This window comes from Martes martes, assembly GCF_963455335.1.
Source record: "Martes martes genome assembly, chromosome: 11".
Classification (NCBI taxonomy): domain Eukaryota; kingdom Metazoa; phylum Chordata; class Mammalia; order Carnivora; family Mustelidae; genus Martes; species Martes martes.
The window spans coordinates 106,267,876-106,549,665 of NC_137899.1; the positions used below are offsets into that span (position 1 = coordinate 106,267,876).

The following is a 281,790-nucleotide window of genomic DNA, read 5'->3' on the forward strand; positions in this document are numbered from 1 at the left end:
GGGCCCCCCGCCACCCTGAATAAAACTGGGGCGGGGCTGCCTGGCACCAACGGTTGCTGTGCGGCCACTAACATCTCTGCACAACCATCATCTCTTCCCCTTCAACAAAATAAATCCAGATAAAATGTTGATGAATTATGAAAAAAAAAAAAAGACATAAAAGTAGTTAGGTTTGGGGTAATTAAAATAACGTGGGATCACATGGTGAGGACGGTTGCACAACCCCAGGAATATACTACACATCAAGGAATCATGTGCTTTAAGAGTCAATTTTGTAATATGTGAATTATATTTCAAGTGGATAAGGAAAATATTGGGAAATATTTTAGAAGTCTGAGAGTAGGGAAGGTCTAAGTATGATGCCAAAAAATTATGGGAAATTGTAAATTTTGCCTACTTCAGAATTTTAAAATTTCCATACAGAAAAAAAAAACAACCCAATGTGGACAAGTTAAAAAAACAACCAGGAAAAATACAGACATCAGAAAGACAAACATTTAATCCATAATATAGAGTTTTTATAAAACAATAAAGATATTATGAAATACCAGCAGAAAAATAGGCTAAATATATTTAATGATAATTCACAAAAGTCGAAATACAAATAGCTGATAAAAATTTAAGTTCCCAATAGCTATTAAAAATGCAAAGAAAAACAAATATTTGCCTCTCAGGTTGGCACTAATGTAAAAGACTGGCAAAACCCAGTGTTAGTGAGTGAAACGCATCTTCACATGCTGTTGATGAGAGTACATACTGATAGGGTTATTTCTGGAAGTAGTTTGAAAACGTGCATTGTCTTTGAGCCAAGACTTTAGTACTTAGTAAATAGTGGTACTGGGTCGCCTGATGCAAGCCGCTGCTCCAAACCGAACCCCTCCAAGTAATTTGTAAGAAATATGTATTTAGTCTTCCTCCCTATTCCTGGCACAGAGCTGAAACCTGTGGAATTTCCTAAGTGATAAGAAGATCAAGGTGTCTTTTGATATTTGTAAGAAGCCCCTTTCAACCACATCTGAGCTTATGCTAATGGGCTGTCTTTTGGAAAGCCCCTAATGATGGCCAGTGGAACCAACTACTTCCGGTCCCCCCTCTGACCTCTGGGGAGTCGGGAAGGGCTGGAGGTCGAGCTAATCACTAATGGCCAATCCTTTAATCAATCATGTGTATATAGTGAACCTTCCATAAAAACAAAAACAGAAACACCTAACTGAAGGGATTCAGAGAGCTTCCGGGTCGGCGAGCGCATGGGGGTGCCGGGGGGCCGGGGCACCTGGAGAGAGCACAGGAGCTCTGAGGGCACCCCCATCCCTGGCTCTGTGCATCTCCTCCCTCTGGGGTTCCTGAGGAGCAGCCTCTGTAGTAAACAGGTCATCTCGTAAGAAACCGTGTCCCGGGGTCCCGGGAGCTGCTCCGGCACGTCGCGGAACCAGAGGGCGTGGTGGGAACCCCTGATCTAGAGCTAGTTGGTCAAAGCACATGGGACAGCCTGGACTTGGGACCGGCCTCTGAAGTGGGGGTGGGGAACGAGTCTTACGGGACTGAGCCCTTAACCTGGAGGGTCTGTACTAACGTCGCGTCCACAGTGTCAGAGTTAAATCAAACTGAGGGACACTGATGTGGTGTCCGCAGAGAACTGGGAGAATAGCTTGGTGCAGAAACCACCCCCCCCCCCCACATTTGGTGGCTAAAAGTGAAGTCTTGAGAACACAGAAAAAGAGAAGTTTTCACCGCTGATTTCCAAAGCAGCAAGAGAACAATGTGCTAAGATTTATGTAAGACACTATTTGTTAGTACTTCTGGCCATTCAGTCTGCTGTACCAGACACGGCGCGACAGAACAGCTGCGGCCACGCGGTACCACAGCACGTCCTGGGTTCCTGGAGGCCACTGCTGGCCGCGGTCTGTCTTTCAGTAAGAGCTTTTCAAGGGAGAAGACATTACAACATTCACACAGGATTTTTAATAACTGACAAAACTTTCTTCCTCAGATTCATATTTAAACCTCTACCTCCTCACACTCAGACACTGAAGATCTTCCTGCCCACATTGATCCTCAGAAATAATACCCATCGGGGGCTGCTACCCTACTTTCTCAAAACCTGTGCTTCTGAACTTGACTTCTCCAGCATGTTCAGGAAGAATGTAATACCAAAATCACATTCAAGAATTACTGGGTTTTGTCTGAATTTCCTATTTGATCACATTTGAACTTGAAAACACTTTTACCTAGTTGAACCACACAGAATAGGAAGTTAAATAACTTCTCTTCAAAACTAGGTCCCAGCTCTACTCCTCCAAGAAATATGGATCAACCACCTAGTTTTGAAATTTTAAAATCCATTTTTTGGGAGTTTCAGCAATTTCTATTGATTTTAATTACATTTTTTGCAGTGCAACAAGTAACATGCATAGATAGTACTTTGGCTTCAGTAGTATTTGCAATAATGAATTTTACCTAATATTCAAAAGCCAAAAAAAGTTTTTGTGTTCATTCATCTTTCAACTAGATCCTGGAAATCATGTTTTTCAAACTAAAGTTGACCATTCGCTAGTATTAGTGCAGTTTGTGTCTAGTATTCTAAAAAATAGAACAGAAAATGCCAGCACTCATCACATACAGTAAAAGTACGTACTACTTTGTTAAATATTTGTTTACATGTATAGAAGTGTGTGTGTGTGTGTGTGTGTGTGTGTGTTACAATGCAAAAAGTATTTCTTCCTGTGGTCAGAAAGCTGGAGAGCCACCGCTGCAAAGGCTTCCGTCTGTCACTGAATTCACCAGATGCCGATGCCATTTACTCTTCCGAGAGCTCTGGATTAAGCTGCCAGACCCAACCAAGTAGGTGTGGCTCAGTCCTTTTATGGAAAAGATTAGAAGAATCAAATACATCTAAGTAACTCAAACAATTACATGACATACGTGATTTCAATCGCTGATGCTACATTTTAGCTGCAAATGGTTGGAAGAAATTCATCTACCAATAATTCCACAACAAAAAGAGAGAGAAAACGTTCATTTCTTCCTCAGTCCAACATCTCACCAGAACCATTACTGCCCTTTATAAAATTGACATGGAAGTAACGTACATACATCCTTAAGTTTTAGCCATGATGGTATTTAAAACAAAAACAAAAACACATTTGAATGCTTATAAACCAAAACATGAAATCACTTTTTGTAAAATTTTAATTTCTAAGACATTTAAAGTCACACTAAAAGTATCTCATAGAAACAAACAAGGCCAACAGATAATTTGTAAACAAAACACTCTGTAAACAAAAGTAACATACCAGTGCATCTAAACATTATTTTTAAAGTAACATACCAGTTTTAAGTCAGTACTGCATATATGCTCCTATTTTTAAAAAATTATTTTAAGAACTCTGCCTTTATACATTAAACACTGTGCTAACAATACTATACATTAAATACTGTGCTAACAAAGAAAACCACATAGGGTTTTCAAAGGAAGTGAGCTTGTGCTGTGGGCAGCTTACGTGGTTATGGGTGCACAGACAGGTCTACTGTGCTCCAGCAAGGCAAGGCTGATGTCCAAGCCCCTGAGAACAGGGGCATCCAGTACACTCCTGGAACAGATGCACGAGTCAACCCGTGCAGAAGACTTCATTCTCATCCAGTAGTCAATCAACCTCACAGTGTGGCAAGAAGCAGCTAGCGTGTGTGTGCGCACGTGTGCGCGTGCATGTGTGTGCAATTTTCACAGTCTCTTCTTTTAGAGCAGGTCTGTTTTTATAAAGAATATATGTAAAGCTAAGTAAATACTGAATCTAAGAAATATCTTGGAAAAGTCGGTAACAATGACAAATGTTATCATCCATAAAACTTACAGTTTCAAAATGAGTACTGCAGAACCAATTAATATTTAGAATTGGTAAGTCGCCTCCAGAAACTGTTTAACGACAGTGTCTAATGCCCCTTAAAGTGGATCCTAAGGTGAGAAGGAGTCGACAGAACGTCTGACTTCACACAGACACCTAGATGCCCCGCACCCAATGAGAACACCGCGGCCATCCCCGGGGCTGCTCTAACCGCAGGCACAGGGCGCTCCGGCATCAGGCCACCTGCCTCCCCCTTCGCCAGCACAACTACAATCGAATGGAAGGCCTGAGGTGCACCTGTGCTTACCAGACTTCAAGTGCGTGGCCTTCGTGTGCTGCCACCCATTTCGGTCATGGCCTCGTGCAGCCTCCAGTGTGTCAAGGGAAGCAGCTGTGTTCAGACTAAGTCTCTCACTCAAGAGGAAGACTCCTGCGTACGTAACCAGGAATAAACTCTTTGTGGGACCCCAAGCGGCTGTAGTCATGCAGCAAACGGTATGGAACCACCTGCACTTGTCCCCACAGAAGGCATCTGAGACCCAAGGTTCCAAACCGTCCCTCCGTGTGAGCTGTATCCTTTCTCAAAAGCAACGAGGATGCACCCAGTAACAGCTGTAGGAATTTATAATACATTCCACTGTTTACTAATCCAAACCTGGCCTAAGTTTTCCAATGGAAAGAAACTTTCAAATGAACAAAGAATTGATACAGACATTGAAAAGTTTAATATTTTACTCAGAAATTTTCAGACATCTTACAAATACCCAAGAACTTCCTATGGATGTGCCCAGAAACCAGTGTAAGTTACAAGTGAGGTTCTTTTATGTAAAGAACTTTCTTTTTCTTCTCCCCTTGACTTAGTTTGCTCAAAATATGGATTGCAAGCAAGTTTCAGAAAAACCATAGCCTGCAATTAATGTTTAAATAGGTGTAACTACCAGTGAAATTAGGAAATGCCCAACTTCTATTAATTTTCTCAGTATGCAGATCCTATGTGGAGAGATTCACCAATTTACGGAGTGTTGTTTAGAATCACAAAACGTTCTTTTATTTTAAAACTAAAGCTCAGAAGGAAACGCAGAGGTGTAAATAAAGGAAAGGTGTACACAGTGGAACTTAGGAATACACAGATAAAATTTTCTTATTATTTTGGTTCTAAGTGGAAATTTTTTATGTCAAGTATATATAGCCTGATTTTCATAAATTTCTCAAAAAAAATTTAAACTCAACAATTTGAGAAAAATGTTCTTTTACTTTTGTCTGAACACAGACAATCTGTTGCCATACACATAGTGCATGTGAACATACGTATTTATAGAGACTGCATAACTACGAAGTGTGTGCAAAGGGGCTCATCTCTTATTTCTGCATGCACAATTTCCAGTACTCTATCCTAGGGAATGGATGGTAACACAGAGTACAATTTTACAGTTTTTATTCAGTGGACTTAAAGTCAAGAAGCCAACCCCAGAATTATTTACAACTTAGTGACTGAATGATTATCAGATCATGAAACACTGAAAAACTATTCTTACATCACGAATGCTGATATTGTGCACCTGGGTGTCAAACTGGTAACTTTAGTCAGTCTGAGGTTTAAACTGGCATATACAAAAGGAGCCCAGGCCTGAAGAATGTGTTGACAGAAGGGGTTTCTACCACAGAGCATTTGTAGTTTCATAATGGACACAGGAGAACAAGGAACTGAGGGACTTTAGAAAAAAAGCTTTAAAAAATTGAGTGTACATATAGCCTATAAGGCAAAATCTAAGTTACAAGTGTATTCGACACTGGCAACTATGTTACAAGAGGTAATACTGAATTCTACACACATAAGATGTCAGAGAACTATGATCACAGAATACTCGCTATGTAGCTGACTACACTCCATACAGTGGAAGGTTTCCCATGCTGTTCTACCGTGGATCAGGTTTTCGAAAGAATTTCGTATTTCTCCCTTGACTCAAAGTCCAATCGATATCATTCTGAAATATAAACCAGAACTACGCATTTGTCTTTTTCTTTAAGGAAGTGAACAACAGCTTTGCGCACTGCCGCTCCAATGCACCCACTGCAATGACGGCGTCCGTAAACCTGCTTTTTTGCGGGGCCTTCACTTCACATCCAAATACCAAGGATGCCTTTCATGATGCCTTCTCCATTTTGAATAAAATATATAATGGGACTGAACTGAATTCTTAGAAAGCCCCCAAGTTTGCCTTTTCTAACATTCCCATATGGGTGATTGTATCAACTGATGCAAGTAAATGTGTCCACAGAAGAATGTGCTGCCCTATGGAGCCGCGTCTGGCTGGAAACTGTGGGGTCCTTCACACAGCTAAACGAGAAGGCCTGCGGCAGCCAAGTTCTCAGGAGGTTATGAAAGAAACGGTGCTGCCAGGCCCTGGCCCTAAATGTGAAGCCCGGTCAGTGCGCATCATTTCGGACCGGCAGGGATGTCGGGAGTGTGGGGCTCCCAGGTCCTTGATCACAGAGTGCTGCTGCGTGTCTCACAGTGCTTTGTGATGCCCGTTTGCAGACGGCTTTGATGTTTCTGAATCCCTTGAAGTATCTGATAAGTGGAGCTTATGAAGCCCTGCAGAAAAATTAAGAAAATGATGAGAAATGATGTACTGTGGCGTAGGTGGGCAGAGGGCTAACGAGGCGGAGTGTCAAGTGTTACTGAGAAAGCTGTGATGTGCTGGCCAGACCCCCTTTAGGGTGAAAGATCTCTTTTCCCCATTGGAGGCTCCCTGGGGGCCTAAGCAGAGGAGAGTTGTCTCCCAGGAAGCCATGCCTTCTCCTCAACTCTGTGCAGCTCTGGGGCCCAAGGAAGCTTCTGGTTTCTTCTCTCTGCACAGTGAGTTCCTTCTCCACCTCCTGCCCTCCATACCAATCCCAAGAGCACCCTCTCATACACCTGCTCCTCCAAGCTTGTCCCAGCCCCGAAGTGTGCTTCCCAGGAGAACTAACGTGAGACAAGTATGATCCCATTTTGGTTTTAAAATACACACAAGCAAGTATACATAGAGGAAGACATACAGAAGGACCCACCAAAGTATGAAGCATGTAATTAAGAGGAGAAACAATGGAAAACACGGCAAAAAGAAAAGGAGAAGAAATGTCGAAAGAATAAATGGAACATAAATGTTTCATTATTCAAAGGTACTTCACAGAATAAAAAATTATCACTGTCTTTAAAAGTTACATCAGTTTCCCTCTGTATCACCCATCAGTCATTTACATAATATACCTGATATACACAACAATACTGTGCAACTCCACAGGGAAAACAGGCAGAAGGAAATGTAAGAGTTTGTGTGGCACCAAAGCTCTCGGCACTTATTAATCAAATGAAGCACCAATGATGTTCGACAATACACAACCAGCTCATCTATGGAAAAGATGGTGAGCAAACATTTTTATGAGGCTCAGCCTTTGTGACACATCAAAAACACACCTGGATAAGATTCGATTCCCCTAAGATTCCAGAAGTCTGTCTACCCGGCTGTTAAGCAATTTTATACTGCTCTTAAGTCAACACAGCGCTCTGAATTTTGAAGTTTCTACCACCTGCATATATTAATGAAAGAAAAGGTAAAATTGACCCCGTCTATGATGGATGAATGGGAAGGAAAAAAGACAGCAATCCAATCCAAGCAACAGTTCGGGCCCGGGAATGGCCAGACCACTGAGTGGCAACAGGAACCCACAGCTGCTGGGTGTGGGGAAGCGCCTTGAAACAGGGTCTGTTAGAAAAGGAAGTCAGTGGAGAGAGAAGCAGTGGGGTAATCAATGCCTGCAGTGAAAAGGAATCCCCTTGGAGGATAGATTATTTCCATTATTACTTCTAAAACTTGGGTGCAGCACAGGGTCCACATCTTTAAAAAAACAAAAAAACAAAAAAACTGTAATGCCTCTCTCTGCAGAAGCAATCGCCTCCCCCACGATCAGCTTTTTAGCTACTGTGTACCAGACACTCTGAAACAAGTACTATCCTTATCAATGGACACAGCAGCCGCAGAAAGGACTACAAAACAAAGGGATGGGGGAGATAGTTAAATTTTATAATCGAATTATGATTCCCAATGAGATCAGATTTAAGATCTCAGATCACACACTATTACATATACTTCATGAGGATCTTTTTCTATGTATAATGCATTTCTTCCCTTAAGCATTCCAAAGAGTAACAGAAAACACTTGGGCAAAAAAAGCAAATCTATCTATTCGTTTTACACAAGTCTTGATAATTCTACTGCCTGGTATGGTCAAAGAGCCGACACAACATACGTGACCTCACCTCAGGTTGACCGAAATTTCACTATATTAATAAAGACTTCCTTCAAAAGAAGATATCCAGAATACTTAACTCAAAACTAAACTCACTGCACCTCATCTACAACCATCCATGTTGGTGACCGGGAGGCGGGAAGTGATCCGACATACGGCTAACTCATCTCACTGATGCTACCGCGGCCTTAAAAATGAAGTCCTAACTTCAGCCACTTGGCTCAGAGAGCTGCTGATTCCCGCCTCACCCTGCAGCTTTTAACCTGGCCAGCGTTCTGAAAGCGAGGCCTGAAAATCCCATAAAGTACCCGCTGCTTCGGCTGAAATGAGACGTCACTCCCACCCGCAGGCGCTGCTGCACCAGCTGCTCACAGGGTGAATTTAGTAAAATGTGGACGAATAGATCATTTGAAATCTTTTTTCCTTCCCAAAGGTCATCCCTTCAATCATAGGGGTTGGAAGAACTTGGTGGGGTGCAAAGCTTTATTGTTGCTCAGAAGGTTGAAGTTATCTGGACCTTAATGAATCAATCACTACGTAGCCTTTTGCAATAGCTATAAAAGCCACAATGGAACACAAGGATAAGCGTTCAAGTGATGTCACGTTAGGTAAATGACCTAACGTCAGGATTTTCTATAATAAATCACTGCCTTTCCCTTCTTTTATTCTAAAATTACTCCAAATCCAAGAGGGTTTATATAGCAAGATAGTTTATACTGCCCTGGTATCCCTACGATATAAAATAAAACTAATAAAAATATAAAATAAAATAAAAACATATAAAATGTTTAGTGCTAATGTTGATGTGGACATGAAAAGCTCATTCATAAGTTACATTTATACCCTTTATATCTTAGCCAAACTGGAAGTTTTTTTAAGACTATCACAATGCATGTGATTTATGGAACACATGATAATGAAAGCCCCCCTCCTATTAATGACAAGAATATTATTATTTTTATCCTGAGCTATTTGGCTTACTGCAGAGAATTATGGATCAGCCTGATACCTGTAAAGTCCAAGTAATCAAAAGAAATCTGTAACTAAAAAATGGTAAGAGGTATCATTACCAACAAATAAGTCTCTAGCCCATTATTAGCTGCACCTCGCCTCGACCACCATCATAATAATAAAAAAGCTGATTTTACTGAGCTCATAGGATGTGCCAGGAATCTGCTCAGGCCCTTAAAAGAAATATTCCAGTTAATATTCACAACAGTCCTCGAGAGAAGATACTGTCACCACGAAGCTGAGGCCTAATGAGGTAATGTCACAGGAGAGCATAAACAGTTAGTAGTGGGTCAGAAATGGAATCTCTATGGTTTCACATAGTAGGAAAAATGAACAGATGAAGATTTAAAATTAATTCAAATGACAAAATTAAAAATTAGTAGAAAGAAAAATACCCATAAACCTCGGGATTACCTAGGGCCTTGAAAAGTTCTTCTCGCACAGCAGAGGTGAATTTTCTGACCAGACACAATGTTGTCACAATAGCAAAAAGCAAATTGTAGGATAATACAATATAGAAATTTCCCAGCCAATTAAACCTTCCAAAGTCTCCAAGTAGATCAAATCTAGTGATTCCTGTTAAAAATAAATAAAATAACCCTTAATAAAAACAGGTACAATATATTTAAATTCGTTACACAATCAAGTACAAGTCAGATAAAATTCCATGGACTTTCTCATTTGTTAGTTGGAACCCCAGGCAGAATTTGTAATCGTTATCTTGTGGAACAACCTCAGCCAATCCTAACCTACTCTCTCGATATGCCACAGTCTCTTGGAAGTGATAAGGTTGGAGTGAATGTCCCTTGTCACTCACTCCACTGACAAGAGATCTACTGTGCTGCTCATGGAGAGAACAGGCGCAGTGTGCTCAACTGAAAAAGGAAACAAGGGTCCTGATGGAGAAGACAACACCGGACAGACACTTCTAGCTCCCACCTCCCTGCTGCGTGGTCCCTCTCTTTGTGCAGCTCCCTGGTCACATGTCACCTCCTTAGAAAGGGCAACTGTTTCCTCCACATAAAACAGCTGGACCCTCCATGGTCATCTATCCTAATTACACATCTATGTAACACATGCTACTTGAAATACTTCTTTTCCTTTCTGGTTTATTTTTTGCCGACTTTCCCCACTAGTATGTAAGTTCTATGAGAAAAGGGATTTTGTTTTTTTCACCCCTATAACCCTAATGCCCGGAGCAATGCTTGTCCATATCTAATAGTTACTACATAAACGAATCAACAACTGGGGTGATCCCTTTCTGGGTCGGTGGGGTGGGGGCAGTGGGGATAAAAGCATTATTAACCTGAGCCGGACACCACAGGCTTGTAGAGTAAAATGGCAAATCTAGAAAAGGCAGTTTTCTCATATATACATTGAAGTTACTTAAATTCACCGATACACATTTTTTAAAGTCTCTTTATTCAAAGGAATAATTCAAATAGTCATTCTATTTAGGAATAATGTGCCCTAAGCCAAATATTTATTGGAAAGAATATGTGAATGTTAGGGCTCTTCTGACCCCTGGTAAATAAGTAAACGGCATTCAGGTAGTTAGTCAAGTGACAGATGACGAGACTGCCGACAAGTTTCAGGGAAGAAACTGAAGAGTTATTTGGGGCCGTATAAAATTTTAAACATAAAGGACTATATAAACAAAATCCTGTACACCTTTATTTTTTGAGTGATCTAAGGATTTTAAGAGTAACCCAACTTCATTTCACTCTATCAGCTGACTTTTGAACTTAGCTCTCATTCCCACCAAAGCAATCCCATCAACCCTATAGGGGCAGACTCCACAAAAGCAGTGCATACAGACAACAGAAAAACCTTCATAACCAAAAGCATCACAATAGTAAGAGGTTTCAAGAGGTAGTTCCTTCTTAATTTTTTTTTAAGGATTTTATTTGTCAGAGAAAGAGAGAGCACAAGGAGGGAGAGCAGCAGGCAGAAGGAGAAGCAGGCCCCCCGCTGAGCAAGAGCCCAACGTGGGACTCAATCCCAGGACCCTGGGATCATGACACGAGCTGAAGGCAGACGCTTAACCAAATCAGTCACCCACGTGTCCTAAGAAGTAATTCTTCTATGGCCACATTTACACAGGGCCAATGTATTTGAACTTGAGAGACAATAATTACCATGATATTTTAAAGAGAAGATTAATGAAAACATACAATAAAATATCTTTTTAAAGAAGGTGAAGGGACCCAGACCCCAGGAGAATATGCCACATAGACCACAAATCATAAGTCATGACAACAAGCATGGCTGCAGTTTCTCAAATAAAAGCCTTAATAAAACTTCACTTCGTCTGGGGGCCTTGGGTGGCTCAGTCGGAGAAGCGTCTGCCTTCGGCTCAGGTCATGATCTCAGGGTCCTGGGATCGAGCCCCATGAGTCCCACATCAGGCTCCCTGCTCAGTGGGGAGGCTGCCTCTCTCTGCTCCTGCCCCATGCTATCTCTCAAACAAATAAAATCTTCAAAAAAAATCAACAAAAAACTTTACTTTGTCGAAAGGAATACAGATCTAATTACGCATTGTATTTTTCAAAGTACCATTTAATTTAACCTAGGAAGTTATCTATAGACAGGATACAGTCCTTCCAAAACAAATTTCAGTGATTTCAGCCCAAGGATCCCAGATAAGTAGTTTATTTGATCTTTAGGATCAAAGACTCCTTTGACAATCTGGTGAGAGCCATAGATCTTTTCGCAAGAAAAACACAGAGATGCACACACACACACAGACACACACACAAAATCTTGCATATGATGAAGCTGATTTATAGAGAAAACTTCTGGATCACTAAATAAAAACCCTTGTCTAGATGCTCCAGAAAAGTCTTACCTGGTCTCAAGACATTTTAATCATACACCACCATTAGCAAAATTAGCACACATATAATTAACACACATATACACACATATTAGCAAAATTAGAACACATATATCCAATATATGTGTATTTAATTATTTTAAAACTATGTATGTGCTGGCTTTTACATTATACACAAAGGACAGACTTTTAAAAAAGTAAGAACAATAAAAGTAAATAGAAGTTCTCATGGTTTCTTCACATAGCCCAGTGACCTACTCTGTGAATGCTGGGGGACCAACCACGTTGGAGGGCACTGGACCACGCTAACTGGTAACTCAGCTGCCAGCCCGAACCCAGCCGACATACCACACTGGGACAGAAGTTCCACACACAGCGCAGTGAGGAGAAGGGTGCACTTAGCACAGGGACATTGGAAGGTATGTTATGAACAATGGGAAGTGCTTGCAGTAGGACTTCTTAGTGGATTCAACTTGGTATCCCGAAAGTCAAGGTCAAGACTTCATATGAAACCCAACACAGAGAGTAGTCTCCTCGTTATATGTTTGGTCCCTAGGACATCTCAGGTTGACCTCACAGACAGAAACCCAGGAGCCTATTGCCACAGTGCACCAAACCACTAAACAAAGTATTAGATTAGTTCTAAAGATGCTGTTGTTTCAAATTGAATTTAAATACCTAACGAACATTGTCTGATTAAAAGATCACTCTGGGGACGCCTGGGTGGCTCAGTTGGTTAAGCAACTGCCTTCGGCTCAGGTCATGATCCCAGGGTCCTGGGATCGAGTCCCACATCGAGCTCCTTGCTCAGCGGGGAGCCTGCTTCTCTCGCTGCCTCTGCCTGCCTCTCTGCCTGCTTGTGTATACTCTCTCTCTCTGACAAATAAATAAATAAAATCTTTAAAAAAAAAAAAAGATCACTCTGGACAACACATGCAGGTCTTCAATTATGAAAATCTTCTGTAAGACTGAACAGCAAGAAACTTGAAACAATCACTTCCCTAAACTTCCATCTGAGAGGTTTAGGTCAGAGCAATAAACTGTAAAATGTACTTTTTTGTTAAAAGCACCAACACTTAAGAAAAAGTAATAATACTTAAAATTTTAACAATACTTAAGGTACAAATATATAATACTTCAAAATCTCTATTTCTGAAGGCATATAAAAGGGTATTAAGGCAGCATATTTTAAAATACTATTAACTAAAAAAATTCAATTATCAAATGCTGTTATTTAACTCTCCTTGTGAAATACTGAATGCTCACCCCCATCCTGAAGTCATTTCTTTAAAAGGTAAGTAAAACATACACAAGGTGAAAAGCCTAGGTAGTTAAGCAGTGGCTAAGCATAGGCCATATTATCTGCATTATCTGTGAATAAAATGCACTATGATGCAGTAGAAAATGCTTTATGCATAATTCCTTGAATAAAGACCTTTTTCTATTCATACCTATACAAGAACCAAGGTACAAAACCTTATTTCAGGAAAGAGCTGGTTACTCCACCAACAATATGATTCATGAGAATTTACCTTCACTAGCCCCCCTGAGTTGATTCTCATTTCTAGCAAACATATTCCTGTTCCTTACTAGCAAGAAGAAATTGAGAGTTTATAGAGCTTGACACACTGATGCAATCACTAAAGTAACTTTATCAATAAACCATATGTGCTGGCATCTCACAAAAATGGCTGACACGATATCCACAGCTTTAATGGAAGATTACCAAAAAGAACACACACATCTTGTCATAAAAGATAAATTTGTAAGTTAAATGTTCTCTGACAAAACAAGAAGACTGGGGCACCTGGGTGGCTCAGTCAGTTAAGCATCTGAATCTTGATTTCAGCTCAGGTCATGATCTCAGGGTCATGGGATCAAGCCCTGCATTGGGCTCTGAGCTCAGTGGGGAGCCTGCTTGAGATGCTCCCTTGCCCTCTTCCTTGGCCCCTCTCCCAACTCATGCATGCATGCATGTGCATGCAGTCTCTAATAAAATAAATCTTAACAAAAAAATCAATATACCTCTACCAATACTATTAAAGAAAAAAGAAAGACACAAATTACCAGTATCAGCTATGAGTAGGTAATTAGCACTGCAGGGCACTGATATATCTATACTAAAGAGATAACAAAGGAACTTTATGCCAAAAAACTTGACAATGCAGATGAAATAAACAAACTCCTTAAAACACATAAACAAACTCACTCAAGAAGAAATAAATAGTCTGAGTAGTCCTCTATCTATAAAATAAATTGAATTTGTTGTTAAAACCCTTCCACAAAGTAAATTCCAGGCCCAGATGGCTTCACTGATGAACTGTATCAACTGAAGGGGAAAAACAAAAAAAACCCAATTCTATAAAAACTCACTGTCTTAGTCCATTAGGGCTGCTGTAACAGAATATTATAGACTAGGTGGCTTATAAACAACAGACTTTTTTTTTCCCCCCCACAGTTCTGCAGGCTAGAAGTCCAAGATCAAGGCTCTAGCAGACATGGGGTCTGGTGAGGGTCCACTCCCAGGTTCACAGACAGCTCTCTTTTCACTGTAACCTCACATGGCAGAAAAGGACAAGAGAGCTCTCTGGGGCCTCTTTCATAAGGGCACTAATCCCATCGATGAAGGTGGAGCTTCATGACCTATCATCTCCTACAGGCACCATCCTCCTAATACCATCACACTGGGGATTAAGTTTCAACATATGAATTGTTGGGGGGGGGGGTGCTGACACAAACATTTAGTGTATAGCATTCATCCAGCAAATTAAAGAGGAGGAAACACCTCTGGATACTTTCAATCAAGATAGCATTACTCACATAATCAAAGCCTGAAAAAAGTCACTAATAAGAAAAAGGAACTACAGGAGCGCCTGGGTGGCTCAGTGCGTTAGGCCTCTGCCTTTGGCTCAGGTCATGATCTCAGGGTCCTGGGATCAAGCCCCGCATCAGGCTCTCTGCTCAGCAGGGAGCCTGCTTCCCCCTCTCTCTCTGCCTGCCTCCTCTCTGCCTACTTGTGATTTCTCTCTCTGTCAAATAAAAAAATGAAATCTTAAAAAAGAAAAAAGAAAAAGGAACTATTGATCTGTGCACTCATAAATACAGATACAAAAGTCCTAAACAGGGGCGCCTGGGTGGCTCAGTGGGTTAAAGCCGCTGCCTTCAGCTCAGGTCATGGTCCCGGTGTCCTGGGATAGAGCCCTGCATTGGGCTTTCTGCTCGGCAGGGAGCCTGCTTCCTCTTCTCTCTCTGCCTGCCTCTCTGCCTACTTGTGATCTGTCTGTCAAATAAATAAATAAAAATCTTTTAAAAAAAAAAAAAAAAGCAAGATCATAGCCTTGACTTTAAAAAAAAAAATCCTAAACAAAATCTTAGTACATTAAACACAACAACAACAACAAAAAAGATACTATGTCATGACCAAGTGGGGGATATCCCAGGAATGCAAGATTGGTTTAATAACCAAGAATCACTCAGTGTAGGAAAGCAAGATGGTGGAGGAGTAGGAGACTGAAATATCATCAGGTCCCAGAAATGCAGCTAGATAGTTATCAAACCACTCTGAACACCTACAAACTCAACAGGAGATCGAAGAGAAGAGCAGCTATTCTAGGAACAGAAAATCAACCACTTTCCGGAAGGTAAGACATGCAGAGAAATGAATCCAAAGAGATGGGAAGATAGACCAAGGGAGGAGGGACCGGCTCCCAGCAAGTGAGAGAGCAGCAGAGCACAAAATCGGAACTTTCAGAAGTCTGCTCCGTGGAGGCACGTTACTCCAGAGGCTAAACGGGGGGTGGAGCCCTTGCAGGAACAGTGTGGTCTCAGGTCCCTTGGGGTGACAGGAAGACCAGGGGTGTCTGAGTGTGGCAGAGCCCCCAGGAATTGGAGTGGGGAAGCCGACTACAGAGACAGAGCCGAGGAGTGGGCTCTCAGCTCACGGTTACCTTAAACCGTAATCCAAGGCACAGTCGGGCCACTGTTCTTGGGGTCCCCACAAGTGGCAGATCCGGGGAGACTCACCTTCCTCCTCCAGGAGCAGTAGCATGGGAGCACGCTGCAGGAATCTGCTGGGTTTGGAGACTCCAAACAGGGCTGTGAGCCAGAGACAGGAATGCTTGGTCACAGGCCGGGTGAGCATGCAGTGCGGCAGGAGACCAGGGAGACGGGAGGGATTGATGGCTTCTCTCTGAGGGTGCACTGAGGAGTGGGACCCTGAGCTCTCGGCTCCTACGGGCCAGAGACTGGTAGGCCTATGTTTTCATTCTCATCCTCCAAAGCTCTACAGAAAGAATTCAGGGAACAAAAGCTCCCCAGCAGGAATCCAAGCAGACTGCTTAGCCTGGCGTCTGGCAAGGGCGGTGCAATTCCACCTCAGGCAAAGACATTTGAGAATCACCACCACAGGCCCCTCCCCTCGAAGATCAGCAAGAACATCCAGCCAAGACCAAGTCACTGATCAAAAAGAACTGCAGAACTCCAGAGCTAGGGGAAGCAACACATAGAATTCAGGGCTTTTTCCCCATGATCCTTTAGTCTTTCAAAGTTAAATTTTTTTAAATTTTATCTTTTTCTTAGTCTATTTTTTAAAATTTTTCCTCTTTCCTATTTTAACGTTTCTTAACTATTTTCTTATCAATACCTTATTTTAAGAATCTTTTAAAATTTTCATTGTTATAGTCATTTTATCCCTTCATTGTATTTAACCTTATTTTTTGTATACATATAGGTTTTTTTTGCTTAAAATTTTGAGACACGATTTCTTCTAATAGATCAAAATATACCCTAAATCTAGCACGTGGCTTTGTTCTAGTCTCCAGCCTGATCACATTCTTTCCTTTTTTTTCAACCAACTTATTTTATCAATTATTTTATCAATTCCCTTTCTAGAATCTTTTTAAATTTTCATCTTTACAGTCATATTCCACCCCATTCATTGTGTTTACCCTTATTTCTGCATATATATAAGTTTCTCTTTCTTTAAAATTTGGAAGGTAGTTTCTTCTAGAAGACCAGAATACACCCAAAATCAAGTGTGTGGCTCTGTTCTATTCACCAGTCTAATATATACATATCTATATTCAGACCATTCCATCCCAATGGAACAGAATACACATTCTTCTCTAGTGCACATGGAACATTCTCCATAATAGATCACGTCCTGGGTCACAAACCAGGTCTCAACTGGTTCCACGAGACTGAGATCATTCCCTGCATATTTTCAGACCACAATGCCCTGAAACTAGAATTCAATCACAAGAGGAAAGTTGGAAAGAACTCAAATACATGGAGGCCAAACAGCATCCTACTAAAGAATGAATGGGTCAAACAGAAAATTAAAGAAGAATTTAAAAAATTCATGGAATCAAATGAAAATGAAAACAAAACTGTTCAAAAATCTTTGGGATACAGCAACAGTGGTCCAGGGAAGAAAATATATAGCAATACAAGCCTCTCTCAAGAAACAAGAAAGGTCTCAAGTACACAACCTATACCTAAGGGAGCTGGAGACAGAACAGCAAAGAAAGCCTAAACCCAACAGGAGAAGAGATATAATAAAGATCAGAGCAGAAATCAATGAAATAGAAACCAAAATAACAGAAAAACAAATCAATGAAACTAGGAGCTGGTTCTATGAAAGAATTAATGATTGACAAACCCCTGGCCAGACTTATCAAAAAGAAAAGAGAAAGGTCACAAATACATAAAATCATGAATGAAAGAGGAGAGATCAAAACCATCACCAAAGAAATACAAACAATTATAAGAACATACTATGAGCAACTATACACCAGTAAATTTGACAATCTGGAAGAAATGGATGCATTCCTAGAGACACATAAACTACCAAAACTGAACCAGGAAGAAATAGAAAACCTGAACAGACCCATAACCACTAAGGAGATTGAAGCAGTCATCAAAAATGTCCCAGCAAGCAAGAGTCCAGGGCCAGCTTCCCAGGGGAATTCTACCAAACATTTAAAGAAGAATTAATACCTATTCTCCTGAAACTGTTTCAAAAAATAGAAACAGAAGGGAAACTTCCAAACTCATTTGATGAGGCCAGCATCACCTTGATTCTAAAACCAGACAAAGACCCCACCAAAATGGAGAAGTACGGACCAATATCCTTGATGAATAAGGGTTGCAAAAATTCTCACCAAAATATTAGCCAATAGGATCCAACAGTACATTAAAAGGATTATTCACCACGACCAAGTGGGATTTATTCCTGGGCCTCAAGGTTGGTTCAACATCCGCAAATCAATCAATATGATACAATACATTAATAAAAGAAAGAACTAGAACCATATGATACTCTCAATAGATGCTGAAAAAGCATTTGACAAAGTACAGCATCCTTTCTTGATCAAAACTCTTCAAAGTGTAGGCATAAAGGGTATGTACATCAATATCAACAAAGCCATCTATGAGAAACCCACAATGAATATCATTCTCAATGGGGAAAAACTGAGAGCTTTTCCACTAAGGTCAGGAACACGGCAGGGCTGTCCACCATCAGCACTGCTATTCAACATAGTACTAGAAGTCCTGGCCTCAACAATCAGAGAACAAAAAGAAATTAAAGGCATCCGAATCGGCAAAGAAGTCAAACTCTCACTGTTTGCAGATATTATGATACTTTATGTGGAAAACCGGTAAGACTCCACTCCAAAACTGCTAGAACTCATACAGAAATTCAGTAAAGTGTCAGGATATAAAATCAATGCACAGAAATCAGTTGCATTTTTATACATTAACAGCAAGACAGAAGAAAGAGAAATTAAGGAATCAATCCCATTTACAACTGCACCCAGAACTATAAGATACCTAGGAATAAACCTAACCAAAGAGGGAGAGAATCTTTACTCAGAAAACTGTAGAGTACCCACGAAAGAAATTGAAGAAGACACAAAGAAATGGAAAAATGTTCCATGCTCATGGATTGGAAGAACAAATATTGTGAAAATGTCTATGCTACCTAAAGCAATCTACATATTTAATGCATTCCCTATCAAAATACCATCAATTTGGGGAGGAGTCAAGATGGAGGAGGAGTAGCAGCTGAGACGACATCAGGTAGCAGGAGATCAGCTAGACGGCTTATCTAACCATTGTGAACACCTACAAATCCAATGGGAAATCGAAGAGAAGAAGAGCAACAATTCTAGAAACAGAAAATCGATCACTTTCTGAAAGGTAGGACCTGCGGAGAAGTGAATCCGAAATGACGGGAAGATAGACCGCGGTGGGGGGGGCCGGCTCCCGGCAAGCGGTGGAGCAACTGAGCACAAAATCAGGACTTTTAAAAGTCTGCTCCAGGGACGCCTGGGTGGCTCAGTTAGTTAAGCGGCTGCCTTCGGCACAGGTCATGATCCCAGCATCCTGGCATCAAGTCCCACATCGGGCTCCTTGCTCGGCGGGGAGCCTGCTTCTCCCTCTGCCTCTGCCTACCACTCTGTCTGCCTGTGCTCGCTCGCTCTCTCTCTCTAACAAATAAATAAATTAAAAAAAAATTATTTAAAAGTCGGCTCCACTGAGGGACATCGCTCCAGAGGCTAAACCGGGGGGGGGGGGGGCCCACGCGGGGCCAGCGTGGCCCCAGGTCCCACAGGGTCAAAGAAGGATCAGGGATGTCTGAGTGTCGCAGAGCCCGCAGGTATTAAAGCGGGGAAGCCGGCTACAGCGACAGAGCCGAGGAGTGAGCTCTCAGCTCGGGGTTACCTTGAACCGGTCGCAGGCCAGGTGAGCTCGGAACGTGGCCAGAGAGCAGGGAGCTGGAGTGACTGAGCACTTTTCTCCAAGCACGCAGCTGGAGGCCAGGGAGACAGAAGCGACCGAGCGCTTTTCTCCAAGCGCAAATGATTGAGCGCTTTTTCTCCAAGCACAACCAGAGGCCAGGGAGACGGGGGCAGTTGGGCGCTTTTCTCTGAGAGCGCACTGAGGAGCGGGACCCCGAGCTCTCGGCTCCTCCGGGCCGGAGACTGGGCAGCAGCCATTTTCATTGCCGTCCCCTGGAACTCTACGGAAAGCGTTCAGGGGACAAAAGCTCCGGAAAGCGAACCCGAGGGGATTACATAGCCCGGCCCCTGGCAAGGGCGGTGCAATTCCGCCTCCGGCAAAGACACTTGAGAATCACTACAACAGGCTCCTTCCCCAGAAGATCAACGAGAAACCCAGTCAAGACCAACTTCACTCACCAAGAACAGCGGAATTCCAGAGGAGGAGAAAGCAAATCTTATCTGGACAAAATGACAAGGCGGAAAAACTCACCACAAAAAAAGAACAAGAGGCCATACCGAAGGCTGGGGACCTAATCAATATGGACATTGGTAATATGACAGATCTAGAGTTCAGAACGACGATTCTCAAGGTTCTAGCCGGGCTCGAAATAGGCATAGAAGATATTAGAGAAACCCTCTCTGGAGAGATAAAAACCCTTTCTGGAGAAATAAAAGAACTAAAATCTAACCAAGTTGAAATCAAAAAAGCTATTAATGAGGTACAATCAAAAATGGAAGCTCTCACTGCTAGGATAAATGAGGCAGAAGAAAGAATTAGTGACATAGAAGACCAAATGACAGAGAATAAAGAAGCGAGCAAAAGAGAGACAAACAAATACCGGACCACGAGGAGAGAATTCGAGAGATAAGTGACACCATAAGACGACACAACATTAGATAATTGGGATTCCAGAAGAAGAAGAGAGAGGGGAGCAGAAGGTATATTGGAGAGAATTATTGTAGAACATTTCCCTAATATGGCAAAGGGAACAAACATCAAAATCCAGGAGATGCTAAGAACGCCTCGCAAAATCAATAAAAATAGGTCCACACCTCGTCACCTGATAGTAAAATTTACAAGTCTTAGCGACAAAGAAAATCTTGAAAGCAGCCCAGGAAAAGAAGTCTGTAACATACAAGGGTAAAAATATTAGATTGGCAGCGGACTTACCCACAGAGACCTGGCAGGCCAGAAAGAACTGGCATGATATATTCAGAGCACTAAACGAAAAAACATGCAGCCAAGAACACTATATCCGGCTAGGCTATCATTGAAAATAGAAGGAGAGATAAAAAGCTTCCAGGACAAACAAAAACTGAAAGAATTTGTAAACACCAAACCAGCTCTACAGGAAATATGTCCTCTAAGCAAAGAGAGAGCCTAAAAGTAGTAGATCAGAAAGAAACAGAGACAATATACAGTAAGAGTCACCTTACAGCAATACAATAGCACTAAATTCATATCTCTCAATAGTTACCCTGAATGTTAATGGGCTAAATGCCCTAATCAAAAGACACAGGGTATCAGAATAGATAAAAAAACAAAACCCACCAATATGCTGCCTACAAGAACTCATTTTAGACCCGAAGACACCTCCAGATTTAAAGTGAGGGGGCAGAAAACAATGTACCATGCTAATGGACATCAGAAGAAAGCTGGGGTGGCAATCCTTATATCAGATCAATTAGATTTTAAGCCAAAGACTATAATAAGAGATGAGGAAGGACACTATATCATACTCAAAGGGTCTGTCCAACAAGAAGACCTAACAATCTTAAATATCTATGCCCCTAACATGGGAGCAGCCAATTATATAAACCAATTAATAACAAAATCAAAGAAATACATCGACAATAATACAATAATAGTAGCGGACTTTAACACTCCCCTCACTGAAATAGATCATCTAAGCAAAAGGTCAACAAGGAAATAAAGGCCTTAAATGACACACTGGACCAGATGGACATCACAGATATATTCAGAACATTCCATCCCAAAATAACAGAATACACATTCTTCTCTAGTGCACATGGAACATTCTCCAGAATAGACCACATCCTGGGTCATAAATCAGGTCTCAACCGGTATCAAAAGATTGGGATCATTCCCTGCATATTTTCAGACCACAATGCTCTGAAGCTAGAACTCAATCACAAGAGGAAATTTGGAAAGAACCCAAATACATGGAGACTAAACAGCATCCTTCTAAAAAATGAATGGGTCAACCAGGAAATTAAAGAAGAATTGAAAAAATTTATGGAAACAAATGATAATGAAAACACAACAGTTCAAAATCTGTGGGACACGACAAAGGCAGTCCTGAGAGGAAAATATATAGCGGTACAAGCCTTTCTCAAGAAACAAGAAAGGTCTCAAATACACAACCTAACCCTACACCTAATGGAGCTGGAGAAAGAACAACAAAGAAAGCCTAAACCCAGCAGGAGAAGAGAAATCATAAAGATCAGAGCAGAAATCAATGAAATAGAAACCAAAAAAACAACAGAACAAATCAACGAAACTAGGAGCTGGTTCTTTGAAAGAATTAATAAGATTGACAAACCCCTGGCCAGACTTATCAAAAAGAAAAGAGAAAGGACCCAAATACATAAAATCATGAATGAAAGAGGAGAGATCACAACCAACACCAAAGAAATACAAACTAGTATAAGAACATACTATGAGCAACTCTACGCCGACAAATTCGACAATCTGGAAGAAATGGATACATTTCTAGAGACATATAAACTACCACAACTGAACCAGGAAGGAACAGAAAACCTGAACAGACCCATAACCAGTAAGGAGATTGAAACAGTTATCAAAAATCTCCAAACAAACAAAAATCCAGGGCCAGACGGCTTCCCACGGGAATTCTACCAAACATTTAAAGAAGAATTCATTTCTATTCTCCTGAAACTGTTCCAAAAAATAGAAATGGAAGGAAAACTTCCAAACTCATTTGATGAGGCCAGCATCACCTTGATCCCAAAACCAGACAAGGATCCCATCAAAAAAGAGAATTACAGACCAATATCCTCGATGAACACAGATGCGAAAATTCACACCAAAATACTGGCCAATAGGATCCAACAGCACATTAAAAGGATTATTCACCGTGACCAAGTGGGATTTATTCCAGGGCTGCAAGGTTGGTTCAACATCCACAAATCCATCAATGTGATACAATACATTAATAAAAGAAAGAACAAGAACCATATGCTCTCAATAGATGCTGAAAAAGCATTTGACAAAGTACAGCATCCCTTCCTGATCAAAACTCTTCAAAGTGTGGGGATAGACGGCACATACCTCAATATTACCAAAGCCATCTATGAAAAACTCACAGCAAATATCATTCTCAATGGAGAAAAACTGAAAGCTTTTCCGCTAAGGTCAGGAACACGGCAGGGATGTCCGTTATGACCACTGCTATTCAACATAGTACTAGAAGTCCTAGCCTCAGGAATCAGACAACAAAAATAAATTAAGGGCATCCAAATCGGCAAAGAAGAAGTCAAACTATCACTCTTTGCAGAGGATATGATACTATATGTGGAAAACCCAAAAGGCTCCACTCCAAAACTGCTTAGAACTTGTACAGGAATTCAGTGAAGTGTCAAGATATAAAGTCAATGCACAGAAATAAGTTGCATTTCTTTACACTAACAACAAAACAGAAGAAAGAGAAATTAAGGAGTCAATCCCATTTACAATTGCACCCAAAACCATAAGATACCTAGGAATAAACCTAACCAAAGAGGGAGAGAATCTGTACTCAGAAAACTATAAAGTACTCATGAAAGAAATTGAGGAAGACACAAAGAAATGGAAAAATGTTCCATGCTCACGGATTGGAAGAACAAATATTGTGAAAATGTCTATGCTACCTAAAGCAATCTACACATTTAATGCAATCCCTATCAAAATCCCATCCATTTTTTTCAAAGAAACAGAACAAATAATTCTAAAATTTATATGGAACCAGAAAAGACCTCGAACAGCCAAAGGAATATTGAAAAAGAAAGCCAAAGTCAGTGGCATCACAATTCCAGACTTCAAGCTCTATTACAAAGCTGTCATCATCAAGACAGTATGGTACTGGCACAAAAACAGACATATAGATCAATAGAACAGAATAGAGAGCCCAGAAATAGACCCTCAACTCTATGGTCAACTAATCTTCAACAAAGCAGGAAGGAATGTCCAATGGAAAAAAGACAGCCTCTTCAACAAATGGTGCTGGGAAAATTGGACAGCCACGTGCAGAAAAATGAAATTGGACTATTTCCTTACATCAAACACGAAAATAGACTCAAAATGGATGAAGGACCTCAATGTGAGAAAGGAATCCATCAAAATCCTTGAGGAGAATGCAGGCAGCAACCTCTTTGACCTCAACCGCAGCAACTTCTTCCTAGGAACATCGCCAAAGGAAGGGAAGCAAGGGCAAAAATGAACTATTGGGACTTCATCAAGATCAAAAGCTTTTGCACAGCAAAGGAAACAGTCAACAAAACCAAAAGACAACTGACAGAATGGGAGAAGATATTTGCAAATGACATATCAGATAAAGGGCTAGTATCCAAAATCTATAAAGAACTTAGCAAACTCAACACCCAAAGAACAAAGAATCCAATCAAGAAATGGGCAGAGGACATGAACAGACATTTCTGCAAAGAAGACATCCAGATGGCCAACAGACACATGAATAAGTGCTCCACATCACTCGGCATCAGGGAAATACAAGTCAAAACCATAATGAGGTACCACCTCACACCAGTCAGAATGGCTAAAATTAACAAGTCAGGAAATGACAGATGTTGGTGAGGATGCAAAGAAAGGGGAACCCTCCTACACTGCTGGTGGGAATGCAAGCTGGTGCAGCCACGCTGGAGAACAGTATGGAGATTCCTCAAAAAGTTGAAAATGGAGCTACCCTATGACCCAGCAATCACACTACTGGGTATTTACTCTGAAGATACAAATGTAGTGATTCAAAGGGGCACGTGCACCCGAATGTTTGTAGCAGCAACGTCCACAATAGTCAAACTATGGAAAGAACCTAGATGTCCAACAACACATGAATGGATAAAGAAGATGTGGTAAATATATACAATGGAATACTATGCAGCCATCCAAAGAAATGAAATCTTGCCATTTGCAATGGCGTGGATGGAACTAGAGGGTATTATGCTAAGCAAAATAAGTGAATCAGAGAAAGACAATTATCTTATGATCTCTCTGATACGAGGAATTTGAGAGGCACGGCAGGGGGGTTGTAGGGTTAGGGAAGGAAAAAACGAAACAAGATGGGATCAGCAGGGAGACGAACATGAAACTCTTAATCTCATGAAACAAACTGAGGGTTGCTGGGAGGTGTGGGGGAAGGGACAGAGTAGCTGGATTATGGACACTGGGGAGGGTATGTGCTATGGTGAGTGCTGTGAAATGTGTAAGTCTGATGATTCACAGACCTGTACCCCTGGGGCAAATAATACATTATATGTTAATTAAAAAAAAAAGAAAGGAAAGAAAGAAAAGGAAGGAAGGGAGGGAGGGAGAAAGAAAGAAAGAAAGAAAGGAAGAAAAGGAAAAAAAGAGAAAAAAAGGAAAGGAAAGGAGGAAAGAAACAAAGAAAGAGAGAGAAGGAAGGAAGGATCACTCAGTGTAATTCAGCACATTAAGTCTAAAAAAGAAAGCCACAGGATTATGTCAATAGATGCAGAAAAGGCATTTAAGAAAGTCCAACATCCGTTCCCAATAAAAACCCCAGCAAAGGAGAAAAGAAGGAAACCTCCTCAACCTGGTGAAAAGCAACTACCAAAATAAACAAGCAAAAAAACCACTCCTGTTATTATCAGTTTAAAGGACAGAATGCTTTCTTGGTATCATTGAGAAATAAATCAAGAGTGTCTGCTCTTACTACTTCTATTCAACATTGTACTCGAAGCTTCAGATAGCACAACAGACAAGAAAAATAAATTAAAGCATCCATATTGGAAAGGAAAAAGTAAAACTATTTTTATTCAGGGACATCATCTTCACCAACAAAAATTCAACAAAATCTACAAAACAGATACTATTACTAATAAGTGAGTTTAGCAAGGTTGCAGAATAAAAGACCAATATACACAAATCAACTGTATCTCTATGTACCAGCCATGAACTATTACAAGAAACTATACTTTTAAAGAAATACCATTACAATAGCATCAAATGTGCAAGACCTAAACAAAAAAATGCAAACTTTGCAGAGACAAATTAAAGAACTCAATAAGTATACAGTGCTCAGGGACTGAAAGACTCAATATTGTAAAGATCTTAATCCTCTCCAGTTTGTTCTACAGATTCAACACAATCCAAAACCCTCACAGACATTTGTGTAGAAAATGACAAGCTAATTTAAAAAGCCACAGGGAATGCAAAGGACTTAGAATAACTAAAACCACTCTGAAAAAGAACAGACTTCACTGCCTGATCTCAAGTCTTACGATCAATCTACAGCAAACCAGACAGTGCAGTATTGATGTAAAGACAAACAGAGACATCAATGGAACAAAATAGAGTCCAGAAATAAACCCACACCCACACATACATGGACAACTGATTTTCCATGAAGTTTTCAAGGCCATTCAGTGGGAAAATGAATAGGCTTTTCAAGCAGTGGCGCTAGAATAATTGGCTGCCCATATGCAAAAAAAAAAAAAATGTATCTCAATTCATACCTCATACTATATACAGAAGTTAACTCAAAACGGGAGTTAATTTCTGGATCTAAGTACAAAACCTAAAACCTAAAAGTATAAAACTTCTAGAAGAAAACACAGGAGATAATCTAAGTGATTTGGGGTTAGAGAAAGATTCAGTATACTGATATAACACCAAAAGTACAATCCAAAAGGAAAACTTGGTAAATTTGACTTCATCAAAATTAAGGATGTCTGTTCTTTGAAAGTTATTGTTAAAAGATTAAGAAGACAAGCCACCAAATGGGAAAAATATTTGCAAATCACATATCTTGATAATGGACTTTTATCCAGAATATATAAACAGCACCCAAAACCCAACAATGAGAAAATAATCCCAATTTTTAAAGTGAACCAAAGATCTGAATAGATACTTCAACAGAGATATAGACAGCAAATGAGCACGTTAGTCATCCGGAAAATTCAAGGTAAGTCCACAGAGACATACCACTACACACCTATTAGAATGCCGAAGCATTAACTGACGGACTGTACCAGTGTTGGTGAAGATGGAGAGGAACCAGGATTCCCATACACTTTGGAACAGTTTAGCAGTTTCTGAAAAATTAGAGCATACACCAGGCTTTCCATTTTCTAGTTACTGTCCAAGAGAAATGAAAGCATATGCTCAGAGACTTGGATGTGAATGTTCACAGCAACTTTACTTAGAAAAGCCAGAAGTCATAAACACCTCCAACGTCCTTCAGGGGGTGACAGGATAAACAAACTGTGGTCCATACATAAAATGAAACACTAGTCAACAATAAAAAATGAACTACTGATACATGCAACAACCTGGGTGAATCTTAAGATGAATATACTGAATGAAAAAAGCCAGACAAAAACTACATACTGTATGATTTCATTTACATAAAATTCCAGGAAACATGAACTAATCTATAGTTCTAAAAAGCAGGTCAGTGTTTGCCTGGGGATACAAGGTGGGCGTGTGATACGGTGGAGAGGTGTGAGGGAGGAACTACGTATGGCTAAAAGGAAACATTCTGAGGTGACAGGGATGTTCACTAAGTTGATTGTGGTGATGGTTTCACAGGTGTACAAGTAAGTCAAAACTTGTAAAAACAAAACAAAACTTGTCAACTGTACTTTAAATACATCCAGATTATGGTACGTCAATTATGCCTCAGTAAAGCTATTAAAATACATTTATTAGGCTTCAGACTATATACACTCCATAGCATGCATGCCTACATTAGTTTATGGCTGTGGCGATCAGATTTAATTAGAAATTCTGTATTTCTATATTTGCTCCTGTGTTATAAGTTAAATTTTTAGAGTATTTTTCAGTCCTTATCATATTCCTAACGCTACACAGGTACTATAGGAGTTACAAAGTGAGTATGTAAGATATTTATTTCCTTTATGGAATTGTCTTCACATCCTAAGAAATGAAGACTTTCAATAACATAGTTCATATATTCATATACATTTCCAGCACAACTAAATGTCTGTGTAGTTAAGTAAAATGGGAAACTCAGAAGCAGGAATTCCCACAGATGTACTGAAAGTTTTGTGCAGACAGACCGCCCACAGTTTTATGGAGGGAAGAGAAAAGTGAGCATTTAGAATACAACCTGCTCAGTGACACGGCAGGTGTGTGGAGAAAGAAGCAGGTGATGGGAGAGCACACGGGAGGGATGCCCGAAGGGCAGAAACTTGGGGACAACTTTCTCTGTGGAGTTAAATGGCTGAGCCAAGCCTTGAATGGCATGTTAGGTATGCCAGGAAACGGGGTGAACAAAATCACTCATGTCAGATGAAGTCACATGTTCAAAGGCATGCAAAGTAGAGCAGTACTGTGTTCCCATTCGGTACACCCGAAGAACACGGCTATTACTGATCATGGTTCACAGTGGGTGGGGCTTGGAGTGCCAAGAAGTGAAGGCGGACTTACGAGCACGGATTAGGTTTAAAGGACCTCCTGTGCCACCTTAACAAGACAGAACCTTATTCTAATGGCAAAAATCTTTGAGGGGCGCCTGGGTGGCTCAGTGGGTTAAAGCCTCTGCCTTCGGCTCAGGTCACGATCTCAGGGTCCTGGGATCGAGCCCCGCATCGGGCTCTCTGCTCAGCAGGGATCCTGCTTCCCTTCCTCTCTGCCTGCTTCTCTGTCTACTTGTGATCTCTCTGTCTGTCAAATAAATAAAAATCTTAAAAAAAAAAAAAAATCTTTGAAGCATAGAAAGCAGGGGAGTGGCAGGTCACATTCTCATTGTAAGAGAAGAGGATGGAACGCCAAACTAGCCATTGAATCATGAGAAGACTGCATGAGAGGAGAGAGGATGGGGGTGCTCCTGGTTAGGTTCTGTCTATACTGTAAGGCCCCTGCTGTCTGCTCCCCCTTCCTCTATCCAGTGCCTAACACTAGGGTAACAAACAGAGAACACTCAAAGCTGACTCATGATCATTAAAAATAGGTAGACCTCAGGATTAGTTACATTACCACATCAAGGGAACAGAGGAGAGAGCAAATATTTACTGTCTACTGTTATACTGTGTAAGGGTCTTTAAAAAATAATAGCTTATTAAGATGAAATTCACATCATAAAATTAATGATTTTAAAGTAAACAATCCAGTGCAGGGAGTACACTCACAATGTTGTGTAAATCTATCTAGTTCCAAAACACTTTCATCACCCCAAAGTGAAACCCCAGACCCATTAAGCAGTTTCTCCCCCATCACACCTCCCCCCAATCTTTGGCAACCACTAACCTACTTTCTCTCCCTGTCGAGTTCCCTACTCAGGTAATTTCATATAAATGGCATACTACAACGTGTGGATTTCTGTGCCTGACTTATTTCACTTAGGATCATGTTTTCAAAGTTCATCCATGTTGTGTCAGTACACTATTCTTTTCCTTTTTTTATTTAATTGTGGTAAAATACACACAACACAGAACTTATAAAGTACATTCACGCTATCGTACAACTAACCTCCAGAACTTTCATCTTGCAAAACTGAAACTGTACCCATTAAAAAACTACTCCCCATTTTCCTCTCCCCCACCAGACCCTGGCAACCACCATTCCCCCTTCAGTCTCTATGATTTAGACGACTGTAGTCACCTCGTGTAAGGAGAAGTCACACCGTATTTGATTTTTTGCAACTGGCCCATTTCACTTAGACTTCATTCCTTTTTATGGCTGAATAGTATTCCCCTGTATGTACTGGACCACAATTTGTTTATGCATTTATCTGGGTTGTTTTTACCTTTCGGTTATTATTATAAGGGTCTTTTTAAATAATAAAACTAAAATACTCGGTCAAACTAGCCTGAAACATGGAAATAAAGATAATCAGGATGGAAGCAAGACACCCAATTTCTTAGTTCACCTACTCCAAACCACAGGCCACACTCAATGCCAGGGCACCCGCTGACACCACAAATACGTACTGACTAGATGCTGGAAGGGATAAAAAGATGCATAAAATACGCTCTTGTCCTTTAAGGGGTGTAAAGCTTCTTGGGAAAGCCAATATACGCAGGTTAAGTACAACACAAGACTGAATGCATCAGAATCGAAGAGCTTCATGTGTGACCAGCCTGTGACCTGGCCTTGGAGGATGGGGAGGAACCAGGCAGGCCGACAGGTGAGGAGAGAGGTTGGAGCAACGTGAACCAGAGCTCAGAGAGGGCAAGTGTGTTTGCAAATGTCAAACCAATTTTAGTCACAACTATTTACATGCCACGAATTCAGTCTGTCCGAATATGAAGGTAACGTAACTAGTAGGCCAGGCGAACTAGACTAGGAAAATTTTAACAAACTAAAAGCCAGTGAATGGGAATGAAAATCACTGTCTTCAGAGGCACCTAAGTGCTGATTCTCAGACAGGTGAACGTGTAAGCATCCCCTAAATTAGACAGGAACTGTCTACTCTCTTCCTGGAGAAAACCTCCAGAGACGGAGGCCCCACCGTGTCCCTCAGTGACACCTCCTGGCTTGGAAAAGTAAATACTTCTTCAGGTCATTTGCTTTGGTTTCACTTCTTATTCTATTCCCCTCAAAGAAAAGAACACCTGTTTAGAATCTATTTCGTGAACATTCCCTAACAATAAAGTACTAAAAATAAAACCACATACTCAGCTCTCTGCTTGGATGTTTACAGGAGTCTGATTCTTTTCACTTTTTTGTAAGGGAAATGGGAGGAAGAAGCAAACGTGAGAAACGTCCACAGGAGGAAACAGTATCACCATTAGTTGTCAGCATGAAGAAGCAGATGCATCTAACATGACTCTCCAGTTTCTGCGTTGGCCTGTTAGATAGACGGTGGCCAAGGACTGAAAGGAAACACAGAGGAGAGAGAGAGAGGGAGGGAGGGAAGGAAGGTGAGAGGGACAGAGAGAGACACACACAAGTGTGGGTCCTACCGAAGAACTGACCAGTGTGGGATGGCACCCACGTGGAGCACAGTCGGCATTATCTGTTCTTTGCTCAGGGATGCATGCTGGGCTGGAGGTTTGGGTTTGGGGACAAGGGTATGGGTATACCTGAGGAGCAGTAAAAGAGATAGTTAAGAAATGGCCAAAGGAAAAGAAAGAAACGGGGGAATGGGGACCAGAAATAGAGAAAAGATAGGGGAAGTGGAATTTCAAACAGCGAATGCCATGGAGCAACTAAGACAATTACGAGGTCACTGGTGACCTGAAGAGAAAGAGATATTTAAGTGTTTGGGGTTTGAAATTCCTTTTCAGATGACTGAGTTCCAGTAGTCGAAATGATGTCAGCTCCTACTGGACAGCACACTGAGGTCAGGAGTCAACACGAGGAACAAGACCGATGACCAGAGTCAGCATCCCGGTGACCCCGGATGAGGGTCTCACGTTTCCCGCAGAGGCACCAGGTATGTCCACGTACCTCTGGAGGACGATCCGAAGACTTGGACACTCTGAAGAGGGGACTGGGAGTAACACTGGTGGTCACAAGGAACTGCAGCTTGATCTCTAATTTTTAGTATTCTTTATAAGGAGAATTTATTCAAGTCTAATACTTACATAATTGATTAAAGTTAATTTTAAAATAAAATCTCCTACAAAGAAGGAGATAATACATTCACCGGTCTCAGAAATGACTGTGTGTGCAAGTGTGCTATGAAGTATTCTCAGCCAGGCTACAGGCCTTTTTCCTTAGTACAAAGTAGACCCTTATTATAGCTTACTGTCTGGTTTTTAACTGTAACATTTTAAGGGTTACATCTTAAGCCTCCTTCTAGCTAAATTGTCCTAACTAGAATTATTTTCATATAAAAATATTTTATAACAAACTAAAATTTAAAATATTTGAAGGTATCTCAACGATGGCTAAATTACTTAGGTAATATTGGCCACCCAATATGACCTTTTCTCAGACAGGACTAAGTTCCCTGAAGTAAGAGTGGCATCGTAAGACTATAACAAGTAGATAACTGGGAATAAAGAGCATTTAGGGACTGAGCATTAGTTACTCTCTTAACTCTTTTAGACATCTAACACAGAGTAACTTTCTCTTTATTATTAAAAACTATAACTAGATATACACATAGATAGATAGATACACAAATTTATTGTTCAGATATAAGAACAACAGTATTCAACCAAAAGTCAATTAGGGCCACTCTCTCTGCAACATAACTGAATGTAAGTAAATCATATACAAATTTTTTGCTGAAAATTTTCAGGAAGGAGTTTAAAATTATTTTTACACCAAAGTCATAGTTAGGAATATTTTGCACTTGTCATTTCTAAGCATCATTCACTTTTGTTTTACACTGAAAACTGGAGAGAAGCAGCCCAGGGTAAAGATTAATAGTATATTTATGAAACCCTAAATCACGACCTCTCCAAGATGGAGCAGTTTTTATTTTTATTTTTATTTTTTTTTAAGAATTTATTTATTTATTTGACAGAGAGACAGATCACAAGTAGGCAGAGAGGCAGGCAGAGAGAGAGAGGGAAGCAGGTTCCCTGCTGAGCAGAGAGCCCAATGCAGGACTCGATCCCAGGACTCTGGGATCATGACCTGAGCCGGAGGCAGAGGCTTTAACCCACTGAGCCCCCCAGGTGCCCGTGGAGCAGTTTTTAAACAGGTTCCCCTCATTAAGGAATGAAGGAGTAATCCACTTTATCTCCTGCAAGATGAGGGACTAAATGGGACCCAGATGAGAAATACATGGAAATACTAAAAAATAAATTCAAGGTGATTCAAAGGAGTAAGTGTTCTTGTTTTAATATCCTAAGTACATTTTCTTGTAAAACTCTGCGTTTGGGCCTTGTACAGCTTACAAGTTACAGAAAGAGCTTCCATTTAACAGAATAACTATAAAAATAATTTTACAAAAGAAATTAGTAACACCATTGCAAAGTCTGTTGGTTACATTTGAGAAAAATCTTCCCTGTTATTAAAGGAGACTGCACACGGGAGGGATGCCTGAAGGGTGACGCAAAATAAAGTCCATCTCTCAGTAGTTTCTTGATTAAGCATAATTGGAGCGTATCAGCAATCCTACAAAATCTGTTCACACAGAATTCATTGCTGCTTTTAAAATATTTTATTGCAGTAAAGTGTGGGCATCTATAGGGAGTTCTTTAGGCTCGGTGCTGTTCTATTTTCACCTTGTTCACCAGTCACTTCCTCTAGTCAGCGTCAAAGCAAACAGTGAACTATAAAGTCTAAACAGGTAGCACAGCAATGTTCTGGAAATCATACGCACTGACATGGCATTATTTTTAAAGGGCTTTAAAGAGTTTGAATAAGAAATGCTAAGCTCAGATTCTTTGTGTTTCCTACAGACAATAAAACCATCATTTATACTAATTACATTTAGCTTAAAATACATGGTCAAAATCATCCTCACAACTTAATTCTTCGTTGTCAAGTGATATGCTTATGAAATCTACTCTGTGGCAATTTTTCAATTAGTACAAATTCTTCCATAATCAAATATAAGAAACTGATCAAAGGAATTCTTTAATGAATGTGTCCTATCACACCAGGCACTGAAGTCTAAAGCTAGAGTTTAATGACACCTCCGTTGCACCAACACACCAGCTAGCAAATTAAAATACACAAATTAAAAAACCAAAAACCAAAAAACTCATGTAACACTTTCATTTTTGGAGCAAAAATATCATCAAATTATTTTACACAGAATTTAATGTATTTTCCATTTACAATTAAAGTAAAAACTATCACTGATAAATTGCTGAAACAAGAGGAGAGCTGCTCATACACAGGTACCGCTGGGTTTTCCCTGCTATTTCAATTCTCATGTCACTGTAAGTGATGGGCGCTGCTGGTGGAATTCCCAGGGGCAGATGAGAGCACCCTAAGAGTCAGGCTTTCCTTTGGAGAGGCAATGAGAAAGAGTGAAAACTTTCATAGCTTGGAATGTGGTTGTGAAACACATCCTCTATTCTAGGCTTATGAGCTTTTCAGCTGGTAAATCAAAACCCTGTTATACACCAGGATAACATTCATGACAATTCTCCACATTTTATCTTCTTAAAAATCAAAGGCTCGGTCCTAAAGGGTTAATAGAGGAATTACAAAGTAACTCTCTAGTTTGCATTTCCCATAATACTAAAATAAAGCTGCTTCTTTTAGTCCAGAAATTTGCTTTTTTAATACTGTGAAAAGCCTCCATGAATCTGTTTAACGTATTTACTTCTTTTCATCTATTCAGTGCCACTGGGCATAACCTGTAATGCAGTGCGTGTTGATATTTTGCAAAGCGCCACATGACTCACTGTACCCTAATGCGCTCCATTAATCCTGTTTGGACAGCTGGGTCCAGGCGTTTGTTAGCTGCATTCTAATTGTCCCATCTTTCTTTTTCTTCTTTTTAGTTATCTCTATGGCAAACTACTCAGGAATTTAATTTGTTGATCTTCAAAAAGCAAATTTTGCCACTAATTTGTTTTCTTTGTATTAAAAGTCTACCTACCACGCAATTTTCTTCCATAAACTCAGTATATATCACTATTAACAATTCATCTTAAGTAACAGATCACAGTAAGTTTTTTAAATGACTAAATGGTAGGGTGGCTATAATATCATAGGAATTACTGTTGGACTGTGACAATACAAACGATATCACTTAGTTACAAATGAAGTTACTGTCGTGCATACTTTTGGCATTTTCAAGATTAGCACCCCATAAGCAGATGTCAAAACAATAACAAGTCCTATAAAGCAAACACAAAAGAGGTGAGACCACTGAGTAAATAAGCTTTGTATTCGTCTAAGGAACAGCGGTCCCTTTCCATTTAATACTTAGATTTCACTTCTTGCTAAAACATGAAATTCTCGGTAAGGGTTGCACAGATAACCATAAAGCCTCTACTTCCCTCTCGCAGCCCGCCTCCCTGCTGCCCAGGAGTCTTGAATCAACAAGGGAGGCAATAGAAGAGGTAAACAAAAGCAACTCAAAGCGACTAGTAATTTTTGTTATGAGCAAGTTGGCGAGGTTGAATGATGGGATTCTTCTAATCATTTGTGAACACTCTTAAGTGGAAACCTAAGTCCAGAAAACCAAACAGAACTGCCTAACGGAAACTTTTGTCTGAAATAATATTTAGCCAAGAAGCGAGATCACAGACTGCAACACGCTTTATAAAAGAGAAGACGGCCGAGTGAAGATTTGTTCAACTATTTTAATGACAATGTAGAAATGTATTACTTTCAAAAGATCCTTCCTATAAAAAATTAAGAAAACTATATAAATGACAGGCAAGAAAAAAATTAAACAACTAAAGGATGCCCTTGAAATCAGCTCATGCTCTCCAAGATCTCCCTGTTTTCAAGTCTATTTCATGGACACGAAGCAGCTTAAAGTAAGTTTTACACAGTTTCAGTTTTTTTAACCACATACTAAAAGTTTTTAAAAAACATTTCATATAAGAAAAATTAGTTTAATACTTTCTAGACGTTAAACAGTTTTTTTTTAAATATCACAGTTTTCTCACCGGAGAACTCAAAAAGCTTAACCACTCAGTGGAAAAAACTGCCCACTGTTTGAAGAAGGAACATGTTTAAGTATTTAAAAAAATAAATGGTCTTTATTTGAGAAAAGTACTTGTTTTGGTATGGTTCTTACATAACCTAAGTACAGAAGTAAACTTATAAAATAATGTGAAAGGAAATATTATATTTCAAAGGATGGTCTTTTTGAAAAAGTGCAGAAACTACAAGTTAAGGCAGAAGTTTAAGAAAGATACATTAACAAGATATGGACTTCAAATGGACATTTCTCCCGGAAACCTACCCAGTGTTCTTGACATCACAGGCAGTGCAGAGCTCAAGACCAAGATGGACACACAATTCCCAATGATCTATGTGGGGATCACAAAGAATATTGGGCAGTCAGACAGCAGAATGACAAATGCAGTCAGTCCACTCACATTCTGGGAACTCCCTGCACATCCTACTCACCTTGCACTGTTGTAGTGTACTCTGCTAACTTCCTAATGATATTACTCAATATAGAACTTAAAAAGAGAGTAAGAAATGTTTTCTACAAATATTTAAAGTTACATCTGTAAAAGTTCTAAAAGATAGGTTCAGTAGTTGGCACGAGTATCAAGCTATAGGACACTGAAATCACATCTCAGACAACGCATCTTACATTACTGGTTGCGGTTGCCAATTTTAAAAAGGTTTGCCTGTCAAGTAAAATAGAATAAATACATTTGATCCTTCTGACTATATTTTTAAAGCCAGACTACTGCTCAAGATATATAATATCTACTTCTAACACATTCAACTATTATAAATTTTAATACCAAAATGCTAGAAATCTAAAACCCCTAAATTCTAATAATTCATTTCCAATGTGTCCGACGCTTATTCTCTCCTATTAAATAAAAGGAGCTAAAATACTGATTAATGCTGACGATCACTGACACTAGACGCTAAGTATCTCAACAAGCCAGAGCATTCTATAGATATGTAAATAAAGTATATAAAATAACTTTTCCTTTTTAAGATAGGTTGAAAATATGTCATCTATAATAAAAAGAAAAGAAACCAGCAGCTCTTATTACTTATTCTTCATGGTCAGGCTGTGGGAATATTTTAAAAAGATGTAGTCACTATATAAGGTAACAGTCTTTGTCATTCCAAAGCCAATGACACATTGTAGGAAGTCAAATTAGCCTCAGACTACAAAATGTTTCTGAATAGAACTCTTCCGTCTTGCTTTAATTATTCAAATTTGAAATACTTTGTCTCTACTACTTGTAGCAACTAAGTTCTTCAGATTTCAAACAAGCTCCCTGAAGTACAGTTTGCACAATCAAAGTTACTCATTAGCAATACGTTTTCTTTAGAGGAGAAAGAGCCCTTTCAGTAGCCTTCTGTCGCTGGTTAACAAGCTCTGCAGTTCTATGCATTTCCAAGTGAATGGATGCCATCCAAATTAAACAGAGCAGCACATCCTTTTCCCACTCATTCAGCATTTTCAAAATCTTTCAGTTTGTGTTTATGCAATTTACAAACAAATACCTATCCCGGCAAATGAACCATTCAGGGCGATTACAAAAATAAAACAGTTCATTTGCCTTGGAATGCAAAAGGGAGGCACAGCCACCTAAGACTTTGCCTTACCTTTGTCATAGTTGTGTCATCCTTCTTGGGAATAAAATTTCCAAAAAATCGCAGGCTATAGAAACCGACAACAGAGGATACCATAAGATAGCTGTGAGAATCAAGGAAAAAACTCTCCAAAGAATGCAAGTTTCCTTAAGTTCTCAGTAGTCTCCAGAAGCTCTTGAGGTCCAAAGGAAAAACAAAACAAAAAGCCACTTGGCGTGCTTGAGGAAGACTGACTTGTTTTTCCCTTCTAGGCAAGTGTCTTAGTAAATGACCACTGTCCCAGAAACTAAACAGAAAATTTGTTAAACAATGTTTAGTTAAAGAAAGGATACAAAATCAAAATGATTTCAAGTGCAGCTCCCACAAAACCAAAAGCAGAAAGAGATGCATTTCCTATTCCAGGACCCTGGGGGGGAAAAAAACCACTTTTCAGAATTCAATGACACTATACATTTGCTTTCCCTAAAACTATTTTCTTAAATACAGGAATTAGGACTGTTTAATACCCTAAAATAACATCTAGATTGTCTAAGAATAAAACATGAACTAGACCGCATTCATGAACTAATGCAAGCATGTGTTAATAATTTCAACAAGTTCAAAACATCTCTGATTTATCTAAAATGTAATTTACTCATAAAAATGATATTATGCTTATTGTTAAGAGCACTGAATATTATTGGAAGAAATTTTTTTAAAACAGTACCGCAGGAATAGAAGATAGAGTTATTTAAATAAAACCTATGACAACATATAAAAATTATACAATTAAAATATATCAAAGTAGGCTAAGCATAGAAAGACTGAATGTGCAGATCCTATTTCTACAGTTGAAAATTTTGTTTCCCCAAATCTTCCTTGGGAATTCAGACATTTTTAAAAGACATAACTTAATTAACACAGATTTTTTTAATGTAACACTACACAGTTTTCCGAAACATTATACCTATTGTGGAAACCTATCTTTATCTAGAACTTAAAAGAACAAGCAGAAAAACTAGTATTTATTAATGAGACCAAACAGGCAAAAAAAAATTTCTTATTAAAGTAGGAAGAATATTTTCACAGCTTACCAATTAAAGGAAGTATTCAAATATGAACTACTGTTCTACTATCAGCTCTAATTGTAGCAAACAAAAATACCAGGAAAATTAACCAGGTTAATAAAAAATAAACCAATAAATAATAGCATACCTATCATATACACATTCTAATTTTGGCCTAAAGAAGTAAGAATACTCATGGACATTTCATATATATATATACAAATCAAAGACCTATCAACTTTTTGTTAATCTTTTGACAAAGAAATGAATAATGCTAATGGCTTACTGGCTGGGTGAAAAACATTTTGGATATATTCCCTGTCTCAAGAGAAGTCCTCCAGGCAGGATTAGGATGATCTGATTTATTTACAGAATCATGCATGGGCCCTACAAGGTATAACTCCCTCTCTATGATACACTAAGGGGATGGTACAAAAATGTACCATGGTGGCATGGGACTTATGCAGCGTGCAATGTATAACAGGGGGTCACAGAGTGAACAGAAGCCAACACAGTATATAACTTCCTGCTCTACCAATGAATTTGGGTCCAAAAAAAACAAAAGATTAAGACCAGGTTGCAGATGAAGTACCCTCCAGTGTTGTCTGCTTGTGGAATGAGGCACCTGGAAAGCTTGGTGGCAGGCTAGGCAGTGGGCAGTAACAGAAGGCACAAGGTCCAGCAAAAGTTAGAGGAGGGCAGGATCTAACTGGAGAATATGCCTGAAATTGAAAGAGGAGGGCATCTCCATCTTGGACTGAAGGGAAGGAATTTAGGTTGATGTTGGCTTGTTTCTACGAGAGGAAAGGGATACAACCTCTGGTTCAGAGAGAGAAGTGGCACTAAAAGTCTGGAAGAGTTTTGAAGTCCTTTCTATGGGGAAAAAGAAAGCTACTGACTTAGAAAAACATATGAAAACATTAGAATGTAAGTGCTACTTTAATCAAAAGTCTACAGAGAGTCCTAGAAGTATGCTAAATATGGATCTTTAGTGATAGCTACCTTCTATATGGATAATATATTTAAACAGGCTAAAAGATAGAATTTAATAGAATCATCAACTTTTAAACAAGAGAGAAAACAAAGTTAACTCATGAAAAGATATATATCTGACTCTCCTCTAGTAACTAAACATTTGACTCAGTTTCATAAAATATGTGACTCTCTTGAAACCTAAGTGCCTACCAGCCACATATCAGGATCTTCAGCAAACACTACGACTCCATCCAATAAACTCCTTCCACATCACTATTTCACAGAGTATAAATTTTCGTAAAGAATTCCAAATATGAACTACAGCAAAATAAAAATAAACTGTGATACAAAGTCTAAAAGGAAAATGATATCCGATAAAAGGGCTAGCCAACTGAAAGTAAGAAATTAGAAATAAGTCATAGGTCACAAACACTGTTTACGAAGGCTCTTTACATAAAGAAATTCATACAACCTGAAACATAGGTGCAGAAAGGCGATGTTTTACTTATTTGAAATACTCAGGGTATACATACAGAACACTTTGGCAAAAGGAAGACATTTAAAGCAGTTTACCCTTGTTCCCTTTGGCATGGCTGTTTCATCAACCAACAGGCAAAGAATATTACAAGCCACCAAGAGCACCGAGATGGACTACAACATAGAAAATGATCATCAGTTCTGAATTTCACAGATATTTTGTGAGTACAAATGTATTAAAATCTAAGTTACAGACCAAATATATGCTTCAGAACAGAGAAGACCAAAATTCTACACACAATCAAACTGGAAGTAATCAAACTATCTGCAAAAACTCCAGAATACACTCTAAAAGCTTCTGCAAATTATTACAATTTCAAAGCTTGTGACTAAAGCTAATAATATAGATCCAATTACTGACTGATTCCACCAACTGGAAACCCACAGCTCCACAGATTTAAAAAATGGTTAATAGTTATCAGAAGTAATTTAAAAATATAATTTTCACATCCCATCAGAGTCTGAAGCAAGATATCTGCAATACCTCATCTCTTAATTCTAAATGGCATAAAAGAATAAATGTCCTGTTTCCATGAGGAAATAGTTAATCTTGAGGACTTAAAAAAAATGCCATTAATTTCCACTTTTGCTTTACTGAGTTTTTCCAAATACAAGTATGGATGGATTTTAACCCTGTTGACAGAAAACCAGTTTACTTGAAACGATTTAGCTGAGGGAGTTACCATATTCAAATACCAAAGTAAATAAAAATAATTTGCTTTATTTAACTAGGCAAATAAATTCTTACTGTCTCAATTAGAAGGAGAACCATAACAGCAGGATACACCAAATTTCTTTCCCATGCTGAAGCTTTTTTTCGCCTCTCTATTAGGAAAAAAAACAAAATACAACAAAGATTTCCAAAAATTCTCTTCAGAACCACGTTTTCATTCCTTACTGTTATAATTAGTATGTATTATTTTTATATAATTTCTTTTTCACAAACATAAATTATTTTTAATTTTCCTCCATAGACTATAAAAATCAGAGTTTTAAAATCACTTTGCTACATTGAATAGTTCAATCCTATAATGCTTACATTTTAGCTCTGTAAAGACATTTCGGTTCCTAACAAAATGTACTGTTAATACACAGCTTGCTATGAGAATATAGAAATGTTTGTATTTGATGTAGATTTACATATTGATATAGATTTGAGCGAATAAAGTAACATGAGTTAAAAATCCCCTCTAATCCAAAGATAAAAACCTCCAGTTTTCTAAAGGTTCGAAGCAAACTTCTGGCTACAGTGATCTACGTGACATCGCACCAATCCTCATGCTATGAACAACTGGGAAAAACACACTTAACTAAGAAAAAAATCTGCATGAAGGAATCACAGAATGACCACAACAAAGCTGTGACGTCAATACTCTGTGAACCGGATTGATGTGAGCCCTCCCGTTTGCAGTCTTTCCCTCAACAGTTTTCCAACGTATGACGACATGGCCTCGTGAAGCTGAGAGATGAAGCAAACATCAGTGAGTAAGAGAAAATGATGCTAGAGCAATGCTTTCAGCAAACTCAACAGCATCAGGAAAACAAAAACTGGAGTGTGGGGCTACCAAGGAAGCCAAAATTTGAGAGGCTATAATCACAGAGAAAAGGAAAGGAAAAAGAAGGAAGCGTAACATTCAGCCTCCTGCCCTTCAGGGCACCAGTGGCCAGCAGGCTGAAGAGTGACAGGAAGGTACAGCAAAGAGAAGGAGCAAAGCTTCTGTCAGGCTCACGCTTCCTGAGATAAAAACTAACGTCCAGGTTCACGAATAAGGTATCACAGCCAACAACCGAACACCCAAGCTCTCACGTAGGAACGCTATCCACTAGGAGCAACGCCAAACTGCAAATCGACCGGCCCTCGTGCAGACCAAAACCCACTCTGGAGCAATCACCAGCCCAGACAGCTGAAAGGATCTGTCCCTACTCTAACTGCCTAGCAGAAGGAAAAGTAAACCGTCTCAAGAAGAAGACATTATCCAGAGTTTTTATTTTGTATAAGAAATGCCTGACAATCAAACGTTCCCTGGAGACAAGACAAAGAAAAAAGATTAATAGAAACAGACTTTCAGTTTATCCAGATATTGAACTTACCAGAAAGAAGCCTTAAAATAACTGATTAATATGTTCAATAAGATAAGTGACAAGATGGCAAATGTCATCATTTGAATCTAGGAAAATAACTGAATGAAAATTCTAGAACTGAAAAATACTGTAATTAAAATTAAGACTTCAAGAGATAATTTAGCAATACTTATGACACAGCTGAAAAGACCGTGAAATGGAAGACACATCAAATTACAGATCAAAGAATGTGGTAAAGGAGGGGAAACTCAGAAAATAATACAGGAGTGAAAAGGTCTAGCGCATATGCAGCTAGGGCTGAAGGACTTAAAGAAAAGGAGCAGCAGAAGCAGTATTTGATGAGACAATGGCCAACAAGTCCCCAAATAGATAAAAGACATTAGGCCACACGCTGACGAAGTAGCACAGATCTCAGAAGAATAAGCCCAAAGAAAACCAAACCTGAGCACATCAGGCTAGAACTACTAAACAAAGACAAAAAGAAAATCTTAAAGCTTTCAAAAGGGCACCAATACAACTTTTTGAACCAGAAACCAGAAGACACTAACAAGACATCTTTTCAATGTTGAAAACTACCAAATAAGAATTCTAAATTCTGTAAAAATGTCCTACCGATGAGAAGGCAAGTAAAAATGTTTTCAGGAAACAAAAACTGAGAGAATTCATTGCCAACAAACTAGCACTAATGAAATGCTAGCAGATGTTCTTCAGGCAGAAGCTAAATGAACACTGAAAACACAAATCAGGGACATACAAATTAAAACACCAGTGAAAACGACTTCACAACCACAAAATTGGTAAAAATGTAGAGTCCAACACTGTCAACTGTTGACAAAGATGTGGAGCAACATGTCTTACTCATGCTTAAAACAAATGCAAAACAATACCACTACCTGGGAAAATGATTTGGCATTATTTTAAAAAGTTGTACGTCCACATACTCAATGAGCCTATAATTCCACTTCCAGGTACATATCCTAAAAAAACATATGTACCAGAGATATGGAGAACAATGTTTATACCAATATTATTCATAACAAAAGATAAACACATCAAATATCCATCAACAGTAGAATGAATAAAGTAACTTTAGGCAATATGATGTTGTTTACAAAAATGAAAATGAGAGCAACCTATAGAATGGGAGAAGGTATTTGCAAATGATATATCCACTAAAGAGTTAATATCCAAAATATACAAGAATTTACACAACCTAGCACCAAATTAAAAAATGAAAAGAGGACTTGAATAGACATTTTTCCAAAGAAGACATCCAGATGTCCAACAAACTCATGAAAAGATGCTCAATAACATTCATCATCAAGAAAATGCAAATGAAACCACAATAAGATATCACCTTATACCTGTCAGAATAACTAAAATCAAATAACACAAGAAATAACAAGTGTTGGCATAGATATAGAGAAAAAGGAACCCTCAGGCACTGCCGGTGGGAATACAACCTGAGGAAGCCACCGTGGAAAACACTATGGAGGTTCCTCAAAAAATTAAAAATAGAATTACCAAACAATCTAGTACTTCCAATACTGGGGACCCAAAGAAAACAAACAAACAAGAAAAACAATTTTTATTGTTTTTTGCAGCCAAGACATGGACATGGAAACAACCCAAGTGTTCATCCATAGATGAATGGATAGAGACATGATACCTATACATTCACACACATACACACAGGAATATTACTCAGTCACAAAAAATAGAATGAAATCTTGCTATGTGCAACAACATGGATACAGCTAGAGTGTACTACCCTAAGGAAAGTATGTTAGTCAGAGAAAGACAAATACCATATAATTTCACTCGGATGTGGAATTTAAAAAACAAAATAAAGTAAAAAAGAAAGAAAGAAAAACAAACAAAAAAACAGACCCTTAAATACGAAGAACAAACTGGAGACTGGCAGAGGGTAAGTGGGTGGAGGATGGGTTAAATATCACAATGAGCACCGAGTAATATACAGAATTACTGAATCACTATATTGTATACCTGAAACTAATATAACAGCACATGGTAATGACACTTCAGTGAAAAAAGAAAAATGAAAATGAATAAATTTTCAACAACAAAACAATTTCTGAAGACAGAGTAATCATAGGGACCAATTTTCTATCCAGGCTGAAGCAATCAGGAAACAAAAAACACATGCGTATTAAACAGTTTCGACCCTGGATATGCGGTCACAGAAAGACAATTAGATCTCTGAGAGGTGGGAAGCAAACAAGGCAAGCCGCGGGTCTGCCCCTGCTTACTATCTCTCGACAGTTTGCTGGCCACAGGAGAGGGCACAGGAACCCAAGCAAAGCCCTACTTATTCGTTGAGTTGAAGACATAAAACTGGAGTGTGGAGAAACCTAGTTAGCTGGACTGTCCAGAGCAAAGTACCACCGACAAAAGTCCCCAGACTCCCCCGGATCTTCAGAGAGTTACCTTTGAGTCTTCAGTTGGGTGAAGATCAGCTCAGGTACATGAACAAACAACCCTCAGCTGAAGAAAGAACCACCCAAAAAGGTTAGATGGAGCGGCAATAACCAACCATTTTAAAGGGCCAAGAACAGGGCCTGTTCCCCCAAGACAGGAATGAGACCTCATCAACCATGAGCACAGTTGCCTTAGTGTGGAATGACTGACCCTAGAGGAAATGCTGCTTTAGCCGTGCCTGACAAGCCTTCAGAGCAAAACCCAAGAATATCAAACTATTATCCAAGTTAAGTTATCCAAGTAACTTAACTGCATCCCAGAATAAAGTTCCACACTTACGGGAATACAAAAATATCAGCAACCAGCAATAAGATTCTCAGTATCCACTATCCAATCAAAAATTGCCTCGCATAAACGCACAAAAATACACCCAATGATGAGAAGAAAAGTCAATCAATCAAAATCTATCAAGAACTAACACAGAAGTTAGAATTAGCAGATAAAAACATTTTAAGTGCTGCTATATAATGTATTCCATATTTTTTAAAAAGTGGAGGACACAGACTAAGTTCTAAGCAGAACTTCTATATATAAAAACTACAGTATCTGAGAATGCCTGGGTTCAGTCGATTGAGCATCTGATTCAATCCCAACTCAGGTCTTGATCTCAGGATCGTGTGCTCAGGCCCTGCACTGGGCTCCACACTGGGCATGGAGCTTATTTAAAAACAATTTTTAAAAAATGCAGTATTTGAGAAGAATACAACAGATACGATTAAATGCAAATTAGATACTCAAAAGAAAAGAGTAGTGAACATGAAGATATAGTAATAGGAACTATCCAAAATGAAACACACAGGAAAAAAAACTGAAAAATAAAGGAAAATCCATGAGTTTGGGGGCAACCTCGGGGGGGAAGCAGTGGACACGCAACTGGAGTCCCCGAAACGGGGGCAGAGAGAGGAAAAGAAAGAAACATCTGGAAAAACAGTGGCCAAAAATGTTCCAAATTAGATGAAAACTATAAATTCCCAGATCCAAGAGACTCAATGAACACAATGAATCAGAAGCATAAAGAAAACTACTCTAAAGCACATGTGAATCAAACTGTTCAAAGTCAATGACAAAGAGGACATCTTAAAAGCAGAAAGAGAAAAAAGATTCAAAAGATGAGAATGACAGAGGGTTACTTGTCAGAAATAACGCAAGTGAAGAGACAACAGACTGACATCTCTGAACACCAGTATCTGAAAAGTCATTTTATGCATGTATGAAACAAAAAAAAAAGGGGGGGGGAGTTTATCCTCTCCCCAAACTAAGAAACAGTCTGTATCAATAGCTTTGGACAGATTGGAAGCTTATAACATACACTAAAGATTTCATAATTTTTTTGAATATTTCAGACTACAGGAACGTCTTTGGAAAGAATCCAAGACCAGTATATGAATCAAGAACAAAAATGTACATTACCTAATTTTGTCTTAAGAGTCTTCACATTTTCAAGTTCTTGTTCCAACTCCATTATATTGTATTCCACTGATGAAGACAGTCCTGTCAAAAGCAAAAATATTTTAGAAGTATAACAATAGAACCTTAACAGCACAGAATGGGTAGCCCTTAAATTAAAATAAAAGATAACACACTACAAACCCTGATCACAGAGAATAAAAACAAATGCTGTTGTGACCCACCAGAAAATATATCCATTTCTTCATCACTTAAGACTTCAAGTTCTTACTGATTAAATACTACCTGTTTCCTAGAAATGCCTGACTTTGACAAATTTTTACTTGATCCATTGTTAATTTTTCAATAATGACAAAAGTATCATATGACTATAGAAAGTGGAAGAAATTCATGATCTCATTCTCTAACCCACCTCCCTAAAGTGACAACTGGTAACAGTCCGGTTGATGCTTCCGCACCTTTCTTCATGATCATGTAAATATTCATATATACATACATATCATACACATGGTTTCTATTATATATCTTATAGGAATGAATGAAAGCAGACATGTTATTTTACCACTTGCTTTCCTAATCAGTGATACATCCATATTTACAGATAGTGCCAACACCTTTAACAAATGAATAACATTCTATAGTATGGATGCATTTCAATTTTATTCAGAGTTATTCCACTTATGACTAGTCAAGTTTTCCTCTGATTTTCGTAAATACACAAAATGTTGAGCAAAAATTTCTGTATGCATATCCAGTATATTCTAATACTATTGTTTCTACAGGACAGATTCCCAAAATTTCAATTGCTGAGTCAAAGGATATAAGCATTTACAGGTAAGAGATATTTAAAGGTTACTTCTTTCCAAATATTGTAATCTACTGTAATGGTTTAAATACTGTAATGATTTTTAAAAATAAGGACACCGGGGTGGCTCAGTCAGTTAGCATTGGACTCGATTCCAGCTCAGGTCATGAGTTCAGGATCGTGAGATCGAGCCCCACAATAAGCTCTGCATTGGGCATGGAGCCTGATTAAGATTCTCTCTCCCCCTCTCCCTCTGCCCTTACTTCCATACTCGCACATGTGTGCACACACACACACATACACTCTCTCTCTCAAAAATATGAAAAAAAAAAAGAAATTATTATAATAATTTACATTTCCATTTATAACTTTTGAAAGTACCTATTTTCTTCCTGTATTTACCCTAGCACTGGATGTTGTAATTCTTGAGTTTTGGCCAGTATGATGGATAAAAAATGTTTTCTTATTGTTACTTTAACATGCATTTCCCTAAATGTGGTTGAGCATCTTTTCAGATGTTTATTTATCACATTTGTGGGACTTTCCTCCTGGGCTACACAGACTCCCCAGATAAGAATCTTCTGATCTCCTTGGGATATTAAGCTGTTCAAGTGAAGGGAGATGGGAGCCTGTGAGCACTCACTCCATCCTCTACTTCACACTGTGTCCAGGCCACAGCCTCTGTTTCACTCTCTGGAGAACAACCCTCCCTCTTCTCTTGGCAGGAAAGAGGCAGTGCCTGGTATCTTGGATGGAGGGGAAAACGTGGAGATCAAATCGCTTCATCAACAGGATCTTCAAGTAACCTCCTTACTTGAAACTCACTCCACTTCCATATCTGCTGGTGCCCCCTCTTGAGACTCTGGGGGATTCCAGGATATAAATCAAGCACAGATGGCTTAGGATTTAGCTTCCTTGGGTCTGGCTAAACTGGTTACTTAGAAGGTTTTCTCAGGTCTGCTAAAGTCCAAAATTTTACTGGGATTTTCTCAAGTTCTCATTCTCTGAACCCAGTGTTCTCCCATGTGAAATGAGATGTATTTATTAGAATGTTTTCCACTGAACCAAAAACCTCAATTCAAAGAAGCTTAAAAAAAAAAAAGAAAGAAAAGAAAAGAATTTCATGAAATTAGGAGTTTAGACACAGAGTAGGCCTCAAAGTAGGTTTTTTTCCCACAGCTCAACAGTGACATCCAGGGACTGAGTGCTGCCATCTATAAGTTGGCTTTTTATGAAGACTGGTGGCTCTTTCTCCTTTCATGTAATTTCATAATATCTGTTTATTTTGCTCTTTATTTCTTCTTTTCCCAGCTAGTAGAACTTCTATTTATTCATTTTCCCCATGTTAATTTGGCCCTTTGGTGGTTACTTTCTCACTGTTAACACACATAGACTTGTACTTTTTTTTCAATATAATATAGTTATAATCCCATAGTGATGCTTTACTGAATAAGTCCTGCACCAAGGTGAAGTTTTCATACTTTTATCTGTTCTTTCACTGCTTCCACCCACTCCTCCTAAATCCTGGATTTTGCTCAGATTTATTTAAAAATATTTAGTATACTGGGGTGCCTGGTGTCTCAGTCAGTTAAGTGTCCGACTCTTGATTTTGGCTCAGGTCATGATCTAGGATCATGAGCTCAAACCCTGAGACAGGCTCCATGCTGGGCATAGAGCCTGCTTAAGACTCTCCCTTTCAAAAAAAAAAAAAGACTCTCCATTTCCCTCTACCCCTCCCCTGGCCCCCTCTAATTAATTAATTAGTTAATTAATTAATTTTGGGGTATAAGATTATTATTAAATTTTTCTTTCAGTATAAAAGTTGCCATATCCTTAATGTCTAGAATAGTATCTAGCACAAATCAGATACTCAACATACAGATATGAAATGAAAGAATAAACGAATGTCTTTTTTGGTCCTGATATACATATGACATATTTATAAATATACGAGTTTTTCAATGGAATCCCCCCCCCAACCCTTAAAACTAACAATATTATTCAATATTCCTTAGCAGGTTACAAATGGGAAGTGTGATGTTGATTTCTCACTCCTTTATAAGTAATTTTTCTATAAGAAAGCTTGTAAGGTGTTTTATTATTACTATTCTTGGAATTTAACAATGTTACACAATAAATCTAGGTCTTTTAAATGTCCTGTTTAATAACCTTGTCTAGGACTCTGGTCTTTTAACGTGCACTAAAATCTTTCTTCTTCAGCTCATTGACATTTTCTTCTATTATCTACTTACTTAATGTTTTTCTACTTGTTCTTTTTCCTCCTTCTAGATGCTTACTATTTAGATTAAGTAGGTTAGCTCTACAGTCTTGTGTCTGTCATTTCACTGGTGTTTCCCTCTCTTTATACTTTTGGTTTGTGACATGCAACAGGTCTCCCACTAGATTCCACCAGATAGTTAATTCAATTTTCAGAAAGACTACCCTCACTCCCTATTGCTGCTGTAATGAAGTACATAAACGTAGTGGCTTAAACACTACAAATTTATTATCTCACAGTTCTAGAGATCAGAAGTCTGAAATCTGGGTGTCAGCAGGACTGTGTTCCTTCTGGAGACTCTAGGAGAGAATCTGTTCCCTTGTCTTTTCCAGCTTCTAGAGGCACCTGCACTCCTTGGCTCATGGTCCCTTCTTCAGGTCACTCTACATTTACTTCCACTGTCACATCTTCTCAAATCCTCACTTATAACAATGCTGTGAGGACACTGGGCCCAGCAGATCATCTGGGATAATCTTGAGCTCTTCACCTAATTACCTTACAAAGTCCCTTTGGCTATGTAGGGAATATGTTTACAGGATCAGGATGGTTAGGTCTTGGCTACTTCTGCAGGGTCACTATTCTGCCTATCATAAGGACTACTTCATCTTTTGTCTACTGAATTTTTAATTTTTTTCATATTCTAGGTGGCCTTTTTTTGTTGTTGTTCTAATTATATCTCCTTAAAAGTCCCTATTACTTTTGGGGACTAAGTACAAGTTCTTATTTGTCTCTACATTAACTTTCAATTTCAGTGGACTGAAATTGTGGACTCATTGTCGTAGATACTCATCTTAACCCTCTTCACTCGGTCTTAAGTGAGTGATCATTTTTCTTTATGCACTGCCACTGTTCCCTTCACACTGAACCAAGTCAGACAGTCCTTCAAACAATGACAAACCATTTTGAGGGCCCAGCAATTTCCGTTTTGGGGGCCTAGGGATAAAGTGGCCAGAAACAACAATGCAGGAAGAAGTGTCAGTGCTCTGGGGTTTCTCTTTGCGGCAGTTCTCCTTTCTCAAAGGGAGAAAGAAAACAGAGGATTCGGGCCCAAAGTATAAGACGGCACAGGCGCTAATGCACGAGGGGAATTCAGAGGCTCTTTTTCTAAGCCCTCTCAGAGAATCACAAAACTCTAGTCTTACGCTGCATTTCTAGGAAAGGTAAGTACTGTATGCTCTCTGAATCTCCTTCCTCACTTGTGTCCATCACTGATGAGAGAGAAATTCAATGTCTTCTCCTTTGGAGAGTCTGAGGTCCTGAATGCATTAAACTGCTCTATAGTATTTCCAGAGCTTCTGAGTTTAATCATTTTACTGGTCAATATATAATTGACGTTTATAGGAGAACAGGGTTAAAGACAGAGATATTCAGGAAGTGCAGCCCCAAACTATTAAACTTTGACTATGAATGCAGTTTATAGAGTTTCTGGTAACCAAAGCCAAAGGGAGACAATTAAATCATAGAATCAATGAATATCTCCATATAAGAACAAGACTTACAGTAAGATGGCATAGTATTATAAGGTTTGCAAGTGTCTTTGAATCAAAGCTTAGACTATAAAACAGTCTTAGAGACACTTTTTGCTTTTTAGCCCATTTCTTCATAAATTATATGGTGTGTATCTGTAGTTAATGCTCCTTTAACTTCTCTATCGGATTAATTACAACTACAATTCCAAATTACACTTCATTCCCTATATTTATAAAGAAGCATTATTCCGGGGGTGGGGGAGAAAAAGATGGTGGAGGAGTAGGGGATCCCATTTCAACTGAATCTAGCTGGATATCTACCAGACCACTCTGAACAACCATGAAATCAGCCCGAGATGTAGGAAGATATATCTGGATCTATACAAACAGAATATCTCTTACGGTTTGTTTCAAGGTATGAAAGTATGAAGCGGGAGCCATGATTCTGTGGGCAATATTGGAAAGGGGGAGGGAGCCTCTGGGATCCTGTGCCTCCTGCACTGGGGATTGGGCACAGACTCACAGACTGGTAGCAGAAGGGAAAGGACTGTAGGGCAGTCACCCAGACTGAAACCTGGAGCTGCAAGGGCACATGTGTGAACTGGGGGCAGGTGGCAGTTTTAGAAGCACAAAGGGCAGAGAGACATGCCTGGATGTGGAAGCAAGAGCTGGGAGTGTTGCTGTGGGGCGCACAACCCAGGTCACCGCAGTTTTTAGCAGCACAGACAAAAATGGAGACAGTGTGGCCTGGACAGCTCATTGGAGAACAGACTGGAATCTCTCTGTTCTGAGACAGAAGTTTAGATACAGTCACTTCAGCCATGACTCTTGGAAGAGATATGGGAAGCCACCAGGAAAAGTGGCCAGAGAACAAAAGCCCCCCAAAAACACTTTCCACTGAGCCCATCCCACCCTCACAGGGAGCAGGGCAACTCTGCCCAAACATGGGGGTTGTCTGAGTAACAGTGCAGCAGGCCTCGCCCCAAGAAGACAGGCTGGAAGAACAAAAGACCAACAACCCTAAGGTCCCTATAAAACACGTGCATCTTGCTTGAGTTGTGCTCAATAATTTAGACTCTGTACATTCCCTCAACCACCCTTCAACAAAATGACTAAAAGGAGGAACCTCCAACACAGGGAAAATTCAGAGACTGTGGCCTCTGCCACAGAACTAATGGATACGGATATAAGCAAGATGTCGGAAACAGACTTCAGGATAACAGTTACGCAGACAGGAGCTAGAATGGAGAAAACCATTAATTGACAGCACAGATTCTCTAAGGGCAGAAATAACAGCTGATCTGGCCGAACTTAAAAATGCTATCAATGAGATCTAATCTAGATACCCTAACAGCTAGGGTAAATGAGGCAGAAGAACGATTCAGTGATCTAGAAGACAAACTGATAGAAAAGAAGGAACAGGAAGAGACCTGAAACAAACAGCTTAAAATCCATAAAAACAGAATTAGAGAAATAAATGATGCCATGAAACGTTACAATGTCAGAATCATTGGGATCCTTGAGGGGCTGGAGAGAGAGGGCCAGAAGATATATTTGAGCAAAAGGTAGCTGAGAACTTCCCTAATCTGGGAAATGAAACAAGCATTCATGTCCTAGAGGCAGAGAGGACCCCTCCCAAGATCAAGGAGAACAGACCAACGCCCTGGCATGTAATAGTAAAACTCGCAAATCTTAGAAGCAAGGAAACCATCTTAAGGGCAGTTAGGGGGAAGAGATTACTTATGTACAGAGGGAGGAACATCAGAATATCATCAGACCTGTCCACAGAGACCTGGCAAGGGCTGACAAGACATATTCAGGGTACTAAATGAAAAGAACATGCACCCAAGAATACTTTATCTGGCAAGGCTATTATTTAGAATGGATAGAGAGATAAAGAGGTTCCAGGGCCAGCAGAAACTGAAAGAATATGTGACCACTAAGCCCGCCCTATACGAAATATTAAGGGGGGTTCTATAAAAGAAGAAAGACCTGAAGAGTGATATGTAACAGAAACTTACAGAGACAATCTATAGAAACAAGGACCTCACAGGAAACATGATGACAATAAAATCATATCTTTCAATAATCACTCTCAATGTGAACAGCCTAAATGCTCCCATAAAATGGAACGGGGTTGCGGACTGGATAAAAAGACAGGACCCATCCATATGCTGTCCACAAGAGACTCATTCTGAACCTAAAGATACATCCAGACTGAAAGCAAAGGGATGGAGAAACATCTTTCAGGCCAACAGACAAAAGAAAGCTGGGTAACAATTCTCTTATCAGACAAATTAGATTTTAAGCTAAAGAATGTAGTCAGAGATACAGAAGGAGACTGTATCATTCTTAAAGATCTAACAATTGTAAATATCTATGCCCCCAACGTGGGAGCAGCCAAACACATAAGCCACCTGTTAACCAAAATAAAGACACATATTGATAAGAATACATTAATTGTAGGAGACCTCAACACTCCACTCTCAGCAACAGACAGATCATCTAAGCAGAAAATCCACAAAGAAACAAGAGTTTTGAATGACACATTGGATCAGATAGACCTCATAGATATATACAGAACATTCCACCCTAAAGCAACCGAATACTCATTCTTCTTGAGTGCACATGGAACTTTCTCCAGAAAAGACCACATACTGGGTCAGAAATCAGGTCTCAACCACTATCGAAAGAATGATATTATTCCCTACATATTCTCAGACCAAAATGCTTTGCAACTGGAACTCAATCACAAGAAAAAGTCTGGAAGAAATTCAAACACTTGGAAGCTAAAAACCACCCTGCTCAAGAATGTTTGAGTCAACCAGGAAATCAAAGAACTTAAACAATTCATGGAAACCAATGAGAATGAAGACACACTGATCCAAAAGCTGGGATGGGATATGGCAAAGGCAGTCCTTAGAGGGAAATACACAGCCATCCAAGCCTCACTCAAAAAAATAGAAAAATCCCGAATACATAAACTGTCTTTACACCTTAAACAACTGGAGAATCAACAACAAATTAAGCCTAACCCACGCATGAGAAGGGAAATAATTAAGATTAGAGCAAAGACCAATGAAATAGAAACCAGAAATACAATAGAACACATCAACAAAGCTAGAAGCTGCTTCCTTGAAAGAATCAGTAAGATCAATAAACCACTGGCCAGACTTACCCAAGAGAGAAGAGAAAGGACCCAAATTAATAAAACCATGAATGAAAGGGGAGAGATCATGACTAACACCAAGGAAACAGAAACAATCATCAGAAATTATTATCAACAGCTATATGCCAGTAAGTTAAGCAACCTGGAAGAAATGGATGCATTCCTATAAACCTATAAACTACTAAGACTGAAACAGGAAGAAACCGACGACTTGAGCAGACCAATAAACCAGTAATGAGATTGAAGCAGTCATCAAAAACCTCCCAAGAAATAAGAATCCAGGACCTGATGGGCTTCCTCGGAAATTATACCAAATATTCAAAGAAGAAATAATACCTATTCTCCTGAAGCTGTTTCAAAAAATAGAAACAGAAGGAAAACTTCCAGACTCTTTCAATGAGGCCAGCATTACCTTGATCCCAAAGCCAGGCAAAGACCCCATCAAAAAGGAGAATTTTGGACCAATATCCCTGATGAATATGAATGCCAAAATTCTCAACAAGATTCTAGCTCAGAGGATTCAAAAGTACATTAAAAGGATTATCCACAACCAGGTGGGATTTATCCCTAGGATGCAAGAGTGGTTCAATATTCGCAAATGAATCAATGTGATAGAAAACATGAATAAAAGGAGAGAGAAGAACCACATGGGCCTCTCAATTGATGCAGAAAAAGCGTTTGACAAATCCAGCATCCGTTCCTGATTAAAATGCTTCAGAGTACAGGAATAGAGGAAATGTACCTCAATTTCATAAAATCCATCTATGAAAAACCCACAGCGATATCATTTTCAAAGGGGAAAAGCTGACAGCCTTTTCCTTAACAGGAACACGACAAGGATGCCCACTCTCACCACTACTGTTCAACAGAGTACTAGAAGTCCTAGGAACAGCAATCAGACAACAAAAAGAATTAAAAGGTATTCAAATTGTAAAAGAAGTCAAACTCTCTTTCTTCGCAGATGACATGATACTTTATGTGGAAAACCCAAAAGACACCACCCCCAAATTACTACAACTCACACAGCAATTCAGTAATGTGGCAGGATACAAAATCAATACACAGAAATCAGTTGCTTTCTTATACACTAACATGTAACTGTAGAAAGAGAAATTAGAGAATCAATTCCATTTACAATAGCACCAAAACCCGTAATATACCTTGGAATAAACCTAACTGAAGAGGAAAAGGATCTATACTCTAGAAACTACAGAACACTCATGTAAGAAATTAAAGAAGACATAAAAAGAAAAACATTCCATGCTCATGGATCGGAAGAATAAACATTGTTAAAATGTCTATGCTGCCCAGAGCAATCTATACCTTCAATACCATCCTGATCAAAATACCAATGGCATTTTTCAAAGTACTGGAACAAACAATCCTAAAATTTGTATGGAACCAGAAAAGACCCCGAATCATCAAGGAAATGTTGAAAAAGAAAAACAAAGGTAAGGGCATCACATTGCCTGATTTCAAGCTTTATTACAAAGCTGTGATCACCAAGACAGCATGGTACTGGCACAAAAACGGACACAGAAACCAATGGAACAGAACAGAGAGCCCAGATATGAACCCTCAACTCTATGGTCAAATAATCTTTGACAAAGCAGGAAAAAATATCTAATGGAAATAAGACAGTCTCTTCAATAAATGATGCTGGGAAAATTGGACAGCTATATACAGAAGAATGAAACTCAACCATTCTCTTACACCATACACAAAGATAAACTCAAAATGGATGAAAGGCCTCAATGTGAGACAGGAATCCATCAAAATTCTAGAGGAGCACTCAGGCAGTAACTTCTTCGACATCAGCCACAGCAACTTCTTTCAAGACACATCTCCAAAGGCAAGGGAAACAAAAGCGAAAATGAACTTTTGGGACTTCATCAAGATCAAAAGTTTTTGCACAGCAAAGGAAACAGTCAAAAACAGGCAACCCACAGAATGGGAAAAGATATTTGCAAATGACACTACAAAGGACTGATATCCAAGATCGTAAAGAACTTCTTAAACTCAACATCCAAACAACAAATAATCAAGTCAAAAAATGGGCAGAAGACATGAGCAGACACTTCTCAAAAGAAGACATACAAATGGCTAACAGACACATGAAAAAGTGTTCATCATCAGCCATCAGGGAAATTCAAACCGAAACCACATTGAGATACCATTTTACACCAGTTAGAATGGAAAACTGACAAGGCAAGAAACAACAAATGTTGGAGAGGATGTGGAGAAACCTCTTACACTGTTGGTGGGAATGCAAGTGGGTACAGCCACTTTGGAAAACAGTGTGGAGATTCCTCAAAAAATTAAAAACAGAGCTTCCCTATGACCCTGCAATTGCACTACTGGGTAGTTACCCTCAAAGATACAGATGTAGCGAAAAGAAGGGGAACATACACCCCAATGTTCATAGCAGCAATGTCCACAATAGCCAAACTGTGGAAAGAGCTGAGATGCCCTTCAACAGATGAATGGATAAAGAAGATGTGGTCCATATACACTATGGAGTATTACTCAGCCATCAGAAAGGATGAATACCCAACTTTTGCATCAACATGGACGGGACTGGAGGAGATTAGGCTGAGTGAAATAAGTCAAGCAGAGAAATTCAATTACATATGGTTTCATTTATTTGTGGAACATAAGGAATAGCATGGAGAACATTAGGAGAAGGAAGGGAAAAATGAAGGGGGGAAATTGGAGGGGGAGATGAACCATCAGAGACTATGGACTCCGGGAAACAAACTGAGGGTTTTAGAGGGGAGGGGGGTAGGGAGATGGGTTGGCCCAGTGATGGGCATTAAGGATGGCATATATTGCATGGAGCGCTTGGTCTTATATGCAAATAATGAATCATGCAACACTACATCAGAAACTAATGACGTACTGTATGGTGACTAACATAACATAATAAAAATAAATAAAATAAAGGAGTTAAAAAAAGAAGAAGCAGCAGCAGCAGCATTATTCCAGTAACCAGTTCAGTGTACAGAAAAATAATCTGGTGATTATTCAGAATTTTGAAAGGGAATAGATATCAGAAGATATCTGCCGCCAATTTTAACTTACACGAAAAGATACAAATGCCTACTCTGTGGGTTGGATATTTACAAAGCTCAATACGAATATCTAGGAAAAATAAAGTAGTATTTCTGAAATGCTGTGTTTTTATTTTTAGGTGACACAATGCTAGGCACACAATAATTAATAAATATTGACTGACTTGCACACAAAAATTAAGAACACATTCTCATTCTCTTCAAACAAAGCATTCTTTCATTAAATGATTAGATTCACCTGGAATAACACAATTTTCAAACACACTGCCATCCTTTACTATATATGTAACACTACCTTAGTGAGAAGAGCAAGCTTGTTTATAGGCAGAATCTTCCACTACAAATAACCAAAAGGAATGATGGCTATTGTAAGGAATCAAGACACACTGCAAACACACACTGAAATGTGAAGGCAATTTAAGTTGCACTAAAAAAAATCATCAAAATATCCTGAACAATTGTATTATCCTTACTTTATTTCAAAATGAATCTAACATGTTCCATGTCAGCATTGTCTAGTCAATAAGTCAAATTGGTAGACAAAACCTGTCTGGACTAGTCATGAAAAATAAAAAGGGATTCTCCAAGAAAACCACAAAGCAGCTCATTTAAGGTCAATTTAACGGTATTATTCTGTTTTTCTTCCAGCCTCGACATAAGATTTCACTACCTCAAAGGAAATTAGAAGAGTATCTATTTGCATTCCCCTAGGTGATTGGCAGTTCAACACCAATTAGTTCAAAATTACACTGTTACTAGCGCGCAATAAAAACAACACCTTTCATCTTCCTCGCACAGGTAAGAATACCTTCAGAGCCAATAACTTTGATCAAGTAAGTATTTTTGATCCTGCCCCACCCGTCTCTTTGGATTCAGGAAAACTAATAGCTGAAGGCAACTTTTCCCGGCTTTATTCTTAAGCTGAAAAACTAGTGTGGTATTGAAAATATTTTGCGTCCAAGATAACAAAATTTCCCAAAGCCTAGCATTTCTTCAATAACTAAGCCTTAATACATAAGACAGCTTTAACTGACATTCGTATGTTAAAGGGCAGATACTATTTAATTTAAAATATGTAATGCATTTTTTAAAATAAATATAAATTTCTACATTGGTATATAAACAATTCAAATAATGTGAAGCAATAAATCTCCCTAAATAATTTAGTGTCCTAAACTTAGTCTCTAATGAATACTATTTAGAAATAGACACCCCTAGTATAAGCTGATTAGTCTTTCATTTTTTTAATTTAGCATATAACCAAAAAAAGTTGATTAGAAAATCTGTTGCCTAAGTAACTCTTTAAAATTTTGTTTATACTTAATACATTATTAAACTGACCAATGTGATCTCTATGACCAGATTATAAGGTCCCTCAAGTACTTTTTAATTATTTCCTTTTTTTAAAGATTTTATTTATTTATTTGACAGACAGAGATCACAAGTAGGCAGAGAGGCAGGCAGAGAGAGAGGGGAAACAGTCTCCCTGCTGAGCAGAGAGCCCGATGCGGGGCTCAATCCCAGGACCCTGAGATCATGACCTGAGCCGGAGGCAGAGGCCTAACCCACTGAGCCACCCAGGCACCCCACTTTCTAATTATTTCTAATCACTTAGACAGATAATTTTGATGTTTAAAGCCCAAGACTCCTAAAACTTCATAGAGTGAATAGTTCCCATCCTCTAAGCAAACACCAATCACCGTTCTGCCAATGAGGCAGACCCCATAAAGTTTTTGAAAACTGAAGCCTGGACATTTAAATCTCTAAAACCTCTATCTCATCATCAACAAACTGTTATTATCTCTAAAAGAGATGACAATCCATATACTCAAATACTCTATTTCTATTTCATTTGCAATGCTAGTATTTGTTAAAATATTAGTTTCTATTTACTCATGACATATCCTCAAAAATATGGCTAAGTACCAAATCAAGCAATGTAAGACATTTGACATACAACACAATTTGAAAATTCAAATATACTCTCATTACAAATGACCACAGCAAGACAGAAAATATTAAACAATCAGCTTTAAGAACATTATAGAAAGCTATGTACTGGCACACTGGGTGGCTCAGTCGGTTAAGCCTCTGGCTTCTGCTCAGGTTGGGATCCTGGGGTCCGGGGATTGAGCCCTGCATCAGGCTCTACAGGGAGGTGGCTTGTCCCTCCTGCCCCTCACCCCATTTGTGCCCTCTTTTCTCTCTCTCTAATAGATAAAACCTTTTTTTAAAAAAGCTATATAGTCAAAGTTGTTGCTCAGGGTGTTTTGTTTTGTTTTTTACCTTAGATATAAGTTATTGGTAGATCTTCAACTAGATAAGATATTAAGATTATTTTTTAAATTTCATATTTATATATGGTACTATCAGGAATATTATCATCCAAATAGGTTGTGGTTGAACAAGCAACTCGTGTGTATTGAATTGTATCTTCTGCTAACAAATATAGATCATTAACATATAGCAATCTCCCTCTAAAGCTCAGAGGATATATGATACTTGACTCTTAAGTTGTTCTACAGTTCGTTACTCCAAACTACTCCCCATCTACCGATATTATATCTTATCTTACCTCTCTTCAGTCACCTCATTTCATCTTGCAACGAATCATTTGTTTGGGCCACAATTTATGGTCAAGAAAGTGTTTATATGGCTCCAGAAGCTGACTAAATTGTTAACAAGGCATCTCTCATTGCTTCAGACATTTGGACCCAAATGCTGGTAACCTTACTAAAAAGAAACCATTCAATTCGTTTTGCCAGTAGAGTTAATATTCTTCCTGTTAGCTCAGGAAGTCAAGATATAAATAGATACTTTGTTCTATCACAATACTGCCAAAAAGGGGGGTCACGGAGTGTCAACAATTTTTGCTTTGTATGTTGATGAGAGCCAATATCTGATCACCTTCAGCCAGTGCAAGCCCATCATTGCTCAAAGGGGCCCAGGGTGTGATCCATTTGACATATTCTCAACTTCAGTGACAGGACCAACAGTAAATCGTATTAGAATAACCATTGCTAGCTTACAGAAGAATTGCTAAAGAAAATCAAGATGAAGGTATGTAGAAAACATAAGATGTGGTAACAAGCTTCCTTACAACATTAAGGGTGTTACCTGAAAGGTTTCAGAAAAGTAATGACCAAATCAGCAAACTGTACTGACAAGCGATGACAAAAAATGCCTCTGACAGGTGCAACTACTCTAAAGTATAAATACACTGCAAACCTTGTCACCATCATGCACTTGCCTGGCAAATTCAACTTCGTGATAAACAGGCAAGATTCTACGACTGATGGTGACCAGTTGCTTCTGACAGGTAACTAGGTTCCATGAAAAGATTGGCTGAGTTATTTTTTTTCAATCTTCTATTTTTCAGAATACAAAGGTACTGCAACTTGACACTCCACAAAGAAAGACTTAATGCAAGCTTCAGTGAAAAAGACTTTTAAAAGAAGATCAAAATCAAGCAGAAAAGAAATAGCTACCAAAAGTGATACACTTTTTGTCATGAAGATGAAAATAGTACCTTAAAAAATTGAATTGAATCATTAAGTTCAAAGTCTACAATATTTTTAAATAAATTACATTAAAAGAAGTGTCAAGGTTTTGAACTTAAACAATAAAAAATAATTCCTATTCATTATGGTACTTCTAAAGTTACCCAGTACACCCATAGGCTATATACACACAAAAGCTAATTATTTCAATTAATGCTGCTGCATTACTTAAACATTTAAACATGCTAATGATATATGCATCCTCTTAATCCTAAGTAGGAATTACAAAAGATTTTCTACCACAATTAATGTAATGGGACTTTCTGTTGGGCTACTCTTCTGGGGTCTTGGAGAAGAAACGGATCTTGATTGCTTGCATTTCAGGGCTTCACACTAGGGGAAATCACCTTATCTCTGCTTCTCTACTAACACCCCAGGGCATAAGGTCCTCCAGCCCCACAATCTTGGCTTGTCTTCAGAGGTCTCTACTGTGGGCCTTCCTAAATACCGTCCCCATGTAATTCTTTTATCCTATCACCAAATTTCATTCCTTCTGCCTTCTTCACTTCCTTATGGTGAAATGACATCTCCATCGTGCCTGTCGTTCATCTCTTCGTTTACTCATGCAACAGTTTTCACCAACCCACTATGTGACTGGGGATATCATGGGATCAGGAGTACAGAAAGGAAGAAAAGGAACAAAAATCCCTGCTCCTGTGCAGCTCCTGTCCTACTATGGAGAAACTGGCAATATATAAAAAACAGTCCGTGAGAAAATGGAAAGTGTTACAGGAAAACAAGGCAGGAAAGAGGGAAAGAAGTGCCAGGGCAGAGGGAGAGCCTGGCGGTACGAATCATAGCCACAAGGCGCCAACATGGAAAAGCCCACCAAGAAGGGGCTCTTTAGGTAAAGACCTGAAAGACGGGAGGCAAGAGGGAAACCCAATGCCCTGGGACTGGAGGTGACGGGCCAGGGAAGAACAGCAAGGAGACTGCGGGGAAGGAAGTCAGAGAGCACGTGGGGGGCAGAAAGGGAACCACTGCAAAAACTGGTTTTTATTCAGATTGAAAAAGGAGGCCACTGGAGAACTTTGAGCAAATACGTGAGACGATCTTACATCTCAAGCACTTCTTCTGACTTATAAGGCCAAAGACACATGGAGGCTAATCAGGAAACTAGCGCGACAATCTAATCAACAGGAGACAGTCACTCAAACCAAGGTGGTGACATGCAAGCAGATGCTTTGACGCTGGAGACAACAACTTTGCTCAAGGAATCCATATGGGAATTATGAGAAAGAGCCTCTAAGGAATCGGCCTCAGCACCTAAAAGAATGGATTTGCCACGTATAGAGACAGGTTGGCTCTAACAGAAGCAGAAATGGGGAATGCAATCTTTAGCTGATTCGGGACAAGATACATTTGAGATGCTTATCAGACATCCAAGTAGAAATATCTACTAGAAGGATGGAGAGGTCAAAAGAGAGGTCAGCAGCATACAGATGGCATTCAAAGCCACGAGACCAGATAAGATAACCAAAGGAGTGCAAGTAAACAAACAAGAGAAGAGTTTAAGGACTGAGGTAAGAGGCGTTCCAGTGAGAAGCAGCTACGGGCACAGAGAAAACCCAGCAGTTTTTTGAGAAGCAGTAGCTCCTTACGTAAAAGAACAAGGCAAGTGTAGTGAACTGAAAACCAAGTGGAATGAGGAGTGTGGTTGAGGACTCCGAGGTCACTAGCCAACTCGACAATAGCACCATCAGTACAGCAGTGGAGGCGCGAGCGGCACCGAAACCCAGTGTGGAGCATGGCACTAAGGCTGACGAGGGTACAACCCCAAGAGTTCTGCTATCAAGACAAACAAAGCAATGAGATGACAAGCCAGAAGGGGTAGGAAGTCAAGACAGATGGATTTCATTTCCTTCTTTCCTCTTCTCCTTCCTTCCATTTGTTCATTCTATTGAGAAAAATTATAGCATATTCTATGCTGAAGGAAATGATCCAGTTGGAGAAAGGCTGGTTATGTCAGAGAGAGAGTAGAACGGCCATCGGCGCGTCCTTGAACCAGGGAGAAGGGACTGAATCCAGTGCATGGGGGCAGGGCTGACCTTCGCCAGAAGCATGGACAGTCCAGTCACAATCATAGAAAGGCAGCATGTGTCGGGGGAGCAGCAAGTAGATGAATCAATATGAAGGAAAAAGCCTGTCAACACTTCGGCACGCTTGCTTCTATTTTTTTTTTTTTTAAGATTTTATTTATTTATTTGACAGACAGAGATCACAGGTAGGCAGAGAGGCAGGCCGAGAGAGAGGAGGAAGCAGGCTCCCCGCCGAGCAGAGAGCCCGATGCGGGGCTCGACCCCAGGATCATGACCTGAGCCGAAGGCAGAGGCCTAACCCACTGAGCCACCCAGGTGCCCCGGCACGCTTGCTTCTATTTTCTCAAGAAACGAGGCAGCGAGGCCATCGGCTGAGACTGATGATGAAGAAGTCCTGAGGAAAAAGAAGATATAAAATAACTCCAGGGGAATGTAAAGTACATCTAACACACCATCATACATTTAAGGAAAGGCCAGGCAGGCAGCTGAACAGGTGAGAACACCAAGAGCCGGCTGTGACCACAGCTAGAGCTCAGCCAAGCAGAGAGGGAAGGGAACTGAGAGAGGGGGGCACCGAGTCAAACGACGGCCCAGGAACTGAAACCGTGTGAGGCACCAAGGGTCTGAAGGAAGCGAGGGAGAAAAGGCAGTAAAAAGTTATCAAGACGGACACATGGCATGCAGACCCATAGGGCATGGCACACCTCAGGCAGCGAGCTGGAGAGCAGGGTGACTGACGGTGAGACGGCACGAGAACTCGTCAGCGCCAGTGACAGGCCTGCGCTGTGGCCCCAGGCAGCAAGCGGCTGAGGTCTGTGGATGGCCAAGCAGCCTGGAAAGGTCATCCACGCAGACACTGCGATCACCAGTTGTGACAGGAAGAGTGGCAGAAAGAATGATCATGAACAAGAACTAAAACCTTAAGGATAGAAGAGGAACTGTCCGGACGGAGAGGGCTGAAGGGCAAAGGGAGAAGTAATCGGGTCACGATCTAATGACATGAGACTCAAAGTGTGTGAAAGCAGCAGAAGAGAATGAGAGGAGGCCGGCCTAAACTCCCGGAGGAGTGAAGTGGAGGATGTGGGTGAGAACAGAGCTACCATCTGGAGGGACTGAGAAGCCGTGTGTGCTGGGAGAGCCAAGTTTCTTCCAGCAAGAGGGAGAAAACTGAGGGTCTGGGTGGCTCTGCTGCCGTGAGCCAGCAGCTCTGAGGCCCACGTGGTTCCGCATGGTATAAGCAGAGTTTCAGGAGCTCACGACAGTGGGAAATCAGGTCAGAAATGCGACGCAGAGAGATCTGAGGTCAATCTGAGATGCCAGGGTCTTGGATATTCTGGGCTCCTTATGCTGACTACAGAAAGGGGAAGGGCAGAATGCAAGCACTACTCCTCCTCGCCTCAAGGTAGACAGCAAAGAAGGTTGTGTGCAGGGGATGAGAGGAGCAGAGCCTCACAAGGACAGTGCTGAGTCCTGAGATCTCGCTCCTGCCATGGTGATGTGGACACTAGGGAGGGCTGTCTGCACCGGACGGCTAGAGATCTGCGGCTCCCTCCGGTCCAGGAATACACACAACTCCCACCATCGATTTCTCTTGTTTTCAAGTATTTTTGTTCTGGATAAAATCTTATAGATCTTTGCCCTTGTTTTTCTCTTCTTCAGCCAACTCATCTGTGATCTTGAGACTTTAAATTCATCTGCTCAAGGTCTGGTGCTTAGAAGATGAGCAGCAAACTGAAAAGGGGAGAGAAAAAGCCAAGCAGACCGCCAACAGGATGGCTTCTTCAGAACAGTGATTTATAGTATAATAGTGTAGAGGTTAGCTTTATTTTATTAACAAATTTTCTGAAGTAATACTAGTATTAGTAAGAACAAAACTAGCACCAACAAGTGATAAACAGGACAATGGAAAAGTCACAGGCAAGTATCCCATCAAAAAGCAATACTGATACTTTAAAAACCATGCACGGAAATTCAACTCCAGTAATGTAATAAGTACCATAACAAGGTATACATCTTCAAGGAAAAAAAAGTGTTATGTTTTTTCAATGACTGTGAAGCTGAGCTCAGAGCAAACCATGCCAATGTCCCAAAGGCTCCTGTGATATGCATCACACATCCCCACACAGACCAAGAAAAGCACACTCAAGGGCCACTAGCAAACCACCACCAGGCATTCTGGGGTAAATCACTGCTGTAAAAAATTTTTAATCTTTTACTCTTATTATTCTGTATTTCTTTCCAATAGCCCAGAATATAAGATGTCAGGGTGGTGCAGTCAGTTAAGCATCTGCCTTTGGCTCAGGTCACGACCCCAGGGTCCTGGGATAGAGCCCATGTTGGGCTCCCTGCTCAGAGGGGAGTCTGCTTTTCCCTCTCCCTCTACCCCTCCCCTCCCCTGCTTGTACACACGTGGTCTACCTCAAATAAATAAATAAAATCTTTAAGAAAAAATAGAGCCCAGAATAAAAACTATTTTAAATTCACTTCTTAAGAAAAATTTAAAATGCAAAATAACTGTTAAAACAAAATACACTTGGCATAATACTAGATTAAATAAAACCCACAGGGATGATTCCCACTACTTACCTTCTATGATCTGTACTTTTTTAAGTAGGTTCCATGCCCAGTGTGGAGCCCAACACAGGGCTTGAACTCAGGACCCTGAGATCAAGACCTGAACTGAGATCAAGAGTGGGACGCTTTACTATAGAACCATTTGTGTTACAAGCCTGTTGTTTTCCACCTGAAACAGTCCACAGTGCTAACAAGCAGCAAATTATAACACTACAGCAACTATTCCAACATATCATTAAAGAGTGTCAGTAGAAAGAATTTAACAACCTACCAACAGAGCACTTAGAAATGGTGCATAGCTTACCAAAATGGTAGAAAACACAATTATACTTAGCATTAGTTATCATATAATGCTTAATCCTCTCCATATTATATTTCTGTGCTAGTCAGGGTATTTCATTTACTTGGGTTGGGCTTCAATTTGTAATATACCTAGCCTTCTGGCAACTACTTCTTTTTCCATTTCTTTAACTATAATGATCCATTTTTGCATTTGAGAAGTCAAAGGATCAAAAAAAAGATTCTAGGGGGACTTTTTCCTGAAGTAAAAAGTGGGAAAAGGCTGTATTTTTGGTTTAATTTTAACTCAAATTCTTTTACTGATGGGGCACTGTATTTTTTTTTTTTAATTAAATAGGTTCCACATCCAGCGTGGAGTCCAATGTGGGGCCCAAACCCACAACCCTGAGATCAAGACCTGAGCTGAGATCAAAAGTCAAACGCTTAACCAACTGAGCTGCCCAGGTGCCCCCAAGGGGCACTATCTTTTACCCTTCCTAGTTCTCAGCCTCCTGATCTGTAAAGACAGAAAGGCCTTCTACTTCAGGCTGAAACATAACTGCACACTGCAGGCAGCGGCAGGACAATTCAGGCATATTTATCACGGATTAGCACGATTACCTAAGTAAGACAAATTTGTTATAATATTTACTACTTTAATGAAATTTTATAAAACTGACAGTATTGAGAAAAGTTGTAATTCTGAAACAAAATAGGCTTAAATATTAAAATAGCTTTAATAACATTAGAAGAAAAAAAGACACATGTAGTTCCAGTCTAGAAGTTATTGGTACCAAAGGATACAATATTATTGCCAAGAATTATCTAAAATAGATAAAATCTGAAATTCTTTGATCTAAGAATAAAGGTCTAAATGTTAGCAACACTTTTGAGTTGATGATTTAAATTCACTATTTGTAACTAAAGAAAGTAGATCTATTTCTTTCTATTTCATAGTTAAACTAACCTTCCATTTTATACCTGCTCTTTAATTATGATCCTAAAATACAGTTAGCTCCTAATAATCTGATCTTGGGATTGGTTTTCAACATTAAAGAAAAAAACAACTAACACACAGGAGAAGAGAGTGCAGAGTAAAAAGCATTTAAGTAAAATAGAAAATTTACCCAAACTATATCATTTCTTTGTTAAACTATGTCATTACTCTTTTTTTCACTGGTTCTTCATTTGAAGCCAAAAGGATGAGTAAATAAAAATTAAACTTTGAGATCTTTGACATGCTTACATGGTTATCACAGCTGATAATGAACAAAATTCCCAAATAACAACAGAGCTCCTAAGCCCAACTGAGATAGTCAAATTTGGCACCTAGTAGCGAAGAGACAGACTACTTTTGATCTTAAAGATTTCAACAGGAAAGAAATGAAATAGAGATATTAAAGTCACTAAGAAAACATGCAAATTTGCAAAACCTCAGTAACTAAGTCGTCATGTTTAAAATACACAGCACTAGAGGTAGATACCTTCATGGTCAGTGTCTCAGAACCGAACAGGCCTTGCTAAATTCCGGCTAATCACAGCTATAGGGAAAGACAGTGCCACTGGTCTTCAGCAAAACTGTCCTCACCTGGGACGTTCACATGTTACTCTATGTCTTGACCTGGTGCCTCAGCACAATGTGTTAGAGGCTTGTATTTTTCCCCCTCAATTAGCTGTCTTTTTCTGAATTAAATACTTTTTTATTGAGCTCTAACTACAGAATACATACATACCATTTAGTCGTCTCTGGAGTGCTTCCTCCTCTAGGGTAATAATATAAATCTGTTCATCCAGGTCTTCAAGAATCTAAATTCAAAGATCAAACCATTGACGAATGCACGTTACAGAACTAGTGCTTGTGAGAGCATTAGGCTATTCAGTCTATGACTTAGACCGAATTTAGATTCAAAATCATTAGGAATTTAAAATAAAAATACTCCCACTATTCTATTTGTAAGTTAAGGAAAAATATTTTAGCATATAACTAAACACATCAAAAGCTGACTATTAGAAAATCTACATATATTTAAATTTAAAGGATTAAAGAACACTGAAGCTCTCTCAGTGACAAACAAATGCATGAATTCTCAACATCCAAAAGACAAAATACAATCTCACACCCAAACCAATATTTTAGAGCAAGAAGGAATAGAACACTCCGTCCAACACTGGTTTCTCATTTATATTTACCTATATAATATTTAACACAAGAGACTTATAAACTCAGTAACCACCATGCAATACTTTCCACTTACATCGTCTGTATATACTAAAAATTTTCTGCATATTATGACTACTGGTATTACCAAAATCATTCTGTAGATAGAACCCTAGAGAAATACTGTGTTTGTGTATACTCCGCTCACTACCCTGCCATACAACACTAGTAAAAAACAAGAACCACTAATCAATCACCCATTATATAGGCTATTATCTGCACTATCTTCACAACTGATAAAACCTAAAATATGTTTAATTCTAGCTTTGTTAACATAGCTATCCTTCTTGAAACGATTCTAAATATATTCCTAGCTCTGAGGAAAATCTGAAAGAAGCCCAAAGCTGACATATTTAATATCATTCAAACCCAAACTACTTATTCCCAGCAAAACAATAAACTATGAGAAGTTGATGGACAAAGCAAAAAGTGGAAACCCTATACATGTGTAGCCTTTCAGCTTCCCGATGAGGTATTTTCACAAAAAGGAGTCTCAAAGCATGCAACTCCTATCAGGTATCAAATCTGCTTAATTTCTATAAAATTTATTTAGAGCAATCCAGTAATTCCTAGTATTTCAATAAATATGGATAATCCCTTATTATCAATAGGCCTAGCACTCATAGCAAAATAAAATAGCAAAATAAGAATAAATAATAACACACAAATAAACAAGAACAAAAGCTGACAGACCTAGGAGAAAAGGACAGGCTGACTCACATCAGCAGGCCGCCAGTGAGGGCCGCCACCAGTGAGGGCCTACCCCAGGAGACGATGCTCCAGTCCAAAGTGGGAAGGCCTGGGCAGATGCACAGCACTGGTGCAGGCAGCAGACTGAGCTGAGTTAATCCAAGACAGGCTCCGAGCCTAAGGCAGGCAGGGGCCATACCTTTGTGGGTCATGATATCAAGTTTCTTTCCAATCAATGTTCTCACCATTTCTACTGTTTGGATCACAGTCCAGTTTTTACTTTTCTTAAGGTCGAGCCCATACAAAAAGATTTCCTCTTACAATGCACACCGTCCATTAGTGACTTACACTATGGGTTTGTCTTCATACGAGTGAGTGACAATGAGGGGCACACAGATATTTGTGTTAAATGCTTATGTGCCCCATCCCCTTGATTCTACAACAATCCAATGAAAATCAGACTGTTGTCTTCCCCATCTTATAATATGCCAAGAAACAGGGTTTGGCAAAGAAAAGTTATCTGCCTTTTGAAGCCCACACTCTTCACCACTCTGAGCTGATGGGGACCGAAATAGGAGTCAAAGACAGTCCTTGACCTCAAACAGCTTACATTCTAGTGTCTAGGAGACACAGAATGAACTCAAAAAAAATAATTACAGGGTTAAAATACCTGTCGTAACTCAAGCAAAAACAAAACACTTCAAAAGTTCAGAGGAAGAAAGATCCCCAACTTCTAGGTGGGAAGAAAAAAAGTTTTGCCAAGTGTTTTTGATGATAGTAGCCTCTTAGCTGATAGCTTAATTTACTAAAAATGGGAAAGGCATCTGGATCAGAAACTGTAAGCAGAGTACAAGGTGAAGAGACGTGAAGTACATTCAGCAACAACACGGTTCAAGTACTCCAGAGCTTATGACAGAATAGAACAGTGGTCCAGGGTCTGAAACCAGGATCTGGGTTCAAATCCCGCTCCACCAAGACTGATCTGAAATCTTGTTCAAGCAACTTAATCTCCCTGAACTACAGATAATTCAGCCATAAAATAAGACCACCACCTCACTTGCGGGCTTATTAGCAGGATTAAATGAGAAATGTGTGTAAAATATAGTACTTATCACAAACATAGAGCCTAGACTGACTTAATATCATTAGTAGTGGGTGTAAGCAAAAAGAAAAGAGACAAAGATAACTAAAGTTTTGAGAATAATGTTAGTAAGAGACAACTTTAGAAGAAAAATCAGCTTTGGGAAGGGCGCTAAGTAAGTAGTTTGGTTTTCTATGAGCTGAGCTCTCAGCTCCGTGGGTGCTCAGGGACAGCATTTATAATGTGGTACGGTTTGTTTGCAGAGCCTTCTGCTCCGCAGAGTTACACATATAGAAATGTCGTGAAAGTGGCAGAGGTGGTCAGGAGAATGGAGCAGAGCCATGTTAGACCAAAGACAGAACTTGGAACATATGCCTATCTTTAGGGGGCCAGAAAATAGAAACAGAGAAAAAGACCAAAAAAAAAAAAAAAAAAAAAGGCTCTACCAGAGAATCAGGAAGACATTAAGAATGCAGCGTCGCAAAGCCCTTCCAGAGGAAAGTGAACTGTAGGGTTTGATAGCATGTTTTATTTGAGCGTATATACATTTATGTAGCAATGTTAAATAATCCAATTTTATTTTTTAAAAAGATATGAAGAAATTATTTGCCCTTTATTTTTTAAATCTCTCAAAATTAAGCATGCATTACTGAAAGAATACCTCTACTGCAATATTTCCTCAAATTTTTCCTTGATTAATCACTCTGACAGGAAAGACAAACATATAACCAAAATAATTTGATAGGTGCTACCGATGAAATACAGAGGAGAATACGAGCGGTGCAGAGAAAGAAGCTTGATTATTTCAACTTAAAAGAAGAGATGAGGCAAGGTTCAAAGACAGGCAGTGAATGCAGCTGACATCAGAGCCAGGCCTTGAGGAGGCTGTCCGGTGGCTGAAGCAGGCAGGGTGCACTGATGGGAGAAAGCCCCAGACATGCCCGGAAGTGACAGCACACAGCCTGTTGTGAGCACAACCCATCAGCTGGAGAGTGTGGAATCAGACAAGGGAGTGGGAGCAGAGGCTGGAGGTCAGTGGACTAGAGAACAGGTTGTGAGTCATTCAGACCTGAGTTTGTGGGCAGTGAGGACCCATGAAAATAATGTAAATGGCAAGTTCCTTAAATGCAGCTAAGAATTATTTTCATGGGAGCAAATATCTGACAAAATAGCTAGAGGCCAAAGAAATTAGGAACAAATCACTATGATTATTGCCAACTGAAAACAACTTAAAAATGAATATATGGTAACTCTGAGATTAAACTGAAAAGTACAATCAAAATGAAATGCACCAACTTCTCAGAGACATAACTGGTCTGTTAATCAAGGAATATATGTGGTACATTCTGAAACATAACAGAGTTACTACTGATACAACAGATACCTAAAATATCTGTAAGTATTTGTAAATTTTGTCATAAAATTTGCTAGAGGAATTTCCACCTGAGTGTCTGTAGTTAGTATTTTAAAAGCAAAAACAAATTTGGTTTCCAAAGATGAAGAAGATTAAAATAAAAGCAACAATAACAAGGTCCCAAGCCCACAGAAATAGTCTAATGTTTCTGATTGCTAATTCACAACCTAAAAGATGCTCAGATGTAAACACATTGATTTCACAAACAAGACGACACACTTACGGTCGGCTTCACCAGCAACTGACCCATCACTGTGAACATGCGGGAAAGGCCAACGGGGGTACACACTGCGGGAAAGACCACAGAGAAGAGGCAGGTAAGTTGCTGGTGCAGAACAGAGAACAGACTCAGAGGTTATCGTTTTAAGAAAACTCTTGCCTCAAACTTAGATTCTCTCCGTGTTTTGTCAGGGGACACGTTCTCGATAAAAAAGCTACGGGGGGTGACAGGTAGAGGAGGAAAGACACCTGAGGATTGAAGAAGGCTTAGTATGTGCAAGACTCTAGCAGTTGAGTAAGTCTTTTCACTTAAAAGAAATCAAAGAAAACCAACTAAAGAGCAGATTAAATTTCAAGTGCTGATGGGAGTTGAGAACCAAACTATTATCTTCACTCCTTACACCTACATTTATCTGCTTACAGTATTCCTGAGACACGCTATGATGACTCGAATAAAACTGGACACATGTGAAACAAAGACCACAAACTCACCACACGGAATCATACGTTACTATTCAAAAGTAGAGTCTAATGCTTCAGTGAGTGTGTGCCTGTGTGTGCGTCTCTCTACAAGAGAGACTTTCCTTAAAGAACAACACATGTGTTTTATTTTATGGCTTCAGTTTATCAAAATTTATCTTAACATAAAAAAAGTGAAGGGTCAACTTTAAAAACATTTCTTCAGGAAACCTTACTATAATTTTCTAAAACAAAGAACTCCATTCTCCCGTCAACAATAAGCCAGAAAAATACTTACAGAGAAGTAACAAACATCCCATCAGAGATATACAGGAATATAAATAGGGTAGGTAGAACTCCCAGAGATCTGCAAAGAAAAGCACATATGTTTTAGTAAATCCAAAATATTGTACATTGAGATACAGGTTGACTATAAATTGTCTGATAAACATCATAATTGTCTATTTGAGTCTAAGCCATATAATTTCTAAATTATACAATAAAAAGATCTAAAATAGAAGAAAAGGAAATAACCCTTTTGCAAAACCTGTCTGGAGGAGAAAAAAAGTCTCCATGGAATTTTAAGAACAGAAACCAACTAAAAAACAAACAAAAATTCTTAAAAGCTGCTTGCTCATTCTGAATACAGCAAACACATGAACACTCATTTCTTTTCTTAAATGTGTCTGAAGACTTGTTAACTCTGTAAATTAACAACAAGGGCTAACGACACAAAGAATTATTTTTTTTTTTAAAGATTTTACTTATTTGACACAGAGGGAGAGATCACAACCAGGCAGAGAGGCAGGCAGAGAGAGAGAGAGAGAGAGGGAAGCAGGCTCCCTGCCAAGCAGAGAGCCCGATGCGGGCCTCGATCCCAGGACCCTGGAATCATGACCTGAGCCGAAGGCAGAGGCTTTAACCCACTGAGCCACCCAGGCGCCCCGACACAAAGAATTATTAAAACACTCAGGAAAGCGAGTGTGTAATTATACGCCCAGTTCAAGTCCCAGAGAGAAGCCGGCTTACCATACAAAGACTCCATGCTCGCCGCGTCCTTGTCAATGAGCGCCGAGGCTACCCACACTATCCCGAGGATAAGGAGTGCGAGAAGGACAAGCATGACCAGAGTTTCTAAAATGCGGGCTCGGATTCCCTGAAAAAGATAATGGAGATCTAACTGTATTTTATTTCATCTCATGATTAATTAGGTTTCTATCTATATGAAAGTACAAAGATTCTTTGGAAAGGGAGGAAATTTGTATTTATTAGCAAGATTAAAAAATTCCAGCTTTACAGCGTCAGGTTTAGACTGACTTTGCTTTACCAAATTATGCAGAATACCATCAAGCTTTAAAGAACAACAACAAAAAAAAGTTTGTGAAAACATTTTTTAGAACCATGTTTTAAAACGCAGGTTGATGAATTTGTGTCTGCAGTTCTAAGTGAGGGCGTCAAGAATGACTAAGGTTGGCGGCCAAGCAGCCATCGGAGCACTGGACCCCGTGAGCACACACAGCCCTCGGTCCCAGGGCGCCAGCCACGAGCACCACTCCCACGGCCCCCAGCACAGCTGTCAGCGCTCCCCTCACCTCCACCCCCACAGGGACCAGCGCCCCCTCCCCTCCACTCCCACAGCTGCCAGCGCCCCCTCCCCTTCACCCCCAAAGCTGCCAGCACCCCCTTTCCCCCCGCCGCAGCAGCCAGCGTCCCGTGATCCGCAGTCCAGGGACTCCCCAACCAAAGCCGGCAGCAGAAACCAAGGCCAGGCGCAGCACTCGGCTGTCAATTATGTACCACTTCTTTCTTCACATTAGATAAAACCATCATTACTTCATGTGCCTGGAATATAATAAACCATCTTTATGTGCAGTTTTGTTTCAGACATAAAACAAATTCTGATCTCAGGGCCAAACCAAGGCTTCTAAGCTTGAAACATTGAAACCTATTGGACAAGGCAAACAAATGAATAAAAAACAACTTTCTTATATTCCTGAAAAGTCACCAAATGACTGAATCCGTACCTAAATTCAAAGACTCATATTGATGTTTTATACCCTAACGCACTAATGTACATCTAATACAACAAACAAAATTAGAAATAAATCTATGTCTCTCAATAAACATCTCACATAATATTTCCTTCCACATTAAAAATAGTTCAAGTTGTGTGATAAAGATCTAAAACACACACTTACTTCAATTTTGCCCTATATCATTTGCTAACTGGAGAGGCTGCACGTCAATCGCAGTGCGCAGTCAGATGGAGAGGCGAGGGCCCGGCCCACACCCTGGTGAAGCAGCCCCAGCCCCAGCATGACTGGGCGCTGGAGGGGCCTGCTCTCATAGGCCAGGCTTAAAACTGAGCTGCCCGGGGCAGGTTCAAAGATGTCCTCAAATGTGGAGTCAGCACACCTTAAGCGTTCACAGGAAGGGAGGCCAGCAGACTGGAGTGAGTGATGCTTGTATTTTATTTAACACATCAGACCTGACTGTAGTTACGACTCAAGTGAGATGAAACATGAAGTCCCCAAACGTGCTCCTGAAAAACCCACCGACTCTCCCACAGAACTCTCTAACCTGCACTTCACAACCTTCAAGCCACTTAGGATCCCAAAACATGACTGCCACCTTTCTTTTTCTTTTCTTAAAGTAGGCACCATACCCAGTGTGGGGCTTGAACTCACAACTCTTGAGATGAAGAGTCACCTGCTCTAACAAGTTAGCCAGCCAGGTGGCCCAGGTAGCCACCTTTCAATAGTAATTTCTTTTACCTTCCTTCCCTCTTTCTGAGCAATAGTCCTTTTTTGTTTTTTTTGTTTTTTGGGGGTTTTTTTTGTTTTGTTTTTAAATATTTTATTTATTCATTCGACAGAGATCACAAGTAGGCAGAGAGGCAGGCAGAGAGAGAGGAGAAAGCAGGCTCTCCACGGAGCAGAGAGCCCGATGCGGGGCTCGATCCCAGGACCCTGGGATCATGACCTGAGCCAAAGGCAGAGGCTTTAACCCACTGAGCCACCCAGGCGCCCCAATAGTCCTTTTTTGTAAGCAAGAATCTTACTACACACCAAATATTATGTGAAGAGCTTATAATGGATAAGAAGAATAGGTGCTCTGATACATGACCCTGAGATCATGGCCTGAGCAGAAATCAAGCTGGATGCTTAAACAACTGAGCCACCCAGGAGCCCCTGGACTATCTTTTAAGGATGTCTGGATAGCAAACACTCTTGGAAAACAGAGACGGTATCTCTCTGAAGCAGAAGTAGGTCTGTTTCCCACAGAGCAAAGGGCAGGCAAGTTTGCTTGAAGCCCATGTGTGGGTTTCCCTAGGTCTGAGATTGCTCGGCTAAGACCTGAGCCCACAGCAGGAGTGGCGTCACCGGAGCTGCATGCCCCCATGAGGCTGGTGGGAGGAGGGCTTGTCGTGGGGAACAGGAAGCTTATGGCTTACCTGTTCTGAGTCATGAGGTCCTTTGTCTCTGATCCAGGAGTCTCGTGCCTACAACAACCATGCAGGAACCCAGACTAATTGTCAGCTTGCAAGTACAGTAAAATCTCAGACCCTCTACAATTCTGGCAGCTTTGGGTGACAAGGGTAGGCGGCTAACATGGTTTTCTAGAGAAAAACAAATAAGGGTCCCACAAGGTTGGGTTAAGGGCAATGAGAAGACTCCCAAGATCTAGTAATGAACGCTCTTACCCAAGTAGTAGGCAGGTGGGAGAAGTAAGGGCCCCCCTAGGACCTCATGTGCTGAAGCTTCAGCGGTTGAGCTGTAGGCGGAGCTTGGGCATAGCCCCTTCTCCCAGAAAGGAGGGGTGTCATCATGTTCCCGTAACACCAAGCCCTACAAGGCCAGCTATAAAAACTATGATTACAGGCAACTATTTTTCTTATATACTTTGTCCTTTTATGTATTTCCAAAATTTTATAGTGTGAATGTGCATTACTTTAAGTAATATGAGAACAAATTAATGTTGTGTTTAATTTTTAATTTTTTTCTTAAAAGAATTACTTCTAAGAGATTGGCACCCAGAAAAATAACTTTTAAAATATCCAAGTTTAGTTTATGAGACAGTATAGGGAGCTAGTTCAGGACTCCAACTCCAGCAGCAAACTGCTTGGCTTCGAAGCCCAGTCCCATCACTGACCACCTGTGTAACACTGGGCAAACTTCTAAACCTCTGTGCATTTGTAAAATAGGTTTATCCCTACCTTATGAGGTCATTATAAGGATCAAATGAGTTAACATAAGTAACGTGCTTAGCCATTAGGCTGGGTGCTTAGTAGGCACAATATAAGGGTTAACTGTAATGGCTCAAATTACTGCCTTTGTTTTTAAGATGTTCAAGGCTTTGGAGTTCACCTATCATTTGTGTTTCTGGATTAAATTTATTTCTCCTAGTGCCAGCTTATCACCTTCTTCCCATCTCTGTCACCTACTATTCACGGACCTATAAGAAACAATCCCGAGTTTCTTGATGATGTCAACACCAGGTACACAAGCATTTCTTATCATTCCCTTGCCATGATGATTAACATACAAGCTCCTAATGAACTTAACCCCCATGTTACCACAGCCCAGCACATGCACTAGCTTGACTCCCTCGTCTCTCAGACCCACCTCTAAGAACTCAAGACTGTGAGACCGCTCCGTATTTCTCTCCAATACCTCCAGTCCTCTAACCTACACTGTATCTTCTTCATTATAACCTCCACTCCTCCAGTCTTATTTTCACTTGCCTGTACCCTATGTTGAATTGTGTATTTTAATGATACTGCAGTACCAATAATAATTTTAATATTCCTAGTCCGTTTGATTTCTACCAGATTACCTTAATTCTACTGGTGGCTCACTCTCTGAATTCTCAGTCCTATGAAAGAAATTTACAAAATCTTGAGAAACATGTGCTACTACATTCCAAAGTGGGCCTTTGCTGTTACCTGGCACTACTAAGCTGATCTCTAGCTGACTAATGATTCCCTCAATTTTTTAAATGTTTTCCATTCTCCTTGATCCTAAATCTCATCTCCTACTTTCTAGCAAATTGTAGCTGCCCTTACCTCTTCCTTAGTGGGATATAACTGGAGAGACTGCATATCCCTCAGTTTCCTTTCCCTACTTCTGGTTTCTCCGTCTCTGTTCTTATTTCTTTCATTTACATAAAGGAAAACACCTCAGATCCCTCTTCTCCCATGGCTCAGGCTTAGATGTTCATCATTTCAACATGCTGGATCAGTGCTTCTCAAATTTTTTGGCACATGTCAGCATTACCAAGGGGCTTGCCAATCCCTGAGAACCAGCCCAAAGACACCTCAGTTAATTCTGACGAAGAGAGTGCATCTGATGAAGACACCAGATAGACTGCTCTGTTCTTCCCCCAGGTGATCTTGCCTCCTCATTTAACCAATGACTCTGAAGTTTGTATCTTTTGTCCAAATCTCACCACTGAGACCAAGATCCATACATCTGAGCTGCTTCCTCCCCTCAAGTATCTCACAAGTACTTAAATTTAATTCTAAAGTCAGACTCACCACTTTATCCCCTAAACACGCTCCTTCAGTGTTAACATAACCCAACTGATGGCACCGTTACCCACTGTGTTGTTTTTTCCAGATGCTGCAAACACCCCTGTCATCCCACCCTCCTGCTGTGTGTGCGCGCGCGTGCACACACACACACACACAAACTCACACTTGGACCCTGATCTATTCAAAGACCAAGTCCTCCTGATTCTATTGTGTCATTATGACTAACTCTATCCACTTCTCCTTCTGCCACCACATTCATCTCACCTGGACAGCTCCCTACTTTGCTAGCTAGTAGTCCGATAGCCAGCTCTTGTCTCTCTCTGCCTGACATAGTGCCTACACTGCAGTGGGAATGCAATCTCTGCAAAACACAACTCTGATCACGTCACTCTTAGTCAGAACTTGCTAACAGAAATACAGGCCAGCAACAGGGAAACAGGTGCATTAATGCAATAACAAATAAACATCAAGTCTCATTAGCACCACTTCTAAGCAAATGAGGTGCTATACATACATCCTTAGAGTTGGGTCTTACTCTTTCTTCTGCTGTTTAGGTGGTGTACAAAATAATTATAGATGAAGCAAATTATTTATGAGTTAATAGCATATGAAAGTGCTGTCCAACAGACCCTTCTGTGACGATGGAAATGTTCTAGTCTATGTTGTCCAAGAAGACAGCAACTAGCCATATGTGTTTATCAAGCACTTAAAATGTCGTTACTATGAATGAAGAACTAGTTTTTAATTTTATGTAATTTTAGTTCTTTTACATTTGTACAGCCAAACAAGGCTAGTGGTTATCATATTGGTCAGAGCAGATTATTAACCCCTGCTGCTAACAAAATCTGATATAAGTACTCTCTGTACTCTGAAGTACTTTCTGGTTATTTTTCTAAATTTAGCCTTAATATAAAATTATTTGAAAAACAGCTTTGTTAAAGTAACCTCACTTAACAGGCTATTGCTCTACTTAATATTTTCATTAGCATTGATATCAAAAAGAGATAATCTACTACTAAATTCAAAAACCACCCCCTTCTATTTACATTAAGAAAAATTACATTCTCTCATTAAGAAAAATAGTTTTTAAAATGCAGCCTACGTATGATCCGTCTGACAGTGATACTAAGGTTCAAGACCCAAACACTTACTCCCATACACTGACAAATTAAGTCCTCAAATAAATCCCTTTTTGTTAAAAAAAAAATTATATGTGAAGGTTTTCTAAAAAGAAACAAGCTATATAATTCCAAAAAGATGCCTTTTTCTGTTTCAGATATTGAATAATATCAAGAAGAAATGTCTAAAATGTAGACTCACGTGCTTAGCAGTCATATAAGAATCATTCAACAAAAAAAGACCTCTGTAGTCAAATCATATAAATTGTTCAAAATTTACTATCAATATTTCTTTTGAAAAATAGTAAATAACACTCAAAAAGAAATATCATTTTCAGTTATCAGTCTAAGTACAAAAGAGTGAATTAGCAATATTGCACTTACAGAAAAGGCTGCCACAGAGCAAGTCATCAAATTTGCTGGATAGGATTATGCCTGTTTGTGAAATACTGAGGATGACTGCTGTAGGAAGAAATCACTGTTACTCTGACTCAGTCCACTAGGAGGCCAGGACAGTTATGTTCTCCTTTTAATTGTATTCTTTTTTTTTTTTTATTAAATGAGATAAAAATCAGCCCAACTCGAAATCACTGAAGTGTCACATTTATGAACTTTAGCAACACCAATAGAAAAACATAAACTCTTTCATTAAATGCAATGTGGCAGCCTTTTTTTATCGTCAACACCTTTAGGACAGAGAGAAGAGGGGTAATGGGGCTATAAATAACCAGAGACTTCATCTGTTAATTCAGAACTGACCGGCTCCTACAAATGCCAAAAATACACAAACTACGGTTATCACCTTTCTTGAGATCATAAAAGTATTACATAGCCTAAAAAGTACAGGCTTTGTGGCATGTAATGTGTGAGATTTTTAAACTTTTGTATGTGATTCTGTCTGCAAAGTAATGAAAGCATTGAGAGAGCTTTTATCGCTACCATTAATCACCAGCAGGACAGCATATAAGCAAAAAAATATGCCTACTGCTCATTTTTCCATTAAGAGTCAGAATCAGGAGCTAGGAAGCCCCAAGGGGAAGGTTCCTATCAACTCTATTCTTGCATATGCTGAGCTAAAAGATGTGCCAGATGTCAGAGTAACTTACTGAAATACCCTGCAAATAACAAAGTGGCAGAACATTGTCAGAGAGGAAAAAGGTTTCCACTGTTTATCTTAAAAAGTAAGTCTCCTGAATATAAAATCACAAACTATAAGAACTTGAACTTATCAACAGTTGTAGCTCTTTCAAGTACTTTTGAATGTTTATACTATGTCATACATTATTAAGATCTCAGGAACTCTGTAATATTTTTATCCCCAATATGAATACTTATCTTAATCCCACCCAAAAACCATGAACCTAAGTTACTTTAATGAAACTCCACCTTTTTATTAAAATTATAGTTCAATAAGCACTCAAAAGTACTAGTTAAAAACAGCATTGAAACTAAGTACTTCCTTTCCACTAATAAAACACTATAGTGTTTTTTAAGAAAAGCAAGCTATATAATTACACTAGTTTCACATCAATATTATTTTGAAAATTACAACTATCAAAACACTATAAAAGGTTAAATTGAATAGACTAGTAAAAACTAAATACATGTGGACAGAGATTTCTTTTAAGATTTAAATAAGCACTGAACAGGTAAAAGTTTAAAACATTAAAATAGTTATAATTGCTTTTAGAACTTTTTGTGCTTGTCAATTGCACACTTAATTGCTTTGTGCTGAAGATCAATGAAGTGACAGTGACAATGTATATACAAAAGCTCTAACAATAAGCTGACATGTTTCTGTAGTGATGAACATTTAAACAAGATTTTGCCTGGACATCTTGACCTCTCAGAAGGTATGTAAACACCATGTTATATACTATGGCTCCACCCATCAGGAAAGCCTGGGAAAATTTTCTACATTTACAGAACATTTAAAATAAATATCAAGCCACTGTTCATTTAACAAAAAGAGTCTCTTAGTAACACTAAAGTAAGGTTTCCTCAGCATGCCATCAAGACTGCACCAAACACATATGCTGTCATCTGGGAAGATCGATAGAAACACTAACAAGGACAGAAAATAAAGGCAGGTATTAATTATTCTAAACCATGAAAAAAGCTACAAACAGGCATCAGTAGAGCGTCAAACATTACCCCTCTTCGCTCCCAAGGTAATCATTAAGCGTTTGGACAAAAAAAGTTTTGGTCCCAAGGCAAAGAAAACAGCTTTATAGAAAGCTTTGCTAAACTACAGTGAAATATTTCTTAATATATTCTGCACTTAATGTAATCTATTTAAGATGGAAAAATTAAAACTGTAAGATGTTCAAGTTATTAAAATTTGACAAAGAGAATATATTTTAGGATAAGTTAAAATAAAAACACTATCATTGCCCATTCATTTAACTAAGATGTTCATTGTATTCAAATTTATGAGAAACTTCCCATGATGTTAGACAAACAAAAATCCTTGAGATCCGGACACCTGCTGGCTCAGTCGGTTGAGTGTCTGCCTTCAGCTCAGGTCAGGATCCCAGGGTCCTGGGATTGAGCCCTGCATCGGGCTCCCTGCTCAGTGAAGAGCCTGCTTCTTTCTCTCTCTGCCTCTGCCTGCCACTCTGCCTGCTTGTGATCTCTCTATCTCTGACAAATAAATAAATAAATAAATAAAATCTTTAAAAAAAAAAAACCTGCAAAGACCTTATATTAAAAATTTAAAACATAATTCTAAATTCAGGAAAAAACTTTCGCAGTATACTACACTAGATTATCAGAACAACTTCATGGTCAGCCAGTGAAGACCTTTCATTCTGCTTCTTTTCCAATAATCTTTAGTTATCAATCTCAAAGAAGAGAAGAGATGGAAACTGATATCTACCAAGCTCCTACCAGTTGCTTTACACACACTCCCTGAATCTTCATGACAAATCAGAAGGTAAATTGTATTAGAAATGAGGAAGTTCACATCCCCGAAAGTTAAACAATCTACCTCCAGTCGCCCCGTCGCAGTGAGTGAGTCGGCACTCCCTGCGGACTCGGGTCTGTCAGCTTTCAGAGCCTGTGCTTTCCACCTCCTCACACAATACAAAAATGAGACACCAAAGACAAACTGATGTGGAAACAGGGAGGCAGGGGAGAATGCTTAAAACATACTTAAGACAAACCTCTAATATAGTAAAAGAAATAAAGCAAAACACATAAAAGCTTCTTTTACTAGAACATTAATTTTCAATTCCATAATAGCAAACTCAGGCTGAGGTCAAATCCTCAGTCCCATAAGAAACTTTTAATACAACAGAAGTCAATATCTTACTATTTGTTTCATAAAACGCCCACGCATAAATCCCAACAGACACAACAAAACAAAGATCAGTAGGGTTTTTATCACATTATTACAGCAAAACATACAAAATATTAAAGTACAGAATATAACAGAGAGTGCTGCCACGTAATTTAGATGTAGCATCTCACTGCTTATGTGGCAAAGAGGACACTCACACAAAAGCACTAAGAATTCCAAAACAACACACAAAGCTTAGGGTTGTCTGCCCTCACTCCATTATACAGGTTGGGCCCATCTCTCCCTGATTTCCACATCTCCCCCAGCTCTCAATAAAAGCGGCTTTGGGGGGCGCTTGGGTGGCTCAGTGGGTTAAGCCTCTGCCTTCGGCTCAGGTCACAATCCCGGGATCGTGGGATCCAGCTCTACATCAGGCTCTCTGCTCAGGAGGGAGCCTGCTTCCCCCTCTCTCTTTGCCTGCCTCTCTGCCTACTTGTGATCTCTGTCAAATAAACAGATAAAATCTTAAAAAAAAAAAAAAAAAAGCGGCTTTGGGTGGACAGGTGTGCATGCAGGTGTATTTTACAGTTTTCCACTGAAAACCAATAAACTGACATTTCAGTTTTACATATCAGCTTCGATTTGGGTAATGTGAGCTCATCACCAAGAAAAATAGCCTTTCATTCCTTCCTATTTGTAAACAATGACAGTCTACTGTCTACTAAATACTAGTGCATATTCCACCCAACTTACAGGAACATCACACAACTACCTGGGCACCCATGTGGTCCTCCCAACAACACCCAAACTTCCACACCAACCTGGCCAAATGTAACCACTAATTTAAGTGTACAGTTCTATAGCGTTAAATACATTCATTCACGCTGCTGTACCATCACCCTCACCACCACCAGCCATATCCAGAACGTTTCCACATTCTCCAACTGAAACTCTGCACCCATTAACAGTGACTGCCCATTCCTTCCTGCTCCTGCACCCAGCCCCTAGCACTTACCATCCTATGTTCTGTCTCTATGAACTTGGCCGTTCTAGGCCCGCGGATAAGTGGAATCATAGTATTTACCTTGTTGTGTCAGCCCCACCTCACTCAGCACAATGCTCTCAAGGCTCACCCGTGTTGCAGCATGTGTCAGAACGCCTTTGATTTTTAAGATGAAATAACATTCCATTGTAGATGCACACTACATTTTGTTTATCTATCAATCCACTGGTGGATACTTGGGTTGTTTCCACCTTTTGGCAATTCTAAGTAATGCTGCTGGGAAAAGAAGCATATAAAGATCTGTGAAGGAAAGAGAGGAAGATGGCGGTGGAGCAGGAGGACCCTGGGCTAACTGGTGGCCAGAGGGGAGGCGGGTGGGAGGACGGGTGGAGCAGGTGATGGGGAGGAGGGTGTGCACTTGCTGTGCGCAGTTGGTATATGGAAGTGTTTCACTCAGCTGTACGCCTGAAACTGAGTAACTAACATTACTCTGTTTGTTAACTAACTGGAACTTGAATAAAAACTTTTATAAATGAATAAATGAGTATCTGTGGAGTTCTCACTTTCAATTCTTTTCAATTCTTTTGTGTATATACCCAGAAGTGGAACTACTGGATCATAAACAGTAATTCTATTTTAATTTCTTGAGCAACCACCATACTGTTTTCCACAGCATCTACACAACCTTACATTCCCATCAACAGCGTTCAAGCGTCTCATTCTTGCTACATCCTTACCAATACTCATTATTGTTTGGGGGTTTTTGCAGTTGTTGTTAGCCGCCAGCCTAATAAACGGGGAGAAATACCTCACTGTGGTTTTAATTTACATTTCCCCCAAAACTGGTACTACTGAGGTCTTTCATGTGCTTATTGGCCACGTGTATGTTTTCTTTGGAGACACGTCTACTCCAGTCCTCTGCCCCTTTTTTATTTGATAGAGTAAGTCCCATCACCACGTTCTTCAAAACTGCTTTGGCCATTCTCGGCTCTCTGCTCCTCCGTAAGAATTTTACTATCTGCTTATCACATTCTTTAAGATAACCAGTTGGAATTTTTTTTGGAATTGCACTGATTCTAAAAAATAATTTGAGAACTGTTATTCTTACCATATAAAGAAAGCCTAAACACAGAATAACCTATCCATTTAAGTCTCCTGTAACATCTTTCAATGAGACTTTTTGTTTCCATATATTATTTCCATAAAGATTCTACATATCATTTGTATGATTTATTTCAAAATACCTTATGCTATATTGCTACTATAAAAATTTTAATTAGATTTTTGTTATTTATTAATTTTTCTATATTAATTTTCTATTTTAATCTATATTAATTTTTTCTATGTTAATCTTATATCCAGGTTCCTTGATAAATTTTCTTATTTGAATTAATAATTTATTCTTAGATTCTATGGGGTTTCTCAACAGACAATATCATCTGTTAATAATATTTTGTTAACCTTTCAATTTTTCCTTTTCTTATCTAACTGCACTACTAGTAACTCCATTACAGTGTTATTATTAGAAATAAAGGATTTCAGGGCGCCTGGGTGGCTCAGTTGGTTGAACGACTGCCTTCGGCTCAGGTCATGATCCCGGACTTTCAGGATCGAGTCCCGCATCGGGCTCCCAGCTCCTTGGGGAGTCTGCTTCTCTCTCTGACCTTCTCCTCTCTCATGCTCTCTTTCACTCATTCTCTCTCAAATAAATAAATAAAATCTTTAAAAAAAAAAAAAAAAAAAAAAAAAAAAAAAAAAAAAATAAAGGATTTCAGATGGCATCCCAATTTTAAAGTAAATACTTTCTACATTTTACCATTAGGTACAATGTCAGTTACAGACTTAGAGTAGATATCCATTATCAAGTTAAGAACGTTTGCTCAAATTCTTAGTTTGCTTTTTAATCATGAATGGGTTATTGATTTTGCTAAATGTGTTTTGTGTCTCTTTGGAGGTGCTCAAATGATTTTTTCTCATTTACTTTCCTAATATGAATTATAGCCATAGATTTTCTAATGTGAAGCCAATCTTGCATACCTGAAATAGTTTTCTTTGATGATGATTTTTTGCATACATGGCTGAATTCAGCTTAATATTTTTTGATTCACAAGTATTCACAAATAAAAATGGCCTATAGTGATCCTTTCTTATACAATCCTTGTCTACTTTCAGTATCAAGATTCTATAAGCCCCATAAAACTGTGAGTGTTCCATCTTCAAATCTTTGAACCAATCTGTATGAAACTGAAGTTATCTATTCTTTGACTTCTGGTAAAAATATCCTACAAGGGGCAGCTGGGTGGCTCAGTGGATTAAGCCTCCGCCTTTGGCTCGGGTCATGATCTCAGGGTCCTGGGATCGAGCCCCACATCGGGCTCTCTGCTCAGCGGGGAGCCTGCTTCCCCCTCTCTCTCTGCCTCTCTGCCTACTTGTGGTCTCTGTCTGTCAAGTAAATAAATAAAATCTTTAAAAAAAAATATCCTACAAACTGTCTGGACTTGATTTTTTAAAAATCAGAATGACTGTAGAACCTTCATTTCTGGCAATATTGAGAATAAGATATGCTTAATTTCCTCTACCAAAGTGTCTGAAATGCTAGAGCAAATATTTTTAAATCTCCCTGAAATCTTTTCTTTGTCGATTTATTCTGAGCAATACATTGAGTCTGGTAACCCTCACAGTGTTGGCCTTTCCCAGATGTCAGGTCATTTTCTGAATTCTCACTCATCTTTATATTTAAAGAGTTTTTTCCCTCCTGGTTCTCTTTATCACCTCCTGACTCTGGTGACAGCAGAACTACTAAGCGGATCTAGAAAGTAGATCTTAGATAGGTAGGATCTGGTTCTGAGTGATGGTCTCAGTAGCCTGTATCTTGGTGGACACTTGTAAGTATTTACTGGACACTCTACCACCAGAACCCCCATTTTCTATGTCAGCCTACAGTGCGTATTACAGCTGCTTGCTAACTACAGCTCCCCTCTGAGTATCCTGGTCCTTTCTGTTCCTCACATCCTTTACCAGCAGAGCCAGATGGTTTGAATTTTTGTTAAGACCATGTCAAAGAGAAATGTGAAAAACAGAGATATACTCAGATAACTGGAAATGATAAAATCAATTTGCTAATAGATGCAAAACTAGATAGTATCCTATGGGACAACATAATAAAATGTTTGGAGCTATCTTTTGTATAGAAAAGAAATCAATTCTATTAGACAAACTCATTTTCATTGCTCTTACTTTCCTACAAGTTAGCTCTAACCCTAAGGAGATGTAAAATAGCCAAGTCAATAGAAAATCAAGCAAAGGTACACAGCACCACGGTTTTCTACACAAAGCCTAGGACTCCACTGACAGAACACCCAGGATCTCCTTTGCCCATTTCCAAGTCTTGGACAACTGCTCCTGGCACCAGAAAATTTATGTATGCAAAATAAATTATTAGAGTAAAAAGTATATAAAATATATGTACAAACTAATTATAATTACACAGTACTCCAAATACAAATATTGACAAGTAATTTGGAATGATATAAAGTGTAATGTCAGATTAATTGGCTTCCTATGAAATTTTTTAAATTAAAACTAAAATATTAATGAAAAAACAACAGAAGTCAAGATACACAGGATAATCAAGCAAAATCATCAGCCTCATGAGTATGCTTCATGCGAGCCCGATAAGACACAGGAAAAGTAAACATTCAGGATCCTACAATACAGATGCATTCACGACGGATTTATACATTTGTAGAAATCATCCTGGAATCTTGAGGATTTATGAACATCAGACTGGAAAAGATCTGCTTTGAACAGTAAGGCCATGAGTGGCTAAAACGTTTACAAAGCTAAAGAGGAGAGGCCAAAAGAAAAGACTGGGCCTCCATATATGCTGACAAAATCAGAGCCATTTCAAGCAGAGACCACAAAACCTCCCAACCTGGAAAAAGGCCAAAGAATGTCCCTAAATGAACAATTAGCAAATTAATAATGTATTCAGATAAAGGGCCAGTAAAATTAACAGGTAGAGAGAAAAGAGGAATCAGGGAGATTGGTTCAAGATGATGGATCATCACGGAAGACAGGAAAAATATATAACAAATAATCCATCAATTAATCTGCACCATCCCTAGCAGCTGCAACAACACCAAGCATAGAGTAACTCACTGAATGAATTATGCTAGAAGACAAGACCGCCATCAGTAGACTAATAATGTTAAGAAATCCCTAAATGATAGAAAGTAGATGGTATCAGGATGCCTGGGTGGCTCAGTTGGTTAAGCCGCTGCCTTCGGCTCGGGTCATGATCCCAGGGTGCTGGGATCGAGTCCCACGTCGGGCTCCTTGCTCAGCAGGGAGCCTGCTTCTCTGCCTGCTTGTGTGTACTCTCTCTCTCTGGCAAATAAATAAAATCTTAAAAAAAAAAAAAAAGTAGATGGTATCAAATCTACGGAGAAATTATAGACTAAAAAAGGGGGAAATAAGTTCTAAGAGCCATAAGCTCCTAGTCAAAAAGTCCTGGGCGCTTGGGTGGCTCAGTTGGTTGAGCGACTGCCTTCAGCTCAGGTCACCATCCTGGAGTCCCCAGATAGTCCCCACTAGGCTCCCTGCTCAGCAGGGCGTCTGCTTCTCCTTCCAACCTTCTTCTTCTCATGCTTGCTCACCCTTATTCTCTCTCTCTCAAATAAATAAATAAAATCTTTTATTAAAAAAGTACAAAAATTATAGATAAGAAATACAGGAAAATCAGAACACAATAAAATATTTAAAAATAATAGATAAGAGTAATATTCTTAAATAAATTGCCTTAGAACAACTGAATAATACAGAGAAAAATTAATTCAGATTCATTCTTTTAATCACCTCACAAAATTAGCTACATAGATTAAAGTATTAGATCATTGTAAAAACTCACAGAAAAGGGTAGCTAAAATAAAAAAGACTACATTATTCATTCTTGGCTTTGAGGGATGATAACACTTAATGAACTAAACCAATATCAAATTACTAAGAAAGAATGTAATTTTAAAGTGTACAAAAGCTAGGACAAAATGATACCAGGTTTTATTTAGGCCTGTTTATGTAATATTTATTGTCAAGTCCTGAATCACACAATTAATTTAAAGGCAATTAAACAGCACATGTCATAGTTAAATAGGACCAGGTCAAAAATGTATATGGATTATGAATCTTGAATTATATTAAATGAACTTTCTAAAGCCAACTTTAATTATACATTTATATAAACCATTTTTAACTAAAATTTATTTAGAAGTATTATACATTAAGTTAAAAAGACAAAGTGATACATACTGCTTTAAAACTTTTATGCTAATTTCTTATCTTGGGGTTTCCCAGCAGGTATTAAATACTGAACCCCAACCCCTAGGAGGTAAAGGCCTGTGGAGGAACTCTCAGGGGAGACTTCTGCGCAGAACTAAGGCTGACAGTACAGTCTTCCCCTATCAGTGGGCAAAGGGTGTGAGTGTGAGAGAGAGAGAGAGAGAGAGAGAGAGAGAGTGTGTGTGTGCGTGTGTGTGTTAAATGAGGAGGCCCCTTCACTAATGGCTTTCACCGGGGCCTCAGTTCCATCTCCTCACCTCTGTGTACCTGTGACTCTCTGTCACCAAGTAACTACCTCACTGTCCTGACCAATGCAGCCAGGGCATCACCTACTCACTTACTCACATCGCCTACTCACTCAACACCATCCAGGTGTTGTGGTACCTGTTCAGTTTGGTCTTTGAAGATTTTCCTGCTTTCCTGGTACTTATCTATGCATTTAATTATAGAGGGATTGGTTATACAGTTAAATCTTTGGCTTGCTTCTATTTAACAACGTAAGAAAATTCATGAGTTGACATCAAACATCATATAACTAGATCCAAACAAAGTCTTATATATAAAATATATAGACTAAAATTTCTCTATGCATTACAACTTACAGTATTTTTTAAACTCTAACATCTCAAATTTTTTGAAAAACTATCTTTTATAACCTTCATATTTTATTTCTACATATTTAAGTAAGAAAAGATTTCAGGCAATTCTTTGCAAATGTTTCTCAATAAATAACACTCCAGGCCCAAGTCGTCTATTTTTAATATATAAAAAGCCAAATTAGATAAAATTATTATTCCGTTTCCTCTGGTTAGCATTAATTTTGATGTTCCAGGGCCATCTTAATGTGCAGTACAGAATTTTTAATGAGGCAAATACCTTTACCACAACCCGGTGAGGATTTACGGGGTGGGTCTGCAGAATCATGATTTTTCTCATCATTAGTTTTATGCTCTTTATCCACATTGCACTTAAACCTCAGTGCCCCTTAGATTCATGGTATTTATTTATTTTTTTAAATGACATCAAACCCTAACTTTATTTATTTTTTTTAAGATTTTATTTATTTATTTGATAGACAGAGATCACAAGTAGGCAGAGAGGCAGGCAGAGAGAGAGAGAGGAAGGGAAGCAGGTTCCCCGTGGAGCAGAGAGCCTGATGCGGGGCTCGATCCCAGGACCCTGGGATCATGACCCGAGCCAAAGGCAGAGGCTTTAACCCACTGAGCCACCCAGGCGCCCCAGATTCATGGCATTTAAACAATCATTCATTATAGCACTAAATGACTAAGAATTTTTAAAAAAGAAAACACACAATGCTCAAAACCACCACTGTGGTTTGTGAGGTTCACCTGAGCGATCTGCCAGTCGAGTCCTGGAACCATGAGCACACTCCCTGGATCTCCACCAAAACCTGACAATCCCACCAAATATACATTCACAAGCTCTCGAGATGTTTTCTTTTAAGGAAAAATATATAAATTTATTGATTTTTTTAAAAATAGAAATAGTATGAGATATCTTTTTAGAATTGCACTGCAGTAACCCTTCTCTAATCTCTAGAAGGTTTGAGAACTATTTGATTAGTAAATACTAACACGGGCAAAAAACACTCCTCAGAGTCTAGCAGTAGCTCTGCCATGGATTATGTCCTTGAAGTTTGCCAAGAAAACTTGGGCTTCAAGACATTCTCTGTAAGAAACATGCAATAACGGGGGAGTGCCTGGGTGGCTCAGTGGGTTAAAGCCTCTGTCTTCGGCTCAGGTCATGGTCCCGGGGTCCTGGGATCAAGCCCCGCATCGGGCTCTCTGCAAAGCAGGGAGGCTGCTTCCCTTCCTCTCTCTGCCTGCCTCTCTGCCTACTTGTGATGTCTGTCTGTCAAATAAATAAATAAAATCTTTAAAAAAAAAAAAAAAAGAAACATGCAATAAAATTTGCCTTGGTAACTTCTCAAGATATTTAACAGATCAAATGAAATACATGAAAACAGTTTAAAAACAATAAAACACAAAGCAAGCATGAACCTTCAGTAATACCCGGCAGCAGGGAAAAAAGATGAGAGCGCCTATTCTATGTAAGAATGAGAGGTGGCACACAAGATATTGGGTTAACAGTATTAACACTATTTTCGAGGTTTACTTTGACTTTTCACCAATTTCTATCATGCTAGTAAACACCAGCATCTGTCTTCCTGCTTCTGAGACACTCCAACCCAGGAGACATGCTAGTCCTGCACTGACAGGCGGGCCAAGAAGGAAGCTGGGAGTGGAGTACTATGGGCAGAGGAAAGCTCAACCGCTGAACACATGGCCCTTGAAGGGCATGGCCAGGAAAAGGAAGAATCTCACACCCTGGCAGGTGGTCAAACATCCGGCCAAGCAGGCTGCAGTCAGGCTCCAGGAGAGCGAGAGACAGGGAACCACCAGTCTCACCTAATAGGCAAACACGGTGGTGACTGTGGGGCTCATTCCCAACTGCCAGCTAAAGAACAAGAATAAGGGTGGGAGATACGGTTTTGTAAACCAAGCCAAGGATGGTAAAGATTCTGTAAAGACTCACTCCATTAATGAAGAGCCTCATTATAATTTAGCCTGGAGGTTCTGGACTAAAAGCCTAAACTGTACCAAAACAATGCAAACTCTCATGTCTTCTTTTGTGTTGTGGTTCTAAAAATAACATACCTGTGTGATAACTATGCAGAAACCTATAACCAGCCCTTCCGGAAAGGGGAGCACTGATGCATTTTTAGATCCTTCCTCGGACAAATCAATGGGACTTCATTTTTCCTCTATAAAAACTTTGTCTGCAACAGGCTAAGTATATATATTTGGGAAGACCATGGTAAATAAGTGAAAAAGACACGCCTACAATCAATCACAACAGAATTATAATCCCTACTGCAGGAGGAGGAAGCAGCTCACCACAAGGGGCCCCACTGGAAAGACTGAAGGAGCGCCAGGAGGTAGCACTTACAGAAGATTCCACCAGGAAGCGAGATGAGGGCTTCCCGGCAGAACAGCACATGGAGACACGAGGCCATGAAAGCACCTAGAAAGGGCTGCGCGAGGCGAGGAGTTCAGCGGGGAACGGCCTGGGGATCAGGGGAGCCCTCTGAAAAATGTGGCCTAAAGGACAGACGTAAGCCAAATCCCCAGAGCTGTAGATACAATGTTACAGAGGTTAGGCTTCATTTTGTTGGCAGTTAAAAACGATCAAAAGATTTCAGGGAGGTGAGTTACACGATATCATTAAGAAAACAATGCTGGAAGACAGTGTGGGGATTACACTGTACAGGAAGGAAACTGGAAGCAGAAAAGACAGCAGGACAATGGTTTATATAATCCAAGTAAAAACTGATGAAGCCTGAACTAAGGTAATGCCAAAAAGAAGAGTGGAACATTCAGAACACTTATTCAGAAATTATTCATAGTTTTTAAGTTATCTAATGCACTAGGTTCTTATTACAATGTAAGGTACATTATTATATCTCTTCTAAAAAAAATCAGAAGTATAATTCAATCCTGGGCACTTAAGAAGGAAACAAAAATCATCAAAAGATCAGAAAAATCTTTTTGATAACTAAAAAAAGCTTAAAAAAAATTTTAAGCCCTTCCCATGTCTGTTTTAAAAATCAACTGCTTATAATAAAAATTAATATTCATTAATGTGTAAAGAGAAACATTAAATATCAAGTAATCCCAATTAAAATATGAAAGTATACAAGTAGTTAAATCTAGCATTCTAAACAACTTCAAATTTCTTCTTTGTGTTCTAAAAAAGATAACAGGAAATGTTTTCTATGAATTAGTCATTTCGGTACTTAATTCTAACTTTTTCTTCTGTTGATATAGCCTTATTTTTTCAGTTTTTGCCTACTAATCTTATTTTTAGATTAAGAATAAAAAAGAATAATAAGTAAAAAAAATAAAGAATAAAAAGAATATATATATGTATGTATGTGTGTGTGTATATATATATATATATATTTCTGACAATTCAGTGCTTTAAAATTCAATTATTCCAAAACAGTAAGAACTTGCCTTTCTAGATAACAACTTACTCTGCTTACCAGCTGTGCAAACCAATAAATTTTTAAGTACTGTAACTGCTAATAACTTCAGTTTTAAAGAAAAGTAGGTATATCACAACCTAAAGTATTTCCTAATGTCAAAACTATCAAACAATCCAATTCCCTTTATCTGATTATGCAACATTTATTTCTCGAACAAACGGGCCAAATAAATGGGTTGGTAAAGTAATATACCAAGTTTCAACTATATACTGGGAAATATTTCATAGAGATCATAAGATTAACATTGCATAATGCTGAATAAATTATTTTATAGACAAATAAATATGTTTAAATACCAAACAGAAGATTTTAATAGTCCAAACTCCAGCCGCGCTGTGGACCTGTGAGCATGTGCTATAACGTGCCATAACCAGGTAAGCAGCTCTCTAGTCAGCATGAAATTAGACATCAATTTTACTTTTAAATAAAGCTTATTCCAACCAAGGGTAGATAGTTTTCAAGTCCCCCCCAAGAAAAGGTTTGGAAAAGAGACTCTAATTGACAATGATTATTTCCATAAAGTTGTTTCATGAATGTTGGGCATAGTAGGGCCAATTTAATTAAGAGTTTAATTACTTTAAAATCTGAACCTGATTATTTTTTATTCCCTCCATACTAAAATTCTTCCTCATTTAACAAAGAGCCCCAAATTGTGAGACTTTAGTTAATAATTTAATCATCATATAAAATAAAGTTTGAAGTTTAGTTACCTATTAAACACAATACCTATGTTTTTTACAACTTACACTGTTACAATATAAAGCAGTTCCTATTCCAAAAAGGAAATAAATAAAGCTGACTATGTCGACTCCACCATAATTTCTTATATGTAGCTTTGCTATCGCAGGTAAAAAATGATCCTACACAAATCTTCCTGATGTTTCATTATCAACCGCCACGTAACCCATACATTTAAGCACCTACTTATAAGTGGCAGCTCCTGGTAGGTGAGACCAACGAGACCCTGGGCAACAACGCAGGGAGTACCAGCAGCCCATTTTACAGACACGGACACTGAGACACATGCCTGAAGCCCTGTGTTAGTAAGGAGAAGAGTCAGGATTTAAGTCAGACGATCTAAATGCCAAAGCTCACAATTTATCCACTATACTATTATGCAAAGAAAGAGAACATTTAGCATTAGGGGAAAAAATCTCTCATTTTTTGATAGATGGACAGAAAAATGAAAGTGCTATACAACAGTCCAATTCAACACTCCTACCATCTCGAAGTATACGGGTACCGGTGACATCTTTTAGAAACACAGCTGCTATTTAACAGTAACAGTTACTGTTATTGAAATTATAATGTAGTTCCCTCCAATATGCAATTGTACTAAAAACAGCGACAAAATTAAGATCATTTCATGAACTAAATGATTTTTAATTCAAAATCTTTATAAACTCAAATAATTTTACATGAAACAAATGTTTTCTTTTCCTCAAAGTAATACTTTTATACATCTTTCTCTGAGATCCCACATGGCAAGCTTCAGTGAATCACTACAATCACGCCTTTTACAGTAGACTGACAATTCCGAAAAGAACCCTGAGCATATCAACACTGCCACAATCAAATGTTTTAAAAATAATCATCTTTATCCGTGTTGTTTCTATGGAAAACAAGGAGGGCTCCCAAGAGGGGGAGGGCAGAGGAATTCTATTAATAAATTGCTGAATGATTTTTTTTTCTTGAAGGTGTTGGGAAAATCAAATTAACACATAACAATAGTTAGTGAGATATGACTCCATTTTCTGTAATAAACACCAAGATCAAAACGCACCCAAGGTAAATTTCCTTGCAAGTCTCCCAGCAGGAGTTTTCCTTCTTGTATGTGATTTCCTCTCACCCACAAAAACCAGGCCAAATACGCGCATGTGCCGCTAACACTAAGCAGCACTTCCTTATTCACTCATGTCCAACAATTTATGGATGATCAGTGGCAAAAACGAGCAAAAATAATGAAAGAATGCAATGAAAGCTCCCTGAGACCAAGCTGGACTTCCTACTCATTTCTGTGTCTCTTTCAGATGCAGGCCTGATACAAATTAGCCACTGGGGGGAAAAAGTCATCTGGTCATAAAATACAGTACAAGGTCACTTTTATGTAAGTTTGCCAAAAGGGACATAAACCAGGACAATTTCACACTGTGACACAGGATAGAAACATATTAAAACAATCTCTGTTCCTCCTCCGTTGTGCTGTCACAGTGCTCAGCTTTATAGGCCTTCCCAGCACCAGCACCGGGCTCTTCGCTTCCACCTGGTCAGTCTAATTAATTAAGAAAGGAAGTTACCTCAAATTCTGTACTTTTTGCTTTTATTATCAAGCACTTCGTTTGAAGTTATAGGAGTTAACCTCTTAATCCTACAGACCGTGTGCTATGTTCTGGACATTTGGGGATGTCTGGATAGCTTGGATAATTGGTCAGGATGTTGCTGTCGCTTATGTTAAATTTTATGCCAAGACTTCAAATCAAAGATAGGCATTAAGGTGAGGCACAATATAAAATTACTCCCAGAAACATCTTTGCTTTGTGAATTAATCTGCCATTGATTATATTTTTTTCACTTTCATTAAATCGTTGAATTTCTGCCTCATAACATCTGAACTCAAAGTAAGATGTTAAAATATAATATGAAATAAATATATTCCTAACTCCTACTTCACCTCTGGCCAGAGGTTAGATTTTCAGAGTTTACGAAGCAATCAGCAAACATCTTCTGACATCATGCCACATAATCTAGAGGTCTCTCTGAGGCAGAATGGGAAGAGAAAACCCCACAGCTGATCCGAGGTGTGACAGGAACAGCAATGCTGTCGGCCCCGGCACCCTGGTACCCCAGTACCCCAGTACCCCGATACCCTGGTACCCCGATACCCTGGTACTCTGAGTGACCAAGATAAAAAACGGAGGAGAAAGCATCTCCACCACAAAACACAACACCCAGCAGATATAACCTTCTTTATCAGAACTGAAACAAACATTAAGATGCAAGCATGGGATCAGGTTCAAACACACATGAACAGATATAATGCTGGACGCAATACATAGAGGTGACTACAAAATAATATAAGTTTGATAAATATTTAAGCGCTAACAATAAGAGTTCTAAGTTCAGTTCTTACTTAAAAAATGTCTTGCTTTACCAAAACCATTTCCATTCCCCTACCCTTAAGAATATAAAGAATGGGAATAGTGAGGAGATGGTCCTAATAAAATAGAAACATGCACCATGGTAAGGAGAGAGAAGAAAGGCTTGTTTAAGGCCCTTAAAAGGACATGGCCAACCCCCCAGGCCTAAAATGCCCTGTTTGAATTAACATAGTGGTTTAATTAAAAACTAAGTAGAGAATTCTGCTTAATTTGATTTTCAATTCAAGCTCTGCATCCGCCCATGGCTAGTGGCCAATTTCCGCGTCTCAGCACAATATGCAAGGGGCTGTTTTAAAATCGATTGCCCAGGGGAATCAATGGGAGTATGGTGGAGCCATAAGCCATTTAGGGACTCCACCAGACTTAGACATAGTAAAACAGCACCAGGAGGGTGGTCAAAGGAATAAAAAAGAAATTTAACTTAACCATATTTCAAGTTTGTCATTACTCAAATCATTGTGCTGAATCTACCAATTAGAAGTGTTTTCTAAGCCCTCTTCAACAGCCCTTCAGAACTAGATATGTCTAAAGCCAATGAGCAAAGAGCTTTAAAGGATATACACAAAGGAATACACCCTTGCTAGCCAGCTATGTAAAACATGTCAATGATGCATTTGCTTCAGTGAGGCAACAATTAAAGTCTGGGGTCCAGTCTACAATATTGTGTAAAGAACTACAGATCTTAAGAAACATTATGTAAAATCTGCACAAGTCAACTCCTAGGATCATATATTAGTTAAAGGTGTAACAATGAAAGGCTTAAACATATACTTTACACATTAAGACTTAACCATGCAATGTTAATAACCCTTGCAACTTTCAAATAATTGATTTTAAAACTGAAAAATATGAATTTTTACAATTATATGTCATGATTACCTTAATCTTAAAGCTTTCCAAACAATTCTAACAGGGTCTAGAATGCACCTTATCTTCAAGCAGGTGTGATTTTGCTTCAGTCCATGCCATTTCAAAATGGGAAAAATAATTTATAACCTTAAAATAGCCCAAGATAATATGTGAATAATTAAGAACTGACTGTACTGTATTCAGTTGCTTTCTGGTGATCCCATAGAACATTTACTGGCGAAATGCATTAAGCTCTAGAATGATGGCACTAATAGCTAACATATCCTGGGCTATGTCTTTTACATGAATATTCTCCTCTCATTTAATCCTTTAAATAATACAGTAAGGTAAGAATCATTACTATACCCATTTTACAGAAAGAGAACGTGAGGTCCAGATGAAAAAACTAGCCCAGGCCGTGAGACTCAAAGGGCAAATTTTCTCACCTTAGCACCCTTACCCTCCCATCTCTCTGCCACAGGCCCCTTCTCCTCCCTGCACAAAGAGCAGAATCATTCTGCCTCTTCTGCCTCCAGGCTACAGCCCCATTTTCTCTTCCCTCCTCTAAAAGCTTTAAAGACCAAGTTCTTTCATTTGGTTCCTATAACTCCCAATCATTGTCCAGTGACAAGTGACAAGTCAGACAAGTGGTAACCAACTAACCCCAGCTGTCTTCTTGCCCTCCTTTCAATCCTTTGCTGAGATGGGGAAGCACCTGGACTGGCCAAGCGGACTGTACCTCGAACACATCAGTCCCCTCTGAGATCATGAAATGGAGCTAATGATCTTGAGGGATTCAGAGGAGACTAACATAGTCAAAGATGTGCTTAGAAAAGAATATTGTTTTAAGTGTGTATGGACAGACTAGATGTAAAAAAAAAAACTGAGAGGAAAGAATGCTGTACAATTGTAGGTGTGCAATATCCTCAATTACCTTCTTGTGTCCCTCCTCAAGCCGCTTCTCCCCTTGGACCTTAGTCTCCAAGGGGGAACAAGAGAACAGTGACATATCACTGGGGTTTCTGTCAGGTTTTTTTTTTTTTAATTCTAGAGATGGTAATTCTGTTCTAGTAAATGTAGCCAAGACACTCTTCTAGTTGGTTGGAGACGAGGAGTCTGTCCAAATTACAAACTGTTTTTTTAAAAATAACCTATTTAACTAAAAACTAGAATTTTATAAAGAGTATAAATTAGGTAGAGGCACGTATACTACTTTCAAATATGAAAATACAGCTAACACTGAGCTTTACCAATTGTTTTTGTACTTGGTAAGATTACACACAAGGTGGAGATAGGACGAAAGAACAATTTGCATATTTAAAGCAAACATCAACACAGCAACCTTGGCGACATATGTTGCAACACTCTGTTTAACGGGAGTAGGTGTGTGATTGATTTCAGTACGGTGCTATCTCTACAAAACAGCATTTCACATTGTCTGGTGCATGTACTCCTTCCCTTAGTGACATATGTTTAAACCCCGACACGTGTATTTATCTCTACACTTAAATAAAACAGTAGTTGCAAAAATCTTTTTCAAAAATCTTTTGCCAACTCCCTGTTATCTATAGCACAAAATCCAAACTAACTGGCAGAGCATTCAAGGCCTCCCAGATGTGACCCCAACAAGATTCCATGTACCCTGATCTCTGACCAATTCTCTGTTCTATAGCTAAGTGCCAGCCATTCCCTCAATCCAGGCAGAATCCATGCCTTTGCTCAAGCCTGGAATGCCACGCTCCAGCAAAAGCCTATTCATTCCTTCAAGTCTCAGCTCAAGTGCAGGCGGACCCCTCCCATGAAGCCTCCCCAATTTCCTATGCAAATCAAGACTTTACTCCTTCCAATGCCTCCCATCACAGCAGGCTGCATAAAAGTTCATCACACCACATCCCATTTGATTGCAACTCTTTCTCCTTCTATCTCTGGAAGGCAGGAGCCCTGGCTTTTCATTTCTGTCCCCACCAAGGTCCTACAGTAGCATAACTACTTCCTAGAAGGTGCTTCATAAAACTCTGTTGAATGAATGAATATCCATCAAAAGCTTTGGCTCTAAAATTATACAGAAATCACTTTCTCAAGTGTCTCCTATGCTGTCACTTCTTGGTGTTCATTCTTTCCAGCCCTCTTTAACACAATATTTTACATCCCATTCTTCCAGAAACCCTTGTCTTCTGGCTCCCACAAAACCACACTCCTTTGCTCCCCTGCTTTCTCACAGGACCTGCTCAGCAGCCTCCTTTGCTTCCTCCCTCTGCTAGCCAGCCGGAGAGTAGTCCTCTTTTCTGTTCCAGCCCCATTTGTCCTTGGCCACCTCATCCACTTGGGCAGCCTCAATAAACTCCACAGTGTTGACATGTGAAGATCAACCACTCTGGGATGGTTAAAACCACGAGGTTTTAGTACCAGTTCTGGAATTGTACATATGTGGCCCTTAGACAACTTAATAACATCTAATATATTTGGGCCTCCGTTTTCTCCTTATAAAAGGAAGGTCTGCACTACATCCCATTCAGCAAAACTCCTATAATTTCTTCAAGAAGTCTTAAACAAAGAGCTTTTTAAACTGAAACTACACAATTCTTTCACATTATACAGATGACTCAAATAATTCAGATACACCATAAAACAATTCCAGTACATCAAAGCCAGTTTTCTCAATGTCAGGTCTGACTACCAAATACAACCATCCATTCTGATCTCAGGACATTTACTATATACGAAATCAACTCTGACTTTTCAGGTTCAAACTATTCAAGTATGGAGTAATATCTAGAAAGCAAGAAGGTACATCCGCTAGAACAATACCCTACCACCTCTTAGTGACTCTTTCCTGGCATCCTTCAACAAAAAGATCTAAAAGGTGCTGTACTTAAGGTTTAAAATCAGAAAATTTGTCAAAATGTGAGACTAAACAATTTCATTGCTAAGTACCTACAAAAAGCTATATGAAATAAAAAGTCATAAAAATTCAGTTTACAGCTTCCCTTGCCAAATGCACTGAGCTGGCATTAGAGTATTGGTCAACAGTAAGACACACAGGCATACCTTCACTTCACATAGCACAATCCGAATAGAACTAACAACTAAAAAGGTGTAATGTGTCCCTAAATAAATTGTAACTTAGAACTCATTTTTGCCAAAAAGTATTAACTACTTAAATCTTTGTATTATATTCCATATGGTTATAGCAAAGACCTCCACAAGCCATAAACAGGAACATCGTTTGTTTCACTTTAAAATGTTATTTTCAAAGACAGATGAAGTTATTATCACTGACATAGTCTGGACTGATTGTTTAAGATGCCCTTGCAAAGTCTCCCGTTATGCTCACTTTTAACCTCTCACATTCACTAAGATCAGTAACTCACAGTATCTTGAGAATCTGACTATCTACAGGGCATGTTTGATTTTATAATATGTTACTCTCCTGAAAATAAGAGATATAAAATAACTTCTATATCAAGATATGGTTTAATATTTTGAGAATTTCATGTCATACTTTACACTAAACGCAAGAGAGCCTACAAAAGGAAGAACGGCTATCTTATCAGCTTTCTTCTCTACAAATACGCCAAGTTTACAGGTACTATAAAAACTTCCAAAGGTCAAAAGATGACTTCCTCCCTATGGAACAAAATCATTCAATATGCAATATTATTAATATTATTGTCAACATGATTAATATTAATAAGATGTGGTTATTACTAATTAAACTTTTTATATTTCAAATGGTTGTTCAAGCCTGCTTTCACTAGTTCAACATGAATGACATGTACTTCTTCATTTGACAAATTTAATTCCAAAACATGACTCACTTACCTTTTTTAGGCCAGCAAAACCTTCTGATTCCAGAAAGAAAAAGGCAAAGGGCATCAACACAAATAAACAAAGGTTGGAAAAGAGAGAAGCCAGATTCCACAAGCCTATAAGGAGGCAGCAAAAAAAATAAAAAGATTAGAGACAGGCCTTCTCAAAAAAATTACTATGCTAAATTATGATATTAGTCAAAGAGCTATACTTTTTAATAATAAAAATAAACATATACTTGAAGACAGTGGCCTAACAAATCACCTAAACTTACAAATGAGAAAATAATTACACATCCAAATTTCTGTAACTTTGCAGCTTTTACCTATTAGGAAAAGCCAATGTAGAAATTAGAAATATTTTTCTCCATGCCCTAAAACAAATTCACTAAAGATATGACAAATGCAGAGATACAAGACAGAGTCTCTTTAGACATACTGGCATCTGAATATTTAAATTAGAGCCACTGGCTTTTATTGAGCACTTAATAAATGCCAGATACTCTACTAGACATTTTACATGCACAATATCATTTAATTTAAGCCCAAGTGAAATAAGTCTATCAGAGATAGACAATTATATGATCTTTCTGATATGAGGAATTTGAGAGGCATGGCGGGGGGGTCATGGGTGGGAGAGAAGGAAAAAATGAAACAAGATGGAATGGGGGAGGGAGACAAACTATAAGAGACTCAATCTCAGAAAACAAACTGAGGGTTGTTGTGGGGTGGGATAGGGTGGCTAGGTTATAGCCATTGGGGAGGGTATGTGCTATGGTGAGTGCTGTGGATTATGTAAGCCTGATGATCCACAGACCTGCACCCTTGGGGCAAATAATACATTATATGTTAATAAAAACAAGCAAATAAATAAATATTTAATTAAAGCCTAATAAAAACACTAAAAGTAATAATTAGCACTTCTTGAGTCCTTCTAGGCCAAGCACTATTCCGAGTGATTTACCAGTATTATAAAAACGTGTGTATTCCTCACAGGAATCCCCCAACAAGACAGAGGCATAGGCTGGTTATATAACTTAGCCAAGGTTGCAGAGTCTGCCAGTGGCAGAGCTAACTCCTGGGATTTTTAAAAATCACTGCATCATAGAAGGTTAAGCAAGCAATTCTAAGTGGGAAGAAAAATGTAAGAAAGGCAGACAAGTTCATATCACCTTTTGGCACATTCTGTACTCTTATAAAACCACAATAAAGAGCTACTAAAATGATAATAAATAGGGACGCCTGGGTGGCTCAGTTGGTTGAGCAGCTGCCTTCGGCTCAGGTCATGATCTCAGCGTCCTGGGATCGAGTCCCACATTGGGCTCCTTACTCAGCAGGGAGCCTGCTTCTCCCTCTGCCTCCCTCGCCTCCGTCTGCCAGTGCTCGCTCGCTCTCTCTCTCTCTCTCTCTCTCTCTGACAAATAAATAAATAAAATCTTTTTTTAAAAAATCATAATAAATAGATTTAGGAAAAGAAGACAAGTCTAATTTTGGGATTATGTTTGGCCAAACATCTTATACCTTTTATAGGTAAAACACTCAAATTTAAAAACGGTTTTCAAAATAATGCCTATAATACTTACAAAATCAAGAGTTAAAGACAAAATTATGCTAAGTATAAATTCAATCTATCACATGCACTTATCACTCAGTGCTTTGGAAAATGGGCAACAAGTATTCTTTCAAAGTCCTTATTTAGAAGGCAGTGTTCCAAGCACAAGAGACACAGGAATGAACAAAACCTTTGTTTTAACCAAAATATAGTACGAGGAGTCTTTTCAGTTTCAGCCATTCTAACAGGTATATAGTGGTATCTCTTTACTGTTTAAATTTGCATTTCCCTAATCAATAAAAAATAACATGAACATCTTCATGAACTTATCTGCCATCCATCTGTATCTTCTTTGGTGAAGAGTCTCTTCAAGTCTGCTGCCCATTGTTTCATTAGATTTTTGTTTACTTACTGTTGAGTTTGGCAAGTTCTTTACATATGCTGAATACAAGTCCTTTATCAGGTATATAATTTGCAGATATTTTCTCCCCATCTGTAGATTGTCTTTTCATCTACCCTTTTTAACAAGTATCTTCCAAAGAACAAAATTTCTTGATTTTGACAAAGTCCAATTTACCAATTTTTTCTTTTACAGATCATCTTTCCCAAGAAATTACGGTCTATTCCAGTAACACTAACACTTTCTCCTACGTTTCCTTCAACAAGGGCTACAGTTTTAAGATCTACATTTGTATCTATGATCCCTTTGAGTCACTTTTTGTATGTGGTGCCAGGTATGACTGAAGTTCATTTTTTTCCCTATGACTATCCAATTGCTCCAACACCATTTGTATAAAAGAATACTCTTTTTCCACCAAATTGCCTTTGCACCTTCACCAAAAGTAAACTGACAGTATATGTGTAGATATATTCCTGGATCCTCTATTCCATTGAGTCGATCTACTTAGCTTTATGCTGATACCACACCATCATGATTACATGGCCTTAAAATAGTTTTTGAGTTGGGTAGTAAGTCTTCCAATTTTGTTCTCTTTCAAAGTTGTTTTGGCTATGCTAAGTCCTTTGAATTCCCATCTCAATTTCAGATCAGCTTTTCAATTTCTACAAACAAAACAAAACAAAACAAAAAACCCTTCTGGGATTTTCAATGAGATTGCATTGAATTGGTAGACCAATCTGGAGAAAACTGACATCTTAACATTGTCTTCTTATCCATGAACATGGTATTTCTCTCCATTTATTGTGGCATTCTTTATTTTTTGTCAGCAGTGTTTTATACTGTATAGTATATATATATAGGTCCCTCATATCCCTAAGTATAACATGTTTCTGATGCTACTGTATACAAGTGGCATTTTTTTTAATCAATGTCCACTTATTCATTGGAAGTATAGAGAAATACAGTTGAGTTTTGTATATTTATTGTGTATCCAGCAACCTTGCAAACTCATTAATTGGTTCTAAGAGCTTCTTAATAATAGACTCTATCACAATTTCTATATAGACAACCATATCATCTGCTAGTAGAGACAGTTTCACTTTCTCCTTTCCAACCTCAATGTTCTTTATTTTCTAAAAATCACCAGAACGATGTTGGATAGAAGTGGTGAGAGGGGACATCTTCGCCTTGTTTCTATTCCCAGGGAAAAGCACTCAGTCTTTCATTAAGCATAATGTTACCTGTAGGGTTTTTACAGATGCTCTTTATTAGGTTGAAGAAATTCCCTTTCATGCCTAATTTGCTGAGAGATTTTATCAAGAGTGCATGTTAAATTTTTCTTCTGATTTTTCTGCATGTATTGTGGTGACTTTTCTTTTTTAGGGTTTGAATATAGTAATTACATTCATTGATTTTTCAAAAATTATAATGTTGCTACATTTGATTTGCTAAATTTCGCTTAGAATTTATGCATAACTTTCTTTTCCCGTAATGTCTGTCTGGTTCTGGGAACAAGGTAATGCTAGGCACCATGAATTAGGAAGTATTCCTTCATTTCCAACTTTCTAAAAGAGTCTGTGTAGAACTGGTGTTGCTTCTTCCTTAAATATTTAATAGAACTGAGAGTGAATTCTTCTTGGCCTACAGTTTTATTTTAAGAACATTTGTAACATTTCTACGTCTGTGAGACTTCAGTAGTTTTTGCCTTCCAAATTTTCCCATTTCTCTAAGGTGTTGTATTGACATAAAGGTGTTCACAACGTGCACTAATTATCCTTTCAATGCCTGTAGAATCCATAATGATGTCACCTCTTTCATTCCTCTTATTAGTAATTGGTGTCTTCTTCTTTTTTTTTTTTTTTTTGCTAATCAACCTGACTGCAGCTTTGTTAGTTTTACTGATCTTCTCACTTTCTCTGTATTTTCTCTGTTTTCTATTTCACTGATTTTTCCTCTTATCTTTTTTTTTATTTCCAATCTTCTTAATTTGGTATTCATTTGCTCTCCTCTTCCTGTTTTTTTAAGGTAGGAATTATGGGCACCGATTTAAGACCTTTTTTCTTTTCTAAAATGGACATTTTAGTGCTATAAATTTTCAAATGTTTTATTTTTGTTTTCATTTAGTTCAAAGTACTTTCAAATTCCCCTTCTAATTTCTTCTTTGACTTATTAGTTATTTAGTTACCAAATAACTGAGGGATTTTCTAAGTATGTTTCTGCTACTGGTTTCCCATTTAATTTCATTAAAGAACATATCTTATATGTCTTGAATTCTTCTAAGAGAATTGAGATTTACACAAAACAAACTGAGGGTTGCTGGGGGGAGAGGGGTCAGGAGAGGGTGGTGGGGTTATGGACATTGGGGAGGGTATGTGCTATGGTGAGTGCTGTGAAATGTGTAAACCTGGCGATTCACAGACCTGTACCCTTGGGGCTAATAATACATTATATGTTTATTAAAAAATTAAAAATTTTTTAAAAAGAGAATTGAGATTTATTTTATGGCACAGAATATGGTCTCTCTTGGCAAATGTGCCTAGTATACTAAAAGAATGTATATTCTACTGGTGTTGGGCAGAGTGGTCTATAAATGCAAAGTAGGCCAAATTAGGGTCACCTGGGTGGCTCAGTTGCTAAGTGAATGCCTTAGGCTCATGTCATAGTCCCAGGGTCCTATGGACATCAGGCTCCCTGCTCAGCAGGAACCCTGCTTCTCCCTCTCCCTCTGCTTGCTGCTCCCCCTACTTGTATTCCCTCTCTCGCTGCGGCTCTCTCTGTCAAATAAATAAGTAAAATCTGAAAACATAAATAAATAAGTAAATAAATTAGGTCACGTTAGTTAAGAATGTTATTCAAATCTTCTATCTTGTTAATTATCTTAATTTGTTCCATCAATTATTAAAAAGAAGATATTGATAAATCTGAATAGAACTATGATTTTGTTGCATAAGTCTTCTTACTCTAATTTGTATCTAATTTAATTGATCTCTCTAAGTTTTTGCTTCATATATTTAAAAGCTACTTATTAGGTAGATAAATGTTTATTATGTTTTGATGAATTAAATCCTTCATCATTATGAAATGATCTTATTTATGCCTGACAAAATCGATACCCTTTTCTAATAATAATAATATACCTACTCCAGCTTTCTTTTTATTAGGATTAGCATGGCATACCTTTTTTCTGCTATTGCTCTAAACTTATTTGTGTCTGTATATTTAAAATGAGTTTACTGTAGGCCCCATGTACTTGAGTCGCTCCTTTTTATTTAATCTGATAATCTCTGCGGTTTTTTTAAGTTTATTTATTTATTTTTAAGTAATCTCTACACCCAAAATGGGGCTCAAACTCACAACCCCAAGATCAAGAGTTACATGCTCTTCTGACTGAGCCTACCAGGTGCCCCCAATCTCTGTTTTTTAATCGGAATGTTTGGACCACCACTGATATTTACTGATATGGTCAGGTTTAAGTCTGTTGATTTGCTCTTTATTTTCTATTTGTCTCATTTATTGTCCCTTTTTCTTCTTTTTCTGTACTCCTTTGGATTAATTTTTACGATTCCATTTTATTTTTCACAGTTGCTTATTGACTATACCTCTTCGTTAAACTGTTTTAGGGTTATGTGCAGGTTTATCACATACACCTTAACTAATCACAATCTTTCAAGTGATATAATACTCATGTACAGCATAATAACCTTCCAATAGTGTATTTCCATTTCTTTCCTTCTGCTTTGTGCTATTGTTGTCATGCATTTTACATGTGCACACTATAAAATCACAATACATTGTTACTATTTTTTAAGCAGCCAATTACCTTTTTTTTTTTTAAGATTTTATTTGTTTGAGAGAGAAGAGAGAGAGAAAGCACAAGCAGGGGAGAGGGAGAAGCAGGCGCCCTAATGAGCAGGGAGGCCCTGCTCTGTACTCAGCTGTAGACTCCAGGTAGGCAGAGTGAATCCCCAAAGATGTCCGTATCTCAATCCCTAGAATCTGTAAATATGTTACATTACATGATATATTAGTTTTCTAGGGTTGCACTAACAAAGTACCACAAATTGGATGGCTTCCAACAACAGAAATTTGTTCTTTCACATTTCTGGAGGCTCTAAGTCCAAAATCACGGTATCAGTAGGGCCATATCCGTCCTGAAGGCTCCAAGCAAGAGCCCTTCCTTAACTCTCCAGGTAGCTGCATTCCTAGCTATTATAGATGTATCTCTCCAAATCTACCTATGTCTTCACATGGCCTTTTTCAGGTGTGTCTGTGTCTTTGTTTTATCTTCTTTTAAGGATACTAGTAATTAAATGAGGGCCCACCCTAAGCCCATGTGACCTTATCTTAACTAATTACATCTTCAAAGACATTATTTCCAAATAAGGCCACATTCTGAGGTTCTAGGTAGACCTGAATGGGGGGAGATGGGTGGGCAGGAAAGAGGATCATTATTCAATGCCAAAAAGACTGCCCATATAATTATTAAGGTCATGGACCTTAACATAGGGAGACAGAGAGACCATCTTAGATTAGCCAGGTGGGTGAAACCTACCCAAATAACCTTTAAAAGCAGAGAACTTTCCCCAGCTGAAGTTAGAGAGAAGCAGCAGAAGGGTATATCACAGAGGAACTCAACCCACTTTTGCTAGAGGGGGTCATATGAAAAACATAAGAGGTGGGCAGCCTCTAGGGCAAAGACCAGCACCTGACAGGGAAATGGGCTTCAGTCTTACAACCACAACGAACCAAATTCAGCCAATAACCTGAATGAGCCTGGAAGTAAATTATTCCCCAGAGCCTCCAATAAGGAATGCAACCTCATGAAAAACCTTCATTTCAGCTTCCCCCACCCCCACAAAAAGAACATCAGTTTAATAAGACCTTACAAGGAGAAATGTTTAAACTGAGATGATGGTAGCCCACTCTTTCATCCATCTGTAAAACAGAGTGTTTCTCAGTGCAACTCGCTCCTGTCTAGTACTCTGTCCAGAACCTCCAGTCACTTGCCCCCCACATCTGTATCCTGCACCCCCATCCTCCCAGCAGCACCCTCAAGCAGTTGCAGGACTCACATATGCTGAATTGCTATGCTTCAGTGCCTGCATTTTCTTGAAAACTTAGTTGTTTTAGGTGACAGTGTATATACAATCTCTCTTACTCATCTTGGCTAGACTATACGTAGCTTTTAAACTTGAATACTGATTTTCTTACTTCATACCTGAGCCTTAGTTTTTGATAAAACAATAAACACAGGGAATGCTCTGGGCATAAAACACCACAGCAGTTCACTCTTTCTTTACTTACTGTCCTCGTGGATTTGTTAATCTTTAAAAAGCTGTTTTTAACCTGTAGCTACCCACTGTTTGAAGTTTGACTTCCCAAATACTTATTGATGTTCTTGCCCCTTTTTTTAATTGTTTCAACACACAACTCAATAAAGCCTAAACCTCAATTCCTATGTCTTTGTTTTCACTTACTCAACGAAATTGTTCCCTATTATAAAATATCCATTCTCTTTACTCTCTTGCCCTAAATTCCTAAAATATAATAGCTCCAGTACACATTCCACAGTGGACCTCTAAGATACCTCACAAAACCATCAAGTTTATTCTTTTTTCTCCCCTTGCTATACCCTGCTCATTATATTCTTTGATACATTTAGAAAGCACACCGTAATCAAATGATAGTGTCCTAAGGGCGCCTGGGTGGCTCGGTCAGTAAGTGTCTCCCTTCAGCTCAGGTCATGATCCCAGGGTCCTGGGACCAAGTCTCACATTGTGCTCCCTGCTCAGCAGGGAGTCCGCTTCTCCCTCTGCCTGCCACTCCCCCTGCTTGTGTGCTCTCTCTCGCTCTCACTCAGTAAATAAATAAAATTAAAAAAAAAAAAAAGATAGTGTCCTAAAAACATCTTAAATATAATGAAATCATTGCAAAGCCTCACTTTGTTAAGCTCCTACTGTACCTGCTATTTTCAATTTACACTCTGAAAGGAAAAAAATAAATCACTTAAGGAAAAAAAGTACTAGTTTTAGATCTTCTCAAAGAATTACTTTAAACTAAAAGGACCACTCTTCCTGTTTTTAATGGTCTAAATAAAGATGTCTTTAACAAAATACTTTAGAAGGATAGACATACATTTGTAAAATTCTGAAATTAAGATTTGTTCAAAATAACCAAAAGTTTACTTTTATTTTAATGCACCAAGAATAAAAGGAAACACAGAATTTTGGATCAGAAAAGAACTTGGAGATCCCTTGTTTAATTCAGTCAGAAACCGAACTCCTTTTTTAAAAGAGGTTAAACAAATGCCACACAAATTCCGTAACTTAACAAATGAGAGACAAGGGATTAGATTCAAGATCTCTTGCTCTTTCTACACTACTCTATGGATCTCACACTTAACGTTCTGGATGAAAAAAGCACAATATTTTGAATTTTGCTAATATCTGCTACAAAAAGCAATCAGCTTAATAAGATTTTACTAAAGGAAATGTTTAAACTGAAAATATGACAGCCTATTAATTCTATCCATCTGTGTAAAACAAAATTAGTTGCATTTCTGATCAGTTTGTAAGACACTGAAACAGAATTCAGCACTGCTACGTGTGTTTATATGTGAGCACATGTAAACCCAAGCCTTCTGAAAACACCAAATATGGGAAGGTTTTAACAAATCCAACTTCAATAAAACACTGATTGTACTATACGTACTTTGTGTGCTATAATGTCCTGTAACAAAACAAGGCATTCATACTATTCATGATGCAAAAGGCCTAAAAGTCCTGATGGCAGATGTCTGAGTGAGCAGCACTTTATGTCTGACTTTATGTCTGACTAGACTAAGTTTGCATCTATCAGCCATATATGAGCTAGAAAAGGAACTTCAACTCTGTTTCCTCATGTATAAAACAGGCTATAACTTAACTCATAGGCTCTCATAAAGAACAGAAGAGAAATAACATACCAAATACTAAACAAATGTCAGTGCCTCCTGCCAGCCATCTCAAAATAATGCAAATGCTCCAAGCAATTGAAAAATTCTAATGCACATCAGCAATTTGACCAGATAAAGACAAGAAAGTGAAAATTAGCTCTCAACTATTCCCAAAGAAGTATTCTCATTAGGGGCATCTGGGTGGCTCAGTCAGTTAAGCATCTGCCTTTGGCTCAGGTCATGATCCCGGGGTCCTGGGATAGAACCCAGTCTCTTCGGGCTCCCTGCTCAGCAGTGAGCCTGCTTCTCCCTCTCTCTCTGCCCCTCCCCAGGCTCATGCTCTCTCATGCTCACACTCTCAAATAAATAAAATCTTTTTAAAATTAAAAAAAAAAATTCTCATTATTTACACCCCAAAAAGCTTACAAAACAAAAACCTATATACACATGACATTAAAAATATATGAAAACAACAACGACCAATAATAGATACAGAAAGTAAACTGCAAAGAATTACACAAATTACCAACAAAGTAAATATACTAAAATTATGGATGATTTTCTTCCTACTTTTCTACATATTATAAGTTTTCTATAAGGAGCAAATAAAGACCCTTTAAAAAAATGAAACATATTTAAACCTCCTTGTAAAACTCAAAACTCTCCAAATCCCTGTTTGGTAATCTCCCAACAAAATGCTGGGCTTCCCCTAGGCCATGCCACTCACTGTATCTACCAGCCTCACTGGCCACACAGTTCAACCCCCAGCTTCAGCCGAATTACAGATCACCAGCGAGCAGGAAGCTCAGAGTGCACTCTCTAACAGCTGCCCCCATGAATATAAACCCCTGGATGCTTAAACTCCACTAACTTTTATACTGGGGGAAACTTTATAAGTTTTTGTAATTTGAAACAACTATCATTCGTAGCACAGAAGGGGACTTTTTATTGTTATTGAGCTATAAATACACATACTTCAAGAATTCATCCTTCTAGTCATTCCCCTTTCATGCAGGGAAAGCTACAAATTTTTCTCTGAGCATCAAAAGTTAAGAAAGAAAACTGTGCCTTGGGTAAAAGCTCATAAATCAGAAAAAGTATCTGTTCTGACTAACCCACACAGTTAAAACGAAGACAGTTATGAAAAGCTGAAGAAATCTCTATCAACAGATATCAAGAAGCAGCAATGTCTGCAGAACAAATGAAGAAAATGATGCATATGATTACAAAGATTCTGAACACCAACTCACTTGGTTTGGCATGAAATTAGATGCCTATACTTTTACATACCGAACTTCATATACATGTAATATGTGTACACATGTGTATATAAGTATGCTATATATGTGTGTGTATATATATAATACATACGTGTGTATATATAATTATATATATATAACTTTTATAATTTTATAATTTATTTTATTTTCCCCCAACTGTCCCTTTTCTAGGAGACTCAATGTTAGTACTAAAGGTTTTGACAACCACAATCGTAGAAAGGGATATAATGTGATTCAGAACCCCCACTGTATTTATTTTTGCAAGAAATATTCATTTAACACAAAGAATTTGAGAGTTGATGGTCTTATCTTAACAGGATAATCATCTACATAAATAACCAGTTTTTATTCAAAGACTAAATAAGTAAATGCAAAAAATTAAGTTTATTTACCAGAGTATATAAATGTGAAAGTCTCAGACTTAGTTTATGCTAATTTAATTATTAAATCTACAACATATAAGTTGAAGTTACTTTGAGAAAAACGCCAAAAATAGAGAAAAATAATACATCTGACATTCCCAAGTAGTAATTATATTCTTGACAATTTTGTTAGACTTAATAATTTTCCAGCATTTTACAAACATGCATCAGACATGCATATATAAATATGCCTTAAGAATTATTCTATAATTTTGATAAAACTTTCCCAATTTTAAATTAGGACTAATATATATAATTTATTATATATGACTACATGTTAATTTATAAAATAAAAATATTAATCAAATTTCTCTACTCAAAAGGCTAAAATTACTTCAATATAGCTAAATTATATCAATATAACCAAAAAAATTCAAAACCCTCATAGTTTGTCTAAATCAGTATCAGTGACAACCTTTTTGAAAGCTCTCTTATGTCTATTCCCCAAAGATGTACCTGAACTTAAACAAAGGTTATTTGCTAACCCTAGAATACTTCATTTCAAGCCAAACCAAACAGAACTGCCGGACCACCACAGGATGCATTAACTTCTAGCTCCATCTGCTGGAGTCACAAAAGAGTTCAAAGTCCAGCATAGAATACTATGAAGCAAATGATTGATCTATTACTTTCCGTCATCTAGGTCAAAAATTTCATGAATTTAAAACAGAAAATTAATTAGAGTTTAGCCATATTCAGTACATTTCCAAAATGACAAATCTAAGTTAAAATCAGTATTTCAGTGGGATTGAGGATCTAATGCAGTTGTCAAAAAGTGAGTTATATAATTAAAAAATTCTACCAAGAAAGCAGAAGCTTTAGAGAAAGACAAGTTTGCTTTTGGACAGTAAGTATTGTGTGAACCTCAGAATTAGAACAGCTTCTATTAGAAGAAAAACAAAAAAATAAAGAACAATTTTAGCAATGAATTGTGAAACTTTTTATCTTAATATAACTTTTTTCTTATAACAAAAAAGCAATGTCTGTTGTAGAAATATTATACAATACAATCACCAAAAAAAATTTGTATTCTGTAATTAATCCTACCACCCAGAGAAAAATATGTTTTTCAACATCTTTCTCTAATGGCCAAAAAAGCACTCCACTGTTAGGATCTACCAAAATTCAATTAAGTAAATTTCTTACTTTGACACTTAGATTGTGTTTTATTTTTAATATTAAAAATAATACCTCTATTAACATCCAGTAACTACAGTAATAAGTGACTAATAAGACCAATTAATTAGAAACTACTGGTAAAATTAAATAATGATATATTAAACTTTATGAAGGACTGATTTTGATTTAATATCTATACACAAGTAGATGTAATATTTATTTTTCTTTTTAAGTTTGATTGCTTATAATCCAGAAGTCTACTTTTTTTAATCTTCTGTGGGACCTGAAATTTGATAAAATAAAGATGGATTTTGTATTGTTCCCTCCTGATACCCACAATAGCATACTGTCTACTCCTGTTGAAAAATCAAAATAAAATATCCACGCCTTAAAAAGACTAGTCAGGCTCTCTTAACAACTAAATGTCAACTAGGCAATCATGTTATAAATATGTGTCTCTGTCTGTTTCATAAGTAAGTATTGACAGCTTAGCAAAAATTGACCCCCAGTGGGGGGATACCTTAAAGAACTGAAGAACTATTTCCTGACCATTTAAGGCTACAACTGAACACCATTATTCTCCTACCCTCCAAAGATTTATTCCTGTTTAGTTTTTAACTTTAATCTCACATAACGTGAAATTACCACTGAAAGGGAATAATTCAATGCATTTAGTGCATTCACAAGTCACCATCTCATTCCAAGACATGTCTATCACCCAGAGAAGAAAATCCCCTGTGTATCAGTTTTTCAACCTGTGGAACTGACTAATTTCGTATTTTTCTAAGTTTTTAACAAGATACAAAGAAAGTGAATACAAATTGATGCTTTCTTTTTTTCTGTCCATTTTTCACCCTTTTCCAATTTTAACAGTAAAAGTGACAATACAAATTTTAGTTACCATTTGAATTTGTCATCTCTGCTCTCTTTGTACCATCCCAGAATAACTATAGTTGCTGGCCATGTCATACCCACACTAAGTGAGCGATGGAACACAGCTCAACTGCGTCTGGCTGACAGACACTGGGCTAAAACTGCCCATAATCACAGGATTACCATTTTGCCTCATTCCAGCTCTGATATCACTTTTGTACATCACATTTTTCAAGCTGTTTTAATAATGTTCTCACTGTAGACAGAGATACATCTTGTTACATGATACAGATTTAGAACTAAGAGTAATATTTTATTTATTTACATTATTAAATTCTGGCCCACAGAAGTGAAGTGGCATTCTACCGTAATTTGGTTAACATGTAACATCTTAAATTCATGTGCCCAAAATCCAGACACTGTATTTAATTCAAACTAAATATTTTTAAACATACTAAAGCATTATCAATACTCATATTGGCCTAATCCATGTGATTTACACTAAGGCACAAGCGATCAAAACCATCCATACTGACAATTTTATAGGTAAGTCATTCTATTTCTTTTCAAATTAAGTTCTTTTTTTAACCAAGGTATTGCTAATGACACAATAAATAACTTTTATTCACTGAACGATGAATCTTTACTGGACAATTTCAGTGTGAAAGTACTGGAGCAATGATAAAGATAATTTCAGACATATTCTGAGACCTCAAAGAATTTGGCATAAATTCACAAAAGGCTAAACCAAGAAGACAAATAACAACTCAAGAAAATCTGCTAAGTTTTACAAAATGTTAAATGACCGACGAATGTGGATGATATAACTGCACTGGGGTAAAGGAAACCCTCAGACTTTCCAGAGACTACTAAACACTGGCTGTGACCTGACACTAAATCTAGGAGACCCAAAACACCACTGTGGCCCACCAGTCAGAGGAAGGGCTTATGGAGGTCAGCCGGTCAATGGAATATTAGCTCAGGTCTCACAGATGTCCCAGTGGGTCTGCAAACCCGGTCTATGGTCACATGCCCAGTGCCGGAATGCACAAGGAATAGAATTCCTGACAGAATTCCTACTGACAGAATTCCCACTCTGGTGCCCTGACCTGTGTCGTAAGGGCTCCTACAGTGGGAAACACCAAGTGGAAGCCTCCAGAATTGCCTCTAACTCGGAAAATAGTAAACCAAAAGTCATGCCACATCCCCGAAAGAAATGCAGAGATTAGTGCCACCATCAAGGGTTAGAAAGACACAAAAGTGGTGACTCCCACATCCCCAGAACAGACCTTAGGACAATGACAGTTGATTACCATAAGCCTCACTCGATGGTGACCCCCCACTGTTGCTGTTGTTCCAGCTGCTGTTCCAGATGTGGTTTCAATGCTTGAGTAAATTAACACACTGGTACCTGGTGTGTGACTCCTGGCCTCTGTCTCCAGCTCTGTCCCTAAGACCCACCGCAAGTTTACTCGCAGCTGCAAGGCCAGCAAAGCGCCCTCACTGTTTTCCCTCAGGGCCCTCCGACCCTTCAGTCCTGTGTCACGATTTAATGTGCAGGAATTCTGATGGCCCTTCCCTTCCCCAAAATGTCACAGGGGCCTATTCTAATGATGACATTGTGCTGACCGGATCTAGTGAGTGAGAAGTAGCAAGTATCCAGGCTTATTGGTAAGACATTTTCATGTCAGAGGTGGAGAATCAATCCAAGAATAATCCAGGGGCCTTCTACGTCAGTCAAAGTTCTAGGGGTCTAGTGGTGTGGAGCACATGGAGAGCTCTCAGGAGAAGGATGAGCTGTTGAATCGGGCTCCTCCTACAACCAAGAGAGGAACAACTGTCCACGGGCTTCTTGGGATTTTGGAGGTAACATATTCCTCACCGACCCCTCTGGATGTGTTACTCCAGCTCATTTACCGAGTGACGCCCAGAGCTGCCAGTGTACGGTGGGGTCCAGAACAAAAGAAGGTTCTGCGACAAGTATAGGCTGCTGTGCAAGCTGCTCCCCTCCTCAGGCCACCGGGTCCACAAATCCACTGGTGCCTTAAGTGTCCATGGCAGACAGGGATGCTGGCTGGAGCCTTTGGCAGGCACTAGAGACAGATCACAGCACAGGCCCTTAGGACTTTAGAGCAAAGCCCTACAGCACTACAGCCCCTGCCCCTCTGGGACATACAGGAAGGACAGCCCTGCACAGATAACCAGTCTCTTTTAAGAAACAGATCTTGGCCTGTTACTGGGCCTTAAAAGAGACTGAACACTTCATCATGAGCCACCAAGTTACCACGTGACTGGAGCTGCCCATCGTGAACAGGGTATTTGTCATCTGACCACCGAGTCATAACACCAGACGTGCAGCAGCACTCCACCATCCAACAGAAGTGGTATGGACGTGATCAAGCCCAAGCAGGCCCTGAAGGTACGAGTAAGTCACATGAACAAGTGGCCCAAATGCCCATGGTCCCCACTCCTACTCTACTACTTCTCTCCCCCAACTTGCACCTGGGGCCTCATAGGGAGTTCCTTACAGTCAGCTGACAGACGGAAGACTCCAGCCTGGTTTACAGATGGTTCTGCACAACAGCACCCAGAGTGGACGCTGCAGCACTAGGGCCCCTCTGAAACATCCCGGAAGGACAGCAGTGAAGGGAAATCCTCCCAATGCTCCTGGCCGTTCACTTTGCTTGGGAGGAGAAATGGCCAGACATGTGATTATAAATTCATGCGTTGTGTCCAGTGATGTGCCAGATGGTCAGGAAGAAATGACTAGAAAACTGGTAGCAAGGGAATTTGGGGCAGAGGTATACAGACAGAATTCTCTGAATGGGGAAAAAAATGTGAAGATATACATGTCCCATGTGACTGCTCGTCAAAAGAGGACACTGGCAAAGGAGGAGTTTAATAATCAAGTGGACAGGACACCAGTCAGCCTCTTTCCCCAGCACCCCTGTCCTGGTCCAATGCGCTCATAAACAAAGTGGTCATCATGGCAGGGTGGAGATTAGGCATGGGCTCAGCTATGTGCACTTCTACTCATCGGACTCATCTGGCTACGGTTACCACTGCGTGCCTAATTGCCCGCAGCAAAAACCAACACTGAGACCTCACTATGGCACCACTCCCAGGGGAGATTAGCCAGCTACCTGGTGGTGGGTTCAGTGAAATGGGCCACTCCCATCATGCAGAGGGCAACATTTTGTCCTTACTGGAACAGCCACTTACTCCGGGTACAGATTCACCTTGAACGCAAGGTGAGCTGCTGCCAAAACTACTATCTGCGGACTTTCAGAATGCCTTGTCCACCATCATCACAGGACTGCTTCTGATCTAGGAAATACCTCACAGCAGAACAACAATGGGCCCATGCCCTTGGAATTCACTGGCCATGCATGTTTCCCGCCGTTCTAAAGCAGCTGGTTCAACAGAAGGCCCTTTTGAAGACTCAGTTATGGTACTAGCTAGGAGGTAATACCTCGCAGGGCTGAAGAAAGGTACTCAAGAAGTTGTATTTACCCTGAATCTGTGTTCAATACATGGTGGTATTTCTCCCATAGCGAGGGTTCACAGGCCCAGGAATCAAGGGGCAGAAATGCAAGTGGTAGCACTGACTAGTATCCCTACTGACCCCTAGCAAACCTTCTGCCTCCTATTCCTATAACCTTAGAAACTAGTGCTGCTAGGCTAGAGGTTCTAGCTCCAAAGGGAGGAACACATCCACCAGGAGACACAACAGTGATTCCACGGACCTGGAAGCTCAGACTGCTGCCCAGCACTCTGTGGTCCTCCAGCCTCTCAACCAGCAAGGAAAGGAGTCCTGACCACCAAGTGGAACCTGGACTGCTCCTCCACAATGGAGGTGAGGAAGAGTGTGTCTAGAAAACAGGACATGACTCAGGGCATGTCTTAGTATCACCATAATTTGAGCCCATTAATGATTTTTTAAAAGCCAAGAAGCAAGCATGTCTAAGGCTGAAAAATCTTCAACCCAAGACAATCTTAGGGACTAATAATCACTCCCTCGAATGTCATTGACAAGGTTAAAGAAAGCTATGAATTTAGAAGAGAAGGATGAACTTAAAGATTCATGAAATTCACTACATGCAGCAAAGGATACAGACATACCAAAGATTTCACAGAAACAAAGCCAGGGGTCATAAAACCCTCAAGGAAAATTTCCGAGGCTTGCACCCCAGGCCTCCTGAAACCTATTCCGAAGAGTACATTTAGAAGCAGTGACATCATCTAGAAGGTTCTTCCTCTAGTTCCCCGACTTTCAGAGGATGTGGTTTACCGGAGTTCAAAATTATTGCTTATTACATTTTCATTCAACACATTTATTAGGCAATCAACTATGTGGGAATCATTGCTCTAAGCCCTAATTTATAAACAAAATATTCGAGCTTACATGCACACTTTACATCATCATGAGAAAGACTACCAATAAAACAAATATATTTACTTCCAGAGTTAAGGCCTCCAAATATATGGCATGTCATGTGTTAGTAGCTCTTACTTCCAGTCCATAAATAGAATAAAAGAAATGACCTTGATTTAGAGTATGTGAAGGTCATTAAGTATAGCACGCGATTTCTACTCAGCGAAACTGGAAACAAAGGCCAGTTGACCTGTCATACTGGTTAGCCCAGCTTGAAATCACCTGCACTGCTGGTAAAAACACCTGGAGCCCAACCCTGCAAAACATCTGTGCCATAGTACCTACAGCTTTACAGAAAGGTAGGGCCAAGCGGAACCATGCCAAACAGTCCTCCTCAAACATTTTAGACAATACATGTAAAAAACGTTTTCTAAATTATATATTATTCACATATTTTTAATAACAAATACCAAGTCATCTAAAAATAACTCACCAAAACATTCATAGCCTTTACTTTCCAGGTTGTTTCCTGCCTTTCATAGTAACAGCGGACTTTTCAGTAGAAGATTTATTTTTTGTATCAATTTCAGTTTGCTTATTTGAGTTTTTTTCAATTGCTAAGCAAAAAATTAAGTAATTATTAAATTATTCATTTAATAATTAGTTCTAATGTTGCTGAATTCGCTTGGTCTTCAGAGCATCATGACTCCATTTGTTTCTACTTTCAAGCACAATGGAAACCACAAAGGCCAAATTCAAATATATGATTAAACTAAAATGTTAAAATTTTTCATGTCAATAAACAGTTGAAGCAGTATTAAAGGACATACGGGAGGAAAGTGTCTGCAATTAACCTGATAAACAACTGATTACTTAAAAAAAAAAAAAGCAGGCGTAAAAAGGAATGAAATCTTGCCATCTGCAACAACATGGAAGGAGTGAGAATATAATGCTAGGAGAAATAAGTCACTCAGAGAAAGACAAAGATCCTATGATTTCACTCATATGTGGAATTTAAGAAACAAAACAAATGCACAAGTGAACAAGAGTTGAGGGGCAAACCAGGAAACACAGGAAACAGACTCTTAACTATAGAGAACAAACTGGTGGTTACCAGAAGGGAAGGAGTGGTTGGGGGATGAGTGAGATAGGTGATGGGGATGAAGAAGTACACTTATCGTGATGAGCACGGGGTGGTGTACGGAGTGCTGAATCACTATATCGTACACCTGAAACTAATATCATACTGTATGTTAACAAACAAGAATTAAAAATGTAATTTAAAAAAAGAAAAAGGGGGAAAAAACACTGTAAAAATGGGCAAAGGAAACACAGGCACGCAATTTACTAAAAAAGTTACTATGGTGGCTCAGACATTAAGTGTTTGCCTTCGGCTCAGGTCATGATTCCAGGTTCCCGGGATCAAGCCCCGCTTCGGGCTCCCTGCTCAGCGGGGAGCCTGCTTCTCCCTCTCCACTTCCCCCTGTTTCTGTTCCCCCTCTCGCTGTGTGTCTCTCTGTCAAATAAACGAATAAAACCTTAAAAAAAAAAAAAAACTATGAATGACCTCCGAGTATGTTTTGTAAATGTTGTAAATGTCTACCATACTAGTAATTAAAGAAATGTACATTTACAAGGAGAAATGTTTCACGTTTTTGAATTGGAATGATTGTTTTAAAGATTTGTTTGGGGGTGGGGCAGAGAGAGAGAATCCAAGTAGATCGCACCGCGCATGGAACCCGATGCTCAAGCTCATGACCCTGAAACCATGACCTGAGCAGAAACCAAGACTCGGACACTTAACTGACTGTGCCACCCAGGCACCCCTTGAACTGGCACGTTTTAAGTACCGCCCACAGTTGATGAAGATGCATTCTGGGAAGACGAGCCCCTCCCCCATCCCACCCCTGAAGGTGAAACCACTAGTGGAATTCACACAGCTTTTTGGAATCAGGAAATATCTTCTCAAAACTTTTGAAGTGTGCTTACCTGGAAAGTAAACTGCAGAAATTTATCCTAAGGACAAATATTTATTTGTAAAGATGTAGCTTTTTTAGTTAAAAAAAAAATGGGAACAATCCATGCTTATAACAGCTTCAGGCACTACTGTAAATTGCACAGAAAAGTAGTTAATGGCATGGAAACCTCCCCCTTATATGCTGATTTAGGAAAATACAAATTATCAGTAAGTCCATGAAGGTTTCCATCTGGTTATGTATCCACAGGAATACACCTTACTGAAGGCTACAGGCCACAGTATTCCCAATAGCTCTGTGAGTTGTAGGGTTCTGGGTAACATTAATTTTCTTCACTGTATATTGTTTTCCAAATATTCTACAGCAAACATAGCATTTCTTTAAACACAAAGGAGTGAGAGAAAAGGTAGCCATCTATATAAATTCCAGATAAAGAGTTATGCACAAAGTCATCTTTAGAAAATGAGGGAGGGGAAGGGATTATTTGTCACATCTCAGGAAGGGAAAGGATCCTCTAAACACAGAACAATTAGAAAAACCAAAGGAAGAAAAAAGACTGCACACTGGGCAAAATACAAATGTTAATAATTTTGTCAATCAAGAAAGCAAATAAAGTTAAAAAGAAAAATAACCAGGACATATTTACAAAAATCTAATAAAAAGCTGATGTTTCACATATAAAGAAATCATAATTCAATAAGAATAAAAGGGGGGAGGAAATGAAACATATAAAAAAGATCTATGTATTAGATCTTATATTTTATAAATTAAAATTAAAATGTCCTACTTCATCAAAAATTTCTAGAAAATGGTAGAGTCAAGATTGGAATGCAGGTCTACTTGGCCTCCAAGCAATATACCATGTTGCCCACAGCAAGTAAGTCACTTTTTTAACCACATTAATTTTAAAGTTCATACTTAACAAAAGAGTTTTTTCCCCCTTCAATTACACATTCTTAAATGAAAAAAGTAACTAAGAGAAAATAAATGAAGTAGAAAACTACGGCTAGTGTTTTTAGGTCTTAAATGGAGGTTGAGTTCTTTTGACATATCCAGATAAACCAAAATTCTCTTGATACATATTTAAATGAGAACTTACTTATCAAAATCATTATTAAGTATAAAGACTGGTTCTTGATTAAGTAAAACAGAAAAGGCTGTCACAACTAAGAACAGGAATAGTAAGTAAAATCTGGTTTTCTGATTTTATGAAGGACTCATGGAGGAAGATGCAAATTATGAAGGAAATTAAGAAAAGGCAAATCTAAAAATACAGTGCAGAAAAAAATGAAAACATTCATTATTAAGCAATATATACTGACCATGAATCAGGGAGCCATTTAGCCACTGAATATAGTAGTTTTGAGGAAAAGAAAGCAGGATTTCATTGCTGATTATTGAAAAGGGTAAAAGCAGAACAGCCCCAGCTGAAACTGCCAGGGTGAACGTGCTCAAGAACAACCTGGAAGAGAAGAGATCATTGTCACCAGCAATTGGGAAAAGCAAGGAATACAGTAGGAATTCAAAAAGGACAAAAACTCTTAAATCTTTTAATCCAAAAGAGTTACATAAGATTTTCATTAAATACATATAGTTGGGAGACAAATGTTATATGTATGATACTAGAAGTTCAATTAGGTATACTCCAAAACTCCTCACTCTGTGAAAAAGGTCAGTAACTCAAACGAGCAGGCCCTAGAAGAATCACATACAGAAGACAAAGTACTTTGCACATTTTACAAAGAATAAGCCATAGTTTCTCTCCTCTTTTAAATTTAAATATTTATTCCACAATTGCATTTCATTAACAACTGGCAAACACATCCTAACAGCAATGCAAAAACTGATTCAGGTGAAAAAAAAATACTTGTGAAAACAATATGAAAAACCAATTCAAAATGGTTATTTCAAGGAAAAAAACTCAGCAAAGCCACTGGTCAGCTACCTCTTAAAAGAGGTAAAGGTAAAATAAATTAGACTAGCAAACAGTATCTAACTATTAAATATTCTACTATTAAACTATTTAAAACACTGCCTTGTCATTTTTAAAAATAAGATACTGCTAATAAATACTAATACAGAAAGATGTCAAAAATAAATTAAGTAAAAAAACAAAAACTGAGAAAGCATGGACAATAAATAGAATACATGCTTACACACACACACACACACACACACACACACACACCCCAAAAATGCATTTATATACACAGGAAAACAGAGGTACCAAAAAAAACACAAAAAACCTAGCATAATATATAACAATGCCACAGGAGAGTGGGCTTTCACATTCTCAGTTATACATGTCTGAAATGTTCAAAAATTTTTTATCTAATTTTTTAAAGATTTTTTAAAATAATTTTTTAAGACTAAAAGGGAAAGGAAAAGAAAACCTCACCAACATTATAGATGGAACCTTAATTTAATATCCATTCCATTAAAGTCAATATAGGAACAACGTGAAAATAAATGTAAGAAGACATAAGGAAAAAATGCATACTAAACGCTGGAAATAAACATCCACTAGAGTAACTTTGAGACCAATGCCATCTTGTGGCAACCAAAAGAAGTGTTTTCCTACTTAAAAGCCAAAACAACCATGAAACCTCTCTGTTCAGTAAATCATTGATAAAGTTCAAATGTAGACCATATCATACATACCAAAAATACAACTCAAATCAGACACAGAAGAAGGCTTAGAAGCTGAGTGGGCACATTTCCTGGGAAAAGCACTAGGAACAATGTCTACCCCGGTCCACCGCCAAATCTGGCAACTACCAGCCAGTGGCCTGAAGCGCCCTTCTCTGGTTTTGTCCTTGCAAGTCAAGTGAGGAACTTACCCCAACCACTACCATTTCTGCCTTCCAATGCTAAAAACAGGATCAAACCCACAAGCTCACCATTCCAGGTCCTGCAAAGCTGTTCCAGTATGTGTGCAAGGCTCCTCTCGCCACGACAGACTCCCACATACAGTGCCATGTACCCAGTCTTCTTGTACACCAAACCTCAATGCGTTTCATCGCTCTGTGCTCCAGGGCACAGTCAGCTCTGTCCCTAGGGTCCCCTTTATGTCATTTGCCCTGCGAACCACCACTCTCCACATTCCTCTCAGTAGTCAATCCCTCTCTTCTCAGCTCACATGACACTCACCACACAACCAGCAAGAAGACCAACCATAGTTTCCAAATCAAAAACTGGGTCCTGTAATCTGACAAAAAACTAAGCTTATGAGGACAAATAGGTAAAGTATTTGAAATCAACGATCCAGAAAAGCCTGAATGTATGGTCACCATAACAACGACGCCAACTCTCAACAAACACTTCCAGAACCTACTGTATGTATTCCAGGTACCATGACTGGGCTCAGGATGTTCGGACAAGATGCTGTCACCCTCTCGCACTGCCCGTGGGCACCTAGGGTGACAGCGACTCACAGAAGGCCGGAGCAGTGCAGGTCAACGCTGGCAAGGGGTCCCTAAGGTAAGGCCCTGAGTCAAGTCGAAATAGGGCAGTAGTGGCCATGGCTTACAGACCTACTGAAGTGCCCCTCGGATTAAAGCACCGTTTCACAAACGTCACCTTCTGAAACGGAGCAGATTCTGAGGACAGAACCCACAGGACTGCCTGAGGGCGGGGCCAGAGAGGACTCAAGGCCGATCTGAGTTTTAGCCTGAGAACTGGAACGGCAGAGCGGGCACTGCCTGTGGTGGAGAAGGCCGCAGCTGGGGCAGGCTGACGGGGAAACAAGAACTCAGCTTTGGCCCAGCTTCGTCCGTCACGTCCACAAGGCAGGAGCATCACAGAAGCAATGCTTCACACTTCTCTCTGCAGGCTACCAGGTGGCCTAGACCTTGTCTGCCCCATTGCTGGTCACGTTCCGATGACCACTGGTCAGGATGGTGTCTGCCAGGGCTCTCTGACTCTAACATCACTCTTTTCCCTTTTAAATAATAAGTATTTTGTGGGAAGCTAAGTTTGAAACTAGGAAAAATAGCCTGTTCCTTGCCAAGAAAGATTATTCATCTACAGATTCCTATCAGTTTGGACTCAAGATTGTTCTATTTTATTCTGTGTAGGGTCCACTACAATCATTCTCCGGACACTGAGATTGTCCCTGATTGGTGTGAAAGCCCTCGGAGGCTTCTGGGTCTTTTTGACATGTACCCATCATTCTTGGGGCACTTCCTTGCACTCCGGCAGTACCACACGCACAGAATGAGCCTGGAACTTCCCCTCCCCTACCCTGCAGTCAGCTTCTCCCCCAAGGAGCCTGGGTCCCTATTAGTGGGAAATTGTATTTAGAAATACCGATCTGGTGCTGAATATACTCCCTGCCGCTGGGGTGTCACGCTCCCAACGGACAGGGCAAGGACTGTAAGTGCGCATTATGCATACAGGTACATATACACAGTTACCTACACCCGCCTTTACATCGAGATCTGCTGCGATAACTTTGTGTCAAAAACCATGAGGCCGCACTGACAGTCCACTGGCAAGTCCAACCGCAATGCAACAACCCTGTTCATCTTCATTTTTCTCCCCTTCCTGTAACTGCAAATGGCCCCCATCACCTTCAATGGACCAATCCCCTGGAAATGATCTGACACTCCTACCCTATCCAGAGCCACCCTCCTGCTTAGGTGACTCCCCATTCTGGACTGCCCTACCTCCCTCCCCACTGACTTCTGATACCCATGCCAGGCCATCCCTCCAGGGACACCAGCCTACTTGGGCTCTGTCATCCTGTATGGATGCCCTCCCCAACCTCTGACACCCTGTGACAGAGCACCCCTAAACACGTGCGGGTGCCCCTCATCACCCCCAAGCTCACACTCCATGCCGGGATTTCCCTCTGCAGGGAAAATTCCCTCCCTCCTCTCAGACCCTGAGAGCCCACACCAGGTCACCCCCCGGGGCTCTGATACGTCATGCTAGGACCACCTCCTGCAATGGAAACCCTCCTCTCACTTGCGAAGGCTCATAAAAGTCTCACCAGTTAGGCATTCCGATTTCATTCTCAAATCAACTAACTAGCCAACAGTAGCTCGCAGAAAATGTAGTTTTTGGTTGCAAAGTTCATCTGGAGGCACAAGCAGGTACAGGCGAAGAGCAGAACAGAGGAGCAAAGGAGAAAGCAAGCACAGGGCTAACGGGAGGTGAGGAGGCCGAGGAACAGGCCTTCCATTTTGCCATGGGTGCTGAGCCAGCTGTGGAGACCCCGGAGTGCTGCCAACCACTGCCCTTAAGAACCTGTCAAGCCCTTTCCCTTTCTTCTCCCGGCTAGCAGGACTCTCCTCCGCTTCCTCCTCTTCGGTGGAGGGGGCAAGGGAAGGAAAGATGGTGGAGAGAAGAGAGGCAACCCCGAAGTCCCACGTACAATGCCCCAGCACCAAGTCCGGATTACTCTGCAGATGCAACTTAATCCACACAACAGCATGACAGAGTAAGTGGCAGCTCTCCTTCACACAAAGAGAAAACAAATGTTCGTTTCTCAATCTCTTCGGACCTGAACTTAATCTTGAGTTCAGAGTTTGAATCCAGATCTGCCTTCCTCTTCCATTCTCACTCATTCTATCACACAAGGGGGGAAAAAAGCAGTGAAAACCGGAAGGGTCACTGGGAGGCGGTGGAAGGGAACAGGCTAGTCCTGATTCTCCTAGGTGCCCTCACCCCTCCTCCCTCTCCCATCTTTAATGTCAGTGCTCCCCCAGCTGCCTGCCTCCACTCACGGGATGCAGGAACCACCCGCCAGGAGAACCCAAAGCCCTCAGACCCACCGCAACAGCGATGGCAGCAGAACTGGTGAAAGCAGAAGGGGAGGTCAGGGCTCCTGAGTCTCCTCAGAAGGAAACGAGGCACAGCCACCATTTCATAGAATGCATCACAGGGTAAAGCCTAAGTGCTGTGTTCTGGTCTGTTCGTAAGTGACTGATCCACAAATGCATGTATGGAAATGTACCACCAAGAGTGGAGCGCAGACTAAACAGAGAGGAGAGTGGCACACATCTCACAGGTACTTACTTCATCCCTAGAGGATTTCACTGGGAAGGAATTATATCTGCCCTTTATTCAGTGTGTGATTTGCTGAAGCTTTTTGAGGTAAGTGAATTATTTAGACCAGGAATTTAGACAGTAATTTAGACAGAGAAAAATGATAAATCACTGAAGAATTTTCATAAATGTCATGGTCTGAAATAAAACTATAACCCCTAATCCTATAAATTTAAATAAAGTAATAGGCCTAAGTTTTAAATCCACAAAGCAAGAAGAATTCACAATATAAAGTTACAGATGTTTTCCCCAGGGCATTTAAAATAATTTAAATTACCAAACCTAGTAAAGCAAGGTCCATTTAAATTCACTGTTCAGTTATGAATCAAATCAGCCCTATTCAAGTCACTTCTCAGTTGAAAGTATTTTTTTTATTTAAGTGAAATTCACATAACATAAAATTAACCATTTCAAAGTGAACAATCTAGTGGTATTTAGTGTAGTCACAGTGTTGTGCAAACACCACCACTTTCTAGTTCCAGAACATTTCATCACCCCAAAATAAAACCTTGTATTCACTAAGGAGTTGTTCCCCATTCTGCCCTCCCCTTGGTCCCTGGTAACCATCAATATGACATGGATGGATTTACCTTTACTAGTTTATTTCTCATAAACGGAATCACACACTAAACGGCCTTTCAGGTCTGGCTTCTTCCACTTAGCATGATGTTTCTGAGGTTCCTGCATGTTGTAGTACCTTATTCCTTTTTACGGCTGAGTAAGAGTACGTGAGAGTATTTGTGTACGTGTGCGTTAAGTGCAGGCAGCCTTTCTCCCTTTCCTCACCTCTTCCCCACCCCAGGCACAAAATGAATAATCTGATACCAAGCATGAAGACACAAATCCGAACAACCGGCCTGCAGTCTTCAGAAGCATCAAGGACAGGGAAGTCAAGAAAACACTGAAGAAGGGTTTCAGTCTGAAGGCAACGAAAGGGACCCGACAACTACAAGCAGCGTGTGATTCTTTTTTTTTTTTTTTAAGATTTTATTTATTCATTTGTCAGAGAGAGTGAGCACAGGCAGACAGAGAGGCAGGCAGAGGCAGAGGGAGACGCAGGCTCCCTGCCGAGCAAGGAGCCCGATGTGGGACTCGATCCCAAGACCCTGGGTCATGACCTGAGCCGAAGGCAGCCGCTTACCCAACTGAGCCACCCAGGCGTCCCGCAGCCTGTGATTCTTAACGGGGTCCTTTCGCAACAAAGGACATGACTGGGACAACTGGTAAATCTGAATGGGGCATGAGTGGTACAGCCTCAATTTCATTATTTTGATGGTTGTATGGTAGATACACAGGAGGACACACTGTTTGTAGGCATTATATACAAAAGTATCCTGAGGAAATGGAGAACCAGGCTGGCAAATTCTCAAACAGTTCTGGGGCAGAAAGGCTCTTTTTTTGTCATATTTCTAACTTTTCTATAAATTCAGGACTATGCCAAATAATTTTCAAAGTATCAATAAAAAAGAATCCTGGCATAAGAATCTCTCCAATGTAGTTGTATCTGTGTGATTTCAAATTTTAGTCAAGCAAAATCTGATAAAAAGAAACTTATTGCTTCCCATCCAGTTTGATACCTCAAAAAATTTAAAGGGCAGAACAATCATATATCAGCATAAATAAGCAGAAAAAGAGCTACAGGGAACCTAAAGAATCATCAGACCGTCCACCTGCTCACAGCAGGTAGATGCTCAGCTGCTACAACAGATGTCTGTTCCTTATTCCAAGACTGTCACAGTCTTCTCAGGAGACCATTAAACAACCCAGAGTTTTCTTTCTTATGGCCCAGCAACTTTCCCACCAGAAGCCCACTTCCTGGCTAAAACCTCTGAAGGTAAAATTTTCAGCTCCTCAAAGAAGCAAATTTTAACAGGAGACAATCAATCCTCATTTTTCCATGTACAGTTGATCCTTGAACAATATGGCTTAGAAATGCACAGGTCCGCTTATAAGTGAATTTTTTAAATTAAATATAATAGAGTATTATAGAGGCACCTGGGTGGCTCAGTCATGAAGTGTCTGCCTTCGGCTTAGGTCATGATCCCAGGGTCCTAGGATCGAGCCCCACATCAGGCTCCCAGCTTGGCAGGAAGCCTGCTTCTCCCTCCCTCACTCCCCCTGCTTGTATTCCCTCTTTCGCTATATCTCTATCAAATAAGTAAAATCTTTTAAAAAATATATGTAGTACTGTAAATGTACTTTCTCTCCCTTATGATCTTCTTTTCTCTAGCTACTTTTTTTTTAATTAAAGATTTTTACTTATTTGACAGAAAGAGAGAGAGCGTGAACAAGCAGGGGGAGCAACAGAGGGAAAAGCAGGTTGCCAGCTGAGCAGGGAGTCGGATGTGGGACTCCATCCCAGGACCAAGGGATCATGACCTGAGCCAAGAGCAGACGCTTAACCAACTGAGCCACCCAGGCGCCCCTAAATATAATACAGTACTATAGGGTCCTAGGATCAAACCCCACATTGGGCTCCCTGTTTGGCAGGAAGCCTGCTTCTCTCTTTCCCACTCCCCCTGTTTGTGCTCCCTCTTCTGCTGTGTTTCTCTCTGTCAAATAAATAAATAAAATATTTTTTTAAAAAAATTACAGTACTGTAAATGTATTTTCTCTCCCTTATGATTTTAGTAAGATTTTCTTTTCTCTAGCTACTGTATTGTAGGAATGCAGTATATAATACACATAACATATAAAATATGTGTTAATCAACTGTTTATGTTATCAGTAAGACTTCCAGTCAATAGTAGGCTATTAGTAGTTAAGTTTTGGGGAAGTTAAAAATTATACACAATTTCCAACTGCACAGGGCCAGCGTCCCTAACTCTCACGGTGTTTAAGAGTCAACTGTATATTTATATGTTTCTAAAGATAGGGCTAATATCAATAAAAAAGGTGACTTTTTCCCACATTTATGCCCAAAGGTACAAATTAAATTTGAAGAATTTATGACATCGAAATTAGAAACAGAAAAAATGAATTTTAAAATACATACGAAATCCTGTTGACTATGGCATCCTCATCTTCTTGTTCATCTGTAAAAATGGTTACGGTATTAGTTTTTTTATTCTTCAACAAAATGTTTCATTAATTTATTAGAAAATATAAACAAAAATAGAAACTTAAAGAATTACTGAAAAGAACTGATTTTCAAAAAGCACTGTATTTATTTCAGCATGGATCCAAATTTAAATCCTATTAAATTACATATGATAGAATGTAGGTAGAGAAGAGTGTTGTGATTAACCAAAATCCTGATTAACAAAACTAACATATGTAAACTGAGATTTTCCAAATATTTATTGTGCAAGAAAATAAAACTTAGTAAAACCTTAGGACCACTATCAAGTTTACTGTCATACAATATAAGTAAAATTATAATTGCTAATGAATGAAAAATTTTAATTGATAATATCCAACAAAAATCTTTATTATAAAATCATTAGTCGGAATCTTAAAACTCATGTACTTTTCTATAATTTTTGAGTCTGTCATTATTACTGGTAATAAGAAAGACGCTCTTGGACCAGTCTAAACCATTTAGATACCACTGCCTCAATACTTCATAATTATTGTTCAATTTACAGAAGGAAAGTACCAAGTTTTATGTCTTTTACAAGTAGCAGATGCCCTCTGCTCCAATGCTCACTCACCTCCCTCTCTCTCGTGGCTGCTAGCCTTTTCTTTGTCCTCCCACATAAATTACCAGCTAAAGAAAGTATGATCCAATTACAAGAATATTGCACAACACCCCCTGACCCCTCCTTCTCCTCAATACCTAACTGGGGTTGTCCTCAAAGGCTCTCTCTCTCTAGGTCTCTGTAATTATGAGAGTCTACCTGCTTCCATGTCGATGGTGCATTTGAGCCATTCTCTGACTCCAATCTCCATTCTTAATTACAGGCTGCCAAAATAGCTTTACAACCAAAAGGACAGTCACAATTAATTTTTATACTGTTGTGCATACCCCCAATTAGCCATCAACTACTTAAGAATGTTTTAATAGCTCCATATGAATTTCAGTTCTTCTCCCTAAATTCTACTAAATCCAAGGTATTCATCACCCCTCCCTGCTGCCATTACTTTAAAAATCATCTAATGGGTTGTCCCCGTAGCTCAGTCTGTTGGGTATCCAGCTCTTGACTTCCACTAGGGTCGCGGTCTCAGGGTCATGGAGCAGGCCTGAGTCAGGCTCTATGCTCAGCCAAAGGGTCAGGGGAGTCTGCTTGGGACTCTCTCTCCCCTTCTGTCTCTGCCCCCGATACCTGCTCACACACTCTCAAAATAAATAAATATTTAAAAACCATCTCAATCCTCTCATCTCCAATTTTCCTGCTCATCATACCCTAATTTCCCCTAAAAGGATGGATTTATATTCATTAATTCTCTTTCTCCCCCTGCTTCTGTGTCTATAATCATTAAAACCTGATGCCAAAACATGTGTAAAAACAGCTAAGATACTGTGTTGAATCTGCAGGTCTTCAAATTTTTGAAAGATTATAGATTCCAAAAAGTATTTTAGTGTAATCATAGAGCCAAACTAAAACACTAGAGCAAGTACTATTTCCTAATTGCTTTCAAAAGTCCAACAAGTTTTTTATTATTATAACATGAAGAGTTCCTATTATATGGAATCCTTAAGTATTCACATGGTACCTACTGCAAGCGCAGCACCACAGGCAGAAAATCCTGTGATTTCTAGAAAATAGCTGAGATTTAACAGAAGGCAGTAAGGCCATTGTTCAGATCCTTACAAAACCATGGCACAAAAAACTGACTTAATTAGCACAAAGTTCATTTAAAAAAAAAAGAAAAAGAAGAAGGGATTGGACGCCTGGGTGATTCAGTCAGTCAAGCACCTGCCTTCGGCTCAGGTCATGATCCCAGGGTCCTGGGATCAAGCCCCACACCAGGCTCCCTGCTCAGCAGAGAATCTCTTTGTCCCTCTCCCTCTGCACCTCTCCCCACTCATGCACATGCTCGCATATATGAAGATTTTATTCACTGTCATACAGTGAATAGAATAAAATCTTCAAAAATAATAAATCTTCAAAATAAATAAAATCTTCAAAAATAATAATAATAGGGTGCCTGGGTGGCTCAGATGGTTGGCATCCGCCTTCAGCTCAGGTCATGGTCTCCAGGTCCTGGGACTGAGCCCCGCTTTTGGCTCCTGGCTCAGGGGGAGTCTATTTCTCCCTCTGCCTCTTCCCCTGCTTGTGTTCTCTCTGTCTCTCTCTCTCTCTCTCTCAAATTAATAAAATCTTTTTTAAATAATAATAATTTTTAATAAAAAAGGAATAAAGATTTAGTAGTCCCTCTGGTATACAGATTACTTATGAAATAATAAAAAGAAAAATATAAAATTGAATCCACAATTGATACTGAATGGTATCATGGAGATTCTAAATTCTATATCACTTTAGAGAAAGAAAAGATAGTCTAGTAGTCAGAGTAAGGATGGAAAGTATGCTGTTCAAACTCAGAGCCAGTCACAAGAACACATATATCCTTATAAACTCTAGAACTTCCCAGATACTGAGCAGCCCCACACGACTCTTGGACATTAGAACAATGGTAAACAAGGGTTCAGGTCTAAGAGAATGATGACCCTGCAAGCAGTCAGATCCCTGAAGGTTACTGTTTACTCTCTGTACCAAGCTATTGTGTCCTTCAATCATGGCCATACTGAATATATACACTCCATACTGGCACAGTATGAAGCCCATACATCACAGACCACCTGGCATGATGATCTAAGTTTTAACTACAGTGTTTCTACTTGCCTGATTTTCTCTTGTATCTTCTGATGATGAAATAGGAAACAATGTAGAGAATGGCAAAAAGAAGGAAACATATCTGAAAAATAAAATTAACAATTCACTTACATTTGTTGCATATCTTTTTTAAAATTATAGAAGATACACCTTTGGTATTTATAGGCAAGAATGATTTGATCTATTAAAAAGTAAAAATTTTTAGATATTTTGGAAGTTAAAGAGCCAGACCAACACCAACAATTCTGAAAACTAAAGTCAATGAGACGCTACTATCCCTTCCAAATATCGAACATACTATAAAACTTCAATAACATTTAAAGAGTGTGATGGCACCAAAACTTGACAGATAAATGAAACATTCTATCATACAAAAAATTATATGTTAGTTCTACATACAGGAGGCATCACAAATCAATGTAGGGGGGAATAATTATTCAATAAATACACCACATATCAAAAAAACAGCAGTTGAATGAGAAACTTAATTTTAATATTAAATTCAAATTAAATTCCATCTAATTTTATGGGGATGACAGGCAAAAGAGGATGGGTCAAGGATAGGAGATCTCATTACAGTCCAAGACCAAGTGTGCTAGAAATAGTCTTACTAGGGCTATGGATCAAAGTAAAAATACCCTCAAATGAAAAAATTCCAAGTGATGGTAGTCTAGGGAGCACTCCTATGCATGGATTTCTGAAGGAGGACTGTTGTCCACATGACTGAAAATGACCTTGGATCTGGGTGTGAACAGGCACTATACAATGTCATCCACAAAATGACAAACGGACAATGAAGAGGAAGCCCATGAGTCTCATGATATCACAATTCTTCCAATACAAGTGGAGTGGGAAAGTGACAACTGACAATAAGGACAGTGACCAAAAAGGAGCCAAGAGGGCACCTGGGTGGCTTGGTCATTAAGTGTCTGCCTTCAGCTCAGGTCATGATCCCGGAGTTCTGGGATCTAGCCCGCATCAGGCTCCCCGCTCAGCAGAAGCCTGCTTCTCCCTCTCCCGCTTCCCCTGGTTGTATTCACTCTCTCACTGTCTGTGTCAAATAAGTAAATAAAATCTTAAAAAACAAAAACAAAAAGGAGCCAAGAGTCAAAAGCATCAAATTGGCCTGCTGCTGGGAGCCCATTAAGAACTCCAGATGGATAAGAGAATATTAACACCACCTCTACTTTCTCCCAAAATCCTTTGGAGTAGGGAAAATGGATCAAAAAGGAAACCAATCACCGGTGAAGAAATGTGAACTGAGGGGGTCTTCTAGGAAGATGTTAAGGGTCAGGGGAGACTGTGTACAAGGGAATGGTGACGTCTGAGTAGGGCTGCAAGAGCACTGGAAAGAGGGCAACTGGCCAGAACTTGGCGACTTACAGGGTTAAAGTCAGAGGGATCGAAGGACCAAAGGAATTAATATTTATGACAGAAGCTACCTGAAATTCGATTCATTCAACATTTACTTGTCATGAGCTTCCTGTACACCAGGCACTCTTTTCAGAACTGAGCACACAACAGTGAACAAAACAAAGCTCTTGTACTCACTGAGCTTACATTCCACTAAGAAAACCGTGGATCAATAAGCAGGCGACGGGGCAGGTGACGACCGGTGCAGGACTAAGGGAACAGGAAGTACGAGCAGGGGAGGGGGCACACCTCACTACTACGGTGGTATCCGAAGAAGGACTTGTGGGAGAAGAAAGAGAAAGACATGCAGAAATCCGGAGGGAGGCTACTCAGTGCACAGAGAACAGTCACACCAAGGGTCTGAGACAGGAAAAGCTCTGGTGTGTTCAAACAGCGAGAGGGGAGAAGAGACGAGGTCTCACAGGAGTTTGAACTATGTGTCAGTTCTCACAAACAGTGAAGAGTTCCTTTTTACGCTGAGTGAGGTAAGAATGCACGGTGGGACTCTGAGCAGACGGGTGACAGGATCTGACAGAGGGCAAAAGGCTCACTGTAGGTACAATGTGGAAAGTAACTTAGAAGGGACACAGACTGCAGCAGACAGACCAGCCAGGAGGGTACTGCAATCATCCAGAAGAGAGGTCACTTGGCCCTGTGTAGTAGAAATATCAAAAATTATCAAGTTCTGGGTATGAAAACAGACTTGACAGGGTTTGCAGGGATAAGGCTTGGCCTACAAAACTGGAAAGAGAAAGTGGCCATTTTCTCAGGCAGGAAAGATTATGAGTAGTTATTTTGCTTGGGAGATAAAAAGTACAGGGTACACCGCTGAACGTGAAATACCTCTTATTCACTGAGGTAGAGAGGGCAGATAAACTGTTGGATATAAAAATCTGTACAATCCAAGGAAAAGAGCCTGGCTAGATTTTTTTTTCTAAGGTGAGGACCAGGGGGGACATAATCAGATAGGTATTTAAGGCCCTAAGACCAGATAAGATTTCCATCCTAGGGAGTGATTACATCCAGAGAAGTCTGAGAACCAAGCCTCAAACCTCTCAAATATTTAGAAGTCAACTTAACAGAAGGAATCAGGAAGCACTAACTGAGAAGCAGCAGTCAGCAGGTAGGAGGCAAGCAAGAGACTGTGATGTCCCGAAAGCCAAATGAAGAAAGTTCATGTAAGAAAAGGGAATTATCAGCCGTGTCAAATGCTGCTGACAGGCCAAGTAAGATGAGCGCTGAGAATTGACAACTGGATTTAGCAACATGGAGGTCATCAGTGACCTTGACAAGAGCTGTTTTTCTGAAGCAGTGAACATAAAACCCTGACTGAAGTAAATTAAGACAGAAGAAGAATTGAAAATAAAATGTACATCGACAGTTCTTTCCAGGAATTTTATAGTAAAGGAAAGCAAAAGAAATGTGATGGGAACTACGAAGGGGATTTTTTTTTAAGATGAGAAAAGTCACACATAATTGCAATAATAATCAGGTAGAAAGAAAAATTACTAATGCAAGAAAGAAAAAGGAGAAGTGCTAAAGCAATGTGTTCAAGGTAAGGAGCTAGAGATAAATGTATCCCTAGTCAGAAGGAGGAGGAGCCAAAGCAGAAGAGGACAGAACATTTGAGTTCCACTGCAGGTAGGTAAGCAGATGGGTGGTAAAAGCACAAAAATATTCCCTCTTGATGGAAGTTCCTCGAATAGAGTTACATGTGGAGAGTGGAGACAGAATTCACAGGAGGATGACACCAGAAATGGAGTAGAGAATAAAAGGGAAATGAGAGCCACAGCAAGACGAAATGGAAGTCCCAGCTCCAGACGTGCCCAAGCTGAGCCTCCGAGCCAGGCAAGAGGCCCCCTGCCTCTCTGCAACATGACATCCTGGCTCTTAGATGCCAGGGAAGCTGCAGATAAAACAAGCAGAGGTTTGAGGATTCTAACAACTACCCTCTTCTCTCCTCCCCTGGACAGCCTGTACTTGCAGACTTGCGCAGGGTACCACTCACTCACTCCTCCAATCACAGATCTGCCTTCAGGTCCACTGCCCAACCCAAGTGCTCCCGCAGTGATCAGTCAAGACCTAGCAGCTGAATTCCACTCCCCCGGTTTCACCTGATCTCTGAGCAGTCCCCCCTATATCAGCAACCATCCTCCTCCTCTGATTATGCACCCAGTCTCGATCACTAGCTTCCCTCTTCCTGATACCCTTTAAACATTATTCTTCTAAAAAAAAAAAAAAACAAAACAAAACACACCACACTATTATTCTTCCCTATGATTTCAGGGCTGAGCCAGAATTCTATCCTCAATCCACAAGCTCTTCACAGGTAACCTAATCTGCTCCCAGGGTTTTAACCATCAACCCCCAGAAATCCTTGGACCACAGTCTGAAAACCACTGGATTAGGGTATTAGCAGAAGTAAGTTAAGGGCACCTGGGTGGCTCAGTCAATTGGGCATTTCCCTTTGGCTCAGGATGTAATCCCCTGGGATCGAGCCTGGTGTCAGGCTCCCTGCTCAGAAAGGAGTCTGCTTCTCCCTCTCCCTCTGCCCTTGCTCCACCCCGCTTGTGCTCGTGCTCTCTCACTCTCTCTCTCTCTAAAACATAAATAAAATCTTAAAGAAAAAAAAGTGAGTGAAATGAATGGCCATAAATCCTAAGTAGAGTGAGGGGGAAGAAAAGAAACTAAGTACAGAGTGATGGGTAAGTAGAGTTGTCTATCAACTGAGGCTCCCAATAAAACTGCAACAGAAGACCAAGGAATGTGGAAGAAGAAAAAGTTATGATTAAAGAATGTTTACAGATCTTTAAACTTAGTATTTAAGTTAGAGAACAAAAGTGCCAGAAATTCCAGAAAGTTCATGCAGAAGCAGAAGATGAGAAGACATGAGAGGTAATGAACAAAAGGAAATTAAGAAACCAAAATGCATGGTATAAAATGAAAAGACTAATGGAAAGTAATTCATTTAAGAATGGAAGTAAGGGGGCACCTGGGTGGCTCAGTGGGTTAAAGCCTCTGCCTTCGGCTCAGGTCGTGGTCCCAGGGTCCTGGGATCGAGCCCCGCATCGGGCTCTCTGCTCGGCAGGGAGCCCGCTTCCCCCTCTCTCTCTTTGCCTGCCTCTCTGCCTACTTGTGATCTCTGTCTGTCAAATAAGTAAATACAATCTTTAATTAAAAAAAAAAGAATGGAAGTAAGGCTAACAATTATAAAAACATAAATATTACTAATTTAAATATAAAAGCCACCCATTAGGAAAATAAAAATACAACTTTAACAGATTGAAACAAAACTCACAGAATGGGTTAGACTATTTTTCTAGTTCCAAAGGTGGGACTAGGAGCAAATGCTCCTCCCCTAAATGAGTGCACCTTCAACAGACAGCAACCCACAGGGATGAGGGAAATGAAAGCAAACTGCCATAATGCCTCTTATTGTCCCTATATCTGGTGGGAATAAAAGGACATTCCTAACCAAAAAGGAGAAAGTCGGGGCACCTGGGTGGCTTAGTCGGTTAAGGGTCTGCCTTTGGCTCAGGTCATGATCCCAGGGTCCTGGCATCTAGCCCTGCACTGGGCTCCCTGCTCTGCAGGGAGTCTGCTTCTTCCTCTCTCTCTGCCGCTCCCCCTGCTTGTGCTCTCTCTCTATCTCTCTCACTATCTCTAATAAATGAATAAAATCTTAAAAAAAAAAAAGGAGAAATTCATTAAAACTCCTCACCACTAACGGTGAGTAAGATACAGCTGAGAAAAAGGGAGAGGAATAGGCTCTCATCTAAAAAGGATGAACTTTCTCCCCTGGTCAGGGAGGAAGAGCAAGGTTCCCAAACCTCACAAGGAGAAACAATACCAGTTGCACATCCTCTGTGCCAGCTAAACCAGAGAGCAGAAAATTCAGCCACATGAATTTCAGTCCTGAAAATTCAGGGGCCACATGGCTTTAGTCAGTATTCTAATCGAGAGTGGCTATCCTAGAAACACACACTCTTCCAAAACTGAAACAGGAAGAAACAGAAGATTTGAACAGACCAATTTCAAGTAATAAAATTGAATGGGTAATGAAAAACTAGCAACAAACAAAAGTCCAGTACCTAATGGCCTCACAAGTGAATTCTACCAAACATTTAAAGAACAGTTAATACCTATTCTACTCAAACTATTCCAAAAAGATAGAAGATGGAGAAAAGCTTCCAAATTCATTCTACAAGACCAGCATTACCCTGGTATCAAAATCAGACAAAAACACTGCAGATATATCTGCTGAACACAGAGGCAAAGACTCCTCAACAAAATACTAGCAAACCCAACACAACAATACATTAAAAAAAATCAGTCACGGGGCGCCTGGGTGGCTCAGTGGGTTAAGCCTCTGCCTTCGGCTCGGGTCGTGATCCCAGGGTCCTGGGATCGAGCCCCGCATCGGGCTCTCTGCTCAGCGGGGAGCCTGCTTCCCCCTTCTCTCTCCGTCTGCCTCTCTGCTTACTTGTGATCTCTGTCTGTCAAATAAATGAATGAAAAATCTTTAAAAAAAAAAAAAAAAAAAAAAAATCAGTCACCACAATCAAGCAAGATTTATTCCAGGGATTCAAACATGGTTCAATATTCACAAACCAATCAATGTGATATACCATACTAACAAGGGGCGGAATAAAAACAATATGATCATTTCATATATGCAGAAAAAGCAACTGACAACATCCATCCATGAAAAAAACACTCAACAAAGTGAGTTTAGAGGGAATATACCTCAACACAATAAAGGTCATATATGAAAAATCTACAGTTAACATCATACTCAATGATGTAAAACTGAAAACTTCCTCTATGATCAGGAACAAAGGAAGGATGTTCACTCACCACTTTATGCAACAAAGTACTGGAAGTCCTAGCTGTAGCAATCAAGCAAGAAAAAGAAATAAAAGGCATACATTGCTAAGGAAGTGGAGTGCCTGGGAGGCTCACTCGATTAAGTGTCTGACTCTTGATCTTAGATCAGGTCTTGATCTCAAGGTCATGAGTTCAAGCCCTGCACTGGATTCTACACTAGGCATGGAGCCTACATTTAAAAAACAAAACAAAACAACAACAACAAAAAAAAAACCTGCTAATGAAGAAGTAAAATTGTTACTGTTTGCAGATGACATGATACAATATATAGAAAACCCTAAAGACTCCACCAAAAAACCATTAGAACTGATACTGAATTTGGTAAAGTTGCAGGATACAAAATTAATATGCAGAAAACTGTTGCATTTCTATACACTGATAACAAAGTAGCAGAAAGAGAAATGAAAGTAACAATCCCACTTACAATTGCACCAAAAATAATAAAATATCTAGGAACAAACTTATCAGGGAGGTGAAAGACCTATATTTTGAAAACTGTAAGACATTCATGAAATCAAGATGACACAAACAGATAGAAAGATAAAACATGCTCATGGACTGGAAGAATATTATTAAAATCTCCATACTAAAGCTATCTACAGATGCACTGCAATCCCTACCAAAATACCAATAGCATTTTCCCCAGAACTAGAACAAATAATCCTAAAATTTGCATGGAATCACAAAAGACCTTGAATAACCAGAGTAATCCTGAGAAAGAAGAACAAAACTGGAGGTATCACAATCGCAGACTTAAAAATACTACAATGCTAAAGTAATCAAAATAGTATGGTACTGGTACAAAAACAAGACACACAGGTCAATGGAACAGGATAGAAGGATCAGAAATAAACCCATATCTATGTGGTTAATTAATCTATAACAAAGGGGGTAAGAATATACAATGGAGAAAGACAGTCTTTTAATAAATGGTGCTGGGAAAACTGGACAGCTACATGCAAGAGAATGAAACTGGACCCTTTTTGTACAACATACACAAAAGTAAATTCAAAATAGATCAAAGACCTAAATATGAGACCTGAAATCCTAAAACTCCAGAAGAAAACAGAGCCAGTAACCATTTGGAAATCAACCTTAGCAACATACTTGCGGATATGCCTCCTGAGGAAACAGCAACAAAAGCAAACATAAACTATTGGGACTGCACCAAAACAAAAAGCTTTTGCACAGCAAGGAAAACAATCCACAAAACAGTCAACTTAATGACTGGAAGAAGATAGTTGCAGGTGAGATGGATATACATAAATGTGTGTGTGTATATATATATATATATACACACACACACATACATATATATATATCCAGATATATCTGAAAAGGGGTTAATATCCAAAATATATAAAGAACTTACACAACTCAACACCAAAAAAACAACAATCCAATTTAAAAATGGACAGAGGACCTGAATAGACATTTTTCCAAAAAAGACATACAGAGAGCCTATGTGAAAAGATGCTCAACAACAGGGAAACACAAATCAAAATCACCTCACACCAAAAACAAACAAACAAATAAATACCACCTCACACAAGTCAGATGTTTAGTATCAAAAACAAAAAATAACAAATGTTGGTGAGGATGTGGAGAAAGGGAAACGCTGTGCACTGTTAGTGGGAATATAAATTGGTGCAGTCACTTTGTGAAACAATATGGATGTTCCTCAAAAAATTAAAAATAGAAATACCATATGATCCAATATTTCCACTACTGGGTATTTACCCAAAGAAAACAAAAACATTAATTTGAAAAGATGTATGTACTTTATGTGTATTGCAGCATTTTTTACATTAGCCAAGATATGGAGACAATCCAAGTGTCCACCAAAGGATGAATTGATAAAGAATATGTGATTTATTCATATATATATAAAATATATAATATAATAATATATATAATATATAACACATATCCATATATATCTAATGCATATATATTAGAATATTACTCAGCCATAAAAAAGAATGATATCTCGCCATTTGCAACAACATAGATGGACCTAAACGGTATTATGCTAAGTGAAGTTAAGTCAAAGAAAGACAAAATACCATATGATTTCACTTACATGTGGAATCCAAAAAAAAAATGAAAAGCAAACAACCAAACAAAATGGACTCTTAAAGACAGAAAATAAACTGGTGGTTCCCAGAGGGAAAGTGGGTGGGAGGATGGGTAAATAGATAAAGGGGATTAAGAGGTACAAACTTCCAGTTATAAAATAAGTAAGTCACTGAGATGAAAAGTACAGCATGGGAAATACAGTCAATAATACTGTAATAATGTTGTATGGTGACAAATGGGGACTGCATTTATTGTGATGAGCACTGTGTAATGTATAGAATTGCTGAATCAATGTGTTGTATACTGAAAACTAAGATAACATTGCATGTTAACTATACTTCAATTAAAATTTTTTTAATTAAAAAAAAGGCTAGGCATTTGGGAGTTGAATTGCCCAGTCACAAGTAATCTAATAATACTTTTAAAATACATTGTTAAAGGCTAAAATTCTTAAATTCCAGGTACAAGATATGAACGTAAATTCAAACTGGTGCATTATAATCAAATGGTACTACCTAGCTTTTCATTCAAGGCTGATGGGTTTCAACTATTTTAGGGTAACCAGAGGAAGGAGTTTCATAAAAGAGTCATGGGTGCAAACAGGCTCAAGGACTGCTACCATGAACACATTTCTGACAAGATCTTGACAGAGAAATGAGGAAATTATATTTGAGCCAAAAATCTCATACCACAGCTGAAAGCCAACAGACACTGCTTTATTTTAAGGTCACTAAATCAAAAAATAGAGATGTTAAGTATCCTTCAACATTACAAGCTAACCATTAAAATAAAATTAAAATCCTTCAAGTTATCCTAAGAGCCAGAAAAACAACAATAAAACAAAGAAAAATCCAGACTATGTGGTAAAAGACAGGAAAAGACCAATACTGTGAAAATAATAACAGATTAAAGATGAAACATTAAAAGCAAAATTGTAAATAAGACAAATTATTAAAAGAAAACTCTCACAGATACAGACATATCTAAAATAAAGTAACTTGGGCACCTGGGCATCTGCCTTCAGCTCAGGTCATGATCCTAGACTCCCGGGATGGAGTCCAGCATTGGGCTGCCTGCCCAGCAGGAAGCCTGTTTCTCCCTTTCTTCTCCCCCTCCCTCTTATTTGTGCTTTCTCTCTTGCTCTCACTCTCCCTCTTTCTCTCAAATAAAATCTTTTAAAGAAAATGAAATGAGGGGTGCCTGGGTGGCTCAGTCCTTAAGCATCTGCCTTCAGCTCAGGGTCCTGGGATCAAGCCCCACATCTGGCTCTCTGCTCAGTGGGAAGCCTGCTTCTCCCTCTACCACTCCCTCTGCTTGTGTTCCCTCTCTCCCTGTCTCTTTCTCTCTCTCCCTGTCAAATAGATAAATATCTTTTTTAAAAAATGAAATTTTTAAAAAGTGACTCAAAAAGATTGAAAACAAAAGGATAAACAGACAAACCAGGCAGATGCTAACAAAGAAGCCATCATTTTTTTTTAAAGGTGTGAAGACAAAATAGGACACTTTATGAACAACAGTATAATCCACAGTGAAGAAAGAATCCTCATGTACCAAAACCACAATACCAAAATAATTTTTTAAAACTGAATATGTGGGGCACCTGGGTGGCTCCGTTGGTTAAGTGACTGCCTTCGGCTCAGGTCTTGATCCCAGGGTCCTGGGATTGAGCCCCACATCGGGCTCCCTGCTCAGTGGGGAGCCTGCTTCTCCCTCTACCTCTGCTGCTCTGCCTGCTTGTGCTCTCTTGCTCTCTCTGGCAAATAAATAAATAAAACTCTAAAACAAAAAAAAAAAAAACCTGAATATGCAAGGGAAAATGTCAACCACTACTTTGGTTGGGAGTCTTCACTCACCATGAAAGAAAAAGTAATAACCAAATACATAATACATATGTACATATTATGTACATATATTATGTATATAATACATAATAAATGTGAATTTTTTAGAAATAATAAGATTGCTCTAGTAAATAAATGGGTTTCTCATACTCAATGCTACGTATCCCTACAAATCCACATCCTGCCACCCCAGCCCCTCACAGCTACTAATCTGCTTTCTGCCATTTGCCTATTCCAGATATTTCATATAAAATGAAGACACAGCATGTGCCTTTTTGTGTCTGGCTTTTTTCTCTTAGCATGTTTTCAAGGTTCACACATGCTATAGCATCATTCTTCTAGACTTTCTACAAGAAAAATAAAACCTTATTTGATTAGAAACACATTGAGTATTTTGTTGCTAGCAGCTGAAAGCGTACCTTCCAGATACATTTGCTTATGTTCACTGTTTGTTTATAACTGCAACAAACCACCTTTCAAAGAGATAAGAAAACAAAATCAGCAACACTATCTCCAGAACAATTAACGTGATTTTGAAACACAAGCTGCTATCTACCTCTCTGTTATTAGCACCATCATAATATATTGCCCCGTGTCCATCAGTTTGTGCTTCAATAAAGGTAAAACAGTATTTCCCGGCAAACAACTCACAGAGAACTTTAACAAGGAGTAAATATTCTATTTTCCAAGATCATCAAAGTAAATGTCAAATTCTGTAATGTCATCTACGTTACACTTTATTAGTGAGATTTTTGAGATTCTGTATATTCTTACATCGTACGTCACCAGCCAAAAGTTCTCTAAATCCCTTCTGAGACCCAGACTCCGGCAGAACGTAAAGAAAAGACAGCTTTATTTGAGAGAAGCTGGCATCAGAGCCACCTGCCACTCATTCTTTGTCCTTTATGTTCTACATCCCAAGCACAACTATTCTACCCACAAAGCCCCCCTTTCTGAACCCCCACAATACTCCTAGTTCACAATATTTCAGCACAACCGCTGACTCATTGAAAGTTTCATGTAAATATAATTTGTCTCCTAAACTTTTTATTGTATATAGTTTAGGCACATTAAAGGTACTAATACAAACAGGAAATATCTTATATATCTCTTGAATCTGCCTGAGTGCCTAGATAAATAATTTTAAAATAAACTGAGTAAATTACACTCCTTCCCACTGCTGGTTCCTTAACCTCCATCAGGCCCAATCAGGGCAAGAGGAAGATACTTTGAATAGGATGAAAGACAGAAGTTTAAATTAGACTGGACTTGATTTTTCAGTATGTGAGAGTGACCATAAAGCTGTGAGAAGAACCAAGGGAAAGGAACAGAGATCCAGCAAAGGATCCTTGCAAGCAGCAGTGGGAGAAAATGAAACTGCTTTACAACTGTTTCCTACCAAGTTTATCCACACAATAACCAGTTAAGTACTGACATCTGAACGATATTAAGTCTTCCTTCCAGGAGAGGAACAGCTCTCCACTAATTCAGATCTTCTTTGATTTTTTTAAATCAGAGTACAGTTTTCCTCATATAGGTCATGTACATGTTTTGTTAGCTCTATATACAAGAATTTTTTTCTTTGTGCTAATGTTAATGGTATATTTTTAATTTCAAATTCCAATTTTTTATCTTGGTATACAGGACAGCAACAGACTTTTGTATATTAACGCTATATCTTAATGTCTTATTAGTCCCAGGAGTTTTATTATTATTGACTTTCTGGGATTTTCTACCTAGACTATCATGTCATCTAAGAATGAATACAGTTTGCTTTTTCTCTTCCCAATTTGTACACCTATCAGTTCCTTTTTTTCTCACTGCATTAGCTAGGATTTCCACTGCATTGTTAAAAAGCAACGGTAAGAGAGGACATCCTTCCCTTGTTTCTGATCTTAGTCGGAGAGCTTTTGGTTTCTTCATTATTATGATGTTAACTGTAGATATTTTGTGGATGTTCTTTATCAAGCTGAGGAAGTTCCCCTCTATTCTTGGTTTATTGAGAACTTTTATCATAAATGGGTGTTGGATTTTGTCAAATGCTCTCTCTGGATAGGATATTAATAGGACCATAATATGCTATTTCTTCTTGAGTCTACTGATGTGATGGTTTACACTAAGTGATTTTTGAATGTAGAACCAGCCTTGCATACTTGGAATAAATCCCACTTGGTCATGGTGTATAATAATTCTTTTGATATGCTGTTGGATTTAGTCTGCTAATATTTTCTTGCAGAACTGTGCATTTATGCTCACAAGAGATACTGGTCTGTAGTTTTCCTTTATTGCAATGCTTTTGTCCAATTTTAGTATTAAGGTAATGCTAGCCTCCTTAGAATAAGCTAGAAGTATTCCCTCTGCTTCTATTTTCTATTAGAGATTACAGAGAACTGGTATCGCGTCTTCCTTAAACATTTGGTAGAATTCACCAGTGAAACCATCTAGGACTGTTTGGAGGGTCAATTGCTGATTCAATTTCTTTAAAAGGTACAGACCTACTCAGATTATGTTTCTCACTATTACACTTTATTTGATTTCTACCATTCCTTGGTTCTTTCTTAAAGTTTCCATCTCTTTGCTTACATAATCCATCCATTTTTGCATGTTGTGCACTATTTCCATTACTGCCCTTGGCATATTAATTAGTTATTTCAAATCTGGCCTTTATAATCCTCAAGTCTCTCTTATATCTAAATCTGCTTCTGATGTTTGCTTTGTCTCTTCCAAGTGTATTTTTTGCCTATTAGTTTGTTTTTAAATTTTTTTGCTAAAAGTCAGACATTATAGGGGCACCTGGGTGGCACAGTCACTTAAGCATTTGCCTTCAGCTCAGGTCATGATCCCAGGGTCCTGGGATCGAGCCCCACGTCGGGCTCCTGGCTCTGCAGGGAGCCTGCTTCTCCCTCTCCTCTGCCGCTCCCTCTGCTTGTACTTTCTCTCTCTGTCAAATAAATAAATAATATCTTTAAAAAAAAGTCAGACATTATAAATAGGGTAAAAGGAACTGGGGTAAACAGGACTTGAGTGAGGTTTGTGTTTAACCTGGCTGTGAGCTAGGCTGTTTACTGTTTGATGGAGCTGTACGAGTCAGAGGCTAGAATGTCCTCCAGTGTGCTTGGTTTTATCTCCCCTGCTGTCTGGTTTTCTGTAGAGATTTCCCCCTTAAAGACAGTCTGAAGAGACTGTCTTTTTTCCATTGGATATCTTTCCTGCTTTGTCAAAGATTATTTGACCGAAGAGTTGAGGGTCCGTATCTGGGCTCTCTACGCTGTTCCATTGGTTTGTGTGTCTGCCAGTAAAGACAGTCTCTTCAATAAATGGTGCTGGGAAAATTGGACAACTATATACAGAAGAATGAAATTTGACCATTCTCTTACACCACACACAAAGATAAACTCAAAATGAATGAAAGACCTCAATGTGAGACAGGAATCCATCAAAATTCTAGAGGAGGACATAGGCAGTACCCCTTCGACATCAGCCACAGCAACTTCTTTCAAGACACGTCTCCAAAGGCAAAGGAAACAAAAGCGAAAATGAACTTTGGGGACTTCATCAAGATGAAAAGCTTCTGCACAGCAAAGAAAACAGTCAACAAAACAAACTGGCAACCCACAGAATGTCATTTGCAAATGACATTATAGGGGTGCCTGGGTGGCTCATCGGGTTAAGCCTCTGCCTTCGGCTCAGGTCATGATCTCAGGGTCCTGAGATCGAGCCCTAAATCGGGCTCTTTGCTCAGCAGGGAGTCTGCTTCCCCCCTCTCTCTCTGCCTGTCTCTCTGCCTACTTATGATCTCTGTCTGTCAAATAAATAAATAAGATCTTTTTTAAAAAATGACATTACAAAGGGCTGATATTCAAGATCTATAAGGAACTTCTCAAACTCAACACCCAAAAAACACAAATAATCAAGTCAAAAAAATGGGCAGAAGACATGAGCAGACACTTCTCCAAAGAAGACATGCAAATGGCTAACAGACACATGAAAAAGTGTTCATCATCATTAGACATCAGCGAAATTCAAATCAAAACCACACTGAGATACTACTTTACACCAGTTAGAATGGCCAAAATTAACAGGCCAGGAAACAACAAATGTTGGAGAGGATGTGGAGAAAGGGGAACCCTCTTACACTGTTGGTGGGAATACAAGTTGGTACAGGCACTTTGGAAAACAGTATGGAGATTCCTCACAAAATTAAAAATAGAGCTACCCTATGACCTAGCAATTGCACTACAGGATATTTACCCCAAAGATACAGATGTAGTGAAGAGTAGGGCCATATGCACCCCAATGTTCATAGCAGCACAACAGCCAAACTGTGGAAAGAGCCAAGATGCCCTTCAACAGATGAATGGATAAAGATGTTGTCCATATATACAATGGAGTATTACTCAGCCATCAGAAAGGATGAATACCCAACTTTTGCATCAACATGGATGGGACTAGAAGAGATTATGCTGAATGCAGTAAGTCAAGCAGATAAAGTCCATTATCATATGGTTTCACTTATTTGTGGAACATAAGGAATAGCATAGGGGAGGAGAAGGAAGGGAAAAATGAAGGGGGGATTGAGAGGGGCAGACGAACCATGAGAGACTGTGGACTCAGAGAAACAAACTGCAGATTTTAGAAGGGAGCGGGGTGGGGATTGGCCCAGTGATGGGTATTAAGGAGGGCACATACTCCATGGAGCTCTGGGTGGAATATGTAAACAATGAATCATGGAACACTACATCAAAATTAATGACCTACTGTATGGTGACTAACATAACATAATAAAAGATAATAATAATAATAATAAAAGAGAATCTGAGCTTTGCAGTTTTAGCTGTAATCCCCTGTTATTATACAGAAGCCTGACTGATGTGGTAGAAAGGGGTGGTTCTGGTAAAAACAATTTCCCTTGAGAGAAGGCCTTTTGTCAAGGTGAACAAAATGTTATGGTTATTTTTCAGAATGGTTACTTCTCTCCCCTGCCAGAAGCACTAGGGGATATTTTTCTTTTTTAATCAGAGAACCTAATAGAACTCCTAGAAGTAAAACTCATCAAAGTGTGGGAGCACCCCATAAGAAGCCTGGACCTCTGGAGGGTCAAACTCTCTGGCTAGTCTACACTATGCCTCCACCCATTAATGAATTACAGATGAAGTGTTCCTACCAGTACTAGCTACTCAGCAGGCCCCTGCTCTATAGGCTTCTGTTCTGGGCAAGCTGATTCCAGGTATCCACCTCTCTTTCCAGTTTTCAAGGCAACAATGTGCCTTATGATCTCAATTCTCTGACGAATCTGAGAAGAGCTGCTGATTTTCCAATTCCTCAGCTTTTCTCACTACTGGACATTGCGAATGACGACTTCCAAGCTCTTTTCAAGTTGGACTGGAAACCAGAAGTCACCTGTATGTTTTATGATTTTATCTCTTACCTTTAGGTCTTTGATTTACTTGGAAATCATTTTTTGTGTACGGTGTATATGATGTAAAATACTATTTTAAAAATACTTTATTCTCTGTGGGAAACGCTCTTGGATTCATCATTTGACACCTCCTTGGGATCTTCCTCTGATACGCATTTAATCCAAATGAGTTATGGCAGGGCTTCTCTCTAACTTACTCTGTTTTACTTTTATTTTAAATAAGTTTTTACTTTTATTTTAAATAAGTTTTTGGTTGACAGAGTAAAAAGTTATTTCAATCCTTTAAAAAAAACACAAGGTGTGAGATCATAATAGAAAGTACTTTCTTTCCCATTTTAATACTAAGTAGTTTGGAATGATCTATCCTTTAATCTCTTAAGGTGCCTCCTAATTTTTTTTGAAGAGAAAGGAATTTAGTTATTCCAATGTACCAATTAAATTAATATAAGCATTTCCTACTATGGCAACTTACAATAGAAAATAAGCATTACTAGGGCAGTTGGGTGGTTCAGTCCATTAAGCACTCTGCCTTCAGCTCAGGTCATGATCTCAGGGTCCTGGGATCAAGCCCCACATCAGTCTCCTTGATCAGCAGGGAGCCTAGTACTCCCTCTCCACCACACTTGTGCCCTCTCTTGCTACGCCTGTCACCAACTCTCTTTCACTCAGATAAATAAATAAAATCTTTTAAAAAAGAAAGAAAGAAAATAAGCATTACTTATAAGAGGCTATTCAAATTGTGTCATATATGTAATTATTTCTGTGCTTATCTTATGTATTTCATGGCAGTTAGTCTAAGAGAGAGTTCTTCCACCCTGGCACTTTGAACATTTTAGGCCATATAATTCCTTATTGCTGTGGGGCTCTTGCATTGTAGGAGTTTAGTATTATCTTGGTCTTCTACCCACTAGATGCCAACACATAATCCAAACCCCCAAGTTGTTATATTGCTACATGTTTTCTGGAGGGACCCAGTTGAGAACCACTGGTCAAAGAAAATGTATGCTAAATGTGGAAAAACGAAATAATGTAAAAATTGTATTATTTGGTGTTAATTTTTTCAAATAATGTAAATTTTCAAGTGAGAGAATGGTAGCTAAATCTCTAAGGAATGACTTAAACATCATCGTGTCAGAGATACACATGCATGTGATACTCGGACCTCAAGAAAAGACTCCCAGGAGTGCCTGGGTGTCTCAGTCGCTTAAGTGGCTAACTCTCAGTTTTGGCTCAGGTCATGATCTTGGGGTTGTGAGATCGAGCCCCACGTCAGGCTCTACCTTCAGCAGGGAATCTGCTTGAGATTCTCTCCCCCTCTCCCTCTGCCCCTCCCCCTGCTCACACAAACTCTATCAAAAATAAATAATTTTTTTAAAAGACTCCCATTCAACCTTCCTCCATAAGCAATGTTGTTTTTCTAAGTCATTTCCACAGTACTAGGAAATGTTTCAGTTTACCAACAATATATACTGACTACGCAGTACAGAAGTTCAGAATTTACCTACTAGCTTTCTGATACTGAGGATTTATGCCAATACAATGACTATCACCACTACTACCCGTCTTCCACTTCCTCCTCTGGCATTTATTATAGTATTACTCTTTGCTATACTCTTGGGTAACCCTCTAAGGATTTAAATCTTTACTTCTTGTTTTACCAGTTTATTCACAAAGGTGTAGGCCAACTGATGTTTCCTGTTCTTAAATTCTCTAGTAGCTGTTATTACATTATTGTTATTATTAACATCATCATTAGTAAAAAAAAAAAAAAAAAAAAAAAAAAAAAAAAACCTAATTCTCTAACAATAGATGAATGGTTCTCTTTAGTTTTTCATGGTTTAAGATAATGAGACAACGAAAATTTTAATGCTACAAGCCACCGTTTTGAAATAACTGCAATATAAATTGCCAGGAATAAGATTATTAAATCATAGTGTATAAATACTCCGTCATATTGCTTTCCAGCATGGTTATTAGAATCCATTTTATTTTGTTCATATTGAAAATAGTATTATTTTTTCCCAATTATATAAATAAAAATCCTTACTAAAATTTCAATGTATTCAGGGGCACTTGGCTGGCTCAGTGGGTAGACCACGCAACTCTTGATCTCAGGGTTGTAAGTTCAAGCCCCACATTGGGTACAGAGATTACCTAAAAATAAAATCTTTAAAAAACTTGAATGTATTCAAAGGAGTATAAGGAAGAAGGTAAAAATATAAAACTCCACTACTCTGAAACAAGTACCTCTTTCTTTGTATATCTACATAGCTTAAATAATTTTAGTCAGATTATATATGTATTGGTTTTATATAGCAATTTCTTTTAATTTTTCTCTATTATTTCTGGCTTATAATCATACTTTTATTACACACTCTCCCTCTCTGACAACTTTATCATCTCCTCAGGTAGCCAGCAGGAAGAACAGTCTGGTGTGTAGCTTTCCATTCTTACTGGCTCCAAAATATTCCACAACATGTGTAATCGGAAGTATAGGCTAGTTCTCCTAAAAAATTATTTTTACATGTAAGTCTCTAATCCACCTGGAACTTCTTTCTTTTTTTTTTTTTTTTTAAGATTTTATTTATTTATTTGGCAGAGAGAGATCACAAGTAGGCAGAGAGGCAGGCAGAGCGGGGGGCGGGGGGGGAAGCAGGCTTGCTGCCAAGCAGAGAGCCCGATGCTGGCTCGATCCTGCTCAATCCCGGGACCCTGGGGTCATGACCTGAGCTGAAGGCAGAGGCTTTAACCCACTGAGCCACCCAGGCGCCCATGGAACTTATACTTATTTCTTATGTATGACATGGGAGCTCAAGTTCACATTTTGTTCCTAAATGGTGAGTGATTAGGCCAAAACAATTTATTAAATCAACCATCTTTTCCCACTGTCAATAACTGCTGTTGCTGTAGACTGAATTCCCGAGTACGCTAGGACATGGTTCTTACTCTCCGTTATGTTTCTTTGTTCTCTTTGCCAACTCCTATAACAACAACATGAATTTTTTTTTTAATATTTTATTTATTTGACAGAGAGAAATCACAACTAGGCAGAGAGGCAGGCAGAGAGAGAGGAGGAAGCAGGCTCCCTATGGAGCAGAGAGCCCGATGCGGGGCCCGATCCCAGGACCCTGAGATCATGACCTGAGCCGACGGCAAAGGCTTTAACCCACTGAGCCACCCAGGCGCCCCACAACAACATGAATTTTTAATAATAATGATTAGATAGCTTAATTGCTCTCTGGGCAAATCTCTCTCTAGGAGTTTCATTTTTCATAATTTCCTAGGCTAGTCTCAGATTTGGGGGTGAGGCAAAATTTTAAACAATCTTCCATATAAACTTTAAGATCATTTTTATTCAATTCCAAATAAAACTCTGACTCTAAATGCAACTGCATTAAATATGTAATTTTGGAAGAGTTAACATTTGCATGATATTTGCTTGTCTTTCCCTCCAGAAATGTGGACTATCCTTTCATTTGTCAGATCATGTTGCATACCCTTCATAAGATTTTTATGGTTTTCTGCATATAGTCTTTATTCCTTTCGTGTTTAGTTCTGTTTCACAGTTTTTGTTGCTAATGTGAATAAAGTATTTTTACTATTCTGACTTGTGGCTGGTGATTGCTAGTATAGAGAAAAGCTCTTCACTTAGATATAGTTAAATTGTTTCTAGTCAGTTTACCAAACACACTCATAATTTCAGAATCTCATGGTTTTTCTAGTTATGCAATCATATCACTATTTAAAAGAGATCACCTTCTTTTCTAATAATTATAATCAATATTAATTTTCTTAGCCTTCTGAATTCCCCAGAATCCTGAAAATAATGTCCAATGCTAATAGGAGCAAACATATCTTTTTTCTCTTGATAATGGAAATGGCTTTTCAGTTTCCACATTTAGTATAATGCTTCCTCTTGGTTTTTTAACAAATATTTAAGCAATTGTCATTAATTTCCATCTTATTTAGCATAAGCCAGCTACAGGAAAGTGATATAGCTATGGAGCACAAAATCTGAACTTTTAGAAGTCTGCTCCAGTGAGAGATGCCCCTGCCTGAAAAGTGCTCAGGTGGCAAAGTGGGGCAGAATCCTAGGTGGGACAGGGTGGTCTCAGGTCACAGGTCACAGAAAGAACAGGGTGCCTGAGCCGGCAGAGTTCCCAAGCATTGGAGCAGGGAAATCAGCTACAGCCAGTGAGCCCAGGAATGGGCTCTCAGCTTGGTTTGTCATGAACCCTGGTATAATCAGGAGACCACTCTCTGTATAGACGCCCTGCAAAGGGCAGAAACACAGTGACCTTCTGCCTTCCCCTTCCCCTGGGGAGCAGCGGTGTGGGTGGGCACTGCGGGAGTCTGCAGAGTTTGGCACACACAAAAGTGAAGATCGCTTCTCCCTGAGGGTTTACTGAAGAGAGGGGCCACAGTCTTTCAGTTCCAGGGCTGGAGATCAGGGTAGGGCCATTTTTATCTTCATCCTCTGAAGTAGCGCACAAAGCCTTCAGGGAACTAAAGTCACATAGAACAACCCCAAGCAGCTTACACTGAGCTCAAGTCCCCTGGCAAGGGGTAGTGTGAAACAAACTTCCCCCAAGCAAAGACACTTGAGAGTCAGTGCAGCAGGCCCCTCCCCCAGAAGACCAGCAGGAACAGCAGGCGAATACCAAGTTTACTGAACACACAGAACTGCAAAACTCTCAATTCGTGGGGTTTTTTCATGATTCTTTTCTTTCCATTTAAAATTTCCTTTTCTTTTTTCTTTTTTCCTTTTCAACTAGCTTCTGATTTTTATCAACTCTGTTTTTAAGTCTTTTTTAAACTTTCACTTTTACATTAGCATTTTATAGATATAGTCTTCATTTTTGGCTTCCCTTCACTGTATTCAATTTTATTTTTGTACAGATATAAGCTATGCTTTCTTTACAACTTTGGGAGTTAGTGCTTTCTAACAGACCAAATACACCCAGGACCAAGTAGATCACCCTGTTTTGTCCACCTGGGAGATTACATTCTTTTCCCCCACTTTTTCTTTTTCTTTTCTTTTTTGGTTTCTGACCTCCTCAGATTTCTCTAATGTGTATTTCACTTGGGTTGTGGTTGATATATTTTTTTAAGATTTTATTTAGGGATGCCTGGGTGGCTCAGTCATTAAGCATCTGCCTTTGGCTCAGGTCATGATCCCAGGGTCCTGGGATTGAGCCCCACATCAGGCTCCCTTCTTGGTGGGAAGCCTGCTCTTCCCTCTCCCACTCCCCATGCTTGTGTTCCCTCTCTCACTGTGTCTCTCTCTCTGTCAAATAAATAAATAAAATCTTAAAAAAAAAATGTATTTATTTGAGAGTGAGAGAACAAGTATCAGTGGGGGGGAAGGGCAGCAATACTATAAAGTGAAACAATATTAGAATTATTGGTGTCCCTGAAGAAGAAAAAAGAGAGAAAGGGACAGAAGGTATATTTGAGCAAATCATAGCTGAGAAATTCTCTAATATGGGGAAGGAAACAGGCATTCAAGTCCACGAGGTAGACTGGACCACTCTCAAAAATCAATAAAAAAAAAAAAATCAACATCCCAACATAATAGTGAAGCTTGCAAATTTCAGAGATAAAAAGAAAAATCCTGAAAGCAGCTCAAGTCAAGGGGATCTTAACCTACAGGGGTAGAAACATTAGGCTGGCAGCAGACCTACCCACAGAGATCTGGCAAGCCAGAAAGGGCTGACATGATATATTCAGGGTACTAAATGAGAAAAATATGCAGCCAAGAATACTTTATTCAGCAAGGCTGTCATTCAGAATGGAAGGAGAGATAAAGAGTTTCCAGTACAAACAGAAATTAAAAGTATTTGGGACCACTAAACCAGCCCTGCAAGAAATATTAAAGGGGATCCTGTACACAAACAGAGAGCCCACAAATAACATAGATCAGAAAGAAACAGAAACAATCTACAGAAACAGAAACTTTACAGGTAATACAGTGGCACTAAATTCATCTTTCTATACTGACTCTGAATGTAAATGGGCTAAATGCTCCAATCAAAAGACACAGGGCATCAGAATGGATTTAAAAAAAAAAAAAGGGCAAGACCCATCCATATGCTGTCTACAAGAGACTCATTTTAGACCTAAAGACACCTCCACATTGAAAGTAAGGAGGTGGAGAACCATTTATCATGCCAATGGACCTCAAAAAAAAGCTGGGGTAGCAATCCTCACATTAGACAAATTAGATTTTAAACCAAAACTGTAGTAAGGAATGAAGAGGGACATTATTATCATAATAAAGGGTCTATCCAACAAGAAGATCTAATGATTATAAATATTTTCATGTGCCTAATTTGGGAGCAGCCAATTATATAAACCAATTCATAACCAAATTAAAGAAACACACTGATAATAATACAATAATAGTAGGGGACACTTCAACAGCCCACTCACAGCAATGCACAGATCATCTGAGCAGAAGACCAACGTGGAAACAAGGGCTTTGAATGACACACTAGACCAAATGGACTTCACAGATATATACAGAGCATTCCATCATAAAGCAACAGAATACACATTCTTTTCAAGTGCACATGGAACCTTCTCCAGAATAGATCATGTACTGGGATACAAATCAGGTCTCAACCAGTACAAAAGGACCGGGATTATCCCCTGCATATTTTCAGATCACAATGTTATGAAACTTGAACTCATTCACAAGAGGAAATTTGGAAAGAACTGAAATACATAGAGGTTAAAGAGCATCCTACCAATGAATGGGTCAACCAGGAAATTAAAGAATTTTAAAAATTTATGGAAACAAATGAAAATGAAAACACAACTGTTCAAAAACTTTGGGATTCAGCCAAGGCAGTCCTAAGAGGGAAGTACATAACAATACAAGCCTTTCTCAAAAAATTAGAAAAGTCTCAAATGCACAAGTTACTCTTACACCTAAAGGAGCTGGAGAAAGAACAGCAAATAAAGCCTAAACCAAGCAGGAGATGAGAAATAATAAAGATTAGAGTAGAAATCAATGAACTAGAAACCAAAAGAACAATAGAACAGATCAATGAAACTAGAGCTAGTTCTTTTAAAGAATGAATGAGATTGATAAACCCCTGGCCAGACTTATCAGAAAGAAAAGAGAAAGGACACAAATACATACAATCATGAATGAAAGAGGAGAAATCACAACCAACACCGAAGAAATATAAACAATTATAAGAACATATTATGAGCAACTATATGCCAACAAAATAGGCGATCTGGAGGAAATGGAAGCATTCCTAGATACATGTAAACTACCAAAACTGAACCAGGAAGAAATCGAAAACCTGAACAGATCCATAACCAGCAAGGAAATTGAAGCAGTGATCAAAAATCTCCCAACAAACAAAAGGCCAGGGCGAGATGGCTTCCCAGGGGAATTCTACCAAACAATTTACAGAAGAATTAATACCTATTCTTCTGAAGCTATTTCAAAAATAGAAATGGAATGAAAACTTTCAAACTCTTTCTATGAGGCCACAATTACCTTGATCCAAAAACCAGACAAAGACCCCACCAAAAAGGAGAATTACAGACCAATATCCCTGATGAACATGGATGCAAATATTTTCACCAAAATACTAGCCAATAGGATCCAATAGTACATTAAAAGGATTATTCACCATGACCAAGTGGGATTTATTCCTGGGCTGCAAGGGTGGTTCAACATCCACAAATCAATCAATGTGATATACTACATAAATAAAAAGGACAAGAACCATATGATACTCTCAAGAGATGCAAAAAAAGCATTTGACAAAGTACAGCATCCTTTCTTGATTAAAACTCTTCAGTGTAGGGATAAAGGGAACAAACATCAACATCATAAAAACCCACAGCGAATATCATTCTCAGTGGGGAAAAACTGAGAGCTTTTCCTCTAAGTCAGTAACACGGTAGGAATGTCCACTCTCACCACTGCTGTTCAACATAGTACTGGAAGTCCTACCCTCAGCAACCAGACAACAAAAAGAAATCAAAGGCATCCAAATAGGCAAAGAAGAAATCAAACTCCCACTCTTTGCAGATGATATTCTACATGGAAAATCCAAAAGACTCCACTCCAACTTGCTAGAACTCATACAGGAATTAAGCAGAGTTGGCAGGATATAAAATCAAGGCACAGAAATTAGTTCCATTTGTATACACTAACAATGAGACAGAAGAAAGAGAAATTAAGAAGTCTACCCCATTTACAATTGCACCAAAAACCATAAGATACCTAGGAAAAAACCTAACTGAAGAGGCAAAGGCTCTGTATTCAGAAAACTATAGAACACTCATGAAAGAAGTTGAGGAAGACACAAAGAAATGAAAAAACATTCCATGCTTATGGATTGGAAAAACAAATATTGTCAAAATGTTTACACTACCCAGAGCAATGCAATCTCTATCAAGATACCATCAACCTTTTTCATAGAACCGGAACAAATATTCCTAATATTTATATGGAAACAGAAAAGACCTGAAAAGCTAAAGGAATGTTGAAAAAGAAACAAAACCTGGTGGCTTCACAATTCCAGACTTCAAGCTCTATTACAAAGCTGTAATCATCAAGACAGTATGGTACTGGCACAAAAACAGACACACATATCAATGGAACAGAATAAAGAACCCAGAAAAGAACCTTCAACTCTATGGTCAACTAATCTTTGACAAAGTAGGAAAGAATATCCAAAGACTCTTCAATAAATGGTGTTGAGGAAATTTCACAGCCACTGCAGAAGAATGAAACTGTACCATTTCTTTAAACCATACACAAAAATAGACTCAAATGGATAAAAGACCTAACTGTGAGACAGGGATCCATCAAAATCCTGGAGGAGAACACAGGCAGCAACCTCTTCAACCTCGGCTGCAGCAAATTCTTGCTGGACATGTCTTCAAAGGCAAGGGAAACAAAGGCAAAAATGAACTATTGGGACTTCATCAAGATAAAAGGCTTTTGCACAGCAAAGGAAAGAGTCGACAAAACCAAAAAACCAACAGAATGGGAGAAGATATTTGCAAACGACATATCAGATAAAAGACTAGTATCCAAAATCTATAAAGAACTTATCAAACTCAACAGCCAAAAGACAAATAATCCAATCAAGAAATGGGCAGAAGACATGAACAGACATTTCTGCAAAGAAGACATCCAAATGGCCAACAAACACATGAAAAAATGCTCCAAATCACTCGGAATATACACTCAGGAAATACATACCAAAACCACAATGAGATACCACCTCATACCAGTCAGAATCGCTAAAATTAACAAGTCAGGAAACAACAAATGTTGGTAAGGATGCAGAGAAAGGGAAACGCTCCTGCTCTGTTGGTGGAAATGCCAGCTGGTACAGCCACTTTGGAAAACAGTGTAGAGACTCTTCAAAAAGCTGCAAATAGAGCTATCCTACGACCCAGCAACTGCACTACTGGGCATTTACCCTAAAGATACAAACGTAGTGATCCGAAGGGGCACCTGCACCCCAGTGTTTATAGGAGCAATGTCCATAATAGCCAAACTATGGAAAGAGCGGAGATGTCCACTGACAGATGAGGGGATAAAGAAGATATTAGATAGATAGATAGATAGATAGATAGATAAAATATATATACATACAAAGGAATATTAGCCATTAGGATGAATACTTAACATTTACATCTACATGGATGGAACTGGAGGGTATTATACTGAGAAATAAATCAGTCAGAGAAAGGCAATTGTCATATGGTTTTATTCATATGCGGAACATAAGAAACAGCATCAAGGATTACAGGGAAAGAAGGGAAAACTGAATGAGAAGTCATCAGAGAAGGAGAAAAACTATGAGAGACTCTTAACTATAGGAAACAAACAGAGGGTTGCAGGAGGGGAGGTGAGTGGGGGGATGGGGTGACTGGGTGATGGGCATTAAGGAAGGCATGTGATGTGATGAGCACTGTGTTATACATAACTGATGAACTATTGAAAATTACATCTAAAATTATGATATACTATATATGTTTGCTAACTGAATTTATTTAAAATATATATATAAAGAAAATTAATGTAGACACAGACCCTATAACTTTCATGAAAATTAACTCAAAATAGATCAGTCTTAAATGTAAAACATGAAACTGCATGAAATGCCGGTGATCCTGGGTTTGACAATGACTCTTCAGATACAACTTGAAAAGCATAGTTTATAAAAAAATAATAATAATAAGTTGAACAGGATTATAATTAAAAACTTCTGCCCTGTGAAAGACACTGGTTAAGATAAGACAAGCCACAGGCTGGTGGAAATTTGTACAAAACACATAGCCAGTTAAAGAAGTTGAACCCAAAATACAGAAGGAACTCTTAAAACTCAAAAAACAACCCAATTAAAAAGTGAGCTAGAGATCTAAAGAGACAGCTCACCAAAATAGATATGCCCCTTTCTTTACCATACACAAGAATTAACTCAAAGTGAATCACACATATAAATGTGACAGCTAAAATTGTAAAATTTTTGGAAAAAAGTACAAGAGTCTTTATGACCTTTGATTGGCAAGGCTTTCTAAAATATGACTTAAATACAAAAGTGATTTAAAAAAATTTATAGGTGAATTGTATTTGAACAAGATTAAAAAACTTTTGTTGTGCAATCAAGAAAGTGAAAAGATGACCCACAAAATAGAAGAAAATATATGCAAGTCATATGTTTGATAAGGGCATGATGTCCAAAATATATGAGGATTTCTTACAACTCAGTAAGAAGAACAAAAAAGTACCCAATCTGAAAAAGGACAAAGCTGAATAGACATTCTGCCAAAGAAGATACACAAATGACCAATAAACAGATGTGAAGATGTTCAACATCCTTAGTCATTAGGGAAGTGCAAATCAAGACCACAATGAGGGGTGGGTGGTTGTCTCAGTCAGAAGAGAGACCGACTCTTGATCTTGGGGCTGTGAGTTCGAGCCCCACATGGGGTGTAGAGATTACTTAAATAAAACTTTAAAACACACACATACACAATGAGATAACACTTCATACTCACTAGGATGACTGTAATTAAAAATCAAGGGGGGCTCGCCTGGGTGGCTAAGTTGTTAAGCATCTGCCTTGGGCTCAGGTTGTTATCCCAGGGTCCCGGGATCCCTGCTCGGTGGTAAGCCTGCTTCTTCCTCTCCCACTCCCCCTGCTTGTAGTCCCCCTCTGTCTCTCTGTCAAATAAATAAATAAAATCTTTAAAAAAAAAAAAAAAGAGGGTGTGCCTGGGTGGCTCAGTCAATTAAGTGTCTGCCTTCGGCTCAGGTCATGCATGATCCCAGGGTCCTGGAATCAAGCCCCATGTTGGGCTCTCTGCTCAGCAGGAGCCTACTTCTTCTCCCTCTCCCTCTGCCTCCCTCTCCCTTTGCCTGCCACTCCACCTGCTTGTGCTCTCTCCATCTCTATGCCAAATAAATAAATAAAATATTTTTTTAAAAAATTAAAATGGCAGTTTATAACAAGTGTTAAAGAGGATGCAGAAAAATTGAAATGTTTGTAGATAGAAATGTGAAATGGTGCTCCACTTTGGAAAACAGTTGACAGTTCCTCAAAATATTAAACACAGAGGTATCAAACAATGCAGCAATTCCATCCAAGAAAAATGAAAACATACATCCACAGCAAAAACTTGTACATCAATGTTCACAGCAGCATTTTTCATAAGAGCCAAAAAGTGGGAAAAAACCTAAAGGTCCATCAACTAAAGAATGAATAAACATAATGTGGCACATCTATACAATGAAATATTATTTGGCCACAAAAAAGAATGAAGTATTGATGCATGCTATGATGCAGATGAATCCTGAAAACATCATGCTAACGGAATGAAGCTAGACACCCCAAAAAAACACACATTGCATGATTCACTTTATATGAAATACCCAGAATGAGCAAATCCATACAGAAAGTAGATTAGCTGTTGCCAAGGACTGGAGGGAAGAGAATTCAGGGGGAAATGGGGAATGACTGCTAATGTGCATAGGGTTTCTCCTGGAGATAAATAAAAATATTCTAGGATTAGATTGTGGTGATGGCTACACAACTCTTAAATATACTAAAAGCCACTGAACTGGGTGAATTATATGATACGTGAATCACATCTCAATAAAATTTTTTAAAAAACAGTTGAGTTTTTGTGCAGCATTTCCACTGTTCTGGTGAGAACAAAATATATATACATATATGTACTGCTAAATATAAATTGCATAATTTCAGTGATTGCACATGGGTTCAATATTCTTACATTCGCTTTTAAAACTCCACTGCACCTGCCATGTCCACAATAGCCAAATTATGGAAAGAACCTAGATGTCCACTGACAGATGAATGGATAAAGAAGATGTGGTATAGGGAACCTGGGTGGCTCAGTGGGTTAAAGCCTCTGCTTTCAGCTCAGGTCATGATCCCAGGGTCCTGGGATCGAGTCCCACATCGGGCTCTCTGCTCAGCAGGGAGCCTGCTTCCTCCTCTCTCTCTGCCTGCCTCTCTGCCTACTTGTGATCTCTGTCTGTTAAATAAATAAATAAAATCTTTAAAAAAAAAAAAAGAAGATGTGGTATATATATACAATGGAATACTATGCAGCCATCAAAAGAAATGAAATCTTGCCATTTGCGATGACGTGGATAGAACTAGAGGGTATTATGCTGAGCGAAATAAGTCAATCAGAGAAAGACAATTATCATATGATCTCCCTTATATGAGAAAGTTGAGAGGCAACGTGGGGGAGTTTGGGGGATAGGAAAGGAATAAATAAACAAAATGGGATTGGGAGGGAGACAAACCATAAGAGACTCTTAATCTCACAAAACAAACTAAGGGTTGCCGGGGGGAGGAGAGTAGGGAGAGGATGGCTGGGTTATGGACATTGGGGAGGGTGTGTGCGATGGTGAGTGCTATGAAGTGTGTAAACCTGGCGATTCACAGACCTGTACCCCTGGGGTTAATAATACATTATATGTTAATTTTAAATAAATAAATAAATACTGCACCTACCTCCTTAGTGCAGTAGGCAGCACGTCAGTCTCATAAAACTAATACTGCATTATTCTATACACTAATAATGAAACAGCAAAAAGAGATTAAGAAAACAGTCCAATTTACAACTGCACCAAAAATAATAAGGTGCTTACCTTATTTTCATAGACAAGAAAATGAAGGTTCCAAAGAGACTAAGGTACTTTCCCAATGTCACACAGCTAGTAAATGGTGAAGATATGACTGGAACCTACACTGCCCCAATCCAAACCCAACAAACGTACCTCCTTGTTCAGCTTTCAGCACTGCTGTGTAATAAGGAAAAGCTCAGGCTCTCAATAAAATAGTTAAAATTTGGGGTTTTGAAGGAAAATATTATACTATGAATAACAACAGTATAGGCCTCAATAATACATCTGATATTCCAATATGCAATATCAACAAACTCATACATCAATCCCAAAGAATCACTACAGAATCATGAATTAGTATGCTAGTGAAACAACCCTGCTTGCAGTCCTAGTTGGTCAACTTTTTGTCAAATTCCATATTTAGTTACGGTGCTCAAATTAATGTCAGATGAATGACTTCTAAAGGCCAAAAAATGTACATTAAAGAGTATGTGGAGGGCACCTAAGTGGCTCAGTTAAGCGTCTGACTCTTGGTCTTGTCTCAGGTCATGATCTCAGGGTCATGAGATCGAGTCCTGTATCAGGCTCTGTGCTGGCATCCTGCTTAAGATTCTTTCTCTCCCTCTGCCTCTGCCCTTCCCCCACACACACTCTCTCCCTTTCTCTCTAAAAAAAAAAAATTAATTTAGTAAAAGGTATGTGGAATGTTCCTGATGCCTAAGCCCCAAAGAAGGCATGTGAAAAACTGATATAATTAAATATCAGAATACTTTAACAATTCTATCTAGAGAATCCACAGCCTACACAACTGAAACACAAGTTTTATCACCAGTCCTACCACAAAAACATCAACAAAGAAAAGAAAATGATATTATATTCCCTCTCCAACTTCAAGTTCCCCTCACACAATTTGAAGTTCATGCAAATTTAATTCTACAAAGCTTTTTAAAAAACAAAAAATTCTGGCATCCCTGAATTTCAAGTCACTCCTGGTGGAGATGGGTCAGCAACGGAAAGACAAGTAAAGTGGGACAACAGAGAAATAGTTTCTACAACGTCACCTTGGGAAGGCAAATCTGAGCTGCAGAAGGTACCCCACTACCATTCGTGGGGACAGAAGGAAAACAGGAACATAAAAGAGAACAAGTGCTCTGACGCAGAGTCATCACAGACAGAGCTAGGGTTCTACACCCAGCGACCGGGAAAAGGCACCCAAACCATCTCCCACCTCCAGCACAAGTTCTTCTGTGCCAGTGGAATGATAGTCAGGAGCTGGTCCCAGGAGTCAACAACTCTGAGCCAAAAATCAGAAAGCCACCTGGATGGAGAAAGAGACAGAGGAAATACTTCTCATAATGCATATTATTCAAAACAATCCAAAATGCATTACAAGGATCCCAATGAAATTCTAGGGAAGGGGATTCTGAAAATTCTAACACACAAGAGATACGTAAAATTAGAATTTATTGTCTTTATTGTGTGTCCTTTCTGAATAATTTCATCTTAAGTATTAGAACATTTACAAGGGTTTCAAAGATAAATTCTGAACTTTATCGCCTCGTGTGTTTTTTCTTTTAATGCTTTATGTTCTTTGAATTATCTTACCACCAAGGTTTTCAGAAAATTAACCTATACTACTATATTTATATGTAATCCTCAAAACCTTATCATCATGAGTAAATATCTATAATTACCTTCTACAAATACCGTGCAGAATAAAACAAAAGCATAGAGCTCTCAGAGAATATATAGTCTATCCTACTGTATAAATTAGCTTGGAAACAAAAGGAAAACTAACACGAGAAATCGTGCTGAAATGATATGGCATTCTTTGAAATGTTTATACCTCTCAGGAAATGTACTTCTATTACTTAAGACAGAAAGAATAAAAAGAAAGAAAAAAATTTTACATGTAATTAGAAATTCCTCAGTCTCTTTCAACCCCAAGTACAAAACTAGAGAGAAGTGAGGTAGAGTCACAAAGAGAACAATGAAGGTCAAAGCCTCCTTCCTGATGAAGGATTCTGAGTGGCTGCTGTAACAATTCCGCAACTCAGTGCTTAACACAAATTTACTACCTCATGGTTCTAAAGGTCACAGACCTAACATGGGTATCACTGGGCTAAAACCAAGATGTCAGCAAGACTAGTTCCTTCTATGGACTCTAGGGAGAATCCGTTCCCTTGAATTTTCCAGCTTCTGGAGGCTATTCACTTTCCTTATCTTCAAGGTGCTTCACACTACCCCCTGCTCGTTGTCACATCTCTTTCTCTGACTCTGACTCTCCCACCTCCCTCTTATAGGGACGCTTGTGATTACACTGCACTCACCCAGATAATCTAGGACAATCTCTCCCTTAACTTAATCACATCTGCAAAGTCCCTTCTGCCATGTATGACATACAGGGTTCCAGAGAGTACCACGTGAACATCTTTGTGGGCTACTGTACCACCTACCAGGGGAAGTTCATTTAACCCAGTTTGGCAAAATCAAATACAAAGCATCCTCTATACCGCTATCCCATTCCTTTTTGCTCACCTATGTTATAAAATCAATATATGTCAGCTATTGGATTTGCCTCTACTACACCATTCTATACCATACTATACCATACAAGACTTTATGGACCACACTGAGAAAGAGAAAAGCAGCCCCTGACATCTGGAAGCTGGCCTGCTGCTACCAAGCTAGGCTTTGCTGTCGCTACAAACAGAGTGAGGCACTCACAGCTAGGTCTTTTTTTTTTTTTTTTCTTAAGATTTTATTTATTTATTTGACAGACAGAGACCACAAGTAGGCAGAGAGGCAGGCAGAGAGAGAGGGAGGAAACAGGCTCCCCACCGTGCAGAGAGCCCGACGCGGGGCTCGATCCCAGGACCCCGAGACCACGACCCAAGCCGAAGGCAGAGGCTCAACCCACTGAGCCACCCAGGCGCCCCTCACAGCTAGGTCTTGATGATTCTCCTCTTGAAAATAAACAGCTTCAGGAGCGCTTCAGGGGTGCAAATAAATAAATAAAATCTTTTTTTAAAAAAATGACCAAATATCTCCCCACCATGGCTTATATGAATGACTTGCTTCTTTTCCAATTAGTTTCAACTTCACCCCACCCAATTTTCTTTCCTTCTATATCAGATTAAGATACTCAATCATAGAATTATCTCTGCTTCCTAACAGCATCCAATACAGATCAAAGCCCCATCTCCTTAAATTCTTTCCAAATCACCCAACACAAGCCCAAATCCTATTTTTAAAAGCTCCTTTCAAATGTCTTCTTATTGAAACACCCCACAGTTCCCGGTGGTATGCATTTTCCCTTACTGCAACATGCAATCAACCTAACTTGGCCAACTACAAGTATATTCCTATGGTCTTTGGCTGGAAAACAGTGACAAAGCTCAGAAAAGACTACAGACCTCCAGACACTGCATTTCAAAATTAGATACAAGATTGATCATTGGCTCCCATCTTCTGCCCAACCTCTATTCTCAAGAGGGAAGGGCTAAAGTTTTTATCTGCAGCACATGGAGAGAGCCATGGAGATGAAGGCAAGACCCTGGTACAAAAAGGCAGGTAAACTCACCTATGGAAGAAGTAGAGAGGATGATTCCTGGCATCTCCATTATATCCCCACTCTATTTGGCCCAAAGGAAGCCATGTAGATTAGGGATCCTAAAATCTCCACTGTTGTAAAAGTTCCAGTGAACCCCAGAACTGTTCCCAACAATGCTACAGCCAGAATAAGGAAGAATTTAAATTGTGCAGCTAGACCCCAAACTTCCTGGCCAGCTAGTTTCATAGGTTCTCCCTGGTCCTTTCATTAGCCTTACAACAAGCATTTTATGTAACCAACCTAGCTGGATCCCACATAACCCTGTTACAGTGGAGGTTTAAATTTTATAGGACTATAAATATAGTACAGGCTGTGAAATCAGCCTGCCCGGATTCAAACTCTCATTCCATCACATGCTGACTATGCCACCTTGGCTACATGCTGCAAAATACCTACTTCATGTGCTTGTTATGGGACTCAAATGAGATCCCTGGTGAGCACTCAATAAATGTGATTTATTATTAATTTAGTGAAGGTATTACGAGGATTTTGGGGGTACTGTTATGTATTGATCTGTGACCATTTTAGAGTAATAGCTGTATCAGTGAAAGTAGTATCAACATAAGAAAACCACTTGGAAGATACCATCTGAGTAAATGCACTCAAAGAATAGAGTACAGGGGTGCCTGGGTGGCTCAGTCAGTTAAGCAACCAGCTCTTGATCTCAACTCCGGCTTTGATCTCAGGGTTCTGAGCTCAAGCCCGCTAGGTGTGGAGCCTACTTTAAAAAAAAAAAAAGAATAGACGGACCAAAAGACAAGCGGTCCTGCGCAGCTATGGCAGGGATGATGAACAAGGACATATAAATTACAGTCCACATTTCACTTCTCCTGCTGGGTATTTAATAAGCTAGAGTCAATGTTTTGGTATCCTGGGTAATAGTTCGTGGGTGCATACTATTTAAAAACAGGTTAATCAAACGCAGATCACACATGAAACAATGAAAAATTTGTGTATGAACCCAGGATTATAATTAATCCAATTCTGTGAATCTGAAGTTCAAAAGAAAAAGGAAAAAAAGCCAGCAAAAGAAGGAAAGAAAAAAGATCATTACCACCTGGTTAACAGATTTTAGCTACATAATCACTGAAATAATTGACCAGAGAATTCATAAATATTCATAATACTTAAGACAAAACAGAATTATTACATGAGTATTTATAAGTTAAACACCACAGAATACACAAAAATTAACCCAAAATGGATCAAAGACCCAAAATGTAAGAGTTAAAACTCTAAAACTCTAAGAAAACATAGGAAGACATCTTCATGAAACTGAATTTGGTGATGATCTTTTTTTTTTTTTTTTAATTTATTTGCCAGATGGAGAGTACAAGTAGGCAGAGCAGCAGGCAGAGGGAGAGGGAGAAGCAGACTCCCCGCCGAGCAGGGAGCCTGATGCGGGGCTCGATCCCAGAACTCTGGGATCATGACTCAAGCCAAAGGCAGTCACTTAACCGACTGAGCCACCCAGGTGCCCCATGGTGATGATCTCTTGAATATAACACTAAAAGCACAGGCAAAATAAGAAAAAAATGCATAAAACGAACTTCATCAAAATTAACAACTTTTGTACATCAAAGAACATTATCAATAGAGTAAAAAGGCAACACACAGAATGGGAGAAAATATTTGCAAATCCAACATTTAATAAGGGATTAATATCCAGAATATATAGAGAACTCCTGAAAGTCAACAACAAAACCACCCAATTCAAAACAGGCAAAGGACTCAACAGATATTTCTCCAAAGAAGATATACAAATGTAAATGGCCAGGAAGCACATAAAATAGTGCTCAACATCACTAATCATCAGGGAGATGCAAATAAAAGCCACAATAAGATACCTCTGCACACCCATTAGAATAACTATTGTATTTTAAAACAACACGTGTTGGTGGAGAAACTGGAATCCTGGAGGACCGCTGGTGGGACTGTGAAAAAGCACAGCCACTACAGAAAACAGCATGGCAGCTCCCCAAAACATTAAACATAGCATTTTTTTATGTGGTCCCACCAATTCCACCTCTGGGTATGCATATATCTAAAAGAACTGAAAGCAAGGTCTTGAAGAGGTATTTGTACACCCATGTTCATAGCAGCACTATTTACAAAGGCCAGGAAACAACCCAAATGTCCAGTGATGAATGAATGGATAAACAAAACGTCCTATGTCAATACGAGTGAATGTCATCTAATGTTAAAAAGGAAAACAATTCCGACACGTGCTACAAGATGCATGCAATTTGAAAGCCTTATGCAATAAGCCAGACACGAAAGGACAAATACTGTGTGACTCCACTTACATGAGATACCTGCATTAGCCAGATGCACAGAGACAAAAGTGCAACGGTGGTTGCCAAGAGCTGGACGAAGAAAGGAATGGTAAGTCAATGACTCATGAGGGCCGTTTCAGTTTGGAAGGACAGCAAAGTTCTAGAGATGGGCAGTGGGGATGGTTGCACAAGATGTGAATGCACTTAAAGCCAATGAATTGTACACTTAAAAATGTTAATCACATGCTATGAATATTGTATCAGAAAAAAGCGTAAAACTTACAGCATTACAGGGCAAAACCAAAAAATCGCTAAATAAAAGTATTGGCAGCACGTCTTAGAGAAAACTCAAGTATTTATATTCCCTCTGAATAATCTGAGAAAAAAATGCCAAAGACCGGAAACCCAGTGGGCTTGTTCGCATCTGTACAGCTTCTGCAGAGGATGCATTCACCACCCAGAGGTGCTGGTTCAGAGAAAGCTGGGGTGACAAGTGGCAGAACTAAGGCACTTTGAAATGAGCACCAAAACTAGGCTGTTTCCAGAGTAGCAAAGGTAATAAAGCTCGTGGCTACTACAACGCAAGTCCCCTTCTCAATCCAAATGACAGACTCCGTAATTAATTAAAAAGTAAGGCAAAAAGCAAACAGATCAATGGAACAGCGTGGATTACAAAATTAACCCCCACAATTATAGTTACCTAAGTCATGACAAAGGTCGTAAATGGTGCTAAAGGGACTGGACATCCAGGTCGGGGGAAAAAATAAAGATTCCTACCTCAAAACATACACAAAAAACAAATTCCAGATGAACTGCAGATCGAAATGAGAAGAGCAAATCTGTAAAGCATTTAGAGAAAACAGAGAATGTCCTCCCAATTTTGGAGCGGGCAAAGAGTTCTTAAACAGGACAGAGCCAGGACTGACCATGAAACAATTTCTGTTAAAGTAACTCTGAAAATTAAGGATTTCTCATCAGAAGATACGTCGTTGAGTGTTAAAGCATCCACAAAATGGAAAAAAAAAAAAAACCTGCAATACATATACCTGACCCAATTACCATATTCGAAAAGCATAAAGAAAACTTGCAAATCAGTATTTAAGAGATTACAGGACTAATCTGAAATGGGGAAAGATTTGAAGACGCTTCACGAAAGCGTTCCAAATGACCATAGATATAGGAAAAGGTACCCAAATTCGTTCATCATCAGGGAAGCGCATATACAATTTTTTGTGCAAAACAAAGTAAGAAAATAAAAGTATGAGGACGCGCTTCCTGCAGCGGCTGAAATCCAGAGCAGAGCACGGCACGCGCTGAGCCGGCGAAGGGGCGCACGGAGCCGCGGCGGCGCCCGGGGCAGAGCGCTCCGAACCGGTCACCGGCCCGCGAGGGGCGCACACGCGCGCCCCAGGCCCCAAGCCCGGGCCCCCGCGCCGCCGTCGCACGGCCGTCGCTCGCGGAATGCGCTTCGCTTCAAGCCTGAGCCCGGCAAGGCGGTTCTCAGTCCCCGAGACCGAGAGCCACACGAGGGCGGCGATTCCGCAGCAGAACTTCTTCCCCGGCTCCCGGCGCTGCGGCTGAACGCGGGGCCGAACGCGGGGCCGAACGCGGGGCCGAACGCGGGAGCCGTCGGTCGGAAGAGGGAACGAGTACACGCGCACACACACGCACGCACGCACGTAACACGGTCCCCGCGCGGCCACGGGGACACAGACACGCGCACACCGCGCTGCGCTGCGGGACGGAAGGCGCACACACCGGTGCCCGAGGCCGAGCGCTGGTCGGAACAAGCACCCCCCGCGCGACGGCTCCCGGGAGCGGCCCCCGAGCACGGCGGGCGCGGCCCACATCGCCGGGCGCCCCCCAACCCGCAGGGTCCTGAGCCTACGCCAGCGGGGCCGGAGGGCGGGCTGCGCACGCTCGGCTCCCGGGCCCGCCACCGGGCACCGCACGCTCGCGGGTCCGCCGGGCCGGCGTCCGCCCCCCGCGACGAGAAGAGCGCCCAGCGGCCCGCGCGGGTACTGCGCCCACCTGAGCTTCCGCGAGGGGGCGCGGGGCGGGGGAAGGGGAGCGGGGGGACGCGGGGTGGGGGGGGCACCGGGCGCGGGCCAGGGGGGCAGGGGACACCGGGCACGGAAGGCGAGGGGCGGGGATCGCGGGGCGGCACCGGGCGCAGAGGGCGGGGGACGCGGGGCGGGGGGGGGCACCGGGCGCGGGGCGGGGGATCGGGACACACCGGGCACCGAAGGCGGGGGGCGCGGGGCGGAGGGGGGAGGGGACGGGGGCGTGGCCGGGCCCGGGAGATGGGGGCGGGGGGGCCGGGGGCGCGGGGCGCGAGGAGGGCGGAGGCGCCGGGCACGGGGGGCGGCTGGCAGCTCGGCCGCGGCGGGCGCGGGGACGCGGGGGCGCGGGGACGCGGGGACGCGGGGGGCGGGGCGCGGGCCGGCTCACCGTGGACTCCCGCACTTGGCTGTGGAAGTGCTGCTCCCGCGCCGACACCTCGTCCTGCCCTTCCATCCTCCCTCATGCCCGCCGCCGCGCCGCCCGCGTCCGCGCGCTCCGCCGCACCATCGCCCGCCGCTCCGGGGCGGAAGCAGACAGACAGCCGACCGCCGTCCGCAGGGTCGGCCACCGCAGCCCCGGTCACCGCCGCCGCCTCAGCCGCCTCAGCCGCCTCCCCAGCCGCCGCCTCAGGCAAAGCCGCTCAAGCTGCGGAGGGCGGGCGCGGGGCGGGGCCGGGGCGGGTCCTGACGTCAGAGAAAGGCGCTGCGCGTCAGAGGAGCGCGCCGCGGCCCCTGCTAACGGGAGCCGCCGAGGGGCGTGGCCTACTGGAGAGGGGCGGTGCGGCCGCGCCCCGAGGAAGTGGCGGCCGGAGCCGGGCTGCCGGGTCCAGGGCCCAGGCCGGTCGGGGACGCGATCCTGGTGGGGCGGCGGGAGCGGGTTCTTCCTCTTTGAAGGATAACGGGGCGGCCGGCCACAGCCTCGGTGCAGTTGCTCCCGGCAGGAGGGGATCTTCGTGGCCCGGCGCGGCCTGCAGGCCGGCAGGTCTCCCGCGGAACTGGCGCTCCGCCAAAGCAGGTCAAAGGCCAGGAAGGGCCCCCGGAAACCTGGCTCCCGTGGCTCCGATGACGGCGTCTCCCGCCTGGAAAGCGTGGACAGCCCTGAGTGCGAGGCCCTTGCCGAGCCGGTGGAGTCCCCGCCCCCGGGAGGCCCTGGGCAGATGCTCATGTTGGGGACCTGTTAGCAGACCAAACACGGTCATTCATCCCCACTGGACCTCAGTGTTCTTTTTTCTGTTTTCGCCGCGAAACTGAGTCAGAAGGAGTATTTATCATTTTACTTCGGGATTTATTTCACTATAAAGAGGTCACTTAAATGCTGCTGGCTGTGTGATTTGGGGGGCATCTCTAATTGAGAACTCGAAGGAAGTAAGAAGATCTAGAAATTGCTTTCAAATTATTTTAATGATGTATCTGCATCTAGATTTTTCAGTATCTTTTGCAATTTTGAGTTAAAAGTTTGCTCATGACTCAAAAAAAAAAAAAAAAAGTTTTTAAGGTCTCCAAAAAGCGTGTCAACCCCATACACCGTGCCTGTGATGCAGCAGGCTGTAAATTGTGGGTAGTGGGAGGACCAGAACAGGTTTGCTCTGAGGGAGTGCCCCTGCTGCCACAGGCTGATAAGAAACCAGGCATGCTTCCAACTGCTTAAATGCAATGTTCACTTTTATTCTTAAAATGTCTCAGAGACGGAAAGAACTACGGAAAGACAAAGTTTCTGAGTCTGTTTTTCTAGACACCCGGATTCTGAGAGCTGGGTTAAACACTTGTCCGAAATGATCTGCATAATTTCTGGGTTAATTAGAGTAAGCAGATCAGATTTTAAGACTACGGCATTTAGATGTGTTCCGGGAAGTAGGTGCATTTCTGCTCTTTCTAGCCCAACCCCCAAGCATCTAGTGCTTTCTGTTTTCTTCAGCCCCTAGCCCAGGGTGGGAGGCTTCAAAAAGAGCCAGAAGCTCACCCCTTCCTATACATTCTCCTGTCTGCCTTGTGGCATTGCCCTTCCTTCCATCAAGAAGGGTTTATTTTCCACCTCCTTGAATCTGGGCCTGAACAGGTGACTTGCTTTGGCCAAAAGAACAGTAGAATATATGATGCTACTTTGAAAAGCGCTTGTGCATCAGGGCTTGTCCCTTCTTACCAGCCCTGGGCATCTTCCAACTGCTACTGTGCAAATAAGCCCCGACGAAGCAGAGAGAGGGATCCCAGTCCTCTCTGGATCCCATCTGACACAGTCTTTTCTGCATCCCTCTAAAACAAATCTTCCCGTAACACCGCTTTCCTCCCCTGTTCAGTGCACTGCAATGCAGTTGTTCTCACGAAGTGTAGAATAAAACTAAAATCCTTCACTTGGCTTTCAAGAGCTTGACTTTGGAGCCCGACCCCGTCCTTCCAGACACTGTCCCCACTTCATGCCCTGAAGAGCTCTCGGCTACAACCTGGCTTCTTCCTCTCTCCAATCCCCAAGGCCAAGGCCCAGCCCCTTTACCTATTCCGTATCCTCTTTCCTACTGTTCAGAGTCAGTGCTAACTCCCTTTGGCATTCACACCGAGACCCTCTTCTCGGGAGAGGGAACCTCTTACGCTGCGATGTAATGGGAATGCAAGCTGGGGCAGCCACTCTACAAAACAGTATGGAGGTTCCTCAGAAAGCTAAAAATAGAGCTACCCTACAACCCAGCAATTGCACTACTGGGTATTTATCCAAAGGATACAAACGTAGTGATCTGAAGGGGCACGTGTACCCCAATGTTTATAGCAGCAGTGTCCACAATAGCCAAACTATGGGAAGAGTCCAGATGTCCATGGACAGATGAATGGATAAAGAAGATGTGATATACACAACGGAATAGCATTCGGCCATCAAAAACGATGAAATCTTACCATTTGCAACAACAGAGATGGAACTAGAGGGTATTAGGCTGAGCGAAATAAGTCAACTAGAGAAAGACAATTATCACATGATTTCACTCATGTGGAAATTAAGAAACAAAACAGATGATCATAGGAGAAGGGAGAGAAAAATAAAATAAGATGAAATCAGAGAGGGACACAAACCATGAGACTCTTAACTCCGGGGAACACACTGAGGGTTGCTGGAGGGGAGGTGGGGGGGCGGGGTAACTGGGGGATGGGCATTAAGGACGGCATGTGATGAAGTGAGCACTGGGAGTTATATGCAACCGATGAATCACTGACCTCTGCCCCAGAAACTAATAAAACACTATATGTTAATTAATTGAATTTAAATTAAGTAAATAAATAAAAAGACGTTTCTTCTCCACAGTCTTTCCTGATGATTCCAGATTCTTCATTCACACATTCATCCAAAACTGTGGAGACACAATGGAGAGATTGCTGAGGTGCCCGGGGGGCTCAGTCAGTTAAGCATCTGCCTTCCACTCAGGTCATGATCTCGGGGTCCTGGGATCCAGTCCCGTGTCGGGCTCCCTGCTCAGTGGGGAGTCTGCTTCTCCCTCTCCCTCTGCCACTCTCCCCCTGCTTGTGCTCTTTCTCAAGTTAATACATAAAGCGAAGGAAGGGAGGGAGGAAGGGAGGGTGAAAAGAAAAAGAAAGAAAGAAAACTGCTTCAGTCCCTGCTTTCACAGAGCTTGTAACCCAGGAGTAAAGCAGAAACCTTACAGCCATTCACTTGACCCTTAGCGTACATGTCCCTGTATCTACTGATAGTCAATGGATAAGCTCTTTAAGGTCTAGGGCATCTTTTCCTCCATCTTGTAAACATCTGTGTACTTCCTACAATACCTAATGGAATGTCTTGCGCAAAGTAGACACCTAACAAATATTCCTTGATCGGTAGGCTGCTTGCCCTGAGAAATTTCCTAGACTTCTTCACACTCCTGTATGTCTTCAAGTTTTATGGATGTAAATAATTGTGTGGGCCTTGCTGGTTCTTCCAAGTTCACAGTTCGGATGTCCGTGACTGAAGGCACTGCTTGTTGCTCCGTCCTCTGCTTCGCTGCCACGTCGTCATGTCTTTGAAACCGTTAGAATTCCAGATAATTCCACTCACTTCACTAGGCTTCGCTTTGGTTTTCTTGGTCACAATGATATCAAAGTTTTGAGATATAAGGTGACAGAGACAATGTTTTTAACCTCTTTATGCCCTATACCAAACCAAGCCAAGCAATACTTAGATGTACCCTGTATTTCTCCCAGCCTCTGCCAGAGGTGAGGATTTTCTTTTTCCCTTAGCCACATAGAGCAAGAGATACCAACCAGCGAAGGTCTAGCCACATCCCAGCTATCCCTCCGCAGCGGAATAGGTAAACACACCGGGATGTGCTCATGCAGTGGGATAAGACCCTGGGGGAAAAGTCAACGCGCTGCGCCCACAGGCGACAATACGGGCAAATCTCTGTAACAGCGTCCAGCGTCCACAAGACGGAACAGCGCGTGCGGTATGAGTCCGTCTGGATGAAGGTCCACACCCTGCAAAACAAGACAAGGTATTATTTCAGGATACAAACATGTAGTGGACCTACAGACAAAGGGGGGAAGGATAACTTCCAGGAAGGAAGGTCAGGGCAGACAATGGTGGGAGGTGCTCTGGGGGCCGCAGAGATGACTGGGCTCATTGCAAAGACTTGTCAGATCTGGACCCTGAATGCGGCTGTTTCCACCTGTCAGATGGATCCCACGGAGTCTCCCCATCACGTCACCGCAGTGTGTCCCTCTCATTGGCGGAGCCTGGGTCATGTCGCTACACCTGAGCCGCCAAGGCAGAGCGCATGCGATGTTTTCTGCTTCTTTTGTGGGATAGAGTCCCTGCTTCACAGGTTAGGGGCCTCTCGTCACATGGAAAGGGGTTTCTGATATGGTTCAGCCTAAAGGAATTATTTGGTCCAAACACAAAGTTCTCTGGAGACCCAGGACAAGCAAAGTATAAAATTTAGACTCTCTAAAGAAACACATGGACTTCAGGGCTTTGCTAAGTGATAACCAGCCAGCGCTGTGCTGGAGACCAGCTCTCGAACACCCTGGGTCATGATCCCAGGGTCCTCGGGTCGAGTTCCGCATTGGATTCCCTGCTCAGCAGGGAGCCTGCTTCTCCCCCCGCTTGAGCTCACTTGCTTGCTCTCTCTCTCTCTGACAAATAAATAAATAAAATATTTTTTAACAAATTATATTTTTAGGGGTGCCTAGGTGGCTCAGTGGGTTAAAGCCTCTGCCTTTGGCTCAGGTCATGATCTCAGGGTCCTGGGATCGAGTCCCGCATCGGGCTCCCTGCTCAGTGGGGAGCGTGCTTCCTCCTCTCTCTGTCTGCCTCTCTGCCTACTTGTGCTATCTCTCTCTGTCAAATAAAGAAATAAAATCTTTTAAAAAAAGAAATTATATTTTTAAAAAGTAACAAATATTCAAATTCCTTCATGTCTTAATCATTTTGTTACACTTTCCTCTCAGCTGTGTTCCTAAAGTTACTTCACTCCCAGCGGTGTGCTACTCTCCTTCCAATGACCTCACTCCGGCAGCTGGGATGGGCCATAGTGGGAGCATTTACACCACGGGAATCAGCAAATGATACACACCAGGGCCCTTTCTCCTCCCCCTCGTAGAGCAGTTCTTAGCTGTAGTATACCACGGGAGATGCCAAAGTTTTGAAAAACACCTAAGTGAAGATTTTCTGTATTGGGAGCTAATGTCAAACAGCCAGCTGGTCAAAGTTGGTGTCCTTTGAGGGAAATTGAGGAGAATGAGACACTCGCCTGATGGCTGACCACGCCAGGTGTCTGGAGAAGTCAAGGGCTCCCACAGGGAAAATGGGATTTTTTCTCAGGAAAACAGTTCTAATCCCACAAAGGTGCAGCTAGGTTTAGAAACATCCATTATGTCACACTGATCGGACCCCACCAGTGGTTTGTATATTTGTTGATTTTCTAAAGGGACAAAATTAAGTCATTGTTCCCCATCACAGGGGAGGCAGCAAACACGGGTCTGGGTGCAGAGAGGGGACAGACATTGTGAGAGTTTATTGGTCTCCAGGGTAACAGAGTACCCCAGACTGGACAGATGAACAGAATCCTGATTTCTCACAGCTCCGGAGGCTGGAAGTTTGACGTGAAGGCGCCGGCAGGGCTGGCTCTTCCCAAGGCTCTCTCCTCGACGTGTGGACAGCGGTCTTCTCTGTGTCATCTTCTGTGTGTCTGCGTCTCATCTCTTTTTATAAGGACACCAGTCACGTTGAACTAGCACCTCCCATAGGACCTCATTTAACTTAATCACCTCTGTGTTTTTGTTTTGTTTCGTTTTGTTGGGGGTTTTGAGAGAGAGAGAGAGAGAGAGAGCAGAGGTGGAGGTGGTGAGCGGGGGAGGGAGAGAAGAGAACCCCAAGCAGGCTCCACGCCCAGCACAGAGCCCAATGTGAGGCTCGAGCTCGCAACCCTGAGATCATGACCTGAACCGAACTCAAGAGTTGGACGCTTAACGAGCTGAGCCACCCACGTGCCCCAACTTAATCCCCTCTTTGAAGACCCCCTCCCAGTCAGGGTCACATTCTGAGATCCCGGCATCAGGATGTCCACACGTGAATTTCGAGGGACACACTTCAGCCCGGACAGGGAGTATGTTTAAGTTCTCTTCTGACAGTGCTTCCTCCGGGAAAGAAACAGCAAGATTATCCTCCAGAGGGAGGAGTGCAGTGTGTGGGGTCCCGGGAGAGGAAAAGTACGACATAGTCACCAGGGGGCAGGCAGGAGTGAACATAGTCACCAGTGGTGTTCGCAGGAGTAGACACAGTCACTAGAGGGCAGACGGGGGTGGACACAGTCATAGGGTGCTGGCAGGGGTGGACAGAGTCACCAGGGGACAGGCAGGAGTGGGCAGAGTCACTAGGATACTAGCAGGGGCAGACACAGTAAGGGTTCAGGCAGGGGTAGACAGAGCCCCCGGGGGACAGGGAGGGGTGCAAAGAGCTCCTGCGGGACAGGGAGGGGTAGACAGAGCCCCAGGGGACAGGCAGGGGCAGACAGAGTTCCTAGGGGACATGGAGGAATGGACAGAGCTCCCTGGAGATAGGCAAGGGTGCACAGAGACCGGGGGGACAGGCAGGAGGGGACAGAGCCTCCAGGGGACAGGCAAGGGTGGACAGAGCCCCCAGGGGAGGGCAGGATGAATGAGGAAGGGCATATCATTTCTAGGCAGCACTAAGCTCTAGCTGGGCACCAGCCCCCAGCATCTAACTGCTCCCTCTGCCCAGTAGTGCCCTGGGCCCTGCTCCGCAGTTATTATGTGCAGTGCTGGCCGGCGTTTGTTAACATCAGTAGATGGAGCGCTGCTTTGAAAAGGGGATGGGGTAGTGCGCATGACAGTCTCCAACGCCAGAGCACTGGGTTAGAATCCCAGCTTTACCACTTCGGAGTTGTATGGTTTGGGGCAAGTTACTGGCCTGCTTTGTGCCTCTGCTTCCTCACCTGTAAATAACGTGAAATAATGAAGAGGCTTCCCTGGAATGGTCCCTGGGGTGAAATGCCATATCCACGCGGAGCAGAGGCACCCTACAGTGAGCTGTCATCGTCACCACCATCTGAAATACCAGGACCTCAGCATGACATTTACATATTGGACTACGTGTCCATGAAATAGTCACAGATTTTGAGGAGATTCCTGGCAGACTTGTAACTCCTACACCGGGGGTTACAGACAAAAAGGACGATTCAGATGGAAGAGAGGAGCTCCACTTTGCCGAGATGTGCGACTGTCGCATCCAAGAGCTGGAACATATAAGAACCAGCCAAAGGGAATGAAGGGATGTGGGCCTGGCGTTGGCGGGGGTGGGGGTGACTACAGGGAATCACGGGAAATCTAAGTCCACAGACGGAAAGAGCACCCCCCCCCTCGACTTGCCCTTCAACCCTTGGTGTCAGTTTCTGATTTTGACAAGATTCTGTCCTGGGTGAGGCACGTGGTTTTCCCCTGCCCTGCTGACTCTCACTGAAGTTTGAATAAAGAGAGAATCGAGGCCACTTGCAGAGGAGAGGAGGAGAGGGACATGAGGAATTCATGTGTGGGGACGACCGGCCTAATTCACCTAGCGTGCTGGCAGCTCAGTGCATCACGGGGCCCCTCACCCTTTCTACAACAATGTGCTACAGGATGGGGGGACCCAGTGAATTCCAAGAGAAGACACCTGTACAGACATCGCTAAAGGCTTCCCGCTTGCAGTGTCCACACAAAAATGCCTGATCTCTGATTCAGATACAACTCTAGAGGGGGCATGCTTTCTCCCCGACGTGTACAGCGGGCGTAGGGAGCAAGACGGCAGCAGGGACGACGGCCTGGGCCAACAGAGCAGGACAACGAGGAGAAGACGGGACACACGGAGCCGGTCCGGGAGGACTCAGAAGAAGGACAGGCCGTGTTCTCAGACGCATCACAGCCATGGTTTTGTCCTGACTGCCTGTTGGCATGAATATCTCCCACGGCTCAGCGGGGCCTGCTGGGGTGCAGAAGCCACGGTGCAGACGCCCCCCCCCCCCGAGAAAATATCCCGGCCTGGGACAGGCCCACTGAGGGTACGTGAAGTCAGCTGTGCCTAGGAGGGAGGGGTCGGTCGGGTGGGGACTCTCCCTTGCCTATTCCAGTGGCTTTAGAAAACACTATTTAACCCAATGTAAATGTTAACAGCAGGATACAGAAGGCCGGGGGTGGGGGTGGGGACGTCTGACGCACTGTCACACTGCGCTCCTTTGGGAACTTACGGGCGGGTCAGTGGGGCGTGAGCACGCACGCCGGGGACCCGCTCAGCTGTCATGGGGACACGTCAGGCTGTGTGAGAAACTGCGGTGAGAGGACACAGAAACATTACTCCATTGGCACAGGTCTCGGGCATTCGCGTGCTTGCCTCCTGGGAAGCCTTTTTTGACCATAAAACATCAGGACAAGCACACAAACAAAACATCAGCCCGAGACCCCGCGGTTCAACGTGATGAAGAGCGCGGCCGGATCCTTGCTGTCACTGATGACGTGTCTGTATGTACGTCTTGTTGGCGTTAGGGTCAGCTCTCCAAGCGGGGGCCGGGCCCCTGTCACTCCTCCGCCTGGCGGGGCTGCCTTCCCCGCGGAGGCTTGCTGGAGACCACGCCTCGGAGGCCGCAGACAGCAACAGACGCCTCGAGAGGCCTCGCTCGCTCACCTTATCCAGAAATCTTCAAATGAGGCCCAGTGCCCTCCAGGCCGAACGCTCAGACGTTCCCGGCAGGTGCCACACACTCCAGCCCTTGTCCCGAGGGTGCTGCTGGTGGAAAGGCTCTATCCGCTTTGCTGTTGGTGTGACGGGAGCCGAGTGCGCCCGGGCTTGCGGGGGGAGCTTGGCATCCACCCCGGACAAAGGCTGGCTCCCCCACCCGCCCCTGGCTCCGCCAGCCCGTCTGCCTGCTACCCGCCGTCTCTCGAGAGAGGGGCCTTGGAGGAGGCGGCCGGGCTGCTCTGGAAGCGGAGCTAGAGGGCAGTCGTGCTGCGTGAGCCGCTCAGGATGCGGCCCCCACCGTGTGGCCACTGCTCCTGCCACTGGGGACTTGCAGCCTCCCGACCGACCGGAGGACTCTCTCTCCCGTCCCCGGGCTCCCGGGCTTTGAGCACAGGAGCCCCTCACGAGTCAGACCAAAGAGGACGCTCTTTATCCTGCTGATCTTTACACTTCATTTTTCCTTCATCGCGGACTTAGCCCCGATCTTAGGGCGATGTCTCAGAAAAGAAGCTGAGACTGGGAGGGGTCAGTGCTCAGCACATGGACCTCGGTGCGGTCTTGTCCCAGCACAGACCCAGCGGCCCTGCCCTCCGTCCTCCTGGCTGCCCACCGCCCCCACCCCCAGCTCTCCCACCGGGGGCCCAGCCGGGCCAACTGCGCGCTGCCCTGGGGAATAGGTCTCCCCAGCTGGGCCCGAACAGCCCGGCACTAAGAACTTATTGCTGGTGTGTGGTATTTGGTAGCCCACAAAGCACATGTTCCTCAGTGTTTAAAATCCACAATAACCCACCAAGAAAAACAAACGTTATCATCCCTTTTCGACAGACATGGGCTCTGAAGTTAAGGAGGTGACTCGCACACCCAGGCGGGCACAGCCTCTGTCGCCAGCCCAGAGGCCTCTTTGATGTGCCCCACGGCCATGCCAGGAGAAACGGGAGGAGTGGGGGGAGCACAGGCATGTGGATATAGACACGGCTGTCCTGGAGACCGATATTGCTGTGGGCCTAGAGATCATAAACGTAGTGATCGTCATTGGTACGCTACGGTTATGGATGCAGGTAGATATACAGTGAGAGACACTGACAGAGACAGAGGCAGATACAAAGTGCTCCTTTGAGCTGGCCAAATTAAAATTCTTTTTTTTTTTAAGGTTTTATTTATTTATTTGACACACAGAGAGAGAGAGAATATGAGCGGGGGAGAGGCAGAGGGAGAAGGAGAAGCAGACTCCCCACTATGCAGGGAGCCCAACGCGGGGCTCGATCCCAGGACACCGGGATCAGGACCTGAACCGAAGGCAGATGCTTAACCAACTGAGCCACCCAGGCGCCCCCCAAAGTCGAAATTCTGAAACACAACTAGAAAGCCCGGATCCAGAAACTAGCTCTGGCATCCTTCAGTCCACAGACCTCCTGGCTGAAGGGAGGCCACACCAGGGAGTGCAGGATGCTGGTTCCATACACTGAAAGGCCTGACAAGATTTCCCACTCTCTCGTTCATCAAAATCAACATTCTATATAGTTAGAAAATTCTGGAGCTTCCTGAGACAGCGTGGGAGACTAGTTTATAAATAGTTCTACTTTGCCTTTATATATGCAAGGATAGAAGGGAAACTAAAAAAAAAAAAAAGTGGTAAAAATACTTGTTATATGTTTTACTATCGTAAAATTAAATTATAATTTAAGAGCTTCGATACCTTTCTAACCGTGGTAGATTTTAAGGTAATTATGTGTCTCTTCAGTAATATATTTGCTATCAACTTATTGCATAAAAGGATTGCTTGTGAATTCAAAATTATTTTTAGATTTATAGCCCTTTCAAGTGAAAAAGGGGTTTTTCAGAAATACTTCCGATTTCCAATATCTGGTGAATCTTCCATTTGCCATCAATAATGCCTCCTACAGAAATCCTCCTTCATATAAATCCAGTCTGACATTCCTATAATGCACACTGCAGGAGAGTGCTCTTAGGGCAAGAAATAATATCCGTGTGAATTATATTAGGCCAGCCTGTGGGAAACATTCATCCCACAATTTATGAATTCAGATGCTCCCAGAACATGCTTTGGTATTCTGAGGAGACGTAGGTGTTTTCATTTTCGTTGGCTTCTTGATAAATGTTTATTGTGGGCACCGTGAAAACTGCTGATCTGGAAAATCATTTTTGTACTCATTTGTTTGCCTGCCTCTAAGGTTTATTACTCACATTATCAAAATTGTACAGCTCTTCTATGCAGTCTAAGGTTGTGTCGTTGTTGTGATGTTTCCAACGTGCAGACTTTGTTAGCGGTGTCAGTGGAAACCCTGCTGTCCAACGCCAGGCTGCACCCCTGCCTGGGCTCAGTCCATCCGGGGGGAACTTGGGGAGGGCAGGGAGCAAGGGTCTGGCTGGAGATACTGGGGTGTTTCATGTCCTCTGACTTTGTGCCACTCTGTGTTGCACAGTGTTGTGTTGCATTGCATCGTGTTGCATCGCGTTGCGTTGCCCACAGTGTGTTGTGTCACATTGTCCAGAAACTGTAAAGTCATGGCTGCGATGCAGAAGATAATAATTTGTGTGGGTTGAGGATAGAGTGAGTGTTTGGGCTAAATGACACACTCTGTCCACACTGCCTACCTTCACTGGATAGTTGCTACTCTCTTCACTTTCTGTCCTGTCACTGTATCATTACAACACGGGGTATGATGGGGTGTTGGGGTGGCTCTGTTGGGGAAGGGTCCAACTTTTGATTTCGGCTCAGGTCATGATCTCAAGGTGGTGGGATCGAGCCCCGTGTCAGGTTCTGCTTTCAGGGGGAGTCTGCTTGAGGTTCTTGCTCTCTCCCCCTCTCCCTTCACCCCCTCCCCCTGCTTACTCTCTCCCTCAAATAAATAAATACTTTTTTTTTTTTAAATGTGGGATTTCATTTATTCATTTGGTTGTTTTAAAAGTTAAAGTCTGGGATCTCAAAACTTACCAGCCTGCTGCCTCTGGGTAAGAGTATGTGCGTGTGCGTGTGCGTGTGTGCGTGCGCACATGCACGCAAGATCCCAGGAAACTGGGATGCTACAATTTATCTTCATAACCTGCTCTAATGCCCAAGCTCCTGAGTCAGCAGCCTTCAGTAAAATAAGGGAGGAGGCTCAGTTCCTCTCACGCTACACACTCGGTTCTTACAGCAACGTCTGTCTTGCTTCACTCCTGGCCTGTGCCTGGGAGTGGGATCCAACCTGTTATATGAAGAATATTTATAAGGAAAAGCATGCAAATAAACATGCAGCATTAAATGAAGAATTATTTGTGAAAGCCACTCACGCACTGCCCGCAGTTAGGTCTCTGCAAAGGAAGCATACACTATTCTTTTTCTGAAAGATTTGCCTCAGAAGCATTAGAAGTCCAAGTGGAAATAAATCAGATTAATTTTCAAAATGAGCAGGGATAAGCTTTATTCTGAAATCACGACGTTCTCTTTTAATTAAATTCAAATGCGGTTAATCCCTCTCAGGCATGTTATAATATCAAACAGGAGACTGGTGTGTGGCGAGGGGAGGCAGGGAATATCCCTGATCCCTGTTAACAATCAGACGGGTTGGCTCAGAGAGCATAATGTCCAACATCGTAACAATCCCAATCGTCTACTTCCGTCTCGTCGGCAAAAACAAATAGGCTTGTGCCAGGCACACGCGCCGAAACAGAACTGGGCACCGTTCAAGGACACGCTGGGGGAGGTGCAGAGCCTCCGGTCAGCGGGCGAGGGCTTCCTCAACCTGGGAACCCTCTTCCCAAAAGCGTGTCAAGAAAACCATTAGGTCAGCGGCTCTCACAGTATGTACTGCTCAGCCGGGTCACCAGCCCGGGGGTAGGGACAGGAGAGCCACGGGGACACGGCACAGAGCTCGTTTCTGCTTCCCGGAACCACGCGGGGCCCGACGCGGAGCGGCCGCCCGCCGGCCTGTCCGACGCACCCTGGGCCGGCTCCTCCCGGCAGGGGCAGGCGTGGATCTCACAGACTCACCCTCCTGCGCCTGGCCTCGCCGCACGCACACGGTCACGGTGGACCTCCTGCCCCCGCGCGGCCTGCGAGCAAGAGGAGACTCCCGCTTGCGCCGCGGGCGACACCGACACCCGCCCACCCCGGCCGAGGAGGTCGACGCCGGTCCCTGTGCCGCGTCGGGTGGGGGAGACCTGGCCTGGGGGGGGGGGACGCCTGCAGTCACGCTCTTCTCCGCGGTCCCTCCTTCAGTTCGCCGGTCCCCGCGTGCTCTGCGCCCGCCACCGACCTACAAGGGACAGAACGTGCACGGGTCGGGTTACAAACGCACCCGGGACGGGACCTGCAGGTCTCGGCTCCGGCGCGTCCAAGTGAGGAAAGACACGAGCGCGCGCGACCGTCCCGGTCAGTTCATGGGGACAGCAGGCCGCGACCCGTAAGCGCTCGGGAGCGAGTCACAGCGGGGTCTGGGGGTGGAGCGGACCTGGGGGCGGGAGGCGCAAGGGGGGACTCTGGACGGCGGGCAGGGGACAGCGCACCCGAGGAGCCACGGCAGCAGGACGCGATCCACACGCCGGCCCCGGCCGGGCGGCCCCGGCCCAGGGCGCTCGCCCCCGCCCCCGCCCCGCACCAGCAGGCGCCCGCCGGGAGCCGGTGACCGAGCGCCCGGCCGAGCGCGGAGCCGCCCACAAGCGGGCACGGCGGGCGCGGGCCCTCCCGCACCCGGAGACGCGGGGCGGCCCGGGCTCGGGCAGGAGGACCCAGACGCAGTCGCGACGTCCGGAAGCGGCGGGCGGCGTGGACTGAGGACGGTCCCTCTGCCGCTTCGGGCGACACGAGCAGGAGGCGGCGGGGGCCCCGCCGGAGCCCGACAGAAGCAACGCGGCGCCTCAGAGCCGCCATCGCCCGGGCCGTCGGGGAGCGCCGCTCGCGAAGGCAGGCCCTGGGCCGGCGCCGGCACACGCGCGCCTCCGCCAGCGTCGGGCCGGGAGCGAACGTCCGCGGCCGCGGGCTCCTGCCACGCCCCGACCCGCGACGCCCCGAGCGGCCGGAAGTGGCGCCCGCGGCCTCCCGGCCCAGCGCAGCCGCCCGCGGACACGCCAGGGAGGCGCCGCATCCCCGGAAACAAACGGGAACTAGAAACCGCAGCGAAGAAGTAAAAGCCGTTTAAAAACACGAACATCCTGACTCCCGCGTCCGGTTCTTCGTTCCAGAAGCTCCTCTCCGAGGCCGGGCGGGGCCGGGGCCGGCGCCGTCTCTGTCCGCGTCGCCGCGGGGGCGTCCGCAGCCGGAGCCGGAAGCCGCGGAAGCGACCGGGCGGCCCCCCGCGCTCGTCCCCGGTGCCCGCAGGAGCCCGGGGCGCGGGTGCGCGCGAGCGGCGGGTCGAGGGCCGCGTCGCTGCCGGGGCGCCAGCCGCGGGGACTCCTCCGACGGTCGGGAAGGCCGCGGGCTCGGGCCACGCTCCTCGCGGCGACGCGCGCGGCCCCACAGCGCCCCCGGCCGGGAGCGGCAGCCGGAAGCGGCCGGCGGAAGTGGCCGGCGCAGGGCGGCTCCCGGGCGCGCACGCGGCGAGTCTTCCGAGGCGTCGTCTGTCGCGAGGGCCGTTAGAGAGTCCCCGGCCTTGACGAGCTTCACGTCATTAGCGGAGGACGAGGGGCGCGGGCGGTGCTTTTTACCTAAAAAGTAACCAGCGTACGTGAGGAACGAAAATCACAGAGCCGGAAAGCCGCGGTCCCCGGAGTAGAAAACTCGCGGGCGGGCTGCGCGGCGCGGCGGGAAGGACCGACGCGGAGGCCGCGACCGTGAGGACAGGGCGGGGGACTCTATCCCACCTCGGCCAGACGGAGAAGATGACGGGAAAAGACGCCCCGAGCTGCGCGCGCCGGGACAACCCCCGGGTCCGCATTCGTTTCCTCAGCGCCCCGGCGGGAGGGAGGAGCGAGCGGCTGGAGGCGGGTTCGCGGAAACGCCGGCCGGGCGCGGGGAGACGGCGAGACGCGGCAGCCTCCGGGTTCCGGTCCGCGTCCCTCTGACTGGACCCCCCCCCCCGGTTCCAGTCCACGCCCCTCTGACTGGACGCCCCCCTCCGGGTTCCGGTCCGCGTCCCTCTGACTGGACCTCCCCCACCCCCGGATTCCGGTCCGCGTCCCTCTGACTGGACACCCCCTCCAGGTTCCGGTCCGCCTCCCTCTGACTGGACCCCCCCTCCGGGTTCCGGTCCGCGTCCCTCTGACTGGACCCCCCCTCCGGGTTCCGGTCCGCGTCCCTCTAACTGGACGCCCCCCTCCGGGTTCCGGTCCGCCTCCCTCTGACTGGACACCCCCCTCCGGATTCCGGTCTGCCTCCCTCTGACTGGACCCCCCCCCGGATTCCGGTCCACCTCCCTCTGACTGGACCCCCCCCTCCGGATTCCGGTCCGGGTCCCTCTGACTGGACCCCCCCCGGGTTCCGGTCCGTGTCCCTCTGACTGGACCCCCCCCTCCGGATTCCGGTCCGCGTCCCTCTGACTGGACCCCCCCCCGGATTCCGGTCCGCGTCCCTCTGACTGGACCCCCCCCATTCCAGTCCGGGTCCCTCTGACTGGACGCCCCCCCCCGGGTTCCGGTCCACGTCCCTCTGACTGGACCCCCCCCTCCGGATTCCGGTCCGCCTCCCTCTGACTGGACACCCCCTCCGGGTTCCGGTCCGCCTCCCTCTGACTGGACAACCCCTCCGGGTTCCGGTCCGCGTCCCTCTGACTGGACCCCCCCCTCCGGGTTCCGGTCCGCCTCCCTCTGACTGGACCCCCCCTCCGGATTCCGGTCCGCCTCCCTCTGACTGGACCCCCCCCCGGATTCCGGTCCCCCTCCCTCTGACTGGACCCCCCCCTCCGGATTCCGGTCCGGGTCCCTCTGACTGGACCCCCCCCGGGTTCCGGTCCGTGTCCCTCTGACTGGACCCCCCCCTCCGGATTCCGGTCCGCGTCCCTCTGACTGGACCCCCCCCATTCCAGTCCGGGTCCCTCTGACTGGACCCCCCCCCCGTTCACTGAAGACGCATCGCGACTAAACTTCCGGGAACCGCGGGCTGAGGAGAAGGGCTGGGCGGCAGCGGGAGGGCAGCGAGGCGCACGGAGGAGGGGCACGAGGTCGAGGCGCCGCCGACTGCTCCTCGGAAACCGCGGACGGAGCAGCACGAGGCCTCCCGGGCCCCGCAGTCTCCGCCCTCGCGACGCTGTCTTGGAGGAGCGCGGGGAGCGCGGAGACGCCCTGAGAGGCCGGCCGAAGCCAAGCCCGCGGCCGCTCGCAGACCTGCCCTCCAGCGGGGCGGCGGGGGTCCCCGGAAGGCCAGGCCCGAGGCAGGCAGGGTCGCGGGGACACCCGCAAGAAGGCGACGGGAAGGTCGGCCCGGCCGGAAGCCAGAGCCCGCCTTTCCGTCGGGAGTTCCCGGCGCCGTCTTTGACGACGGAAACGAAATGGCCGCCGCACGTCACGTCGGGCCGCGACCTGGGGGGGAGGAGAGGCACGGCGGCTGCGCGACTCGGGCGCGGCTGCTCCGTGGGAGGAGGGCGGAGCGGTCCTCGGGCGCGTCTCCCCGACCCCTGCTCCGAAGAGGCGGGCGGACCGAGCTGGCACACGGCGGGCTCGAAGCCGAGCTCGGGGCGAGCGCGCTGACCTGCGCATCGCTGGCCCCGCGCGCCCGGACCGCGGCTCCATCGGACGGTCTCCCCGGCGCGCGGGCCCCCAAGCGTGCGGGCGGAGAAGCCGCGCTGGCTTAGCGCCGCCTTGGCTCAGCGGCCGTCACGCCCGCCAACGCGCGCGGGAATCCCACGTGGTGACGCGGCGGCGCCTTGCTCGGTGGCGGCTCCCTCTGCTTGGGCCGCGACGTAAGACCGTCCCCGGCGAGCCACGGCCCCGCAGGGCACACGCCGGACGGTCTCGTTCGCGCGAGGCGGCTCGGGGCCCCCTGCTGCCGGGACGAGAGACGCAGCGGGACCTGCGGGACTGGGAGCTAGCGGGGCCTCGCGGACGGGGGAGGCAGCCCGGAAGCCCAGCCCCCTCGCCGGGTGGACGGTGGCAGAGGGACGGCCCTGTCCTCGGGAGCCAGTGCTCTCGGGAAGAGGGTACTCCCTCCTTGTGGGGCCACCCCACTCACCCCCTCGGACTGCGGCTTGGCGTCTCGGGGCGCTTCCTCCGAGGGGCAGCCTCGGGGGGCATCCGGGGAGGCCGGACTGGTCTCCACTGCTCTGTTTCTGGGCCCTGCGGCTGGCCGTCACCCCACAGCCTCTCGGACTTCTGCGAGGTCGGGGTTCCACGAACCCCCGACTCGACAGTGTGGCTGGGCCCTGCAGCATGAGTCCCTGACCACTGTGGGCCTTCGCCTGCCTCCGCCTCGGGGCCTGCTTCCAGCCCTGCCTCTCCCGCAGGGATCCCGGCTCCGCAGAGTCTAGAGAGTGGCTGCCACCGGGTGCCAGGCGTCTGCTGTGAAAGAAAGAATCTTGACCACAACAAGGGGTGTTCTCATCGGAAGGCTCTCCTGCACTCAGGCGTCTCCTTCCGGCCGTGGGTGGGGGACCGGCATGGCCCTCCATCACCCCGTCCCACATCCGTGATAACAATACAAAGAGCATGGGTCTGTCCCTCACCCTGAGTCAGCTCTAGGTCCTCTGCTGAAATCGAGTTTCTCAACCTGTAAAGCTCAGGGCAAGAGCCTGAACATTGAAAAATTTACTGAGTTAATGAGTCTGACCCTGGAAGACCCTTCCCTGGAGAAACACGCTCTTGACTGAGGCCCAGTGAGACCAAGCGCGGGGTAGGAGCCGGGCCTCAGTCGTGTGAAAGCCCGAGAGGAACAAGCACAGGCCGTTGAAGGAAGGCCATCCGCTGGGGTCGCACTTGCCTCCCCTTGGGGAAGCCTGGGCCCCTGCGGTCTCCCTGGACCACACGATGTGAAGTCTGCTGGCTGCACAGAGAGGCCTGCCCCCGTCGGCCCCAGCCGCCCTCTGCCGGCACGTGGGACTCTCTCTGCACCCATCTGCACATGGATGTTGTGCCACCTGCAAAAAAAGCCTAAATTCCAGTTTTACAGAAAATTCTGAATTCAGAGAAAAAAACAGAATCCAGAATACCAGGAGCTCCTCTGGCAAAGTAGAAGGGACAGTTGTGGAAGTGTTAATATTTATACTGCCTCGAGACGACATTTCAAATGTCAAGTTCCTACGTAATTGTGAGATATACACAAAAATAGAGGAATTATTATATTCCTGTCATAATTTGCTACTTGACCAAAATAAACCAATAAGATAAATAAATATGGCCTCTTTTGCCCAACTGACTAATATGACCTGAACGGAAATAAAATATTGGATGAGCTGCCAACGCCAAGTTTAGATTCGCAACAGAATCTCAGCGTTCTGTTTCGATATAATTAACGTGATGATTTAATGTGTTTTTCGCTCAGAATCGTCATGAGGAGTTTTTTTGTGATAGCGTAGAAATGAACACACACTCGTCCCAGCATCAGAGGAATAAAAGGTTGTCGTATTTTTGACTGCTGTTGACAGAGCCATCCATCTCGCACGGCGCAGGAGAAGGGAGTGTTGTTCTTCCAATTGGTCACGGTCATTATTTAACATGGGGCTACAGCCACGGTCTTCATTAATATATTAACCTACGGCTCAGACAGGCCCTGCAGTGAACCAACCGAGGACTCCTCGGGATGGGTCTACACCTCGGGGCTTGGAGAGATTGACTGTCGGAAACACTGACCTCAGGGGTGAGCCTAACGCTGGCTACGGATGCAAGCGGCCTGCCAGCAAGCAAGGAGGCGGCCACCCCGGCGTGAGAGAGGGCCAGGTAAAAATGTATACCACGCAACCCTGTCATGCAGCACCTTGCAGCTTCAGAAAGGAGGGGTAAAGCCACTATATCTGCCCGGCCTCGGCCTCTGCTCATTCCACGCCAGCCCCACCAGCCTCCGGGCCTTTGCACGGAGGGCACTTCCTGCTCTTCCCTGGGCAACACTTCCTTTAGGGAAACAAGGAGGAGAAAGTTCACGACCCTCATGGTTGTGGGGACCATGGCGGAGGCCTCCTCTCGCCATGCTCTAACGGTCTATCAAAGCCCCCACCAGCCCGAGCTGTCCCTTCAGTGCTTCGCTTGGGCCATGGGATGCAGCACTGACATGCAATATCTTACTTATCTTGGTTTTCATTTTTCTCCCCGAAAAGGTGAATTCCATAAGGGCAGGAGGCTGAGGGAGAACCCAAGCAGGAAACAGAGGGGGATCTTTTATTGGTTTGGTTGAGGACAGTTTATTAAAAGAGCCATTTCCCAAGGTATGGATGGAGGCAGGGAAGGCTGGAGTGAGTCAGCACCCCAGGGCAGGGACTCAGTCTGGAGGGGGATGTTTGTGGGAAGGAGAGCTGGAGGGGGAGCCACCTGACCTTCAGTTCAGGGAAGCCCGGCCAGTGCTAACTGCCCCATGGTGAGGGAGCCTGGGTCCTGTACATCCTCCCCCCATTTCCACAGCTGCTTCTCATTGCCCGCCCTCACCAGAAACCAGAGGGTGGGGGCTCCACCGAATCAGCCTTCCAGGCCACAAAGCAAAGGGCAAAGGGTCAAGGGGTATCTGCAAGTGACACAGAAGGAAAGTCGGCTTTGCCCGCTGTTGAATTCGCGCCACTCCCGGCACATAGGAAGTGCGAGTGTCCTGAGGCTGCTGTCACAAAGGACCGCACGCTGGGGCCTTACAACAGAAGAAACACATTCTCTCACGGTTCTGCTGGTCAGAAAACTGAAATGAAAATGTCAGCAGTGCCACACTCCCTCGGAATACTCTAGAAGAGAAAATGACCTGTGTGTCTCTGCTAGCTCCTGGTGGATGCAGACACCTCTTGGCATTCCTTCTCTTGCAAACGTGCCCCTCTAGTTGTGGCCTCTGTCCCCACATGGCCATCTCCCTGTGTGTCTGTCCTTATAAGGACACCAGACAAGGGCCCATCCTAACTGAGCATGACCTCAACTTGATGACATGTGGGAAGATCCTATTTCCAAATAAGGTTGCCTTTGCAGGTTTAAGACTTCAAACAATCCAACCCGTAATGTGAGTACTCAATGAATCTGTGCGTGAACTGCACTCTCCTGAGAACAAAAAAGAAAGGGGAAGTGAAGTTTGGGGGAAACTCGACCAGGTCCCTACAGGGTCTCATTCCATTTTGTGTTGTTTTTTTCTTTTCTTGATGTGATGTCAGACTGTGGGCAGCAGTAAATCTCCAAAAGAAGCCAAAGGCCAGGATTTAGTGCCAGAAAGAAATCCTAAAAAAAAAAAAAAATTTTTTTTAAATCAAAATCCCAAGGAGCTAGAAGCAGGAAAGGTGGGGTACAGTCCAGGGAGAGGACCAGGAGACATTCAGAGCTCAGGGGATGGCATTCGGGATGGGAGAGGATGATGTCACCCCCATGCCCCTGCATGCGGGGCCGGAGACCAGCCTCCCCTAGGAGGGCTCTTCTCTAAGAAATGGGATGTGCACCCTGGCACGCCCACCCACCCTACGGCGAAGCCAGCAGGGATAAGCCTCAACAGGGATGCGAAGTCTTCGCTCAGCACGCCGGTACCTCCTTCCTGGCTTGAAGGTCCGCAGGAAATGTCTGGACATTTCCAGGGAACCAGAAATAGGAATGAGAGAGAGCAGGATACAGGAAAGGGGGAACCAAGAAACCATATGTACCTATGGTCCCAATTCAATTAAAAAACACACACACACAGTGTGGGGTGCATGGCTGGCTAGTCAGAAGAGCGTGTGACTCTTGGTCTCTCGGTCATGAGTCTGAGCCCCACGCTGGGGCACCTCCCTGTGTTTCCAGATGAGTGTGCTCGTGTAGTGTGAGCACATGCAGAGGTGTTTCGTCACTGTTTTAATTAGCTTTCCCTCATGACATAGATGACATGGACGTTCTCATGAGCTTGGTTGTCATCTCCCCGTCTTCTTTGATTAGGTGTCTAATCTTTGCCTCACCCTCTGGCATGGCCCATCGCAGAGCGGGAGTCTAGTTTTAATGAGTCCTTTCATGGACCGTGTCTCTGCTGCTGTATCTACAAAGGGACCGCAACAGCCAGGGTCGTCTCGGTTCTCTCCTAAGACATCTAACAGCAGTTTCATAGTGGGCTCTGTGTGTGTGTGTGTGTGTGTGTGTGTGTGTGTGTGGTTTTTTTTTTTTTTAAGATTTTATTTATTTGACAGAGAGACACAACAAGAGAGGGAACAGAAGCAGGGGGAATCAGGGAGGGAGAAGCTGGCTTCCTGCCAAGCTGGGAGCCTGATGTGGGGCTCGATCCTATGACCCTGGGATCATGACCTGAGCCAAAGGCAGACACTTAACCCACCGAGCCACCCTGGCACCCCAGCGTTGTGGGTTTTACCTTTAGGTCTAGAATCCATCTTGAATCAATTAGCTTCTGGCAGTATTTGTATTATAGACAACTGAAAGTTAAAATTGATAAGGATACAAAACCACAATGAGATACCACCTCACACTGTCAGGATAGCTAAAATTAACAATGCTAGAACAACAGATGTTGGCAAGGGTGAGGAGAAAGGGGAACCCTCCTACACCGTTGGTGGGAATGCAAGTTGGTGCAGCCACTCTGGAAAACAGCATGGAGGTTCCTCAAAAAGTTGAAAATAGAGCTACACTATGACCCAGCAATACTACTGGTTATTTACCCAAAGTATACAGAAATACAGATTCGAAAGGATACATGCACCCCAATATTTGTAGCAGCATTATCAACAATAGCCAAACTATGGAGAGGGCCCAAATGTCCATTGACTGATGAACAGAGAAAGAAGATGTGGTGCATACATACAGTGGAATATTACTTAGTTGTCAAAAATGAAATCTTGGGGGCAGCCTGGGTGGCTCAGTGGGTTAAAGCCTCGGCCTTCAGCTCAGGTCATGATCCCAGGGTCCTGGGATCGAGTCCCGAGTCAGGCTCTCTGCTCGGCGGAGAGCCTGCTTCGCCCTCTCTCTCTGCTTGCCTCTCTGCCTACTTGTGATCTCTGTCTGTCAAATAAATAAATAAAATCTTAAAAAAAAAAGAAATCTTGCCATTTGCAGCAACATGGTTGGACCTCGAGAGTGCTAAATTAAGTGAAATAAGTCAGAGAAAGACAAATACCATATGATCTCACTCGTGTGGAATTTAAGAAAGAAAACAGATGAGAATATGGGAAAGGAGGGGAAAAAATGGATAGAGAAACAAACCATAAGAGACTCCTAATGATAGAGAACGTGCTGAGGGTTGATGGGGGAGGGGGTGGGGATGGGCTACACGGGGGATGGGGATCAAGGAGGACACCTGTTAGGACCAGCACTGGGTGTTGTATGTAAGGGATGAATCACTGAGTTCTACCCCAGAAGCCAATAGTGCACTGTATGTTAACTAACAAAATTTAAGTTAAAAAAATAGAGAAAAATAAATAAATAAAATTGGTAAGGTTAGCTAAGATCTCAAAGAGGTACCAGGACTGACCCCTGTTTCCACAATAGCCAAGATACAGAAACAGCCTAAATGGTCATCAGTAAGTGAACAAATAAAGAAAACGGGATGTAGACATACAGTCAGACCTTATTTGATCTTAAAACAGAATATATGTTACCTCCTGACACCTGCTACAACACGGATGTGCCTGGAGGACACTGTGGCAGCGAAATAAGCCAGACACAGAAGGACAAATGCCGTGTGATCCCACTTACGAGAGGAATCCAAAAGAGTCAAACTCGTAAAAGCAGAGCGTAGAATGAGAGTTGCCAGGGAGAAGGGGTAGGGAGAGAGGTGCAGTTGTTCAGTGAGTATAAAGTTTTGGTTATACAAGTTAAATAATTTCTAGAGGGATGCCTCCTGGGTGGCTCAGTTGGTTAAGCATCTGTCTTTGGCTCAGGTCATAATCCCAGAGTCCTGGGATCGAGCCCCTCACTGGGCTCTCTGCTCAGCGGGGAGTCTGCTTCTCCCTCTCCCTCTGCCTCTGCCCATCTCCCCCGCACCTCCTCTCCCTCTCTCTCAAATAAATAAACAAACTCTTTAAAAAAAAAAAAGTAAGAAAGAAAGAAGTGTAGATCTCATGGCAAATATTCTTACCAGAAAAGGGGTGGGGGAGGGGGCATGAGGAAAGTTCTGGAGGCAACAGATAAGATTTTTACCTTGATTGCGCTGAATGTATTATAGGTACACACCCAAACTCATCATATTATATACATTAAATATGTTCATTTTTAATATATCAGTTGTATGTTATCTTTTGAGAAGAAATTGATGGGCCTTACATATCAACAAACCAAGTATTGGTATTCAGACAACAAGGCCAGGGTTGTGCTCTTAATGTTAAAAACCCTCATTTAGGGATGCCTGGGTGGCTCAGTGAGTTAAGCATCTGTCTGCAGCTCAGGTCACGATCCCAGGGTCCTGGGATCGAGCCCTGCATCCGGCTCCCTGCTCAGTGGGAAGCCTGCTTCTCCCTCTCCCACTCCCCCTGCTTGCGTTCTCTCTCTCACTGTCTCTCTCTCTCTGTCAAATAAATAAATGAATTCTTTAAAAAAGAAAAAGAAACTACTAATTAAAACCATATACAGAAAATTTGGATCTAAAACAAAACAAAAGAAACCTGATTTATGTTGCCATCCTCAGGAAGGACAGCCAGGTCTTCCCATAAACTAGGACTACTGAAGTCCCAAAGTATTTTTCAAAAAGTACCTGGAGGTTTATTTAAATACCCAACAAGTACCAGTAGCACCGTTAATGGGACCAGTAACATCCCAGAACGTAGAGCCCCAGACACTGGTCACAAGCAGGAGGTTGGACCCAGCGTTCAGCCTCGTATTCTTATCTTAGCAAAGGCTTTGTTCAAGAAAGCTTTAAGGACATCTCTCCCGCCATAAAAGGACTCAGCAAGTCTTCTGGGAATGAGCACTTGGGTGGCGATCGGCTAAGTTAAGCTGCTGAACACGCTCACTTAGCAGGATCAAGCCAGACGCAGGTGTCAGTCGGACAAGAGCGACTGTGCTGACGTCTGCCGTGAGGCCGCTGGGCTGTGTCTTGACTGCAGCCGCCCGGTACCTCCAGGGGCTCCCGAGCCCTGGGGAGGGCACCGCAGGGGCTGGTGCGTCGGCAACAAGGAGGACCACCTCCCGTCTAATGAGGCCACGTGACCAGAGAGGCGAGGAACTACTCTAAAATCTTTACGTGCGAGGCGGTGGGAAAGAGAGCCATCCCGACATAATTAAACGTGCACTTTTCTGTCAGAAGACCATTCCGGCCCACTCTGGTTTTCCCAGTGACATTATGATAAAGGCAAAAGGTGCATTAAAAGCTTTGGATCTATACTGAGGTCGTAAAATCTCGCACATAGACAGTTCCTGTCTCGGGAGTCATATGGCAGAAACAGACCACTAAACGCTGCAGAAAGTTCTCCAGCAGCTGCCTCCGGCTGCTCTCGGGAGCCCAAGGGAACGCTCGCCCGTCGAACGCTGAAGCACGCCCGTGATGCTACATTAAAGATTACACTTTACTCAAACAAAAGAATTTGTTTTCTATTTATTCTCTTGGAAAAATGAATTGAGAAATGAAATATTAGACCTGCCTCATTTTTCGGGATGAAATTCTGATGAGCCTCTGGGTCGACACCAAGCCCAGAAGGCGGCCTCGCCTAGAGCTGTTGCGTCTTGAGCTGCGGGGGTTCGGCTTGACAAAACTCTAGGGGCAGGACAGAGTTTGTCAGGAGGAAAATGTCTTCATCATGGCAAAGTGACCGTGCCAGAAAGAAGGCAACATGAGGAAATGTGTGTTGGGGTGGACGGTCACCCCTGAAGTCCCGGACAGTTGGGCCTCGGAAGGACAGACCATATGCCAGCTGCCCCGGTGTGAGGGGACTCTCAGAGCCATACTCCGTCCTCGCAGGACGGAGGAAGGACCGTTTTCCTGGCAACAGAAAGATTCATCATACATTTCACAAAGGAGACACAAAGTTCGGTAATGCGAGACCTTGATTTACAACGGCCTCCTGATTTATAGTTGTGTATTTTTAAACTATGCTATTTAAAACACAGCTAATTTAAAAGCTAGCGTGTAGGCACCATTTGATTCTTGCTAAAGATTTACTCTGCACTAATACGAAAATTATTCTGTCTACATTATTCCCACTTCTCCCACACCAAGATCCAACCTCCAATAAAATTGCTTGTCAGGTAATAGATATTGGTTTCCTCGGGGTAGTTACTCTTTGTCTTTTCATGCCACCCCCCAACCCAAATACAGTTCAAATGCTACAGACACAGCATACGAAAGATGCTTCCTAGCAGCAGCGCTCTGGTGAGTAAAGCAGCGAGTGTTTTTAAGAGGGCCCTTCCCGCTGGCATGACCAGCCTCTGCAAATGCCCTGTTTCAGTCAGAGGGTAGAGAGACACAACAACACACTCCTCTTGCGGATACGGACACTGCCTGCCCACCCTGCCCAGTGAAGCGAGGAGGGCCAGCCAGCCCCTGTTCCGGCTTTGCACCCTCGTCCTGCTGCCTCTGGGATCATAGGGGACTTCAAAAAGCCTGGGAAAGGGCCTGGCTCAGGGCAAACATGCCATAAACGTTAGCCATCCTCACTAGCACAGAAACGTGAAATTCTATCCAAGCTCATTATTGTTAGTACAAGACCAGCAGATAATTTTTGGAGAACCCGTTCAAATTCTCCGAAGAGGTGCGTATGTTGCAACTTCCGCTGTAACCCAACAGAAGTGAGCCCACAATCTCCCACAGGAACCTTGAACTCCAAATCACCAGGCCAGGGATCCCAACTCGGTTGCTGTAAAATTTTCAAACATCTCCACTTCAAGCAACCAGCAAACAGGTGCTTGCTAAAGACGATTATGCCAGGCACTGAGAAATCAAAAAAGCATGACCCTGGTCCCCTTCCTTGGATAAAACCATAGGAACCAGCCACCAGCCACCACGAAGCCTCGACGGTCAGGAGGAACGCTCCAAGAGAGGGCGTGGGGCCTTCTGAGCGAGAGGACCCAAGGTCAATCTCAAAACAGAGGTCATATGTGGCTAGCTGTGCGAAAAGGCGTACCTGGGAGAAAGGGCAGGGGAGGCTGGATAGTAAGCTGGGGGGCAGCGTCACTGCTTTTGGGGATGTCTGGGCGGGGTGGTACAGCCGTGCCGCTGGCCTCCAGGGACTCCAGCCTCGGCCTCCGGAGAACATCTCCTGCGACCCGCATGAGCTGTCACCTTCACAGACCCCCGGACGCAGTGAGGATGGAGAAGACCATGCTCACACTGAGTCTGGGATCTGAGCAATATTAAAGGGTTGGTGATTTCAGCCAGCGATGATACTAAGTAGGATTTTAGGCTAATTGAATCATCTATCTCAAAATTCAAATGATGATTAGCTTGCTCTAGTGCAAGCAAGATACAGCATAAGCTCGACCAAACAGCCGTGTAGAAAACGGAGTTTTATGAGTCCACGTAAAAACGGACGTCCTCAGTCTATCCTGGCCCAGAGCACAGTAAACATCAGGACAGACGGTCTCACGCGGGAACGCTGATGGGAAAAACGCACGTCCAAGATTGCCCCGCGTGGACACAAGCCCGCCCGACGACCGAGCCCTGCGCAGAAGCAGCAGAGCAATTCGTTCCCGAAGAGAGTGAGAAATCCCGCAGAACTCGTGAAACAGGCAGAACAATGACCGAGAAGGTGAAGGCCCCACGTGGAGGCCGTAACTGCCTTGATTCAGGGGCACTGAGGCAATGCACGCTGCAAGGGAGGGGGGCGCCTCCCGACGGGAGGAGGCCGCTGAGGGGCGCGCACAGGAAGAGCAGAAGGACGAGCGAAATCGGGGCGCGTCTGAAATAGAGCCCGAGGCGGACGGCGCTCTACCGACCGCGGGGCCCGGACCCGGGGACGGAGGTTTCCTACGGACTTCGGCAAGCAGGAAGGAGATTGATCACCGAAATGAAAGCCGTGGCATTAATTATGAAGGGACCAATGACACAGACAAATATATGTACAGACCATCGCCTCGGCTTGAAGACGGCAAAGGCCCAGCTGCATCACCGCTTTCAGGTTTATTTATAGATCAGTGTCTTCATGTGATAAACTGTTGGCTTGTGAACGCAAAACGCTGAAGATCACGACAGACAACTACGACTTCTATTCCTTTTCTTTACTGCACGAGAGATGTCAGCGCAGGTCTGTGCCTCAGGGACAACTCCTTAGTCCTCTGGTGGGTGGTGCCCGAGGCCGGGCACCCTCCGGCCGACCTCTAGGCCCGTGCACGCTCGGCCAGGAGCCGAGGTGCCCTGGTGCTCCTCCCACGGAAACGTCCTTCTCCACGTCCGACCTGCCCCCGGGGCTGCAGCCGAACGCCGTCCGAGCGCCGTCGAGAGGGAGACCGGACCTTGCGGCTCCGGACCCGGCCTTTCCGTAGCTGATTAACGTAGCGAGGGAAAGACTCTCCGAGTTCTTTCTTGCCCCGGTGTGACTGCACTTGGGCGTTCCAACAAATACTTGAGTGGCCACCGCCAGCCAGGAACAGAAGCAGGTCTGGGGGCAGACACGTGGCTGCCGCAAGCAGGAGAAGACAGAAGCTGAGCTCTCCGGCTGGGAGACGGAGGGGAGGGGTCCAGGGAAGCACGAAGCTGTGTCTGGGCGAAGCAGAGGGGATCGTGCAGAAGGGGCGCTTCCAGCCAGAGGGCAGTCAAGGAGGTACGAGACGGAGTGAACTGCCAAACCAGGACACGTGCAGAAGGGAGGCCAGTGGGGGGCACGGGGGCGGGGACCCAAGTGGGCTGGAAGGCCAGGCTTTGAACTTGGTTCTTCCAGGAGCCACAAAAGATCTTCCGCAGGAGAACGGCAAGGGGAGACTCAGGGGGAGACTGAGCACTCTGGCAGCCCATGGACTGGAGAGAGCCAAAGGCAGGAGACGCTGGGGCCTGCCCGGGACAGGGGCCGCCAGGATGGAGAGGAGGAGACTCTGGTCTGGCTGAACGTTCTCCGGCAGGGCACCAGTGTGGATGCCGGGGAAGACGTCTGGGCTGGGTTCAGCAGGCCGGGTGGTGAAGGAGGCAGAAGAGGGGAGGTGTATGTGACCTCGCAGCCAAGGGCCACCGACAAGGTCACCCACGAGATGGCGAAGATGAAACCCCGGAGGCGCTGTGAAGGAGAGGCTGCGGGGACAGGGGCTCACTCCCACCACTGCAGCACAAACGGGCACGGCTCTGGGGTTCCAAATGTGGTATTATCAGTGCATTCAAAAAGTACACGTGTCCAGTTCCTGGAAGCAACTTCCAGGATGACGGTGGTGCGAAGCATGTGCCCAGCCCTGCAGACACACACACACACACGACGCGTGCTAGAGTGTTTGTTAGGAGAGCAAGAGCTGGGTTTTCAAAAGGAAACTGTCAATATTCCTCATTAGCACCCGGCTACAAGAGTGGAGCCCGTCAAGCCACTGGAAAGAGTGGTGGATCCCAAATCAGGCCTCTCCGATGCCCAGAGTCATCCTGGAGGCTGTGGAATGCAGATTCTAACTCAGGGGGTTTGGGGGGGTACTCCGGTGCTGTGTTCCCCATAGGCCTCTGCTCAGTAGCAGTCAGGCCCCAAGCCGCTGACGTGAAAAGCTGTATCTCTCATAGATTGCAAGACAATAGATCCTGTTTTGGTAAAAAATAATAATCACTATCATCACCACCATAATGCAAGTTAGTATACACATTTGATATCCAGAAGGATACGCATCCCTGGAAAAAAGAGCACACGGAGGACGTCCCTTTTACGTTACATGTGTAACCACGATGCTTCCGATTTGGGGCGCCTGGGTGCTCCGGCAGGCGAGTGTCCACCTGCAGCTCAGGTCCTGATCCCAGGGTCCTGGGATCGAGCCCCGCATCGGGCTCCCTGCTCAGCGGGGAGCCTGTTTCCTCTCCCACTCCCCCTGCTTGTGCTCTCTCTCTTTCTGTCAAATAAATAAAATCTTAAAAAAAAAAAAAAAAGCTTCCATTTTTTATGATGAGCTGGAATTATTTTGCATCAGAAAAAAATTTTTTTTAATTTTTATTTATTTGACAGAGAGAGGGAGAGATCACAAGTAGGCAGAGCGGCAGGCAGAGAGAGAGGGGGAAGCAGGCGCCCTGCTGAACAGAGAGCCCGATGTGGGGCTCGATCCCAGGACCCTGAGATCAGGACCTGAGCCCAAGGCAGAGGCTCAACCCACTGAGCCACCCAGGTGCCCCAGAAAAAATTTGTTTAATCAACATGTGCACTGAAACAAAAAAAAGTTTGTGAGCCTAAATGTTATGGACAGAATATTTGCGCCCCACCCCCCAAATTCACACGTTCAAGTCTTCACCCCCCGTGTGGTAGTGTCTGGAGGGGGGACCTCGGGAGGTGAGTGGGGCGGGAGGGTGGAGCCCCAGGCTGGGATTAGAGCTTTAATAGAAGGGACCCCAAGCCCTCCCTCATCCTTCCACCAAGTGAGGACAGAGCAAGATGTCATTGGTGACCAGTTAGGGGGTCTCACAAGACACTGAGACTACCAGCACCCGACCTTGGACCTTCAGCCTCTGGCACTGTGAGAGATAAACGTGTGCGCGCAGGCCCGTCTGTGGCGTTCTGTCACAGTCGGACGAAGACACAGTTAAAGGCTACACTTCAAGTCGTGTCTCGTATTACTCTTAATAGATCATTCATGCTATTATTTGTAAAAAGCTCTCAGGCAAAGCCCCAACCCGCAATTCTTTCCAGGCTGGGGGACAAGTGTCTGATACAGCGGCCTCATGTCTGCCCTTCCATTCTGACCCGCCTCGGTCAGCCCTGCAGGCAGGTGGGTGAGCTTTTCACCATACAAATCTCTTTAGGTCACCCCCACACACACCAAACACTGAGACCCGAGCTCTCCCTAAAGCATTCCCCTGGTTTCCTTGTGCTCCCAGAATGAAAACGCAGTGGGGGCTGCCAAACTGTCACACCTGGCCCTGCCCCGCACCCAGCTCGTTTTTTGCACGAGCCTACCCACGTGCCCGCGCCAGCATCCGCTGCTACCACTTGCTCAGGGCCCTTGTTGCATGGGCCCTGTGCCATTAAGGGACGGTTTTACGCTTTCATTCCTTGTCTTGGCAACAAGACGGTGAAGCCGCTGCTTGCCCTGCCCCCAGCTGCTCTCACTGGGGAAGAAGAGCCTCCTTTCCGGTGGTGCTGGGGCGGTTTGCAGGTTCAGAACAGAGCTCCTCCAAGTGAGAAGTAGCCAGAAAAAATGCCGAAGGCCTCCCTCACTTTAGGGTTTCAAGATTTACCCACATCAGTCCCTCCTGGAGTCCTAGAATCCGTGGCGTCAGAACAGAACCTCCTCGATAAGGAAGCCAGGGCCAGCCCAGGGCTCAGAATGATTCACAAACACCCGATGATCTGGGAGGTCACGGACACCAACGGCTCAAGTGACGACATGCCCAACCCCCTCCCCAGGACTCTGTATCAGTGAATGGATTTGATTCATTTGGGTCCTGTCAAAATGGGTTAGAAACAAGCGTCTCTGGCTCCCTCTCCCCAGTGAGTATCCGAGAAATTATTCAACAAGGGGGGAGCACGAACCCCAGGCCGTGACAGCAGAAGCTGGAGCCCAGCAGAGCCTGGAGGTGAGGACACGGAGACAAGCTTTCTCATCCCTGCTCTGGCTTTGCCCTTGCGCATGGCCAGGGCCCGGGAGGGCAGGCACCCAGGAAAGCAGCGGTGGGCCAGCACCCCATGCACCTGCCCCTGAGCCCCAGACCCCCAGGACTGGAGCTGCCCCCCGGGGGACCCTGCCTCCCCTGACACTTGCCTCTGGGAGCTTGGTGACCTGCACCAGCCAACAACACAGCGTCTCTCCGCCCCTGAAGGCTCCTACCTTCAGCCTTCGACACATTCACTCCCAGTGTCCGTAGCCCAGGAGAACAAGCCCTCACAGGTAGGCATGGGGAGAACCGCAGCCCCAAAGTAAGATGAGAAAGGAGACCACTGCAGCATGAGGCAAGGACTGAGGATGGGACAGACTGAGAACGGCCTGGCAGAGGCCCTGGGGGACAGCAAGAGGGAAGCAGTGCAAATTGCACCGTGAAAATGAAACGAGGAAGTTATTTTGTAAAACCCCGTTGGTCTTCACAACAGCCCGGGGCGTAGGCACTATCACCCGCCCATTTTGCAGAGAAACTGAGACTCCGCGAGGTCACACAGCTGGGAAGCGGAGAAGTCAGGGTTTGAACCCCAGCCCCAGAGCCCGGGCTGCTGAGCACCCTGAGTTCTGAACCTTTATTTGGTTGTGCCTCTTGTCCTTTCCAAAGCTTTTCTTTCCTGCTCCCCAGCAGGCCCTGGGTGCTCCCACGCGCCTCCTTCCCGTGGCTGCACTAGTTTCCTGAGCCGCAGGAATGCCTCATCCCCGTCCTGACGCTGCACGCGGGAGACCGAGGTGCGGGCCGGGCTGCTTCCTCCCGGGGCTCCCGCAGAGAGTCCGTTCCAGGGCTCCTCCGGCTCCTCCGGCTCCTCCGGCTCCTCCGGCTGCTCCGGCTCCTCCGGCTCCTCCGGTTCCCGCAAATCTCGGCGTCCCCTGGCGCGGAGCGGCGTCTTTGTGACCTTCTCCCTGTGCGCCCCTACTTGCCGCTGGGAAATCCAGGAAAACCTCCTCTTACCTTTCTTTTCTAACTGAAGGACAACTAAGATACAACGTTGTATCCGACCCGGGTGTAGCCTCCTCTCGATTACGGCCGCCAAGACCCTCCTTCCAGCAAGGTCGCGCTCCCAGCGCCCGGCGGTCAGGGACGCTTCCCTCCGCAGGCCGGTGTGCGGGCAGAGACACCCGGGACCAGCACCCCGGAAGCCAGGCCGCCGCCGCACAGGGAGGTGACCGCCGCGCCGCACGTGGGAGCCCGCGGCCTGAGGCTGAGAGGAGCCAGTCTCAACGCGCTCGGCGGAGGTTTCCCGGTAAAACGCACAGACCAGCGCGCACGTCCTCCCTGCGGGTGCGCGGAGGCACGCACGTCTGGAGCCGCCCCCTGCACAACTACGCCCCCTTCTGTGGCAGGTGGCCGGGAGGCCTCTTCCCCGCGAGCTGGAAGGGGTCACGCGTTAGATGAGCACGTATTGGTGCGCTCGTCACGCGGCCCGAGAGCCGCGGCTGTCCGCTCCCGGGCGGTTCCCTGCGCTGCCGCCCTCCCGCCAGCAGGGGGCGCCCGTCTGCCCTCGCACAGCGCCCGCTCTGCCCGGAAGTCCCGCCCCGACCGGAAGTCGGCGTAGGAGCTGCCAGGAAAATGGCGGCGTCCGCGAGCGCCGGAGCGGCGCGCCGGCTCGGCCGCCGGGGGCGGGGACCCCACAGGCAGCGCGGGCGCGGGGTACGCCGCGGGCCGGGGGGCGGCACCGAGGGGGCCCTGAAGCGGCTAAAGCTCGCGGTGGAGGAGTTCGTGCAGGCGAGCTCCGAGGGTGAGATCCCCGGCGGCGCCGCGGGGCCCCCGACGGGCGGGCGCGTGCGGCCGGGCGGGAGGAAAAGCCGCAGGGAGCTGAGGAAGGAGAAGCGGCAGCTGAGGAAGGCGCGCCGGCTGCGGAGGACTGCGGGGCTCGCGCAGGGCCCGCGTGCGGGCGGCGGCGGCGGAGCCGGCGGAGCGAGCGGCCCCCGGGCGGCGGCGCGGCCCGACGAGGGGACGGCGGGGGCGGGCGGCCGGCCGTCCCCTCGTCGGGCCGCGCCGCAGCCGGAGGGGCTGCGACCTCCGCAGGCCAAGGGCGCCCGCGCCCGCAGCGAGCCCAGAGGCGCCCCCGGGACCCCCAGGCCCTCTGCAGCCGCCGCCGCCGCTCGGAAGCGGGCACTTCTGGCGGCCAACGAGGAGGAGGACCGGGAGATCCGGAAGCTGGAGCGGCGCCTCGGCTTGAACAAGCGCAAGAGGAAGGGCGGCGGGAGCTCCGTGCCGCTCAGCTTCGCCCGGGACGGGCTCGACTACCTCCTGGGGGCCCTGGAGCCTGGACACAACGGCGGCTGGTGTGAAGGCGGCCGTGCGGACGACGAGGACGAGGAGGACGAGGACGGACAGACGCTCCCCGAGAGCGGCACCGACAGCGGCACCGACAGCGGCACCGAGGGCGAAGGGCAGCACGAGGGTGAGGAAGAAGAGGACCGGCCGGGAGCAGAAGCCGGAGCGGAGACCGAGGAAGCGGACGGAGACGACGACGGCCAGAAAGCAGCGCAAGGGCGAGCCGCGTGCGGAAGGAGCGGAAGGAGCGTCCGTTCCGCCCAAGGAAGGAGGGAGCCTGCCCCGGAGGACTCGGGCGCGGCGGACCAGGTCGGTGGGAGCTCGGTGCTCGGCGCTTCTTCCTGAAGGGAGGGGGGCAAGAGTGGGGCAGAGGCGGCCCGCCGAGGTATTGGCCACTGTCCAGCCGACGTGTGGCGAATCGGGTTGTTGTGTTTGGAATCCCACAAGGAACAGCTCCCGGAGAAAACATCCTTAAAGATCTTTCGTCCCAGAAAGCTGGTGGCCGTCCCCCCGTCTCCTTCGTTCGGTGTTTGCTGCCTCGGTGTCCGAACCCAAATCGGACTCCGCCGCCCCTTTGCTCTGGCCACTGAGGTGCGGGGAGGCCGCCGCGGCGCTGCCCTCCCCGAGCCCTCCTTTTCCCGTCCGGCTGCTCCTGCGGCGCATCCGACACAGCCGGGCCGCGGCGCTCCCTGGGGTAGGGTCGTGCACCGAAGACGAGTCAGGATCCGGGACGGAGCAGCCGAGGCCTTCCCGGGCTGCCCCTCGCTGTTAACACGGTTCCTCTCAGCCGGCACCCGGAGGGGAACGTGGGGACCGCCGCACGGTCTTCCGCTTGTCTCGGGTGACAGCTTTCTGCCCCGAGATACGTGCGCTGCTTTCCCCGCACGGTTCTCCCTCGTCCTTTCGCTGCGTGGTGGTCTGCGCACTCACCCCTCTCTGGGGCCGTCCTCTCCGAGAGCTTTGGTCGCGTCCTGACTTTGCTTTCACAGCCTGTGAAGGTCTGTTCGTGCGGCCTGAGCTCATGGGGGTCACGAGGGCCGCGGTTTCTGGGTGCATAAATGTGATTTCCCCAGCCCCGGGTAACTCCCTGACGGCGTGCATTGTGCCCTGTTTGTCTCCCAAAGTCCGCGCGGGGCCGGGGAGTGTGGGTCAGAGTAGTGATGTGTAGCCCTCGGCGTGGCCGAGCTGGGGATAGTGAGTGCCGGACCGATTCTGCCACGTGTCCGTAGGTGCTAGCGTTGGACGAGTTTGGAGTGACTTTAGGACACTCTCCCTCCAGACTGGCGATGCACAGGACCGAGGTGCGTGTGCGCTGCTGTGCCTGCCGTCAGCGAAGCCTGGGCTCGTGCAGAGTGGAGGGCTCAGGTGCGGCTGGGGCTGAAGTCACAGGGCAGAGAAGACGCTGACTCTGCGGCAGCAGTGACCCCGCACTCAGGACTACCCGGGACGCTCAGCACATTTCTGAGGGGGGTTAAGCCTCGGTGGTCAGTCGTTACAGCTTCTCCCCGTCCTTGGGACTGTACTGCGGAAACGTGAACAGAGCAAGCAGAGAAGAGGAACTTGTTCATGTAAAATTTTTGTAATTCTGTCCTTTCAAGCAGAGTCTCTGTGAAAACGAAGGCAAGTACATCCCGCCCCACGTGAGGCAAGGTGAGGAAACAGCGAGTGGTCAGAAAAAGGAGGGCCTGGAGAGACTACAGAAACACGTCAAAGGTCTGATCAACAGGTAACTCGCCCGTTGCCATCCCCAGCCATGCCAAGGGCTCGTCTGTTTCCTAAAGTTACAGAAACTTACCCGGGAATTAGACTGTAAGTGATGGGGGAGGGGGGCATGGTGGTTGGTCTGCCCCTCTCTGTTCCTGTGATTTGTACCCTGAAAAGCAGGAAGCCCACCTTTTCCACTTGGTACTTTGAACCCTTCAGGGTCCAAAAGCCACGGAGGTGCACACGTGGTTGTTGTGAGAAGTCCCAGGAACAGGGGCTGGCAGGGCCTGTCGTGTCCCCCCCCTCCCCCGCCAATGCCTCTCCGGCTCAGGAATGCGGCGTGCAGCCCCCTTGCTCATTCCTCCGGGTCGCACGTGTGCATTCTCTGCTGCGGAAGCATCAGGTCCCTGCCCACGGTGCAGACGGGACCCTTCCCAGCACCGCGTGGCTCCTGCTAGCCTTTGTGGTCATACCCAGTCCTCTCCCCCCCACCCACCCATTGCTTTGTTTTTAATGAAAACAGATCACTGTTTCCTGGACGCCTGGGTGGCTCAGTCGGTTGAGCGTTCGGCTCTTGATTCCGGCTCAGGACGTGATCTCAGGGTCCTAAGATCGAGTCCCACATCAGTCTGCGCTCCGAGGGAATCAGCTTGACATTCTCTCTCCCTCTCTCTCTGCTCCTCCCCCTACACTCGCTTCCACGTGCACTTGAAGTCTCTCTCAAGTAAATATTTTTTTTAAACTTTTTGAGATTTTAATTTGTTTATTTGAGAGAGGGAGTGGAGTGCATATGTGTGCACACAAGTCGGGGTAAGGGGCAGAGGGAGAGGGAGAAGCAAACTCCCCCACTGAGCAGGGAGCCCGATGCAGGGCTCGGACCCAGAACCCCGGGATCATGACCTGAGTCGAAGGCAGACACTTAACTAACTGAGCCCCCCAACTACCCCTAAAAAAAAGTGAACGACAAGAACAGAACAGTGTACATCCTAGACCCTCCCCCAGCGTGCTGTGCGAGTGCTGAGTGGCGGTGCGGTGGCGGCCTGCGCCCTGCCCACCCTTCCCCTCTACCCAGCACGGGAGCAACCTTTTCTCCGTGTGGGAACTAGAAACTTGGGCTGGCCACAGACCAAAAAGTGGAGACGTTGGACTTTTCCCAGCAGCACGTCTGATGTGCTAAGTAAGGCTGCTTCCTGCCTCTGCCTGGGGCGCTGGCCAGGCTACCCGTGGCGTGTCGTCCTGATGGTCTCCGTGCTCTTCAAGACAGCCCTCCGTGGGCTTCACCGGGGCCACGCTTCAGGTGGAGAGAGAGGATTCCAGAGGATTCTGTGCGAGGACACACATACATGTTAGGTTACCAGGGCGAGATCAGAGCCGCTCACGGGTTAGATGTGTGCATGACACAGGGCAGCGGGAATATCGATGACTTCCATTGGTGTAAATCAACTGAACGCATCCGTCCTGGGGTGAGGCCTCACCCGCTCCTCTGCTTTGACCACCGTCTGCAGGTTGAGCGAGCCAAGCGTGGCCTCCATCAGCGGGCAGTTGGAGGAGCTGTACATGGTCCACAGCAGGAAGGACATGAACGACACCCTGACGGGCGTCCTCTTGAGCGCCTGCGCGCCCAACGCCACCATGCCCAGCCGGCTGGTGATGGAGCCCGTGCTGGTGCTCAGCATCCTTCACCACACGGTCGGGGTCGAGGTAGGTGCCCTGCCTGGGGCCATGCATCGCGCAGGCTCCGGGCTTTTCTTCATATTCCCACTGCAACAGGGACTGGTCTCAGACTCTCTGAACGTGGTGCCGCGTGTGGGCTTACTACTCTGGTGTCCGTGCTGGGTGGAGATCAGTGTTTTGTCAGTGAGGCCAGCAGCCTGGAAGGTAGACCCGGACTGAAGCCAGCGAGGGGGGACACCGGCGCCCCCTCTGGGTGGGCCCGGACCTTCCCGAGCCCTCGTGTGTGAAGCAGGCCTGTGTCGGGACTCATTCGGGCAGCGCACGGGGAGCACCTGCACGGTGCCGGGTACCAGAGAGCCGCTGCTGAGGGAGGACTTGTCCCCGCTCGTTGTGTGCTCTGTCCTCGCTTGCCGGCCTCTGGGTCCACCCCAGGGAGGCCATGTGGTGCCCACTCTGGCTCTGATAGAAAGGCCTTTTCTGTCACTGCATACAGTGAGTGCCGGCCTCCTAAGCAGTGTTCCGTTCCCCTGGGGTGGCCTGTCCCAGGGTCGTTGGAGGAAACCGCTCTGATTGCACGTGTTCATACTGAGGCCCGGGAACTAACGGATGATTGGCAAGTAGGGCCTCACAGTTCCGGGTGACATTCGTACTCAGAAGGACTCAGTGACCCTTTGGGGCTTTCTTTTCTTTTCTTTTTTTTTAATTAATTTATTTTAATAGACATATAATGTATTTTTATCTCCAGGGGTACAGGTCTGTGGATCGCCAGGTTTACACATTTCACAGCACTCATCATAGCACATACCCTCCCCCAATGTCCATATCCCCACCACCCTCTCCCGTCCCCTCTCTCCCCAGCAACCCTCAGTCTGTTTTTTGAAATTGAGTCTTTTGTGGTTTGTCTCCCTCCCAATCCCATCTTCTTTCATTTTTTCTTTTCCTACCCCCCAAACCCCCACATCGCATCTCCACTTCCTCATATCAGGGGGATCATATGATAGTTGTCTTTCTCCAATTGACTTATTTCGCTCAGCATAATACCCTTTAGTTCCATCCACGTCGTCGCAAATGGCAAGATTTCATTTCTTTTGATGGCTGCATAGTATTCCATTGTGTATATATACCACCTCTTCTTTATCCATTCATCTGTTGATGGACATCTAGGTTCTTTCCATAGTTTGGCTATTGTGGACGTTGCTGCTACAAACATTCGGGTGCACGTGCCCCTTCGGAGCACCACGTTTGTATCTTTAGGATATATACCCAGCAGTGCAATTGCTGGGTCATAGGGTAGCTCTATTTTCAGTTTTTTGAGGAACCTCCACACTGTTCTCCAGAGTGGCCGCCCCAGCTCGCATTCCCTTTGGGGCTTTCTGTGGGGCAGGATCTCTCCTGGCAGTTTTGGTTTCTTTGCCTTCTGATCACCCTCATCCCAGGAAGGGGCCTCAGCAGCAAAGCCCGGCAAACGGCCTGGCCCCTGGGGCAGGTCTGCACATGGGTGCCCCCCTTCCGCCTATCCTCGCAGGCCCCAGCAGGGCCAGGAGGGCAGGTGGGCGGCCGCAGAGCGCTCTGGAGCTGTTGGCGGCACACTGTCCCCCCTCTTTGTCTTGGTCCGCTGCAGTCTGGAGTCTGGAGTCTGGAGTCCAGCACAGCCTGTGTGGGGCTCTCGCTAGCGGCCAAGACCGGCCGGGCTCCGTGTCCTTCATGCCACTAGAGGTTCCACGGTCCACCAGGGAGATGCTGCCTGGGGCTGCCACGGGGCCACCGTCACCTGGCAGCTCTTCACTGGTGTCTTCCCGCACGGGGTGGTTCAGCACGGTCTGCAGGCGGCGGGCGCGTTCTGGGGTGCGGCCGAGAGGACGTGCTGGGGCGAGGACGGTTGGTCGTCCTAACTTGTGCGTGATGCGGGAGGATGCTTTCCGGTTGGACGGCACTTCTCCCGCCTGTCCCGCCCCTGCGGGCTGCGTCGCTCTCCATAGACAACGTCTGGAACCAGGCTTTCGCATCCAGCAGCAGTCACGGTGGGTGAAGTTTGGAAGGTGCAGGTTCCGGGACCTTTTGGGCGCTGGGAGGGGGTACAGAGAGTCTCAGGCCCCAAATCTTTGGGGCAGCACGACTCTCCTCCCTGACGTCTGTGCTGGCGATTTGGAGAATCTCGCTTCCAAAGCAGCTGTTTTTCTAAGAGCCGTTCTCATTTTCACCTAAGACCCCATGAGTCCCTTTTCATGGTGAAGTATAACGGAGACACTGGACGCCGTCCCACCAGAGGGGACCCGGGAGTGCCAGGGCCCACTGCCATTGTCAGGGAGCCTCCCTGGAACCCCCGCCGTCCACGTCACGCTGCTGCTCCATACTGCGGAGGGTTCTCCAGAGACAGTAGCCGGAGCGACAGTCAGTGCTGCAGGCCCTGCTCGCGCACAACGTGCAGGGATTCACAGACTTGAACGCTGGAGGTTACGGGTCCTACTTCTCATTCACACCTCCGCCAAGAGCGCGAAGGGCACCTGAAATGACTCGCTAACGAGGCGCACTAGCACTTCTCCCGGCAGGTGACGAGCCCTCGGGACTGGTGCCGTTACACCTCCCACAGCTCCCTGAGAAAAAGCTCCTCACGGGAATTCACAGGAGAGTCTGTTACGAAGCCTGTGTTGTCAGTTACTGAACTGTTTCTGAGTCGTTTAGAAATAAAAATCAGGTGTGCACAAATCTGTGTTAAATTCCCCAAGTCAGAATTAACGTATCTTTTTTTTCTTTTTAAAGATTTTATTTAATCATTTATCAGAGAGAGAGAGAGCACAAGCGGGGGGTGGGGGCAGAGGGAGAAGCAGGCTCCCCACTGAACAGGGAGCCTGACACGGAACTCGATCCCAGGACCCTGAGATCATGGCCTGAGCCGAAGGCAGATGCTTAACGACTGAGTCACCCGAGTGCCCCGAATTCATGTATGTTCTTCAGTAACTTCAGCAACAGGAATGTTCTCCCTGTTTTTTAGTGTTACCCTAAGTAGGGGTCTGGCTGGCTCCGTCATGGTGCGTGCGACTCATCATCTCGGGGCTGTGGGTTCCAGCACTGTGTTGGGCGTGCGGATTACTGAAGAAAACAACATGTTAAAAAGTGAAAGTCGTACTAAGTTGTATTTTATCTTGAAGATATTACCTGGAATCTAGAATTTTGATGAATGTTAACGTAATTATTCCGCTCGTGTGATTGAAAACAAACCTAAGTATGTTGGTTTTTTTTTTTTTAAAGATTTTATTTATTTACTTGACAGAGATCACAAGTAGGCAGAGAGAGAGAGAGAGGAAGGGAAGCAGGCTCCCTGCTGAGCAGAGAGCCCGATGCGGGGCTCAATCCCAGGACCCTGGGATCATGACCTGAGCCGAAGGCAGAGGCCTTAACCCACTGAGCCACCCAGGTGCCCCAAATCTAAGTATGTTTTATGCCTGTGTTTGTCTTGCTGTCTGCAGAGTTCTGATTTCCCTGCTGGTCGTACCTGGACAGTATGGTGGTAGGAGGAGGGGGAGGGTGTATCCCTCGGGTTCCTCGTCCACGTTTCAGTGCTCATTCCGTGGCCAGTGCGCCGACATCACTCCCTGCCCGCACTGAGCCCCTGCCTCTGGCCCTTCCAGAGGCCCCTCTGGCCTCCTCCAGGCCGGAGAGACGAGGGTGGTGAACAGCAGGATGTTTCTAGAGCTCTGCGCGTGTTGACAGTTTGAATTAATTTTCGTTTTTTAAGGCACCAGAATGGCTGCTGGCCCAAAACAGGACCTTGTTGATCTTAAAGACCAGAGGATGTTCTTAGGGGTTTTGGAGCCACGGCAGGTCGCCGTGTGTCTTCGGTCACTGCGGCCTCATGCTGTCCGTTCAGACTTCAGTGCTTAAAGTTCACGCCGTGTTGGGAGTTTATACCTTGCTGCGTGTACGCTCTATGGGTTAACTTAAAAAAACACTGGTTTTTTTCAACATACATTTAAGTTTTGTTGAAGAAGGAAGAAGGATCCCCGCAAAGAGCTTGCCAACGTTTGATTTTTACGTGTTTGCAGTGACACTCTCTCTGCTTTGTCCAGGTCGGTGCTCACTTTCTGGAGGCCGTGGTGAAGAGGTTTGACGCCGCCTATAAGAACGGAGGCGAAGGGAAGGAGTGTGAGAACCTGCTCACCATCGTCGCCCACTTGTATAACTTCCACGTGGTGCACGCTTGCCTGATTTTTGACATTTTGAAAAAGCTTATTGGGACGTTCACAGAAAAAGATATCGAACTGACCCTGTTCATGCTGAAAACCGTGGGCTTCTCGTTGAGAAAAGATGATGCTCTGTCACTCAAGGAACTGATCGTGGAGGCCCAGACCAAAGCCAGCGAGGCCAGTGGCAAGTTCCAGGACCAGACCAGGGTATGCCTGACCTGCTTCCCAAGTGCTCACACACTGACCAGAGCTTAAAAATAAGTGTTTGGGGTAAAATCACACGTAATTTCTTCGCGATCCCCATTGTTTTTTGCCTCATCAGGTTCTGTGGCTTTATCACCAGAATGTGAATGAACTGTTTTTCTTCTAAGGATTCAGGTATTCTGTGAATTTAAGAATCAGTTTCTTTAACATTTTTCCATTCAGAAAGGGTTTTCCTAAGGAAGGCTATAGCACGGGCCTCAGGCGTCCGCGCTCTTGGATTTCCGCCCCGCTGCTTAACAATGATGGGCCCTGAGTCTTCCAAGCCTCGGTTTCCCCATCGAGGAAGTGGGGGCTGATTGTGCTTCCTACCTCATCTGCCAGTTGCTTGAGAGGCACAGGCGAGCCGCGGGAAGCCTATAAAGAGAGCAGAGGATGTCACTTTAGAAACAAGAGAAGTATTGGTGTCGGGAGCCTGCAAGGGAGCAGGGCAGGAGGGGCAGGCAGAGGCTGGCCTCAAGAGGCCTTGTAAACCCTTTCAGGGGCCTGGGATTTTATCCTAGAGGCACAGACGGTTCTGAACCAGGTAAACGATGTATGCTGTTTTCACAGCACTTTGACCGCACCGAGAAGCGGGAGAGGAGGGCAGGACAGGGCAAGGAGAGGCTGTCGCGGGCTCTGGCAGGGAGCCTTAGCATAGCAGCAGTGGCTGTGAGGTTAGGAGGTAGGAGTGAGCAGATGGCGTGGGCTGGCGGGAAAGGTAGTGTGAAGGGCAGGAAGGGCCAGGGTTGCCCCTGGTGGATGGCGGGACAGTAGAATGAGACAGACTCAGGAGGAACGACAGGCTTCGGAAATCGTGAAATGAGGGGTCAGCCACGAAGGGGCGCGATCCCAGGAGCTGCGCAGGCTGGGGAGTTGCTGGGGTCCAGTGGGGAGCGGACGGAGCGCCGGCATTCAGCTGCGTTGTTTAGGGGAGAGAGAGCAGGACAAGGCTCCTGGAGCCTGGTCCCAGTGTCCCAAGGAAGCACTTGTTCCTGGGTTGAATGCTCTGAGGCCAAGTTTAAAACACAGAAGACAGCAGAGGCAGGAAGGAGCCTCTGTTGCCTGGGGATGGGGGTTGGGGAGATGAGGGGTGCCCATAGTGGGCGTGGAGTTTTCTTCTGGGGACAATGAAGATGTACTGACATTGATCATGGCCGCTGCACACCCCTGACTGTGATCAGGGTACGCTGTTAAATGGGAGCTTTGCAGCGGGCGAGTTAGGTAGCAGTAAGTAGGTGGTGTTGGGGAGAAGCTCAGAGGGGGTATGCAGAAATTCTTTTTTATCATCTCGCAACTTTTCCTAATTAGGATATTTTCAGTTTTGAAAGTTAAAAAGCTAAGAAGGGCAGGCATGGGGAAGAAGTTGGAATACGGTGGAGCTAAGACCTCGGGGGCGCAATGGGCACCGCAGGTGGGTCGAGGTGATGGGGGCGGAGGAGAAGACGTCAGATCTCGGGATGCTCAGGGTCCCGGCAGAGGCCAGGTGGCACAGTCGTATTGAGACGTGGTCCTGAGCAAGAGGTTCACGTTGGTGACTGTCTCCCCAGAAAACCATCACTGGTTTACCGCCAGCAGCGGTGACCCTATGTGCGGCCAATGTGGTTCTTCCCAGAAAAGAGGGTCCGTTGTTCACACTCTATGAAACGGTTTCTTCTGTTTTGTTTCCTTAAAGGTTCGGTTTATGCTGGAGACCATGTTGGCCCTGAAGAACAATGACGTGCGGAAGATCCCGGGCTATGACCCTGAGCCTGTGGAGAAGCTCAGGAAGTTACAGAGAGCGTTGGTGAGGCTCTTGTCTTGTCTTCTTTCAAGATTTTATTTATTAGAGAACGAACAGAGGGCAGGGTAGAGGGGGAAGCAGGCTTCCCGCTGAGCAGGGAGCTGATGGGGGCTCGAGCCCAGGACCCCGGGATCATGACCTGAGCTAAAGTCGGAGGCTTAAGCGACGGAGCTACCCCGGTGCCCTTGGTGAGCTCCCCTGTCCACGTGGGCCTGTCGTGAAACTGTGAAGGCAGTTGGAGCTGGAAGTCAGGTGCCATGTCTGGTTAATAATCGTTCCAAGAGGGGCGCTCGGGGGTCTCCGTCGGTTGAGCAGCTGACTCCTGATTGCAGCTCAGGTCGCTATCTCGGGGTGGTGAGATCACGCCCGGTGTCAGGCCCCATGCCCAGGGGCAGTTGGAGTTGGCTTCAGAGTCTCTGTCCCTCTGCCCCTCCCCCTGCTGGTGCCTGCATTCTCTCGCTCTAAAGTAAATAAATTCTTTTAAAAAAAAGAGTTCCAGGGGCGCCTGGGTGGCTCAGTGAGTTAAAGCCATTGCTTTCGGCTCAGGTCATGATCCCAGGGTCCTGGGATCGAGCCCCGCAGCGGGCTCTCTGCTCAGCAGGGAGCCTGCTTCCTCCTCTCTCTCTGCCTGCCTCTCTGCCTACTTGTGATCTCTGTCTGTCAAATAAATAAATAAAATCTTTAAAGTAAATAAATAAATAAATAAAAGAGTTCCAGGGCACCTGGGTGTCTCAGTGGGTTAAGCGTCTGCCTTCAGCTTGGGTCATGATCCCAGGGTCCTGGGATCAAGCCCCACATCAGGTTCCCTGCTCGGTGGGGAGTCTGCTTCTCCTCCCACTCCCCCTGCTTGTGCTCCCTCTCTTGCTGCTTCTCTCTTTGTTAAATAAAATCTTTTTTTAAAAGGTCGGGGCGGGGGGCGCCTGGATGGCTCAGAGGGTTAAAGCCTCTGCCTTGGTCTCAGGTCATGATCCTAGGGTCCTGGGATTGAGCCCCACATCGGGCTCTCTGCTCCCCGGGGAGCCTGCTTCCTCCTCTCTCTCTGCCCGCCTCTCTGTCTACTTGTGATCTGTGTCTGTCAAATAAATTAAAAAAAAAAAATCTTTACAAGGTCGGGGGGAAGGAGTTCCAAGATACTGGGAAGAAGTTTCACATTTCTGTGGTGAGACCCTCCAAGTGGGCCGGGTACGGGGCTGTCCCTATGAACGCAGCGTCCCCAGCACTGAGCCTGTGGTGCTCAAGTCAGACGCACGATAGAAAACTCTGATCGCTTTGAAAGATGGCTCAGGTCAGGGTCCCACCCAGACTGATGAAGTCAGCGTGGGGGTGGTGGGGGCCCACCTGTTGAGGCTCCCCAGGTACTCCCAATGTGGGGCGGCAGCTGAGACCCACTGACATCCCTAGCCAGGGAGTTCTTTGGCCGTGGCTCTGGGCAGGTTTCAGATCGTTGGCTCTGCACACCCCAGGCGCTCCTGGGCAAGTTCTTACCACCAGCTCCGTGCGGCTTTCCTTGGGGTCTGCATCTGCACCTGAGCCTCTTGCTGGGTGTGACAGCTTTCCAAAGACAGCGGTGTTCGGGGTGATAGACCCACAGCCCTCAGGCAGAGGCACTGAGTTTACCTCTGCCTTTGGCATGATTCCAAACTGGTCGGCTGGCCCGGTTGTCAGTGACCCGGCCCAGGGCTCATGAACCAGCAGTTCCACGGTCAGGAGCAGAAAACACCCGAGGACGGTGACAGTGCGGACTGTGAGGCAGCTGCCGTGTCTCACTGGCTCCTCTCTCTCAGGCACGCGGCGCCGGCTCGGGCGCCGAAACTCAGCTCCGCATCTCCTGGGACGGCATCCTGAACGCCGAGCAGACCGGCCGCTGGTGGATCGTGGGGTCCGCGTGGAGTGGGGCCCCTATGATTGACAACAGTCAGCAGAAGATCGCAGAGAAGCCGCCCTCGGGGACGGTATGAGAGCCCTGCACTGTCCCCCTGGTGTCCCGCGGCAGACCCTGCGGGAGTCCCCAGTTGGTTGCGTGGTTATGAGACATAACAGGCGTGGGTTTCCTCAGAGGCCCTGCAGAAGTTGTTACTGTTTTGTAATATAATTTCACTCATTTCTGTGGTTTCTTTTTAACAGTTTTTTAAGTCCCAAAATAGCGTACATAAAGGACTTAAAGGCTGAATGGAACAGGGGGAGCCTGGGAAAATCCGATCCCTTGGGTTGCAGATGCCAGTCCTGAGGGACGGGTGTTCCACAAGGTGCGGCTTCCCGTCCATTAGACTTGGATTCCAGATTGTCGGAATTCTTCATATTTCTTGGTATTTGATTCTTAACCAAAGCTCCTGTGTTATTCAGGTTTCCTTCATTTTCCCCTGATCACCCTTTTTGGTCTCAGGATCCCATGACACCCCTCATCGTCCTGGCTCTTCTGTCGGAGGCCTCCTCTCCCTGATACATGCTGGTGTTGCCTGGACCGACGGGCCACACGGCCCCTGAGAGGCTCCCCCGAACCAGGCGGCTGTCTGCTGTGGCGTGCTTTGTCTCTTGCTCTGGTTTTCTCTTGTGGGAGCGTACCCAAGAATGAAGGTGTAGCATTCACACGTAAACGTATTTCCACACAACTCGGAATTAATTTTCAGTATGAGCCAGGGAAGCGTACGTATTCTCTTTTAGAGACTTGGTAACCACAGTAAACAGAGTAACTTCTCCTTGAAACATCGATGCGATCTTAATTGCACCTCTTTCAGGTTAGTGGGAAGATACTAGAACTCGCCCAAAAGCAGAGAATGAACACCGATGTCAGGAGGAACATATTCTGTACAATAATGACTAGTGAAGATTTCTTGGACGCCTTTGAGAAGCTTCTGAAGTAAGCATTAGTGCAGACACTTTGATCAGATGTCGAAGAAATCAGCACAGCTGGTTTTACGGAGGGTCGGGTCAGCTCCTGCTCAGGGCAGCCGGTCGGCCCTCTCTCCCCTCCTGCCCTCGATCCAGTCTCGCTCCTGCGCTGGCCACTGGTGGTTCCAAATTGGAACATTTTATGGTATATTTTGATTAAAAGTCTCAGCTGACCAACTGATCAGTCACAGTGTCTGTGGGTGGTTATAAATATACTTAAAATCCTCATATTGAGGCTGTGTTTCTGATGACTTCTAAATTAAAGACTTCCTAGTATAGTTTCTGTAATTGTAAAAAGATTTTGAAAGTACCTGTGTACCTTCACAAAATACTTCTCAGCAAATCTGATGCTAATTTTCCTTTATGGGCTTCAAATCCAGAGTGCGCGGGCACGAGGACAGGCCTGCCCACGGTTCCTGTCTCGTGACTCCCACGCCTCTCCTCCCTTCCCTTTGAACCAGACTGCCCGGCAGGTGCGCCCTCCTGAGAGAGTGACCCCGCCGTCTCTGTCTCGCAGGCTGGGGCTGAAGGCCCAGCAGGAGCGGGAGATCGTTCATGTTCTCGTGGATTGCTGCCTTCAGGAGAAAACCTACAACCCTTTCTATGCATTCCTGGCTGGCAAGTTCTGTGAATACCAGAGAAGGTTCCAGGTAAGCCCACTAGCAACCCGCCAGTCTCCTGTGCTCCACTGTTTCCTTGGACGTCATCTGGCTCAGCCCACCCGGAATGAGCACCCCGAGTGAGACGTTCAGCCTGGGCCGAGTGCCATGTGCAGGGGGACGATTCCAGGGCCCATGCCCATAGCCGGGCTCTCTCTCAGGGAGAGCAGGTGAGCGTCATGGAGGCCGAGTGACTGGGGCAAAGGAGTGCCAGGCCCCCTTTTCCTGTCTCAGAGGAGGGTGTCATGCAGCCCGCGTCCCCGGGGGAATACCTTTTTGATCTTAGATGGCACCAGCCTTCTCTGATCTTTCTCAGCATTTCTGCCGATTGGAGGGGAAGACCCACAGCAGAAAGAAGCTACTGTGGCAGGACAGGAGGGGTGTGTGCAGGGAAGGAGGCCACGTTGCTCCGGGTTCATCCTGACTCGGACACCACTCCAAGTAAACGAGCAGTAGAATATGTCTGGATCACGTCTTGGTGACTTGTCCTAACAGCGACCCGCATTGTAACTCTCTTTTTTTTCCCTATCAGATGACTTTCCAGTTCAGCATATGGGATAAATTTCGGGACTTAGAAAATTTGCCAGCCACTAATTTCTCTAATTTGGTTCACCTGGTAGCTCACTTGTTGAAGACGAAATCACTTCCGCTTTCTATTTTAAAGGTTTGTATCTTGGATGAAAGTATTAAAAGTGATGAAAACGGTAGTGTGATTGTTCATATCCAGTACCTCAAGAAAACGCACGTCCTTAGATTCTGACTCACCGGGGACGGGTGTTTATCGCGTCCTAGCCGTCCTAGAAAGTAGCCAGAGTGGCTTCCCGTGTAGACGTAGCTCGTGAACGAGGCACGGGTACAGTTGTTTTCCTCACCTCTGAGAATCTCACTTGCACTTTGGGTTCATGCGCAGGTCCTAGTTCTAAATCCCCCACTGGCCGCTGCTGAGCGGGGAGGAGGACGGGGAGGCGTAGGAGCAGGTGAGCTGTGGCGCGGGACTCCGTGGCCAGGACTCCGTGGCCGCCTCTCCCTTCGTGGTGGGCGCCCCGCCCCGCCCCCGCCCCCAGCCCTGCCATGTTCCTGCAGCGCATCGGAGCCAGTGAGGCCACGTGCTGTGCCGTTGGTCTGGAGTGGACAGGGGAACCTAGGCAGAGCACGCGGGGTGGGAGGTGGCCGCCAGGCCTGGACAGCGGGACCACCATGGCCTGGGCATGAAAACGGGGATGGTGAGGGAACCCGAGGGCCAGAGAGTGCACAGGCCTGGGCTTCTGTGCCTCTTGCTCCCTGACCCGCAGACGGACTGCAGGCGCCATCTCCCGCTTGTGCGCATGTGGCCGTCCGCCAGGGCGCTGACTTGGGGTCACTGTGTGTCTCTCCGGGGTGTGGGACTAGATTTGGGCCACTGAGCTTTACGCCACATTGTAAACGCGGGAGCACTGTAAAGCGCGGAGGGGCTGCCTTCTCGTTGTGGCTAGGTCTTGCCTTCAGTTCACTCGAGTTTTGAGCTCCGAACTGAAGAGGGTACGGTCATTCCCCAGGTTCTTTAGAACCCGGAGCTGTCCTTGAAGCTTTTCCCAGGGTCGTCGCTCCGTTCTCCCACCACCTGCCGTTCCCAGGGGCCTCTCTGGCCCTCAGGCATGCTTTGGAACTCTTCCCGCAGATGGCCTGTCCTCTTACTTCACACACGGTCCCCCTCCGTGGGGATGGCAGTCTCCTAGCCCCACGCTCCAGATAGCTCCTCTCGGTTCAGTAAGTCAGCACGAGCCTGAAACACAGCCACGTTAAAATCTGGGATTCTGTTCTCTGATTTTAGCACTTCTGTAGTCCACTGTGTAAGTGTACCAAAATTTACATGTGATTCTTAGGGAACATATATTATATGAGTGATTTTCTCCTAGATCCAAATTTTCTATGTATGGTTTTAATTAGGGCGTAGTTTCTTTAAGGCTTGGAGATACGTATGTTTCAATTCTAGAATTAAATTCTTGATTCACGGAAACTCCGTCCAGGGAAGGTTGCTCTGGACAGTGCCATGCATGCCCCTGCCAGCAGGGCACAGAGGCCATGGCCACACGCCCTCGCCCATAGCTCTTCCATCTCCTGTAGCTGGAAGCAGCCTTACTTAAAGGGGTGGGTGAGTTTTTACTCTACTTTTTGAAATTATTGAGATTTATTTATTTATTTGACAGAGATCACAAGTAGGCAGAGAGGTTGGGGGGAGGAAGCAGGCTGCCCGCTGAGCAGAGAGCCCGATGCGGGGCTCGACCCCAGGACCCTGGGATCATGACCTGAGCCGAAGGCAGAGGCTTTAACCCACTGAGCCACCCAGGTGCCCCTACTTTTGAAATTACTGAAAAAATTGATTAAATGTAATTTGTTTTCTCTGTCCTGACTCTAATTAGGTAGTTGAATTCAGCGAACTGGATAAACCCAGAGTCCACTTTTTACGAAAAGTATTATATATTGTGTTAATGGAAACAGAAGTTGAAGACCTTGGTTCAATTTTTGCAAGGTATGTTCTCAGCTTGTTTTGTTAAAACATGGAGAAGAGGTGAAGGAAATTATTTTCACTTACGTTGACTTAGAAAAAGCAAGGTTGTTGCACACGATGCGCAGCTTAGTACCTTATTTGAACCTGGTACCTTCTGCGTTCAATTTGGGGAACATGAAGCTGCCTGACAGCTGGCAGTGACGGTCTCTCATGCGTGAAGGACGCTGTTAAGCTCTTAGTCGAGAATTCCGCTTTTCAAAGCCATTCGGTCGTCTCCCGGTGGGAGGTTCCCGGACGCCAGGGGCCGGGGGAGGCTGGCTCCTCGCTGACACCCGCTTCTGCGCCCCTCGCAGAGTGAGCGACAACCCGAAGCTGGGGCTGCTGAGAGAAGGTCTGAAGCTCTTCATCGGCCACTTCCTGCTGAGGGGCGCGGAGGCGGCCGGCCGGCTGAGGGCGAGGGCTGACCTCGCCGCCAAGGCTCTGCAGGGCAAGGCTTCCCTGACGATGTAGTCCCGAAGCCGAGAGCAGTGGTGTGCTCATTTCTCTGAAAACGCCCTTTTTAAACCCAGAAGGCTCGTTAACGCCGCTGACCGCGTGTGCAGGTGGCGGGGCTCTGCCACGGGCTGCTGTACTTAAGATCCTGCGTTTCCGGTAATTTTTAAATTCAAGGTCATACTGTGTTTCTGTTTTAAATGTTCTCATGTATGTTTCCAGAGTGGGGAGGGCAGAAGGCAGGGAGGGCAGGACAGGCGGCCACGAGCACGTCCTCCAGTAGAGACAGGGCGGGGTGTGCACGTGATCACGTGTGTGGTGGCCTTATTTTTTTTTTTTAGATGTTTATTTATTTATTTGACAGATCACAAGTAGGCAGAGAGGCAGGCAGAGGGAGAGGAGAAAGCAGGCTCCCTGCAGAGCAGAGAGCCCGATGTGGGGCTCAATCCCAGGACCCTGAGATTGTGACCTCAGCCGAAGGCAGAGGCTTAACCCACTGAGCCACGGGAGCCCCTGTGGTGGCCTTATTTTTAATAGATGGTCCGCTAGATGGTGCAGTGATAAAGAAATGGATCGGTCTTTTATCTTTTTGATGGACTGATTTAAAGTCCAAAAACCATTAAGGTCCAAAAACGCAAGCGTGTGGGGAGGGTGAGCGGTTGCCCGAAGCATTGCGGATGCCTGTCCCGCGTGGTGTGGACGGGAGCTTCCTGCTGGCGCTCGGCCACGGTTCCCATGTGCAGGGGCGCGTCCCGTGTGTGTCCGTCCTGTGTGTGCCCGTCCCGTGTGTGCCCGTCCCGTGTGTGTCCGTCCCATACACGCCGCGCTTTCCTCGACAACTCGGATGGCGCCAGAGAGCTGTCAGACGCTGGACGGGTGGGCCTCTGGGCCAGGTCCTGGGAGGAGTAAGTGACTGGGGCAGCACTGCCGCCTGTGAGCAATGAACGTTCATCTAGCGACAGACGCGCCCCACGAGTACAGTCGGCTCTGGCCAAGTCTGTGCAAAGTCAGTCGTGACTGACGAATGTCTGTCCTTCTCCAGCTCTTAGAATTGGCTTCTCTGTCATAAATGCTGCGAACTTGAGCTAAGTGTCCCCTTTGGTTATTGAAAAGTTATCAGAACATGTGCACGGAATAGTCTATTCTGGGGCATCGGCACGTGCCCGGCGGCAGTGGCACGCTGTCCTGCAGGGGGGTCCCCTGGCCCGAGGGAGGCCGCTCCCGCGGAAACCCCCTTTGTCACAGGCTTTCAGACACCGTCTGTACATGAGCCAGCAGCAGCGTGTGTTCGGAAATGACCACTTGACGTTGGCAGCGTCTCCGTGTGCATCCCTAAACGAACGATTTAAGTCTTGAACGTGCAAGGAGCACGAACCGTGGCCTGCTGGCCTCTCCCAGCTCGTCGGCCCCGCCGCTGGCCGCCCCGCACCGCCCCGCACCGCGTTTCCCAGCCGCTCCCTGGCCGCGTCCGCAGGGAACAGAGCGCACCGGCCGGGAGCCTGCGCTTTCTCTGCGGGCGGGGGTCAGGCGGGGAGCCGGCGGGGCTGAGCAGGTGCCCCCCTCCACTGGGGCTCAGCACAGACGCCTGCGTCCTGGGGTCGGGCTTGGAAGAAAAGTGCGTCAGTCGAGCGAGACCGCGGGCTTAGCGACACCATCGACCTCGGTGCAGACTCCTGCTTCCTTGACGACCCGCAGACCTGCCCGCAGGCCGTTCGCGGTGGGGGCAGCCGCTCAGACTGAGAAGAACCGTCCCCCTGTCCCTGACCCGGCCCTCACCTAGTGGGGCACGTGGCTGCGCAGGCTGACTTTTTGCAGAAGATAAACTTGTGTCAACTGAATCCTCTTTTTATATCGTCTTTTGCTACTAAAACAATAAAACTGTCTCTTTGCCGTGGGATGAATTTGTGACTTAATTCCTGACATCCAAGTCTGGCATGTATTATATGGCAGGCCGTCCGCTGATTTCTCCTTTTTCAGTGTAAAAGCCCTTTTTAGCAGCAAACTGTCACGGGTTATCACATGTTGCTATGCTGTCAGTAAGTGTGTCTTGACCAAAAGCCACTGTGAACTCAGATTTGCTTGTAAATACACGGGTTTTCAAAATGTGTTACGGTAGGGGCGCCTGGGTGGCTCCGTGAAGCAGCTGACTTCGGCTCAGGTCATGCGCAATCCCCCGAGTCCTGGATCAAGTCCTGTGTCAGGCTCCCTGCTCAGTAGGAAGTCTGCTTCTCCCTCTCCCTCTGCCCCTGCTTGTACTCCGTCTCTTACAAATCTTTTGAAAAGATAAAGTAAAACTTAATTCTAAAGTATCATAGTTTATTATATCCCATGTACAATAAAATGTATCTTAAAAAAGTAAGATGTATTACGGTAATGCTCTGCATCTGGAAAATACTGTCCCCAGTGCTTGGTATATATGGAAATGTGGGGGCTGCTTGTGGTGCAGGTTGAGAACTGCTATTGTATTGACAGAATTTGTGAAAAGACCTTGTCTTTTAGGGAACTTCATTTTTTCCCCCCTTTAAGTAATCTCTGCGTCCAGCCTGGGGTTTGGACCCTGAGATCAGGAATCAAATGTTCTACCGACGAGCCAGCCAGGAGTCCCTAGGGGATTTCATCTCTAAAACAGAATAAGGAACAAACTTTTTCATGTATTAAAATGAATAAATAAAGTATTTTTTTATGTTTTATTTAGAGTGCCAGTGAAGGTTTATTTTGAAACAACAGGTCTGCTGGTTGCACACCTTATCTTTCCAGTTTAGGAAAGTGCCTAGCCTGTGGCTTGGGCTACACCTAAACGGTACGGTCCCCCCTCACTCCTCCCCTCCCTCTTTGCCCAAAGACCCAGATAAAGCAAAGGAGGCAAAATGTGAACCAGTAGTGGATCTGGGTGAGGTTTATACAAAGTATATTCTTAACAGCTTCTCTGTAAGTCTTAAATTATTTTAAAATAATTTTTATAAGACATTCATAATGCAGAACTCATCCTTCAAAGTTTTAAAATACTCTAATGCTTTTTCACAAAAATAATTAAGCAAATCGCCTCTGGCTCTTTTGTAAAAAAAAAAAAAAAAAACAAAACTAATTGGGTCTTACCATGAAAACAGCGATAGGGTTTCTGTGGTTTGCTTGGACTTGGGGCACCGGCTTAGAAGGAGGAGCCGGGTGGATGGAGGGGAGATCCGGTTCCTTCCTGATCGCTGGCCCACGGTCAGCGCCTCAGGATCAAAGCCCACACGTGGGCTGGGTGGCCTTGGGCACCAGTCACCAAGAGTTGAGCGCTCGTGCAGGGGCTGGGAAGGATCCAGACTCCCCGTGCGCTCGTGGCACCAGTACCCTTCCCACCCTGACGCTCGGATCGCACTCGTGCTTTGTCTCCGAGGCCGGTCGCCGGTCAGCAGCGAGGCCAGGAGCCACGTGAGAGAAAGTTGGAGCATCACATCCCTTTTCCCTAAATGACTGTTTCCTAGGAACTGGTCTTACCACCAAATCGGAACGAACCCTGATGGAACTCTGGCACGGTCCTTTCGCTTGGGTTTTCGCGCTGTTCCCCGTTCACGCAGGTTCGACTTCTGTTCCTTCTCTGCGGGGCAGCGGGAGGCACAGGTCGCAGGCGGTCACTGGTCTGTGTCGGGGCAGGGTTGGCCGGGCTCTGCCCCGGCCACGGACCGGTCCTCCGCACTTCGGTGGGAGCCGCGTGAACCCAACGCCACTTCCCGGTCACCGCAGCCTCCCTGCGGAGGGCGGAGGTCACCCGCTCCCTGGGGTTCTCGGGGTCTCAGGGACCCGGAGCGGCCACTCAGCGTCGGGGCCTGGCTGCCCTCCGGGGCTGTCGCGGGCCTCAGTCCCTCGCGGAGCGCCTCTGCCGGACCAGCGAGTGGTTCTGTCTTCCGCGGGGAAGGCTGCGAGCCGGGCAACGTGCCTGACCCTTGACCTCCCGCGGGGCCCCTGAAGTCCTTCGCTCGAGCTCGTTCCTTGTCTGGGTGCCCCGTCCCTGACGCCGGAGCGCACACGGCGCGCCTGTGGCGATCTGGCATGGTTGTCCGCGTGGCCCGGGGGCTCTGACGTCCGCTCCGAGCCTCTGCGGCCGCGGTCCCTCAGAGAGTGCGGACCGTCGGTCCCGTTCTGCGCTCCCTGGGGGCCTGCCCGGAGCCGCCCGGCGAGCCGAGCCCGGCGAGCCCCCGAGTCCCGAGACCTGCCTGAAGTCTGAGCAGCAGCCCCGTGGGGACAGTGGCCCGGACGTGTGAGGCGGGCAGCCGGCCGTGCCCGAGGGACAGCGACGGAGAGCCGCCCCCGGGAGGAGCCGAGCAGGGCGCTGGGGGGGGGGGCCTCCCGGCGCGGCTGCCCGGGCACAGAGCCCTGCCGTGGCCTGGCCCCGGACGTGGCAGGCCCACGGTGCACGTGGAGCCTGACCGAAGGGCCCCAGTCTCCCCGCGGAGGACGTGGGGTTTGGTCAGTGACAGCAAACCCTCAGAGGGGCATTGAGGAGACTAAGTGCCTGAAGCTGGGTTTCAAAAACGTTGACGGACGGAGCCCGGCGCCGGTTGGGCAGGTGGGCATGTTGGGGACAGAGGACGGGCCGTGAGCAGGTTCCTGTGCCCTTCCCGGCCAGGCGGCCGCACCCGGGCCAGCGCGGCTGCCGCAGTGAGGGGGGCATTTCGGAGACACCTGGGGGGAGAGGGCAGCTCGGCCTCTGGCGCCCGGGAACCCAGGGGGGTCAGGGTCAGGGCGGCGCAGACACAGCCCCTGGAGGTGGGACCCCCATAGGGCGTCGCGGCCCAAGGACCAAGAACAACACTGGCCTCGGGATTGGCTTTGGGGTTGTCTAGAGCTGGTCAGAGACACATCCTGGGGACAGCGGCTTCGCTGTGCCATCCTGACAGAGTTACCGACGGTCAGGAGAAGACGGGTTTTCTCCGAGTGACCGGAGTCTGGGGAGCCGCGCTTCCCTTTTTCCCACCCTTGAGGTTCTCTGCCCTGCCGTGCGTGGATGATGCTGGCAGGAGGGAGCTGGCCACCGTGGGGTCGAGGTCACCAGAAAGGGACATTTATCTTGAGCTCAGCTGGATAAATGATGAAAAATTATGTTTGCGCAATAAGATGATGAAAGGGAAATGGGGCCTGGCTTCGGGGGCTCCGAGGGTGCAGAGGTGATGTCAGACACAGCGAGGGCCACATGGGCTCAGGAAACAATGTCCTGTGTGTGCTCGCGGGCCGCCACAGCCCAGCAGGTTTGACCTTGAGTGTGTCCAAACAAGGATGTATGAGCCACTGACCTTCACGGGTTATCAAGGCAACGCTTTCCCACCCTTTCCCTGAAGATTGCCCGCCCCCAACGTGCTGTGCCGCCCCGTGTCCCCCACCCTGTGTGCTCCAGCGGGGACCTCGCCAAGGCCCTGCCCTGGGGAGCGGCAGAGCCGGACACAAAGCCAGGACAGCCTTCAGCCTGGGCCAGGATGAAAATGATCAGGAGGGTTTTCAAAAGTGTTCTTTCTAGAAAGTCATCCATTATGGGCCACTCCTCCCATTTTACTTTGTCCCATCCCTCCTCCTCTGCTTTTGGTGGCCAAGGTGGCCTTTCCTCCCTTTTGTATGTCCGTCCCCGTGCGCTCGGACTCGCCCGCGTGCTGTGCTGGACTCGTCGGCAAACACGCCCCTCAGGACACTCTGCTCCTAGAGCCTCTGCCCGCGTCTCCCGAGAATGAGAACGTTCTCTGGGGCCCCCCGCACTGTCATCACCGCAGAGAGCCGGGGGCTTGTGGGGGCCAGAGGCTGGCGGACCACCTGGCCTGACGCTGCCCTGGTTCTGATGTGAGTTTTCTAGGGCTGCGTGTCCCCGCCACCAAGAACACAAAAGGAACAGAGGAAGCCAGAGAGGGAGACAAACCGTGAGAGACTCTTCATCTCAGGGAACACACTGAGAGTTGCTGGGAGGAGGGCGGGGGAGGGGGAGGGTGTGTGCTGTGGGGAGTGCTGGGAAGTGTGTAAGCCGGATGAGTCACAGACCCGTACTCCCGAAACAACACGTTATATGTTAATAATACTTAATAATTAATAATACTTAATAATACTTAAAAAAATACTTAAAAAAATAAAGAGTACAACCGAGGTCCAAACATCTCCTTTCCATTCCTCCTTTAGTGTCGAACACGTCTCTGCTTCTTAATAAAGTTCACGGTGCTGGGCTTGTGTAGAGTCACGGCCAAGCGTTACCTCGAATCCTGGACGTGTCTGTGAGCCTCGGGCAAACCCTCTGGGAGCAGCGCCACGTGGTGACGCCTGAGCCTCTCTCAGCGGCGCCCGGGGGCGTAATCAGGACCAGCAGTTCTAAGATCCATCGTTTAATTCAAGGCCACCAGACCTCTCCACGGGACGGGTACATTTTTACCTTTGTCATTTGTAAGGGAAATTGTTCACCAGACTGAAGGACATTTTACAAGGGGAAAAATTGGCAAAATGTGGATTTCCTGTTGCCCACCAGTAGTTGGTGGCTTAGGCAGCCATTGTTCACCCTCGCGAGACTCAGGGGGTGCAGGAAGGTCATTGTCTAGCTCGTCGCTCTCCTACATTATCAGCTGACGCTCCTCCTTCGAAACGAGACTTCGTGGTGGAGCGCCCGGCCGGCTCGGTCGGTAGGATGTGCAACTCTCGATCCCGGGGCTGTGCGTTTGGGCCCCACATCGAGTGTAGAGATTATTTAAGTAAATAAATAACAATAAACTTTAAAAAAGTCATGAGCACATGACATGAGTCTCCCTCTGCTCCTCTCCACTTTTCCTGGAAAAGGTCGGACTCCACACGTCTTTCCTGAAGTATCGACGAGTGATTCGCTGCCGCGCACACAGCGGGACGTCACCACCGGCCTCGGCTGGCGCCAAGGGTCCATTCTCAGGCGGGGGCGGGGAGCCTCCAGGCTGGGGCGGGCCCCGCGGGGCTCAGCCCTGCCGTCTTCCAGGTGGGGGACTGGTCTTCTGCCCGTCAGGGGTCAGGTCCAGCCGGGTGGCGGGAAGCCCTGGGTGCCCCGGAAGCTCGCGTACCGCCCAGGTTCATGGCCGTGCAGCTGGCGTGACTACCCTTCGCGGCCCGGTGCGTAGGTCCGTCTGCATCGCTCTGTCACGTTGCACGGGGGCTGCTAATGGCAAAGGTCGGGCAGCACACCGTGCTCTCCCGCTGTAACGAGGCCGGGACCGTCCCAAGACGCGCCTGTGGTCGGTCGTGAGGTGCGGAGGGACGCGGTGTCAGACCTAGCCGGTGCTGCCACCATCCTGGCTCATGGCCGGCTCCTCCCCGACCGGCGACCCAGCAGCTGCCGCATCGTGGAGCCCCTATCGCTGCGGAAGCCGACTTGCCGCGTGTGTTTTCTCTAACTGTTCGGGTGCGTTTGTGGGCAGCCGTGACCCTGTGGTCACATCAGGGATCAGGACGGGGCGGGCTCACGAGCATCTCGTTCAGTCGTACCGTCCTCAGTGTCGTCTTCACGCCGGGGCCTTTCCTCCTGACCGTGAGCGGAGTGGGCTGGGTGACCAGCTGGCCCGGTTTGTGCGGGAATCGGGGGTCCTCGGGATGGAGCTCTCTTGGTGCTAAAGCTGGGAAGGTCCCAGAAAGCTGTGATGGGCTGGTCACCCCAAGTCCCGGAGCCGATGTGCAGCACCAGACAAGGTCTTGGGTAAAATCTGCAGGGACAGACGGGGCTCGGGGACTGAAGTGCAGCTTGAGCAAGGGGCTTGTTACTGTTCAGCCTCGCCTGTGGTGCCCGTCCCTCGCCTGTGGTGCCCGTCGTCACACCTGCGCCCGGGAGGGTTTCCAGCAGCAACCTCAGCTGTGTCTCTGTCCCCAGCATTTCCTCTTGCCCCCATCTTCATCAACAGCCTGGCCAAAGAGATAGAAAGCGCTTGCCGGTTTGCGGACAACCTGACGTCAGCAGGAATAACTCAGAGTCTCACTCCTGGAGGCTGTGTTTTCACGACCCGTGACGAGCCTTATGTCCTGCGGAGGGCCCGGCACTTTCTCTCTGCGTGGGCTCCTATCCAGACCAAGGAGGTGCCTGTGGCCTGAGAGCAGAGCCCGGTTACTTCTCATCCAAGGGCAAAGAGGACGGTCTCCGAAGTCATTCTCCTGTCTCAGCCCCCAGTTTGCCACGAACATCGTTCCGTTCGGCTGTATCGGCACCTACTTTCTACTTCTGAAAAGCCGATGGAGAATCCAGAACATCTTTACGGCCTCTGGGAAAACGGTCCTTAATGAAAGCAAAGCCAGGCCTGCACAGAAGTCCAAGATGAACCCGCGGTGCTGAAAGCTGTCCCCGCTCCCAGGAGGCTCTAGAGGAGCGCCTGGCACCCACACGCCCTAAACCTGGGGCCTGACATGATTTCTAGTCTTGTTGTTACTTCCTTTGCCCAGGCCTAGCCAAATGTCCGATTTCCTAGAAAGAGTGGACTCGGAGCAGACGCGCCTGGGGGCAGAATTACCAGCCGCCTGACGAACGCGGTTTCCCGGGAAGGGCTTCCGGCGCCCCCGCCCGCCGGAAAGCTAGTTCCCGTGCGTAGGGCAGACCCCGAACTTACTTAACTCATCAAAAATACGACGTGATTATTTGAGATTTATTTTATCCTCGCCTGCAAACTTCTGCTTAGTGAAGGGAGTGCAGTCGGAGCCGGCCCAAAGCCGTAGGCGGGGTCCGTCTAGCCCTCATTAGCCCCCTTGCGCTTTTTGGCTCATATGGACGATGAGAGTTTTAAAGCGCTCTCTGCTTTCTAAATCAGATTTAATAGGGCAGCCGGAGTCTGCTTTTCTGCTTTAGCACCTGTGGGACCCACACGGCGAGACCAAGCTGCAGGGGCGCCTGGCAGCAGGGGCTGGGCCTCGGGGAGGCTGCACACCCGGGGTCTGCCCCGGGACGTGGCCCCTGCCTTCCACACCCTGTAAATTCACCCGGAACCGTGACACGGAGAATCCTAAAATACGGCGTGGGCTTTGGGAGTTGGGCCTGCTGCTTTGTGCCCCACGTGTGTATGAACAGACGTGTGCACCCTGGGTCCTGTTGGCACAGCTCCGCATTCCTGCGGAAGGTTTGCACGAGCCCCGTCTTCCCCAGAGCTGTGAGTCTGGGCTGCTGCGGACGCCGTGGAAGGAAGGGCCCCGTGGCCACCCACCCCTTTCCAGAGCTGCTTTCCCCCAGGTGGGTCCTCCCCAGGGTGAGACTCGGCTCCCCGGAGGCCTGGAGGAAGCCGGCTGCTCGGACCGAGGGCCGCGGCCGCCTGCCGGTGCGAGAGCTGAGCATTTCCAGAGCTCTCACTGCAGGCCTTCAGGCCGAGCTCCTGCAAAATGCACAGCAGAAGAGAAGCGGCGCTGGTCTCGGGGAAACGTGTTTGGCAGTGATCTCGTGTGAGGGGGTCCGTGATGGACGATGTTGCCACGGCCCCACCAGCGATGAGGGGCCTGGCCCGCCCGTGGCAGTCAGTGGTGCCCGGATCCTCGGGGCTGGTCGGGCCTCTGGTCCCCGATGACCCCCTCTTACGCCGTTCCGAAGGCTTAGGGGACTCTCCGGGGGCAACTTGTCAGGTGTGCCACACGCCCACCAGCCAAGCGCAGCCCGGGCCCTGGGCTCCCCGTGGGCATCGCTGGCCGGCCGGGCAGACTCGAGCAGCACCCTGTCACCTGTGCGCAGGAGGCCTGGTAGGAGCCAGACGGCAGCACAGGACCTGTGACTAGGCGGCAGCTGGCACTGGAGACCGAGGAACATTTATGAGTAAACAGGAATTACTTCTGTTCTCTGATTATGAAGGTCACGGTGGTTGAACCCTGTCGGGAAGGCCTCCGACCCATTATCTGCTTAAATAGACCTGGGAAAGAAAACACCGGCAGTCATTAAAAGTGAATTACTTTGTTTTTTGAAGATTGAAGGCCTCCAAAGCCTCACGGTGTGGGGGACGTTGGGGCCCCGCCGTGGGCCACCTGCAAACGAGGAGCTTCAGAGGGAAGAGCTCACAGGCGGCCGCCAGAGACTCGGGCAGGTCATGAGCTCCCCTGGCGGCTTCTTGGAAAACACTGGGTTTTTTAAGCCATTGTGGAAGCTGCCAAGAGTGCACTGGATGGCATGTCGGTGTTTCCTTTACCTGCGAAATAAAGGAAAGGATTTCTGAGAGCTACAAGATCAGCCTAGATTTCTGGTTTTAAATTTAGTAGAGGACTTGTTTTTCTGAGGCGCAGCCGTTATTTTGCAGAGCGAAATGTCGGGTCAGGGATGACAATTTTCAGTCCCTCCAGACTCAGTGAACCGTGACTCCTCCTCTCACCCCAACCCTCAGGCTCTTTGGGGATGTCCTAGTCAGGGTTGGCTTGTTTGAGCGTCATTCGGAAAGGCTAAGGCCTGTATCAGAGAGGGGTGGGCGGTGTCACCTGGAGGTGGGTGGCCCAGCACCGGCCTCAGGCCGCTGACGGAAAGCCAGGCCCGAGGGCTGCCCAGACATCGGTGGCTGATGCTAACTTCGCTGAGCTGGGGGAAGAAAAGCAACTTTACTTACGGGCCCTTTTTATGTGTTCATCTCTGTGGACACTGGGAACTGTGGGAAGTTTAAAAAGAACCCAAACCTAGAACAGACTCAGTGGCAGAGTAGAGGTACCCAGGGGCCGAGGGAGGGGTTCTTGTTTAATGCGGACGGAGTTTCTGTTGGGGCTGATGCAGAGGTGGGCGCAGACGGCGCTGACAGGTACACAGCATCGTGAGTCCGTGCGGCGCCCCTGACCTGTACACTCGCAGACGGCTACAACGGGACGCATCGTCACGTGTGTCTGAGCACAGCAGACACCTGTGGCAGAGTTTGTTGGTTGTTTCCCAACATCCGCTCACTGGCTTGGTCCCGCTGACTGGAGCCAGGCCTGCAGCCAACCGGAAACACCCCCGTTCCGGCTCCCACGAGGCTCCCGGGGGCCGTGTGAAGAGCGCTCGCCAGTTGACGAGAACGTGTCCGTCTCTGAACCCCTCCCAGTGCAGGCGCTTATTTGCCCTTTGCCCTTTGCCCCGTTGCCTGGGCGGCGGGGCCCAAGCGCCATCCCGAACTGTGGAGGAAGAGCCACGAGATCGTGGGCCTGGGGCCCTGGTGCTCGTGGGCCCCCCGCCCAGCCCTGGACAGGCTGGGTGCGTAGGAGAGAAACAAACGTCTGTCTGTGTGAGTCTCTGGTTTTTGGGACTCTCCTGTCCCATCAGCCCCCCAGTTCGGACTGGGAGGCTGGTGGCCGCTGTCCGGGCACGGATGCCGCTAGCAGGCCCCCGTGGACAATGCCACACCCGACAGGAGCAACGAAGGCCACAGGCTCATCAGCAGGGCACTAGCTTTGTAGCCGCGTCCGGGCTGCTGTCCCTCCTGTCCCCGACCAGCTGCTCAGCCCCAAGGCCCACGGCATGGTTTTGGCCTTCTGTCCGGCGCCTGGCACACGACAGTCAGTAAATACCCCTTGAATCAAGAAGGCAGGAAGCCACCCGTGGTCCCCAGCCCTGTGGCAGGCGCCAGATCAAAGAGCGCTTCCTGTGGGACAAGCCACTGCGAACGCGGCTTGGCTGGTCCGGGGGGAGGGGGTTCCGCAGCCCCCGCTGGACTGTGTCCACGCGCCCCTGGCGAGCACGCATTCGTCGGGGCTCTGCCCACGTCACGTTCGCGAATATCGCGTGGGTCAGCCAGGAGTCATGTCTCCTCGCGAGGTGAGGGGGAACAGGACCTGCCAGGGCACTGGGGCCAAACCACCGGCTGCCAACAGCATCGCCCTCGCTCCCTCGGTCTCTGCTGACGGGTCCCAGATGCAGCGGGAGTGGGCCCCCCGGAGCCCAGACCCCCGACAGGCAAGCCCAGGAGGGCAGCGAATGGAGAAGGGAGACCCCACGAGCAAGAGGCCGCAGGCTCCGAGGGAAGCAGCAGGAGGGCAGTGGCTGTGACCGACGTCCTCTGTGCCCCGAGCTGCCTTTGTGCAGCCGAGCTGCCGTTCCCCGCTACCGTTCCCCGCAGCCTCGGCGAGGCGGGCGCTGCCCTTCCCCACTGGGTCGAGGACGACCTTGCCGCTCAGAGAAGTGAAGTCCCTTGCCCGAGGCTGCCCAGTCGGTGTGTGCTGCCCCTGGGTTTGCCCCCTCTTCCCCCCCACCCCGCCCTGGCTCTGTGCGCCATGACTTCCTCCCTGCCACCCGCACCGGCCCCTCCTCCCTTACCCCTACTGCACAACATCTTCTCCCAGACTGGGCTGAGCTACAGCGGCCTCAGGAGGCCTTGAGGGTGTGCTCTCTGCACCTCATGGGTCTGGAGAGCCTGGGCTGAGGAGGTACACATGGGGTGGGGCAGGGGGGTTGTTCTCTTGGTTCAATGATCCCAGGGGTGCCTGGGTAGCTCAGTAGGTTGAGCGTCCGACTCTTGGTTTGGGCTCAGGTCATGATGTCAGGGTCGTGGGATCGAGCCCCACATCAGGCTCTGCGTTCAGTGTGGTGCCTGCTTGAGATTCCCTCCTTCTCCCTCTTTCCACCCCTCCCCCTCCCTAAAATAAGTAAATCTTAAAAAAAGAAAATATGCACCTAAAACTAAAACAGTGTTACATGTCAATTGGATCTCACTAAAAGAAGAAAAAAATCACACGTGTGATCTATTTCTCGCTCAAAATCCCTGTTTGCACTGCCCACATACCTCTCTATTCTGTGTTCTGGAATATTTACTCCAACAGAAGGGTTAGGAAGTGGGCATGTGGTGGTCTGGGCCTTGGATCAGTGTCCTGCATGATTCCTCAAGCCCCAGCCCCCTCCCTTCCCCCCCAGCCACTGAAAGGAGACAGCTGGCGTCCAGCCCTGCCGTTCAGGCTGCGCATCTCAGGCCCAGGATGAGGTTCCAGGTGGCAGCTGCGGTCCCACCCGCCTTGGCCTTACCTTACCTTGCACAGAACCTCATGTCTTCACCGGCCTTTTACATTGTATAGCTTATGTATTTGGTACTCTTCTCTTCCTGCTACAATGTAACTCAGGAGGGCGGTGATTCCTCTGTTTTGTTCACGGGTGTCTCAGTGCTGGGAACTTAGCAGGTGTTCAGAAATTCTGGTTGAATTAACGACTGCAGGAGTTGCCTCTAATTCTCTGTTCAGGGGTGGGGGCTACAGTGTCACACAGGCCCCAATCCGAGGGCATATGTGGGACTCTGATGACCCCCCCACCAGAACATTTCATCACCAGGATAAACCCACCAGGGGGGTAAGACGTGCTGAGGACATGTTGCAGCCCCAGAAAAAAAATTTTTTTTTTTTTGCATTTGCTTTACAGATTAATCTATTTTAGAAAAACTGCAAGTTTCCTGTCCTGGTGTTGGCCTCTCTGTTATAAAAAACAGGCCCGCGGCCCCCCGCCTGGGCCTCTGCGTGGCGGCCGGGACTGGGACGCAGTTGGCAGGAGGCAGCTAAGCCTCCCCGCGCCGGCTGCCTGGAGCTCACGGCCGGCTCCGGGGGGCCCGGGCCGCGCTCCTCTCCGCACTGACCCCTCTCCCAGACGACCCTGGTTCTGCTTTTTCTAGGTGTTATTTCACGACAGAAGGGGAAATTTTACGCTTGGAAGAAAGGATATTAACGGGGAAGGGGGAGGGGAGTATTAACCCCCGGCAGAAAACCGGAGGCATTATGCTGAAAGCGGGTGAACTTGGAACCCTAACCGCAGGCGCCGCGCCGGCTCCTGATTCCCACTGCCTCTGCCCGGCACCCCCAGACCTCGTGGGAGCCTCTCAGGCGCCCCTTTCCCACCCCGGGGTGGCGAGGTCGGGACAGCCCGAGCAGCAGGGGCGACGGGTCGCCGCGTCAGGTGCAGGGCAGGAGCCAGCTCCCCCGCCTCTCCCCCCTCCACGCAGGACCGGGCTCGGCGACCCCACCTCGGCCCCACCTCTGCCGCTGGCCCTCCCGCCCCCACCCTGCGCCCCCGGCCTGACCCCGCGCCCCGCCGAGATAAGGCGGCGGGGCTTTGTTCCTCCCCCCAGCTGGGTAAACCGCGCCCGCCCACCCCCCTCTCGCTCCCCCCACCGCCGAGGCCGCCCGGGGTGGGGGCACCCTTTGTCCTGCCGGAGCGCGGGCGGACAATGGCCCGGAGGAGCCGCACATTGTCGGAACCTTGTGTACACCTGGGGGGCGGCAGGTGCGCGGGGTCGGCGTGGGGCCGGGGGTGAGCGGGGGGGGGGGGGCGGGCATCTGGGGGCGCGGGCCTCGGGGGAGGCCTCGGAGCGGGGAGAAGACCGCCCCCACCCGCCCCGGCCGGCCCCTCGCTGGACCTGGCGAGGGGGAGGGGGTTTCTCGGCGTCCAGTTGGGGACACACCTGGCGCGTGATTTACGAAGTGAAAGTGCTAAACGAGGCCACCAGCTGGAGGCCCGACCCGGCTTTATGAGTTTTATTAGGTGCCCTATTATGGAAAATAAACTTTAATCCGACCATAAAAACCAAATCTGAAAAACATATTTGTCCTTGTGGTGTGGGACGGCGCAGCGTTCGCGCCGCAGGTCACACCTCCCGAGGGATTAGTTTTACGAGGGAGACACAGCGCGCCGCAGGACTTTGATACCGGGTGGGGGCCGCGCACGTCTGCGGGGAGCACGCCCCCACGTCGCCCACACCCGGCCCCGGCCCCGCCTGCGAGCCCCGCCCCGCCGCGCCGCACCCCCTGCGCCACCCCCACCGCGCCGCGGGCCGCTCCCCAGCCCAGCAGCCCCGGCCTGGCCACCCCAGGACCCCGGGCTGGAAGGGGCGGCGCAGGGGAGGCCGCGGGGCCCGGTCACCCCGCAAGCCCCGGAGGCGCTCCACGGCCCCCGCCTGGAGTTCGGGGCGGGCGCTCTACAGCGCAGCTTCGGATCGCCAGAAGCCCTCCTGCCCTCCTGGTCCAGGGCCGCCCCTCCTGGACCTTGTCTGTGCTTTGGATTTCCCACAGCAAGTCTGGCCCATCGTGCGGAAGGGGGGCTGGGAAGGAAGAGGGAGGGGGTGGCGAGAAGGAGAGGGAGGAAGGCCTGTCGGAGCAGCCAGTGTCCGGGGGTCCTGTTCACTGGGCTTGGGCAGAAGGTCCCTGGGATCGTCTCACCTCCCCAGACTGAAAGTCCGAGCCCACTGGAGAGCTCCCTCCCGCTCCTCCCAGGCCCTGACGACCACCCTCCTACTTTCTGAGAGTTCCTCGTGTAAGGACACCTACGGAGGCTTATTTCGCGGGCGCAAGGTCCCCAAAGTGCGTCCGCGCGGTGGCAGGCGGCAGGACTTCCTCCTCAAAGGCCGAATAATACCCCATTGTGCCCGTGCCGTCCTTCTGCTTGCTCTGTTCCCCCGCGCACTCCGCGGCGCCTCCGCCTCCCGATCCCTGCGAACGCCGCGGCCGCGAGCACGCGTGGGCCGGCCTCGCTTCCCGATCCCGTGTCCGGGGCTCCTGCCCGTACAACCAGAAGCAGGACTGCTGGGGTTTTGTCTTGTGTGTCCGAGGAAACTCCACCCTGTCCTCCGCAGCGGCCGCACCGCCGTGCGCTCTCCCCGCAGTGCACACAGGCCGCGTCTCCATGTCCTCCTTGTTACTCTGCTGCCATAGCCGAGGTGTGGGTGAGGGGTGCTACCTCAGTGCGGTTTTGACCCGCCTTTCCCCGGCGGTGGCCGGCGGCGGTGTCTTTCCCGTGCTTGCGGACCGTCTGTACGTCCGCCTCCGAAGAATCTCTATTCAAGCCCTTTGCCTATTTCTAAACCGGACTCGTGTGTTTGTTGTTGAGTTGTATGCGTTCTTACATTTTGGCATATTAACCCCGTATCAGATATACGATTCATAAGCATCTTCTCCCAGTCCCGGGTGCCTTTTCATTCTGTTGACTGTTCCCTTTGCTGTGAAAAAGTTCTCAAGTTGGATCCCCTTGGCCTGTGTTTGCTTTTGGTGTCCAGGAAGTCTTTTCAGCTGATCTTGCCAAGCTGACTTCCCTGGGGGCTGGGATGCGGGAGGCCGACCGCACAAGGAACGGACACTTCCTCTCGGTTCTAGTCGTTTCTGCACTTCTCAGACTCTGCCTATTAAAGCTTCTGTAGGGGCCTGGGACCCTGGGCCACCCGCCAGGACTGGGCAGCAGACGTGTGGGCCCTCGCCTGGAAGATACGTGCAGATTGGTTTCCTTGTCACAAGAAGGGCTGTGTCCACATCCTTCTGCACATGCTGGAACACCGCCAGAGCAGTGTCTCTCTTCTGAGAACGAAGGAGAACCTGCCGCTAGCGTGAAGAGAAGCGCGCTCAGGCTCCGGTCCTCGGTAGGCAGGGGTCCGGTCCGGCTGGGGTTCCCGGAGGAGCCTGCTCCACTTTGGGTGGGGGCCTCGCTGGGACCCAGGCCCCGGGGCTGCAGGGTCTCCACCGGGCACCCTCGCTGTGGTGGAAATCGGAGAGGCCACCGCGATGCCCCCGTGGAGCATGGGCTTGTGTCCCTGGACCCGTGCTGCGAGGCCCTGACTCCAGGTCGTGGAAAGAGGGTCCCGGGTGGGGCTGTAGACCTCTCAGCCGCCTGGCGCGGGCAGCGGGGTGGGGGGCGCGCCCCGCGAGGCGGGCGGAGCAGGGCCTGGCGGCCGTTCATTAGGCGGAATGAATTGTTCGCCGTGCCCGGAGTGGGTGAGGATGAGCCAGTGATTATATTTAAATTTGCTATAATTGATTTGGGGAAGAGCTACTGTGACAAGAACGAATTGATCATTAAATTTATTAGCGAGATAAATTCCGCCACGATTAGGCAGCTGGCTGCAGGCGCTGGGGCCGCGGGCCGGGCCTCCCCGCCGCCAAGTCCCCGCGCCAGAGGCGCGCGCGCTCTGCGGGCCGCGGAGGGGTCAGGACGCTCGGCGGCCTTCAGGGCTCGGCTTCCCCGCGCGCGGGGCGAGCCGGCCCTCCCGACCTGCAGGCGGTTCTGTCCCTGGGGCGGGGGGGGGGCGGGGGGGTGGGGGGGTCGGGGGGGAACCCGCAGGCCCCGCTGCCAGCGCCGAGCCGGGGGCGGCCCCGGACTGAAGGCAGCCGGGGAAGAGATTGCTTCGGGCTGAGCTGCTCCAATGTGTTGGCAATTAAAGCGCCGTCGACGCAGATGGCCAAGGTTTGGTTTGGTTTTGATCCCGCAAAGGCATCTGTGTTTCTCTTCTCGCCCTCCCCAGCCGCCCTCTCCTGTCGCCACCCGCCTTCTCGGGGCCCTCGGGCTCCCCACCAGTCGCACAGCCAGTCCCCGGCCCCCCGAGCACCTTTGGACCCGCCCGGCCGCGGCCCGAGCCCTGCCCGCAGCTGCTGCCCCAGCTCCGGCCGCGCCCGGCCTGCCTCGGCTGACGTTGCGCTTTATGGAACGCGCCGGGGTGATAATGAGCTGCCAGAGAGGATATTAATCTCGCCCCGGCCCCGAGGTAGAGGGGTGGCCCCGCCGGCCCGCGGTAATCACCCAAATGAAACGCCTGGCCCCCGTGAACTCATTCATCAGCGGGGAGGGGGGCGGGGAGGGGGCGCGCGGGGGTGGCGGGGGGCGCTCGCCGGGCGCCCGGGGCCGGGGAGGAAGAGGGAGAGACAGAAGGACGGAGGAGGGCACGAGGGAGGGAGAGAGAAGCCGCCTGCCCCGGCCGCCCCGGCCGCCCCGGCCGCCTCTCTGCTCTCGGCCCACGAGCGGCCGCGGCCTGGCGTGGGGGAAACCGTGCGGCGGGCGCGGCGGGTGGCGGCGGGCGCGGCGGGTGGCGGAGGGCGCCCGCCGCGGGCTGGATCAGCCCAGAGCCGCCGCAGCCCCCGCGAGGGGCGATCCGGTCGCCCGCCCTGCCCTTGCGGACACGTGCACAGACCCCGGGAACGCGGCTCCTGGGCGGAGCCGGAAAGGCCCTGCCGGAGAGGCCGCCGGGGAGGAGCCCGGGTGACTCGAGGCCCTCGGACCCCCAGACGCCGGAAAATCATCTCGTCGTTTTCAAGCTTGTTTGCTGAAACATTCGATTGCGCGTTTCCTCGCCGGCGAAGCAAGAGCCTCAAGGAAATGAAAAACCAAATACTCGGGGTCCGAAGTTGCTCTCCTGAGATTCACGCACTGGGGCGCGCGCTGACCCTGGTCTCAGGTATTTTTACCAACATCTGGCAGCTAGGACTCCCCGGCGGCGGGGACCCGGTGCCCCGCCTGCCACACAGCCGGGGAGTGGGGTGTTCCCGACGCCTGTTTGTCCTTCTGATTTGCACCTTTTGCTGTCAATCGTGGAATTCGCCACACCCCATCATTTCAACAAGAAAACAGGACAGCGGGTTTCCCAACTCATTCCCCAAAGATCTGCACTCGCGTCCAGTAAAAAACCAATTTATTTTACATTCCATCGTGGGCGATGGGAGAAGCTAAATAATAATTTAGCATGCATAATTAGACGCTTCTTTATATATATATATAAATACAATATACAAAAATAAAGACAGTACAGTTTTGAGATTTCCAGCAGTTTGAATGCTCATGACAAAGTTCCCCCTAAGATAGGTAAGCACAAAACAGCCTCCCGGCTTCCATACTCAGCAGAATGGAGATTCTGGAGGTTTCAAGTCTTCCAGGTCGTCCAACACTGTAGGGTCGCGCCTTCTCCATTCGGGAAGAGCGGGTGGGAGGCTCCCTCTGGTAGTGGTCAGCTCTTCTCACAAACACTGCCCCCAACATTAACCAAAATGAAATTAAAAAGAGCAGGAGTTCAAGCTTGAACCCGCTGGGCCTCGCTCTCTCTGCCCCTTGAAGAGCAGCCCAAACGGGCAGCCCCAGCGGGAGGGACGGACGGCGGCCTGGCTCACAGGCCTGCGGGGCTGGGCCTGGACAGGCCGGTCCGGCTGCTGGCTGCCTGGGGCGCGAGGCCCCTACTGGGGCAGGGGCTGGTGCCCGGGGCCCCCGGGCCGTGGAGGCGGCGAGTCGGCCTCGGAGGAGCAGTCGGAGGAGACGGCGTGCGTGCTGGCGCCGTTGCTGTAGGGGAAGTGGTCCTCGTCGTCGTCGTCCTCATCGTCCTCGGGGTCACTGTCCCTCAAGTCCCGCAGGCGGCGTGCGCTGCCTTTGTCCCCCACCGCCGGCGGCCCCAGCAGCTCCTCCTCTCCCTTGTCCTCTGCGCCGCCACCTTTGCTGGCGCCCCCGCCCCCCTTCTGTTTCTCAGCCTCCTGCGCCGCCTGCTCCTTGGCCTTTTTGCTGCGTTTCCACTTCATCCGCCTGTTCTGGAACCAGATCTTCACCTAAGAGCACGAGAGGCTGTGAGGAAGCAGCCACCTCCATCCCCACCGTTTGTGTCCCTGAGGCCCCCAACGGCGCACCTGCACCTCGCGCTGGGGGGGGGGGGGGGGAGGAGTGGCCCAGGAGTGGGCTTCAGAGTAGGGGACGCTCCAGGGGAAGCAGCGTCCCACCACCTGGGCATCAGCAAACCCAGGAGTGGGGCTGGGGGTTTCCAGGGAAGCCCAGACTCCACTGCTGTGCTCCTGTCCTTTTCTAGGGGTGTTCTCCCACTGCCCAGGAAGGGCCGGAGCAGCCAGCATCCATACCTGTAAATCTCAAGATGTTCCCTCTCTTTCTGGAATAAAATTTCTCGAACGTGGCCTGGGACCATGGCTTCAGAGTGGGGGGGTGCGTGGAGGGTCCTTCAAGCGCAGAGTTCGGGGTCTGACCTCAGCCTACTGGATCAGACCTCTGGGCTTGGTGCATGAACCCCAAGGAGGCCAATAGGAACTCTCCCCCCAGACGTCAGTTGTCCCCCTAAAGTCAGGAGGCTCTGCTCCAGGTGCCAGGAAGAGTGTCCCCTAGGAGGCCGGCTGGTGTTGCGGTGGGGGTGGGCTGCGTACCTGGGTCTCCGTGAGCATCAGCGACGTGGCCACCTCGAAGCGCTTGGGCCGCGACAGGTACTTGTTGAGCTTGAACTGGTGCTCCAGCTCGAGCAGCTGCTGGCTGGTGAAGGCCGTGCGCGGCCTGCGGCACTTCCCCAGCAGGCTGGACTGTGCCTGAGCTGGGACAGAGACGGGCGTGAGGCCCACAGCCTGACGCTGTCCTCCGACCTCCCGTGGGCCCCCAGCGCCCCAGAGCCACCACCCACGTCTGCCACCTGGCCTCCCTGACCCTGCTGAGTCGCTGCTCTTTCTTCAGTGTCAACGCCCTCTCCCCAAGGGACCCGATGACCGGACGAGGCCCTGGAGCCCAGGACCTGGACACCAGGGACAGACAGACGGGTTGGGGTTTAATGGGACTTTTTTTTTAAACTCAGGGTCTGGGTGTTCTGATTAAAGAGAGCCTATCACCCAGGGCAGTCCTCTTCACCTGGGGGGGGGCGGGCGGGGGGGCGGTGCAGAAGTTGACAGGCAAGACAGTGAGGCCGGAGAGGTACAGGTACAGCTCCTCTCCACTGCTCGCCCAGCCTCCCCCAGCTCAGCCACAAATACAAACAGGTCTGGGAATTGCCAGCCCCATTTCCTCCCGACCAGCAAGGAACTGGTGCAGGGTTCCCACCACCACCTCCTCCTCAGCTACGGAAGAAGTAGGGCAAAGGCCAGGGCAAAGGCCGAGAGAGGAGGAAGGAGGGAAGGAGAAGGACCACATCTTGGGCCCAAATGCGAATCCATCCTCACTCCCCACTGAAAATTCTTCCTGACAGCCCCGCCTCCAGGGTGCGGAGGAGCAAAGCCCCGGGAAGCCTTTCCAGAACAGTTCTCCCTTCACAAACTGAAGGCCGAGGCGGAGCGGGCGTCCAGCTTTCTGAACGTGCAAGGAGGTCCCTTGGCTGAATTTACATAATCTCACACGGTTACATCACAGAGAATTTTATGACCTCAAAACGAGACTTCCCCTGATTTCCCAGGAGCCTGACGAGTGTTAGACAATAAACGAAAGGGAAGAAAAGAGGACAGCCGGTAGGCTGGGCTCAGGCCCCGGGGGGGGGGCAATTTGCTTTACGGGAAGGCCCACACCCCCAGCTTTAGTTAAATGAGGCCCCAATTCCCAACTTGACAATACATTAGAACTTTAATTAAAACGCTGGCTCCAAAGGGACCGTTTGGGAAATGCCACCCAACAGAAGAGACAACCAATTAAAGGAAACCAAACAGGTTTTCCTGCGACCAGAGGAAGGGACTCTCAGAACACATTCCGGCACCCTGGCCTGTTTATTATCGCCTTTTAAGATTTGATATTTAGATTCCTTTTCTAATTCTGCTACCTCTAGGTCAAGATTAGGAAACAGGGATGGGCGGAAGGAATGTGACTTTCGCCAATTTTCTGAGCGACCTTGAGCTTCACGCGGGCCGAGGAAAGCACGGTGGGTGGGGGCGTGGGCGGCAGGGAACCCAGCGCCCAGAAGAAGCGCGTGTGGAGACCACGAACCCCCTCAGTGGGACACTAAGCTTCCCGGGCTCTGGGACATGCAGGTCATAAGGGAATATCCACGGCCCTTCCATCAGAAGGGGTGGGTAGGCTCTGCTCACAGCCAAGCCCAGGGAGAGTGCCGGGGTTTGGCTGAGCCGGGATCTGCAAGTTCAGATGTGTTTGCCCCGAGCTGAGAGGTGAGTCCCGGCTTTCCCTGCTGCAGATCCGAAGGGGCTGACTTCCACCTGGATGGGCTGCGTGGCCATTAGGGTCTCCTGGGAGCTGAGCAGGAGAAAGCCTGTGGTGGTTAGGGGCAAACAGTCCGCAGTCTGGGATTTTCTCACCCGCCTGTGACTTCTCCAGCTCTCAGGCCCCTAGCTTTTCTCTGTTTAGTCACAACCGTGGCTTCTAGCAGAGGAATCTGAATTCAGCCAAGTGTTTATTTTTGTTTTCTTTTTTGCTTTTCCCTCTCCCATGCCTGCATCTCCCCAGTCTAAGCACAGCCACTCAGAAGGAAACAATGGGGCCTCTTTGTTTGGGCGTTCTGCGGCAGAAAGCATGAAGTCTCACGCATCAGCCTCTCCGTGGAGCCCGGGTGGGGCGAGCAGAGTGGAGATTGAGACTCCCCAGAATGCCAACCCCTTGTGCCCGTCCAAAAAGTCGGGTGGGCTCAGGCCTCCCGGAGGCGTACCACCTGCCCGGCAAGCATGCTGCCCACAACCCAGCAGCTCCCAGGCTGGGGCCGGCCAGCCGTCCCTCGCTCCTGTCTTGGGGAGGGGTTCACTCTAATGGGAGCCTCCAATTCTGGGCGGGCACCTGCCAATCCCTACAGTGGGGTTCCTGAAAGAGGCACATCTCCTCTTCCGAGGGAGCCCACCACGGCTCTGTTCAAGTCCGGCCATCTGCCTGCTGAGCATCACACCGTGGCCCAAGCAGCCTTACCGAGGCGGCCGGCACCTCCGCAAAGGGCCAGAGCAGAGCCAGGGACCTGGCCTTGCGGCCCTGGCCTCTTGAAGCCCATTTCTGGTTCTCTGCTCCTGAATCTCTCCTCCTGAGAGGGGCTGGGGTGGGGGTGGGGGGTCTCTCCAGAACCCACAATGCGGTACCTAATTCAAGTTCGTTTCCCTGGAGATAAGCCCCTGGTTTAGGCGGCCTCGGCCTCCATCCCCAGGCCGGCCTAACTTGGGCGCTCTTTGACTCGCCTTCCCCCACTTCCTTCTCCTCCAGCCCGCCGGTTAATCATTAGATTTTAGTCTCACACCTCCAGCTGCCCCTTCCCGTTAGGAGAGGAAGAGAGAGCAGGGCCCGCGCGTGGCCATTTTAATCCTTTCGCTGCCAGTCCCACCGCGTGCCGTCCATAGAGGTCTCCGCGGGCCCCGGGCGGAGCCCAGGCGGCTTCGCGGCGCCTCCACCGCGTCCTCAGGGCCGAGAGCGAGGAGAAGGAGGCGCCGGGTGGAGGAGGACGCGCGGGAAAGCCACGTGCCAGGACTCCCCTCCCCCATTTCTCCCTCCTTTCCTCCGCGGGCGCGGGGGCCCGCGCGGCACTCACAGTTAAAGTCGGGCATCTTGGGCAGGATCATGCCCGCGGTGGACGCACGCAGCCACTGGTCCAGCTGGAAGGTGCCGGCGCCCAGCTTGATGGGGTCGGCGGGGTGCGCAGCGTGCGCGCCCTGCACCTGCGGGTAGGAGTAGGAGAGCGCCGGGTGCTGGCCGGCCAGCGCGGCCGCCGCCGCCGCCGCCGAGTAGCCGTAGACCGGGTGGCCGTAGAGCGCCGCCTGCGCGGGGAGCCCCGCGCCGCCCTGCGCGCCCCCGGGGTGCAGCCCCAGCGCCAGGCCCCCCGCGGCGGCGGCGGCAGCGGCGGCGGCGGCGGCGGCGGCGGCGGCGCCAGGGTGCGCGTGGTGGTGGGGCCCGCCGCCCGCGCCGCCCGCGCCTCCGCCCGCGCCTCCGCCCGCGCCCAGGAAGCCGGGCTTGGGCAGCAGCGCGCAGTGCGCGGCCAGCAGGCGCGGCGGCGAGGGGCTCTCGGCGTGCAGCCGGTCTGCGGGCGCCGCGGGCGGCTCCGAGGACGCGGGGCTGCAGCCGCCGCTCGCCCCGCCGCTCGCCCCGCCGCTCGCCCCGCCGCCGCCGCCGCCTCCTGGGCCGGACGCGGCGGCCGCGAGCGACGTGACCAGGGCCAGCGGCGCGGTCTGCGCTGAGGGCGCTCGCGGGGGGTCCACGGCCAGCAGCGCATCGATGCGGAAATTTTTGGATTTTTCCATCGGCTCGTCTGGGGCGGGCGAGCGAGGCCGGGCGGCGGGTGGCGCGGGCGGGTGCGGGCTCGCGGAGTCCTCGCGCGGCGGCGGCAAGCCCCGGGGCTCGGTATTGTTATGGTGATTATTTGCCAATAATCAAAGTCGCCGCCGGAAACTCAGCCGAGGGTGACCATGGTCCGGGCGCCTCCTCCGGGCGGGCCCCGCCCCGGGCCGCGCTCGCACGCGCTCGCACAAACTCGCACGCGAGTGCCTGGACGCGCCGGGCCGGGGAGCCCGGCTCTGTGCGCTGGACCCTCGGGCGACCGCGCCGAGGCCGCTGGCGCCGTAGTGGGGACCCGCGCCCCTCCGCGCACTTGAAGCGCAGCGCGGCCGCCGATTGGCGCGCTCGGCGGGGGCTCGGGGAGGGGCGCCGGCCCGGCCATTGGCCGAGGGGCGCACCTGTCACCGTCCCGGCCGCCCGCCGCCCCGCCCCTGCGCCGCGGGGTCCTAAACAACCGGGGTGCTGCGCCGCGATGGCGGGGCGGAGACCGCCCTTGCCACACTCGGAGGCTCAGCCTAGGGACCCTGCTCGCCCTCCTGCAAGTGCCGAGCGGGACTGCGGGCGCTGGCACCTCCGCGTGCCCGTGTGGGCCCCGCCGTCTGAGCCCAGCGGCGGAGCCACGCGGCCCGGCTCTGGCCTCCGCGGCCCCTTCGCCGGCGCCTGAGTTCCTGCGCTTCTGCGCCGGGGATCCCGCGTCGCTTGCAGACCCAGCTGCGTGGCTCCGTGACGGCAGTACCACGAAGACCACACGGGTCGCCAGGCCCTGCTCCTGGGTCTCCAGGGTGCCCGGGAGCAGATTGTGTCCCTGTCGTCAACCCTCTGCAGGTCGAACCTTCTCATCTCTGGGAAGTCCCGTGCGTTTCAGGTGTCGTGTGTATGTGTGTGAGCGCGTTTGCCTTCCACTAGTCCTTGCCTTGAGCCCCTGCCCGGTCCAGGCAGAGAGGGCAGTGTCTGGAGCCCCGCGGCCTGCAGGACCCTGGTCGACTTGGAGACGTCGCCCGTCTGCCAGTGACAGGATCCTTGGTGACAGAGCGCTTCTTCTCTGCGGAAGGACGCCCATGGGCACGCAAGAGACAGCACCCACCTCGGTTCTGGACAGCCTGCGGGAGCCGGGAGTCCTCCCCAGGCCGGTCATCCTGACCCTGGTTAGTCGCCAGGCAGGAAAAAGCTGCCTCTCTCCTCTCCCTACTTGCAGCTTGGGGACTCGGGGGAAAGGGCTTCCCCTGGCCGAGCAAGGTCGTGGAGTGAGAATCCAGACTTCACACCCACCCCTTCCGTCCCCCATACACACACTTCAAATATTTACAGTAAAAGCACTTCCAAGGGCTTTTCTGAAGCCGAAAGAATCAACACGCAGGTCGGGGAGTCACGCAGCCCCCAGCATCAGGCTTTGTCCATAGCTCGGCTAGAATAGCTCTCTGGCCCCCGCAGGGGAAAGAATGCAGGAGGGGGTGCGGGTCCTTGAAGCTTCCGGAGGAGGTGAGAGGTGAGTAAAGGACAGGGTGGGGGCTGTGGGAGGGGCAGACGAGGGAGGAAAAATCAGGGCAGGTAAACTTTAAAATTAACAGATCAGGTTGCTACAAGAGGGATTTTTTTTTTTTTTTTGGAAGGTAAGTGTAGGGATCATTTAGTTTCCCTTCAAAAGGCTTTTTGCCTTGGCAAGAGTTGACTGCAGTGATTGTATTGGCAAGAGCCGAGATTTTTTTTTTTCTTCATTAAAACAGGGTAGTTTGGAGACACACAATGCTAGCTGGAAGTAGGAGGACAGCCATGGGTAAGGGACAGCGATGGGAATAAATATCCTATGGCTTTGCAAAAACCAGTCGTAATTTGTAAAATAGAAATTACAGCACTTACATGGTATCTGGTCTTTAGACGCTGCCTCTGGGGCAGTGAAAATGAAGTCCAGCCTTTAAGCAGAGGGGAGAGCCCTTACCTTTCCTGAACACAGCCCCACGCCATGCGCTTTCTAGAATTCTCTTCTTTAATCTTCAGTGTGACACTAGGAGAAGGATTTTATCCTCTCCATTTCAGAGAGTAGAGGTGCCAAGAGGTTGAGACTCTTGTCCCCAGCAAACCGTTAAGCCTCGTAGTTGGAAGAGTGGGACCAAGTCTGATGCTGAGGCCACACAGCTGTCACCTGTTGCCCTCGGTGCTCGGGGGTCCCTGACGCTGTTTCTTTATGCCACCCATTCGCCCTAGGGAAGGAGGGTTTATGAAGGAGACCTGAGATTCTTGGCCACTTGTTCTGGGCAGGAAGCCCTTCGCCCTGCGAGGCCAGTAAAGACGTGTGGGCTGTCATTCTGCCTCCCCAGGAGAGTCTTGGCCCCCACCTCTGGTAGGGGCTCGCTCTAAGGCTGACTGCCTTCCTCTACCTCCTCCTCCATCTGCAGGCTGGGACTCCTGGGATAGAGAGCAGTGATTTAGGAACTCCCCAGGATTGATCTTGGGAATCAATCTTGGTTGGGAATAAAACCTTCTTTTCTCCCCAAAATACGCACAGCCAGGGATATTTTAGTTGGGGACAGGGTACAGTCTAAATAAACTGTATGTTTACACACGATAAATGCCCCCATTTCTTCAACCAGATCAATGTGTTTTAAAGCCCCCAGAGTGACTGATTTCACCCCCTCTTTGTTCCACAGTGCCCATTGCTCCTAAACCCCTTAAAATCCACTGGAGAGGGGATGGGGCATGCCCGTCCCTCCCCTTAAGACCAGCCGAGAGCACTTCCTGGAAGCGCGGACTGGACAGGTATGTGGGGATCCCACAGGGGAAGGTTCACCTGGTTTTACCCCCAAGGCTATACCACCTGTGGGAGCACCCAGGAAGGCATCCAAGAAGCACTAAGCCCTCTGGGGGGGGGGGGTTCCTGGTCTCGCCACCCCCAACTGCCGTGGGACTGGATGCCAATGCTCTTTTATTTTTATGGATTTCTGTTTCTTTGTTTAGAGATGTCGGGGTTAGGCCAAATGCACTCTATGGGGCCAAAGGGCTTTAAAATTATCATATATTCTGTTGATGTTAAGAAAAAGTGAATACAGATTGAAGGTTTTCAGGGAAGTTGTATGGAAAGAGAGAGGGACAGAGAAAGAGGGAGAGGTCTTGGAAGTTTGGGGTCTTTGTGTGGTTTATGAGGTGTGAAGCTGAGCGCTAGGGCTCTTCCTGCCTCCGGCATCTGTATTGATCAAGCCCAGCTGGCTTTGAAGGTTTGGGGCAGACGGGAGCAAGGCTTGCGTCTGCTGGAGGGCCCTCACCCTCCCTCGCAGGAGATCAAAGGTCTGGTCCCAGCAATACTCCCAACCCCAGTCTCCAGGTGACTCCCCTCTCCAGCAGCCCCGGGAGGATTGGGGGAATCTTCGATTTCCTGAGCTGAGCGAGCACGTCTCATCAGCCCCCCCCACCTTAGCCCCTGCCTGCCTGGCATGGTACCCCTTTTCTCTCTTCACAGTCTCCCTTCAAGACACTGGATACGCCTGCCATCACCCTTCTCTCAAGACGCAGAAAGGCGACTTGGTGGTTTCTAACAACGACTGCAAAAGAAAAAGCTGTTTGTAACCCACGTCAATGCATATCCGGAGTTATGAACCTATGAGGTTGGGAATAAAGCCCGTATATTCACCCATCCGGAGGCTGGGAGGCGGACATCGTTCCTTATCACGCACATGTCGCTTTCTCCCATGCGAGCGGGGCAGGTAAACTGAACACCATCTGGGAGGGCACTGGGCACTGGGCAGCAGGACTTCCTCTGGGGTCCCTGCACTCTCCCCACATCCCCCAAGTCCAGGGAGATGCTCCGAGCCCAGAGCCTCCTGGGGTACCTGGCCGGCTAGGCCTGGGGTCAAGCAGGTGTGTGTGGGGGGGTCGGTGGAGAGTATGCTGGGAGGGAGGGCTAGGGTCACCGGAAGGCAAGCCCAGGGGTCAGGGTAGGGAGGAGGAGGTGGGGCGGATCCGTGCAGGTGGCCCCTCCCCCCACCAGCAGAGCCCCAGGACTAAAGGTATCACGTTGTTAGCACTGCCCTTTGATCTGCTGACCTCCTTCCTGACCCGGGGGTGCTCAGCTTGTAAAGGGGTCTGGAAAGGGTGGGACCCCGCTGACCAAGGGCTCCAAGGAGAGGTGGGCCCTGCTGGAGGCGCTGGGCGCCTTTCCTGGAGGCCCCTCCTTGTGGGCCTCACCCTTTACACCTGAATTTCGTGTCACACCTTTAGAAACGCAGCCACAGGCCCTTGGGGCCTGACCCTAAGGGAGCTCCCCTCTGAAGTCCCCAAGATGCGGGGCTGTCCCTGTGAACCAGGCCCAGCTCCAGGTGCAAACAACCAGCCTAAATGGGCCTCAGTGCTGGGGTTGTGCTAAGAGGTCAGGAGGATCCTGCAGGATTTAGGTGCCTAAAAATCCAGCAACCCTAAAAGTCCTCTATTTTTGGACATTTTCTCCAGATACAAAAATATCTGCTTTATGCTCAGACCTTGGGCAGTGAGCGCCGGCCTAGGGGCTTCTTAGCTTCAGACCGGGCACCGCGCACCTGCGCCGGCAGAGGTGTGTAGCGAGGAAGGCTCGCTTCCTGGAGGCTCCGACCGGCCCGGGCCCCTCCCCCCACTGCAGGCCAAGGAGAGCGCCACGGGCGGCTCTGCCCCGGGGAGACCAGACCCGCGGCGGGGGCGGGGGTGCCCCCCCAGCCTGGCCCGTCGCCGCTGGCCTGCTGGGAGGGAGGCTGTGGCGGGGAAGCGCAGGAACAAGGCGCTGCTTGCGGTGCTTCAGCGCTTTGGTACGTGCACTTTTTAGTGCCTCCCGACCCCACATTGCGGCTGGAGAGTCGCGCGGTAACGTCCGAATCCCCGGTAACGGCAGGAGGTCTCTGCTAATTGGTCTCTTTAGCAGTGCTGAGGTGGCAGAAGCGGAGGCTGCTGGGGAGAGAGAGAGAGAGAGGGGAGGGGGATGAATTCCTTCTCGTGCCATTTCCCAGAGCTGGGGGGAGGATGTCCCCGAGTCGGGCCAACGGGGCCTGTGGTCGAGCTCTCCTCGCAGGGCCCCGCCCGGGACCCTTCCCCAGGTGCACCCTCCAGGCCCAAGGGACAGAACTCAGGCTTGGAGGCTCAGAGGGGACTTGCCGGCCAGGGTGGGGGGTGCAGGGGTGAGGCGGGTGGGCGCAGGGGTGGGGCGGGTGGCTCCGTTCGCCGGAAGGACTTGGCTGGCTGGCCCAGGACGTGATTCCCCGGGCTCCTTCCTTAGGCAGCTCCCCGCCCCCCACCCTGCCCCGAGTCACAGCCCGGGCACATTTGCTACGGGCTTGGGTGGGAGCGTGGTGGGCTGGGCGGAGGGAGCTGCTGTGTCAGGAGCCCCCGCCGGGCCTTCCGTTGGACCAGGGAACGTTTTACCCAAGAGGAGTCCGAAGTCGAGGTCACCCCCGTAGTAAGTGTGGGTTGGGAAGGCGGCTGTGAACGAGGGCGTCGGGCTGAGTGCCCTGCTCTGCCGGGGCGCCGCAAGCACCCGCAGGGGGTGGAGGGCCTCGCCGTGCCTTCCTGCCTGGTCGCGCCCGGTAGACGTTATAGCTGCAAACGCGCCGTGTCCCCGTCGCCCAGACGAGCAAACGGAGTCTCTGAGCGCCCGAGGCGCTTCGCTCCGGAGCCCCCCGCAAAGGGGCCCGCGGTGACTTCCGGTCCTGCGGTGGGGCCGGAGCCGGGGCCCGCCCGGTCACCTCGCCCGCTGTGGGACAGTCTCCTCGTGGCGGGATTCGAATCAGGTTTTCCCACGTGGCCTTCGAGCCGCCAGGTCCGGCCTGTCCCACGCCGGCGCGACGCGGAGGTGGAAGGTCGCGGCCGGACGCCTGGATCTGGGGTCCCTGGTTCCTGACACCGGCGGGATGGGGCCGTCTCCCCTCCGCACAGACCCACGGGTGGGGGCGCACAAGGACCCGCCGCCGCGCCCCCTCCCCGCCCCCTGCCGCGGGCGCGCGCGCTCCGGGCTGCCCGCAAGATAATTTGGCTAATGAACTCGTTAAAGGGCCCCTGGTGACCCGCCCCGGCCTCCCCTCGGCCCATCTGGGAAATTCCGCTGAAAGGCCGAGAGCCTCCTGCGCGGGGGCGCCGTCTGTCACCGCAGGAGGCGCGAACCCGCGGACGCCGGGCCCTTACATTAAGATAATTAGCCGGCGGAACAGGTGGCCGGCTCCGGACGCGCGGGCGCATCTGGGCCCGGAGCCGCCGCCGCCGCGCGGGGAGGGGAGCGGCCCGCCCCGGGGTGGGAAGGTCAGGCCGCCGCGCCGGCAGCCGGGAGGGCGGAGAGGGGCCTTGGCGGGGGGGGCGGGGGCGGCGGCCGGAGCGGGCCGCGCGAGTCCGGGGAGCGGGGCGGCCTGGGCAGAACCGGCTCCGAGGCTGGAGCGAGTCCGCACACCGGGCCGCGCGCGAGGAGCTGGGGCGCCGGCCGGCGGCGGGCGCACGTGTGCACGCGTGAGAGCGCGTGGGCGGCCGTTTGGACACGCGCGTTTTGAGTGTGCGCACGTGCGTGTGGCGGAGGAGGGCAGCCTGGCTCCCAGCTCGCGCGGCCCGCCCGGGAAGCGTCCCCGGCTCCCCGCCCTCAGCGCCCGCGTTTCCAGGCGGGGCGGGGGGTGCAGGGGTGCGGGGCAAGGGCCCCGCTGTGCGGCTTCAGAAGAGCGGCGCGATCCCGGCGCGGGGCCAAGCCTATTGCCAAAAACACATATTACACCGCGACATTCTGTAAATGAGATAATGATACATAAACCCGGATGATAGATGTGACATGCCTGGGATGTCTTCTCTAAATTAGCTGCTCGCATCGACTGCTAATAATGGTGAGTTTATGAAAGCAATTTCAGTGCAAAATGCGAGCCGGTCTTCTTACTCTAATCAGCCTGCCTCGGTTAATGCATGAGGGGGTCAGGCTGAGAATTATTGACACGCCCCTGCCCTTAACCTGTTTCCCAATAAAGCTGATTAGTTTTTGTCAATTCATCAGCTAACCACTCTTGCTGGAACTGCATCAAAGCCTTATTTGCTCAGGGGAAATCAACAAGTCACAGATGAGCTCCATTAAGGGGCTGCTGGGCCAGGACTGGCCTGGGGTCCAGGGGTGTCCCACTGACCTCCTGCCCCCTGAGTGGATGACAAGGTGGGCCCCTAAACTCCAGGCCCGGCAGCGCAGATGAATATGGCATACTGCGGCGTCCGAAGACATACGCTTCCTGAGAGGGGAGGCCTCGGCAGCCCAGGACTTGGGGGCAGTTGTCCAGCGCCCTGGCAGTCCTGGTTGGGGCCTGGTCGCCTTCCAGGCGAGGTTGCCCCCCGCAGCAGCGGGGCTCAGTGGGATATTGCAGGGAGCAGAGGGTGTAAGTGGGCGAGCCTGGGGGTCCTCAGAGCGTCTGTCCCAAAGCTGGTCATCGTTCCCCTGCATCCCCACAAGGCGATGGAAGGGAGGGGGGTGCGGACTTCGGACTGTGCCGGGACAACAGGGGCCTAAATGATCACAGTGAGCAGAAAGGTGTTATTTGGGCGGGGTTGCACCTATACCCAAAGCCGACCCTGACCTTGCTTAGTGACCTCCACAGGCACGTGGGAGAGGGCACTGGGCCTGGGAGTGCAGCTGGGGAGGGAAGCGCTCGCAGCTCCGTCCTTTTCCCGAGGATGAGCCTGCTGCGCCAGGGGCCGGGACCTTTCCTGCAGCTGCACTGGCAGATCTGCGGAAGGTGGGAGGTGACCTCCGGGCGGTGGCCTGTGGGCGGATGGGCTGGGGGGAGGAAAACGTGCGCTGTCCCTTTAAGCCCTGGGCCACTGTTGCCTCCCGACCCCATCCCCCCTCAATTTAATTTCATTAAAACAGAGCATGAATATTTCTATTAAACCTAAAATGAAATATGAAGCCATTTAGACTCTGCCTGCACCGATCACCCAGATTTATGACTTTTATTCATCACATCAAGAGCTTGGAAAAATGAATTTTCTTCACCCAGGAAGGAAATAAAACCTCAGGCTTGGTCATTTCCAGAAAGCTGTTAATTTGACCGTGTGGTAATTACTTTCACAATTAACTAAGATACAAATCAACTTGACAAATTGGGCTAGTTTATATATTAATTAGCCTGCTTAAATTTATTCATTATGAAAAGACAATTTAAGGGGACCTGTGGTGTCTGTTTTATTGCAATAAATTATTGTTAGGAAATGGGTCTAATAAAATATCTTAATATTTAAGGATATTGTATACGCGAAGGGGGTGCTTTATTGACAATTTCATTTTCCAATTAGTAATTTTGTTGTAATATATCCGTGAGCCCAGGACTCGCAAGCGGGAAGGAAGGAGTCGCCTGGCCAGGGACAACAGCGAGTGTCCGGGCCTAGCCGTGGGCAGAGGAGAGTCAGTTCTGCGGGAAGAGCGGGTGTCGGATCCGGCGCAGACACCGGCTCTGGGGCTGCGGTGCCCCCCTCCCCGCCCCCTGCCTACTCCGAACCGAGGCCCCGAACCGGGCAGAGAGGCTGCTCTCGCCCGGCCCGCCTCCGACTGCCAGGGGCCGCGGGGGCTGATTTAATAGAATGTCGATAGAATCATTCGATGCCTTTTAGCTTGTGATCTTTATAAATGTCCCTCTATTAAATTAGAAAATGATTCTCTTCTCGTTTAATTGTATTCTTTCGTTTCTTATTTCCAATTAATTAGTCCTATCGACGTTGCAATATTTTAAGTGACTCGAGTCCGTTTCCAGTTAGAATATACGGGTCAGCACACGCAATTTTATACCCGACAGAACTATATAATGTGGGTTTTAACTACTCGCTTCTCATCTGTCTTAACTCTGTGGCCCGAATGCGCCCCCTGGCCGCCGGCAGCTCCCTCCGGGGTAGGTGGGGACCCTCCGCCACCCCGAGCACCGCTTTGTAATTCTGTTTTACGTCTAGTCCCGGCCGGCAGGGCAGCTGGGGGGGCGCGTGGAGCCGCCGGGCCGTCCGCGGGGCGCGCGCTCCTGCGTCCCCCCGGGGTGCCCTTGGCCGCAGGGGCGGCTCGCTCGGCGCCGTCGCCCCACGCGCACCTGCGCGCCCCCGAGGGCCCCGCCCCGCGCTGGCCGAGCGAGAGCGGAAGGCCGCTGCGCCAGGCTCCCCGGCACCTTCTGGTCCATTCCTGCCCCGACTTGCTGCCCTACGAGACTTTAAATCACTTTTCAACAACATGGCCCTCGCCCGCCCAGGCTTCGGCCTCCAGGCCCCCTCGACCTCTGCGAGGGAGCGGTCTGCCGCCCTTCCCCGCGGGCCGCCCCTGTGCTTCGGGGACCGCGCGGTGGACCTTTCCTCGACGACGTTCGCTCCCCCACAAGCACCCAACAGCTGGCGCGAGAGCTCGGCTTCAAAGGGGAGGGACCCACCGTTCCTTCATTCATGGACAAATTAACTAATTCCTCCCAGGGAGATTTACGGGGCCGCTGCTAGGGCCGGCGCCCTCCCACTGTGCAGGGGCGGCGGGCTGCTGGAGGCCCCAGGCCCCCTCCTCGCCCCCTGCCCCTTCCCCGCCCAGTCCCACCACCACGCCAGCCCCCAAACGCCCCCCGTCCGACCCCCGCGCAGAGTCACAGGTGGGGGCGCCCACCCGCCCTGCGGGGGACAGGGGGGCGGGGCCGATTCCCCGGGCGCGCTCCGGGGTCCCCGCGGCCCGTCCTCCGCTGCCGCCCGCTGGGCGTGGGCGCTCGTTTGCCCTGAGGGTCAGTGGCCTGGTGTGCAGGGCGCGTCCCGCGAGGTGGGAGACGGAGGGTGCCAAGGGCCAGGTCTGTCGGACGCCCCCGTGCCGTCGCAGGCAGCGGACAGTGGCACCCCTGCGCGCACCGCGGCCCGCATCTGAGCCCCCTCTCCCGAGGCTCCCCGCCTGGCTCGCGCTCGCCAGCAGGGCGGGTTCCAGAAGCGGCCGCTGCGACAGCGGCCGGACAGCTGCGTCCGGGAGCCTCTTAGCCCTCATTCCTCTTCCTTCCAGGGGGAATGAGGGCGGGACCCGGGTCCGTGTGTTTCTGCCAGTCGGTCTCCGCACGTGTTTCAGATCGGTCCGCAGCGGAGCCCCCCCCCCCCGCTCCCCTTCAAGGCCTGTGACCCTGAGAAGTGGGAACAGGAGCCCCGAAGGTGTCCCCGCCCCTCGCCTCGGCCTCGGCGGCGCGGCGCCCTCCCCCGGAGACGGCCAGACCTGGACGGGGCTGGCCTTGGGAGGAGGGGGACACTTAACATGTCCAGTCTGGACCCTGGGGACTTGGGCCTGTTTCGTGACTCCCCGCTGGGCCGCCCTCTGTGCCCGCCCGTCCGCAGAGCGCCCCCGGCTCTCGGGGCAAGATGGTAGCGGGGAGGGTGCGGGGCTGCGGGGAGGGTGCGGGGCTGTGGTCCGAGCGGAGAGGAGGGTTCCGAGTGGGTGAAGCCGGCGGCTCCTTCAGCACGTCTGCCCCGGGCGCCGGAGGACCCGGGGGGCTGCTTCCCCCAGGCTCCCAAGGCGGCTCCAATCCCAGCAGATAACGCTTTTCTCTGGGGGTGCAAAGGGCAGGGCACCTCGTTCGATTCACCCCGGAGTCACTGCGGGCTGAAAGAAAAATTTGCTCACCCCGCTTTCTGGTTATGAGCGAGGCTTGTGTGCTGACGGGTCAAGGGGGCAGAGCCCCCCGCAACGGGAGCGCCCCGGGAGATCTGCAGAAATCGGTGCGGCTCCTGGTGCCCGTGGGGTCAGGGCTGGGCCTGCAGCAGCACGGACGTGGTTTTCACGTCCACTGTTCAGTCTGAAGGCGGTCGGAGCCACTGCCTGGATAGGCCAGCCCAGGGCCCCAGGAGCCCTCGCTTTAAGCCCCAGCAAACGCCCTCCCCACGTTAGTGTGGGAGCCGCTGCCGCTGCCGGTGGCTGGGGGAGGCTTTGCGGGGACACCTGCGGGGACACTTTCCCATCCCTGGCCCTGAGCCCGGAAAATGGCTGTTCAGTAGGATCCAAAGCCCCGAGTCCTCACTGAGCCACTCGGTGTGACCTGCTGGAAGCTGAAGGGTAAGGCTCACAACCCTTCCTGTGCTCAAGGGACTCTTGCTTCTTGGAAGAGAAAAAAAAAGTGCACCTATGAAACAATGAGAAACCCCCATCACATCATGCATAACGCGTGTAAGAAAGAAGAGGGGCGCCTGGGGGCTCAGTTTGTTGAGAGTCTGACTCTTGATTTCCGCTCAGACGGTAATCTCGGGGTTGTGAGATGGGCCCTGTGTTGGGCATGGAGCCTGCATGGGATTCCCTCTCTCCTTCTCCCTCCGTCTCTCCCCTCCAAACCCCCCTCACACTTCCTCTCTCTTTAAAAATGAATAAATAAATAATAAATGAAATCACAAACTTCAAAAAAATTTTATTTTCAATCATAAGAAATTTAAATTTTTTTTAAAAAATATGGTAGAAGCTTAGTGGAAAGGGGGTCATTTAAATTGTTGAAAAATCTAGGGGTGCCTGGGTGGCTCAGTGGGTTAAGCCTCTTCCTTCGGCTCAGGTCATGATCTCAGGGTCCTGGGATCGAGCCCCGCATCGCATCAGGTTCTCTGCTCCGCCGGGAGCCTGCTTCCCCCTCTCTCTCTGCCTGCCTCTCTGCCTGCTTGTGATCTCTGTCTGTCAAATAAATAAATAAAATCTTAAAAAAAAAAAGAAAATAAAAAATAAAAAGCCAAAACAAAACTGCGGAGTTAGGACCAGGAAAAAAAAATCATAACAAATGGGGGAGGGGTGAGAAGTTTTTAAGATCTTTGGAGTCGTCTCCTCTGGCCGGGTCTCAGGATGCACCGGGTGAGGGGTGGAGTGGTTGCGGGCTCCAGACTTTCTCTTCCCCAGTCTGGGCATCTCCCCGGCAGACAGGGCTCTCCAGGCTGCGGGGAGGTTGTCTCTGGGTGAGAGGAGCCGGCACCCAGGAATGGACTTGGGCAGGAGCTGGTGAAGTCTGAGCTGGGGGCGGGGGGTAGGTATCCAGCAGCTGGGGAAGGAAGAGGCCTGGAATTCCGGCCAAGGTGATCGTGGAAGGCTGCCAAGGGCATGATGAGGAGCCGTAGCTCTTGTCTGGTGGGCATTAAAATGCCATGAATCATTGACAAGAAACCAAACAGTGCTGGTCTATATAACAATTCGAAACCATATTGCTCCAAGTAAAATCAAATTAGAGCCTTTCCCCAATTAGGTTACGCAAACGCTTACAGAAAGCACAAAGAGTGATGTTCGCGGGGCGCACGCTGGCAGCCCCCACCTTGCAGCTCCCGCAACACAGAAACTCTCAAGCACGCGGCCCAACACCCGGGCTCTGTCAACATTCTACTCTAGATAATAAATATGAGACACAGCACACACTGCTTTTAATTGCATCGATAAACTGGGATTAACCCCCAAGTCAGGCTTCACTATTGCAATTAAATGTCCTCAAATAAATTGTTTCCTCAATAAACAAATGGAAGGGGCCGTGTTTGCCCTGAATAATAACAGGTGTAATATTTTACTGCCTAAAGTTAAGTATTAAGTGGAATCACTTGCTGGCCCTGATTTATTCCCTGAGATCGGAAAGTCATTTTTCATACGTCATGTGCCGCTTCGGTACTGTATAAACAGCTAATAATGCACTAAATCAACCTAGCTCGACCTTGCATTTCACCTGAAGCCATCAGGCCTCAAAAACCTGGTGCTGGGAGTTCTAGAGAGAGTCAGGAGCCAGAAACTCTTCTGGAAAGACAGCTGAGTCTCTAGCTTCAAGGGCTCGAAAGTTAAGAATTATATGAAAACCTACCGGGTCCTTAAACCGTCCGGGGACCCTTTCCAGGCATGTATTTTGTTTGGGTTTTCTGGTTGCAGTAGAATGAGCTGGAAGGCGTATTCCTAAGAGGAGGCTGATGATGGGGTCGATCTCCTTTATTCCCTTCATTGGCGAAATTGCACCGGAAATTCTTAAAGCAATTGTTTCTCATCCTTCACGAGTGCTTACCTCAGTTTTGGTGTTTGGTGGATGTCGGATAGACCTCCAAGGCCATCGTCTCCACAGGCAACTTTCGGTCTTTCTGCATCACCCTTGATTGTTAAGGCATAAGGGAAGGGAAAGCACAGTGCTGTGTTCTGGGAGGCTGGGAGCGGAGAGTGTATTAGTTCTCAAGTCCCCGGAGCCGATTCCATTCTCCTAGAATAAAGGCAAAAAGAATCATATTCTTATTCTACGACAGTCCGGAGGGTGTAGGCCAGCACTCTCTCGACGGCGAGTGGTGATTTGTTGGAACAGGACCTATTACAACGTACTCAGTACCGTTGACTGTCAGTTTTATTTGGCTGTTTTGAAAGTGCGTATCCTTTTCCTCTGGTTTCCAAACAAATAGCTGGTCAGGAGGATTTGTAAGTGAACATTTTGGTGTTCGTTATAAATACAGACTGATCTGTTTAGTCTTCCTATAATTTATTTTGTCGGTTGCTTCTTAAAGTTTGCACCGTGAAAGCTCCCTCCCGTTTTACCCTATAAGCCTGATCCTTGCATTCTTCAGTGTATTAAAAATAATGCATTGCTTTTTTTTTTTTTTTTTAGTCAAATGCATGACTTCTGGCCCACATGGGAGTGCAGCCCTGAGCTGATTCCAACCCAACCAGGTGTGCTGCAGGCTTCGGTCGAGGCCATCTCAAGGGGAGAAAATGCAAGGTTTTCATCAAGCTTTCCATATTTTGAAATGAAAGACACCGTCTTCCCCTTCCCCCATGACTACCTTCCTCAGTGCCTGGAGACCTGGAGATTCTCGGTTGGGATTTATTGATTTAGTTAAAGAGCAATTTAGGGCACATTTTATTAATATCCTCTTCATCAGCACCACTGCCCCTCACCCTTCCATTCTCACCACATCATTCTACGTGCCCAGCGAGCCGCACTTGTCTTCAGTTAGTGAATCTTCCACACTCTGGTTATCACCGGGAGGGGCTGGCTTGGGCTCCCACACAGACAAAAAAAATATGCGTGGGAATTATCGGCCCGCCTTAAATATATCAAAATAACCTTCCTTCGCACCGATGCCCTGTAACCTGAGATAAACCGGGTTTGGTTTTCCGAAACTACTATAAAACATCTTCCGATGATAAAGGGTACTAGGTGAAGAGGATAAAATATTCAGCATGCAGGACCTCATTCAGAGCATGAATAGATCCATAGATAATCGTGAGTTCCTAGGAATACTTGATGGGAAATATATTGATAATACAATTTTTCTTTTGAAAGGGGTTGTAATGATTGCAAATTTGGTTAAATAATTAAATGAATAAGAACCATCTGATTCAAACACAGGCCTTTTAATGATATACAGAGCTACTAATATCCGTCTTGCTAGCTAAAGGGATTTTAAAAGACTGCATGGGGCCATTGACCGTGGGAGCCCCTCGCTGCCTTTTATTAAGGCAACATTCACCTTTATATTAAAATGCATTGAAACACAGCTTGAAAATATTAGAGAAAAAACAAACACAAAATAGTTCACAACAATATCCTTATTTTCCTGTGGCGAATGGAAACATGTTATTTGGTTGTCCACAAAATAGAGCTTTTCAGATTTTAAGGAAATCCATGGCAGAACAGAGTAAGAGCAGTACGAACACCGAACCTGTGTTCGTGCGTTTCAGAACAGGCTCTCCCAAGTCGGCGAGAAGCTCAGACAACATCCATCTGGAATGTCCGGAATGTGAGTCCTTAGTGATGGGCGTGCGGGATCCGGGTGCATGAGCCTGGCTCCTCCCGGACGCGGCCCCCTCCCTGCATGTATGTCGTGATGTGACTCTGGATGGTTACTTGGTCCTTCTCGGCCATGTTTCCTTACTTTACCTGTCAAATGAGGATGATAACGTCCCTGGGTCCTAACGAGAATGGAAGCAGACTTAAGGAGCCTCTGGCCCGCAGTGGGCACGTAGACACGCGGGTCCACTCGGTCTCTCTGAGGGAAACGCGGCATTTGCTGTCAACCATTGTGACTGATGCTGGTGGCCGGCATATGTGTCAATATTGGTGCCTATTACAGACTGAATATCCGTGTCCCCCCAGAATCCATATTGGAAGCCCTAACCCCCCGTGGTGGGATGGGCCTTTAGAGGGGTTTAGGGTTGGATGAGGTCACGGGGGTTGGGTCCTCCTGGTGGCGTTAGTGTCCCTCCGAGAAGAGAGGCCCGAGCGCTCCCTCTGCCGCGTGAGAGCGGGGAGAAGGCAGAAAGCTCCCCGGGGCCGCGCCGGCCGGAGCCTGCAGCTTGGACTTCCGGCCTCCCAAACTGTGAGAAAAACATTTCCAGGACTTAAGCCCCATGACTTTGTTACGGCAGCCCACGCTAAGAAGGTGCCCGAAAGCTGAGGTTGCGAACCAGAAGCCGAACTCACCGTGCTTGCGCTGGGGCAGGCTGCGGGGGCCGGGGCGGGGGGGGGGGTCCGCTGCTTTAATCCTCCAGTTCTCTGGGGTGGATCGTGCTGTCCCATTTTACAGATCCGCAGACTGGGGCTCAGAAAGATCCAGGAACCTGCCTAAATCCTCCAGCTGGTAAACGGAGTTGCACGCAGAGTCTGACACCCTTCCCTACGCGTCTGGCTGGGTTTGCCAGTCTCCCGCAGTGTCTGTGGTTGATTGGCAAAGGGAGGGTCAGGCTGCGTTTTGGAGACACAGGTGACCTGCAGAGTCCCGGGGGTATCTGGCTCTCGGAGGCTGAGCCTCACCTTCCTTGGCTCTGGCTGCTGTCGGTCCGTAGCTCTAGCCTATCTGGAGGGACCAGGAGGTAATGCCGAGTCCCTCTTCCCATCTGTCCCTCCTGGGTCCTTCCGAGTGAGGGAGGACTAGTGCCAATAACGCCTCAGATCCCAGGGGCAGCGTATGGGCGGGAAGCTGACGTCCTGGCCCCCGCTTTCCGGCCTCTCCAAGCTCAGGCATCTTCTAGGCACAGAAGGTCGCAGAAGCAGTGATGTGGTCAGAGACAGAGCTGGGGAAGTCAGAGCCAGGATAAGCCCAGCCTGATGTGGGACTCCGAGCTGACGCCCGTGTGAGCATCCCAGTCTTCTGTCTCCTGAGCAGCAGGGGGGGGGTCCCCCAGGACAAGGTGGGGGGGGCAAGAGGGAAACAGGGTGCCTGCGCCCAACCCAGTTGATGGCTGGGGTCTGGGGGTTCAGTGTCGGCCCAGCACAGTTCGACGTGCTTGACAACATCGCACCCCATTCGATGCTCACAACAAGAAGTCTGTTTTTTCAGAACTGAAAACTGAGAAAAGGAACTTGGCCAAAGGAACAGAGTTTGCAGTGGCGATGCTGGGGTTCAAACCCAGGGCTACCTGGGTACCTCCTGCTACCCTCTGATGAGGGTGTTTGGGTCTGATCCCAGGTTGGGGACAGGACCGCAGTTGGTATCGAGGGCAGAAACTCCATCGTCCTGGCTGGGTACCAGGGATGTGGGTTACAGGTGAGGCTGCGGCCCATGGGGCCCACAGGTGTCCCACTGGGTGCTGGGCTTGGGGCAACAAGACCAGTTCCAGGTCCCACGGGCCAAGAAGAGTTTCGAGTGTCCTCTCAATGGGGCCACTCTGGGCACAGGTCTGGCTGGTGCCAAATTGGCCATCTAATGGGTGAGCCAGGGCCTCGGAGCTCCTCTCTGCTGGGCTGCTAGGGTTCCTGCCTGCCCCTCCGCCTTCCCTGCCCAGTGAGACGCCCGGTAAGGATGGCTGGTTTCCTCCCTGTTGTCAGCACCCACGTGATGGGGTTCTGCCAGGGCTGTGGCCGTGGCGAGCAGGGCAGGGGGAAAGGCTGGCGAGGTCAGTGGAAGGGCGCGAGGCAAATGGGGTTGTGCCAAGAGCCAAACAGACTCAGGTCGGAACTGGGAGCTCAAGCCAGAGGAGAGGTGGTCCCAGGGCCGTGGGCCTGGGTGTCAGGGTCTCGGCGTCTCTTCATCTTTAGAGGACTTTCCAAACACTAAGTGCAATTTATTAAAAAATGTTTTGTAAAAAATTAATTTCCCAAGAGGTTCCTCTATATTACTCTAATTGCCTTTCCTTGACTGCCTAATTTTTTAAATAGCAGTTTTATGAAAAAAAATCCAAATATTTCTAGATGAGAAATGTCTCGGTGGGAATTTAGCTTTCAGTGGGGTTTGTAATCTTTATATCTAGGTTTATATATTACCCTTCTATTGACACTACTTTTTGATTAATATTGTGTATAACATTCCTTAATGCATCAGCAGAATTAATTATGCAGAAACATTCAGGCACACAGACGCTATATTGATGAAATGACGTTTTATTGACAAAATGACAGTTTAATACTGAGCTTTCCTGAAGCTGTGGGTCCAATCGATTGTCTCCCGTCTGCGAGCGGGTCTGTGGGAGCTGGAGCGAGGTAAATCGGTCCCGCCTCCCCCCATGCGCTCGGCAGAGGGGTGTGGGGCCTCCGAGGCGTGCGCGGGCCGTTTCAGCACCCCGTGCTGAGGCTGGCGGGCCTTTGTGGGTGCACAAGCTTATTCACCCCGGGATGCTGATGTGCCTTTCTTTTACCAAAGTCTACAGCTCGCGCCCTCCATGGACTCAGGCTCACCTCCTCCTGTTTTGTGGGTAGAATTGGGTCCCCGCAAGATGCATTTGTGGAAGTCCGAATCTCTGGCCCCGGGCTGTGACCGCGTTTGGAGAGAGGGACCTTACAGCGGGCGCGTGGAGACGAGGTCTCTGCGGGGTCGGGTCCTCATGAGAAGGATCAGACCCGGCCGTGAGCACAGGGCCCATGCCGTGAGCAGATGCGGGCTTGGCCGCCAGGAGTCCAGGCACTGCCCGGAGCCGAGAGGGACACCCGGCTGGGACTCCTCCCGGCCCCTGTGGCGGGAGCGCGGCCTTCGTCTCAGCCTGCCGGCCTCCAGGACTGTGGGGAGAGACGTGCATGATGTGGAGGCCGCTCGGGTTCCACTGCTTTGTTCCGACAGCCCTTCGAGACCGGCATCCCGTTTCCAAACTGTGTGGTCCCCTCCTCTGTCCTCTTCACACGACGAGACCCGCGAGCTGGTCTTCCCGCTCCCGCCGGCCTAGATGGTGGTTAACGCGGGCGCTGGGGGGTCTGGGCCCCACAGCCTGGGAAGCCCATGCCCACCAGGACCCAGAGCCGAGGTGTGGTGGCCTGTGACCTCGTGAAATCTGAGGCAGGTGGCCAGGCTGCGGGGACCAGAGGCCTGCTCATGGGGTCCCCAGCTGCGGCCCTAACAAAGCAGCCTGGCAGAGTCCCACTCTGGGTGCTTGGGGCTCCACGGTGCCACTCTTGACTTAATTTACTTAATCCTCCCCCCATGGCCCCCCCGGGGGTGGGCTGGGCCAATTATCTGACAGGTGCTGGGGCAGAGACAGGGTTTCTTGGGGGTGGGGGAGGGAGAAGGGTGAGGAGGGTGGGGGGAGGGGAGGAGGAGGGAGAGGAGGGGGAGGAGGGGGAGGGGAGGGGAGGAGGAAGTGACCAGGGCCCCGCCCATGCCCATCTCGAGGACAGACCAGGTCTTCCCCGGGACAGCCTTCCTAGGGGTCAGGAGCGGGTCAGCTGCTTGGCCCCAGCCCCCGACAGCGCCTAGCACCTGACGTGACAAGCTGGCCTTGAGCCGTGCTCCAGCCGGGGCGACTCCGCGTCCTCTCAAGGCACTAACGTAATTGGCAATTTCAGCAGAGAGGTCTAAGAGCCAAGGAGGCTCAGCATCTGGTACGGCGTCACCAGCTCTCCGGTGCTGCCGGCACTGATCAGGCCCCATCTGCGCTCACCACTATCAGTGAGGCCGCAGCAGGACTGTCACTGTGTTCTCCGGCCTGTGGATCACCCCCGCCCTTGCCGCGGCTTCCGTGCGTCCCGCTCTTCCCGCCAGCCCCTCCGGGGCAGCTGCCCGGGCCAGGCGCCGCGAGCTGGGTCCCCTGCCAAACCGCTGCGCCCGCCCCTGCTCCACCGTGGCGGGGCCCGGTCCCCGGCTGTGGGGCGGCTTCCGAAGGATCACGTGGCTGAGCTGGGCCCTTCGATCGGGGCTGTTCCCGCTCGGGGGAAATGTCCTCTTGGGGACCATCCTCCTTGTGAGGGACAGTCCCACCATCCAGGTTGTCCCCGCCGCCCTGGCAGACGGCAGCAGAGCCTCCCGGAGCAGGCGGCTGCAGGCGACCTCTGGTCTCCTTGAGACGGTCTTGCCCGAGCAAAGGGTTCCGAGTCGGGCCTGCTTGTGTGGTGCCTGCTGGCTTCCGAGCAAATGTCCTTGCTCGGAGGCTGGGACTTCCGACCCTGTGCTCTCAGGATCCAGGGAGCGGAGCCCTCTGCCTCTCTCTGGGACGCGGCATGAGTCGGCCCGTTCCCGCGCCCGCAAAAAGGGCCGTGGACAGCCGAGGAGGACAGCAGCCCGGCGTGGTCACGGCCGAGTCTCAGGTCGCCACACCTGGCACCCTGGGCCTCGTGGACGCGCAGTCGTTTCTGGCCAGTCCTGCTGGGTCTGCTTCAGCACGTGGGCCGGCGTCTGGAGCCCTGTGGGAAGGGCCCGTGGGCGTCCCGCGGGTGCGCCGTGCAGGATGTCCAGCGGCTTCCAACAGGCCTCCGGGAGCATCTGCTTTCCAGAAGCCACGTCAGACCCAGACAGAGCTTGTCACAAGGTCCTTGCCGACACAGCAGGTGAAAAGGAGCGTCTCATCATTCTCTTTCTTTTGTTACCACAGATGCTCGACTTTTAAAAATACCAGCTCTATTGGGCTTTTGTATGTTCTCCTGGATCGTGTCCTTTCCCTTCTGCTCGGCAAAGCTTTCGAGGCACAGCATAGACGCACTAAACCACACATCTTTAAAATACACAACTGGAGGGTGCCCGGCTAGCTCAGTCAGTAGAGCATTTGGCGCTTGACCTCAGGGTCATGAGTTCAAGCCCCTCATCGGACGTAGAGTTTACTTTAAAAACTAACTAAATAAGGCAAAGTGTAGCATTTGTTAAATTTTGACTGGGTATACATATGCGGTGGGACACGACTACAGGCTAGGTCACGGACACATCCATCACCGGCCAGAGGTTCCTCGCTCCCCCGGAAGCCCTGTCTTCTGCAGACTTCCGTCCCCAAGCAATCACCAGTCCTCTCTCTGTCACCACACATGATGGACTACACGCAGATTAGAGATTACACACACACTGCACGGTATGGGCTCTCTTTGGTCCAGCATAACTCTTCTGAGAGTGTATCCTGTATCACTAGCTTTCTTTAAAAAAAAAAAAAGTGTAAAACCACATTTTTAAGTAGTGTCTTTGGCCATTTTTTGCCCCATGAGATGCTCAGCTTTTTCTTATTGATTTATAAAAGCTCTTTCGATGCAGAAGAGCTTACCACTTAATTATCACATATGCTGCAAATATTTCCCCCAGGTTTTTATATAAAATTTAATTTTGAGGGGTGCCTGGGTGGCTCAGTGGGTTAAAGCCTCTGCCTGTGGCTCAGGTCATGATCCCAGGGTCCTGGGATCGAGCCCGCATCGGGCTCTCTGCTCAGCGGGGAGCCTGCTTCCCCCCACCTTCTCTGCCTGCCTCTCTGCCTACTTGTGATCTGTCTCTCTGTCAAATAAATAAATAAAATCTTTTTTAAAAAATTAATTTTTGTTATTTAGAAGTATATATCAGTATTTTAAGAATCATCTCATTTGTCTGTTCACCAGGGACTCATAACAGTCAAAGAGAAACAGAGCCATGTTCTGGGTCATCTAAGATGGTCTTAGACCTGCTGGGCACCTCCTCAATGGGCATTTCGTCTAGGGGAGAACACACAGGCATCTCCGTCTCTACGAGTCCGCGGAGCGGGAAAGCCACCGGGGAGAGAGTGAGAGCGGAGTCACCGAGCTCGAACGGGCGAGAGACCCCGGCGGAAACGCTCTTGCAGTTCTCTCTGTTGCCGTCGTGCTTCCTCCCAGCACTCCCAGGTTTGCACGCGAAGAACCTGCTCACGTACGTAGTCTGTGAAACGTCTCAGGGTGTTTCCAGCACCCTCCCCTCACCCGTCCTCCGGCCTTCATTACACTCACCCCAAGTCCCTTTGTGCCTGCACCATTGCAGCTGGGCACATAACCACGCTGACCGGTCGCCCTGAAGTTGATTACTGGGGCTATTGCTGGGGTTTATCCCTTCCTCCCTGCCCACCTCCCCCTCCCAGCCCCCCGCAACCGCCGAGTTGCTTTCCGTTTCTACGGGCATTTGCGTGTTCTGGAATTTCCCATCAAGGGAATCAGAGAACACGTGATCTCTTGGGACTGACTTCCTTCCCTTCGTGTTATGTTTTCAAAAATGATTCGTGCTACAGCAGGGTTTAGTCCTTCATTCCCTTTTATTGCCAAGTCATATTCCGTCGCGGAGGGAGACCATGTTTTATTTACTTATTCATCAGTTGATGAACATTGGGTTGTTTCCATCTTTTGGCTCTTACGAGAAGTGTCGCTTTGAACATTCACGCACACGTTCTTGTGCGGACGTGCTTCTTAATTTCTCTTGGGTGGCGTTTCTGGGTTGTCCGGTGAGGCTGCACATAGGGTGCGTGATGGTCACGTTTACCAGTCAGCCGGCCGGGCCCCAGCTCCGGACACGTGGCCGGACGTCACTCAGTGTGTCCCTGAAGGTGATCAGGCCGAGATTAACATTTGAACATGTAGAAGGGGGTCAAGCAGATGGCTCCCCCCCCGACGTCGGTGGGCCACATCCGGGCATTTGGAAGCCGGATCGGAACAAAAAGGCTAAGAAAGAGGGGATTCTCCTGCCCGACCGGTGTGGGGGAAACGGGTCTTTTCCTGCCCGTGGACCGGACTGAAGGTCTTCTCGAGTCTCAAGTCCGAGGCTTTCAGACCGGAGCTCACCCGCTCTGATCTCCTGGTTCGGAGGCCTTCAGCTTGGACTAGAACCACACGGGTTCCCTCCTGGGTCTCCAGCTCATGCACGGCGCATCTTGGGACATGTTCGTCTCGACGATTGTATGAGCCAATTCCTTACCATAAATCTCTGCGCTGGCGCACACGCACACCTCCTGCTGCTTCTGCTTCTCTGGAGAATTCTCGTACAGACCCTCGCGATGGGAACTGTGCCCTTGCGGAGAGACCAGAGGCCTTGAGAAGGTGGTTGTCCACAAGCCAGGAACAGAGGCCTTGTCAGGACTAAATCTGCTCGGACTGAATCTTTGCATCCCCTAGAACCATGAGAAGCAGCTTCTGTTGTTTAAAGCAGGTGTCAGTGGTATCGCGGGACGGCGACCACACTGGTGAACACGACTGGACAAACCATCAACGTGAGGGGCCTCCCAGCCCCTACAGCACGATGACTACCTTTTTTTTTTTTTTTTTAAGATTTTTATTTATTTGAGAGAGAGAGAAAGAAGCACAAGCAGAGGGAGCAGGAGAGGGAGAAGCAGGCTCTCCCCTGAGCAGGGAGCCCAATGCGGGGCTCGATCCCAGGACCCCAAGATCATGACCCGAGACGAAGGCAGAGGCTTAACCCACTTAGCCACCCAGGTGCCCCCCACCTTTGCTCATGTTTAATGGGCAGTCTGTCTTTCTGTTGTCAATTATAGGTGTTCTTTACATATTCTACATGAGTTCCTCTCCAGGGTCTGATTTGCAGATATGTTCTCCTACTCAGTGGGCTTCTTGTCACTCTCAAGGGTGTCCTTGGAGGCGCAAAAGTGTTTTGTTCTGATGACCCCGAATTCCAAATTTATGTTTCTTTTGTCACGTGTGCTTCCGGTGTCCTGTCTTAGGAGAATTTACCTGACGCAGGTCGTGGCGACTTGCTCGCGTGTTTCAGTCTAAGAACTTTTATAGTTTACGCTCTCGAACTTGGGTCCATTATGGGTCAATTGTGTGTGCGTGTGTGGTGCAAGGAAGGGACCCCCCCCCACCCCGTCACCGTTCTGCGTGCAGCTTCCCAGTTGTCCCAGGAGCACTTGTTGGAGAGCAAGAAGGAGGGCCGTCATGTCAGGATACAGTAAACGTAGTCAGGGAGGTGGCCGTTTGGAGTCACAGTGAGCTGTGGGAGGTGCGAAGCGGGGAACAGGGACGCTGGCACCCCAGCTGTGTGGGTCTCCTGGGGCTGCTGGGTCGCTGGGCGGCTGGGAACAGCACACGCTCCCACCCGCCCCCAGTCTGGAGCCTTAAAGTGCAAAGTCACAGCGTTGTTACTGCACCCCCAGAAGGCTCCAGGGGACGACCCTCGCTCACCCGGACTTCAGGGGTTGGCACCCGGCCTGGTGACCTGTGGCGGCAGCCGCGCCCCCCCCGTCCTGCTGTCCCGGCTCACGCTCCCCCTGCTCCTGGAAGGACAGCAGTCCCACTGGATCGGGCCACCCTGTTCCCACGCGATGTCACCTCAATGAATTCCAGCCACAGCAACCCTATTTCCCATAGAAGGTCACCGTCCGAAGTCCTGGGGATTAGGACAGGAACCCCCTTTTGTGGGGCACCGTTCAAGTCAGAACACCCACCCTAAGGACTTCTGATCTGCACAAAGCCCAGAACCACACCAGAGAGCACGGAATAGATGCCGGGTCCTCCTGCAGCTCCGTGTGGGACATGTGGGATGAGAAGGGACCAGAGGACGAGGAAGAATGGGCAGGAGCGGAGATTCTTCCATGAGGGAAAAGTCTGGGAACGGTGGCCAGGAAGCAGAAAGCATGGGGTCCCTCGTGGGGCCTGCAGCAGACGTGACAGGGGCTGCTGATCCTGTCCCCTGGCCTGGGCACGCACCTGCTGCTGTGGGGCGCTGAGCGGGGGGCCGGAGTCCAGACCCTTGCCTCAAGACAGCCAGACTGTGGTGTGGCCCCGGGATCACGCCGTGGCTCACCTTTCCCCGACACGACACCCCGATCCACCCCCTCCCCTTCCGACCCCTGCCCCCAGCTCTCCCGGGGGAGCCGCAGGTCCCCGACAGCCTGCGCGCACGTCCCCATCCCGAGTTTTGCTCCGAGCTCGGGAAGGTGGCCCACCGGGCCGGCAGGAGGTGGGAGGACAGGCGACAGGCAGGCTGTGTCATCTGCCAGAGGGCGGCCGTCCACGGGCCGGTGGGGAGCGCCAAGCAGCTCTGCCGTGTCGACTTCCACGGACAGAATTGAGTCCAGCCGCCGGCCGGACGGGTCGGCTTGTTCCTGCCCCGGGAACAAGGTGAAGAGCCCCCGGGTGCGGCGGAACAACTCCCTCCGCGTCGGGCGTCTGCGGGAGCACCTCTGACCACCGTTAGGAGCACCGCGGGCCGAGCAGACGGGAAGCAGCAGGACTTCTGCTCCCACGTGACACACGGTGACGCGAGAACCACCAGAAGGTCACGGGGGCGTCACATCCTGCAACCCGGCCACCGGCCTTGGGGTGGGGCCCGCAGACGGGGGGAGACCAGGGGCCGGTGGGGGTCGCTTCCGTGTCCACACCGCAGGGTCGTTTAGGGGACTGGCCCGCGCGTGCGGTGAACAGCGCGACGGTGACAGAGGACATGTGACGCTTGTGTGCGGGCGGCCGAGGCTGCCGTGCGGAAGGAGGCGTGTCAGCACGGGCGGAGAGGTGGCGGGTGGACGCCGCGGTGGTGACGGTGTCGGGGCCGCCGGGGGCTCGTCGGACAGACGCGGCTGGAACCGGCCGTGGGAATCCCAAGGCGTTAGTCCCGCGCGTCGTCGGTGCCAAACGCTCGTAAGTAACGGATTGTTTCCGTGGATATGGGAGCACCGGTCCTTACTGCGTCCCCGTCGGGCTTGCCTGCTGAGGAGTAAGTCGATAAGGGCTTCATTATTTCATTTCTTCTCCCCGACGGCGTGTCTGAGGCACCAGCCCGACACCGTGTTATCGATGGGACGGTCCGGGGGAGGCCAGGGAGGAGCACGTCGGAGCACTCCCGATTCACAAACAACAGTGCTCGGGTCGGATGCTTCCCGCTTGTGGCTGCGGTTCTCACCACTCAGGGCCTCCAGGCCCCGCCAGGGCCCCACCCCGGGAGCTGGGGACAGGTGGCTCATTGTCATCCTCCCAGAGCCCTGTGCGGGAGCGCCTGCCAGCCCCTGGGAGATGGGCCCTGCCAGGACTTGGTGCTTTTCAAAACATCCGTGAGAGTCGAAATGGGGTTAAACGGTTGGACTGGAGGAAACGCTCCAAGGGCAGGCAGGCCAGACTCCCGCCCCCTGCCCCACCCCTGGCCGGTCCCCACACCCCCAACCTCAGCCCCACCCCGCTCGGGGCCTCAGGGGGCCTGAGCCCCGCAGCCTCTCCTGTCAGCGGCTTCTGGAGGGGATTCGGACAACGAGGTGCAGGCTGAAGGGAGGGGGAGGACGCGGGTCCCTCCCTTGCTCCGCGGAAGGTCTGGGGGCGCAGGGCTCAGCTGTCTCCGGCGACCCGCAGCCTGTCCCCTTCCGTTCCACTGCTTCCGCCCCTGGGCTCTCTCGTGGGCCTCGAGCGTCGCCCGCTTGGTTCTCCTGCTCCTCTGCCCTCGAGACCTCCCGTGGGTTTGAATCCTCTCAAGCGATTCTGAGCTGTTGGAACCGACTCCCGTCCTGGGTCGCTTCGGCTCCGTGGCGCAGCCCGTGGACCGCGTCTGTCAGCGCATAATGAAAAACACGTGGGCCTAGAAAGGAGGACAATTACGGGAAACACACTTACCGAAACCTTTAAACAAGTGCCCGTGAGCATAATAGACGCACCTTTTACGAGTGCGTCCCACGCAGGTCTCACGGAGGCTCCGGGCTCCTGGGCCAGGAGGAGTGAGGCGCGTCCCAGGCTCCTGAGATGTTCCAGAAATGGGCTGCGCCTTGAGACGTCTGCAGTCACGTGGTAGTGGAGGGGTCTGTGCTTGGATACCCTGAAGCTAATGTAACACTGTATGTTACTTGTCCTTCAATTTTTAAACAAGAGTATCTATGCTTTGGGGGCACGTGGGTGGCTCAGTCGGTTAAGCCTCTGACTCTTGATCTCAGTTCAAGTCTCAATCTCAGGGTCGTGAGTTCAAGCCCCACACTGGGCTCCATGCGGGCCGTGGAGCCTCTTTAGAAAAAGGATCAGTGCTTTGTACTGGAAGCTAATTTAACTGCAGTTCCTCGCCACGTGCACACGCGGGGTCCTCTCTGAGGCTGGGTATTCTCAGCGGGCACCCCTGCCCAGGTGCCGCAGAACCCCACCCCCTCTACCACCGTCTTTAGGATCCAAAAGCCTCTCTTGAACTTGCAAAGCCCTTCAGGCACAACCTCTTCAGGGGGTGTGCGTAAGTGCAGGTTGGACTCTCGAAGCAGAATTCCACTTTTAATATTTTAGGGAAATTATAGAATAATATATTTCCACACAGGAGACAGTTTCCTGGCCCCAAACAAACCATTAGTCAGTTGTGGCGCAAAGCAGACTCTTTTCCTAATGGAGTCCTGTGCGTGTGTCTTTGGCCCTGGCAGAGTTCTGAACTGGGTCAGAGACAGACGTTTTCCCAGGGCTGCTCTGGTGCTCAGTCCTTGGGTGGGGGGACGCGGGGCATGGAGGGCCAGGCCTCGACCCCTGAGCTTCGTGGAAAGACCACCCACGCTCTTGTGCTGGGACCGTGGGACGGAAATGCTGCTCCACAAGTAAGCTCGGGCAAAATGCTGACGAGACCCCCCCCAAATCAGGGACACCAGTTGTTCGATGAAACTGCCTTTCCTCCCCCTTTTAATGAAATTGGTCGGGTAAAAAATGAGCTACACGAGCTGTGTACGTGGACCGTGTGGCGACCGTATTTCTCACAGATGCACGTGCTGGTGTCGTGCTCATGGGCGTAGCCCCGGGAGCGTGTTCCCTCCCCATTCTGAGGGTTCCTGGTTCTGGAGGCTGGGGTCGGCGATCCGGTCCCTGCGGGGCAGGGCTGCTTCCTCCCAGGGGCGGGGAGGGAGGCTGGGCTCTGGGCCTCTCTCCAGCTACCGCGGACTTGCTGCCATCGCGGGTGCTCCTGGCCGTGAGAGGATGTCACCCCGCCTCCGCCCCCTTCCACAGAGTTCTGTGAGCATCTGTCCCCATGCGCACGACTCCCGTGAGAACACAGCCCCATGGGAGCAGGGCCCACCCTAACAACCCCATCCTACTTGATCACATCTGCCAAGGCCCGATTTTTAAAGAAAGTCACATTCTAAGGCCCAGGGCTTAGGGCTCCAACGTGTGACTCTGGGGACATAATTCAACTCATAACACATAGTATCTTTTCATAAATTAGAAGCTTCTCAACACAGTAAGTGTGTCTCCAGCTTTCTTTTATCTCAGATCCGTGGTAGAATTCAGTAGATACCAGCAGAGCCAAACCCACACAGACCCCACGGCCTGCCTCAACGCCGTGCCCAGGAAGTCCAGCCGCGGTCTGGAACAGGGCCCGACAGAAAAGACTCACCTGAAAGAGATTCTCTCCGTCTATGGGCTCCGATCCGGGTGTTTTTCTCTGGCTTAGAAGTTCCTCCGACCATGGCGTGGGCTGTGAGCCAGAAGCCAGCGGTGGTGAACGTGAAGGCGTGCGGGGCAGGGCCGTGACCCGCCACGCTTGGCCGAGTGACACCCGTCAGCTGCTGTCCGGACTGGTTGCCTTGTCCCCGGCATAGCTTCAGGTCCCACACGGGAGCATGGCAACACGGGACCGGGAATGTCCTTCCCTGCAGGGCAAACCTGGGGGCAGCCCTTTGTGCGGGGCAGAGGGGAAGCTGATCCGAGCGCGGGCTCTGCCTTCGGCTCATTACCATCTCCGTCCGCTCCGGCGCCACGTCCTGGGCGGGCTGCTGGGTGACGATGAGGCGGAAGGAACTCGCAGAACCTGGAGAACACAGCCTGGGGGCCGATGGGTGTGTCACGGAGCCCCTGGGCCTCAGCCTCCTCATCTGCTCGAGAAGGGCCTGAGCCCAGAGAGTCCACTAGGCCCTTCCGGCCTTCAGGGCTCTTCTGGGACCGTCCATGTGCCCACGGCACCACGGCGACCTGACCCAGAGCGGCTGCCCGCGGAGTGTCAGCCCAGCCCAGGCCTCCTGATGCGTTTGTCTTAACAAGAGGTGGTCTGGCTGCAGGGACCAGACAGCCTTCCCCCTAGCTCGGGGGCGTGGGAGTTCCCAGGCCATCTCACGGGTGCCCCAGGCAGAAGCTAACCGAGCCGGGCCGTAGGTCTCCCGGAACTGGACTGTCTAAGACAAGGCTTCTCCCCGCTTCGCGGGGACACATGGCCTGCACGTGAACACATACGCACTTACACGTGTGTGCACACACATGAACACACACACACAGACACACACTCCTTCAGCTTGCCTCAGCGCTGACCGGTCTGGCTCTACTTGACCTTCTAAGAACCCGCCGTCCACAGCTGACTCCTAGTCTCTTAATTGAAATTCTCCAGGGAGAGAGGAGAAATGGATTGGCTCAGGCTGGTGTGGGTTGGTTCTCCCTGGATTAGGTGCTCATCCCTGGTCTAGTCAGGTGTAAAAGGAATTTAGGGGGAAAATTGCAAAAGCAGGGGCAAAGTTGGGGCTGGGACAAATTCTCTAGGAAGGAGCGTGGGAGGGAAACTGAGGCAAGCACTGATGTTCGTATCTTGAGAAATGGTTATTGGCCAGCCCAACAAAGGAATCCCCAGTGACGGCACAGGTCACTGCAGTCAGAGCCAGCAGCCCCGTCCCGAGCAAGGGGAGCGGAAGAGGCCCCCTCCTGCTGGGGGAGCCACAGGAAACCCAGCTGACCTTCCTCCCATCCCTGGGCCTAGGCTGGCCCAATAAATGTTCCCACACGTGTTGAGCCTTGAGCTGGCGGAACAGTGATGAAGGGACTGGTCAGCATTCCCAGCTGGCACCCCGTGGGGGCCACGGGCAGACCCAGCCAGCCCGTTCCTGCCCCTGACCTCGGCTGGAACCCTGCGACTGTCCCTTGGCTTCTTACTGTTCTCTGAGCCTCTTCTCAAGCCTTTGATCCATCCCATGAACTACCGCTGAATTTCCAATAAACTTTTTTTGCTCAAATGAACCAAAACTCCTGTTTCTTATAGCCAAGAACCCTGACTAATTCACATTTAGTAGGTGACTGTTGCATATATGGGCAAAATAATGGTGGCCATGGATTGCAGAAGGACACTGGCTATGGGTTTCAGCTCATTCCTCCTGACTATCTTGGTACCACTGGGGGGAGGCCAGCTGGGTGTCCTGGGAACCCTGAGATCTGCTTCTCATTCTATTGGAGAATGACCACGCTCACCTCGGGCATTGTCTTTAGTGCCCCTACACTGAGCTCTTACCCTCTCCCCACCTGCTGGCACAGTCAATGATTAGGCTACGTAACTTAAATATTTATCCAGTGCGTATCTTATGCCAAGAAGAAACCAGGAGCCCTTGACCCAAGCTGCCACTGAAAACAGGGCTGGGAGGTATATCCCCGTAAGGATATGTTTGTACCTGTTTACAAGGACGTTCACAGGAATTCTTGGGCCGGAGGATATGTTCATTTCAGACTGTGAGAGGTGACACCAAACTGTCCCCCGAGGAGATCCTATCAGTTTCTCCGACAGAGCCAAGTGTGACCGGCCGTGTTTTTCGCCCCCAGACTCTGTCTTTGCCAGTCAACTAAGGGAGAAAGCTCCTTCCAGACTGGATCTGCGATGTGTTTTTAGTATCGGTGAGGAAGTGGGTCTTTTCAAGCACGTGCTTGAAGACACTTGTGCTTCTACAGGTTATACAACTTCTGCTTTTCCATCAGCAAAATCGGTGGTGGTGATGAGCGGCACCTGCTGGGGGGTGAGATTCCACCGGATGCGGGCGACACGGGGACTCCATCAACACTGGTCATCTGGTGGGCACTAGCGGTGCACGAAACAATCAGAAAAAAAGCAAGAAGTGGGGCGCCTGGGTGGCTCTGTTGGTTGAGCGTCTGACTCTTGGTCTCAGCTCAGGTCATGATCTTGGGGTCGTGACATCAAGCCCCGCGTCGGGCTCCGTGCTCATCGGGGAGTCTGCTTGTGTGTGTGTCTCTCTCTGCTCCCCACCCCCACCTCCAACCCTCTCTTTCAGATAAATAGATAAAACCTTAAAAAAAAAAAGAGCTGACTTTACTCCGAAAGAAAAAAGAAAAAAAGGAAGAAAAGAAAGAAGATATAGGTGTTGTCGAATATTCTCTGTCGCACTAGCAAGGCTAGGAAGAGCAGGTCCGGTCACACTCGGACTTCCGGGCAGCTGAGGAACCAGCGGACCCTTTACGAAGAGCTCCCCAGTGGTTGGGAGGAAGGCCCTTCTGCCCCGCCAGGGACTTGCCCCGGGGAGTCTGAGCCCCCCGCTTCCCTCGAGGGGTCTCACCTGGGCACAGGTGGGAAATCTCTCCCAGGCATCATCCCCAGCCCTGCCTCTCGCCTGCCTTCCAGGCAGTGCCCTCAGAATGCTCCCCTCCCTCTGCAGAGCCCCCGGGTTCTTCCCACTCCTTTCTGGAGCCTTCTCTCTCTGTTGGAGCTCTGGCCTGCCCAGCTGAAGCTTCCGTCGGGGTCCCTGGTGATTCCCTGCGAAACAGAGCCTCCCACCCTTTTGAGAAAAACCTGCCCTAACGTCCAGTTCACAGGGAGATGCTTGGTTTGGGTTGAAATTATGGACAATGTGTCAAAGTTATTCATACGATAATTAAGTTAAATGTATTAAAAACCAAACCACAAAGGTTGCTTATGGCTGGAAGGGACATCCTTATGCATGAATGAATCCAGATTGGTCCTCTCCAGTGGTGGCACAGACTGGGGGTCGGTTCCTGCCTCCTATCGCCCTGTCTCTGCAGACCTGCTTGGGGAAAGAGCAGGAAGGGGTCCTGACTTATCAGGAAAGCCAGCAGAGGGCTGTCCCCTGTGCTGCCGGTCTGTCCCCGGCTCACAGAGCAGCTCTACTTCTGCCCCGATTGACAGTCATTTCCCTGTCACCGGGGGCTGCCCGGGGTTTTGGAAGGATTATCCTAGCTCCTAGCGGTGCCCCCCCATTATAAGGCATTTCCCATTTCCATCGATGGTGTTTGTGGGTAACCTGAAGCCTTTGATCCAAGGTTGTTTACCTGCCCGGGGACACCAATAACTCTCCTGAACAATGGCACAGCTCCAGGGACTTATCTGAGACCCAGAGCTAGTTCCAGAACAATCAACTCTAAGTTGTTTAAGAAGGCTGTGTACATTAAAACAGCCATAAATCCCGGTAATGAATCCAGCAGCATGGGGAGAAATTCATTACACATCTGATACACGGGGCTATTACCTCAGCCCTCGGCGCACATGCTTCTGAGGGTGGTAAACGCGGGACGGAAATGCAATATTAGCACAGCGCCCGGGAAACGGAAAACACCGCGCGTCTCACAGGGCGGAGGGGTAAGAACCCAACCACCCGCCCGACACCTAAGTGCTTTATTATTATAAGATTCCTTGGGGCCAACAGTTCAGCGAGGAGAATTTATAAACATATCGCAAGCCTTGGAAGGATTTCAGCATAATTTGCTTGGGCTCCTTCAGCGAGATGGAAAGCATCTGTGGTCTCTGCGGAGCAATGAAAGGAGAGAAGGGGCTGTTTGTATGAGCCGATGACTTCACGGCATCTGAAATTCTTCATGCTTTCCAAACGAGCTGGGTCTGCCTTCAAGACTAGGAGCCGTGGCCCGGCCCGAGAACGTCTGGAGAAGGCACGGGGCGCTCCGAGCGCGAGCGTGTGCCTGCCAGGCAAGGCAAGGTCAGGTCTTTCTGAAACCTGTTCATTTGGAAGGGAAAACGCTGATGCACTGGGTCCTCATTTGATTTCCATTTGCAAATGAACAGGAATGATTTCTTCCACTTACCCTTGGTGATTAACCGTTGGCAATCAACACAGCACAAACAAATGAGCCTGCCCCAGTTTTCAACTTCCTAAGTGAGACACTTGAGAAATGGCCCATCTTGGCTTTCTGGGTCAGGAATGAACCAGCACGGGTAACTGTGAGGAGTTAACCTTGGCTTTGGAGGCTGGCCTGGCTCTTACCGGGCGTGTTTCCGAATATCGGTCCTCTTGGGGTTCTTTCAAGTGGGTGACAGCTAGGGAAAGTGACCTCCTACAGAACATGGCTGGCTGGCTGGCCTTGCTTATCTGGGGGCAGAGGAACAGTGGGGGGATGTGACCGTCTGCTTCAGGATCAGGACGCCTCTCAGAAGGGGTCCTTGCAAAGAGTCCGGTCTCTCCGGCACTGGGGGAATTCTGCTTCCCCTCCTCACCCCAGAAGCTGCCAGGACAGGTTCCCTTGGGGGTGGACCCAGAGCGGCCCCTCCTCCCGGACGCACCCTCTGAGATGCCCCTGCTCCTGTCCGATGCAGAACTTCCTCAGGCCGCAGCAGAGAGGTTCAGGGATGCGTGTCTGGGAAGGAGACAAGGACGACCTCCTCCAGGCCCAGATACCCCACAGTGAAGCAGGTTTGACCTTGGGACGCCCACGAGCGATCTGCAGTCTGGAACAATCGTCTCATTGGGGGCACCGGAGATGCATGGGGAGGACGTGTTGTTGGCGGGAGAGGCGGAGAGGGAGAGAAGTCACCTGCTGATCTTGGGTGAAGAGAGTTGAAGCTCTAGCTGTCCTAAAAGGACAGTTTCATCACCGACTTCCCCTCCCTGGCTTTGCTCCTTCCCCTTCGACTGCTCCTGCTCAGACTTGGTCCAAAGCCGACCCCCCAGCCCACCCTCCGTCCACGGGTCCCGTCCGTCACCACGGTCCCCGGAGCCTCCAACTGAGTAGCTCCTGCTTCGATTTCTCTCCAGCCACACCCCGTCATCTCCACCCCAACTTCTGTGCTCGCTTGCTGGGTCTCCTGCATTTATCAGATGCTGCGTTTTCTCGAGGGTCCAGGCCTATGCTCTGCTCTCATTTTAACTGTCTTCCTGTGCAGCTGACCCCATTTCACGGTTCTAATTCTCGACTCAGTATCTCTACCCTCCACCTCTACGGGCTCCAGACGGAAACACGTGGCTGTCTGTGCACGGTCTCCATTTGGGTGGCTTACAGGCCACTCCCACCCAACGTCTCCACGACTGGACTCCTCTCCTCCTTACCCTTAAAACCACGCCCCTTCTAGTACCCTCTAGTCACGGTGCCACCCCTCACCAGGGGGGTAAGCCAGGCGCACGGGAGCACTGTGGGGCTCCCCCGGCCTCACCAGGACGCCTGGAGGCTTCCACCCACATCACTCCTGAGTCCCCTCTCTCCATCCCGCCCCCTCGCCCAAGCCTCCATCGGTGCCCACCTGGGCTGTGGCAACAGCTTGCTGCTCTCCGCACATCATCTTGGCTTTCTCTAATCCTCTCTCCACATCGGAGCCAAAAGGACATTCGAGACATTTGAGCAAAGTTCTTCAACAGCTCCTGCTGCGCAGAGAGTCAAATCTGAAACCCACACTGCGGCCGGAGAGGTCGTGCGTGACGTGGCCCCTGCTACTTCTGCCTCGAGTAGCCACCTTCTTCCTCGAGTTCTTTCTGGAACCAGAGTCAAGGTCCCACACTGCAGAGTGCTGTTCCTTCTTGTAGATCTTCCTACAGTTCACTAGGCTGACCTGAACGCAGGGGTGGCAAGGACAGACAGCGTACCCTGGGGACAAGAACGACGCAGTGGGAATTCTCCGGAACAGCTGATGGCCAGGCGGCTGGAGCACGCTGGGAAACTGACAGTGTCACCCAGAGCAGATCGCACCTACAGCGAGGGTCCTCAAGCTGCTCGCCCTGTGCGCCCACGAGACACAAGCAGGTATGGTCCCACGGGCGCAACAACCCCAAACCAGGAATCTCAAACCCACCAACAGTGGGATGGACACTTAGGGGCGGAGGAGTCCTTCAGGGTGGCCCCAGCTGGCACTCTGCAGACCACAGTGCCCCAACGTACTTCCGTTCAACTTCCTGCCAGAACCAGGGATACGCGACGCGTCCACCGAGTCCTTTCCCTCTAACCATTTCCGTCCTCTAGTTGTGGGAAGGCACTGGACTTTGTCCGTTGCACTTTCCTCTTTCCTGGTTTATCTCTCCCCTTTTTCTGGAACTCCTGTTTGTCTAATGTTTGATTTCTGGGTTTGATCCTCTCATTTCCTTATTTCCTTCTCCTACTCAATCTCTTTGTCTCTCTACACACTTTTCTTGACAGATTCTTTCACCTTTCTTCTCCAAACTGAATTGTTTTACTGAGCATCCTGTACTTCTAGCATTGGGGAGCACCTGGTTACTTGTGAGCTGCTCCCAGATTACGCTAACGTTCTGGGGGAGTGTGGGTGGCTCAGTCGGCTAGGCCTCGACTCTTCATTTTGGCTCAGGTCACGGTCTCAGCGTCGTGGGATGGAGCTCCGTGCCCAGCTGAGTGCTCAGCGTGGAGTCTGCTTGAGATTCTCTCTGCCCCTCCTGCTTGCACGCTCTCTTTATTTATTTGAGAGAGAGGGAAAGTGAGAGGGAGAAAAGACCCCCCGCTGAGCAGGGAGCCCAACGCAGGACTCAGTCCCAGGATTCTGGGATCATGACCTGACCTGAAGGCAGACGCATAACTGACTGAGTCACCCAGGCGCCCTGAATAAATCTTTTATTAAAAAAAAACAAAACATTCTCATCTATTGTTTCATGAATCCAGGATCATGCCTTACTTCTCTGGAGATCTACATGACAGTAATTTGGTTTTCAGTGTCCTGCTCCTTATTATACATTTACTTTTACAATTCCTTCTATTTTTCCTTAGTTTTACCTTTGTCTTTATATTGGAAGCTTTCCTCAAATGTCTTGTGATATTGGGCTACCGGTTCCCATCTGGGAAGGAGCTGTGTGTATGTGGTGGACTGAAGATGGCCACAGATTCTCTCTTCTCCTCCCATTGGATTATATCCTGAAACTGCCAACACCAGCTCGTAAGAAGCCTTGTGGCTTCTGCCCCGGCTTCTTGAACTGTTGCTCGTGGAGGCCGGCTGCCATGCTGCGAGGAAGCCCAAGCAGCCACGTGGAGAGCCCAAGGTAGGGAAGAACTGAGGCAGGCAGACTGCACAGAGCTAGCTGACAGCCGTGTGAATGAGCCATTCTGGAAGTCACTCCGTTGTGTGAAGGAGAGTGTCTCAGTGGAGTTCTGCCTAAATTGGAGATTTGCAAGGAAAGGCAATGATGGCTCTTTTAAGCCACTGTGTTTCAGGGCGGCGCACCACGTGGTGTACAGAACCGCTGGTGTCCCTCAGGAGGCATTCCACCTGGTGTCACTCCATTTAGGGAGTCAGGTGGCAAATGGCCTTTGTCAGGGAGCTCCTGGATGGCAATGCACGTAGAAGAGATGCTGTCCACCTCCGCCTTGCAGCTTCAGGTGTAACCACCTCTACCCTCCGTCTCCATCACTCTTTTCATCCAGGAAAATGGAAACTCTACTCTCCTACTTTGTTTTTTTAACCAGCTCCAGTTGGTTTTTGTTACTTGCAAACAAGAGTCCTACTAGGACATGTGGAACAGGACAAGATGTGGGTGGGTCTTGGAGAGTTTGGCAGTGTCTATGTGAGCTGCTGTCAGCGGAAGGCCGGCTCGGATGGGGTCACTGTGGGCTCTGAGGTGGGCCATGCTAAAAACTCACTTCTCTTACGATGGGAAGATTCTTTGTCTTCTGAGCAGCAGGCGACTAGTATAAAACTACGCGTTGAGAAGTCTGACTTGACAGTGGAGAGTAGCGTGGATTGAGGAGGAATACTAAAGCAACGAGATGAGTTCATTAATCCAACAAGTGTTTGTCAGACTCCTTGTACACCAGGCCCTGTTCATGGCCCTGGAAATGCAGCGAGGGACGGAAGAGTCAAGGTCTCTGCCAGCATGAAATGTACGTTCCCCTTGGGAAAGATGCACATCGCGAGAGTCAACGCAGCACAAGATAATTCCAGACAGCAAAAATCGTTACTAAAGGAACCGAATGAGGGGCACCTGGATGTTTCAGTCGGTGGGGTGTGTGACTCTTGATCTTGGGGTCATGAATTCAAGCCCCATGTCGAGGGTAGAGTTTCCTTAGGAAAAAAAATAAATAAAGGAACCAAATGAGATGACAAGATAAATGGTGCCTGGGGAGGCGGGGGTCCACTTTAGATGGGCGACCAGCCAAGATCTGCCTTAGGGTGGGGAGATGGAAGTGATCGTTAGGACAGAGTTTAATGGGAGGACTCACATCAGTCCAGCTGAATTCCACAAACTGTCAGGGACACACACTTGCACCTCTGGTGTACACTCCAGGCGCCTGGGGCCTGAATGGAGTCAGGGGACCGAATGGAGGCCAGAGGCTGGAGCACAAGAAAGTTATACCAGTGTCACTAAAGACATCGGAGTGTCCGAGGAGAGTTAGTTTTGGGAGAAAGCTGATTCTTTCCATTTGGGGTTTGGTAGGTTTGGAGGTATAAACGGGACACCTGAGTGGAAATGTCCAGCCGACCCAGAGGACAAGCCTGAACAAGTCAGCTCTAGAAGCACCGTCAGCTGCCCTCTCTCCCCGCAGGGCCTCGCCCATGTGGCTGCCCAGTGCTGACCAGCCAACCTCCATCCTTGTGTTCCTGCAGAGATGTGCACACACGTTTGCTGAAGGAGATGAGCTGGAATCTGAGATGTGCAAGCAACTGTGGAGCGTTAAGTTGCTGAAATTAGGAGTTGGCAGGATTTTATACGTTCTTCCAGACTGGCAGGAAATGGAGGCCGATGGGTTACCAGACGCCAGCATGGCAAGAATGTCTTGGCACCGCGGCCATGCCAGTTCCTGGGGCATCTGCTGTCCACGGAAAGGAGCTAGAGCACAGTCGCGATGAACGGCTGCTGGGGGCCTTAGTGAGGGCACATCGGCGGGCCTTACGGCCTCAGCGCAGCGCCGAGCAGGTGGCATCCATGTTGGGGGCCGAGTTCCGGCCTCGGGTTATACCCCAGCCCCTTCCCACCCTCCCCAGTGGTTAGCAGCGACCCTTACGCGTGGTGCCAGGCAAAGTCTCTGCTGAGTGAGGCGCAGGCAGGAGGGACCGGAGGGTGGTCACTTCTGGAGGGTCACACAGCGGGTGAGCGGAGGCAAATGGTGGAGAGCACCCGCCCCCCCCCCCCCCGCCGCCTTTTAAAAATCGCATCTTTGTGCTTCCAAACGCGAGGCAGCCCGTTCGGAGCAGCTCTGGGGCGGCTCGGGGCTGGCCGCGCTAGGCCGTCCCCCAGCGAACCCCCTTCGCCCCTCCTCCGGACCCCGCAGACGAGACTGAAGTCAGGTGAACCTTGGTTCAACCTCGCTCGCGGGTTCTAAGTGGTCGTTTCATTTAAGACATTTACCTAAAAGCCTTTCCACGGAGCCAGGCCCGCAGGCGCGCTGCCAGCGACTAATGACCGACGACGAAGTAACAAAAGGAGCCACGCAGGAGCCGAGCCGTCCTCGCGCCCTGGGCAGCCTCTCCGCTACGGCCTCCTCAGGGGCGCCGCGCGGCCGCCGGGGATGCTTCGCTGCTGCCCGGACCGCGCGGGTCTCCGGGCGTCCACGGGCCCCGGAGGCGCTGGCGCTGCGCTCCCCGGCCGCGTGGGGGCTTCGGGCCGGCGCTCGGGGGCACCGCGCCCCCGCGCCCCCCCGACCCGGCCCGGAGCCCTCGGAGCCACGGACTTCGCGGCCCGCGTCTAGTCCCCGCGGACACTCGCCGGCCGAGCGGGAGACGCGCCGCAGCGGCCTGCAGAGCCCCGCGGCCCCGGAGCGCGACGCCCGGGCTCACCGTCTGCGGCGCGCGGGGCCGAGGCGTTCGCGCCCGCCCGGGGTGACACAGGCGCCTCCGACCCGCCCGCGGGTCCCCCCGGCCCCGGCCGAGCCTCCCCCGCACTCGGAAACCAGCGGAGGCTTCCACGGAAGGCCCCGGGGCTCCTCCCGGAGACGGCGCGGGTCGGGGAGCAGAGGAGCCGCGCGCAGCTAAACCACCGCTCCTGCGGGCCGGGGGGGGGGGGGGTGGCCACGTGACACCGTTCTGACCAATGAGCTGCGAGTAGAAAGAAGGATGAGGGCGACTGCTGGGAAAGTCTGGGTGACCATGTGACAATGCTGACCAATGAGACGCAAGGAGAAGTATGGGCGTCTGAGACCGTTCGGGTGGCCACGTGACACCGTTCTGACCAATGAGATTCCAACAGAAGGATGGCAGGGACTCCCGGGAACGTCTGTGTGAGCATGTGACAATGCTGACCAATGAGACGCAAGGAGGAGCGTGGGTGTGGCTTCCGGGAACGCTGGGCTGCGCGTCCCCCGTGCTCGGTCCCCGGTGCTCGGTCCCCGGTGCTCGGTCCCCGGTGCTCGCCGTCCCGTGTCTTCTGCCGGCGGAAGGACGGACGTGCGCGGACAGGCGGCCTGCACCCCGCAGCCCCGCGAGTCCGGCCGCCGCGTGTGGCCGAGCGGCAGCATCCGGCAGGCGCGGGTCTCCGGCCTCGAGCCCTGTGGTGCGAGGCGCGGCCGGGCCCGGAGCCTCCGCCGGACGCGTTTCCGGTTCCGACGGCGGCCGGTCCCCGCGGAGGGGGTGCGCTGGCGGAGCGGCCGCGTCTGGGGGGCTCGGCAAGGCTGGGCGCCGCCCGGGGACGCTCCGGCCGCCTCCCCCGTGCGCGGACGTGCCCCCTCCGGCCGCCGTGCTCCCTCCCCGGCCGCGCCCGGCCCTGTGCCCCCTCCGGCCCCGGCGTCCCGAGCCCCAGCCGCCGGCCGGCCGAGTCTCCGCGGACGCCCGAGGCTCCCGCTCCGAAGGCAACAGGCCGAGCGAGGCGCGCGGGCAGCCGCCGCGGGTCCGTGTCCCGGGCTGCGCCGCCCGGCAGGGCCCGTCCCGCGAACCCCCTTCCCGGGACCCTCGGCCTGCGGGCTGAGCTCGCCTTGTCTCCTTAGATTTTATTCATTCATTCGACGGAGGGAGCGCGCGCGAGCGGGGGGAGGGGCGGCGGGAGAAGGAGCAGCGGACCCCGCCGACAGGGCGCCCGATGCGGGGCTGGACCCCAGGCCCCGGGGATCGTGACCCGAGCCGAGGGCAGACGCTGAACCACGGAGCCCCCCAGGCGCCCCGGGAGCTTTTCTGAGCTAATCGGAGGAACGGAGCCGCCTCAGGAAGCGGCGGTGCCGTGGGGGGGAAGTGGTCTGTCGGGCCGACCCCCGCCTCCTTGCGGTCTCGGTGGGCGCGGTCGGGCGGGAGAGGCCCGCTGTTCCCCGCGGCGCGCACCTCGGTGGTCTCGTGTAATTTTACTTTCCAGCTATTTTTATCGAGAAGCTAATTTTTCCCTGCAGTGGAGTTATGGGTCCCTTTGCCTAATTCTGCTTCGATTCTTGGACGCTGAATGTCGTTCGGGTCGTGGCTCCAGTGTCCCAGCGCTCCCACCCCTTTGCTTCTGTTCCTGGGGATGTCCCCGGAGGGAAGCCGCTCCCCTCTGAGGGCTCCCAGCCTCTGTCCCATCGCTTTTCTCGTCCGAGTTCTGGACCTCTCATCGCTGCGATGAAGAGCAGACGCGGGACACACAGGCTTGATTGTGTCAATGAGTCACAACCCCTGGGGGGAGGTTTCCCAGCACACGTCAAGGTCAGGAGCCCAAGAGGTCAGAGTCTTTGGCAAGCTTAGGAACAGGGTGACCAGGACAGGAGGGGAGCCCGGTAGCCAAAGAAGGAAGCAAAGATCTTTTCCAAACTTCGAGTGTTTCCGTCCTCCCTCCTTTCTCACACCACCTACCTCGGTCGTGCTCTGCTGCTCTGCCGAGCCTAGAGGTGTCTGTTGGCTCCTTGAGTTCATAGGGAACCTCTCGGCCCTGACCCCCTGCTGTGACTTAGCTGAGGTGCCCAGCCAGCCGCAAGGCCTGTTGCACGCACCCCACCCCTCAGAGGGACAGTATGATCTCTAACTGACCTTGGATCTGGCCCTGACTCCGGGGGACACCACGAGTTACTCAGGGAGGAGCTCTCAATGGACACTGTGAGCCCCGAAGAAAACCCCTTGTTTGCACCCGTGGTCGACGGCGGAGCGCTGTGGAGAGCTTCCCTTCAGGCCTCACGGCAATGAGCTGTGGTGAATTCATACGCACCTGTTAAGAGAATCGACTTTGTCTAAAGAATGAAACAGGTAAGCACAAGTCCTCACTTCGACCCGCTTCGGCTCAGCCGGTCCGGGACGCGGCTCGCTGGTAAGACGATGACATGTTTACTGTATTAGAGTTTTGTGAGTGGTTCATCACATCCCCCCGCCTCGGTTCCGGTTCACTTTGATCTTGCAGGAAGCGCTCGTAACCTTTCAATTTAGACATTTTATATTATTCACTGTGGAAATCAAAGAGCTTTGCCAGGTTGGAACTGAAACGTCAATTAATTGTCAATTCGCCACGTTGAGTAATTGATTAATTGGCACAATGTTAATCTCTAAATCAGTGGTAATAAATTACCTGGTTTTTAATCTTGACCTTCAGAGCGCTAAAACTCTTCAAATTGCCACTGTTCTGCGGGGAAATGACTGATGGAGCTACGTTCCTCCCATAACTTCTGTTGCTCCTAAAATTTCTACCTAATTGAGAGTCACAGGAGTGCCTGGAAGCCAGCTGAGGCGAGCACGGCCCTCGTCGCACCGACGTCAAGGTGGAAGGGATGAAAAGTGGGTCAGGGCGCTGGCGGCACCGAGGTCCACAGCTCAGGGGATGGGTTGGTTTTGGTTTGGTTTTTGTCTTTCTCTTTGTTTTCTTTCAAACCCAATCACTTGCCTACCACTTAGAATTAATTTAATAGGTGACCTATTTACCACAGAATTTATAGCTAAGCTCCTGGGGCAGTGTCCTTCTCTCTCTCTTTCACAGACGAGGCTGACCCCCGAGCATGTGGGGACTGTGTTGTCTGCTGTTTTCCTGTCTGGCTTCCTGGTGTTTCGGTTCCACAAATTCCGTTTTCTCCTTGACCGAAGGAATCGATCAGTGCATTTGGCCTGACCTCAAATGGCTCGTAAATGTTAACATTTTTGTAACGTGGAGAGCTTCTTGAATTTCCTTTTTAAGCCAGGACTCAGATTTTTGTCCAAAGCTGGATGGCCTCTGGGTGAGACCGTGAGGTGGGTTGACCCGCTTTGGGGATGCTCCGCTCCGCCGTCTGCCTCCGTCCTCCCTCTCGCCATACCCTTCTCTGTTTGCTACCGAGGCCAACAGACACCTCAAGTGTGGACTTGCCCCCTCTCAGGGCTGCTCGAGAATCACCAAATCCTCCGGAAGGAGCCCCAGAGCGGCTCTCTGGGTGCCTGGGAGCCCCACGGGTGCTCCCGACCGGCAGCCTGCCCCTCACGGTGTGCTTTGGGCATCTGTCCGTGGGCTGACTTGGGACTGGGACGCGGGCTCCTCCGAGGGACCATCGGCACCGTCAGACCGAGGGGCAGTTGCATCGGTTGTGAGAATCCCGCCTGATGTCTATACAGCCGGCTCTCCCTGCCTTGGGCCGGCTGCTGTTCTCCGGTCTTCGGGAAGTCGCCTCAGCCTCCTGATGTTTTTCCCATCAGTAAAATGAGGCTAATGTTTACTTCATAAGACAGTTTGGAAAATGGGGTAGTATGTGCAGAAAAGGTTAGGAACTCTAGCTTTGTGTATATGAATAAGGTGATGGTCATGTGTTTGGTGTTTCTGGGGAGTTCTGGTGAGATTCGTGGCTTTTCTGGGAACCCCCAACCGCAGGGCCATCAGACCTGGGGGCCTCCTAATGCTGGTCTCTCAGGTCCATCAGGCCCCCTGGTGTGGACTGGACTTAGTCAGGCCCCACACGGAAGGAGATTAACCGCCAGGCTGGGCCAGGATGACCCAAGGGCAGTCTTCCTGGACCCCGGTGAGCAAAAGTGCATCTATCCTGAGGAGGCCGGGCGGACTAAACCAAGGGGATGGGCCTGGGTTAAAGCCTTGGGGTGGGCGCTGTGGCCAACGGCAGCGTGTATGCCCCGTGCCAACACATTTTGCCAAAAAAACCTCTTCGGCGTAATCATTACCTATGTCAGGATTTCCGGGAGATGCTCCCCCGCACGAAGTTAGGAGGAAGCAATGAAGACACTACAGAGAGTGGTCACCTGGCGGAGTCGGGGAGACCTGGTCTGACCTCAGCCAACAATTCAGTGTTGTGGAAAATAACCCCCAAGAGTGGGGGTTTCTCACGTAAGGGAGATTAGCAGAGCAACGCTCAATGTCACGGATGGACCCTGCGGGGACGAAGACTCTAAACAAAAAATTCAGCTTTAAATGACATTTAGGGGACACCTGGGGAGACCTGAATATGGACAGTGTACACGTCATCTAGGGGATGGTCTGCTGTCTTCGGAGTGACGCTGACATTGTAGTTCCCACGGCTCTGCG

General features: G+C 46.8%; 3 protein-coding genes across 10 annotated transcripts; 1 reads left to right on the plus strand and 2 right to left on the minus strand.

Moving 5' to 3' along the window:
- Window positions 1–4,864: 4,864 nt before the first annotated feature.
- Window positions 4,865–167,281, minus strand: LMBR1 (limb development membrane protein 1). 4 transcript variants are annotated; one of them, XM_080819064.1, is made up of 17 exons: window positions 167,020–167,281; window positions 129,903–129,975; window positions 127,112–127,151; window positions 119,388–119,527; window positions 99,148–99,251; window positions 72,008–72,134; window positions 71,277–71,345; window positions 70,524–70,588; window positions 66,631–66,703; window positions 45,657–45,737; window positions 40,414–40,490; window positions 39,702–39,779; window positions 37,440–37,513; window positions 37,120–37,210; window positions 35,780–35,846; window positions 9,561–9,722; window positions 4,865–6,438 (listed from the first exon to the last, which is right to left on the minus strand). In XM_080819064.1, exons 1-17 carry the CDS (start codon window positions 167,083–167,085, stop codon window positions 6,353–6,355), a joined length of 1,473 nt encoding a protein of 490 aa, XP_080675190.1. In that variant the 5' UTR covers window positions 167,086–167,281; the 3' UTR covers window positions 4,865–6,352. The 4 variants fall into 4 exon arrangements, with proteins under 4 accessions (XP_080675190.1, XP_080675191.1, XP_080675192.1 ...); XM_080819065.1 differs by lacking the exon at window positions 9,561–9,722; XM_080819066.1 differs by lacking the exon at window positions 119,388–119,527 and having other exon boundaries at window positions 167,020–167,264.
- A 31,827-nt stretch (window positions 167,282–199,108) lies between these two features.
- Window positions 199,109–218,620, plus strand: NOM1 (nucleolar protein with MIF4G domain 1; the record flags this gene model as incomplete). Of its 5 annotated transcripts, none has more annotated exons than XR_013967650.1 (12): window positions 199,109–200,128; window positions 201,418–201,545; window positions 203,029–203,224; window positions 207,265–207,588; window positions 209,297–209,407; window positions 211,189–211,356; window positions 212,140–212,261; window positions 212,811–212,943; window positions 213,485–213,616; window positions 215,352–215,461; window positions 215,794–216,091; window positions 217,178–218,620. XR_013967650.1 is itself a non-coding variant. In XM_080818487.1 (11 exons), the coding sequence occupies 11 exons, from the start codon at window positions 199,109–199,111 to the stop codon at window positions 215,948–215,950; spliced, it is 2,601 nt and encodes an 866-aa protein (XP_080674613.1). In that variant the 3' UTR covers window positions 215,951–218,620. The 5 variants fall into 5 exon arrangements, 3 of the variants coding, with proteins under 3 accessions (XP_080674613.1, XP_080674614.1, XP_080674615.1); XR_013967651.1 differs by lacking the exon at window positions 217,178–218,620 and adding an exon at window positions 213,863–213,929 and having other exon boundaries at window positions 215,794–215,812; XM_080818487.1 differs by having other exon boundaries at window positions 215,794–218,620.
- A 16,149-nt stretch (window positions 218,621–234,769) lies between these two features.
- Window positions 234,770–239,497, minus strand: MNX1 (motor neuron and pancreas homeobox 1; the record flags this gene model as incomplete). Its single annotated transcript, XM_080819120.1, has 3 exons — window positions 234,770–235,132; window positions 235,733–235,893; window positions 238,792–239,497. 3 exons carry the CDS (start codon window positions 239,495–239,497, stop codon window positions 234,770–234,772), a joined length of 1,230 nt encoding a protein of 409 aa, XP_080675246.1.
- Window positions 239,498–281,790: the final 42,293 nt, after the last annotated feature.

Coding starts and splice junctions, on each gene's coding strand:
- LMBR1 (XM_080819064.1), bottom strand. CDS start 167,085: ATGGAAGGGCAGGACGAGGTGTCGGCGCGGGAGCAGCACTTCCACAGC. Junction 127,152..129,902: donor AAGATACAAGAGAAAATCAG/GCAAGTAGAAAC, acceptor CCATTTTTACAG/ATGAACAAGAAGATGAGGAT. Junction 35,847..37,119: donor ATGACACAACTATGACAAAG/GTAAGGCAAAGT, acceptor ATCCCCACATAG/ATCATTGGGAATTGTGTGTC.